Below are 215709 nucleotides of genomic sequence, written 5' to 3' on the forward strand. Positions count from 1 at the left end.
ATGAATTTGTATAACCCCATTTTAAAGCCATCCAAATGGGTGGCCATCGCTACATCTTGTGGTAGCAAAATCCATACTTTAACAAGTACTTCCTTTTTATCTGTCTGGTGCCCTCCAGATGTTTTTGGACTACATCTCCCAGCATTCTTGACCATTGGTAATCCTGTCTGGTTGATGGGAGTTGTATTCTGAAACATCTGGAGAGCCCAAGATTGGGGAATGCTAAGGTGTATTGACATCTGGAGGAAATTGGTAGCTTGACCAATGCATGGGACAAAATGTGGAGGACTGCAAGATGAGAAAATGCAGCTTCTGGATCATAGAACAAGCATCCCAGAAAGCAGCTCAGCATAGGAACCCTATATCTTCCAATTTGGCACAGGTCTAATGCCACATTCGAGCTGGAATCCCAGACCAGGAGGACTCTGGATGGTTGTAGTTGACTATTTTGCCTCATATCTGAGCATGCTTGTGCTGTGTTAGTATGTATACTGATGCTGCTTTTCAGTCAGAGGCCCCCAGTTTAAATCATCATAATTTAAATCAACAATCAAAACAAGCTACAAGAACATCAATTAAAAACTTGATGCCGACTAGAATTTCAATCATTATTTAAAAGCAACAACAATACCACCTTGACAGAAAAGGATAGTCTTTCCTATCCCTCAGAAAAATAAGAGGGAGGGATCCAGACAAGCTTAGCAAGAGACGGTTTTCTAGAGTTTAGGTGCCACTTCAGGAAAGTCCCTGTCTGACATGTCCACCCATTTAACTTTGGACAATGTAGTGTTCCTTCCAAGTTCACCACAGGCTGACAATATTCTCCCCACTTGATAGGACAATCCAGGTGTCCAGCTGGATGAGAGAGCTTACTCCTAGGCATTGGACTGTTGCTGTTTATGGGATGCAATTTGGAAAATTTTGTAGGCAGTATCTGCAGAAGACTTCTATTAAAGAGGTAATTGCTTTCCCTTTCCCACAAAATCCTTAATTAATTTCTCTCCCGCACACACACACACACACACTTGTCGCATCTTACACTTTTTACTCTTGCGCACACACATACACACATGCATATACATTTCTTTATTTGTTGTTGCCACACTGATCTACACCCACACAATACACACTTTCCCTGTTGTTGCCACACTACACCTTTCACTTTTTACTCTCTTTCGTGTGCACGCTTGCCAATTCTTCAAAAACAGTAATGATTTTTTTATGAAGTATTTGAGCTACTTTGGGCAAGTCCAGTGAGATGGAGTACACTTGATTGAGCCTTCTCCTTTTTTCTGTGCCCAGAAGTACAAAGTTTGAGTATTTGGGGACAGCTGTGTGTCAGTGTGTGTGTTTGCACCTGTGTGCTTTGTTACTTTCAGAATACAGCAGCTCTTGCCATTTGCATGTCTCTTTGTTAACCCAAGTGGCAAAGGCCTGTGAAATCAAGTACAGGCAGATATTTTTTTTCAAGGTGTGTGTGTGTGTGTATCTCCAGCCCTTCTCCGTCCCCTTGTCTTTACCCATCCCATTTCCCTGTCTTTGTCCTCCACTCCCTCCCACATTTATCCATCTTTCCCTCACCAAACTCCTTCCTCCCCCACAAAGCTGATCTCGATCTCTCTCGCCATACTGAATAGGACAAAGAAAGTGTTGAAAAACAGCTGTTTTAGAAAGACACCCATTTTGCCTTGGCGTTGCTCAACGCAGGAGGTGTTGCAAGTGATTGGAGAATGACCAAACAAAAAACAGGAAACGAAACATCCAAGACATTTTGCTTTGATCAGTGTTATTTTTTTGTTTTTGCCGTCCATGTTCTCACAGCTCTGGCCCCAAGTTCAGACTCTAAACTCTACAACCTCAAATAAGCTAAGCCTAACACAGATATACTTTTAACACACATTGCTGCAAAACTCGGAACAGTTCCAACAGAATGAAATCAACACAATTGTCAGGGCTTTCCTCCACTCCATCCTTCCATGGATTGCAAAGCAATGCGACTGTGGCCATCTGCTATGAAAAGCCTATTTACCAGGCCAAACAATTACACCAATGGATGATCTATGGGTTTGGTCTCAAGAACACAAGGATATTTGGTTTCAGTGTACCAGTTTGGTGCTTTGAGCAAAAAATATAATGGTCTGAACCACCGTTCGCCCAGACTTTAACCGATTTTCAGTGTCAGAGTTCAGTCATGCAACTGATTTTCACCGTCAGAGCTCAGGCAAGCATATATGTTCAATTGCCAGGTGTCTTTCATTCTGTCATCGACGAATCAGGGTTGTTGTTTTTAAAACCAGAATTTTGTTCTACTGTGCTACTTCACATTAGCACTTAACGTGCACTTCCACAACTCCACATTAGTTACTGCAAATTAACTAGCCCGTTTCTGTAACTCTGCAAGTGCATATTATGTAGGCTTGTGCTAATGCACTGATGTGCCTCAGCGCTAATATGAATTAGCGCAACTCTTCTCCAAAAGTGAAAACTGATCCGCGAGTCCGTGTGACTCAGAAAAAGCCCATTCGCTGCGGAATCCATAGGTCGGATTTGTAAAAAACTAAACTCGTTTGAATCAATTGAGGACTTCTCCAACATCTCTACTTGCAGTCCATGAGCTCATGCCTCTGAGCCTGTGCATAACACACCCACCCTCAAACATCAGCGCTCACGTTTCTGAGCTTAAGGGCAAAGAACATCCAGTTCAGACGATGCGGAAATACTGACATGTTTGCGCCCCGCCACCTCTTAGCAAAAGTTACACAAGAGTGATCAAAACCTGGATTGAGGGGTAGACGGGATGAGAGTTGGCTTTCAGACTGGATTCCGGCAGCTTGATTGCCTTGTGTCATTTTGCAAGTGCATGCCCAGGCATCTAGACTTGTAGCTTAGGGACAGGAGACTGCAGAGAGCTGTTTGACTTGGACAGGCACACCCCATCCTCTCTCCTTAGGTCATGACGGATGAAGTGCTGTCCCGTGGGCCTCCTCTTACTCAACGAGATCCTGGCGCCTGGTTGTCCTAAGTCGATTTGTGTTCAGATTCCAAAATGTGCCTATCACTGGCTGTAAAAACGTCCTGCCTGCACAATTTCTTTGTGGCCGAAGATCAAGTTATCTGGTCTGAATTTTATTTATTTATTCCCTTGATACTTGAAAACCAAACTTTTCCAAAACAAAGCCAGCTCTTGCTTCGTGAGAAATCTGTTCATATTTTGAACAGCCATAATATGTAGTGTCGCTTCTTTAGAGGCACATTGGTCTGAAGGGTTGTCCACAATTCTGCCCCTGGCAGGATCTACTTTACTGCTTTAAAACAGTTTATAACAGAAGTGACAACAGTTGGGGCCCAGGTCACACTGTACTGTATAAACAGTTTTCAAACCATTTTCAAAATGCCATATCCTGCTTGGTGTAGATCTGGTCATTCTCAAACCAGAGATAAAAGCCCCAACTAGCTGCAGTCCTACACGGACTTGATTTTCATTGCATGGGATTTATTTGCACAGGACATTTCTCAATTTAACTAAGTACATTTAACCCCATCATTTTGTTCCAGCTCTAGCTGTGCTTCTAAAACATATTTATGCATGACTACTTGCTCTGGGCTGGGGACACATGTTTGAGTGCGCATCCATTGAAAGTAATGCCATAGGATAAGGATGTAGAAACCTGTTGTACGCATACAGCTCTCCTTAGTGGGATCTAGGCATAAGCAATAGTCCAAAGACTTGGGAGTAGCAAGTCCTTGGAGGCCAGCCTGATCTGTTTTTCTCTCTGGTGGAACCCCTGCATCTGAAACTGGCCTTCTGAGCCCCTGTACGTCAAGACAAGAACCCTGTTCACACATCCACGAAAGCTGCAAAGGCAGATGGGCTTGGCTGGAAATGCTCATTAGGGATATGCAGACTGTAGGAGTGGGTGGTGTTGTAGCAAAGCCAGGCAAGTGTGTTTCATGCTGTCTTTAAGGCTGCTTCCACAACAGGCACTCTATGGCCATTTCTACACCTGCCTTTTTCCCCCAGGGATCATCCCGGGATCATCCCTGTGCATGCAAATGACACACACGGGATCCTGGGAGCAGGCAGTAACGATCCCTCCATTTGCCGGGGATAATCCTTAGGTGTAGAAAGGGCCTATGTTTGGCCCAGTACCTACTGAATTAAGACAGGAGATGCTTCGAAGAAGTCTCACCTTCTCTAGCAGCGGCCCCAGCCTCCACTCTGTGTTGAGAATCTCTGTTCTGCGATAATGGCTAGGGCCCTTTTCATACATCCAGTGAATGTATGACGGATTTGGTTTGATTCGTACCCCCATCTTTCTACCAAGAAAAAACGGCACCCCCGGCAGCTTATTACCATCATAAATAAAAGATGAAAACAATGATAAAACAAACACAATTAAAACACAAGAGCGTATGGAAGGGTTGGTGGTGGGAACAGGGCACATGCTTGCCGTCTTCACCCCCAACCTCCATGGTTCACCCAAAGGTCGTGAGAGAGACCAGAACAGCTGTGTAAAGACAGTCAAGGAACCAGCCTTCTCCCTCTCCCAGCGCCAAGGGTCTGTGATGCTGGGGGCACCTGCCAAGGCATCTCCTACAGCCTTCTGGCTCTGTTCCTTCTCCTCACTGTCACTGCCAGTTCATCTTTCCCCTCCAAGTAAGGGCACAGTAACAGGAGCTAGAAGGAGCAGCAGACGCCACTCCTCTTGTTCACCCCATCTGAGCCGCTGTGAGGACTGGGCTAAAACAAGAGGACTTGTGGTCCTCCAGGTGTTTTGGCCTGCAAATCCCATCACCCCTAGCCAGCCTAGCCAATGGTTGGGGGCTGATGGGAGTTGTAGGCCCAGGCGTCTGGGTAAGGGCTTTGCCTGAAGATGGGGCACATGTGCGTGTTTGAAGGTGGTGTGGCAGGAACGCCACTTGAAGCACACGCCATGGTACCTGAATGGGCTTTCTGCTGAGTCAGATTGACACAGCAAGGTCTGCTCATTCACAGGTAGAGGTGGGACTCCATCAGTGGCATCATATATGTATCCTTCATGGGCAGGCTCCAAGTTTTAATACCCAAACATCCTAAAAAGTTAAAGCTGTGTGAGTCAGGAAAACTTGAGGAACAGAGACTCACCAAAAAGAAACTGCAGGTGTAATAGTAATGGTTTTTGGCACAAGTGTTGTAGGGTGGGAAGGGTTTAAAACGTTTTCAAGCATTTTGTGGAGTGAGGGCAGGCAGTACCTCTGTTACACCACATACATAGGGCCCCTTAGGGGGCACATGCCCTGGCCAGCCACCACAAATTATGCTCCTCGGGGCCTAGCCACCCAATAAACACACACATACATCTTTGCTCATAAGCTTCCAAAGGTTCTTACACCATGCGCCAGCCTGTACATGAGCAACACCGACACGCCCAATTCAGCTGCCAAATGGGCAACTCATTGTTGGCATATGGGTATGACGTGTACATTAGTCTGTATCCTAAAAATCCTTTTAAATGTTGTGGTTCCTGCATAGAGAACCAATGCAGGAAAGGCCTATATGAAGAGCCGGCATGGAGGTATCACTTTTCAACTGTTCCTGAAGTCTGGTGGACTCCAGCAAGTGGTTTGAAGGCCTCAAGGCTTCATTCAACTCTGTGGCTGTACGGGCAGCCCAAAAGCCAGGGGCAATACCCAGCATGATGTGCAAGGTGACCTGGAGTGGGTGGAGTACAATAGCTACATTTCACAATATGTGTCTATGCCAAAGCGCCACTCCTCTGTGACCTTACTCTAGGTGCTTCCCTAGAACATGAAGCCTCATGTTCATAAGGCAGCTTCGATTTATCCAGCCCCTGTCCTGCCCCCATCGATGCTTGGTGGCCCCTTCTCCTGGCTGATGTATTGAGCATATCTACAACTTGGCTCCAAGGAGCTCAGGGCAGTTACACCACATTAGCCACTCATCAACCCTACACGGTGGTAAATTATGCTGAGAGCTGGTGATCTTCATGGCCAGGCTTCCTGTCCAACTTAAACACTGTATCCACCACACCATATTAGTTCACCATCTATGTCTCAAGGGACCTCAAGCACGGTCTGCCTTGGGCGGCTGTTGGCACATCAGCAGTGCCAACACTGAACCCAACACGCCTGCTATTTTGGACTAGAGCACCCCCCACCCAGCCCGCTGAGAGTTGTAGCCCAACACATCAGGAAGGTATCAGGATCTAATGCAAGCCTCTCAGCCTGAAATGTCCTGTTTGGCCCTACTGCCTCTCTTCCCAACCCAACTTGGTAGCATCAGGGCTTCTTTTTCACCATATACAAGGAGTGCGAAAGGCCTTCTGCAATGTCCTGATGGAGCCTTCGGAGGGCTTCTGATAATTTCCATCCTACCCACCTTCCATGGAGCTCAGTTTGGTGCATTTGCTGCCAAAGACATTTTGCTGCCTGAAGTGAAAAAAGATGGTGTCCCCTCTCATTCCATGTCCAGAAGTTGACCAGACAGGCAGATGAATCTGTTTTCAACACTGATGATGGGACAGAGTCCTCCACTGCATTCGAAGGCCGCAGGCTAACTTCAGGGGTGGACAGCAAACCAGGTGACAGACCTTGCTCCTGCTTCCTACCACTGGCCACCTGAAACAACTTCCTCAGTCTGCTTAATGGTAGGGCTGGCTCTTCATGTGGTTATCCTCCCTGCCCGGTTTATCCTTCACCACTGCCCAGTGACCTAGATTAGCCTGAGAGGTAATGACTGGACCAGCAAACTTTGTGGCCAAGTTGAAGCCAGAACACCTCAGGCCTAGTCCAGCCCATACTGCTCTTGAACCTGCTGGTGCCTTGTTTTTGCCTCTGTGAGCACAGATCCAGCATGGTGACTTTCCCTCTGGCATGTTCCCCTTCGCTTCCTGTATATCAAGTACCGCTTGCTTTATAGGTTTTAATTAAAACGGAAGTCACATCAAAGGACAGAAAAGAGGACATCAAAAATGCCACAAATGCCTACACTGACAGTATGCATGTCACAACATAATGGCACATGTAATTAATACCAAAAAAATGAAGAAAAGAAACACAGCTAGTTACACTAACTGTTCCAGACAAAACACCCTGCGGTAAACCGAAGACTGACACCTGGGTACCATCACTGAGGAAAGAAGTCATTCGAATGCTTTTAACATGCCCAAAGAAATCCTCAGTTCTGCAGCTTATGTTTCCCAGCCCGTCAATGCCATGAAGTTGCATCTGTCAGTGCACCGTACGGGCCCCCCCCACACCCCACAACATTGACAAAGCTTCGTTCTGTTTGTTTTTTAAAGACAGGAAATGAACAAAACCAAGCAAACAGGAAAAAGTTTTGGCAGCAAAGACTGACTCAGGCAACTCAATGGGTGCAGCAGCGGGGCTCATCCCCCAAATTGGTCATCACTCGATGGCAGGCGTTGCATCCATCCAACAGTTGCACTCCAAATCCAGGTCTTCAGGATTTTTCTTTTCCCTAGTAGACTCGTTGAACAGGCAAAAGGGCATTTTCTGCTCTGGAATTCAGACTTCTTGAGTCACCCCAACCTCCGTGAAATTTCACCACCGATCTCCAAGCCAATGGAACAGTTGACCTCAAACGTTGGACCTGGTGCTGAAGTTTGAGGCTCCTCTGGGTTTCTTTCCAGCTTTGAGCCAGTTCGTTTGGGGAGGATAAGACTTCGCTTCACGCTCCACACTGGAGGTTGTCCGTGAGCCTTAGATGGTCGCGTCAAAGTGGCCCACCGTCTTTTTCCAGCCTCCACAGTCTTCTCATGCCTTACTGCATGCTAACGAGCTATTGTCCAATGCTAAACCTGCCCATTCCTGCCTTTTACAGACATCACCAGAGGTACACGGAGAAAGCTTGTAGTTGTTCAGACTGAACCTTGAATATTGCACTTTCCGTAACCTTTAAGCTCAACCTGCATGTTAAACATAAACAATTAAAGAGGCTTAAAAAAATGAAAAGATGTCAGAAAGCCTTTCTGGAGTGCTGTATGTTAAGCACGTTATTATACTGTTCCTTTGTATGTCGCCATGTTGAATTTGGTCCAGTATTACTAATTTTAAAAGAAAAGAAAAAGTCCAGAAAGTAAAGAGTTCAAACAAGACACTGCAGGTTCCTTAAGGCTATGTCTCCCAGAGCTTCTGGATGTAAAATGTCATCTTTTTTTCCCCCATTTGTCCACATACTGCAAAGCAGCTGTTGTCCATGGCAAACCAGAAAGCGGTTAACAAAACAAAAGAAACAAGGAAACAAAAGGAGAGAGAGAGAATTAAAACCTGAGGCAAGGGAAGATGGAGGCATTTCATGTTTTAACCTGCAAAGCAGACAGAAGGAAGTAGTAGCACCACCCATTATTAAAGAGGGCTGTCAATCACTGACATACGTTTGAGCTGATTAATCTCGATTTTAACTGAAGCACGCAGAAAATAAATTTGCATATTACCAACACTTTAAGACAGGTGCCTTTTTGAGATGCTGTTGGAAGTGTAAAGTGACTTACCATTTCATAAACAAAAGCGAATCCCTTTCTGAAAAGGAAAGGCTACGTTTTTGTTCCTCATTGCAGAAACACACTGCGAACCAAAACAGCCTTAGGGTGCAATCCTGTCAAGATACTTGGCAGCCTCTGAAGTTGGAGGCTGCCAAGTACCCAATGCAAGGTGGCCAGAGCACCGAGGGGAGAATTGCCTCTTTGCTCCAGCTGCGTTACATTTTGCTAGACAGGCGATTTCACCTGTCTAGCAGCAGGGCTTCCGAACAGGAGGGGTTGAGCCTGGGGCACGCGTAGGGATCTGTGTAACACAGCTTTGCTAGTCTCCTCCCCTTACCGCCCCACAACTGCCCCCTTTTTCCCGTCCCTGAGGTCCATTTGTGAGCATGGAGCACTGTCCTGGCTACTAGGGGGAAGGGGTGGGGAGTGTGGTTTCTGGGCTCCGAAGTCAGAGCCCTGGTTCCGACCTCGGATCTAAGAAACTGAAAAATTCTATGTTCCACAAGATTCTGTCTCGGGGGTGTATGATCGCTCCCTTAAGAAATAAAGGTATCTTTAACTTGGAGTCTTACTGATTCAAATTAGCCTCCATAGATGCACTAATAGTAGTAATTTTTATTAGTGAAATAATAATAATAATTTGCATTTGAAAGCTCATCTCACTCACTTAGGGCACAATCCTATCGATTGTGCCTTGTAGACTCAGAGGCATACAATCATCCTATGCTGGGTGGGAAGAGTGGCAAAGGTGATCTGCTACCCTGTAGTTTAGCTAGATGGGCTTTTCCCCCCCATCTAGCTAAAGCATTTCAGAGGGGAAGGGAAAGAGTCTGGAGAGGTCTCAGGAATGCTCTGGTCCTAGCTTCTCCCGTCTCCTCCTCCCCACCACCAAAGTGCCCCCTTTACCCACTTTCTGAGGTTGGATTCCTAACCTCGGAGAGGCAGCCGGTATGAGGGGGAGGAGGGTTCGATCATGGATTCCCCCCTCCAAGGTTGGAACACTATCTTTGACCTTGGATCTGGGAAGATGAAGTGTCGTACAGCCCCTCGGATGCTGTCTAGGGGCCATAGGATTGCTGCCTTAAGAAACCTAAGCAGGATTTTGCACGCATCCCCAGGCTTATGCATGCATATCCCTAGCTGTACTGGGAACAGAGACCATGAACTAGATATGCATTCAGATGGGCCCATGAATAGGATGCACACTCTGATGTATATTCAAATGCACATGGCTATTTATATTTTACATGTTAACTTGTGTATAAATTTCCATATACTTATTGATATGTATAGATGCAAAGTTTTATATTTCAGTTTATTTTTCATTATGAATTTGATATGGTATTAAATTTATGCTTTATTTAATATTTAAATGTAGCATTTCCTCTATTTCTGATGTTCAGGATGTGCATGGTTTTACTTAGGATGACCATCTGGAAAGGAGGACAGAGCTCCTATATCTTTAACAGTTGTAAGGAACAGGGAATTTCAGCAGGTGTCATTTGTATGCATGTCACACCTGGAGAAATTCCCTCTTCATCACAACGGTTGAAGCTGCAGGAGCCCTACCCTCTTTTGTATCTGGTAACTCTAGTATAGTTCCTGCAGGAGCCCTGCCCTGTTTTGTATCTGTCAAGAGGGCAAGGCTCCTGCAGCTTTAACTGTTGTGATGAAGAGGGAATTTCACCAGGTGCTGCATGCCTATGAGTGACACCTGCTGAAATTCCCTTTTCTATGCAACTGGTGAAGATACAGGAGCCCTTTCCTCCTTTCCATATGGTAACCCTATGTAAACTTACAGCAAAATCTTACTTCTACTCAGAACTAAGTCCTGACTTTCCTGGGGGCTGTGATGAAACAGACAACAAGACCCCCCCTCTTTTGCATACATGCCAGGGAGGAAGGCGCTCCCTCAGTTCAACAGCAGCAGCACCCTCCCCTCCATGCCTTGTCTCCCTCCTCCTCCGTGTAATCTAGCTCATACTAATCGTGCCAAAGAAACAGGAAGCACAGCAGTGACGGGTAAACAATGGCATTTTCCTTAATGTAGAGAAGCTCTCAATCTCCTCCCAAACAGTTGAGGGGCCTTATTGTTACGGGTTCTTTTGTTTTTTCCCCAGACGTTGAGCTTTGCAAACACAGGTGAGCATTCATCCATTTAGGAAAGGCCTCCTGTGCACAACGCTCCTTCTGCCAGCTCAGAGTATCTGACTACAAGGCACGTTGTGGTAAAGGAAAGCCTCCCCATTAATATTGATGGCAGCAGCTGCTCCTGCATGAGCATCGCTATCGTAAACCCCAGCAAAGGCCGCCCAGGACGGGTTTCTGAACTCACCGCCCGCGGCTCGGCATTACGACTTGCTGACATTCTCGTATATGACGTCGCTGATGCAGAACTGCTGCTTCTTCTTTAGCCACATTAATTGCACACACTGGTGAATAAAAATGAATTGCTCCTGTGGAAAGAGAACAAAAGGCAGTCTATCAGATCTAGGGGAAGCCCAGGGGCGGATCTGCACGTTGGCCCCAGAGCGCATTTATGCGACCCCAGGGCACCCCGAAAATGATAGTCTGTACTTGCCTGTAAAAAGAAACAAGGAAGAGATGACGCTGCCGACGCCGACGCCACCCAGCTTCCTGCTCCCCGGCCGGGACGGAGAGCTCTTTTTGAAGAAGGCGGGGTAGAGAGCTTTTTCCGCTCTCCACCCAGCTCTCCGTCCCGGCCGGGGAGCAGGAAGCTGGGTGGTGTCGGCGTTGGCGGCGTCATCGGCGGCGTCTCTTCCTCGTTTCTTTTTACAGGCAAGTACAGACTATCGTTTTAGGGGTGCCCTGGGGTCGCATAAATGCGCTCTGGGGCCGACGTGCGGATCCGCCCCAGGTTTCGGAAGCTGTCGAATGTGTTAAGAACCTTCTTCTTCATCCTAATAATAATAGTAATAATAATAGTCGTCATCATCATCATCATCATCATCACCATCATCATCATATAATTGGCCTCAGTTAACCAAGAGAAAATGGGAATAATATTATATGATTGTTTTGATGTATTTTCCCCGATAAACCAGCCTTTTATTACTTGTTAATAGTACTAATATTTGATACTGGCCTTCCTCCCAATGTCATCTGAAAGTTCGCTTTGTTTGTTTGTTATTATGTAAAGCCCACCTTTCAGGATACAGCTCTTTTCAACATCAACAACCTTCTACAACAAGAAAAGAGGATGTGTGTCTATCTGCACATGCTAGAGCCTCAAGACCATGAAACCTAGACATCTGAAATGAACGGGACCCTAGGGGTGTGCACCTTGGAGTTATTTTGACTACCTTGCACACATTTTTGGCCACCTTGCAGAACGCCAGATTGGGACCCCAGGTGGGCAGGATTTCACCCACACACCTGAGGTTCAATCCCCCGATTTATAGTAAGTTAGAATAATCGGTTAAAAGAATCTCAGCTCTGCCGTAAACTCGCTAGGCGGCCACTGGCTCAACTTCAACAATTGCCCCTGCAATTTGGGCATAATGATACTGTCCTACCTTTCAAGATTGTTGAAAGGATTGCTGAAACAATGTATGCGAATCACTCTGAACTTTCTCAAGCCATGGGCCATGCTGGCTGGGGAGAATGGGAGTCATAATCCACCAGGGCAAGAAAGGCGGTACTACATTATAATTCAGCTGCTCAAAATTTGTCCTGGGTTCTAAATGGAGAGTTTGGGCTGGTATATGATTGATCCCTACTGAGGACTTCAGGCAGGTTTGGGTTGCAAGGCTGGGTTTCAGGTTTGTGACCGAATTCAGACACCAGACTTGTTTGAGTGCCAAAGATACCCTCGCATTGCAAGCTTCCATCCCATTTCTAACTGCACACAACAACATTCGCCTCTGTTTCAGCCAGAATGCTTGTGGTGAGCCTGACCAATTAATTTTCCATTTCGTGTAGAAATCTGAAACCAGGTGAAGGGCGAGCGCAATGTGGTTTCAGGTTTTCTACTGAAACATTCACAATGCTCAGAAGTACTGTTTGCATCCTGTTCCTTAAAAGACACGGACATCTAGTGGCCAATAAGAGGTACAGAAGTCTTTTCTTGGAACGACCTGCTTGTAGAAATGAATCAATGGGAAGAATAAGGGAGGAAATCTAAGAAAACCGCATTTGCCCTTCCCAAACCAAAACACAAAACAAAGCCAGGATCTCTTCTCAATCACCCCAGAGTGCAGGACATGGAATAATGGGCACAAGTTACAGGAAGCCAGATTCCAGATGGATATCAGGAAAAACGTCCTGATTGTTAGAGCAGTACGGAAATAGAATCAGTTACCTAGGGAGGTTGTGGCCTCTCCCACACAAGAGGCCTTCAAGAGGCAGCTAGATAACCATCTGTCAGGGATGCTTTAGGGTGGATTCCTGCATTGAGCAGGGGGTTGGACTCAATGGCCTTATAGGCCACTTCCAACTCTACTATTCTATAAGACAGCTATGCCTCGGCACTAGGATGCAGACCTCCAATCACAAAATGCATACGAAAATGCATATATCAGTGAAAAGATCACGCAAACACGTATTGCATTAGGGAAAATTGCTTGCAGAATGCATATATTAAGAGACAAGTGCATGAAATGTGCACAAATTTTCATGCAGACTTAAAAACAAAATCCCGAACTGGTGCAGAAATGGGACAACATGAACCCGAGAGGCACTATCCAGCTGTGGTAGTGCAAATGACGTTGCGCTAGTGGAAACTCGGTTCTGAGCTACGCGCAAGGGAAGTATCCAACTAAAGTGACATTGGTGCAAGCGTCTGTGCGTTACGCTTGTGCAACCTCTTGCGCAACCAGTTGTGCAGCTGCTGGCTCAACGGAAAGTTTCAGCGGCGCCTCGCTAATTGAGTTTGCAGAATGACACCATTGGTTACTGCCCGGGGTTGGAAAAAAGAGAAACTAAGCAAAATCAAATTTGACAAAGCCAGGCCTCCCGAAGGAATGGATGGCTGAATGAAGAGGCTAGAGGGCTTGTCACTGAAAACAAATGGAGCCTGTTCAGAAGACACCTTAAACCATGGCTTTAACCACGGTGAATAAGGCTTTTTACATTATTCACCATGGTTAAAGCTGTGGTTTAAGTTGTCTTCTGACTGGGGTCATAGTCTGGGCCTAATGTGACAATGCATTAAAGACGTGCATGCAGAATTTGTGTTATTTAAATAGCATCCAGGAATTGTGAAGGGGGCAGAAAAACTGTGGGAAGAGATTTCTAAAAACCTTTCCCCCGCTGCACAGTGTCCCAAATGAACCTCGCACACACACCCTTGCAGCTTCCTTCCAAGGGAAAAAAGAAGCTTGAGGGTGAGGGTTTCACTGGGACCATTCTCTCCCCACTAGCAGCATGGAATGTTTTTTTCCCTCCCCCCCACCACAAGTACTAAATGACAAAAATCAGACACATTAAATGTGTGCATGTATTTAAGGCAAGGTCTCGGTTTGTCCTACGAAGGGAGGAACAGGGGCGTAGGGTGCAATCCTATGCATGTTTCGACGGGGGTGGGGGGAAGTCCCACAATTCCTAATATCCCCCAATTCCCAATGCTGGGAGTTGTAGGGCTGTTTTCAGTCTAAACATGCATAGGATTGCAGCCTTGGACATGCAATGGTTGCATTACAGCAAAGCATGGGCAGAGGCAACATATATGGTGACATGTTGCCTCTGGGGACACGCAGCGCCCCTTCAGGCTCCATGGTGAATATCTGACTAAGCTGCCACATGAAGTTTGAAGCAGTTCTCAAATTTCACAAAAGGACAAACTCTCTCTATATATATGCATAAACATGCATACACACACACACACATATAAATTATTATTATTTATTACATTTATATCCCGCCTTTTTTCCTCCAAGGAACCCAAGGCGGCGTACATAATCCTCCTCCTCTCCATGTTATCTTCACAACAACAACCCTGTGAGGTAGGTTGGGCTGAGAGTCTGTGACTGGCCCAAAGTCACCCAGTGGGTTTCCATGGCCGAATGGGGACTAGAACCCGGATCTCCCGACTCCAAGTCCAACACTCTAACCACTACACCATCAGCTCCCTGCGAGTAGCCACACATGTTGACAAAAGAAACATTCCTGTGGTGGTTTGAAAGACAGTTTACTTTAGGAATGAGTAACTTTCCATCCTAGGGTAGGATGGCTCAGTTTAGCCATGTGGTCAGCAACCCATGAGGCAGGGAACAACAACAAGAAGGAAGTAGAGGGGAGGAGATAGGAAATGGGGGGAAAAACAGCCCAGCGATCCCCTCCCACCTTGTTCAGTTACACATTAACTCTTTAACTCCAGTGACCTGTAGCCCGAGTTCAGCTAACATGTTGTCCTAGAGCAGCCTTTCTCAACCTGAGGCACTCCAGATGTGTTGGACTACAACTCCCAGAATGCCCCAGCCAGCTGGCTGGGGCATTCTGGGAGATGCAGTCCAACACATCTGGAGCGCCCCAGGTTGAGAAAGGCTGTCCTAGAGAGAGATACGAAAAGGGACAGAGACGTTTTCAGCCAATGCACAAGGCCGGCCCGAGAGAGACCGTGGGGACGTGCTGCACCCAGTCATACCTAGAATGACAGAGTTGAAAAGGGAACAATCTCCCTTCCCTGCCAGCTTCCCCTCCCCCCGCCCAAAACCACTAGGAAGCACAAGCCAAGATCCATCCTATGCCATCCTCCAAGGGTAAGGCCCCTGCCGTGCAAAGCAATGTGTGGTAATGAGGGACCCGAAGCAAAAATGATGCATTGAGCCAAGCAGCTCCCACTGTAAGCAGGTGGGTCCTGCTGCACGCTGCAGCACCTTTGCCAACTGGCTCCAACTTGAAAGAACAGGATGAAATCGTAGCATTCTAAGCGTAGCATTTGAGACTCTTTGGCCAAGACTTTGGATTTCCTCACTTAGGTTGCATTATAGAAAAATGCTGCCTGTACGAATGATTCAGCGTGCGCTTTTTCCTTCTCTCCAATTCCCCCTCTGCACACGCCCCCGCTTCCTCGGAAGCTCCGGCCCTGGCAACCTGTGTGCCACATCCTGCTCCTGAGTGTGAAAAACTGGTGTGCACTTGGGGCGTCGTATAATCCTGATCCGGTTTGTTGAAGCATTACAAAGGCCTGCTGTCTGCTGGGTTTGTGTGAAAGAGATGAGAGAGAGAGAGAGAGAGAGAGAGAGAGAGAGAGAGAGAGAGAGAGAGAGAGAGAGAGAGAGAGAGAGAGAGGATGTAGTGATGCCATGCCAAGGTAGTAGTGGGGACTGGCCAGCTGGCAAACAGCAGGGCCTTGGACAACAACCAAGAAGTTGGCAGTCATGATCATGTGGGCACTTTGGAGAAGAACTCATTGATGGCTCCTATGCAAACAACTGGGAGGTACAGATAAGGAAAAGGAAAAACAGCTTACCTGGCAGCACTCAAATCTGGGACTCAGGGATGCACAACATGCTATAAGGGCCTGGCCTACGCCAGCAGCAAATGAGGGGGTAAAACTGTTCCTGGACTGTACCATTTCAGAATGCAGGTGTCTGTGGTAGGGGGTCAGATTCCTGAATGCTCCCTCGTGTTGGGTTGTTGTTGTTGTTTAATATGTACACATCAAAGCATTAACATGTCAAGGTTAGGTTTGAGCCGTGGTTTGAGCTGTTCTTCCTGGGGCTTTAAAAATTTATACTCAGATATGTAAGCATGCATGGACGTGATTCTCTCACATGAAATGGTATTTATTTATTTATTTATTTATTTATTTATTTATTACATCCCTGCAAACACAGTTCACGGAGAAAAATCAAATCTAACAAAGGTTTAACTTAACTAAATGTGTACAGAGACTTTTAAATGTTATTTTGTTAAATTGAACGGCCGGCGACTTCCTTTCTGAGCAATAACTCAATTTTGACTGGATTACTTTTAACTGTAGGTGTCTCTTAATCCCTTCATGATTTGTTGACAGGCCATCTGTTACTGGCATATCATTACACTTTGGCCTGCACCTGTATTTATAATGGTGTACAGAGACTTTTTTTGTGTTCATATTTTGTTTTGCTCCAATTAGCAATTAATTCTATTTGCTTAATTCTACTTGACATTTTTTGATATTAATGTTTTTATAGTACATTGTTATAGAATAATTCTTTAAAAAAACCAAAAAGTATTATGGGCATAAATAAACTCCCAACTTTGAATTATAATTGTTAGTTGTGGAATCTACCAGCCAAGAGCTTTCTAATGAAGTGTGTTTCATGAGAATTGGTCAACAGGAAGGCAATCAAACAGGGATAGCCAACTAACTCCCGACTTTGAATTATATAGAAGATCTGTGTAAATCAGGCCAATGCAGGGAGAATAGAACAGGAGAAGAAGAGAACTGCAATTCTCTCTCTCATTCTTCTGTCATAATGTGCCAAGCAAACCCATCGGGGATGAGATGCTCACGCTCCAGATGCATATAAAACTTACCTAGCTCAACACCATGTGCAATTCCCATTACATAAATCATCAGCTAAATAGCAGAGTTGTTTAGAATCTAACATGTGCTTGCTATAGGAATTGGCAGGCTGACATTCAATCTGTTTTAAAGGTAAGTTTCTAGATCTCATGGCTTTGGAGAACACTTTGGCCTAATCTACACCAAGCAGGTTATTGCACTATGAAAGCGATATATAAAAGGCAGGAGCCACACTACTGCTTTATAGCGATATTGAAGTGCACTGACAACTCCTGGGGCCCATTGACACACACCATATACTGCTTTCATACCTCTGTATCCTGCTTGGTGTGGCTCCTGCCTTTTATACTGTATACCACTTTCATACCGCTGTCATAGTGCAATATCCTGCTTGGTGTAGATTAGGCCTTTGAGACATGTTGGCGATGTATGACAAAAGCTCAGAAGCCAGATGTTTGAGTCTGTGGGTGGGATGTTTCGTCTACGCCCAGAGAACCGCCCAGAGAGCTCCGGCTATTGGGCGGTATAGAAATGTAATAAATAAATAAATAAATAAATAAATAAATAAATACGTCAGCTGCATCTTGCTTTTTCAATGTGCAGCCTGACCCTCATAGAATCATAGAATAGCAGAGTTGGAAGGGGCCTATAAGGCCCTCGAGTCCAACCCCCTGCTCAATGCAGGAATCCACCCTAAAGCATCCCTGACAGATGGTTGTCCAGCTGCCTCTTGAAGGCCTCTAGCATGGGAGAGCCCACAACCTCCCTAGGTAACTGATTCCATTGTCGCACTGCTCTAACAGTCAGGAAGTTTTTCCTGATGTCCAGCTGGAATCTGGCTTCCTTTAACTTGAGCCCATTATTCCGTGTCCTGTGGAACCCTGTGCCTGGTTACTCAGAAATAAGTTCATTGGAGCTTACTGCCTTGTAAGTGTGCATGTGATTGCAGCCTTACTGTGTGTCAGCTTTCAGGCCCATTCTCACCATTTCAGAAGACACTCTTTAAAATGTGACTGTGTCATCCCCGAAGCCAAGCCGCTTTAATACCCAAAGACCACCAGGGGGTGTTGTTGCTACAACAGCCCATTATTCAGAAACCTTCTCTTCTATCTCATAGGAGAAGTGTGGCTTCCTCCCCCTTGTGGAGAAGCCAGGCATGGCCTCTTTTAATATTGCAGACAGGTGCGTGGTCAACACCCAGCAACCATGGGCTTCTGCCAGGGCCCTGAAAGGCCCACTGCTATTGTCAACTGCCCAGTGGGTGCCACTATTTTGCACTACACTAAGCAGGATATAACACTTTGAAAACGTTTTGAAGGCTGTATACACACCTCAACAGTTGTCACTACTGTTATAAACCGTTTTAAAGCAGTAGTGTAGATCCTGAGCCTATTTTGCATTTTCTGGTGCAAAGGTATATTGGGCACTCCAGGGCATTCTGGGAAATTTAACATAGGGGCTCATAGCAGCCTGCCAGTGGGGGGCGCTCTGGCATAGGAGGAGGTGATACAAGGTACTTGTGAGGGCCCCGATCAAACTTGAATCTAGGGATGTTGGAGTTCATGTCGCGCACCCCCAGACTTTGGCTCACTTTTCCACAAATTATCCTGGCCAGATCTGCATCGAGTTGGAACAGTTTGCAAATTTCCATTTGTGGTGGTTGTTTTTAAAGTGTAATTTGTTTTTGCAAACGTTATGCAAATTGCAGTCATAATTTGCCCACTGTACAGCCGAAACGTGTCTAATTTGCCCAAATTGCTTTTTACACAAATGTAAAAAGAAACTGAAAAAAGTTCCTGGTATTTTGGAAGAAATCCATGGTTCGGCTCAAAGAATTCAAGCCGAGTCAGGGGCATTGCATGTAGGAAAAAGGTGGGATTTCCCAGTGACGGACGTCCCTCCCTAAAACTGGCCCTGATTAAAGATGTCAAAGGAATCCACTCCTCACTCCAAACTCTATGAAAGTACAGTCCTCAGGTTCTTTCCGTGCAGTGGGTGTTGAAGATATACTGTATTTCTGTATACTTCTGCTTTATTAAACAGCAACAACAACAACAACAACACCTCCCTGTGTGCAACAAAAGTATATTTCTCACCGAGACAGCTAAATTTGCCCCTGGGCTGTACAGCATCAGAATGCCTGAGGTGAGGGCTTGAACGCTGCTCTACTAAAAGGGACACCTCCCTCCCCATATTTATTTATTTATTAAATTTCTTATCTGCCTGATAACCAACGTTGTCTAGGTGGATTGCATAGATGAATAGGTGTGTGGAAGAAGGGTTCTAACCTAGCCGACTTCTTGATATGCTAGACTTCATTGTGCAAGGATTATTCTTGCATGGAGGAGTGATATAGTCAAAACGGCCAACCCCAGTAAGCAGCCTTGCTGCTCTAGCCTGCACTATCTGGGCCATCTTCATACGTAGCCCCATGTTTAATAGGGATGTTCGAGAAATCCATCTGGGGTAGAGTTTGTCAAGTTTCCCTAGCCTTGCCCCGCCCTGGACTTCTTTTTGGTTCTTGCTATGGCACCCAGCTCAATCTGCAGCGAGTCAGGCCAGTTCACCAGTTGCCCAGGAATTTTGCACATCTCCCCCGCTGAAGGTTCTGCAATGTGTGCAAATTTCTGGGCAATTTTTTGCCAAATTTGCGTAAATCCCACAAATCCGCCCAGAAATTGTGCAAATCTCTCAGATATTCCTACTGTATAACACATTGCAATAATCCACTGTGACCCATCTTGTAAGCAAGGGAGGGTGGATACATCTCTCAAATAAGCAAATCAAGGCAACCCAGCCCTTTGAAACAGAGAAAACTGAAAGCCATACCTCTGTCTGAACCATGGACATCCGATAAGACCGCATGTCGGACACCAGTCCCAATATATCTACAAACTCGTGATCCCGAATATGCTGTAAGAGTCGGTCCAATGCTATAAAAGTCCCTGTCCGTCCCACACCAGCACTGCAAAACAGACATGGCATTAAGGAATTGGGGGAGGGGAACAGGCTTGATTTCCATGCCAGAAAAACATATTAACTTTGCAAATGTTCATCATAATCATAGAACATCATTTACAATACACAGGGCCCTGCCTTTTTAAAGTACTGTGTAATCCGAATAGGGGCCCACCTGCAAAATGGTGGCTGCAGCTCCAACACATGCATTCGTGTAAGCTAGGGAGGCTTCACACACATTATTTTTTTTAAAAAAAGAAGGAACTGACCTTTCTGTTTTTTTTAAGAACTTAAGAAGAGTGTTGCTGAATCAGACCAATGGTCCATCTAGTCCAGTACTCTGTTCAACCACCTGTCAACCAGGAACTCACAAGTAGGATGCAGGTGCAACAGCATCTTACTTCCCATGTTCCCCAGCAACTGGTGCACACAGGCCTACTGCCTTGGATACTGGAAGTAGCAAATAACCATCAGGGCTGGTGGCCATTGATAGGCTTCTCCTCCAGGGATTTATCCAACCCCCTTCTAAAGCCATCCAAATTGGTGGCCATCATTACATCTTATAGTAGTGAATTCCATAGTTTAACTATGTGCTGTGTGAAGAAGTCCTTCCTTTTATCTGTCCTGAATCTCCCACCAATCAGCTTCATGGGAGGACCCCATTAGGTTCTAGTATTATGGAGAGGGGAGAAAAATGTCTCCCTATCCACATTCTCCACACCATGCATGGTTTTGTACACCTCTGTCATGTCTCCCCTTAGCCTCCTTTTCCCCAAGCTAAGCAGTCCCAGCTGTTGTAACCCTTCCTCCTACATTTTTTAAAAATGTGTCCCATCTAATGTAAAGCATACATGCAACAAAGGTGTGTTGGTGAATGCCTATTACGCAGATAACACTAATCCCTGATTGGGAGTTGGCTGAATCCATGGAACTGTCTGTAAATGTCCACCGATGCCACTGCAGTTTAGAGAAGCATTTCGCTCTTCTGCTCACTCCGGACCCCCTTTGACATTCATATCTCACTGCCTCACCCCAGGCCAGACTGTCCATCTGGCTTACTATTGTCTACTTTGACATGCGTTTTAATGTTTTTAAACGTTTAATATTGTTGCATATTTGTATATCTCTATCTGTACAATACTGGCCTTGAGTCCCAGTATTGGGGTAAAGGCAGGATGATGATGATGATGATGATGATGATGATGATGATGATGATAATAATAATAATAATAATAATAATGCATCAGGTATCCAGGGTCTCAGGATATTTCCTGCTACCTGATCCTATTCAACTGCAGGTGTCAAGGACTAAACCTGGTGCCTTCTATATGCAAAGCAATGAGCTGTGCTCACCCCTGTCCTGCACTGCCTCCCCCCAGCTGTTGTGCTGGTGCAAGACCCCAGGTGTTTTCGATGCATTGGGAGAGGATTCCTGAGCTTGCCGGCTCCTGATGCTATTCTTGGCTTACAAAAACAAACGAAACTCATACAGATTAAAATGTCAGGTAACATATTGAAGCAGAATTCCTCTATCTGTTCCACCGCACACCAGATTTCATGCTGGATTGCGGCCCTTGTGTATTCGATAAACAAAAAAGCATCATCCAGACTGTGGCCACAGCTAGACATGAGGTTTATCATGGGATCATCCAGGGTTCGCCCCTGCCTGAGCACTGGATCCCCTGTGTGTCACCTAGATGAACAGGTTTGAACCCTGGACGATCCAGGGATAAACCTTAGGTCTAGCTATGACCCAAATCAACGGGACAAGGGAGTTTAACTTCGTCTGACCCAGATATTGTTTGCGATATTTTTCCTACCTTTTTTGCTTTGGATTGCACTGGTGGGCTGGGTTGAAGGTGGACAGAGGCAGGCTCCGAGGCAAAAGGGGGGTGGGGCAAAACACCAGAAATGCCAGCTTATTTTAGCTGAAAGTCTTACTGCCAATAACTAAGCTGTAAGAGAGGCATTTCGAACTTCCACAATGGGGAAAAGCTGAGGAACTGCCAGGATCAGTGATGGGGTTGGGACCTCAAGAGGGATGGATGGAGGTTCTGCCCCTCCTCCTGACACAAAGACTAGAATCATATCACCATCATTGTCAAGGCGTGGAAGGCAATGCAACCCACCCTACTCTGGCCTGTGTTTCACAGACATGTTCCAATACCCAAGGGGAAAATAAGGACTTCACCTGCAGTGTATGATCATGGGCCCTTTACTTTTCATTGCCTGCTGCCTGACTATCTGTACAAACTGCAAGATGCTTTCTGCTGCATTTGTGGGAGGGACTCCATGGTCTGGCCAAGCTGTGTAATTAAAATGCATCACATCCTGCACCTCGTCGGCCTAGAAGAAACAAAAAATCAAACAGTCATGAATTTGCCTTTGCATTTAGAAGTAGGTGACCACCAACAAAGGCTAACAACATGTGGAAGATAAATGCCGACGAGAGCTTCTGTCCCAATCCAGATAGCCTGCAGGGGAATCTGGACTGGGACCACGGCAGGGGCACAAGCTTCAAGCACCCCCCCCCCCATGGCAGGTTGCCAATCTGGATCAGCGTTCACAAGGCAGGGTTATTATCCCATAAAAAGCATCATAACTCTGCTCTGGATCCTTTTCAATCTGGATTCCGTCCTTTGCATTCCACTGAAACAGCCCTTACTAAGATTACCAATGATCTTCTTACTGCCAAGTCTAAAAGCCATTATTCCGTTCTTATTCTCCTTGATCTAACTGCAGCCTTTGACACGGTTGATCATGATCTTCTCTTAGATTCCCTTCATGACCTTGGATTTTGTGGCTCTGTCTATAACTGGTTTGCCTCCTATCTAGCGGGTCGCTCTTTCAGCGTATTGGCTAATGGCAGCTCGTCTTCTTCGTTTCCCCTTTCAGTAGGGGTTCCCCAAGGCTCGGTGCTTGGTCCGTTGTTGTTTTCTTTATACATGTTGCCTTTGGGTAATCTTATTCAATCTCATGGCCTCCAATATCATCTGTATGCCGATGATACACAATTATATCTTTCATCTCCAGATCTTTCTCCTGATGTTCACGATCGTATCTCGGCATGTCTTTCAGATATCTCAGCTTGGTTGCGTCATCGTCGTTTGAAACTTAATATGGCAAAGACTGAATTGCTTGTTTTTCCTCCTAAACCTTCTCCTCATCTCTCATTCTCTCTTACTGTCAATGATGTTACGCTTACTCCAGTCAAGGAATCTCGTAGTCTTGGCTTTATATTTGATTCCTCGCTCTCCTTTATTCCTCATATTGAGGCAGTAGCTAAATCCTGTCGTTTTTTCCTGTAAAATATTGCCAGGATTCGATCATTTTTGTCTGTCTCTTCTGCCAAGACTCTTGTTCATGCATTGGTTATTTCTCGGTTGGACTACTGCAACCTTCTTCTCACTGGCCTTCCTTCTTCTCACATCACTCCGTTGGTTTCTGTTCACCACTCTGCTGCTAAGATCATCTTCTTGGCTCGCCGCTCTGACCATGTAACTCCACTTCTGAAATCTCTTCATTGGCTTCCAATTCACTTCAGAATCCAATATAAACTTCTCCTGTTGACCTACAAAGCTTTTCACTGTCTAGCTCCTTCTTATCTCTCCTCTCTCATCTCACACTATTGCCCCACTCGTGCTCTTCACTCCTCTGATGCCATGTTTCTCGCCTGCCCAAGGGTCTCTACTTCCCTTGCTCGGCTTCGTCCATTTTTTTCTGCTGCCCCTTATGCCTGGAACGCTCTTCCAGAACATTTGAGAACTACAAGTTCAACCGCAGCTTTTAAAGCTCAGCTAAAAACTTTTCTTTTTCCTAAAGCTTTTAAAACTTGATTTTGTTCTGACTTTATACTGTTAGTTTTACCCTACCCAGTGCCTGTTTACCCTACCCTGTGCCTGTTTGCTTTCTCTTCCCCTCCTTATTGTTTTATTATGGTTTTATTAGAATGTAAGCCTATGCGGCAGGGTCTCGCTATTTACTGTTTTACTCTGTACAGCACCATGTACATTGATGGTGCTATATAAATAAATAATAATAATAATAACATTTAGAAGCACCCTTACTCATGTTTTAAAACCTTTAAAAGCCAGAGATTTTGCCCGATACCTATTTCCCCAAAAGTACTGTAGGTAAATCTGCCCCCCACCAGCTCTAGAAATGTTGCTGCAGTGGGATATTGGAAAATCAAATGCACTTAGTTTGAATTAATAGGAAAGCAGCTGCTGGATTTATATATTCAGCTATGGATTATGTTAGGGTGGCCATAGGGAAAGGAGGAGAGGGCTCCTGGATCTTTAACAGTTGTATAGAAAAGGGAATTTCAGCAGGTGCCATTTGTATGCCTGCAGCTCCTGGTGAAATTCTCTCTTCCTCAAAACAGTGAAAGCTGCAGGAGCCCTGCCCTCTTTTGTATCTGGTCTCTCTAGCTAAAGAAGGCAGGGCTCCTGCAGCTTTAACCGTTGTGATGAAGAGGGAAATGTACATTTAAAGACGGTTCGGAAGCTGCAGCTCGTGCAAAATGCAGCAGCCAGATTGATTTCGGGAACCAGAAGGTTTGACCATATAACACCTGCTCTGGTCCGCTTGCACTGGCTGCCTGTATGTTTCCGAGCCCAATTCAAGGTGCTGGTTTTGACCTATAAAGCCTTACACGGCTCGGGACCACAATACCTGATGGAACGCCTCTCCCGACGTGAATATACCCGGTCACTACGTTCAACATCTAAGGTCCTCCTCCGGGTGCCTACTCCGAGAGAGGCTCAGAGTGTGGCAACGAGGGATAGGGCCTTTTCGGTGGTGGCCCCCAGACTGTGGAATGATCTCCCTGACGAGGCTCGCCTGGCACCAACGCTGCTATCTTTCTGGCACCAGGTTAAGACTTTCCTCTTTGCTCAGGCATATGGCGGCACATCTTAATCACCCACATGTTTAGTTTTTTTAACGGTTTTTAATGCTTTATGTGTGTATGTTCTGGGTTTTAGAATTTTAAATTTTGTATACTCGTTTTAAGCTTAATTTTAGAATTTCTGTAAACCGCCCAGAGAGCCCCGGCTATGGAAGCGGTATATAAGTGTAATAAATAAATAAATAAATAAATAAAGTTGTTGAAAGTTTTAGTCCAAAGCTTACAAAATTATCATCAAAAGTAAAAGAAAACAAAAACACTTCTGCAAGATTATTTACATCGACCTACATAGCTGATTCTGAAATTCCTAAAAACCCAATCTGCTTGCTCCTCTTCGGACAGCATCTCCACGGTGATGTCTCCATAAGGAACCGGCTCCTCTGTGAAAGGCCAATAGTGATCGCATTTTACCTGGAAGAAAAAGAAGTACAATTAAAAGTTCCTGTAGAACTCTTTGTGTGTGTTTTATTATAGCAAGGGCCAGAGCAGAAGAAACAAGCTCCCCACCTCTTTTGTTTGGTTGAACAGTGGCTTGTCTTTTCATGAATTACTGAAAAGAAGAAAAATGAGCAAACCTGTTTGTGTCACATCTACTGCTTTATAGCGGTACTGAAGTGCACCGACAACTGTTGGGGCCCATTGACACATACCATATACTGCTTTCATACCGCTATATCCTGCTTGGTGTGGCTCCTGCCTTTTATATACCATTTTCATACCACTTTCATAGTGTTACATCCTGCTTGGTTTAGATGTGTCATGGGCGCCAACAACTGTCAGTGCACTTCAGTACCACTATAAAGCAGTAGTGTAGATCCTGCAGTGTACTTCAATACCGCTATAAAGCAGTAGTGTGGCTCCTGCCTTTTATATACCACTTTCATACTGCTTTCATAGTGGAATATCCTGCTTGGTGTAGATGAGCCCTCTATTATGAGTAATTGGTTTCTGATCTATACCATGTGATCACTGACAGCTTCTCTTTATGGCAGACCTTCCTTAAACCTGAGAACACCTGGGCCTTAGGGAAAGTAAATACCTGTAATGTAGAGATGGCACGTTAATTTCATCTTCTCCCTATTATAGAGGCAAATGGCAACCCAGCCAGCCCATCTCCTATATATTAGAGAGAAACTGACACCCCGTTGACATATTTTCATCGTAAGTATGGTTAGGGAGAAAGCAGACAGAGAAAACACACAATGTCTTCCATCATGCTAGAACACGTACCACCACTCAGTGAAACGGATTGGCCATAGGTTCCAGACAGAAAGGAAGGACGTGCATCTGACAACACGTAATGGAATTCCCTGCCACATGTTGTGGAGATGGCCCTGGCTCAGGTCTATCGGTGACAATTAGCCATGATAATGAAGCACATGTTCTGAGCTAGGGCAGGATCTACACTGCTGCTTTAGAACGGTATTGAAGTCCACTGACAACCGTTGGGGCACCATCCACATTTCATATACTGTTTTCAAACCGCTTTCACAGTGTTATTATATCCTGCTTGATGTCGATCTGGCCAGGGTAGCTCTCATTTGGAGAAGACGAGGCCGGCCGTTGGGGCGGTGCCATCATGCCTTGCTGGAGAGCATTCTGAACGGCCACTGCTAGATACAGAATTCTGGTGAGGCGGATCTTAGACCTCCTCCATTTCCCAAGTGGGCCGGAGGGTTCAATAACATACCCTTCTCTTCTCATTGCATTGTGTCAGCATGACAATGATTTGTGATTTCTGCTGGAGAACCATCTTCCAAAACTCATTCCTCGTCTCTGGCAGTGGTCCCTGGGTCGCAATGTACTCCTGCGGAGAGTTGTAGCCCTACAAGAGAAAGCACATCATGGCTTCTTTTGGTACACCCTTTAGACTGGGAGAATTCCCTCAAAAACATGGGGAGGCCGATCTCTATTCGGCAAGGAGGGATGGGCAAAGTTCGATTTCACTCAGGTTCTCATTTTCCCACTGCTAAGTTCATTCTGTCCAATTTCTGCATCAGATTGTGGATTTAGTTTGAATCTGTGCAAAACAGCGTACATATTTCAATGCACATTTCCCATTTATATGCATTTTGTATGCAATTTTTCAATGTACATTTTGATACTTACTTTTTCAAATGTACGGTTTTTTACAATTGATTTCTCCCCCATAAAGCATTCATTGTGCATTTCCCCAAATATACGCATTTTTATGCACTATTTCAAATGTAGACACACTCTATGATTTTTTCGTTTTGTTTTTTCCAACTTGCATTGCAAATTTTGGGAAAGTACAGATTTTGATGTCTGTGTTCTGGAACATGTTTGCTTGGGATATTTAGGATGTTTACGTTTGTCTGACATCTTATTCCTTTAAACACTTTCTTTCTTCTGTTTAACAGTTCAACTGCTATCAGCATTGCGTTGGTCCTGCAGGTTCGCAGATGTTTATTGAGCCATTTGGGGATTTCCCCCTAAATTTTCTTTTGGCTTTTAATTCAAATACTTAAATACTTCTGTGTGTACCTGGGGAGTCCCTCAAGATGTAGAAGCCACTCCCTTATTTCAGGTGGCCCTGCTTCATTCTGAACTGGTGGGCACTCCACCACCGGAGCTTACTGTTCGAGGGAATTATTCTTTTTTTAAAAAAATTGGCTCTTGTGCACAGCCTATGTAGTATTTCCCAACTCGTGAAAAAATTATCATTCCTTTGGCTGATTTGAGTCCAGTTTACTTACAGGGATATAGTTGGCATTAATGTAATCAGAGCCTTCTTCTTCATTCATTGAAACTAGTCGGACACGGCTGAAGTCATCTGAAAAAGGGAAAGCACCCAAAGGTGACTTGAGCTTAGAGGCACATCACAAATCAACCAGACAACTCCTAATTAAGCCTCTGAAAGCTTAACATAAATTTGCATGCATTGTGGGAAAAACCGAGGCTCCAGTCCAGGCTGTAAATTCACAAGGTTATATAGCATGGAGGATCCCTCCATTCCTTTCACCTACAAAAATCCTTTCCTAGGTCCCTCGAAGCTCATTAAAACCAGAAAGACTGCTCAGGAATGTTAAAAACATATTCATTGCTAACACATATGGACCCTATCCAAGGAAGGAAGGAAGGAAGGAAGGAAGGAAGGAAGGAAGGAACTTTCTCATTATGGGCTATATTTCAATGCAGGAAAACCAGCTAACATGATTATAATCCATGTGAATGGTATGCTTATATGATCAGAACTGATTATACACACTTCCTTCACTCACTTATGCTCTCCCTCTAGGTCAGAGAGGTAGAGAAGGCGAACTAGCAATAGCAAGAGAAGCAGCAACAGGGCCTGAGGGCTATGGTGATCAGCCCTGAGGAATGGGTCCCGGTAGGTGCCCACAGGTAGATGCCTTGGTAGAAGGATAAGGCAATCAATGGCTCCTAGCCCTGAGGGCTATATGCTACCTCCAGTATCAGAGGAAGTAAGCCTATGTACACCAGTGGCTGGGGAACATGGGTGGGAGGATGCTGTTCTGCTTGCATGTGAGTTTCTCACAGGCAGCTGGTTGGCCACAATGGGAACAGGATAATGGACTGGATGGACCCTCGGTCTGATCCAGCATGGCACTACTTATGTTCTTAATTGTGTCATGGAATTGCTGCAACTCAGGCAAACACGAATGCGGTTCAAAGTACACATGACAGGCAGATCCATACGATGCAGTGACTTACAAGGGAGGATATTGGTGTAGCGATTTTTACTGCGATTCATGGGGAGGTCAGCTGCGAAGTGTGGGATATCCAGCCCAATCAGCTTCAGTTCCTGTACGTGAGGCACAAAATTATACACCATAGTTCAGCTAAATCAATTTATCTTCAGCTGGTGACAGGTGGCTCACAGCTAACCAAGGTGGGTCACACCAAGGTGGTACCCATTACCCCAACATGTATTATTACCCATGCAGAGATGACTCCCAATAAAAATTGGATCCCCCACCCCACCCCAACTGTGTGTAGTTGAGCCCTGAGGCAGGTTGTATGCACTGCACAAAATATGATGGCAAAATCCTGGACTGTACTACTCTAGACTTTTTAAAGCTGTCCCATATTTTTAAAAAATCACCTCCCTGCCTGTAAAAAATGAGCACATCAGGGAGAGGGCCATGCAAACATAAGAAATCTCTTTGCCTGATATGCTAGATTTCTTTAGCAGGGAGGGTTTAATAAAATGTGGTGGAGCATTAAAAAAAAAGTAACCCCCCACCTCTAATCCAAAGTGGTAAAGCCCAAGAATGCTGTCCATTCACCCTGTTGCCTCATTCTGCACAATTTGTTGAGGTATGAGTCATAAGCGAATATCCAATTCCAAGTTGGGACTTACCTCAAACTGTAGAGAGAATTTGTAATCAGAATCTTTCGCCATATCCTTGATGTAGCCGTCAAAGTCATCCAGCTGGACAGGACTTTAAAACACACACACACAGACAGACACACACACACACAATACAGGTGGGGAAAGTTTGTCATTCACAAAAGCCACCATCTGGCAATCCAGCAGTGTTGTCAAACAGTCAACCAGGTCATTAAGAGCTTCAATGTCTGGATCCAACGGACCTGGATTCCAATCAGAGAAGCTCTATAAAATGAGTCATATGCAGAGGTGGGACCAGAATGACTTGCTTTCATCATGATGATGACGACGATGTTCCCAGGGCCAAATATTATTTAATTCATTTTGTTTTAAATATTTATATACCACCTTTTATCAAAACTGATAAACATTTTCTCTAGTTAACACCCATTGAGTAGGGATTTGAACCTTGATCTCCGCAGTTGCTCCTCTACATTCAGTCCATCACACTGACTCTCTTTATAGTCCCCAGGGGCAAAACTAGAGATTTTAAAGTAAAGATCGGATGGGCACCTATATCTGGATGCCGGACCAATGGATTTCCTGCATTGACAGGAGGTTAGACTAGACGACCTTTGGGGTACCTTCCAATGCCGCAATTCTCTGTTACGTTAAATTCTTCTTTGTAGCCCATGAACATTTAAGAGAGGAACAGAAAATAGTTTCAAAAATTCTAATTTATGTATCCTGATGACAAATCTTGTCCAGGTGAGCAAATGATAGAATCATAGAATTGTAAAATAGTAGAGTTGGAAGGGGCCTATAAGGCCATTGAGTCCAACCCCCTGCTCAATGCAGGAATCCACCCTAAAGCATCCCTGACAGATGGTTGTCCAGGTGTCAGACTCTCAATCCAGCAAATATTTGGTATTGAGGGTCAGCATCTAACATGGGACGGTAATTTTGCAGTAGCACTCAAAGTTTGACCCTTTCTCACCTGGAGCAGACAACATTTGATACTATCTGAAATGGCACCATCGATCTTTGACAGTGTGACAGCTGATGTGCCACAGCACATAGTATATTTCGTACGAATAATTTCATGTGCACCAACGAAGAAGCACCCCCTTGAACAGGTGATAAGAACAGTGGCATTTATAGTCAAAATCGAAATGTTGAATTTTTACATCAAAATCTGAATGGTAAAAATTGAAATTCAAGCAAATTTTGATCCCCCCTCCCCAATTTTATCTCAGCTCTGTATACATGTATGTCTCCTACAGACTCAGGTAACTGTCCACCAAACATAATGGCGCTGATCCATCTAAAGTTAGGCCTACTCCCATTAAACAACAGATAAGGAAGTAAAACTGTGTCTGGACTGTACCGCTTCACACTGCGGCAGGAGGAGGGGGAGGGGGTCTCACATGACTGAATGCTGCTCCGTGCAAACCCCACCCCGCACAACTCTGCCATGTTGCAGTGTGGGCTAGGCTTGAATCCTTCTCCCTGACCTCTGGTATTCATGGGAACCCACCCCCACCACCATCTAAAGTGGCACAATCCAGAAACAGCTTTACCACCACATCTGCTGTTTATAAGAACTTCAGTCTTTATCCATTCTTCCCCAACCTAGTGTCCTCCAGAAGTTTTGGTCTTCAAGTCCCATCAGCCCTTGCCAGCAAGGCCAATGGTCAGGGATTCTGGGAGTTGTAGTCCAAAATATCTGGAAGGCACCAGGCTGTCCTAGTCATTCCTTTCAATGGAGCTCAAACAGGATAAACTTTTGCGGGACCAGGGCCACTGGTTGCCCCAGTTTGTGAGATTTATCCAGTGAATAATGAAGAAGAGGCAAACACTTTCTTTTCCCTAATTATCGTGTTCTAATTTGCAAATACTGAAGCATGTACACACATTCCCCCCCCCCGCCCGTTTCTTTGAAGCAACATACCCCAAGGAACTTGTCTCTTATCAACAGTTAATTACTCCTGTTTACCTGTTGGCATTAATGATCCAGTGTATAATTAGCAAGTGTGTAGAGAGAGGGGGGGATGGCACTGATAACAGATACGTTCCTGAGCTTTTTTCACACTTTGCGATTGTTAACTAAAGGCGAGCCCTGTTGGAATTGTTAACTAGAGATAATTGATTTCCCCCCAGTGGCTAATTTTCTACCAGCCAGGAACATTTACTTTATCGTGCAATATCTGCTGTGAAGATTAAACAGAAAAGTACCATTTCTCTTGCTTAAATGTCATTGTCAAAATCCACCATTCAGGTGGATTTTGGGTTGTGGGGGTTTGGCTTGGGCACGAGAAGCATAAGAACATAAGAAGTCCCATGCTGGATCAGACTAAGGGTCCATCTAGTCCAGCACCATGTTCACATAGTAGCCAACCAGCTGTTGGCCAGGGAACAACAAATCAGGGCATAGTGTACCCTCCCACCCACGTTCCCCAGCAACTGGTGCACCCAGACTTACTGCCTCAAATACTGGAGGTAGCACACAACCACCAGGGCTAGTAGCCATTGATAGCCCTTGCCTCCAAGAATTAATCCACCCCCCTTTTAAAGCCATCCAAATTGGTGGCCATCACTACATCTTGTGGCAGTGAGTTCCATAACTTAACTAAGTGCTGTGTGAAGAAGTATTCCATATAGCAAGGCCGGCCATAGGGTGAAGAGGCTCTTGGTGTGCCTTCCAATGCTCCTCCAGCAGCTGCGGTTCTGGCTGCTGCCTTAGATCCCCCAAAATGCAATGCTCCGGAGGTTCTATAGTCTTGTTGCATTGTGGGTAAAAAAAAGTCTGTAGCCAAAAAAAGCTCATGGTGTCTGTCAGGGATATAACCAGCAGGGGACAGCAACCACAGTGGGCCGTGATAGCTGCCTGAAGATGCTGAGTGGAGCACCGAGCCTGAAGACAACCTTATTGGGCTCCCAATCTCATTTCCTGCTGTTGCTCCTGGTTGCCATGGTTCCTCCTTCTCACCACCACTGCCTGCACACTTGCCAGAAAGAGAGAGTTACTTGGAAGCAGGTGAGGGAGTGAGAAGGTCATGACAGCAGCTTCTCCACTTCCTTGCTGCCACTGTTTGCCTGCTCTGGGCCAGAGGGAAGGGGTGAACAGGCGAGTGAGTAGATGGCAACGGGGAGGAGGAGGAGGAGGAGGAGGGGTTGAAGAACTCTTGGTGGTGGGACTCCTGCATAATGGTTGACCTTTGGCATTTGCCTGATCATACCAACTTCTGGAGCCAACTGTGGTAACTATCTTTTGAAAATCAGGAAAGGGTCTGGTCAAGAGAACTACAGTAGTATTCTCCCATCCTGCTCACTTTAGAAAGAACACAAGGAAATGCCGTGGAACAACCTCCACCACAAGCAAAGATGCTTCTCTCTCTCTCTCTCTCTCTCTCTCTCTCTCTCTCTCTCTCTCTCTCTCTCTCTCTCTCTCTCTCTGGGGAGCCTCCTGCCTGAGACCAGGGGGCTGCTTTCACAGCACTAGATTGGCAGCACCGCCCTCTTCCTGGCAGAAGGTGACCAATCGCTGGTCGCCTTCCACCAGGCTCCGCCCCCGGATTGGGTTAGATGGACGCTTGACCTGATCAATATAAGGCACCCCAATATTTCATAAAGATGGAGGGGACTTTTCCTATTGACCTCAGTGGAATGCATATCTGTCAACAGCGACGTTTTTTTATTAAGCCATTAATATTTACAAAATGGACATACTTGGTCAGCTTTCTCTTCTTCAATCCGTTTTTACTCCTACGAGAGAAAAGAGAGCCCCGCTGTTACGTTTTTGCTGGCAGTTCTATGATCACATAGCTTTAATAACCAATACGTATCAGACAACAATTTAACACACAGTTGGGGACATTCATTGGGCCTGTTCAGTCAACATGCTAAGCCATGGTTAAGCCACTAACCCTTTTGCAGCAAATGGTTAGCGAGGGTGTTTAAACCGTGGTTAGGTAGCTGCCATGGTTAGGAATGGTTCACATGACACGCTAAGCCATCATGTTTAGCTCAAAATGCTTAACTATATGGCTTAATGTATCGTCTGAACAGGGTCACCGTTTAGTGCCCTGCAAGGTTCAATCAATTAATTTGTGCAAATGATTGATTAAAACTTGGCAGATTTTAAAAGGTTAATCAGTAAAGTCACGACCCTTGAGAAACAGGCTCCCATATCATGATCTTGTAATCCAAATGAACTTTTACTTACTTGAAGGAACACAGAGCACCTCTGAAGAAAATTCTATTTGCTCGCTACATCACTCCCTGCGAAAAGTTCTCCATACCTCTGATTGCACACGATGTACACAGATTACTTGGTGATCAAGAGGTCCGGTGGCGGAATCTACTGGGTCCTCCACATACTACTCTTGCAGGGCTGCCACTGCCCCAAGATTCCCCCTTTCCGCCCCCTCCCCCTGGTCCCCTGACCACCCACTGACCCATTCATCTGCCCGCCACAGCCCCTCGCTCACCTGCCTACTGCCGCCAAAGACCCCATCCACCTGCCGTAACCACTCATCCAGCTGGCCACTCACCCTAGCCACAGCCCCCACAAGCCACTGCTGCCCTCAAACACCTGCCCGCCTGCTGCAGCCCCCTTCACTGCCTGCCCATCCACTGCCGCTAAAGCCCCCTGCCTGTGTGCCAGTGCAGTCTGCCTGCAGCCCCTCACCTATATAATTTTAAACATATTTTTTTTAACTTGACTTTCGAGTAGCAGCGATCTGAACCAAACAGACGCTGCCTTTGGGGGAGATGCGGCCAATGAGGGCACAGGAGCAACATAAAGACTGCCCTGTGCCCTCATTGGCCATGTCTCCTTCAAAGGCAAAGTCTAATTCTTTCCGATTACTACTATTCAAAATAAAGTGTAAAAGCATTTTAAAAAATGGATGTTGTGGGGCCAGCTGGGTGGGCGAAGAAGCAGAGTATGGTGGCGTTTGGGTCAGGTATGGGCTCTTCCAAGACCCATGCCACCCCCTGATACCAGGCCTGGGAGCTACTAAAGTTCCATGCAACTAACCCCAGAATATATTTTTCCTACCCAAAATAGGTCTGTGAGAAAATCTTCCCCCTTTTGCATATTGCAAGAGATGAAACCATTTTGAAAAATCCAAACTTATTTAGCAAACATGACATGAAGGAAGAAGAAAATGATTAATGTGACTTACCAAGGGTTAATATAAAATGCCAAGAGATAATCAGTCCAAAGGCAGGAGGGTAACAGAGTTAGGAAAGCAAATACACTCCTTCGCCTGTGAGTATTAATAGATAACATACACAGAGATTTTTTAAAAAGAGCAAGCGAGATTAGTATGACAAACAGAAGTCAAGAGAGCAATATGTCACATGTTAGACAGAGGCAGGAAGGGAGACCAAGAAAAGGCAGCAGAGGGAAGAGAGCCCCCCTCCCAAGATTGGCCAGGGGTGAGCCCCTCCCCGAGAACAACCAGCCCTTCCCTCAAAGTCTGCTATTATAGAGCTTTTCTACATGAGGCTGTTAATCTGCTGTATCTACTTTTGGTTTTGTTGCAGAATTGAGATCTGAGCAATACACAGAAAGTTTTCCATTCCTGCTTTTCTGCTACATAACCTCTAGGTGGCACTGTTGCACTTTTGCACTTGACACTGTGCTACAGCAGAATAACACAACTATGCAACTTAGAAAATACATTCTCTTTTGTTTTCATAAATGATACTCCATTTCCCCCACGCTTAAAACACATAAGGGAAACCGGAGGGTCGTGACATCATCTAAAGAACCCATGAACAACTGTGAGTAAGGAATGACGAGCACATAATAAATGTCTCATGTAAAGAAGCTTGAAGTCAAGGCTAAGTGACAACGAACAGGGAGAGTTGCAGCCCATTTCCCAAGCTGCTAGTGTCAAAGCACGTGCAAATCACCCACTGACAAATTTTGGAAAAGGGGACCAGATCACCCACTCAACAACGCGATCCTTAGGGTTTGAAACATTGAACTGATACTTGGGAGTACACTTGCTTGAGTCTCAAGCAAGTGCTTTTAACACAGATGTAGCCTGAACCCCTTTTCTCCCATTTGTAGTAACCACGGCAACACTTCCTAAGTGAAGGAAGTAGGGTAGAGGGGAGGGGGAATTGACAAGTTGTTTGGCAAGTACAGAATATGTCTCTGCTGGGCTAATGAAATAAGGTGTGGAGAGAATGAAACTGACAAGGATATTGACAAGAGGGGAATATGCCTCTGCAGGGCTACATAGTAGGCAAGTGGATCTGCGATCATGTGCAGTTGCGCAAAAGCGGCAATAATTTTCTAAACAAAATTGCGCCAAGATTTACACACATTTCAAGATCCATTTTTTAAAAAAATAAATAAAGCATTGATTCAAATTACAATTTACACTAATGGTGGAACCTGTGTGTGTGCACGTGCGTGCGTGCGCGCATGCAAATTGCAGCCATTAAAAAAACCACCCACCCGGAAATCTCTGAAACGGCTCGACTCGCTACAGAGCAAGTTGATACCAGCAGAGGGGAAGGGAACAGAATCCGCAGGGCCAAATCGGGGGAAATCCATCAAGCTTCATCCCAAAATGGAATCCTCTGATGTTCCTAGCTGTACCTAGGGGGACCAGCGGGCATGGATTCATGCTGATGGGGCAGGCAGAACGTGTCAGTTTCCTTGAAGGCATTGCTGTATCAACTTTTACAACCCATGTGAAGCCGGGTCAACTCGCTATTTAAAAATAAATGCTTGGGGGACGTAGACGCATTGTGATGGAACTTGGAGAAGAACCAACTACTTCTGCCCACCCCCGGCAGCTATAGCTGCACCCTTCTTTAACTACAATACTGTCACCATTTGCACTTCAGGGCCTGAAGTATATTCACAGCACTGGGCTTTTCAGCTTTAGGTTTCTCATTAACATTATTCAAGCCTTGATCTTTAATTAGCTAGGATGTTTGATCTTCTGCCTGTGGTTCCATTAACATACACGCGCTATATCAAAGAAGCCCAGAAAGGAGATTAACAATTGTTGTGAATGGCTACCTGCTTCTGGGAGTTCAAGAAGGAAGAGAAGGTTGATTTCTACTTAGTTCGTTAGCAGCATCAATATTTACAGGGCTTGCTGGTGGCTTTCATTCATTCGAGGAGTTTATCATCAAAAGACTTGCTTCAGCGCCATATCAAATCAATTTTGCCATTTGTGCCAGCTGGCTGCACCCCACAAAGTCAGAAAAACACTTTAAAGTCTGTCTGCGCTTCTAACCAGCGCTTAACTGATCAACCATGAATGGAGAAACAACGCAAGATAGAATTTTCTCTTGGACCAGAATGGCTTTTTCTATTGAAACCTGATCAAGTTTTATCCTACTCTCTCTCTGCCAGCTATGACAATTTTTTTTATCCTGGGAGCTGTGGCTAGAGCACACGCTTTGTAGGCAGAAGATCCCAAGTTCGATACCTGGCTTCTCTAGGGAGAGCAAAGAAAAAAACTCTTTGCCAAAACCCTAATAAATCATTGCCAGTCTGTGTCAACAATACTGGGCTAGATGGACCTATGGAAACAAAGGGGAAAATACTGAAAACCCGCAAACTTGCCCTACTCAATGCAGACCGAGTTGAACCAGTTCACAGAAAATGGACTGAAGTCCGGGAGGGGAGCAAACCAAGAGAAGCTTGTTGAGTTCCACTCCCCACATGGATTTCTCCAGTAGCCCTAACCCCAGCATCACCTAGTGGCTGTCTAAACGCTTGGAAAGCCCCTGGGCGAGTGCTCGGTGGCACGGCATAGATTATACACCACCACCGCAATTGCACACCTGCCCTGGGGCTTTCTGACGAAGCTGTGGAGAGAAATAAAGTCAGGGACTTACACCGCAAGATGAGGACGCGCAAGATGATGTCAAGACAGCCACTTGGCTCGCTCCGGAGTTGCAGGGGAGGCGTGGCTAAGCAGTCCTGGTGGAAGGCAACCTGCGATTGGTCACCTTCCACCAGGAAGAGGGCGGGGCAGCTCTGGTCCCCAGGTGGCCACCTGGAAACCCTGCGCTTCCTCCTTGGCGTTGGGATTACCCGGCGCCACTCTGGGGGAGGGAAGCCACAGGGTTTCCGAGGGACCTGGGGCCAACCTGGTGCCATGAAGACACACCCCTAGTTACAGCATGAGCAATGCAAGGATTTGAAGGCCCAGACATTACTGGATATGCTTCCTTCCATTGCCTCTCTATTTGCTCCTTCCCTGTGTTGATGGTGGTGGTGGTGGTGGAGGAGGACGAGGAAGAGATAAAGCACAAGAGGCTAGAACCAAGTCCTAATGAGATGCAGTGGCTTTGCTTGGAATTCCATTTAGGGGGATTTTCAGGGAAGAGGGAGCCGATAGTTCCAGGGGTTACTTAGAAACTGTGCCCTCATTTGTCATCAGAATAAGAAAACATGTTTAGGATGGAGTATTAGGATGTGGTCCCAAGCACAGCTACTTTATGCGCCTGAAATACTCAGAAGCACATTCCAAATAATGCAGTGAAGCCTTATTTCCAACTGACAGCGCAAGCCCATGTGAGTCTACTCAGAAGAAAGTCTCACTCACTTCAATGGGACTTACTCCCAGGGAAAGGTATACAAGATTGCAGCCTATGTATGTTTTGGATTAATAAACCCTTGAAAAGAAAGGCATCCCCATTTGTGAAATTTTTTTGGGTGGGGGGGGCTTGCTTGAAAACATTTCAGAAACACCAAGTTTGAAGTTATACAGGACACCTGCAATATTCCCAGAGTTTTGTGGACAAAATTAACAAATGGGCCTTGGAGGTGAACAGGACCATTAACAGCGAGATGCAAATCTATCTCAGCAGAGCTGTTAATGCTTTTATAGATCAGACTTTGGGCATTGCTGGACGGGAGATATAAAATGTGTCTAGGGGAAGAAAACACAGCATCTGTCTTCGCTGACTCGACCAGCCGTCTGCTGTTCATTACCATTCCTCAGTGGAAACAGTTAATGATAAAAGGCATGACCTTGGGCGATTCTCTAATCAAATCAAAGGCAATGCTTAAAAAAGTCGAACTAGCCAATTCAAAGAGATTTGGCCATGCTTGTTCTTTGGGAAACGAAGGGTGACCGAATTTGACTGGCAACAAAATTCTGCACATGTCTGGCAGATGTTTTGCATGCATACCTACCCCACTCTTAGAACACCTGAAGAAGTCTACCACCAAAACATGAACTTGCATAGTCCGTTCTTCACACAGGGTTTCGAATCCACATGGAAGGAGAAGGCCCAGTCATGCGGGGTGGGAGTGCCCTCCAATCTCCACCCTCCCATGCTGGGCTACACCCCCTTGGCCTTAAAAGCCATTCTCTGCCCTTCTGGGGTCTCTTTTCAGAAACGTGGGAATTGCAAAAAAGGGAACTAGTGACACATAACTCCAGGCAAGCAGAAGAAGCTTATGCTGATTTGGCAGATTTTGAATTCAGAGCCTCTGTTCTTTAAAATATGTGTGTTGTCTTCAGAGTCTTAGCACTGTAAATGAACTTTTTACTGGACTCCTCCCAAAGGAAGCAAATTTGAATTTATATTCCTCAAATTATTAGAGGTATATAACTGGACTTCGTCTTGTTTTGGCTAGCCAATTTGAGTTAGATTATGATTCTGTTACTACATTCATCTGGACTGAAAGAGTTGTGTTACAATAGACATGTTTAGATTTGCACAGAACACTTCTTGACTAAAGTACAGTCCTGTGCATCCTGCAAGCTTGCTATCCCATTCAATCAGTGGTTTTTGTCAAAGATACCATTGTATTGGAATCATTGTGGGTCTTATCAAAAGCATTGGGTTCAATTAATTCACTTTAAATTTCATTTATTTCATTTCTAGGGCTGTTCACGGACACCCCTCCCCGATCCGCTTCATGGCTCGATCTGGAAAATCCGGATCAGGCCCGATCCTCTTTGGGCCAATCCGCCTGTTCCCCGCTCCGCTCTGCAGAGTGAGATCCAGCTTCGCTGCTGGCACAAGATGGCCGGCACCGGCACCAGGTAAGCCACCCTCCACCCCCTTACCTGTGTCCATCATTGTGGGCTTCAATTGAGGCCCCGGCTTGAAGCTGGAAGAGGCCTCGGCCTTCACTTCCGGCTTCAACCGGGGCCTTAATTGAAGCCCGTGATGGACGCAGATAAGCCTCCCTCCTCCCTGCCCCCTTACCTGGCTCCACCGCCGTCGCCACAGGGACTGCGGCGGCAGTGCCAGATGAGTCCCCCTCACCCCCACTTACCTGCATCCGGAGCTCCAGACTGAGGCGATCCTCTTCGCCTCAATCCGCAGCCCCCTTGACTCTCTTAGCCTCTGCCTTTTCCGGAGGCGAATCAGGCTGCCTCACTACTGCTTCTCTAAACCGAAGAGAAGCAGAGCACAGCCCTATTCATTTCTATACCCCCTCCCATACCTAAAGCTCTTTGGGTGGTTCATATTTTTTTAAAAAAATACACACCATTAAAATACATTATGTAAAGTATAATCCATCCACATAATGAAAACAGATAGCACATACAACAACATATATCTAAAACAATTTAAAACCATCAGCCTGAGACAATCCAGGACTTCATCAAATGGCCATATCCACCTCACGACAATCATTGTTTAGAGCAAGGACTAACAATTACACACATGAAGGGAAGCTGTGTGACAAATGGCATAGTAGTAGTAAATCCTTTGTCAGATACTTACCAGTTGTACGGAAGCTTTCCATCTCTCTCCAATGAAGCAAAATTCACAAAAGTTCCAGCTCCACATTCCCTGGGTTGAGGAAAACCTCAAGTTATTATTCATAGCTATAAAGATTTTTCACACACACACACACACACACACACACACACACACTCATTCTCTTTCTCTTGGCAGAAGGAACTAACGCAGTACTAGTCACCGGAAGCTTGAACAAAATTTATCAAGCCACCTTCCTGTTCTGTTACAATGTGGAGACCAGAGGTAGGAACCTAGGAAGTGCCCTGATGCTGCATCAGACCGAGAGTCCATCTAGTCCAGCACTCTGTTCACACAGTGGCCAACCAGCTGTCAACCAGGGACCCACAACAGCACCCTCCCACCCATGTTCCCCAGCAACTGGTGTATATAGGCTTTCTGACCTGGATACTGGAAGTAGCAAATAGGCCACCAACCCCTTTTAAAGCCATCCAAATTGGTGGTCATTATTACATCTTGTGGTAGCGAATTCCATAGTTTAACTATGTGCTGTATGAAGAAGTCCTTCCTTTTATCTGTCCTGAATCTCCCACCAATCAGCTTCATGGGATGAGCCCGGGTTGTCGTATTATGGGAGAGGGAGAAAAATGCCTCCCTATCTACATTCTCCACACCATGCATAATTTTGTACAACTCTATCATGCCTCCCTTTAGCCTCCTTTTCCACCCAAAACTAAATAATCCCATAGAGGAGATGCTCCAGCCCCTTGATCAAGGGGGAAACCAGGGTTTTATTTTATTTTTAAAAAAGTGGAAGAGATGAAGCTGAAGGGGTGAAGCCAAAGAGACCCCAAAGATAATCAGTTGTCCGAATGCCGACGAAAACCTAGAGCCAATACTGCACCTTCCACATTTGGGGTATGTGGTTGGCGTGGGGTGGGTGGGATCTAAGACCATTAAGTCCAGAGTCTAAAATGACCTAACTGGACCACTGCCATGTACATACAGCATAGTCCCTTGCTGGATAGAGGAGACGGTCATTGAGAACATCCCTAGACACTTATTATGCTTGATTTCAGAAGGTTTTGAAATAGGATTGATTGATTGGATTTGTAACCTGTCTTTCCACCAAGAAAATTGTGCTCAGTGAAGGTAACAATCATAGGAACTTTAAGAAAGAAATTGCTTGGGAGATGTGGTTTTTAACATTACACACTCGCTCACCCGAATTGAGAAAGATTTAGACTGGGAAAATTCCACCCCCCTCCACTCAGCGCTGCAGTCCTCATCCACCCCCCGTCCCCCATAGCCACCACTATGGCTGTTTTTAAAGAGCAATTTTAAAGAGAAGATTTGATTACAGCTTTTAGTTACTAGTGAATATTTTTCTGCCATTCTTTAACTTCTGCATTTCTACCACTTAGTGAATGAGATCACGAACGAGAGAGAGAGAGAGAGAGAGAGAGAGAGAGAGAGAGTATTCATTGCCAGAGCTGCAGCTATAAATAAGAGCAAAGCATACATAATCCGATTTAAAAGGAGTCTCCAACTCCGAGTGTGTATGTTTCACCTGGAAATTGTAATGTACATCAAATACACACTAGTTAATAAAATGCCATATCTGAAGGGGAACTAATTAATACCCTTTCCTCCCCCCACCCCCAAAGGGATGCTTTGAAATGTAATCACATACTTTTTCAACCTTGAAAGAAAAGAGAGAGAAAATATTTTTGATGCACAGTGTGCTTTGGGACTCCAAGGGAATAAAATCTCCTAATCTGGCATTTACAGTGGGGGTGGGCAACTCTGGAAGGTCCAGGGGGCATTTTCACACACACACACACACACACACACACACACACACACACACACACACGAGACTACAGGCCACATTCAACAGGGCGACCTGAAAATAAAATGAATAATTTTAAAGTGGGAGGGAATGGCATCTGAGCTACTACAAAGCCCCCAAAGGGTCAAATTTAGCTGATTTGCAAACTACATTTAACATTTTTGGTGCTTTATAGCAGATATACATGACAAGTTTGTTTATTTAAAAAAATAAAAATAAAAAATATTCCAGTCGAGCTGGAATTGCAGGGCGGCTGAGCACACAGGGGGCTGCACTGCCAGCCACATGCTGCCTACCCCTGATTCGAAGGATGCCTGAAGTTGGCAGATGTCTGCAGGATCAGGGATTGCTTGAGCTGGACAACCCACATGGGGTCATGCCTCAGCGGCAGGGACAATCAAACATACGAGTTTGTTGGGGTGGCGGGTGTGTGTGTGTGTGTGTGTGTGCAGATGGTCAACTGCTCATTTCATTTAATGTATGAATGAAGGAATCACTACCTATCATTGAGACCAACCTACTGAGGATAGCAGCTGGTTTAAAACTGGTAGAGGTCGATTCTTCCTCTTTCCCATCTTTAAGCCAGCTCTTCTACTACTTTGCCAACTTTGAATCAGCTGTTCTACCCCTTTGCCAACTTAAAACAGATATTCTACCCTTTTGCCAGTTTAAACTTGGCAGTCTAATAGTGTTCCTGCTTTAAACAATTGCTCTCTCGCTCTCTCGCTCACTCTCGCTCTCCTTTACAAATTCTTCCTGGCATCAGGAGACGTACCTGGCCATTTGTAGGTGTTTTCTCCGAAGTACAATGAGTGTCACAAGCAGCAGCCCAATCAGGAGAATGCTCAGAATGGCTAGGACAGAGATCACCACCACGTTGGGATTCATCTCGGTAACTGCAGATGCAAGCAAAGGATCCTCGTTAATGAAAGCACAAGAAAACAGTGTTGAGATCTTGGTTTGGCCTGGTCACGGTCCAGTGGACTCACAGCGTGGCTGTAATATGAACTATTGCTACATTTGATACCAATTAGTCACCTCCTAAGAAATAAGCGTTGCAGCCCCTGTATGGAGAAGGTGTCTCATGGAATCATTATTGGTGGGCTTCAAGTGAGATAACTCTAACTCTTAGGCCATTTCTACATCTGCCTTTTTCCTCGGGACATCCTTGGATCATTCCTGTGCATCCTAATGACGCACAGGAGATCCCAGGAGCAGGCAGGGACAATCCCTCCATTTTCCTGGGATAACCCTTAGGTGTAGAAAGGGCCCTGGTCCCACTGACGTAGTGGAAGTTATCACTTCAATATGCTTAGGGTCACAATCCAAGTAATACTCCTTTTGGATCAGCTCTCTCCCTATTGCCTAGTCCCTTCTCACGTTTTCCTAAAATACACTCCAAATATGCTCAAAAAGGGAATGTTCTTTTATAATGTCTGGGGTTAACAACTGGCCTGTAGCGCTTATTTTACTTGGCCAGGAATTTCTGTAGGTCAGAGATTTCTGTAGGCCAGAAATGGCTTCAAGGTATTTTGATACCCGAGACAGAAAACACAAATCATGCCTTTCCCTTCTTGCTGGTATTCAAAATGTAGTAATAAACTAAATCGACAATTTCTTGCCCTAATAGTACCCCCGCCCCTATGGCCATAGCTAGATCAGGCCTATATCCCGGGATCGTCCCGGGATCATCCCTGTTCATCCAAATGACACACAGGGGATCCCGGGAGCAGGCAGGGATGACCCCTCCATTTGCCCGGGATAATCCTTAGGTCTAGCTAAGGCCTATGTTGGGATGTTTTGCCCTGACTTAGAATTCCCTGGTTAGGGATACTTAACTTGCCCCTTCTTTAATGTCCTTTTGCCATCTTGCAAAGACTTATTCCTCCTCTCCCTCCTCCTCCTCCTATTATTATTATTATTATGACAGACATTTGTCTTATCCAATTGTTGGGTTTACACACACACACACACACACACAAGCATACAATCCCTGGAGGTTTGCAACAACAACAGCACAACAACAACAACAAACAACATAGCTCCCATCCTTGTCTTTTAATTGCCTGCCTTCTTTACAGATCTTTCCTGTTTTCTTGTTTGAGATTCTTGTTGTAAGCCCACTTGAGCCTTTTAAAACAGAATCGCAGGATTCAAATGTTTTAATTAATAAATTAATTAGCTAACCAACAGAATGGCAAGCTCTGCTTCAGGGTTTCTTAATATTGTATTTATTATTTAAAGGTATTTTTATCCTGCTTTTCCATTCAGGGCTGGGTCCAGAGTGACCCTATGGGCTTATGTCAGTGGGCCTACCTGGTGAGCTTCCCTGGCAGTGGCACCAGTAGGGGGCCACTGGATTCGGATGCAGTCATCATTTAAAATTTCCCACCATCCCCTGACATACTGTCACTCGGGGGCATTTTTGGAAACTGAAATGGCAAGAACCAAGAACCAGCCAGCTGGCACAAAAACTTATTTAAAGTGGGGCCCAGGGCAGACCTCGATTGTGACGCAGTGCCAGCCTCAAGGGGAGGCATGGTTGGGTCCTTTCAGAGGCCCCACATCCCAGTAGGGCCCCCATTAATAACAGCTCCTTGGCTTTGCTCCTGCCCTTTACCACTGCATGAGCCCCGTGTGGCGCAGAGTGGTAAAGCAGCAGTTCCTGCAGCTGAAACTCTCCCCACGGGCCTGAGTTCGATCCCAGCGGAAGCTGGTTTCAGGCAGCCGGCTCAGGTCAACTCAGCCTTCCATCCTCCCGAGGTCGGTAAAAGGAGTACCCAGTTAGCTGGGGGAAAGGTAATAACGGCCAGGGAAGGCAACAGCAAACCACCCCGCTATAAGGCTTGACAAGAAAATGTCAGTGAAAGCTGGCGTCCCTCCAAGAGTCAGTAATGACTCAGTGCTTGCACGAGAGGTTCCTTTCCCCTTTCCTTTTACCACTGCAGCCTGCCTCTCACCCAAATAACAGTGGTGGGGGAGGAGGAGGAGGAGGAGCTGAAGAGCTGCTTGCTCACATTATAAATAGGGTTCTGTTCAAAAATGTACTTCCCTAACAGCCATTCCCTACCCACTTTAACGTGGTGTCTGTGGTTCTTTCGGTGTTTAGTTACCATGTTATACCACACAGGAAACTACAGTGCAATTTAGAAATACGAAGTTAAAGGATTAAGTCACTCTTTAAAATCAGGAAGGAGAAAAGCCAGAATGGTTGCTTTGGAAAGGAACTGAAAGTAGGGAAAGGGGGAGAGATTTTTTTCACTTCACCTTTTAATTTGAAGTTACCTAGTGTTGCACTTTGGAGCCACTATGCAAATTGAAACTCAGGTATCCTTCGGAATTTGCACTTCTCCAAATTTTTCAGTGGCATTCTCCCATCAGAAACGTGTATAAATACGAGGGGAAATCACATTAAAATTCATTGTGCTAGGAAAATCGCTTGCCAAAAAATGTGCATATTAGATAAAAATGCCTGTATTGGGGAAAGTGGGCACATACAAAAATTCTCGACAGATTGAACAGTTGGGGACAAATTGAACTCAAGGTTGGAAAAATGAGAAACTGGGAGAAACCGAAAGGGACAGATGCGCCCATCACTAACGAAGAGGCAAACTGGAGAGACGGAGAGGAATTCCGCTCACCCATGGTGGAGACAGCAATGAAGGTTGGGATGCTGGGACTGTCGTGGCTGAAGCTGGTGACACTGCAGTTGTAGGACGTGGCAGGCAGAAGACTGGAGATCGTCACTACATGTGAAGAAACTGTAACAGGTTCCTAAATGCATTGCGGGATAGGGGTGGGGAGGAAGAGCATGTTGTTAGGGACCTTTTGCTCATCCCCACATTGGAAATCCTGCACAGAATCTAAGATGGACGCTTTTAGCCTTTGGTGCATGCCAAGACGCGCATTCATTCACACTTACCTGCATTGTTATGGTGAGAGACATGGCATCTGCAGGCCTTCTGCCCATATTTATCCTGTCACTGCTTTTGTAATCTTCACAGTGTGGCAATAAATGTGGATTAAGCAGCCCCGCAAGATAAGGGCACAGCGAAGCAATGGGATGGCTGCTTCACCACATATCTACTGTGGTCTGAACCAGAGACAACCCACATCCTGGCTTATGTAAAAGATGCACAAATTGGCCTCTATATTCCAGAGCATCAAAAATGTACAAGCCGTGCCAACGGCTCTAAAAGGCTTGAATGTATGTGCTCAGGGTGGAGGTGGAGGAAAATGGTTGCCATTGCCTTCCCTATAGCATCTAGGGCATGTCTACACCAGCCCTAGATCCCGGCGTCATCCCTAGATCATTCAAATGATGCACTGGGGATCCCAATGGCAACCGGGGACAACCAGGGACTTTCCATTTCCCCAGGATATCTGGGACGTCGGAAAACCCGGTTTTTTTTCATGGGCCCAGGATCATCCCGAGGAGCCCAGGCCATGTGGCCACTGCTCCTGGGTCGCCCCTTCCTCCCCGCAAGTAGCGGGGCTCTTAAAATGGGCGCAGAGCTGCACATTTACTTTATTTCTATACTGCCCAATAGCCAAAACTGTCTGGTCACAAAAATTACAAACCATAATATAAAAACCTTAACATACAAAACGTAAAAAGAATTTAAATGTAAGAATTTACAATGTGATACTGAGACCTGATAATTTATTGTTATTTATTTATTTATTTATTTATTTACTACACTTATATACCGCTCCCATAGCCAGGGCTCTCTGGGCGGTTTACAGAAATTCTAAAATTGAGATAAAAACAAGTATACAAAATTTAAAATCCTAAAACACAGAACATACACACATAAAGCATTAAAAACCGTTAAAAAAAAAACTAAACATGTGGGTGATTAAGATGTGCCGCCATATGCCTGGGCAAAGAGGAAAGTCTTAACCTGGCGCCGGAAAGATAGCAGCGTTGGTGCCAGGCGAGCCTCATCAGGGAGATCATTCCACAGTCTGGAGGCCACCACCGAAAAGGCCCTGTCCCTCGTTGCCACACTCCGAGCCTCTGTCGGAGTAGGCACCCGGAGGAGGACCTTAGATGTTGAACATAGTGACCGGGTATATTCACATCGGGAGAGGCGTTCCATCAGGTATTGTGGTCCCAAGCCGTGTAAGGCTTTATAGGTCAAAACCAGCACCTTGAATTGGGCTCGGAAACATACAGGCAGCCAGTGCAAGCGGACCAGAGCAGGTGTTGTATGGTCAAACCTTCTGGTTTCCGAAATCAATCTGGCCGCTGCATTTTGCACGAGCTGCAGCTTCCGAACCATCTTCAAAGGCAGCCCTACGTAGAGTGCATTGCAGTAATCTAACTTGGAGGTTACCAGAGCATGGAAAACTGAAGCCAGGTTATCCCTGTCTAGATAGGGGCGTAGCTGGGCTACCAACCGGAGTTTGTAGAAGGCACTCCGTGCCACTGAGGTCACTTGAGCCTCAAGTGACAATGATGGATCTTTCCCCTCTGCAAGGGTGGGGGGCCTATTAAAATGGTCCGCCCCCGGAGGCTAATGGACTCCGATGGATTCCAGAGGGCTCTGGGGGATTTTCCTGCTGATATGGCCAGTGCTCCTGTCGAAGCCCAGGTCACTCTGTGGAATGCAGAGATGACTCGGGCGGTTGACACGATCGCGCCCAAGCGTCCTCTCCCTCTGAGCAGAGCCCGGTCAGCTCCTTGGTATACACCTGAGCTGAGGGCGATGCAGCAAGAGGGGAGACGGCTAGAACGCAGGTGGAGGAAGACTCGTGCTGGGTCTGATCGAACACGGGTTAGAGCTCACTATCGAGCCTACTCTGTGGCGGTGAGGGTGGCAAAGAGGCAGTTCTTTTCCACCACCATTGCGTCTTCTCAGTGTCGTCCGGCGGAGCTTTTCCGGGTGGTTCGCGGCCTGTTACACTCTGGGCCAGGGCGAGAGATGGTGGAACCCTCGGTAGCACGCTGTGACAAATTTGCACGGCACTTTGAAGATAAAGTCGCTCAGATTCGTCATGAATTGGACACCACACTTAATGCAGCTCCACTAGTAGAGGTGTTCAGAGCGCCGTCCGGTTCAGTTTTATTGGATGAGTTTCAGTTAGTGAGGCCCGAGGATGTGGACAAGGTGCTTGGCCAAGTCCGGTCGACCACCTGTGTGCTTGACCCTTGCCCCTCGTGGCTCATTACATCAAATAAGGAGGGGATCGCCGGCTGGGTCCAGGAGGTTGTAAATGCCTCCTTGAGAGAGGGAGTGGTGCCGGCCTCTTTAAAAGAGGCGGTAATTAGACCACTCCTGAAGAAGCCTAATCTGGACCCGGAGGATGTTAACAACTACAGGCCGGTGGCTAATATCCCTTTCCTGGGCAAGGTGCTTGAGCGGGTGGTTGCAGGACAACTCCAGGCACTCTTGAATGAAACGGATTATCTAGATCCATTTCAATCGGGCTTCAGGCCTGGTTTTGGAACGGAAACTGCCTTGGTCGCCCTGTGGGATGACCTCTGTCAGGAGAGAGACAGGGGGAGTGCGACCCTGTTGGTTCTCCTGGACCTCTCAGCGGCCTTCGATACCATCGACCATGGTATCCTTCTGGATAGGTTGTCTGAGCTGGGAGTTGGAGGTACTGCGTTGCAGTGGTTCCGCTCCTACTTGGATGGCCGATTCCAGAAGGTGGTGCTGGGGGATTATTGCTCTGTGCCGTGGCACCTAAGCCATGGGGTTCCACAGGGCTCTATCTTATCCCCATGCTGTTTAACATATACATGAAGCCGCTGGGGGAGGTTATCCGGAGATGTGGACTGAGGTGCCATCAATATGCGGATGATACCCAGCTCTACCTTTCCTTTTCATCAAACCCAGGTGAGGCAGTGGCTGTTCTGAACCAGTGCCTGGGCACGGTAATGGACTGGATGAGGGCTAATAAACTGAAACTCAATCCAGACAAGACGGAGGTACTGTTAGCGGGTGGTTCTTCTGTCCGGCGAGGTGATGTTTGCCCTGTCCTGGACGGGGTTGCACTCCCCCTAAAGGATCGGGTCCGTAGTTTGGGGGTGCTCTTCGATCCAGAACTGTCACTTGAGGCACAGGTGAACTCAGTGGCAAAGAGCACCTTTTATCAGCTCAGGCTGATATACCAGCTGCGCCCTTATCTGGACAGAGATAGCTTAGCTACAGTTATCCATGCTCTGATAACCTCTCGTTTGGATTACTGCAATGCGTTATACGTGGGGCTGCCTTTGAAAACGGTCCGGAAACTTCAACTGGTGCAAAACAGGGCAGCAAGGTTATTAACAGGGACTGGCCGGCGAGATCACATTACGCCAGTCCTTTTACAACTTCATTGGCTGCCAGTCCAGGTCCGGGCCCAATTCAAAGTGCTGGTATTAACATTTAAAGCCCTAAACGGTTTGGGGCAGGTTATCTGAAGGAACGCCTCCTCCCATATGTACCTACCCGGACCTTAAGATCATCTACAGGGGGCCTTCTCCATGAGCCCCTGCCAAAGGAAGTGAGGCAGGTGGCTACTAGGAGGAGGGCTTTCTCCGCTGTGGCACCCCGGTTGTGGAACAAGCTCCCCAGAGAGGTCCGCTTGGCGCCTACACTGTACTGTTTTCGTCGCCAGCTGAAGACCTTTTTATTCACTCAGTATTTTAACACTTAATTTTAACTTAAATTTAAATTTTACTGTTTTAACTCTGTATTTTAATCCTATATTAACTTTGCTGTGTGGTTTTATCCTGGTTGCGCTTTTTATACTGTATTTCGTAATTGTGTTTTAAACTGTTGGGTGTTTTACTGTGGTTTTAATTTTTGTGAACCGCCCAGAGAGCTTCGGCTATTGGGCGGTATAAAAATGTAATAATAATAAAAAAAGAACCCCCAAGCTACGAACCTGCTCCTTCAGGGTGAGTGCAATCCCATCCAGAACCGGTAGAACACCCCCCATCCTGTCACCGGAATCACCTACTAACAGCATCTCAGATATCTTACACAGCATCTTACACAGTTATCTATATAAGATAACTGACATTAAAATCCTATCATATGCTGTCAAATGCCTGGGAGCAGAGGGCGGTCTTAAACAGGCACTGAAAAGATGACAATGTTGGTGTCATGTGGACCTCAGTGGGGGAGATCATTCCACAGCCGGGGACTACTATGGAGAATTTACAGGTATATCCATACTGATATAAGTGCTCCATCAGGTATTAGGGTCCTGAGCCATGTAAGTCTTTATGGTCAAAACTACCACCCTGAATCTGGCTTGGAAATGTACAGGCAGCCAGTGTGAGTGAGCCCAAATCAATGCTATACCTTCCAACCTTTTTTTGCACAAGCTGCAGCTTTTGAACCACCTTCAAAGGCAGCCCCATGTACAGTACATTGCAGTAATCTAACTTGGAGGTTACTAGAGCATTCCTGTCCAGATAGGGGTGTAGCTGAGCTTCCAGTCAAAGCTGGTAAAAAGCTCTCTGTGCCACTGAGCACCAAGTGACAGTGATAGCACCAGGAGAACTCACAAGCTATCGACCTGTTCTGGTTAGTCGTATCTCTATTGAGCTTCAGTTTCTTAGTACTTATTAATTAATTATACTGCCCGATAGCCAAATTTCTCTGGGCAGTTCACAACAATTAACGCATCCAGTCCATTGTCTCAGCGGGACGCTGGCTTAGCACATTTGGATTTTATTTATTTATTACTCTATTCATATCCTGCCCTTCTACATGCATAATCTGAAAGCATTATTGTTTCCTGAGCATCATAAGAACATAAGAACAGCCTTGCTGCTGGATCAGACCAAGGGTCCATCTAGTCCAGCACCCTGTTCACACATTGGCCAGCCAGCTGTCAACCAGGAACCCACAAGCAGCATGTGAGTGCAACAGCACCTTCCTACCCATGTTCCCCAGCAATTGGTGTACATAGGTACAGTGGTGCAAGGTGTGTGAGCATCCAAGATGAACATGAGAAGAGAGAATAGGATGCCATAAACAAATTGATTGTGGAAAAGCCCGGCACATCGTCTTCTTGCTTTTTATTAGTCCTTCTTCAAGGGGCTGTAACAATACATATATAAAATACGAATGAAACAGGCTGTGCTTGCAATGTGCTTCTCTAATTGTTATTTAGTTAGTTCGTTAGTTCTGTGTTGTCTCATTCGTATTTTATCTATGAATTGCTACATCCTCTTGAAGAAAGCCTAATAAAAAGCAAGAGGCTGAAACGTGTCGGGCTTTTCTACAAAAAAAATGTTTATAGCATCTGGAAACTATTCGTTCTTTTTGTGTACGTTCGTAGAGTGCCTTTGATACTGGAAGCAGCATACAGCCATCAATACTAGTAGCCATTGGTAGCCTTATCAATGAATGGAGCATGAGCTGTACCATGTGATAGTTCTGAACGTGTAATTCAGCTCTTGGACTTCTGCCCACAGACTGGCATGACAGGAAAAAATCAATGGACAAGAGGATGAATCCGGATCAAGCCACAAGCATGAATCAATAGATATCTCACAATGGGCTCAGGCTTTCTGGCTTTGAAGCAGGTTTTGAAATAGCAACATGACTCATGTCAGCAAATGAAATTGCAAATGGCAAAGCCCAAGAGAAGTTATCCTAGACCTAGATGATGAAGCAAGAGCACATAGGAAAAGGAAATGACATCATTCTCTCTCTGAAAACAGAGAGCTCTTTTGTTTGAGCCTACGTCTCTAAGAGGGGTCAAGCAGTCCATGGACGAAAACCAGAAATTGTGCTCCAACAGGCCGGAAAGGTTGTGATGATGCATCAGCAAAGGGCAGCAATGCAATTGGTGACATCACATTTGTATGTTGTACTGATTGTCTGGATTATTTTCAGGTAAACTTCTGAAGCCATTTGCAATCGTAAGCAGTATTACGAAAAACAATAAAATTAAATAAAGCGACATTAGAAAACATCAGTTAAACCATAATAGAATCCAATGCAAAGAATTTAAAAATGGTTTCCATATCAGATTAGAATCAGCAGTCTCTGGCCTTAAACTAAGCCAAATGCTGAGATCCAGGATATCTTCAGAAGCCGTTTACACATCACCCCAAAAGAGAAAATGCATCATCAAAAAAGAGGACAAAAAAAAGGATATAAATTTGTATAGCATATGTATATGCTGGACTAGATGGACCCTCGGTCTGATCCTGCATGGCAATTCTTATGTTCTTAACTACCATTTAAAATTCTTGACTTAAAGAGGAGAAAATTGATTATTTATTTATTTATTTATTTATGTATTTATTTATTCAATTTCTATACCGCCCAGTTGCCGAAGCTCTCTGGGCGGTTCACAAAAATTAAAACCATGAAGAGCATAATAAAAGAACCAACAATTTAAAAACACAAATACAAAATACAATATAAAAGCACAACCAGGATAAAACCACACAGCAAAAATTGATATAGGTTTAATTTAATTGAGATTAAAACAGAAAAGTTTAAATTTAAGTTAAATTAGGTGTTAAAATACTGAGAAAATAAAAAGGTCTTCAGCTGGCGACGAAAGGAAAACAATGTAGGCACCAAGCGAACCTCTCTGGGGAGCTCGTTCCACAGCCGGGGTGCCACAGCAGAGAAAGCCCTCCTCCTAGTAGCCACCTGCCTCACTTCCTTCAGCAGGGGTTCACGGAGAAGGACCCCTGTGGATGATCTTAAGGTCTGAGCAGGCACATATGGGAGGAGGTGTTCCTTCAAATAAACTGGCCCCAAGCCGTTTAGGGCTTTGAATGTTAATACCAGCACTTTGAATCAGGCCTGGACCTGGACTGGCAGCCAATGAAGTTGTAGAAGGACTGGCGTGATATGATCTCGTCGGCCAGTCCCTGTTAGTAGGCGGGCTGCCCTGTTTTGTACCAGTTGAAGTTTCCGGACCATTTTCAAAGGCAGCCCCACGTATAACGCAAATTTAAACAGAGAGAAATATTTAAACAGGGAGAAACCAGATCCCCAAATCTCAACCAACAAGATTAGATTTAGCTGGGGGTGATCCAGAACTGGTAAAAGAGCAAACACATACCTGGATCTTTGGGTCTTGGCCCAAGCCAGCCTGCTGGCAGAAGACTTCAAAAAAATCAGCTACTCCTTCTTCCACCCAGAGGAGAGTCACGGAGGTCTGGGTCTTGTTCACAGCAAAGAGCGATCTTGGAGGAGCTGGGTCTGGGGACAGGAGGAAAACCCTTTTAACTGGGTCTTGTGACTCCTCAAGGTCCGACAGGAAAGTGTGGCAGAAGACAAAGTTGGTTGCAATACAAGATCCAACTCTCTATTAACCTCTTTAGTAAGCCCTACCAAGAAGTTTTCACTTTTGCCAAAGCTCGTTCTGCAATAAACAGGCAAGATTTAAAACAGGAAGATACTCTAGGCTAGCCGAACACTTTCCTTCTTGATTTGTAGTATTTAGTGATTTCTTCACTTCCTTTTTCAATAAAAATGTCTTAACTGTGGTTGTGTGTCAGGGTGGGTGGGAACTCGTTGGAATTTCCACACGTTTTCTTATATTTGCAGTTTATGTCAGGAAGGTTCTGCATTTACATTAAGAATCAGGGACACTCCCTAGGGTGCATAGGTAGAATCACACATTTCTCCTCACATGGTATTTGGCCCTAAAATTACTTTGAATCTGAGGTGGTCAAAGCCAGGTTTTATTATGTCATATTCATGAGAGGTCACTAAAAACAAATACTGCGTGTTCAAACACAAAGCAAAGCAAATTCAGCAATGAAGGATCATTTCCTAAGAACACATGCGTATCATTTTCAATGTGTACATTTGGAGCTGAAGTTCAGGTTATTTCTTCTCTCACATTGATATTTACGTCCCGCAGGACAGTACGTTTAAATGGGATTTCTGACAACCCATAGGTCAAAGCAAAATCACAGTGCTTGGACCTCTCCTATGTAATTCAGCCACTGGCCTGGCCTTTGACAACACTTCACGTGTTTCTGTCTTAAGTGTGGGGCCAGCACCAGGGTTTGGCATCATTGGGCATCTGCTGAGGTTCACATCCCAGTAGTGGGCTCCCTGTCAACCCCTGGAGCTCCCTGGCCCTGCTGTTCCTCCTGACTGCACCTTGTTCAAGCACCCCCTAAAACCAGGCACTGCTTGAGTGAACCTTTCCAGATCCACATGTGTCTCTCCAATTCCCCCACCCTCAATCTTTAATTTGCTTTATATAATTGTATCTAGGCCTACTTCTTGCTTTCCATCCTTCCAATTTTCCTCCATTTATATTTTGGAATGGGGCCTAGTCTTCTTCTGGTGTAGCCTCCTATCCTACTTCATTGAACAACTCCTCAACTTTCTCGCCCAGCAATTTGCAATACTTCTGAGGGCAGTGAAAACACCCACCCCAAAGATTGGATTAATCTTTGGAGGAGGGCAAAATTGAAGAACATTTATGGGTGGGAATCTTACCTCTGAAGACAAGATGGCCAAGATTTTTCCCTTTCCTTTCCCTTTAACAATTGGTGGCTTGGCTGCCCCGAGCAGCCCAGTGGGCATTCCCTTTGGATTTTGGGACAGAATGTTCCATAATGTAGCTTCATTCCCAGCAGTACTCTCAGGGAGGTGGGGGAGATGGCTCCTTTCATTCGAAGTGGAAAAGAGAACGCCGCTGTGGGCCATGAAACCACCACTTGAAGCAGCAGCAAACTATTTTTCCCTCATTAAAAACACAGGGAAGGGTGGGGGACAACTTTGGTTACCCAGGGCTGGCCCAAGACGTTTTGCTTCCTGAGGTAAAGAACAGGATGCCCCCCTCCCATTCCATGGCAAATGAATCTGATTTCAATACTGATAACAGGTGTTGAAACCCTCCACTGCTGGTGAAGGTGGGAGGCTAACTTAGGAGGTGCAGAGCAGGCCTTATAGCCCAGAGGTCTCTTCTCCAATATCTTGCTGCTGCCTCCCAGCATGTGCTGCCTGAGGTGAGTGGTTCATTCTGCCTAATGGCAGGGCCGGCCCTGTGGCTACAATGTCTTTAAAAGGTAAGCTTGAAAGTTCTTTGACTTCACCCATGAATATCCCCATAAAAGGTGGGGGAAAGGACATTTAAGCTTAATCTTTCCAGCTAGATCTCCAACCCTATCCAATACGTCTCCATTCACTTTCTTTTCTATCCAACTCACTTTACAATTTCTTCTCCAACACCACATTTTACACACCCCTCCGTCCTCTCTTTCTTTCTATTTTGCTCTTTCTCTCGCTCTCTGTACGTGTGTGTGTGTACTTATATCTTTTTCACAGGTAACTGTATTTCTTCTGTCAGTACCAGTCTTATAAAATGTTCATTTCCCCATACATGTTCTGTTGTTAAAAAAGAAACTGCTCTGAAGTTTCTATCCAATTATCTTACTTTCCAAATGTTTACATTGCTCAGTTTGCGTCTCATTGCAACATGAATGTTCTTGTCAATAATACCTTTGCTCATTCTCATTTAGTTTTAAGCTGAAAATATGAACTCATTGTATTTACTCTACTCTGCCGTTTTCCTTCCGTATCTGTCATTACTGCTACTTCAGCAAAACACAGTGATTTCCTTCCCATTTGCTGTAATGCTTGACTTTGCTACTTTTTCATTTTATTAATTGCATCCTTTATAAATACATGCAACACTACAGAGGCACATTGCACGCCCTTGACAGATGCCATTACAAATTGTAGCTCTATGTTTAATATAATTTACTTTAAATATTGCTTTCTGGGGTTTGCGTAATGATATATTATCATTCTGTCCTCATAAATCAGTTATTAAAGCGCTTCCAGATGCAGGGCTCCTAGCATTACCAATCAAAACGCATCACACAGCTATTCCATTTTATCCTACTGAACAGATTTTCTTTCCTGGTAAGAAAAAAGATGGAAGAAGTGGTGGGAAAACATGGGAGGGTTTACAAGATGAAAATGACATTGTCATTTTCTTGTAAAATTCTGCAATTGAGGCAGAGCAATTGCACCATAAAAGTCTTGTCTGGAAGCATCATTGCTTACTGAAATATTCCCAGCAAAGACTGTCCAGCTGTTTTTTGTTTCTGTTTTCAAATTTAAAAAATTAAGGGTACAATCCTTTGCATGTTCAGACAGAAAAAAATATCTTACAACTCCCAGCATTTCCTAGCTGGCTGTGGAATGCTAGGAGCGCTAGAACATTTTTTCTATCTAAACATGCATAGAATTGTGCCCTTAATGCCCTTTCCAATTTCTAGTGTTTTTCCTAGTAATATCTGAATCGCCAGGATGGCTTCCCTTGTTCCCCATTCATTCTTAAAAGCAAATTGATCCTCACTTACTTGTTTATGTAGTTCATCTTTAATTTAGATAGCAATCCTATGCACACCTACCTGGACGTAAGCCTCACTGAACTGAATGGGTACACATGTATAAGATTGTATGGCTAATCAGCTTTGTTAGGTAGTCACCCTGTTCAGATGACATGCTAAGCCACGGCAGTTAAGCATTTTGAGCTAAACATTATGCCTTTGCATCTCATGTGAACCATTCCTAACCATGGTGGTTTCATTACCATGGTTTAAACATACTCACTAACCATTTGTCGCAAAAGGGTTCGCTGCCTAACCATGGCTTAGCATGTCGTCTGAACAGGCCCAATAGGTACCTATTTATTTATTTTAAAAAGAAATACAATAACCAGTGGCTCCTAAGAGAATGGAAGGAAAGTTTCCGGTCTCCACCCCCTGGTCCTATAGCGACCTGCTTCCTTCTAAAAGCCTCTCTGGCTATCTAGTGACCTTTCTGAAGGAATGTGTGATGGTGCACAGAGGACTGCTAGGGAAGGAGGTGGGTTCACCCCAAAATGGGCAGAGGCTGCACCCAATCTTGGACAATCCCCCCTCCCCCATCAGCCTGCTGCACATCTATTGTTAGGGAGGGACCCCCCCTGACCCTCCATGGAAGTTTTATGGGAGTGTAAGTGGCTCTGGGGTGGAGGAGGGGACGGGTAATTTTTCTTACGTGAACTTTCTTCTATTTATCTTAGGATCCAAGCTAGTGTGCCTCTATCTAATCCAACATTGCCTTTCCATTTTTATTAATGAATGTAACATGACACCACATGATCTGTACCATAAAAAGTATAATATGCTTTCAATGGAAGCTAGTGTGGTGTAGTGACTAGAGTGTTGGACTGGGACTCAGGAGATCTGGGTTCTAGTCCCCACTTGGCCATGAAACTCACTGGGTGATTTTGGGCCAGTTATTGACTCTTAGGCCATTGCTAGATGAGGGTTTAGCCCAGGCTGCTACCCGGGCTCACCCCTGTGTGTCCAGATGACGCACAGGGGATCCCGAGGTCAGCACGGGCTAAACCCTCCCTTGGCCCAGGATAACCAGCACCGGTTGTGGCCCGGTATTTGCACAGCCCTGGCTGAGCCCAGGGCTGTGGAAGGTCTAGCCGGTTCCATGGCTTTTCCCGGCTACACAGCTTACTCGCAAGTAGCCAGGAGAAGCCATGCTGTGCCCATTGGCTGGGGGTGGAATCATGGGGGGAGAGATGGGGGCCAGGGGGGGAGAGCAGACCCAGTGGGAGAGATGGGGGGAGAGCGGAGCCGGGGGGGGGGGAGATTGCAGCCGGGGGGGGCGGGCAGGGGATCGGACATGGCGAGTGGGCAGGCGGGCAGGTGAGCAAGCGAGCGGGGAGGCAGGTGGGAGATCGGACATGGTGAGTGGGTGGGGGGCATCGGACATTGCTGGGGGAAAATCGGGGGCAGGGGGAGCGGGGAACCCCCCCTTTTTTAAAGACCTACCTTGTCGTTGGTGCGCTCCTGCGCACATGGCCCCTTTAAAAAAAATTTAAATGGCCAACGTGACGGGGCTTTCCCTTACCCCGTCGTGTGTCACATGTAGACAGGGGCAACGGCTCACGCTAGCTGCAGCACGGGCTTGCCCCTACTCCCCATTGGATTAACAGGTAGTTCTAGCAAAGCCCTTAACCTAACTTGCCTCACAGGGTCATTGTGAAGATAAAATGGAAAGGAGGAGAATTATGTAAGCCAGCTTGGGCATTTTGCAAGAGGAAAGGAAGTGGGTATAAATGTAACAATAAATAAAAAATGGATAAAATAGTTCACATAAACTAAAATGTGCACAAATGCTGGAAGACAGTGTCAAAATGGGATGGGAAGCTCACTGGCTCTTTCCAAGAATTCTGGTTCTCATAGCAGTTGCTGTTTCTATCTTCCCACCCCGTTTGCTGTTTTCCATTGTAACAAAACGTGCCTCGTTTTCCCAAGCCTTGCTCTAAAGTGTATTTTTCTTGCTCCAAAGCGTATGCAGCTCCCCACCCAGTGATGGCTCAGCTCTCCAGAGAATGACTTACCAACTTTCACCAGCTGAAGTGCAGAAGTGTTACTGCCCGTTTCGGTGCAAGCAGTTACTGAGAGATTGTAGATGTCCCCTGCAGGCAGGTTCAGCACCGCCGTCATGACATTCCGGGTCACCTAAAATGGGCAGTGGGTTAAATATTAATTAATTAATTAATTAATTTTATGTATTTATTACATTTATAGCCTGCCTTTTTTTCCTCCTAGGAACCCAAGGTGGCGTACATAATCCTCCTTCTCTCCATTTTATCCTCACAACAACCACCCTGTGAGGTGGGTTGGGCTGAGAGTCTGTGACTGGCTCAAAGTCTCCCAGTGGGTTTCCGTGGCCGAGTGGGGACTAGAACCCGGATCTCCCGACTCCCAGTCCAACACTTCAGCCACAACACCACACAGGAGGAAACTCTGGCACATGGAAGACAAAAACTGCTCTGAACATTGTAAGCAAGTGGGGCGCTTTGAACATTGTAAACAAGTACCACATAATGAGAAGACAGGATACCCTGGAGAAGAGGCTGATGCTAGGGAAAGTGGAACGCAAAAGGAAGAGGGGCCGACCAAAGGCAAGATGGATGGATGATATTCTGGAGGTGACAGACTTGACCTTGGGGGAGCTAGGGGTGGCGACAGCCGACAGAAAGCTCTGGCGTGGGCTGGTCCATGAAGTCACAAAGAGTCGGAAGCGACTGAACGAATAAACAACCACCACTGAGAAGCTCTTCTGTCCCACCTTGTTTAGAACATCTGAAGCCATTGTAAGGCTTCAACCGAGGGAGAGACCACACCCCCTCTAGCCAGTGGTGGCTGGTGTCTCCAATATCACTAGGGCATTGAATCTGCTCTGGGTTTCAGTCAGAACCAGCCAGAACTGGTTCTGACTGAAAGGACCTATCCAAGGTATGGTGTTTTGACTCAAACTCAGAGCAGATTCACCACCTCACTGACATCGGAGACACCAGCCTCCACCGCCTCTAGGTACCTAGGGGGGAGATGAGCTCTCCTTTCCTGGAGGCGTCAACCAGAGGCTGGACAGCCACTAGCTGGGGATGTTCCACCTCTGGATTCCCTGCATCAAGCAAGGGGTTGGACTAGATGGCCTACAAAGCCCTCTCCAACTCTATGTTTTAATGGCAGTTCTTCAAGGAATTACGTCATTATTCTGCTGGTCATCCATGCATACTCACCCCTTCCCATTATTATTTGGATCTACATGCGGTGAAAGCAGGGCTCTTGAATGTTTGGTACCATGCCCCCCAGCTCACCCTGGTCCTCGGACTTCGAGGTTCCTCAACCTTGGTGGCAAATACAAGGGTCTCCGTGTGATTAAAGGCTATTGGGGCTGTGCTGCTGCTGTTACCCCCAACATTGCACCCACTCATCCAACTCCACCCCCTGATCTCTGTGCATTGAACTAAGATCTGAAGGAGGAGCCAGATGTTCGCGTGGAGGTTCCTCCATGCGACTGGGAACCACGCATGATCAGAGCTCCTGTTCATGTGGACGAGCCTCTGTGAATACAGCCAACTCACTCCTTCAGGCCTTTGCTCAGTGCACAGAGGCTGTGGGTTGGAGACGAATGAGTAGGTCCCACATTGGGGGCAAGGCTAGTCACAAAGCCTGGCTACCCTTTAATTTTATGGAGCCCTGCCAAGTGAATAATGAATGGATGAGGTTTACCATGCATGGCTCTGTGTGTGTGTGTGTGTGTGTGTGTGTGTGTGTGTGTGTGTGTGTGTTTTAAACATGAATATTTGCCTATCTGAATGCATACCCAGAGGAAGTACAAGATGTTCAGGCTTACACTCTTTTTTATCTTTTTCTTTCCTTCTGCAATAACCATCCAGTGCAGCATCCTAGAATGGGAAAGGTCCGTGTTGTCATCACCGTAGATCCAGCTGACGTAGAGAAGGTTATTGAAATACTCAACTGAAGTGATTTCGGGAGATACTGGAGCTATCAGAGAGAAAAATCGTCATCATCATCATCCTTGGCGTCCTCCTCCTCCTCCTCCTCCCTTTGTATTCTGAGCCAGTTTCAAATTAATCAATAAAGGTGAATATAGGGCCTAGGTCTGTAAAGCCCAATTGAAAACACAGGAGGAGAGGCCAAGTGAATTTCCCATGGCAGGGACTTTCACAGCGATGGGGCCACCACTGAAAAACTCCTGTCTCTTGTGCCAGCCAGCCTGATGGACTGTACCAGCAGGCTAGGGAGCAAGGCTTCAGAGGCTGATCTTAATGGCTGGACAAAACATATAGGGGTGTGGCAGCCGTTCAAATAGCCTGGGCCCAAATAAACAAAGAGGAGTGGTAAAAATTTGTTGCAAGGCCCCTGTTTTGTGGAAACCCATGCTGAGAGAAGCTTGCCACAGTCCGAAGACCTCTTCAGACAAATCTCGCACATGTTCAGTGAATGCATGAGGAGTTGAAACACAAAAGCTAGCTACACCCCCAACACCACACACTCCTCTCTGGCCATGTCCCTTGAATGTGTGAAAAAGGTCTTTATATTCATCCTGAATATGTGATGGATCTTTCCTGAAAAAGAATCAAATATGAATGGGCAAATATCTGAATTTCTTCTCATTTTTCCAAACTTAAATTTGGTTCTCCAGTCTTCAGTTCAATTCATCCAATGTCTCAGGAGTCAGAGAAGGGGGGTGGAGCCTGCCAGACTCCCCCTCTGCCTGGTCCACTAGTGCCCTGTGGCCACCCATTCCCTTAGCGAGACGCCATTTTGCATAAAAATGGCAGCTCAGAGTTTTCTGGAAAAGTAACATTATGCAAATGGCGGATGTAAAGGGGGCATTTACGCAACTGTAACTGATCCATTAACACCTGTAATGTTCTGTAAATGGCCCCTCTATGGCGCCATTTATGCAATATTACATTTCCAGTAAACCTTGAGCTGCAATTTTTACGCAAAATGGTGGCTTGTTAAGGGAACGGGCAGCCCTGTGGCTCCCGCCAAGCACTTAGCAGGCCAATCAGCAGCTCATGCAGCATGACGAGCAGGAGCGGCTCAGAGAGAACCCAGTGAAAATGGAGGCGAGTCCATCTATCACTATCCCAAACTTCAAGAATAATTTAAAAAAAGTTTATATGAAAATTCAGAGGCATTTTATGCCACTCCTCCTAATACATGTATTTTATACAAATCCTTGCCTAACGTACACATTTTTTCCCAATAAATTTTCTTATATAATGCATTTTAAATGCTATTTCCCCTAACATGTACATTTTAATGCATTTTTTTTAAATTGGAAAACTCCATTTTAAAATTCAGAGAAGTGCAAATTTTGAAGGATACATTCATTTCTGCATCGTGGTTCAAAAGTGCAAAATTAGATAATATAAACTAAATCAATTTCTCCCCAATGCCCAGAATCAAGTGTTGTTGCATTTAGCAGTCAATTCCACACCCACACACCCCATTTCAGAAAGACTCTTTTGTGATTTCCCCCATGTATCCACTTCTGCTTCCCTAGTCATGATCTTTTAGCACATGCAAACATGTGCTGGAATTCTGCTGCAGCATCCAAACACACATCACTGATGCATCAGGACATCTCCTTCCCACGACACACCAAACATCTGCTTTTTTATTGTCACATATATGGAGCCCAGGAGAGCGGTAAAAAACACCTCACCTTAACACAGCGCAAGCTGTGTCGGAGACAAACCAAGCATAAAAATGACTGCCTTAGAGCAACAATGGAAAGATGATCGGTGTCCAAAGAATACTGAACTTCATCAGATGGTTTTAGGGATGGCAAGCTGTTCCTTTTCAAGTCCCCAATGAGGGCTGAGACCAAACGGACACACTGCTGTGTTCATGGGCAGTGAAACTGGACGGCCATCTCCCAGACCTTTGGATGGGTGGAGGAGCCCCAAAATTCACCACCGCGTGGGGGGGGGGACACTTTCTTTTAGCAGTAGAGCAGTGGTTCTTCCTTTTTTTTTTTCCTCTCTGCTTCTGCCTTTCTTGGGTGACTGTCCACTATTTTCTTCCCTCCGCTCCCCAGAGTGCCACAATTCTGGCCTAGTTTTGTTTAGGGCTGTGCACTGCTTCAGATCTGGATCTCAATCTGAACTGGATGGGGCCAATGCGGTCCAGAGAGGGTTAGAGCTTTGTCCTCCAACCCTTGCCTTCTCCTCATCAGTTTAGACTTATGCTATCTCTAGAAGCTGTTAATTAAAGATTAGAAATCTACTCCATATACTTTTGGACATAGAGTCCAACATTTTTCTCCAGGAAGCAAACTGTCTATCATGGGGGTTAGAACTCACAGCCATTATACCAAGCCTATATGTCTAGGTTATGGTGAATTCTTAACTTTTGTAAATTGAAAACGTGTATTACTGACGAAGGCGGAAATGGTTTATACAGTCCGGAATCATCGTTTAATACAACATTTATACATTTTCCCTTGTTTATATTCTCTCATGTCCATGACATGTTTTTCTACTTGTTAATCACCAGTAACTCTTTAAACTTCTATTTGGGCAAGTATGTTATGGTTGCCAATTATGTGGCGATGTACATTTCTGAGGCTTAGAGACTAGAGGATTAATATCCTACAGCAGTGAGATATTTGCATCCAAGCACACACATGTAACCTATGATTCATGCACATTGTTCTTTAAAAGTTTGTTAAATGTTTGCCAAAGGTTTATTAAATATGTATTATATGAGTGCTGACTATACTGTAGGTAAACCATACTGAGGCTTTTGGTATGTGCACAACACACTGGGCTTCCCAGGCACAAGTGCACTTAACTCTAGGAGTGTTGGTGGACCCTTTCCCAGGCTACCTGCAGGATCGCCTTCTCCCGTACAATCTGCCCTGCACACTCAGGTCCTCTGGGAAGAATCTACTTCAGCTAGGAAAAACTAGATTAACAACTGTTACCCAGAGGACCTTCTCTTCTGCTGCTCCCAGACTGTGGAATGGGCTGCCGGAGGAGATTCGTCAACTTAACAGTCTGCTAGCTTTCAAGAAAGCTATAAAGACTGATCTCTTCCAGCAGGCCTATCCAGTGGAATTTTAAGATGTTTTTGAAATGTTTTTAGGATGTTTTTTAGGATGTTTTTAACAATGTATATTATGTTTTAATTGAGTATTATGTGTTTTATCGTTTCTTGTTGTTCCCCGCCTCGATCAAAATGGAGAGGCGGGCAAGAAATAAAATTATTATTATTATTATTATTATTATTATTATTATTATTATTATTTTCACTCCACCTAAAGGCAGGGCTGGCTCTGCAACCTTTACATTTGCCTCTAGGCAGGCAGGGGAAAGACTGCGGCACACAATCCTCATGAGCCTTCAGCTGAGCATGAAGCCTCACCGGAAAGAACAAGAATAACACACAAAGCAGTCACTAGAACCTGATTTACCTGTTATGAAGCCGATGGTGGAGCTGTCACAACAGCTCAGTTCTGGGTCTCCCCATGTCACCATGGTAACTCGAAAGTTATAATACCAGGCAGGTAGCAGGTTGCCTATTCTCTGAAGAGGTAGAAACAACAAGGAAGGGTGTGGAAGGAGAGAATTAGTCCTTGAGGAAGTGGGATCTAAAAGTGATGCTAAGGCGACATCCCTGATGGGCCTTAGAGCAAAAAGCTAATGGCTGCCCCCCACCCCCTCTGCACATTAACATATGGAGATTACCATGTCTAACAATCTGTGATGACTAAGGCAACCTGTGCCCTCCCCCCAAGCCTAATTTCATGCAGACCTCAAGCTAATTTGAAAAGCCTGTTAGTTCCGACCTCTGGCAAAAGTGAACTGCAGCCCACTGCATGGGAAGGAAGAGGGAAAAGTGGGTGACAGAAAGAGAAAAGAGAGGGGCAGGAAGAGAATGAAAAGAGGAGTGACCCGCTGACTTTTTGGATTGTCAACATGCCCCCCACCCCGCCCTGACAGTTTACTCATGAGGGAATGTGGCCTTCAACGGAGGACAGGTTGCCTACCCTCAGGCTAAGGAGTAAAACATATAGTACTGTCTCAGAACATGACAATTCTCCCCTCTGTACTGTGGGCATCAGCGTGACTTGTGTCATGATGTCAAGGCACCCAGAAAAGAACTTTATGGTATGGGAAATCAACATGGTGCTGCTGGTTTTGGTAGCAGATCTTTGGGTGCTTCCATTCCATTCACAGAAACAACTCCTTCATTTTGATGCTGTGCTAATAGTGTGTTTATGGTGTTTGCATTCGTGTTGTACCCTGCCTTGATTCAGAGGGAGAGGCGGATAACAAATACATTATTATTATTATTATTATTATTATTATTATTATTATATTATTATTATTATTATTATTATTATTATTATTGTGTCAGGTGCTGTACAGAACATGAAATGACAACGTCCCTGCACAGATGGCTGCATAATAAAAACTTGACCAGTACCAATACTCCTAGAGCCTATTTCTACTTAATTGATTTGATATTTATTTATTATCTATATCTATATCTATGTCATGCAATACCAAAGGGCTCTGAGCAGCTTACATTAGCAATAAAACAACAAAATACGACTGTGAATAAAATACAAAGCAGTGAATGAAATCAATATAACAAAAAATACAATACAAAAAAACCTGTCAGGAACATCAGGAAATAAACTAAACAGGTTTGACATTTTAAAATGAAGTTTTAAGGTTCTATCCTATGCATGTTTAGATGGGGGGAAAGTCCTATAACTCCCAGCATTCTCCTGTCTAAAGATGCAGAGGATTGCAATATAAAGGGCCTGTTCAGACAACCCACTAAGCCATGGTTAGGCTGCTAACCGTTTTGCAGCAAATGGTTAGTGAGAGTGTTTAAACCATGGTTCTGTAGCCACCACGGTTAGGAATGGTTCACATGACATGCTAAGCCATAATGTTTAGCTCAAAATGCTTAACCACTATGGCTGGCTTAGTGTGTCATCTGGACAAGGTCATAAGGATTAAAAGGCCTGGGAAAATAAAAATAAAAGACCACAAAGTGGGGGTCAGGCAAGCCTCTCCGTAGAGAACATTCTAGAACTAGAGTGTCGCCACTGACAACGCCATTACCAGAGAAGGGCCTCTGAGGATCATGAGAGAAGACAATCCCTAATGAAGAAGACCCTACCTCAAAACATCCTGGCTTCAATACATGCTTGCAGTTATCTTCTTTAAAAACACACACAACCTATCAATACTTCTAGATATTCATAATAAGCTAGATATCGGATATGCAAAAGTATTGATCAAATCTTCATTGGGACTTTGAAAAATACCTGTTGGAATATTTCCACCCACAATTCTCAACATGAATATGTAACTCATAACAGACTGTAACCAGTGCACTTTACCACTGATGACGTTAAAGAGATGGTAGCTGCAATTTCGTAATACGTCGTCCACTCCGAGGTCATGGTTGAGGGGTTGAAATAAAACATTTCTACAATGTATTTCCGGAAGACACCAAGGTAAGGCCTGTTCCAGCTGAGAACGACGGCGGTGGGCCCCAAAGGATAAAGCGTTAAATCCTTGATCCCAGTTGGCACTATAAAACAAACAGGAAGCTATTGATTTTATTACAGTTAGTTGCCAGGATTTTCTACAGAGGTGGTGCATGTGCGTATGTTTTATGAGCTATTTAGCCACTATGCAAAAGCCTTCTCTGAACTAGGAATGGGCAAATGAGCGCTGTTCGAACTCGCTACAATTCTATGAACATCAGCTTGCCACTCATTTTGTGCCTGATTTACATTCACCTTTGCGATCACTGCTGGGTTTGCCTGAATGGGAAAATTGCACAAAATGAACAGCGACAGAGCATGAAACGTGCAGAAATCTGCAAATTTGTGCAAATTTCCCCTACAGACTAAAAAGGGGCTGATTTAGACATTTGCAAAATTTAGAAAGTTGCACATGTTCTGTAATGTGCAAACATATTCAGCAGACATATTCTTACGCTTGTGCTCTCATTCTGGCTTGAGAACAGGGCAGAATCGCATGTTTTATGAGCAGAAAGGAAATTCCTCTCCATCCCTAATCTGAGGTCATATATACAGTGCTGTATATTCAGATCACTACTTTTAAAACTTTACATCTCATTTTATTGCATACTATGGGGGTTTATTTATTTATTTATTTATTTATTTACATTTTTATACCGCCCCACAGCCGAAGCTCTCTGGGCAGTTCACAAAAGCTAAAAACAGCAAACATTAAAAATATACAAAATTTAAAAACCATCAGAGACATAAAAACAACAGTATAAAAACAGCAGCATCCATTTAAAGTGGTTGTCCCTCCACATCTATCTATCTATCTATCTATCTATCTATCTATCTATCTATCTATTATTAATATTTATATATCACCTTAGCTGCTAAAAAGCCATCAAGGCTGGTGTACAACAAGTTAAAACAATACAAGTTTAAAACAAATAAAAACACACATATGTGCAACTGTTTGACTGCTACTCCTTTCAGCCCTAGTCAGTAAAGCTATTAGAACTAGTGTGTTCCTAGTGTTTGGGCTACTATAAGGTTGGCAAAAGGGCAACAAACAACCCCTGATATAAGCATTAGTCTCCATTATCAGCTGCAAATAAGCGACCAGTTTCTATCAAGTGTAGTTCCTTGGCATGCATATTGTGAGTCCTATTTCATGGTGAAGTAGGGGACCAAGAGTGCATGTAATTATCCCACCCACATGGTATGCCTGCCCGGCCTCCAATGTCACTGGCTCTCTACACAGGCACATTGCATTTGACAGTGCCTACTGACTACACCAGCCTGGTCTTTGTCTTCTTACTCAGAGGACGACTCCCTATCAAACCTTCATCTCCCCAACCCTGCAGAAGTCTAAGACTGCAAAATCAGGTGAGAGCCCTTTAACAGTTCAGCTCCTTCAGAAGGGATAGAGCTGACCACGCGAAAGGTCCTATCAGCCTGCGTAATGCTTCAGTTGGCTTTAGCTCTCTGCTGAGACAACATCCTCCTACTGTCCTAGTAAGAGAGAGTTCCAATCAGCAGCACCCACTTGGAACTATCCAAGGTCCTGTTTTCTTCTGCTTAAGAGGGCTTCTGCCTTGATATCTGATGTGCTTAAGTGGACCTTGCCTATTGTGACTTGACTCTGTTTACTGGACTAGACTTTATCTTCCTTGATCTGACTCCCTCACATGCTGCCAGCTTCCCCTGAAAGCCTCAAGTATGGGATAGATGCGTAGCTCAAAAAGCATAGCCTGCTCCCCCAGACTATCCAGAATTAACACCTCAAAAGGGCTTATCGCTCTGATGTTAGTGGGGCAGGAAATCAGTTCTGGGTTAGAACTAGTCAGGATTCTAAGGGAGCTACCCAATTGCTGAACTTATAGAACTCCTTTAAAGTTCTGATTGGTTCTGACTGAAACCCAGAGCGGATTCACTGCCCCACTGACATTGGAGCCACTGGCCAATATGCCTACACCTGAATGCCCAGGCACTCGGATCACAATGGTTGGTTCCCAGAGTTTATCTAGGAAAACTGTTGTGCAAAAGGAACCTATGCACACTGGGTTTCCATGTAGATGGAGGGTAGTACTGAGGTGCATAGGGAGATCAGGCAAACCCTGGCTCTTGATCCCCAGTGATCCAGCCCTGTGAATACTCTACTCCAGCAGAAAATGTTTAGCTCATCCACGCCGGGCCCAGCAAGCTCTGAGAGAAGGCAGTTTAGCAGCAGCACACCCCTGCTCCTCCCTGAAAGAAAAAGGCAGCTCTTTCAAACAGCGAAATGCAACAACAGACATGTAGGTCAGCTGATTACCGATGGCAAATGTTACTGGATCAGAAGGAGGCCCAACCAGCGGTCCCTTCCGTAAGTAAATGACAACTTGGTACTGTGCGCCAGGAACCAGGTTCTCAATGAAGCCGCTGCTCGTATTCACCTAGAGAAATGAGACAGAGTCTGCATGAGGAAAAGAAGGGAGAGGCAGGCGTGGCTTTGACAATTGTGTACAACCCTACACCTGCAGAAATCCTCTCTTCTCTACAGCTATTAACGGTGCAGGAGCGTGGTCCTCTTTTACATCTGGCCACCCTATGTAAAGGTAAGTGTGATGGCCTGACTATTGCTCCGAATGCTCGGTCTTCTCTCCAGGTGCATGGGGCGGGATCTGGATTGTGGCCTTCATCTTTCTCCTGAAGAGCAGGGGTGGCCAAAGCACGGCCTTCCTGAATGTTTGGCCTATAACTGACGTCAGCCCATACCACTGGCTATGCTGGCTAGGTCTGATGGACCAAACCATCTGGAGGGGCACGTTTTGCCCACCCCTGCTGTACACGAAAGACCCTAAATATACGTTTGCATTCTTTCATTCGTTGGGGCTTTTAAACAAATAGCCAAAGGCTCTAGCCACACAATCCTAAGCAAGTTTGCTCAGATGAAAGTCCTGCTGAATTCAATAAGGCTTCCTCCCTAGTAAGTGTGTTTAGGATTGCATCCTGAGGATGCAGCCGTAAAAGACACATGAATAGGTAGGGTGATCACATGGAAAGCAGGACAGGCCTCCTGTCTCTTTCACAGTTGTATTGAAAAGGGAATTTCAGCGGGTGTCATTTGTATGCATGCAGCACCTGGTGAAATTCCCTGTTCATCAAAACAGTTAAAGCTGCAGGAGCCCTGCCCTCTGTTGGATCTGGTCACGCTAGGCAGAGCTCCTGCAGCTTTAACTGTTGTGATGGGTGCCTGAGACATACAATTAGGAACATTTCAATACAACTGTTAAAGACACAGGTCCTCCTTTCCATATGGTCACCCTATGCATAGGATTGTGCTGTCATTTACTAGAGACACAATCACATGCAGTATGTTTTCTCAGAAGTAACTTCCATTGTATTTAATAGGGCTTAAGTGTTTTGAGGGTTGCGACCTTGCAATGCAATCCTATGCATGTTTACTCAGAAGGGAGTCCCACTGCATTCAATAGGGTTTACTCCTAAGTAAGTTTGTTTAGGATTTCACCTTTAGCTACCTAAAGACCCTCCTGGTATATTCTGAAAATCCTGCATGCTGTTCTCAACACAGCCAGGCTGATGTCACTGATGCGTTTCTGAAATACCACACTAGTTGTGTTCAGGGATCTCAGTGCTTGAACACACTGAGAACCCAGGGCCTTCATCGTGTCTCTTTCACCCACGCCTCTTTAGAAGAAAATTTGTTTATGTGTTTATTTAAGAAATTTCTAAACTCCCCTTTCATTCAAATAGATTCCAGGCAGGACACTATCATGAAAGTCAGTGAAGTCTGGTGGCTTTGATTCCCGTGGGGATGTAAATCCGCTCTGGGTTTCAGTCAGAACTCTAAAGGAGATATCCAAAGTTCTGAGACACAGAGGAGTTTTACAGCCCCACTGACATCGGAATCACCAGCCTCCACTGATGAAAGTACAATACAGTGCGTTGGATCCTGACTTCGTCATGCTTCGAGCAGACCCACTGAAATCAATGGAACAAATGAGTCAGGCCTAACTTAAGCTCCATTTCTTTCAGTGGGCCTCTTTCAACGGATGTGTGTCAATGGGTCAACTTCTAGGGTTTACTCTGTTTCAGTGGGTCTGCTCCAGGCATGACTAAGCCTGGATCTAGCCCCATAAAATCAACCCTGCACAATACGTTTCTGCCTCTTACCTCCGTGCAATAATGCTTCTCAAGCCTTTGGCTCTCCTTCTGTTTCTGGCACGTTAAGGACATGACAGACACAATCGGGTCATTGCTGCTGTTGGTCTCCTGTGACGTTGTCCAAGAGAGTGAGGCGGTGGTAGAACTCAGCTGAGTCACCATGACATTCTGAGGCTTCTCTGTCAGTTCTTCTATCAATTCCCCTGCAGGACCTAAAACAGCGCCAGAAGTAGGTGGCATCACCTTCGGAGGCTGGGCCTTCTCTATAACCGGGGGCCGATAAATACACTGGGTTGGATCCAGGTTGTCCTTTGAATTTAGTTCCCATTGAAACCAGTGGGAGTTAAATCATGGCTAATATGGGAACTGAATTCCACTAGCATACAGTGCAATCCTATGCAGCTCAACTCAGAAGTAAGTCCTATTGTGTTCAATGGGTAGGTGTGTATAGAATTGCACTGTCAATCTGGTCCAACATGTCCCCTGCACCCACCTTTTCTAGCTGTTTTTCACTCACTTAGGAAATCTGTTTTCCCTACATCTCAGGAGAAAGGCCCTGAAGTTGCAGGAGAACAGTGATGGGCGGGGGAAAGATGAACATTTCTGAGGGCCTATTTTCTGTCATGGCGTGCATATTCATCACCCTATTATTATCTTTCAAAGATAATGTTGCAGCCATTGGTCAACCATCCCTTTGTTATGCAAACAGCTGGTAAGTAATCCAGGACAGTCAGTTTATACATTTCATCACTGTGAGTTGTAAGGTAGGAGATAATCTCTTGATCATTGGGACCCTCCCTGCGTGTTTTTGAATGAGATACCCACTGGAGTGAGATGTCTTTAGCAAAATGAAGGGGACAGTGTGGAGGTGGGTGGGGGGAAACTGAGAGGGCTTAGACCTGTGGTTAGCTGAACTTGTGCAGCTTTGGGGCTACCTAAATAGGTCACTGGGGGAACTATTATAAGATGCCTTAAGTGAGCCTCTGATGTCTCTAGTGTTCTCTTATCCCAGAAAGCTAAACTTGGTAGTGCTGTGCTGCTCAGGTATATATGATGGTGGTTAGTGGGGTAGTGGTAAATTTTGAAGTGCAGATCCTCATCAGGACAGTCTCTATGACCATGCCCCCAAGAAGAGTCCAAAAAGGCAGGCACCTTTTACTTGGTGTGTTGTCTGAACCCAGGACATTTTCTGCAGGGTGGCTTGTCAAGGTGGCTCATTTAAGAAAAATAAGCCACACTGCACAGTTAACAAGCCATGCGGCGAAAAAATATCTTGGGATCATGGTTCAAAAAACAACCCATGGTTCAACTACAACCTACACTCAACCACTAGACCTACCTTTTATCACGCAACGGAGGAGGGAAGATCTCGCGTTGTGTTTAATGCGAGATCCCTCCTCCATTTACATGTGACGTGCGACAACCTCAGGAGGAGAAGCGTTGTGCCCGCCATTTTTTTTCTTAAAGCGATGGGAGTGCACGAACGCTCGTGCGCAAAAGGAAAGTGGTTTTAAAAATTAAATTAATTTCCCTGCTCCCCCCACCCTACCCCCGATGGGCGCAGTGCTCCTGAGGAGCGCTGCACCCTGTGTACGGCTCCTGGCTCTGGGTGAGGAATCACGTTGAGCCGGCTCAAGCCACGGCAATGGGCCACACTTTCCACGGTCTTGGGCTCAGCCTGAGACCACGGAAAAAACAGGCCCAAAGTGTAGGGCTCTATCCCGGGGCAAGGGAGGGATCATTCCTCCCTGATCCTGGGATCCCCTGTGCATCATGTGGATGCACAGGAATGATCCCAGGGTTTGCCCCAGTCTAAAGCCCCATCTAGCTAAGGCCTAAGAGGGTCTTAAGTCAATGGGTCTTAAGTCAATGGGTCTTTGGCCATTGAACACCAAGCTACCCCAAAATATTTTTGCATTACAACTGGAATATATAATTGCTGAGAAAATCCACCCTTCTCCCCACCCTCAGCTATATGCACCAGTTGCTGAGGAACATGGCTGGGAGGGTGCTGTTGCACTGTGTCCTGCTTTGTTGATCCCTGGCTGACAGCTGGTTGGCCACTGTGCGAACAAAGTGCTGGACTAGATGGACCAGCATGGTAGTTCTTGTGTTCTTATGTTCTTACTGTGAGGGTTGCAGCTAAATTCAGAGACAACAGGGAAGCCTGGGGAGGGTGCGGCGTGACATCATTATTACAGCCAATCAAGAAGTCCTGGGGCTTTGACCTTGAGCACCCTGGTTTCACTACACCACTGCCGGTGGTTGTGGGAGCAAAACAACAAGAACCAGAAAGCAAAGAAGAAACAACATTTCTCACCGATGAACTGAAGCACTGACTGTTTCTACTCTTGCAGATATTAAGGCATAAGATGATCGCACGTAGACTTACTAATATAAAAACTAAGTGTTTTGGCAGATTGGCTGGCCCGAACCTCACACGAACCGGAGGAGCTAAATGTTGTAACCGATATAGTATATTTCCCTGGTTCTTTCAGATCAGCGACAAATTCATGAATGTCCTCACCGACTGTCAGAAATTCTGTGACGTTTTCTAAATCAAGAGAGGAGAAGAGATGTGAAAGAACTGGAGTCTGGAAGATTTCTAGCGACAGTTTTACTGATTTATATCCAGAGCCCTAATGCTGAATGTGCTGCAGGGCTATGGGACAGGATTAATTCGGGTGGATTTTACTGCCTTGTAACATCATTTCAAGGATGTGAGAATGGCTGGAGCAGATGTGCAGGAGCAAAGGGATAAATAAGCAATGGGACACATGTCCTTGAGTGATACTAGTCCACAAGGAAAGTGTTCACACCAACATAAAAGTGAAGGAGAGCTCTGGAAAAAGTTTGTAACTTTATCTATCTGGAAAGCTCTTTCTATGGAAAAACAAATAAACAAAAAAGTGAGAGGAAGTAGACATCACACACACACACACACACACACACACACACACCCCAAAATATGCGTGTAACAAAAACGAATGCATTATTTCAAAAAAGGCCAGACTGCAAAATTACATAATTTATATATTTATAGTTGTCCATGAAAAATGTAAATGAAACAAAATCCCCCCCGACGCAAACAGCAAGAATCAAACCAAAGAAGCAGCCAACTAATTCACATTTCTGTATTAAATCAAACATATCACATTTCATGGCTGGTTAAATCAAGAGACAATTACTCTAAAACCCAGTTAGGCAGAAGGCTTCCACCTGTGTACCTTAGCTGGATGGGGAAGTGCGCATGCAAACATGCACGGCATGTGTTGTCGCTCCCCCACCAAATTTAGATGCTTGGACTGTGTGCTCATCGCCTAGTAAACAAATCTGACTTCCCGGCCATCAAATATTTAGGAGAGAGACTGAGGCCTTAGCTAGACCTACCTCATAGTTCGCGATGTAGGTGGGAAGATCTCACGTTGTGATTAACGCGAGATCCCTCCTCCGTTTACACATGAGGCGCGACGACCTCAGGAAGAGAGGCGTCATGCCCGCCATTTTTTTTTAAAGACACAGGAGCGCACGAACGCTCGTGTGCTAAAGGTAAGGTGTTTTTTTTTAAAAAAAATAAGTACTTTTCCCTCTCCCCCTACCCCCGATGGGCACAGCGCTCCTGAGAAGAGCTGCGCCCCACGCACAGCTCCACGTGAGGAATTGTGCGGAGCTGGGTCAAACCACGGCAACAGGCCACATGTTCCGCGGTCTCGGGCTCAGCCCAAGACTGTGGAAAAAGCAGGCCCAAAGGGGAGGGCAAGATCCTGGGGCAAGGGAGGGATGATCCCTCCCTGATCCTGGGATGCCTTGTGCGTCATGTGGATGCACAAGGATGATCCCGGGGTTCGCCCCAGGATTTTGCCTGGTCTAGCTAAGGCCTGAGGGCTGGGTGCAGTTCACCCCACCCCACTTCACTTTCCCTATTCCTGCCAGACAACTGCTAGGTGAGATTCCATCTTCGTCTACTGGGCTATGCGCGTCATGCTCCTGGTTCGTTTTGGGTGACCTTTGAGCAAGATGCTGTCAGAGGGTCCCCCTTGTCCTTGCTTACTCTCTCTTTGGACCCAACACAGGAGAGCATGCCAGTGGTGGCCGCTGCTCCTCCCACTCCTTGCTGCTCACTTGCCTGCCCCGCCCACTCTGAGAGGGAGAGGAAGAGAAAGTGCAGGTGTCAATCCATGTACAAGGCAGGTAAGCATCCAAGACGAACCAGAAAAAGGTTGCTATGTGCCCTATGAACTTTTTAGATGTAATGCTGTTCTATTGTTTATCAATATGCACAGGCCATGTTGGCAATGTGCTTTCTTAATTGTAATGGTTTTCGTTCTTCATTGCCCTAGTCATTTGTATATGTATTGTTACAGCCCTCTGAAGAAGGCCTAACAGAAAGCCAGAGGCCAAAACACGCTGGGCTTGTTCACAATAAAGTTGTCCACAGCATCCTGAGAGGTTTCTCCCCTTTTTCAGGTGGCCTTGCATCAGAGTCACATTTTACAAGTATGGTCCTATGGTCTGATTGGCATCCACCAGGAGAAGGGCCTTCAGTGTGGTGGCCCTCTTCCTATGGAATGCCCTGCATTTGAAGGTCAGGCAGTCACCAATGTTGTGTTGCTTCTGGCACCTCCTGAAAATGCCATTGTTTCAAGAACAATGGGCCCACCTAAATCTGCAGCTAGCCCTGTTTCCTCTTAGACCTTTTGCTGCCATCTAACAGATGCCCTTCTAACGGTCATCCTTCCAAACAACGCTGTGTTTACTTTTTACCTTCTCTCTCTATATGAATATGGAAGCCGTCAAATGCTGTTGGTGGTTTGGGAGGCAACCAGCTCAGGACCATTTGCACCGGGAGAAATGAGGGAGGCCCGGCCGTGGGTTGGCCAAACTCTGTGGTAGGGTTGATGTTCTCATAATCTCTTGGTGCTGCATTAACAAACTCATCCTCATTCTCAGGGGAGTCAGATTCATTAATCCACCAATCTGGCTGAGACGTGGTTTCATAATCACTGCTGTTGTAGTGGTAATCGGGCCACGTATAGGAAGTGTTCTCTGTCGGGAGTTCAGGCAGATTGTCCAACACCTGAGGAACTTTTTCTTCCTCCTCTATGGCATTCTGGTTTCCCAGGAAGGATTCTTCTGGAAAATTCCCACTGTGTTCCTCCCAGTTCTCATGGATGTTCATATGTACGATACGCACGGAAATGTTTCGGGGTGGGTAGGGAACTAGAAATAAATAAAATGAGTTTTAAAACATTCACTTGCTTTAGTAGTAGTTAGTTTAGAGCCCTGCAGAGTGGAGAGGTCATTTGTGCAGAAGTAATATTAGACATTGGAGAAATTTGTGGATTCTACTGAGTTTGGATTTCTATGAATCTGATCCGTGAATTCTGCAGCGGACCGGATTTTTCTGAGTCATGCAAATTCCACCGACTGGTTCAGCATTTATTTAGTTAGTTAGTTTTGGAGGGAATTTGTGCAAATGCATATGTAAATTAGCGCAAATATGCATTTGTCCATTTCAATCAATCCAGTTCTATTAAAGAGTGGACAGATGACATCAGTGTCCCTGTGAATTGAGAAGTGCTGGTGGTGAAGCCTGGATTCCCTGCATCAGTTTGTGTGTGTGTGTGTGTGTGTGTGTGTGTGTATGTATGTATGTGTGTATATATATATATATATATATATATATATATATATATATATGGCTACATGAGTAGGTAGGTAGGTTCAGTTCCATTTCATGTTCAGGTTCAGTTGCAACTGGAGTTGTTCCAGTTTGGTTCTGGCTCAGGACAAAAACAGTTCACTAACGGGGTGAGCACACACACCGACCGGTTTGGTTCCACTTCACATGAGAAAATTAAAATACAAGACACATTATACAAATTATTTGTGCAGCAGGGCAGGTGTAAAACTGATGTTAGAGATTTATATCCTGACTTTCCTACAAGGAGCTCAATTGTTGTCCATCTCCCATATTATCTTCTCAACAACCTTGTGAGGTAGTTTAGGCTGAGAGAGAGAGAGAGAGAGAGAGAGAGGGAGGGAGGGAGGGAGGGAGGGAGGGAGGGAGGGAGGGGGAGAGGGAATGCTTGGCCCAAGATCACCTTGTGAATTTCATGGCTGAGTGAGGAATGGAATCTGGGTCTTCCTGTTCCTGGCCTGACACTCTAACCGCTACATCACACTGGATTTTTTTCTGCCCATTTTCTTTTGTTCTTGTTTTCACTGAATTCATCCTCATAAAAGCAACCAGGAAAAAAAAGCAGGGCGAGAGAGAGAAGGGCATTCAAGCCCTCCACTGATGTACAACGGCACGGCCGACTGACTTCTGAGATTGGAAGGAGTTCTTGGGCACGCTTCCAAGATAGTATTAAAATAGGTTCCAGACTTTGCCCTAATGTCATTTTCAATTCATATAACAGAGCTATCTTGTCAAGTTTCCCCCTCTCTCTCTTAAGTCTGAAGTCTTCATGCTTCAAGGCCTAAACTGATCAAGTGCATGGGATTGTGGAGGAAGGGAGGAGCAGAGCAGTCTAACTCATCTCCCTTCCTGCAGCGCTATTGCAATTAGCCAAGAGCACGATACAGGGTTACCCATCTTCCTTTAAATATGTCAGCCACGAGATTGCTGCTAGAAGCAGATCGCTCTGCCAGACTGATCAATGAGGATGTGCTCCAGAGCAGACGTTCCTCTGAGGAGGTATGGCGTAATGCAGGGGTGGGGAACGTATGGCCCTCCAGATGTTGTTGGACTGCCAGCATAGCCAAGGGTGAGGGATGATAGGAGTTGCAGTCCAATAACATCTGGAGGGCCAAAGGTTCCCATTCCTAGTGTAACTGTTTAACGTGTTGGACTTGGGACCAGGGTTGCATGAGGTCATGCTGAATCGGACCAAAGGCCTCCGTAGTTAACATGGTGGCCAGCCAGTTGACCATAGGAAGCCCAAAAGCAGGCCATGAGCACCCTGCCCTCCCACTTGTATTCCCCAGCATACTGCCTCTGTTACTGGATGTAATGTAGAGCCATCATGACTAATAGCCATTGATAGCCTTCTCTTCCAGGAATTTGTCTGATCCCCTTTAAAGCCATCCAGCTAGGGGTATTGGAGAAATCCACAATGGAATCAAATAAGTTCAGATTTGTCTGTAATTCGAACCCTGGGCCAGATCTACACCAATCAGGATACAACATTTTAAAAACGGTTTGAAAATGGTATATGTAATGTGTCCTGGGGCTAATCAGTTGTCAAAACCATTATAAACTGTTATAAGCAATAGTGTAGATCCTGCCCTGGTTTCTGCAGCAGACCAGCTTTTCCCTGGTCAGGCAGATTCTGAGGATTTGCAGAATCTTTTTCTAACTTCGCTGAATTTTGTGCAAGTTTAGTAACAAAAAATATGCAAAAATAAGAAAGATGCAGAAAAACATTCATTTCTGACATAAGGTAAAGCATGAAAATGTGTGTTTGGGAGTGTGTGCACATTTTGGGGGAATTTGTCCATTTTCACAAGTGCAAATTTCAGAAAGGATGTCATCCCGGGACATGACTTGCATACAACAAAGAAAGAATGGAGAAGAGGTGGGGTGGCCATGTGTCCTACTTGACAGAGGGCAGTCCTCTATTTGAAGGAGTGTCCAATCCAAGTTTGGGTTAAAAATAAAGAACCCTCAGAAGGAAAAGCAGCAGAGGCTTGCCGTGGTCCATCAGCAGACTCAGCAGTCATTCCCACGGTGGTGTTTCTGCCTCCCCTGATTTTGGGGGGCAGCAGGGTCTGCCCTAGGGGAAAGCAGGGGCCTCATGGGCCACAGGTTGCCCACCCCTGATGTCCATGTAAAAATTAGCATATGGAATTTTTATGCAAATTTGTGCTCTCTTTAGCCCTCCTTTTTGGAAATGCATAAATAGTAGAGATGTGGAAGCCTGGGGGGGGGGGGGAACCAGAAAAAAGATTGGAAAAAATATTTTCCCCCCCTTTTCCCCCTGAAGCTTTTTTTGTTTCTCTCCCCCCACACTCAAAAATTGGAAAAATTGAAGAAAAAATGAAGAAAAATGGATTATGGAATGTTTTATTTTAGTATGATGAATAGAATGTTTAAGACATAAATAATTTTCTTTGTTCTTGACGTTGATTGTTTCTTCTGTTTTGTTTTGTTTTTTGAATTGTTTCTTGCCTGCTCCTCATAAACGGGCAAAGCCAAAGAGGTTCCTTATGGTTCAGGTGTTCTTTACAGTTCTGGATCTTATAGCTCCATTTGTTACAAACACTTTTTAAAAAGAGCCCTGGCCTCTTTTGTAACTGGTCAAGAGGGCAGGGCGCCTGCCACTTTAACTGTTGTGATAAAGAGGAAATTTCACCAGGTGCTGCATGCATACAAATAACACCTGCTGAAATTCCCTTTTCTATGCAACTGTGAAAGACACAGGAGCCCTGCCCTCCTTTTCATATGGTCACCCTATTAAACATGCAAAGGATTGCACTTTTAGTCACTGCATCTAGACAGCCAGTGTGGTGTAGTGGCTAAAGTGTTGGACTGGGAGTCGGGAGATCTGGGTTCTAGTCCCCACTCGGCCATGAAAACCCACTGGGTGACTTTGGGCCAGTCACAGACTCTCAGCCCAACCTACCTCACAGGGTTGTTGTTGTGAGGATAAAAACGGAGAGGAGGAAGAGGATTGTGTATGCCGCCTTGGGTTCCTTAAGAAGGAAAAGAAGGCGGGATATAAATGCAATAAAATAAATAAATAAAATACAAATAAAAATGTAACACAGAGAGACGCATAGTGGTTGTGTTACCTGTCCGGTGCTGCTTGGGCTCATGCTTTACCCCGCTGTATTCCACCAAGGTGCTTTTGTTGAATGTTGCTTCAGAGACCAGCTGGAACGTGATGTTACTATAACATATTCCTGGCAGCCAGTGATTATAAACGGTTTTGCCTTTAAAGGAATCTGTGCGGTGGTAAATAAACAGCACATATTAAATTAGCACAACAACACACCTTCACAGTCTTTAGGAGGTAAATATTGCTTGGCACTGTCTTAAAGATGCTTTAGAAAAAAGTATCACTAACATCAGAGTTTCCTAGCATTTCCTAAGGTCTTTCCTCCACACACCCCTCCCTCCACCCCCTCTTCCTTCCTGACTGTCAAAAGTACTTAGAAGCTAGACCCAGGAAAATAAACATGAAAGCTGGCAAAGTCATTGCAACTGGCAACATGCACTATGTGACACCAAGCATTTTGAAGAGCAGATGATATAATCTTTCCCCATCCTTGACACCAACTGCATGGCAAGAGGCCAAATCGCCAAGAGACAAATTGCTTAGAATGCCCATAATGCTGGGTGACCATACGGAAAGGAGGACAGGGCTTCTGTATCTTTAACAGTTGTCTAGAAAAGGGAATTTCAGCAGGAGTCCTTTATATGCATGCAGCCCCTGATGAAATTCCCTCTTCCTCACAACAGTTTAAGCTGCAGGAGCTCTGCCTTCTTGACCAGATACAAAAGAGGGCAGAGTTCCTGCAGCTTTAACCACTGGGGGGAAGAGGGAATTTCACCAGGTGCTGCATGCTTACAAATGACATTTGGTGAAATTCCATTTTCCATACAACTGTTAAAGATACAGAAGCCCTGTCCTGCTTTTCGTATGGTCACCCTATGTTGAAATCAACCAGACAGATCAGCCATGACTTGGAATTCCCATTGGTATAACTGGAAATAGTTTCCATGAATGTATTCTGGATCCATCCCACTGTCAGCGCACAAGGCCCAGTGACAGATGAGGCTGTGCGTGGGTGCCGGGATGCAACAGAGAAGGGTGTAGGCAGGGCACTTCATTTATTACATCTATGGCTGACCCTTGTTTATGGTTCACTTTTTCCACCCACCTTTATATAACATTGTCCGGTAGTCTTTCCCTTCCCAGTAGCTTATATTCACCCTGGTGAAAACATTGTACTTCTCTGGGTATTGGATTTCAAACAATACTCCCGTTTCAGGCGATGGTTTATAGTCATAGATGGAAACACGGGTTACAGGAAGAGGTTCTTCAAGAGAGAGAGAACAAAGAAAGAGAAGAAAACCATTTAGTCCCCAAGACAGCAAGTTATGCCTTTAGAAACAAAGCATGGTCAGCTAAGAAAAACTATAACTCAGATTCCAGAGACATCACTGCCAAAACATGCAACACGTGGGGGCTTCATTCACGCAGCCCTACAAATTACTTGATTTCTCCTCTCTTGAGGATTGACAAGTGAATATGTGAACTACCTGCACCGCACAGCATTATTGGGAGGTGAAAGCAGGGTGGGAGACAGCTTGTAGCACCTTTGGCCAGCTACTTTCTGCCTTCGTCCCTCACTTAAAAATCATCATCATCATCATCCCCATGTTCAAATAAGGCATAGCTGGCAGGATGTGGGACAGCCACCATTTTAATTTCCCACAACACCCCTGGTGTAGCATCTAAGGCATTGTGGGAAATGGCAGCTCCCAGTGGGAGCTACCTTTTAGATTTCTCACAATACCCCAGAGAGGCACTACGTCAGTCGCATTGTGGGGAATTAAAATGGTGCTCATTTGCTGCCACTGTTGCCTGCTGCCTCGGCCAGGTAAGCCCATGGGGGGTTGGGTGTCAATTGACACTGGACAAGGTCTCCCAGAGGGCCCATTTTTGAGAGCCCCCTTAAAACTGTTGAGAATATTGCAACCTCGTCTGAAATTACTGCAAGTTGTCTGAGGGGCCATAGGTTACTGGGGATTCCCTCCTCTGAGGACGACCTCGGAAGGAGGAGTTGGAGATCTGATGCCCCAACCCTGACCCCTCAGAGCCAGCGTGGATAGAACGTGGTCGGGAAGATGACCTTGGAGAGATGGAAAAGGGATGTTCCAGCAGGCAAGGAGCGAAGGAGGCTAGAGAGGCCAGGATACAAATTATCCTGAGGCTCTGCCAGATTCCTTCCCTCCCACTTCCAAAGCACTGTTGCTAGATGGGCTAAAAGCCCATCTAGCAAAATATGCAGGGTGGGAAGCAGGGAGGTGAAGGTCACCTCCGCCACTCCTTCTGCCCTGCATTGGATGATGGGAAGTCTTCAAATTTGGGGGCTTCCGATCATCGAGGGCTCAATCGATAGGACTGCGCCGTTAGAGTTAGGGACAGCTGACTGAGCATGCATATGGTTATAGATGCTCATTATATTATTTTGACTTGGAAAATATATGATCCTTTTCTACAACAAAATGGGGCTTCTTCCTAAGGAAGTGTGTTTCGCATCAGGGGTAGCAGAAGCAAACTCCATGTTATTCTTGTAGCCCTGAAAGTGCTAAGATTAAAGTGAGTTTAAAATGCAAACCTGAGCACACTCGGTGTAACGTCTTTGTTTATCAGTTTGTTGCTGCTGCTGTCATTTGCTCTTACACGTCAGGAATATAGGAGAGGTTGTGAATGATGGAATGGGCAGAAGGGTAACATTAGTTGTGTGTTTCACAATGAAAGTAATACACATGGCCATCTAAAGGGGAATGGGCATCAGGCCAAGTCCAGGGTCTAAAATGATCTCTGCACCAGTGATACAGTTGCTACATACTCCTGGGTAAAGGCCCACAAGGGTCTAGCTCTCTCTCATTACTTCCCATCTTTATAGGCTTCCTATGCTACAATAATCAGATGGCAATTTTCTAATTTCAGCAACTTTACAGAGTGAGCGATTGCATTTCTGTGATATTTCTTCCTAGAAGAAATCAAATAAGGAACAGAAGCTGCATTCATTTTTATTACCCATTTATGTTGGACTGATCTTTTGATTTAATTATCTGATGATTAGATTTAGTAGACGGCATTGTCAACAGCCTCTCTCTCTCTCTCTCTCTCTCCTGCCATCTTCCTTAGAGCAGCAGCTAGCAAATCAACATGGGCTAATGAAGAGCATTTAGAGATACCATATTCACATTGCTACTTCTGGCTCATCCCCAGTAGCTAAGTGGGGAAACAGTCCTAGACTCACCCTTCAAGGTCTGTGGAGGAGCTTAAATCTCTTGACACATTGCTGTAACCCAAGAGAATTGTAACCTTTAAGGTAAGGGTGGACAACTTTAGGAGGTCTTGGCAACAGTGTTCCAAAAAAAGAAATTAAAACATTGCAAAAATAAAATTAAAAAGTAAAAAAATATATGCAGCGCACCATGGAGCACCAAAAAGGTCATATTTTAATTTGACTCTTTTAGGGCTCCATTAAAAGATTTTTTTTTTTGGTGGGAGGCAATGGGGGTTGTACACAGGGCAGCAGGGGCTTTTTGAACAAAGGCCAGTCCTCTCTTTTGGAGACCTGGCAGAGAACAGTCCTCTATTTCAGGATCTCCCCTACCTGGTGGGCTGTCCAGTCCAACTCTGGGGAAAAGTCAAAGGGGAGAGCAGGTGGGAGCCATGAAGTTGCCAATCAACAGTGAGCACCTGGGCAGCAAACTGAGCACGCACACACATCATTTAGTCAGTCTTCTCCACTATGGTGAGATGTCTTGTATTTCTATTTAAATAATAGTTATCCTTTCTAAATGGGCCAGTGCCAATGTTATTCAAAGTTTTCTGATGTATTTTCTCTTGTTTAATGAAGTGAAAGTGGCCCCCACTGGGAGGAATCAGGGGACGTGGCCACAGCTGGCTTTTTTTCTCCCCTTTTATCAGTCCATTGAAAGACATTCATACAGGAAGGAAAGGAAAGGAACCTCTCATGCAAGCACTTGAGTCATTACTGACTCTTGGAGGGATGCCTGCTTTCGCTGACGTTTTCTTGGCAGACTTTGTAGCAGGGGTGTGTGTGTTTACCATTGCCTTCCCCAGTCGCGATTACCTTTCCCCCAGCGAGCTGAGTACTCATTTTACCGACCTCGGAAGGATGGAAGGCTGAGTCGACCTGAGCCGGCTGCCTGAGAACCAGCTTCCGCTGGGATCGAACTCAGGCCATGGGGAGAGTTTCGGCTGCAGTAACTGCCGCTTACCACTCTGCGCCACACGAGGCTCTCATTCATACAGAGTAGAACACAATTGCTGCAGTCAATGGGCTCTGTTTCTGACCTGAAAGAACAGCCAATAAGCACGTGAGGTAGATTTTGAGAGGAGCAGTGGCGACGCACAGGAGTAGAGATGGACAGGAGACATGTAATTGGCTTGGAAATGAGGTGAATTATCTCTTTCCTCCACACACACAAATTGGGAAGTGGGTCAGCTCATTTCCAAGTCAAGTAGATGTGAGGTAAAGAGCCTGCAGGAGCCAAAAATATTACCGGTGTTCGGAAAATCTCACTTGTCACTGAGGCCTCTCTTCCTTCAATGGTTCACCATGGGGAGGGGGAGGTTTCTCCCCTCCTACAGTGTTGTTTGTGTTGATGTTGTTGTCCACAAGTTTGGGTGCCTTTCACAGCTTTGCATGGCCAGCAGAGGTCCCAGAGAGGTTACTCAGGGCAGTAAAGAGCTGAGAGTTCAGGGGTATCTTTATATTAAGGGGAAATCATGTTGCTTACCCGGGGCATTTGTGCTTCCTGCTTTTTGGCACAATTGTTATGGGCTTAATTACACAGATGGAGAGGGGGGGACCTGGTGTTTTGAATTGAATACTTCCCTTCTAAGCACGCTGTGTTCACTTCAATTGAGACAGTGCCATCTAGTGGCAGAAGATCCCACCTTTTTCAGATAATACCACTTAAAAAGTGGTTCTTTTCATGATAGAATTTCCAACAGATGCCGTGGGAGATGGCCTGGTTGTTCATGACATCATTTAAAACCCCCGCAATAAATCACTCATTTAGAGGAGCCCTCGGAGTGGGTGGGTAGGAGGTGGATTTACTTAGGAATATTTCTATGGCCCAGATTTTAATCTGAGATGAGAAGGATTTGCAGTGCTCACCTCTTCTTTGAGGTGAGCATTATGAGCCCCTGAAGATGTATTTCTGCCTGAGCCTTATGATAGGCTTAACAACAGTTAAGGTGCAGAAGTTATACTAGAGTGACCAGATTTAAAAGAGGGCAGGGCACCTGCAGCTTTAATTGTTTTGATGAAGAGGAAATTTCACCAGGTTCTCCATATATACAAATGACACCTGCTGAAATTTCCTTTTCAATACAGCTGTTAAAGATACAGGAGCCCTGTCCTCTTTTTCATATGGTCACTCTACCTTATGAGCTTTTGCTGCCCCCCCCCACTGGAGTTTTGGGAAAGGGTTCTAGGTGCAAGGGGGAATGGGTGGAATCATATACAGGACTATACCATATTCTCAACAGCATGTGAGGTAGGTTTAAGTTTGGAGAGGCAGCGGGCCTGTTCACACAACATGCTAACTCCCACTCAGTAGTTGAGTCTGAATTGTTGTTGAAGCATGGGTTGTTTGTTGAATCATGGGTTAGTGTGTTGTCTGAACCCAGGACATTTTCTGTAGGGTGGCTTGCCAAGTTGGCTTGTTCAAGGAAAAATAGCCCACATTGCAGGGTTAACAAGCTACTCTGCAGAAAATGTCCCAGGTTCAGGTAACATGCTAACTCATGGTTCAACTCACATTCGACCACTGAGTGTGGGTTAGTTTGTTGTGTGAATGCAGTCAGTGTCTTTGCCCAAGGCCATCCCATGAGATGAGTTTCATGGCTAAGCATGGATTTGGACCCTGGTCTCTGCAATCCATGTTGTCCAACACAGTTGTTGTTATTGCATCACACCAGCTGTTAGCTTCAACCAATTTATTGAAGAATGAATTTGTGCTTCTTCCCAGACACACACACTAGAGAGAAGCATGTGGTATTTTTACAGCATGCTGTCTTTTCCAATCGCATGAACATCTAATTGTTATTCTCTCAATGTGATCAGCGCTATGACAAGCAACAAGATCAATACCGTATTAGGAGGCTAAAAAATAAAATAATAAAGAGAGAGAGCATTGATCAGACCCAGGTATGGCAGCAATTTTAGGCTTGCCTTAAAATCTAAGCCTCTCGCTGGAGAAAGGGCAACGCAAGCATATTGTTTTAGACGTGAGGTTTCAAATTGCTTTCCAGAAAGGAAAATAATAACTTGAAAGCATCGATAAAACAGGCCGAGACTCATGCTGTGGATTTCATTCAAGAAGAAATAATAAACCTGGAGGTCATTTTCCTAATACCTAGAGCCAGTTCGCAGAACTGGCCACACAGGAAGCTGCCTTACATCAGATCAGAGTCTTTCTCCATCTAGTCCAGTATTGCCTGATCTGACTGGCAGTAGCTCTCGGGTTTCCCAAGCAAAGGTCTGTGACAGTGGAGGCTGGTGGCTCCAATTTCGGTAGGGCTGTTTTGGGGAAAGTGTCCAGTACCCTTGGATAGGTCCCTTAGAATTCTGGCTGGTGTTGACTGAAACCTGGAATAGATACACAGCTCCAACGAAACTGGAGTCCGCAGCCTCCGCTGACCTGTGACCTGATCATTTTAACTGGAGGCGCTAGGAATTGAACTGGGGACCTTCTTCATGCAAAGCATGCCCTCTGACTTTATGCACACTTAAGCATGGGTTAGAACCGGGTTTAGATTAGACCCATTGAAATCAATGGGATAAATAAGTCATGCCTAATATAACTCTCATGGTTTCAGTGGGTCTACTCTAAACATGACTAAATTTGGATACAACCCTTTGCAGGTGCACAAACCCTAGATTGCACAGTCCAGTGGTTTTCACTGCCCTGCCTGAACTAAAAGGGCAGCCTGGAAGACATCCATGCAGCTGCTCACAATTTGAAGTCCTTCAGGGAGTCATGCCCCCCCACTACAAAGTCTCTGATCAAAGAACCCCTAATATACCTTGAATATATCTGAATATACCTTAAAATCTATATCTTGCAACTACCACCTGGGTATTACATCTGGATAGTAACAGATTTTATGGTTGTGTTAAAGCAGCAATCCCTAACTTTGGGCCAATAACTTCTATCATCTCTGACCATTAGCCCTGCTGGCTGGGGGTGATAGGAAGGGTAGTCCACCAATATATCAGGGAACCCAAGGTTGGGAACTACTGTGTTAGCAAAAAAACCATAGTGGGTGTCTAGTACATCTGTGGAGTAGTTCACACCGGGCTAGATGGACCACTAATCTGTCTTGGGTATATGCCCGCTTCCTATTCAGAGAAGCAGAATTTAAAGTTCTCTCTCAATGGTATTGAACGCCAAGGAGAACAACATTTATTTATTTATTTATTTATTTATTACATTTTTAGACTGCCCAATAGCCGAAGCTCTCTGGGCGGTTCACAAAAATTAAAATCATGAAGAGCATAAAAAACAACCAACAACCTGAATATACCTTGAATATACCTTGAAAATTGACCAGGATCTATAAAAGTGAAGATTGTTGGAAAGGGCCTCGACTGAGTGCCCATGAGACTTCTAAGCAGAAGAGCTCCAACCTCACACACTCGCTGCGCATCTAGGGTTACCGTCAAGGTGTTGTTCTCGCAGGGAGCGCTCTGCCCGCACAGCTGAAGAGGAGCATAACAGTCCCCTTGCAAACATCAGTAGGCCCCGAGGAGCTGCTGTGAAATGCCAAAGGACAGCTAAGGGACCAATTGCTTTGACATGGCTTATTTCATGAGAGCCGGGCTTCATCGGCAGGCTCATTTACTGTATCCCCACAGCAGCAGCCGATGGTGGCGGACGGGTCTGGGACCGAATCGAAGCCATGCGCCAAGCTTGAAGGCCCATCCGTAGTCCAATTAGGTGTGTACTTGATCAATATGTTCTCATATGGTCTCAATATGCCCATGATCTTTAACAGACAGGGAGACATACGGCACAGGGGAAGTGAAGGATTTTTCCATGGCCCGTATGGGTTGTCATGACGACAGAGATAATTAAGCATCATAATAGCAAAGATGCAGCATTTAGCAGCATTTGACTGTTGGATGTTGGCGAACACTTTTGCCTTCCCTTCCCTTTTCATTCCTCTGTCTTTTATTGCTTCCTTCTGCTGGGTTTCAGTTCTTAAGCTGGGGGCTGCTTCTCTTGCTTTCATTGTTAGCGCCCCATCAATAGGCTGAACTGGAGGGGCTCTTGAGTGGTTTGTTGTTGTTGTTTAAATAATAGCTTCTGGGGCAGAAAGATCATGAACTTGATTAAGGTAGGGGGGAAGGGCAATTAATCCTTTGGCCCCACCAAGGTCCCAATCCAAATCATCCCCCTATTGCTATTTGCCTCCACCATGGTCACAGTCCATCTTACCTGGGAGATGCGGGAAGCTGCCGGTTGTATTGGTGGCAGCTTTTCTCCAAATTTGTCCCAAATCCAGATCAGGATTATAAGGAGAGCAAACAATTCAATGCCCTACTCCTCAATGCCATGGTCCCAAATGGGATCAGCACCCCTCCTGCCAAGTCCACAAGGGCCAATCTCATGTGCAACATCATGTCTAGTTTGGCTCAGGCACTAATTGACACGTAAGCAGAAGTTTCTGGATTGGGTCTTGACATTCTGTAAGATGCCCTGGGAATTTGACTGAAGGGTGGGTGTGTGGGGAAATCCCTGTAACAAATTTAAATGAAACCAGATCAGGTGCAATGGGGCCCAAGGCAGTGTCAAGACAATTAGAAGGCCATTAAACAGATAGGACTAGGGGTTAGCAATTTGGGCCAGGCAGGAAGTTCAATAGAGGAGCTCCACAACTATTGTTGGTTGTTTTATTATGCTCTTCATGGTTTTAATTTTTGTGAACCGCCCAGAGAGCTTCGGCTATTGGGCGGTATAGAAATGAAATAAATAAATAAATAAATAAATAAACTATACTCAGCAGTCACTGACAAGTAGCATCGTATAGAATGTCTGACTGAGTCCGCAAGAGCAGCAGATGCCACCCAGCACTAGGACAGGCCCGAGCTTTCAAGGGGGGTTGGGAGTGGATCCGCCCTGACCTGCACCCTTTGCCCACTGTGTTAACAGTGGCCGCCATTATCACAGCAGGGGGAAATACGTAACTTCCCTAGCCTTGGGGCAGTTGAATGTTTCTCTCCCCACCACCACCAATGGGGCCCGTAAAGGCCTTATTAACAAGGCCTTTAAGGCCCCCATCAGTGGAAGGGACAAACACATTATTTCCCCAAGGCTGGGGAAATCACATCTTTCCCCCCTCCACTCCAATGGTGGCCACCGCCATTACAGTGGAGGGGTAAAACACACAATTTCCTCAGCCTTAGGGAAAACACGTGTTTCGCCCTCCCTCCAGCCTGCCCCAATTGGGACCTTAAAGGCCCCAATTAGCATGCTGTGTGTGTGGCAAAGTGCACTTTTCAGAGGCCTTGGAAATTGTGCTTTGCCAAGGGGTCAGGAGGGTTCTGAGCGCTCAGCAAAGGTTCACGCAGCCTCCCTCCTTGAGGCGGAGCAGCACGAGCAGGGCTTAATGAGCTCATGGAGTACCCCCCCCCCTCACAAATCCTACAAAGCCTATTGACAAGAAAAGTCAGATAAACTGCTCTGGAGAAAACAGTTATCATTGGAGATAATAAAAATAAATCAAACTGTTGTGTTTCACCATCTAGGGCAGGAATGGGCAATTTGTGGCCCTCCAGATATCAGCCCTAGCCAAGATAGCCAATGACAAAGAATCATGGGAGTTGTAGGCCAAAACATCTGGCGGGCCACAAGAGGCCCACACCTGGGTAGGTTGTTCCTGTGTTCACATTAGAGCAGCCATATGAAAATCTCCCATGGGATAGGAATGAGAGCTGCCCACTGAAATCAACTGAGGGATTCAGAAATTCAGCATAGTTGTGATTTGACAGTGGGTGCAACCCCCCCCAAAGAAGCAGCAAAGATAATTAATTATAATTATCAATACCGCAACACTGTTTTGGAGGCTGCCTTGCTGAATGCTTTGCTCTCAGGATAAACGCTAAAAAAAAAAAGTTGATTCTGATTGAAGCAGAAGCCAAGTATGCATGGGGATGATGGACTCCCACACCCTGCATGAGATTGCTAAGAAACCTGTCCCCACCCATAGCCAAAGATGTTTCAACTTTAAAAAAAAGCCTTTCTAAAAGAGGAAGGGACAAATGCATGAATAATTATGCAGTGCATTTTAAAAAAAGTGGATGACCCACCTGAGACTTAAGGGAGGTAAGACTCATGGATGAGCTTGGGTCTGATTTGCTGGCCTGCCTGCCTGCTGTTTTAGCTGTGATGCCAGCCCACTATGGCCTGGTTCAGACAACACGCTAAACCACACTACTTAACCACAAAATGGTTAATGGAATGTGTTAAGGTCAATACACTCCATTTACCATTTTGTGGTTAAGCAGCATGGTTTAGCATGTTCTCTGAACCAGGCCTATGTGGCTTTGGTTGGAATGCTGGGAATTCTCTTTTTATTTATGTCTGTCTTCAGCCTATGATACTATTTTGGGTAAACAGCAGAAAGATACAGTATCACAATTTCAAATAAACATGCATTAGAATTGTTTTAAAAAAATACTTACTGGTTAACACAGTGATGGATCTAGCTGGCTTGGAAACCATATTTGCGCTCACGACCATCAAAGTCACTATGTAATACAGGCCATGGTAGGTGGCATTAAATAGCACAGGGGCGGGGAAAGTGCTGTTGAATTCGTCAAACTGGAAAAAATAGTTCTTGGATTCGCCGGCGATCTTCACGACGTACACCGAGGAGGGCGAGCTCACCACGTCGGCGGCCTCGAGGGAAACAGCTATGCAGTTGTCATCTCGCACAGCCACCCGGAAAGGTGCCACATCCTGCAAGTCAATAAGGAAAGAAAAGGGGGTTGCGAAAGGTCGCTTCCAAAGAGGGTGATCAATATTGCCTGCCACCAGATGAGGAGAGGCCTCCATGGTGTTTCTGAAGGTTGTAAAGTTATGGAGCCTCTCATGATGATCCGATCAAGCACTGCTGCCGATCCAAGAAAGAGAGGAGTGTTGCATAGGGAATCCCCCATGCACCCCTATCCCCTATGTTCTGACATCACCTCCTCTGAGATGTAATCTATTTATTTATTTATTACATTTCTATACCGCCCAATAGCCGGAGCTCTCTGGGCAGTTCACAAAAATTAAAAACATTCAAAATATAAAACAACAGTATAAAACCATAATATAAAATACAATATAAAAGCTCAACCAGATAAAAACAGCAGCAATGCAAAATCTATGTCCCAGTAGACACTATAAGGATGGCAAACTCATCCGCATCTGATTTGTTCGGACATTTGCCCTGCTACTGATGCCGCTCACCCCCATTCACACTGCTACGTGAACTTCTGTTCCGGCTTGGCTAGCCTTAGATGGCATCGCAAGCCTGTCTGCCCTTGTCCGGAGCCACAATGGAAGCTCCAGAAATTACGTAATTTCCCCCCACTGTATAAATGGGGCAAGCACTGGGGCTCCTGCAAGTGCTGGGGCTGTTTTAAAAAAAATTAGAAAGAAGACCCCTCAAACCCGCCTACACTTAAAAACGTTCTTAGAAACCCTGTCCAAGTCTCCAAAATTCTCTCCTCTCCCATCCTCTTTCGCCAGAGTTTTCATTCCCCCCACCCACCATGAAATGCCAAAAATTGAATAATCAAAATTTTCAGCACAGAGCTATTGTATTTCTAATTAAATTCCTGTGCTTGTTTCTATCCATATAAATTGGCGTATGCACATTTTAGGCAGACCTGTAGTAATGTAGTGATGGCCACCAATTTGGGTGGCTTTAAAGGGGGGTTGGATAAATTCCTGGAGGCGAAGGCTATCAACGGCTACTAGCCCTGATGGTTGTGTGCTATTTCCAGTATTCGAGGCAGGAAGCCTGTGTGCACCAGTTGCTGGGGGACATGGGTGGGAGGGTGCTGTTGCACCATGTCCTGCCTTGTTGGTCCCTGGTTGATGGCTGGTTGGCCACTGTGTGATCAAGTGCTGGACTAGATGGACCCTTGGTCTGATCCAGCATGACACTTATGTTCTCTTTTTGAGTGATGCATTTTCTATTTCTTTCTTTTTTGGTGATAAAGTCTAGGAAGTGGCCAACCTAGACTCAACGTCTTCTGTGGGGATGGTGGTTCAAGCTTTTCATTTGTGCCTTCTGCCCATACGGTTATAGTTCCACTGGAATTCAGGAGAAGTTCATTGCAGGGCAGAGCGAATCCACAGAACAATAAAGGAATTGAAATGGGGAAGGTCCCCTCATCCCCTTGATAGATACAAGGCAAGACAAATCCTTCCAGCTCATCCATTTTATTTTTATGTGAGCCTTCAATCCATTTCATTTTAGACTACTCTCACTCAAGAGTCAGAGGAAAATAGAAAAGTTTAACTTTTTTTATTTTCCCAACTCGCACATGGAATATCAACTCTCTGGCTGCTGCGGAAGGAGAAGACCATTAATGGCAAACTATTTCTCAGAAAGGAAATGGCAGGATTCCCCCAGAATCTAGCTCCTGTTATTAAAATGAAAATGGGACCACATTTATGTCCCCCCTCCAGCCTTTTCTTCTTTCCAATTTAATTGGCTGCAGTGATGCTTTAGATCTCTATGTCTTGCTGGTGCAAAAGTCAGGTGACATTTTCATCTCCACTGAATCACTTCACCCTTTGATGGACCATAGGAGAGAAACTTCAAACAGCTCAGCTCTACAGCTTCTGTATCAGAAGCGATTTTTGCTCTCTCGGTCTAGCTAATGAAGACATCCCTCTAGCCAACCAGTTGGGTTTCCAAACAATACGTTCCAGAATCTTTCAATAAGATGACTCCCCTGCCCCACCCTCACTCACAGGAAATAAGACAACAAACATTGTGAGTTCACAAAAAGCCCTGTTTAGCCATCCATTGTTGGCCATAGAGTACGAGGGTGAGACATCTCTTTTAATACGAGGGCAAAATTCCATTTTGGATAAGCTCATGGAAGCTACATTTCAGTGCTGGGTGGGGTGAAGGAAAAGGGGATTGGGCCAAAAGCAAAAGGATTGCAACTAAAAATAAATAAATACCAGCATATTTTAGCTAAAGCTCTTACTGCAAGTAAGAAAGCTTTAGGAGAGGGATTTCAGCCTTGCAGAATGCAGGGGGAAACTGTACTAAACCAAGGAAACCCCTCCCCTCAAACAATCATCAGTTTTTTGGGGAAAGGCATGGGGCCAGAAGAATGGGGTGTGGGCAACTGGGAGACCCTGTTTGGATTCAGTGCAAGCTGCTGGCTCTGATTCCATCCTAGATTTCAATTAGAACCAGTCAAAACTCTAAAGGAGCTATCAAAAGTGCTGAACTCATTTTGGGGCTAAGGTTCAGCACCTTGGATTGCCCCTTTTAGAGTTCTGTGTGGTTCTGATTAAAACCCAGAATAGAATCATAGCCCTACTGAAATCGGAGCCACCAACCACCACCACCCCCAAGTCTGGAGTGGGACCTCAGTTGGGCCAAATTTGGCCCACAGGCCGAAGGATCAACACCCCTGGTACAGATGGTAAGAAAATCCTTCTGGCCTTAAATCGAACTGGGGGCTGAGCGTCTATCCTTGTGAGATGTCCTTTCGCAGGAAGAGAAAGCAAGCAGAAAGCACATTGAAGCCCTTTGTCTTTTCCCAGCTTTTCTGCGGGCTTCAATGTGACTTGGGCTTGTAATAATAAACCGTGAAGGAGGCTGGATGTAATCATTTGGTTTAGAAGGCACAGGTCTAGCCAAATTTCCCTGGAGGTGTGAAACAGTGTCTCCAGCTGTGGCACCAGCAAATTAAATCCTGACCAGAAGTAATGAAATGTGCATTTGCCATACTGATGCTGTCAATCCTAACAAACAGTAACTTCCCATCACAATAAGTGGGCACGTTTGTTACTTCCAGGGGTGTTTTCCCCCCAATGCTGCTTCTCCCTTGCAAAAGTGAAAAACACTAGAAGAACTGGACACAAATTATGCTTGCTCTTTCCTCCAATTCACCCAAGGCTGTCAGCTACACATTATGACATCGCAACCTGTCTTTTACGAGGCAGATTGTGCCCAACTCCTAAGGTTCATACGTGTGGGGTGGGGTGGAGTTTAAAAAATGAAACAATAAGGAGGGATGCAGGTGGCTACCAGGAGGAGGGCCTTCTCTGCTGTGGCACCCCGGCTGTGGAATGAGCTCCCTAAGGAGGTTCGCTTGGCACCTACATTATATGCTTTTAGACGCCAGGTGAAGACCTTTTTATTCTCCCAGCATTTTAACAGTCTATAAATAAATTTTAACTTGATGTTTTAAATTTGTAATTTTGCATTGCTGCTGTTTTTATCTGGTTGAGCTTTTATATTGTATTTTATATTATGGTTTTATACTGTTGTTTTATACTTTGAATGTTTTTAATTTTTGTGAACCGCCCAGAGAGCTCCGGCTATTGGGCAGTATAGAAATGTAATAAAACAAATAAATAAATAAATAAATAAATTCTTCCCTCTGTACATTCTCTCCTGGAAATAGTTCACCCCAGCCACTGATCTCCAAATTTCTCTTCAAGACTTGGAGAGAAACAGCTGAGGAGGAGGGGGGTGGTTTCAGGTGGAAGTGTGCGCCCTGGAGGTTGGTGGCTCCATAGTGCTGAATCAACACCAGAAGCAGCCAGACCACTAAAGGAGCTATCCAAGGTGCTGAACCTACTGGGTGGTCTTGGTGATGTTCTGCACCTTGGATATTTCCTACAGAATTCCAGCTGGAATTGACTGAAACCTGGCATGGATTCCCAGCCCCACTGAAATCGAAGCCACCAGCCTCCACTGAGTGGGCCTGTTCAGAGGACACTTCAGGCTCTGTTGTTAGCGAAACTGGTTCTCTGGGGTTAGCACTAACCACAAGCCATGCTGTCGCACACAACACTTTAAGCCATGGTTAGAGCCGCTAACCCTGCAGCAGATGCTCCGACTGTGGTTAGCAAGTGAGCAGAGTTTAGCAAAATGCATCACACAGGACACCTTAAACCCTGCTGCTTAACCAAAAGCTTTAACCAGTAGGGTTTAAGGTGTCTTCTGAACAGGCCCAGTGTGTGTGTGTGTGTGTGTGTGTGTGTGTGTGTGTGTGTGTATGTAAAGTGTTCTATACCCACATACCCATCTCACTCGCCATTCTGAACTTTAAAGTGTCTCTTTTCTTTGTAGGGCTGTAGTGGCGATCTCAATCTAGTGCACAGGTGTTAAGGACCAGCGACTCCCTGTCCCATTAATTGAAGCGAAAACAGGTTACGTAGTGTGCCCTACTCCATTTTGCTTTCCCCTTCCTGTAGCCTTTTCTGCTGCTGCCAGGTAGAAAACTTTTTCTCACTCTGTGTCCAAGCACTCCTGCTGATATGAGACAATAAAGACATCTGCTGTGTAATCTACAAAGCTTTATTCAACAAATAAACATCTCTTCACACCTGAAAGGAGTGTGAATGCTAGGGGCTATCCTCTAAGCTTAATTTGGCTAACAAAGCTAGGCAGTTGCCTTCAACTAAAGCAGGTCTGTTTCCTATAGTCCAACAGGCACTGACTCCTACAATCCTGACTCCTACAATCTTACTAAACTTTTGACTTGACCCTCCTATGAACCTTGGCTTCCTGAGCAGACATCCTGACTCATTATAATCTAATGAAACTTTTTACCTTTTGGCTGAAACTGACCATCACGCACCCACATCCACACACCTCATCAAATAAAAAAGCCAATGATCACAAATGATGGAAATTGGTTCAAAACACCTGGACACCTACTTTTTGCTCACCCCTGATCTAACCAGTATTGTCCTCTGCTCTGACTGGCAACAGCACTCCAAAGTCTCAGATGGTGAGAGAGATCTTTCACCTTTTAACTGAAGTTGCCAGGATTCAACCTGGCACCATCTGTCATGGAAGCATGTAGTCTTCTACTTATGGTCCCTTCCCTGGCATGGTGGCTAAAAGTGTGACCTGAAGGCTAGGGCATTCCTGGTTCAAATTTCACCTCTGTCACCAATTTACTAGGTGCACTCAGACACATTACTATTGTAATTCCACCCCCACCCCCACCCCCACAAGAAATCTGCAATATGGGAAAAATAAAGCTGTCTTGCTTTACAAGGCCATTGACAAGATTACTGAGATAATATGTGTAACGTGCTTTGGATGCCTGAAGTGTGTCTTACGGAAGTGAAGCATTAATTCAGGCAATTAAGAAGACAAAAAACTGTAAAGCCGTCTCAGCCAAGGACTGTGTCCTGAATGAATCTAATCCATATGCGCAGGCTACCAGCTCCATATGCATCCACCTACTCAGCTACTTATGAAGCATTGGCAATTAATGCAGAGCTGTTCCCTAGTGAATAAGGACTCAGAAATAAACAAACGGGTACAAGATGAATTACACGACTCGATTAAAATGCTCCTTCCCACACAGGCTTTATTCAAAACCCAGGATGATATAAACAAGGAAGATAGATTACACCATCTAATGGATCACCTTGCTAATGCAAAATTGGTCCCTACAGTACAATTCTCAAAAGATATCTCCAGTCTGAATGGTGTGCTGTGACTTGCTATCCTCTTCATCCTGGGGCACCCAAACAATTGTGTGTGTGTGTTTTTAAGCACACACACATACACTTGATACACCTGTGTGTAAGCCCCAGAAACTGTTCTCATTCTTCTCCTACAGACTCCTTCCTTGTTAGCAAAGAGCAGCGGTTGTTAAACAGTATGAGGGTTTAATTAGACTTTAGTGAAATTATTCTGTTACTGCAGTTTTGTCCCCTCCATGATGTGATCCCCGTCCCCGGTGATGTGATCCGTCTCTGTCCTTTCATGTATTTCCCTAGTGTGCACCAGGCCACAATTTCCCCAGTGTGCACTAGGTCAGCGGTGTATTTCAGCACCATGGACAGGGAATAAGCTCAAGGCTTTTGAGCTGGCTGATGAAGGTGGTCTTTATATCAGAGTGAATGAACCGGATATTCCATGAGTCATCGGAAAGTGATAGAGAAATAAGTTATAAGTGACAACAGAACCCATCATAAGTTGAGCAAGGAAATGTGTATATTCAGTGTACAGGTGTGAGAGCTTAAATCTAGAAATTGAATGTAATTCTTACATCACCTCTTGGATTCCTTGCCAAGATGTAATTGGACCCTATAGTATGATTCTCAAGAGCTTCCTCTAATTCATCCCCCCCTCCCCACCTCCATCACACCTTCTGGTCTTATTTGTGAGAACAATTCCTCACTCTGACACATGCGACAGTGTAAGAGTTGTATGTAGCTCTTATTCCTAGTGAAGCAGTCTCCATTTGCTCCTCTGACCCTCATTTTTTTGTGTTAGCTTGAATTCTACATAGGTCAGTGATGGCTAATGGATGGCCAATGGGTTGGATCTGACCCCCTGCCCTGAAGACTTTTCATCTGACCCTGGGAAGTCCTACTACATCTTAATCAAGATGAGGCAGAAAATGTGCTTGCTTTCCACACGGAACAAAATTTGCATTCCAAGGTGCAAAAGGCAGAGATGTCCCAGCAGTGCCTGAATGCATCTGCTCCATAACTGGGTCTGGCACTTTCTAGCATGGTGCTGTGGGTTCACCACTGTCTCCTATAGTAGGAGGAGTGGGGGAGGGTTGCCTTGTTGGGGTAGGAGGCATGGGGAGGGTTGCCATGTTGAAGCCCCATCAATTGCTGCCTGCACATCCCCGTCTGCCCCCTGCTCTCTAAATATAGAAAGCAATTTTGTGCCCCATTACCATTTGGTTCCTGTGCCAAACGTGTTCTATAAATGGAATATTGTAGTATCATTACTTAAATGCGTTTAGACAAGTGGGACCGGCAACAAGATGTTGCAGTGTGATCCCCAACTCCTAAGTGGAGTTCACAGCCTCCAAAGGCCTTCCCTTGCTGTACTATACGGCTGCCAGCCCTGGACCCAAACAGCAAAACAGGCAGACAGACAGAGGTGTGCATGCATGTATTTGTTTATATGTCCATCCATCTGTCTGTCTGTCTATACATGTTAAAAGCCACCTGGTGGCTGCACAGTGGTTCTGCATCAGTTATACGACGCAGCAGCCATGTTGACGCCACCGTGGGGCTTTCTGGCGAAGCTCTGCATTTTAAAAGTCAGGGAGTTACCCTGACTTTTTAGGGTTGATTGAGATGAACATGGCCCTTCCGCCGTCTAACATTGTTCCATACTCGAGGCGGAGGCATTCCCACATAGAAGGCAGCCCTTGGATGGTCACCGGAAGCCCGGGCAGAGGGAAAGGCGAGCTGAATGGCTGAATGGCTCTGGAAAGACCACACTGTCTTCTGCATGGTGGTTAGCTGCTACCACCCCACAGCAGCAAAAGGGGGGTGCAAAAGAGGCAGCAACCCGGCACCATCAAGGCAGCCCCTATGAGTGTCCCTCCCTCAACTTCTCTCTGTGAGTATTGTTCTGGGCAGCGAGAAAAGGAAAAGGTGTCCTTTTTTCTTCCCTTCCTCCTGCCAGGAGAGGATCTTTTTTAAACCTCATGGCACCCACTCACCCACCTAACCCTAAACACACTTCATATACTTACTGCCTGCTGCGAGGGGCTTGAGCAAGCCAATCCTTTCTTCTCCAATCCAGTTTCCTGTATTTCCCTTTGTCACCTAATACCTCAATGTTCTATATGCCCTGGAACCTTTACAGGTCCTTGTTAAACTATTTGTATTTTTTCTCCCCTCCTTTCCCCCCTTCTGCATTCCTAGACTGTCCCCTACTAAGCAGGTAGAAACCACATGTAGGGCTGACCTGGGTTTCCTTAGGGCAGCACACTGCCTGTGGAATCACGGGTCTGACCCGCCTGCCTCCTTTCCTATCACATTCCTTTCTTATCGCACGGCATGTCCTGTTTACCCTTAGCTTGTTTACCTCTAGTCTCACACAGGGGCAAGGTGATAATGAAGTTGGCTCCCAGGAAAGGAGGAGGGAAAGGAGGGGTGGGGGGAGAAGGATATATCTACCCTGCCTGTACACAATAAAGGAACTTCTGCCCTCACATGTCTGAGTACGCGTTTCCTTCAACCACACCCACATTTTATGGGTGGCTCTGTTTGATAGGCACTATAGGTTCGCTATGGAGGGAAGGATGCTGATTTTGGATGTGCTTTTAAAAATGGAAATGGAAAGAATCCAGGGAGGTGGGGAGCTAGAATGTGAAGGAATATGAAATATGGACCGAGGCATCAGGCAACAGGAGTAATTCCAGCAGCAGATGTTTGGACTGGGCCACTGGAAAATGAGCCAATGTGACTGTCATGCAATTTAATGGTTTACAAAGCAGAAACTAGAGGAGCTTGGCTTTGAAATTTGGGGGCAAAAACCACGCCTCATGATTGAGAGTTTGTCCTTTGCTTTTCTGCTTGACCAAGGACCAGAAAGAGATGGGTCAAGTCATGCTACTTTTGTTTTCAAGTTTGCTTGAACAGGATTGACTCAGCAGGGAACCAGCCACAGATCTGAAATGGCCATTTTGCTACCGCGCTCTTTCCGTAAAAGTCAGCTCAACCAGAAATTCAAGCAAAAGGCTGAGCTATTTGTAGAGAGGCAGACATTACTCCTGAGTTAATTTACAGAGGTAAGAATGATGCCGTGAGACAAGACATGGACTCTGACCTTTGCAGTTACTAGTTGATCCTCAAATGCCTTCATACAGGTCTACCCAATTGGTGGCCATCCAAACAAAATCCTGCCCCAGTGCAGCGGCCAACCACAGCTTCATTCCCCCCCCCCCCGCAGTTTTGCTCCTTGTCTGGGGAGAGATCAATCCCCCAGCCAGCCACAAGGCATGACTATTGGGCTGAGTTCAGCTGGCGGGATGTGTGTGTGTAAAATGTTGTGCAAACTTGTCTAGATACACAGCATCACACCTAACCCAACAGTAGGATTGGGGGGCTGGCGGAGCGTGGCGAAGAGGATCGAGGTGAAGGAAAGGTAAGTGGGGTTTACCGTGCCCTGCCGCTGTCGCTGTCGCCCGTGCGGTGACGGCAGCAGGGCCCGGTAACCCCCCGCCCTCCTCTCCCTTACCTGCCCCCGTCCGCTGTCCGTTGGCTTCTTCAGTTGAGCCCGCGGTTCAACCGCAGCGGCCCAGACTTCCTGGTTGAACCGCGGGCTCAATTGAAGAAGCCGACGGACAGCGGACGGAAGCAGGTAAGGCCCCCCCTCCCCCTTGGTCCCTTACCGGGCTCTGCTGTCGTTGCCGCATGGGCAGCGACGGTGGCAGGGCCCGGTAACCCCCCCCCGCCCTCCTCTCCCGGCCTTACCTGGCGCCACTCCCCTCCACTGCGGAGCTCCGATTCGGAGCTGGAGCTCCGCGGCGAAGGGGAGCGGAGTATGGGCGAAGCGGCGTGGAGCGGAGTATGGGCGAAGCGGCGTGGAGCGGAGCGGGCCGATCCAAAATTTTCAGATCGGCCCGCTGGGTGGTGCACACCCCTATTTTCAATAATAGACTGAGATCCCGAAACAGAAGACAGAATAGGTGAAAAGACCCCCGTTATGCAAAGTGCCAGGTTTTTATTACATGTACTTCACTAATCTAATAAGAAGTGGAAATGGATTTCTTCGCATTGGTTGCTGCTTAAAAAGAATCACCATCGGGTTGGGAAAAGACACACACCCTCTAATAGACCTGAATTTGTGAGCCCAGCTCATTCATGAGAATCCTTTAAGGAAAAGGCTGGCCCAACATTCCTTGAACCAGAAGAGTGCTCTGATGGATACAAAATGAGAATAAGGGTTGGTTGGTTCAAAAGATGGATTTGTGCAACCCATTCTTCTCACAGCATAAATCTCTTTAAATCAGCTTCACTGCCACCAATGCGAGAACCCTCTCTGTGCTCACCAAAGGAAAAAAGATTGTTTGTCCTTTAGAAAGAATTCATGGCCAACTGGAACATGCAGAGGGTAAACAGGATGTCGCAGAGAACTATGGCCCTAATAGGCTGCCCAGGTGTCCTCTTTTACAGAGGGCCATCCTCCATTTAAAACGTTGTCTGCTATTTGAAGATGTCCTGTGTTTGAAGGGCTGTCCAGTCCAAGTCTGGTTTAAAGATTTATTTATTTTTTTAAAAAAAAAACAAGATAGGAAAAGCAAGGGCCCTGGCCTAAATCACATTGATTTCAATGGGTCTACTCTAAGTATGACTAAGGGTGCAATCCTTTGTGGGTAGTTGGCAGCCTCTGAACTCAGAGGCTGCCAAGTATCCAATGCAGAGTGAGAGGAGCAGCGGCTCCATGCTCCAGCTGCCTTGCATTTCTGTTAGATGGCTGATTTTGCCCATTTAGCAGCAGTGCCTCGGGTGAGGGGGGAGGCTCAGGTGGCCATAGGAAATGGTGTAGCACAGCCACTCTGATCTCCTTCCTTCCCATTCCCAGGAACTACCCCTTTTCCCTGTCTCCGTGCTCTGTTTTCCAAGCGCAGAGAGGTAGCTGGCTTGGTTCTCTCCATGCTGCTATGAGGACGAGTCAGAGGAAGTGGGGAACACAGTTTCCTGGAGTGCTGTGTCTGAGCTCAGAGCCAGAAAACCAACCAATCCTTTGCCCCCCCCCCCCCCGATGCTGTCTGGGGAGGCATAGGATTGCTCTCTCAGTCTTGATCCAACCCAATACCTGCAAGCAGTTGCAAAGGCAACTAGACATTATTCCCTGAAGCACCCCTAAAATGGAGGTAGTTTTCACTGAAAATTAATGAAAATCTAACATGCAAATACATCAAGAAAAGTATGGAGTTCATATGGGACCAGGCTTTTAAAAGAGCTCATTTTACTGAGTTTTAAATACCCATTGGCAAGGACATAGGAACAGTAGCTTAAAGAGAAAACATTTTAGAATCCTGAACTGTAAGCTCTAACCACGTCCCTATTAGACTAATTTTATTTATGTGTTTGTTTATGTGCATAGTTATTTATCTGTTGCCTTTTAGAGGGGGGGGAGGATATTCTCACAAGGCAGCTTACAGATAATTGCTGTGAAAACAATAAAATCAACAATGAGATCCAAGCAAGGGGGAAAAAAACAGCAGAGATTCAAACAGAACAAGCAAGTCGGCATACACAGAAATTAATCACAGAAGCCCTATGGAATAAAAATGATTTCAAAGCATGCGTAAAAGCACAGAGGGAGGTGGCTTAATGCAGATTTAATATCGGACCAGTCTCAAATTTGCCATTTTGAGGCAAGGCACTTGAGAGCATAGTGTCATCAGCCCCCGGGATTCTTGGATGTGCAGACACTTTTAATCAACACACTGACTTCATCATCTCCACATTGATATTCCACTATATTTCAAGCTCTGGTTTTGCTGTCCAAGAAAGAACTTGGATAGCATTTACTTACAGGATATAACTAATAGGGATCATGACAGTGGGGACCTTTGACCTGCAGTGAACATGGTTCATCACAGTTGAAAGTCTTTGTCAGATATTTGAATGCACAGACTACTCTCTTATCAAGTTGCTCCTATTTCCAAATATTAATGGGCTCATTTTTTTCTTGGCAAAGTAGGTCATCCGGTGCATCTAAAGCACTGGGAAGGAGGAATGTTGGAGGGCCAATGTGATGATTATGCACTCTGAGGGATGGAGCATGTCTTATGGTTGCCATGGGAATGCTGCTGAAAACAGCCTCTTTGTGGCAAGAAAGACCCACCCGGCCTGAAGCATTGAGAAGCTTGCCTGAGCTTGCTCTAGGATTTTGGGTAGGGCTGTGTACCGCTTCAGATCTGGATCTGGATACCAAACTGAAGTGGCCTGATTTGGTCCATTTCAGTCTGACTCTGAATTGAGACTGGATCGGGCTGAAGTGCTTCAGACCACTTCAGCCTGATCCAGAACGATGCCATTTCAGATGCTGTAGTTTGCAATGTTAGATCTAGGAAAAGTCAGAGCCCCATCTTCCTTAAAAATGGCAACTCTCACAAAGGGTGGACAGATGCTGGGTGCGAGCAGAAAGGTGAGGTAAGTCCTGAGGGCAGGTAGGGGCAGGGGGCAAGTCTGATGGACTCCAGGTCAGCCTTTTGCCATGCACCGGCTGAGCAGCTGTTCAGTGGGCATCCGAAAAACTGCAACATCTGACCTGCTTCGGATGTCCAGATCTCGCTTTGGATCCGGATTGGGCAACAGTGGATCAGGGCTGAATTGGCCTCTGAAGCAGGTTGTGGGATGTCCCTGCACAGGCCTAAATTTGGGAGCAGAATCCTCAACAAGACCCATTACTGGGTCTTATAGGGCTGCCCATGAGGCCAGTCCGGAAGCTGCAGCTAGTGCAGAATGTGGCTGCCCGGCTGTTATCAGGCACCACTCCATGTCAGCATGTGATGCCTCAGCTGAAGGCAGCTGGCTGTCCATCTGCTACCAGGCCAGGTTGCAGGTTCTTGTGCTAGTCTATAAAGTCCTGAATAGGGATGTCAGAGAAAGGTGCGACCAATTCAAATAAGAATCTGTGAATTTCTATGAATCTGACCTGCAGATTCCTCAGCAGTCTGGCTTTTTTCTGAGTTGCGGTAGTGCAAGCCTTTTGTTCTTTACTTTTTGGGAGGATTTGCAAGTATGCATTAGTGCAAATGTGCATTTGTAAAGGAACGGAATTCTCATACAAAAATATATATCTAATTTTCTCAATGAGTGAATGAGAGCATGAAAAATGCCTGACAATCCATGAAACAAACAGACAGAATGGATTTAACAAACTCTGTACATCCTTGGCCCTGAACAATTTGGAACCAGGATGCTGGGGGAAAATGCCTTTTCCCTTATTGCCTTGGCCAGTCACTGAGGTCTTTTGAAGAGGCTCTGGTCCTACATGAGTTGCAGATCTGCTTGGAAGCTACCAATATAACTCCTGCCCTGCAGAATGCCCTTCCAACTGAGACCAGGACTTTGGTTTGGGTGTTTGCTAATGACTTTCCTTTTCAGGAAAGACTTTTCTGACTAATAAGTAAATTCCAGTCAATGCTTTATCGATCAATTTGCTTTTACTGTAACATTTTGTATTTTGTGTTCCAATTTATTGAACTCTGGTATCTCTCAATCTAGAGCAGTTTAGACATTCTATAACAAATAATAATAAATTACTGGGCCCTCTGAATTAGAGGGGTGCGGGGAGAGTCGTAATCGAGGGAATGCTGAAATAAGCCCTTTCTCTGCCCCAGAGTTCACTTCAAGGTTCATAGAGTCATAGATCCATAGAATAGTAGAGTTGGAAGGGGCCTATAAGGGTTAGGGTATCCTATTTTTTGACATAACATTTTGCAAAGACAGGATACCCTACCTGTGCTGGTTAACAATTCCCAAATACAGGAGAGCATTCTCACTAGTCAGACTTAACATCCTTCCCTCTAAACAGAGGCTGTCCCTGTAAAAATACCGAGTTGGAAAGCATATCACATGTGTTACTGTTCTGCAGATTTTATCAAGGGGCTAGGAGTGATCTTCTGAACCCCATTTTACAATCTTTTCCTGGTTGAATTCCTAAAGACCCTGTTACTTCGTAACTCAGACAAGACAATCACCGAGCAAGTGGACAAGTTTTTGACCTTGGCCATTTCTATTAGATCCTCCATGACTACTTGTCTTTTTAATAGCTAAATGTACGCTCATTACTTTTGTGCATAACTTTTGCTGGAATGGTCTATTGACTGCAATAAAATTTATTGTTGTTGTTGACATAACATCATCAATGAGAACCAGAGTGGTATTGTGTCTAAGGGACACTCTATTATTATTATTATTATTATTATTATTATTATTATTATTATTATTTATTTATTTATATAGCACCATCAATGTACATGGTGCTGTACAGAGTAAAACAGTAAATAGCAAGACCCTGCCGCATAGGCTTACATTCTAATAAAATCATAATAAAACAGTAAGGAGGGGAAGAGAATGCAAACAGGCACAGGGTAGGGTAAACAGGCACTGGGTAGGGTAAAACTAACAGTATAAAGTCAGAACAAAATCAAGTTTTAAAAGCTTTAGGAAAAAGAAAAGTTTTTAGCTGAGCTTTAAAAGCTGCGGTTGAACTTGTAGTTCTCAAATGTTCTGGAAGAGCGTTCCAGGCATAAGGGGCAGCAGAAGAAAATGGACGAAGCCGAGCAAGGGATGTCTTTTAGGTGTGCATTTAAAAACATAAAAGTGTGCATGGGATGGAGAAGTGTTTGAAAAACATATGTATGTTAGATGTGCAGGAGCGGATGTGGGTCCCCATTGAATGGACAGCCAATGACAAACTTGCCTCCACTGGTGTTAGCATTGTACTAAGATTCCTCTCAACTTTCGTTCATGGAAGGGAGGCTGCCTATGTTAGCAAAAAGTCTCAGACAAGCCCTGCGAAGGACATGGACCATTCTGGATTAGGCTGTTCTGTGAAGCAACAGCCTGGAGAAGGAACATAATCCCCACCCCCAGCTGATCCTTTCAGCCATGCTTGTTACAGGTTCATTGCCAAGGTCAGGCCAAGGTGTGTATTGTCCTCTCCCTCACATAGCCGTGAGCACTGATTCACCTCACCTAAGAATGTTTCCATTGAACAGGCTTTTAATTGGTGATGAGACAGCTTCCTATTAACAACTGAGATCTTGTTTTCAGAACAGGAACGTTCCCAGTGTCCCCTTCCAACTTAAAAAGGGATATTGAGCCAAATATGACAAAACCAATGCAGTCAACTGAAGATTTCCCACAATTAAGAACAGAAGCACATAAGAAGAGCCCTGCTGGATTAGATCAAGCCTTAGCTAGACCTAAGGTTTATCCCGGGATCGTCCTGGGGTCATCCCTGCCTGCTCCCGGGATCCTCTGTGTGTCATTTACATGAACAGGGATGACCCTAGCTAAGGTCCAAGGGTCCATCTAAACCAGCACTCTGTTCATATGGTGGCCATCCAGCTGTCGACAGGAGACCCACAAGCAGGACACGGTGCAACAGCACCCTCCCACCCATGTTCCCCAGCAACTGGTGGATATAAGCTTACTGCCTTTGACACTGGAGATAGCACATAGCCATCAGGACTAGTAGCCATCAATAGCCTTCTCTTCCAGGAAGTTATCCAACCCCCTTTGAAAGCCAGCCAAATGGGTGGCCGTCACTACATCTTGTGGTGTACACAACTCGGATAGTTCGCCCTTCTCAACCCCAACCGTGGCTCACCTCTTCCCTCCGCTACCTTCGCTCTTGTTCCCGGGCAGCTGAACGCCTTTGGCGTAAGACCAGGGACCGGGCAGACTTTGTCCATTACAAATTTGTACTCTCCTCTTTCTCTTCTGCCATCTCACTGGCCAAACAGCAGTACTACTCAACGCTGATCCAGTCAAATGCTAGGCATCCTCAGCGGCTCTTTGCGTCCTTCAATTCTCTTCTGAAGCCTAATCCGCCATCTCTCCCCGCCTCTCTGTCTGCTAATAACTTTGCCTCTTTTTTCAATGCTAAAATCCAAACTATCCGCTCTGATCTGGCCAGCTCTGCTCTTCTTCCAGTTCCTGTTCCTCATCTGTCAGCTCCTCCTGCAAATTTCTCTGCGTTTCCTTCGGTCTCTGCGGATGAACTGTCTACAATACTGCGCTCTTCGAAGCCTTCCACTTGTTCTCGTGATCCGATTCCTTCTCGCGTCTTTATTAATCTTATTCCTGCTATCCTCCCTTCCTTGCTACATATTATTAATCTTTCTCTGTCCTCTGGTTCATTTCCTTCTGCTTTTAAACATGCTACAGTCTCTCCCATTCTCAAGAAACCTACTCTTGATAGGCTATCTCTGTCTAACTACCGACCTGTCTCTTTGTTGCCGTTTGTTTCAAAGATCCTGGAGCGTGCGGTCTACTCTCGCTGTCTTGACTTCCTTTCTAGTAACTCTGCTTTGGATCCATTTCAATCTGGATTCCGTCCTCTGCATTCCACCGAAACAGCCCTTACTAAGATCACCAATGATCTCCTTACTGCCAAGTCTAAAGGCCATTATTCCGTTCTTATTCTCCTTGATCTAACTGCAGCCTTTGACACGGTTGATCATGATCTTCTCTTAGATTCCCTTCATGACCTTGGATTTTGTGGCTCTGTCTATAACTGGTTTGCCTCCTATCTAGCAGGTCGCTCTTTCAGCGTCTTGGCTAATGGCAGCTCGTCTTCCTCCTTTCCCCTTTCAGTAGGGGTTCCGCAAGGCTCGGTGCTTGGCCCGTTGTTGTTTTCCTTATACATGTTGCCCTTGGGCAAGCTTATTCAATCTCATGGCCTCCAATATCATCTGTACGCCGATGATACACAACTATATCTGTCATCTCCGGAACTTTCTCCTGATGTTCACGATCGTATCTCGGCATGTCTTTCAGATATCTCAGCTTGGCTGCTTCATCGTCGCTTGAAGCTTAACATGGCAAAGACTGAATTGCTTGTTTTCCCTCCTAAACCTTCTCCTCATCTCTCATTCTCTCTTACTGTCAATGATGTTACGCTTACTCCGGTCAAGGAAGCTCGTAGCCTTGGCTTTATCTTCGACTCCTCGCTCTCCTTTATTCCTCATATTGAGGCAGTAGCTAAATCTTGTCGATTTTTCCTGTATAATTGCCAGGATTCGATCATTTTCGTCTGTCTCTTCTGCCAAGACGCTTGTTCATGCACTGGTTATTTCACGGTTGGACTACTGCAACCTTCTTCTCTCTGGCCTTCCTTCTTCTCACATCAGTCCGTTGGTTTCTGTTCACCACTCTGCCGCAAAGATCATCTTCTTAGCTCGCCGCTCCGACCATGTTACTCCGCTTCTGAAATCTCTTCATTGGCTTCCAATTCACTTCAGAATCCAATATAAACTTCTCCTGTTAACCTTCAAAGCTTTTCACGGTCTAGCTCCTTCCTATCTCTCCTCTCTCATCTCACACTATTGCCCTGCTCGTGCTCTTCGCTCCTCTGATGCCATGTTTCTCGCCTGCCCAAGGGCCTCTACTTCCCTTGCTTGGCTTCGTCCATTTTCGTCTGCTGCCCCTTACGCCTGGAACGCTCTTCCAGAACATTTGAGAACTACAAGTTCAACCTCAGCTTTTAAAGCTCAGCTAAAAACTTTTCTTTTTCCTAAAGCTTTTAAAACTTGATGTTGTGCAGACTTCTACTGTTACTTTCTACTGTTAGTTTTTCCCTACCCTGTGCCTGCTTACCCTTCCCTGTACCTGTTTGCATTCTCTTCCCCTCCTTATTGTTTTACTATGATTTTATTAGATTGTAAGCCTATGCGGCAGGGTCTTGCTATTTACTGTTTTACTCTGTACAGCACCATGTACATTGATGGTGCTATATAAATAAATGATAATAATAATAATGGTAGTGAATTCCAGAGAGCTTTGGCTATGGGGCGGTATATAAATGTAATAATAATAATAATAATAATAATAATAATGATGATGATGATGATGATGATGATGTCTTCAGTTCCCAATGGTCTGTTTTATTACTGCCCTATATTTCATTTAGTTATTTTGTTTTTGCACTTCTGCCAGCCTTGTGGTTCCCCCTGAGTATGCTGTCATTTCCCTCTTGTTCCTTGATGACCCTAATTTGGCTGCCTAGTTGCGGGCACTCACCATGTGACTTTGCAATTAGAAGGAGTGATTCCTTCTGCATAATTCAGCTCCTGTGATGATTCATTCATGCTGGAACCACTCCCTATAGCAATTGGACATGCACTAGAAGAGGAGCAAACGCAAAAGAGCTCAAATTGGGTCACTCGTTAGCCCTGTGCATCCAGCAGTGTGACCAGTCGCCATGGAGGTGAACTAGAGGAGTGACATGAAGCCACGTCTGAATGGCAGCCTGACCGATGGACAGTATGCAAAGGTCCCCACGAATGGAGTGAAGAAGAAGGAAGGAAAAGAAGAGGCCAGCCCAAACTGTGCTGCAAATGTGAACGGTTGGGGTGTGTGTGTGTGCTTTTGTGCAACACTTGAGACAAATATTCAGAAATATTCAAAATTTACTAAGGGCGCGATCCTGTGGGAGAGGCAGAAAGCCTCCGAATTCAGAGGTGTACGGCCATCCAATGGAGAGCAACCTTCACGTCCGCGCTCCTTCCCATTCTGAATTTCAGCTAGATGGGCTTTTTTGACCAGCTAGCTGAGGTGCCAGGGAGGGAAAGGGAAGGAGGCTGGGGAGGCAAGAGGATTCCTCATAAACCTATGAATTTTAAACCTAAGAATTTTAAGATGTTGTGATTGTTATTTTAATATTGCATTGTTTTTATATGCTCTTTTAACTAATTTTATGTATTGTGTTTTATTTGGTGTTGTTCCCCGCCTCGATCCAGAGGGAGAGGCAGGTAATAAACATTATTATTATTATTATTATTATTATTATTATTATTATTATTATTCCGGCCTCCCACCTCACCTCCTTGCCCATGGGAACACCCCCTTTACCTTTCCTCAAGAGGTCGCATTTGCCATGTCGGAGAGGCACAGGGGAGCTAAGACTCCTGGTTTTGAGGGTGGAGCACTGTCTCTGACCTCAGTTCCAGGAATCTGAACTGTCCTATGCCCCCCTCCCACCCCAGAAGCTGTCTAGGGGCCATAGGATTGCTCTCTAAGAATATCTAAATCTGCTCTTCAGATTTTGAATGTAGCATGTCAAATTCATTTTATAGCCGCTTGCTGAATGTAACACTCAAGTGCTAACAGCCTCTTGCTTCTTTTGACAGGTGTCAAAATACAAAATCCATAAGCTGACAATCTCTGCACAGTGCCACTATCAAATAGAGTCAGACCCTACATGCCATTGCATGTCAGCTATCAAAAATGCAGGGGATAAATACAAATGTCAAATGTCAAACACTGAAATCAATCATAGGATATCAACTCAAGTGACTGGATAGGCAGGCATTAGCTCTTTTCAGCCATTCAAAAGAACCGGTGAGGGTTGAAACTGTGTAAGGTGTCTGTGGGGGGGGGATGTGCAGCCTCTGTGTCCAAAGCCCCCACACATGCTGGCCCACCCCCTCCATTCATGACCGTGGTGTGTTGACCACAAAGGTCCGAAGAGGGTGTGTGTTCTAAGTGTGTTCAGCTAATCACTAGGGATGTGCTCCACTTCTAATCGGACCGGAGAAGCAGGAGCGGAGCGGGGGGCTTCACCTGCCCTTAAGGCAGAGGTGAAGAGGATTGGGGGGCCGGCGGAGCGTGGCGAAGAGGATCGAGGTGAAGGCGGATCCTTTGCCTCGATCTGGAGCTCCGCCGGAAAGGTAAGTGGGGTTTACCGTGCCCTGCCGCTGTTGCTGTCGCCCATGCGGCGACGGCGGCAGGGCCCGGTAACCCCCAATTGAAGACGCCGACGGGCGACGGACCACGGACGGAGGCAGGTAAGGCCCCCCTCTCCCTTGGTCCCTTACCGGGCTCTGCTGCCGTCACCGCATGGGCGGCGACGGCGGCAGGGCCCGGTAACCCCCCCGCCCTCCTCTCCCTTACCTGCCTCCGTCCGCGGTCCGTCAGTGTCTTCAATTGAGCCCGCGGTTCCACCAGGAAGTCTGGGCCGGCCCAGACTTCCTGGTGGAACCGCGGGCTCAATTGAAGACGGCGACGGACCACGGACGGAGGCAGGTAAGGTCCCCCTCTCCCTTGATCCTTTACCGGGCTCTGCTGCTGGGACTGCCTTGAGTCTTGGCGTGCGTATGTATCCCTGGATAAGCTATCATGGTGGCGAGTTTGAGGTTTCTAAAGTGCAAATTGACGGAGCTATGGAAAGGGGTGTGAATGGGGTGCCTGGTTTTCATAAATTCCCCAAAAATCAGGGGATGATGGGACTACCTTGAGTCTCGGCATGCTTATGTATCCCTGGACAAGCTATCATGGTGGCGAGTTTGAGATTTTTAACGTGCAAATTGATGGAGCTATGGAAAGGGGTATGAATGGGGTGCCCGATTTTCATAAATTCCCCAAAAATCAGGGAATGATGGGACGGCCTTGAGTCTTGGCGTGCGTGTGCACCTCTGGATAAGCTTTCATGATGGTGAGTTTGAGATTTTTAACGTGCAAATTGACGGAGCTATGGAAAGGGGTGTGAATGGGGTGCCCGGTTTTCATAAATTCCCCAAAAATCAGGGGATGATGGGATTGGCTTGAAACTTGGTGTACGTGTGTATACTCCCATGAGGTGTCATGGTGCCAAACCTGAGGTTTCTAACTTTCACAGAAAAAAAGTTGTATACTTTTTTAGCTTAATGCAAGCCTATGGGGGCGGGGAAAATGGAGCTCTGATCCGGATCCGGAGCTCCGAGCGGAGCGGAGTGGACATAGGTGGAGCGGGGGCGGGGTGGAGCGGCCCGATCCGCAAATCGCAGATCTGGAAGTGAAGCGGAGCGGGGGGTCCGTGCACACCCCTACTAATCACAGAGTTAATGTCTAAGCCTGGGGCCTTCAAAATGGTTCCCATGGATACCAATATGCCCTCAGGCCACTCTCTGGATGCCACCAGGCCCCCTGTTCCTCCTGATTTTTATTTTATTTCTTACAATTTTTTTAATTGTCAAGTTAGACTTGGAAGCTGCCATTCTGCAAATTAAAGTGTTGTCTTCTGTCACCATCTTTATTTCGGTTCAAAAGTGGTTTCGTGTTTCGGAGCTCAGACCTTACCTCTGCCAAGTTAGGGTCTTGGACAAGGGAGTTTTCTGGTAGACTCACCACTTTGCTTTCTGGAAAATGAGTGTTTTGCAACTGGCCACGCCCCACTATGGCAGCCATTTTATGAATGGTCAACCCCACAAACCCACCCATAGAAGCCATTTTGTGAGCGCATGTGCCCACCAACCCCAAAAGGTAGGGAACCCCTGGTCTAAGCAAACACTCAGTATGGAAAAGTTTGGGGTGGGGTGGGTAGAGAGGCACCCACATGGACCCAATAGAGTTTGTGCCTCCATGGATTATTTTGAATGTCTCTTTGGTGTTGAACTTTGCCGAAGTGAATATCTGGGAGAAAATTCTTTTCTGCTTTACTTTGTACGCTGACAGATAGATTGAATTTGTGGCAGGGAGATTTGGCTCATCTCACTTTGATATCTGGGCTGGCATTAGCACAGACAATACAACACACTCTCCCAAGACTTGCCTTGTCAGCCTATAGCAATTAACATTCCTCTGATGCCCATGAGAGTATATGTCCATTGTGTCAACACTGCCCTTTAAAAAAGAAGCTTTTAACTACAGACACATTTTTAAATTAGCAGGTGCCCCGGAGGGTATCCATTATCCTTCAAAATGTATTACACTTCCAAATACAATTCATTATATAAATGAGGTTCAAATGGAAAGTAGCTGTTTACTCTCTCCAAGACATCAATTTGGAGAACTGGTATTTCCTCATTACCCCAAATATAAGATAATTGTCTGTGTAATTCCTTCAGCAAGTTAATTGCACACAGGCCCTCTTTTCATTAGGAAAATTAGCGGTCAGTTTTGCACATTTTTTTAATATCACAGATATATGTAACGGCACTGGGCTGGATCCAAATTCCATCTCCAGTGCTTGTGTAGAAGAAGAAAAAATAATATAGCATCCAAATGTCATAAGCAAATTACAATCATAGTGTGGGTCTCTCTCTCTCTCTCTCTCTCTCTGTGTGTGTGTGAGAGAGAGAGAGATGAATGTGTGTGTTATGAGATGTTCTGTGTGTGATATGAGATGGTTGTGTGATATGGTTAGGCCTCATCTAGAGTATTGTGTCCAGTTCTGGGCTCTACAATTCAAGAAGGATGCAGACAAGCTGGAGCATGTTCAGAGGAGGGCAACAAGGATGATCAGAAGTCTGGAAACAAAGCCCTGTGAAGAGAGACTGAAACAACTGGACATGTTTAGCCTGGAGAAGAGAAGAATGAGGGTAGACATGATAGCACTCTTCAAATACTTGAAAGGTTGTCACACAGAGGAGGGCCAGGATCTCTTCTCGATCATCCCAGAGTGCAGGACATGGAATAACGTTCTCAAGTTAAAGGAAGCCAGATTCCAGCTGGACATCAGGAAAAACTTCTGACTGTTAGAGCAGTATGGCAATGGAACCAGTTACCTAGGGAGGTTGTGGGCTGTCCCACACCAGAGACATTCAAAGAGGCAGCTGGACAACCATCTGTCAGGGATGCTTTAGGGTGGATTCCTGCATTGGGCAGGGGGTTGGACTCGATGGCCTTGTAGGCCCCTTCCAACTCCGCTATTCTATGATTCTATGATTCTATTATTCTATGTACTGATATAGATCCTAAATTATTAGAGTTAAACAGAGCATTCCTAGGCATGTTTTATGCATGTATTCAATGGAGCTTACTCCCAGGTAAGTGTGCAAAGGATTGCAGCCTAAGTTGAGACTGTGAGAGAAATATGCCTCACCCTTTATCTGTATTGTATGGGTGTGGAACCTGTGTCTTTCCAGATGTTGATGAACTACAACTTCCATCATCCCTTTCCCTTCGCCATGTTGGCTGGGGATGATTGGAGATAGGGATCAACAACATCTGGTTTCCTATATATCAATTTTAAGGGCAACAAATTTCCACCTTCATAAATAGGGGAAGGAAGTGTGATTCAAGCTGCCGTCGTTCGATTCACCATGTTTCCATGGGTACATGCTGCTGACAACCTCATTTCTAGCTGAAACATTGTGCTTTCTACATATAATAGGTATTCAGCCACAACAATGGGCCACATAATGAAGACACAAATGCAAGGACCAGAGCCTGAAACAAACTCAGGTGGGAACTCTGCCTCCATATCTACTCTGGCAGCGCTACTACAGGCCCTAATGATGTCCACCATGGCATCAAGGGTTCATTCACCTGCTCATCTTCCAACGTGATATATGCAATCACCTGCCAGCAATGTCCTACTGTATTCTATATGAGACAAAGTATCTGTGCAAAAGGATAAATGGATACAAATCTGACATCAGAAATGGCAATATTAATAAACCAGAGGTAGGACACTTCAATCTCCTGTACACATTGGTTCTGTTTGCATGATCGCAGAGGCTGTACATGCCAGCCTCATGCTGTTTGCATGCTGGGGGTGATTACATAACTACCCTTGCCAGCACAACTTGCTGTGTTGTGCTAATTTGGTGAGAATGGCTTGTTGCCATGGTTAACAAGTCACCCCAGAAACTGACAACCATAAGTTCTGGGTGGCTTGTTAACCATGGCAACAAGTCACCTTCACCAGGTTCACGTGACATGGCAAACTGCACCGGTGAGAGTCATTATGCAAATCCCCCTGGCACACGGTGTGGGAAATAAGCCATAGTGATTTATTCCACTCCATGATGGTACAAACCTGGGCCACAGCTAGACCTAAGGTTTATCCTGGGATCATCCAGGGTTTGCCCTGTGTGTCACCTAGATGAACAGGTTTGACCCCTGGACGATCCAGGGATAAACTTTAGGTCTAGCTATGGCCCTGGTCTCTGCCAATGACCTTAAGGTATCCATTCTTGAACAAAGGAACTTCAAGTGGAGACTGTAATGTGAAACCACTGAATGACCATTTGTCACAAAGTTCAGTTCTGTCACCTGGGGCTTGAATCAGGATTGCAGACTTTCATCACACTATATATATTAATCACCTTACCAATGCAGGGATGTTTACATTATTATCACCAACTTTACTTGTGACTGGCCACCTTTAATCTTTAATGCAATAGTCAATGATGATATTTTCTGCGTTCCATTTCCCTTTGACCTCAGTGTTTACAATCTGTTTTCAACCCAACCATATCTACAAATTAGGATAATGCATTTAATGCAACTGATGAAGTGGACTCTAGTCCATGAAAACTTGAAGCATGATAATTTTTGTCAGTCTAAACCTAAGGTTGTTGTGTGTGTTTTCCATTTAGCACAACTCTGCTCAGAGTCACTAACTGCCTTTCAGCATATGGCCAAATCCTGGCTATATATAAACAAGCTTTTGGTCCGTCTGCAGCATGGCGCTTTGTTAGCGTTGTCTGTGACACTTCTTTGTGTGTGTGTATATATGTGGGGGAGTCTTTTACAGAGAAAGAACATAGCTCAGAAGTAAGGCACATGTTTTGCATGATGAACGTACCAGGTTCAATGCCCAGCAACTCCAGATAATAATAATAATAATAATAATAATAATAATAATTTTATTTCTTACCCGCCTCTCCGTTTGGATCGGGGCAGGGAATAACAATAAGTATGAAATACATAAAACTGAATTAAAAACATAATATACATTATTAAAATCTTAAAAAACATCCTAAAATTCCACTGGATAGGCCTGCCGGAAACAGCTGGGAAAGTCTCCTGTGTGAAGCCCTGGAAAGCCACGCCTAAGAGATGGGTGACAAATTTGCTGACTTTGTATTTTAATGCACTCTTGCCAAATTCACACTTCCCAAACCTGCACTCAAACCATAACTCAGTTTTACAGCGATATGTGCACTTTTTCAGAATTTTGCGATGAAATTCGCAAATCAAAAGATGCACACAAAAATGTGTACAATGGGGGGAAGTGCGCAAAATGTCACATTAGGAGTTAGATCGCAAAGATGCATTGCGTTAGAAGAAATCACTTGGGGGAAATGCATATGTCTGAAAAAGCGCACACAAAACTGTATAGTTAGAGAGATGCACAAAAGAAGTATTTACATTTTTGTGCAGGCTTTCTAATGTTTTTGGGAAAGGGAATAGAACAAGTGTGATGTTGGGGAAATGAAAAAGTGAACAGAATGAACTTTGACAAATTTGTTCAGCAGCCAGTTTAGACAATACTGATCTAGATAGACCAAATGGTCTGACTTTGGATGAGACAACATCTTATGGGTTCTGTCTCATTTTGCTTTTTTTTTTAATGGATTGTTTTGTGATTCGAGGTGAATAGTGCCTTGAATATCAGTGCTAATAGAAAATCCAAGGATGCACTTTTTCGTAATGACAACAGCAGTAAATGGTATTTATTTATTTACTCATCTCAGATGAAATTGTTCAGTTAGCACTAAAAAGAAAAAAAAATATCGCCCTTTCTTGGTGAACACCACCAGCTGGGCTCTGAAGCTTTGTTTCCCAAATGCATATATTCCAACAACAGCCAGATGTGATAGAGAGGAATGGAAATGCAGCGTTTAGATCTTTGGTGACCTACTTACAGCATTAAAGGCATGAGCGGGGAGTGGCGTGAAAGGGAGAGGATCGAGCTACAGCTTAATACGGGCAGATGTGCATCTGTATTTCAGACTACACAATAAACAATGAGACATAATTTCATCTTCTACTCAAAATATGAACAACAAAAATAAAGGTCAGGGAGATATTCACACACAGCAGCGCTGTTTTTGATTACTGACTGCTGCTCAACCTTTTCTTTCTAATGTCTCCCAAGTCAAGGCTGGGACTACGGGCATCGATACTCATTGTTGTCGTTATTGTGGTTGTTGTTACCTTTTAACTTTTATTTTATTTATTACATTTCTATACTGCCCAAGAGCTGGGAGTGTGCAATTTCCGGAGCCTTCATTATGCTCTGGAAATTAGACACTTCCACTGCATCAATGGCGGCTGTGAGTTTGCCCATGCCACGACACAGGCTCTGAACAACAGACCCGGCCGTGGCTACTCCCTGCTCAAGCCAAGCACCACCACTTGATATGCCTGAGGTGAGGGACAAAAACCACCTTCCTCCAAACTATGTGGAGAAAGGGGTTAAATGGAGAAGGATTTCAATAATAAAATAATACACTGTGAGTTATATGTTCTGAGGTGAATTATTGTCAAAGTGGGTGATAAATGTATAATCTTCATATGATATATGCCAAACAGTCACGTGGGATTTTTGTGGTAGTTAAAAACAAAATAATTAAAATTTATTTTTAAAAGTTCACAAGCCTTGTTTCAAATGACTTTTTGTAACCTTTCATCCAATCCTTTCACTCATTCACATACGCGCTTTCCTTTCTCTCACACAATCACTCTTGAGCTTTCTTTATTATCAGTATTGTTTAATATACATCAACTGACTATGTGCACACCACACTCCAAAGACACCACTCTCTACACTGAACCTCACATTCTCCAGACCCAAGTATTCTAAACACCAAGAGCTAACACACAGAGAGCGCTAAAGACTCTAAGAGTACTTAAAAAGTTTTCTCACAATCCCCTCAGTCATTCCTTTATATATCACTCCTCCCCCCCTCCTCAGACATTCTAACTCCACCCACTCAGGCTAACATTCTAAAAACTACAGATTTAAAAACTACAGACATACATTTGGGAACTGACTTGTGGGGTGTAACGCCACAGCCCACCTTGAAGACCCAACAGTTTTCCTGACCATGGGACATACTGACTTGCAATGATGGGAGTTGTAGTCCAACACCTTTGGAGGGCACCAGGTTGGGGAAGGGCTGCTCTAAACAAAACAAAAGAGAAGTAGGTGGTCCTAAGTTGTTCGTCATCAGTTTTCCACAACCCCACAGTCACCTCTATATATCATATTCTCTATCCTGTCCTCATGGTTTATCTGCTTTGGAGAATGAGAATTTCACTGGCACTTTCTGCTTCCTTAGGGAGGACGTGGCGTTAAGGCTTGTGAGCCTTAACTCCCAATTTCCCTGCTTTTTGGTGCTTGGTTGGAAACTGTAGAGCCTTAATGTTGTTTTGTAAACCGCAGTTTTTTTGTTTAATGAATAGTATTTTATTGCATACTTATTGCCTGTTTGTACATTCTTGTATGATTTTCTTATCCTGTACACCACCTTGAGAGGGTTTTACCCTTAAAAGAAGCTTAAAACTAATTTTAAATAATTTTAAAATAGTTTAAAAAAACACACACCAAAAAAAAACCCCAAATTTAGATTGGAAAGGTAGCCAGATCCACATCCCTGCTGTCAGTGGCTTAAGTTGGAGGAATATTAAAGCATTAAAGTATCAAACTAGCATAGCAGCAGAGACTGGTGGCTCCGGGGTCAGTGGGGTAGTGAATCCATTCCAGGTTTCAGTCAGGAACAGTCTAAATGAGCTACCTCCATTGAAGCATAGGGTTCTATTCTTTTGACCAGGAAAAGAACCATATTTATGCCAAACCTGGACAATCCAGAACCGTCATACTGCTTTTCAGTGACAAGCTGCATAAGTTTTGGTTTCAGGCTTAATGATCTTATGAGAAATGGGTGGGTCTTTTAAGTTGATAATTTATATTTCCTCACCTACTTCAAAACGTAGTAGAGGTTCTTCTTCTCCTTTGGCTGAATGGAGCCCTGAGCTGGTGCCCCAAAGTCTGATCCTGAAGGAGCATCTGCTGCTTGCCGATCTGATGTATATAGGCGGCATATACACCTTATATAGGCAGGGAATTTAAATATACTAGTTGCTAGGGAACATGGATGGGAGGGTACTGTTTCACCCATGTCCTGCTTAACAGCTGGTTGGCCACTGTGCGAACAGAGTGCAGGAGTTGCTGAACCCTTGGTCTGATCCAGCAGGGCCCTAACCCCAAAGTCAGTGAAGAAATACACACTATCATTTAACACACACCCCCAAACCCCCATAATAACATCAAGTCCAAGGGGGGATTTTTTTAAGGCCATTGAGTCCAGAGTCTGAAATTACTTAAATGCCCCACTGACCTGGGTGGATCACCTACCCCCTAATAGGGCCCTAATCAGGTCAAGTTCAGTGTCACTTACTCCCAAGTAAGTGTGCTTAGAACTGCAGCCAGAGAAGCAATCACAAAGTGAAGGCTCTTTTCCTCATACACTGGTTTAATTATTTAAGCTGTCCTTCCCAAGAAAGGTGTTTTGTTTTTTGGTCTTTTTTAAAGTCTGTGCTTCATCTCTGGTGTATTTGCTTTAGACCTCAAGAGGATGTCGGCCAAGTTCTTTGAAGTCTTCTGCATTATTTATTTCTACTTACCATAAGAAGTCGAATGGGCATACTGTTTCGGTAATTAAATGTCAACAATTCATGTTGCTGGCTAAAACCTGAAAGAGCTTAATCAATAATAATGTACTCCGACATTGTCTTTCAATCACAGGGTTTGACAGAATCAACACCCTGCCGTCTCAAGATTAGGGGATAAATTTGTTTGGTTCGTATTTTAATACAGACTGACCCAATTCACACTTCTTGAACCAATATGTCAAGCGGAACACAATTATCCTTCAGTTGATACACTTCTTAGAATTTTGGATTTTTAAAAAATCTCCCAATTTTAAGAAAACATACAAAAATGCATTCTTTGGGGGGAAATTTAGTATTTAGTATTAAGAATATTAGGGAGAATTGCTTGCAAACCTGTGTATATCAAGGGAAATTGCATAGAAAATGTGACAATTTTTGTGTGTATAAAAATGCACTTGGAACAGCATACAATTTTGAGTAGTAAAAAAACTTGCAAGCTCATGCAGGCACATGGCACATGGCAAAATGAATTAATGCTTGAGAAAAATGCAAAAGTTTTAGAAAGTGAAACAGGCAGATTCTTCCATTCTAATGGCCTGGTTCAGACAACACGCTAAACCACGCTGTGTGGTTTAGCGTGTTGTCTGAACGGGCCAATCAAGACTAATCAGTGAAAATTCCCAGCCAGCAGCAGCCTAGATAAAATGTCTCCCAATGATTCTTTGCCACAGGTATTTAGCTAGGTTCAATTCAAGTAACGTCAGGTTATTTATACTGCTTTGTGCTTTAAAAACTTTAAAAACGTTTGAAACTTAATATGGCAAAGACTGAATTGCTTGTTTCTCCTCCTAAACCCTCTCCTCATCTCTCATTCTCTCTTACTGTCAATGATGTTACACTTACTCCAGTCAAGGAAGCTCGTAGTCTTGGCTTTATATTTGATTCCTCGCTCTCCTTTATTCCTCATATTGAGGCAGTAGCTAAATCCTGTCGTTTTTTCCTGTATAATATTGCCAGGATTCAATCATTTTTGTCTGTCTTGTTTTGTCTGTTTTGGCAGAAGACTCTTGTTCATGCATTGGTTATTTCTCGGTTGGACTACTGCAACCTTCTTCTCACTGGCCTTCCTTCTTCTCACATCAGTCCGTTGGTTTCTGTTCACCACTCTGCTACTAAGATCATCTTCCTGGCTCGCCACTCTGACCATATAACTCCACTTCTGAAATTTCTTCATTGGCTTCCAATTCACTTCAGAATCCAATATAAACTTCTCCTGTTGACCTACAAAGCTTTTCACTGTCTAGCTCCTTCCTATCTCTCCTCTCTCATCTCACACTATTGCCCCGCTCGTGCTCTTCACTCCTCTGATGCCATGTTTCTCGCCTGCCCAAGGGTCTCTACTTCCCTTGCTCGGCTTTGTCCATTTTCTTCTGCTGCCCCTTATGCCTGGAACGCTCTTCCAGAACATTTGAGAACTACAAGTTCAACCGCAGCTTTTAAAGCTCAGCTAAAAACTTTTCTTTTTCCTAAAGCTTTTAAAACTTGATTTTGTTCTGACTTTATACTGTTAGTTTTACCCTACCCAGTGCCTGTTTACCCTACCCTGTGCCTGTTTGCATTCTCTTCCCCTCCTTATTGTTTCATTATGATTTTATTAGAATGTAAGCCTATGCGGCAGGGTCTTGCTATTTACTGTTCTACTCTGTACAGCACCATGTACATTGATGGTGCTATATAAATAAATAAATAAATTAATAATAATAATAATAATAAATACCAACTACCTAGGACAACATATAAGAGCCTCGTGTGGCGCAGAGCGGTAAAGCAGCAGTTTCTGCAGCTGAAACTCTCCCCACGGCCTGAGTTCGATCCCAGCGGAAGCTGGTTTCAGGCAGCCGGCTCGGGTCGACTCAGCCTTCCATCCTTCCGAGGTCGGTAAAATGAGTACCCAGTTAGCTGGGGGAAAGGTAATCATGGCCGGGGAAGGCAACGGCAAACCACCCCGCTAAGAAAACCTGCCAAGAAAACATCAGCGAAAGCTGGCGTCCCTCCAAGAGTCAGTAATGACTCAGTGCTTGCACGAGAGGTTCCTTTCCTTCCTTTTCAGGACAACATATACAAATGTTGTTCTCAGAAAAAATGAATTATGCATTCTAAATAAATAATTAAGGTTGTCATCTGGTCAAGAGGACAAGATGAAAATTCTGGTCAAGAGGGCAGGTTTCTTGCAGATTTAACTGTTGTGATGAAGAAGGAATTTCACCAGGTGCTGCATGCATACAAATGACACCTGCTGAAATTCCCTTTTCTATACAACTGTTAAAGACACAGGAGCCCTGTCCTCCTTTTCATATGGTCACCCTTCTAAAACCATTAGCCTGCTCATAAAATACCAGTTTCACACTCCTAGCATGCAACAAACCATTTGTTGTCACAGGATGAATAGCTATTGAATACCCATCAAAGGAGAATGTGTGTTTGAACACCCAGATCAATGGTTTATCTGTAATCAATGTCTTTGAATGTGATTTATGCCATTCATAGTTGAAAGCCTACATATCCAATGATATTGCTGTATCTGAGCTATTGAAAAGCAGGACCAGTGACTGATCAGTTATTAACAATGTCCTTGAACACCAGATACAATAATCCTCAGAAGATCATATGCCAATGCCAGCACTTAGACTGAGTGCCAAAATTAAGAGTGCAGACTGTGAAACTCTCAAGTCTCAATTTTGCTCATTATGTATTCCTAAAATACCAGTAAAGCCAAGAAGAAAAACCATTGTGGGTCATGTTCAATGATTTTCCATACAATTCTCTCTTTACATACTTCTGAGTAAAGTGAGACCCAATAGGGCTTCTGAATTCTATGGGCCTTCTACCAAAGTAATTGTGCATGGGATTGTAGCTTTGGTTTCTGCATTAATTGTTAATAAGGTTAAAATCCTATGCACCCTTACCTGGGAGAAAGTCCAGTTGTACACAGACCCACTTACTCTGACTTAATGTGGAATAAACATGCATAGGATTATGCTTTAGGGATGGATTAGGGTGGATGGTGTGGGGAGAAATTAGGGCTAGTAAGGAAAGCAGAGACTCCCCATGAGAAATGTTGCTAACTTCATTGAAACGCTTTTAGCTTCCCTTGAAAACCCTCAGATGTTTCTCCTGGAGAGGATTCTTCTACTTTGCTTTGAGAAATGTCAGTGGCAGCTTTAGTATTGAATGAGGGGAAATAACCTAGAGTTGGAAGAAAATTGCCACATGAAGGAACTAAGAACATAAGCACATAAGAAGAGCCCTGCTGGATCAGACCAAGGTCCATCTAGTCCAGCACTCTGTTCACGCAGTGGCCAAACAGCTGTCAACCAGGAATGGTGCAACCACCAAACTGTCTTGCTAGGCCAGGGGTGGGTGACTTATAGCCCTCCAGACTTTTCAGCCTACAACTCTCCTCACCATTGGTTATGATGGCTAAGGCTGATGGGAATTGGAGGCCAAAGCATCTGGAAGGCCACAAGTTGTCATCTCTTGGTGCTTGGCTGAAGCTGACTGGGCAGAGGAGGCTGCAACTGCTATACTCACAGCAGTGCCACTGCGGGCAGTGTGCCTCAAAAGGAGACATGGAGAGATGGATGCTGGAGTGTCAGACTCCAGTCCAGAGGCCTGTCCTTTAAGGAAGTCCATTTTCCAGCCAGCTGGAGGAGACTGGGAGATGTAATCAGGCTGAGGTCAACAACCAGCCCTTGTCTGAACAAGTTGTCTCTTCCTTTGGGCCTGCCCAGAATTTTGAAGAACTGGTCTATGACCACTTTTGCTTTCTGACTTGCGACCTTTTAGCACATACAAGCACCTTGCTTGTTAGCCACTGCTGCAGACCCCTGCCATAACTGCTTCTTCCAGACTCCACTAAGGGGTCATCCTTGCCAAGACCAGGAATGTCTGAGAATTTCATTATGGTTCATAGAATCATAGAATAGCAGAGTTGGAAGGGGGCCTACAAGGCCATCGAGTCCAACCCCCTGTTCATTTGTGACCAGAACGTGCCCTACTTGCACCTCTTAATGAGAGTGCACTTTGTGGGCAAAGTTCCCGAGCTTGCAATGCTGGTTTGAAAAAAGTGTACTGTAGAAAAATGTAAAGCTTCAAAATGTGCATTTTGGGGGGAAATGTACATTTTTTTGGGGGGGTGCATTTTTTGGGGGATGTGCATTTTGGGAGAAATATGCATTTTGAAAAAAATGTGCATTTTGAAAAAAATGTGCATTTTGGAGGGAAAAAGTGCATTTTGAAAAAATGTGCAGTTTCATGGTTTAGTCAATGATGGGATTATGCATTTGGGTGCACAGTTTAGTAAATGTATTATTTTCTAATTTCAACAACAGCACCAAAAGTTCACAATCAGGAATAAAAATGAGTCAGACCAAGCTTTGAGGGGGAGCTTGATCTGTCCCTCAAATGAGCTCCAGCACTGCTGAGTCTCCCATCTCTAGCCAGAGCTGGACAATGATTATCCAAAGTACTTTCCTCCTTATCCCACAGCCCAATGCATCACTTTTAGTTGGAACAATGTTTTATCAGCCCGGCACTCACTGAGATATATATAAAAAAGGAGTAGATGGACCAAGAAACTAATCAAATTTCCAAACATCTTACTGTACAATTCTGAACAGAAGGACGAGGCATTTGGGTCTTCTGTTTTCCACATATTTTGCTGAACTGTTTGTCGACAGCTAACTACTGTTTTGGCTGGCTTTCTTCAATCATCTCCTTTAACTTCATCCCACACAACCCTTTCACTGCCCTCCCCCATCTCATTATGACGGTAAACAAAATTGTACTAATAACAGTAATGAGCTTTCAGTTATAGATACAGTCTTTCATCTTGAGTGACACTCAGGGAGCTCTGTTGAGATGCACCGAATAGAACAGAACGTGTGCAAGCCAATTTTCTCTCCAGTTAGAAGAAGCCGGCTTCTGATCTGAGCAACAATTGAGTTTGAAGGCTATGTACATTCTTATTTTCACTTGAGCAAATTGGTTTGGATAAAGACAAAAAGAGTACACGTACACACACACGCATACACGCACAGACCATCGGGATTCAGATGAGATTTGTCACTCTGTATTGAAGACTCAAACGTCTAAGTGCTGTCTTCAGCGTCCTGCCACATACACTTCCCTCTAAAAGTTCTTGATTTGGTAACAGTGCAATCCTGTCTGTGGGGCTTACTCCGAAGTAAGTGAGTATAGGATTGCAACCTATTGTGATCCACATCCAGAGCTTGTTACCTCCTGGTTGTTATTCATCGGCAATGACCACCCAGAGAGCTTCAGCTATGGGGTGGTATATAAATGTAATAAATAATAATAATAATAATAATAATAATAATAATAATAATAATAATAATGATGATGATTTCTACAGAGGAACAAGAAATTGCAAGTTCCAAGATCTGAATCAGAAGTGCAGGTGTTTCTCCGATGAACCCTGTTTTTCTTAATTGCGTTTAATGTATTTGTTTTATTATTGTTTTTATCCAATTTTATTGATTGTAAACCACCTTGTGTTCCATTTTTTTGTAGAAAGGTGGTGTACAAGTCAAAATAATAGAATCATAGAATAGTAGAGCTGGATGGGGCCTATAAGGCCATCTATCCAACCCCCTGCTCAATGCAGGAATCCACCTTAAAGCATAATAATAATAATAATAATAATAATAATAATAATAATAATAATAATAATAATAATAATAATAATTTTTAACCCACCCCTTGATCCTGGGTACAATTTCTTGATCATGCTAAAGTGTGATGGAATGTCTCTCTCTCTCAGGCCTGGCCCAAAGCAGGTTGCTGCCTGAAGCAGGGACCTGCTTCCTCTTCCCCCTATCAGAGTGCCTACCTGCTGCCAGGTAACTTATTTTTCCCGGCACAGACAGCTGTCAGAACCAAGAAGCAGCCGCTCATTTGCCTGTTTGCCTCCCGTCTCACCTCCAGCCCGCATGCGCGCTCACCTGCCTGCCATGCCAGCGTGCTGCCTGGAAGTTCTTTCTGCCCTCGGGAGCCACACACATGCCTGTGCATCCCACTAAGCATTGCGAAAGATCATGGAACTTCATGATTGCCCGACCATGGCTCCTGAGGGCAGAAAGACCTTACAGACAGCACCCTGGTGAGGTGAGTGGATGCACGTGGGAGCTGAGGTGGGAGGCAAGGCAAGGCGAGGCAGGTGAGCGAGTGGGTGAGCAGCTGCTTCTTGATCTTCCTGGCCGAGTGCAGGTGGCCAGCAGGACCAAGAAGTGGCAGAGCCTTTGGAGGGGGAGAGTGCCACTCTTCCTATACACGGCCACCTGCTGAGCTCACTTCCTATTGCTTCATAGTAGGGCTGGCCCTGGTGCCATCCCATGTAAAATCTGGCCATTGGCCACAAGTTTCCCACTCCAGCTGAAAGTTAATGGACTTTTACAATCACTGGATTCCCAATTATTTGATCTAGAATTGCTGAGAGAGAGAGAGTTAAGATGTAGATCCCCAACTCCAATCTTTCAACCTTGTGGAGAGCAAACATCAAATGTGAGGTGTCTGTTACAATAAGGCTTGGAGGCTTCACTGCCTCAGCTCAGCTGTTTGTTTGTGGTTGCTACTTTATGAAGTGTTTCCCTATGATCAATATTCACATGGGGAACGAATGGCAAAGGCCTCTGGAGTCAGATTATTTCCCAGCAACCCTGCCCCTAGTCAAGGCTTGCCGCTTAATCAGTCTGTGCGAGATCCATCAAACCAACCTGCTTTACATTACGAGAATACTCATCACCCAATTGCAGGACTGTAATTCAGCTGAACTGTCATATCTTAACAGAGACGATAAAATGTAATTGGCTGTTATCAGTGCAAAGGCACCTGTAACTCAAAAGTCTGACAGCTGCAGTGAAGATAAGAATGTTTGCACACTGGGAATTTGCTCCCAGGAAGAATCTTTAATTGAGTAGCACGGTACCTCCTCCTGCATAAAATGAAAATTGCTAACTTGACTTAGCTGCTTTTGACTAGAAAACAACCTATAATGACTGCATTTTCCTGGCCTACTTCCCCCAATGTTGTATAATTAAGGGCCAAACTAGATGTGGTGTTAAATGTGTCTTTGCATTTAACATACATATTTTTTAAAAAAAAATGTCAAGAGAGTCAAATCAAAGAAATTTCTGGTGAGCCTAGCTCTGAATATGAAGCAGTCAGCATGGTTTTATCTCTTTCTTTAAAGGGAGGGGGGAAACACTGAAAGCCAATTCTCCCATAAATGTGAGGGAGAATTACTTGTCCCATCACTCAATCCCTGCCCCATTAAGAAAATAGATTAGATTTAAGAAACCATCATCAAAGATCAAAGACCATAGTCAGTGAAATTGCCAAATGTTCAGGAACAACGTGGCCTAGCCCACTCCTGTGCCTTTATCAACAGACTGATGTGCAAAAATCAACCGGAGGTGCTTTCCACAGCATGGAAATAGACATTATCGCTGGTTAATGTTGGCACATTGAGCTGCTGTTTAAAGCACAGCTACAGCAAACAGTCAAGAAACTGGCAACCTCGACACTCAGATTTCACTGTTGTTACAAACTGGAAGTTTAACCAGATCGATGCATCCTGCCTTTTCAAGCAGCTCTTCCTCATCCAAGAGAAATAGAAATGCTGTCTTCTTTTATAATACTCATGGGGCACTCCAGATTGCTTGGCTTGAGGTTTGTCCATAATGAGCAACAGTAAAAGTTAATTACAGCTCCTCATGCCCTCCTTTAGCCTCAACTATCATCTCCCATAAATCAAGCCGGGGGCGGGGGGAATGTGCATCTAATAAACTTTATGGATGTAAAAACAACAGCCTTATATGAGCAGGCACATTTTTCTGCAGTCAAGTGGACGGGATGAGAAAGCAGCAGGTTTTGGACAGGATCCTGAGTGAAGCTCCCTTTTAAGCATTCATTTTATGTAGAAGGGGTGTGCAGGGGCAGCATCACGGCACCAGGGCTTCACCCCCTCCCAACTTATGCCTGGACAGTACCCCTGTGCATAATGCTGTAAGAATGTAAGAAGAGCCCTGCTGGATCAGACCATGGGTCCATCCAGTCCAGCACTCTGTTCACACAGTGGCCAACCAGCTGTCAACCAGAGATGAACAAAGCAGGACATGGTGTGCAATAGCACCTTCCTGCCCATGTTCCACAGCAACTGGTGCACACAGGCTTACTGCCTCTGATACTGGAGGTTGCACTTAGCCATCAGGACTAGTACCCATTGATAGCCTTCACCTCCAGGAATGTATCAAACCCCCTTTTAAAGCCATCCAAATCGGTGGCCATCACCACATCTTGTGGTAGCGAATTCCATAGTTTAACTATGCGCTGTGTGAAGAAGTCCTTCCTTTTATCTGGCCTGAATCCTCCACCAAACAACAGAGGCAGACAGCAGTGCTCTGCAACGAAGACGAGCAGCTGGGATTAGGGATGGCTGCTATATATAATTTTTTTATAAGAATTTGCCAAAATCACAATTTCTCTATATTTAGGACAAAAAAACCCAAAAAAACCTTGAGATTAAATTCATCTATCCCTGCCAAAGGCTTTGAGTGCTTTGTTTTGAAAACTCTGTGTGTGAATAGTGTATTCAACCATGGCCCTTTCTACACCTAAGGGTTATCCCAGGAAAATGGAGGGATTGGCCCTGCCTGCTACCGGGATCCCCTGTGTGTCACTTGGATGAACAGGGTTGATCCCGGGATTATCCTGGGGGGAAAGGTAGGTGTAGAAAGGGCCCATGTGAGTGCTGAATTAAGGTAGCACCTCTTTTTCTGATGGGCACCTCATTTCTAACAGCTACATGGCAGGCAAGCACATCATGCTCCTCTCCACCCTGGGAATACCTCTTGAATTTGGCTGGTACAGATGGGTCAAAATTTCATCTCCGTTCATTGTGATAAGAATTTACTGACATTCTTAAAGTTCTTCATGTCTGGGCGAGAAAGAACTTGAGATTATTATTATTACTTAAAAAAAAAACAAATGCAGGAGAAAGCAAACTGGCACATTTACTCATTCTTATGGGAGTCACCATTTTGATTTTCCATTTTGTCCCTGGGGTAACGCTGCTCAGAGGAATTGTGGGAAATTAAAATGGTGGCTCCTAGATCCAGCCACTTTAAAGAGGGGCTCCCAGGGCAGGCATTAGTGATGGGTGCTTTCTGGGAAGGGCTTGTGCTGACTAGGGTGACCATATGACCGGATTTGCCCGGGTCTTTCATGGCAAATCCGGGAGGGGGGAGGGGAAATCCAGATTTTTTAAAAAAGAGCAGCTCTAATGGGAATTAACAAAAATGCTTATAACTCTGTCATTTTTTAAGATAAAGACATGAAACTTGGCAATGGTAGCTCTTAGGAGGGGCTTTAGTCATACCAAATTTGAAACAGATCTGTTCATCCATTGATTTTTTAGGAATTTTTTAAAAATTGAGGTTTTAAAATTATTATTTTTTAAATCGTCATTTTTAAAGATAAAGAGATGAATCTTTGCAGCATGAAAGGATTTAGGTAGAGCTTTAGCCACACCAAATTTGAAACATATCTGTTCATCCATTGATTTTTTAGGATTTTTTTTAAAAATTGAGGTTTTAAAATTATTATTTTTAAAATCGTCATTTTTAAAGATAAAGAGATGAAAGTTGGCACCATGATAGCTTTTTGGTAGAGCTTTAGCCATACCAAATTTGAAACAGATCTGGAGCCAGTAGCAAACCCTGTTAACAACAACAGCAGCTTGCAATGAGTGAAGATACAGTCAGAAAAGATATTTGAGGGAAGGGGAGAATGTAACACACAGTGTATAGCAAAAGCTTCAAAGTACAGCAAAACCTACAAAAGCAGGAGTGAGTGAAGTTAATTTCAGATACATTGAATCTCTCACTTGTTCTTTATTTCAGTGATTTTAACATTAAGGTGTTATGTAGAACAGATTTGTCTTAAATGTGTGCTGTAAAATCAGACATGTGATCAAGGCTATGTTTGGGTGGGCACGCCCCCTTGGTACTGGACACGCCCCTTGGGGGCGACCATGTTGTCCTCCTTTTTGGTTTCCGAAATATGGTCATCCTAGACTAGGCCTACTCTATATAAATAAATAAATAAATAAATAAATAGCTTTTAAAACTTGATTTTGTTCTGACTTTTATACTGCCTGTTTGGTGCATTCTCTTCCCCTCCTTATTGTTTTATTATGATTTCATTAGAATGTAAGCCTATGCAGCAGGGTCTTGCTATTTATTGTTTTACTCTGTACAGCACCATGTACATTGATGGTGCTATATAAATAAATAATAATAAATAAATCCAGCCTATTTTCCTAAGTCAATCCCAACAACTCAGCTCTAGCAATCTCTGCTGGTGAGCAGAAACTCCAAGTCTAGATTTGGGGATGGTCCTCCAGAACCCCAGACCATCTCTGAAGCGACTGACGCAGACTCCCATGCATCAGGATAGGTAGATTTTTCCCCCGTTTACCATCTTGTTAACATTTTGCTTTGAATGCAAAAAAAATGCCAGTTCAGCATAACAATGTTAATTATGTTTTTCTTGGCATCCCACCTACCTTTCATACTCCCTACTTCAGCTAAAGATAATGGAGTTAGAAACAACCAAAACAATAAAATAAAAACTAGCAGCAACCCACAACTCAGAGCGGAACATAATTGCTACTCACAGAATTGCTCTTTTGAGGCAGTGAAGTGTAATTAGTTTTTCGCCAGCTCCGATTCATTGTCAGCTCAAGCTCATCCCACGTAGAACAGCTGAGGCTCCTAATTACCCACTGTGATGGCAAAAAAAGTCCCCCAATTTGCTCCTGAGAAATCAAGGTCATTAACCCAACTCATTATCTGACGCAAAACTGAGATGTGTGGAAATTCCACCACCGATCTGCCTGGGATTTGATGAGCAACAGATGGAAAGGGAAGGTTGCCATCGTCCAGATGAAAGTATGAATAGGGAGGGTTGCATTTCGTTTTGCTAATTAAGGACGAAACCTTGTACATTCCTATGCAAGGAAGCAGTCATGGTGAATGCAAAAGGGCATTGCAGAAGATTCCATGAGTTTGGCTTCAGTTAATTATAGGAAACAGAATCTTAACTAGACAGTAATGCAAAAGGTCCACTCTGCACAGGCCATAACCAAGACGTTTCTTGGGTTCAAACTTCATAGCAGCTGCTTTCTGGAAGGAAAAGAGTATACGGTTCTGGTGTGACTCTTAGCATTTGTACAAGGGACCATAGCTCAATGGGGCTGTGGGAAAACACATGCTTTACACGCAGAACACCCCAGGTTGTCACCCCCAGCAGCCAAAACCAGGAATGGGTAGTACTATATGGGGAAGAACCCTGTCTGAGACCCTTGAGAGCCGCTGCCATTGGTGACCCCACCACCACTTTGGAGGGTTTTTTCCCCCTTGAAGTTTGTTGTACTTCAGCAATACTTGCATTCCCCCATGACTGCTGATACCTTCCTCTTGTGGGTAGATGGTGCCAATTTGGCTATATATATTAATGGTTTTTTATAATTTTGTATATATTTTAATATTCACTGTTTTAACTTTTGTAAACTGCCCAGAGAGCTTCGGCTATGGGGCAGTATATAAATGTAATAAATCAAATCAATCAAAGATCGGCACTTGGAGAACGAGCTCATGATTCGTTTCAAAACACTTCTGCAAGTGGTCACTTCAGACCTCTAGTAAGAGTGATCTGTCCCTCCCTCAGTGGTCAATTGGGCAGAGGAGGAGGAGGAAAGAGAGAGAGATTAGATTGTAAGCCTATGCGGCAGGGTCTTGCTATTTACTGTGTTATCTGTACAGCACCATGTACATTGATGGTGCTATATAAATAAATAAGAAGAAGAAGAAGAAGAAGAAGAAGAAGAAGAAGGGGAGGAGAAACAGAGGTGAGGGAACAAGTGGCAGAAAGAAAGAAGGGGAAAGGGTTGGAGAGAGAGAGAAGAGGGTGGTAAAAGGAGAGAGAGAGAGAGAGAGAGAGAGAAGGGGTGTGAGAAAAACAGAGAGAAGGGGTGGCAGAAAGAAAGATAGAAGAGAGTGGCAGAGAGAGAGAGTGAGAGTGGTAAAAGGAGAGAGAGAGAAGGGGTGTCAGAAAGAAAGAGAGAGAGAAAGAGAAGGGGTGGCAGAAAGAAAGATAGAAGAGAGTGGCAGAGAGAGAGAGAGTGGTAAAAGGAGAGAGAGAGAGAGAGAGAGAAGGGGTGTCAGAAAGAAAGAGAGAGAGAAAGAGAAGGGGTGGCAGAAAGAAAGAAGAGAGAGGGGGAGAGAGAGAGAGTGGTAAAAGGAGAGAGAGAGAGAAGGGGTGTCAGAAAGAAAGATAGAAGAGAGTGGCAGAGAGAGAGAGAGTGTGGTAAAAGGAGAGAGAGAGAGAAGGGGTGGCAGAGTGAGAGTGGTAAAAGGAGAGAGAGAGAGAAGGGGTGTCAGAAAGAAAGAGAGAGAGAGAGAAAGAGAAGGGGTGGCAGAAAGAAAGATAGAAGAGAGTGGCAGAGAGAGAGTGAGAGTGGTAAAAGGAGAGAGAGAGAAGGGGTGTCAGAAAGAAAGAGAGAGAGAGAAAGAGAAGGGGTGGCAGAAAGAAAGATAGAAGAGAGTGGCAGAGAGAGAGAGTGGTAAAAGGAGAGAGAGAGAGAAGGGGTGGCAGAGTGAGAGTGGTAAAAGGAGAGAGAGAGAGAAGGGGTGTCAGAAAGAAAGAGAAGGGGTGGCAGAAAGAAAGAGAGAAGAGAGAGGGGGAGAAGGGATGGCTCCCCCACTTTTGCCTCTGGCCCCACTGGTTTTGCAGGCCCTCAACAGAGTACACACCAGGGAACGTGGCCCTAAACTGAAAAACTACCCCCACCCCTTATATGTAGGGTAGCTAAATAAACCCCCGTGCTTAGACACAGTGCCCCATAGAATGCTGAAAGCTGGCTACTGCTTTATGCCCGGCTGTTCAGCTTCCCAGGAGCATCTGGCCGATGACTTGGAAACCGAATGCTCAGCAAGGAGGGCTCTTGGCTCCAGCCAGCCAGAGAATTCCGCGCGGCGTTAAGCCATTTAGGCACAGTGTTTTCAGTCTGGATATTTCCATATGAGATCAGAGCGCTGCAGACTGCTTGAGACAAAGCCAAGGCTTGAACGCCACTCTCCGGAGAGACCCTGTCCGATGCCCGGCAGTCATCCATCTATCCTCTCTACAAGGCAGAATGGCAGAATCTAGTGAATGGCAAAGCAATTGCTTGGGTACGGAAGGGGGTTGAAACAATGGAAGAAAATTGCACTTGGGTTCATTTCGAGCTGCCCCTCCCCCTCCCCACCGGAGGACTCTGACAAATGTGCTAAATGGCCTTCTGCTGTTCTCTTTGTCTGCTGCAATCAGGAAGAAACGGGGGAAATAAGTGTGAAGGGGAATGAGACACACATCAAAGGTAGACACAGCGGCCTCCTAAATGAACTGAGGTTTTAGGGGTGGGGGGAGAACTTGCAATGAAATGGAATGGTGGGGGAGGGGATGCTATTGGGAACAGCCCTCCCCTCCTTACCCCCAAATCTGTTTGTTTCAATGCAATCTCTGCTAAGGACCCGATCCTGCAAAATATGCTGAGCCCGACCCAAGGGATTGCTGACCAGGCAGATAATGTCCCATTATTTCCCGGAGTGTTTGCCATCCGTTTCACACCGCGATCGCCACACCATGCGCAAAGCACCTGCTGCATGTAAAACGCTGGCCTGATTAAAGAGTGGGAAGGAGAGTTAATTGCCTATTATTGTTGGGTCACTGGAGGAGGATGGCTTGGATCTTGGTAAAGGGCAAAGGCAGAAGGAGGCAAACACAGCAAAAATTGGAACAACATTCCACGGAGGAAGGAATTCCGGCCTCTGTGCCATCCTCATAAATGAATGCCATCTACATCTAAGAGCATGATGACCTTTCCCTGTAGTTTTGCTCCTTCTGTTGCTGTAATTCAGCTAGGGTGACCGTATGGAAAGGAGGACAGGGCTCCTGTAGTTCTATAGAAAAGTAGGGTGACCATATGAAAAGGAGGACAGGGCTGCTGTATCTTTAACAGTTGTATTGAAAAGGGAATTTCAGCAGGTGTCATTTGCATATATGGAGAACCTGGTGAAATTTCCTCTTCATTACAACAGTTAAAGCTGCAGGTGCCCTGCCCTCTTTTAAATCTGGTCACTAGTATAGCTCCTGCAGCTTTAACAGTGGTGATGAAGAGGGAATTTCACCAGGTTCTACTTATATACAAATGACACCTGCTGAATTTCCCTTTTCTATGCAACTTTTAAAGATACAGGAGCCCTGTCTTCCTTTTCATATGGTCACCTTAAGAAAAGGGAATTTCAGCTGGTGTCATTTGTATGCATGCAGCACCTGGTGAAATTTCCTCTTCATCACAACAGTTAAAGCTGCAGGTGCCCTGCCCGCTTTTAAATCTGGTCACTCTAGTATAGCTCCTGCAGCTTTAACTGTTGTGAAGAGGGAGTTTCACCAGGTGCTGCATGCATACAAATGACACCTGCTGGAATTCCCTTTTCTATGCAACTGTTAAAGATACAGGAGCCCTGTCCTCCTTTTCATATGGTCACCCTAGTTTTTGTTTTTTAAATATGTGAAATGTATGTATAATAACTTATCTCAGCAATATCAAATGTGATTGCTTCAAAATTTATTTTTTGGCCCGTGAAATAAGCACAGAAAGAGAGAGAGAGAGAGCACCCCAAAAGTAGGCACTGTTCATCATATGTTGAGTGCCTTAACTCCCCCTTCAAACACTTCTGGAGGTTCCTGATTAGGGTGACCATATGAAAAGGAGGACAGGGCTCCTGTATCTTTAACAGTTGCATAGAAAAGGGAATTTCAGCAGGTGTCATTTGTATATATGGAGAACCTGGTGAAATTCCCTAGAGTGACCAGATTTAAAAGAGGGCAAGGCACCTGCAGCTTTAACTGGTGTGATACAGAGGAAATTTCACCAGGTTCCCCATATAGACAAATGACACCTGCTGAAATTCCCTTTTCAATACAACTGTTAAAGATACAGGAGCCTTTTCATATGGTCACCCTATTCCTGTTTCAGCCCACTGTTGAAACGACAAGTCTCTTCATCACCTCCATCTCCTTTCCCACAACTGCTGTTTGCTTCCTTCGAAGCAAAATCTCATTGTTCTGGTCAAGGAAGGCCTAACCCAATAGCTGACGTCTGCTGTGTATAAATATTTGATCAGCTGACAGCACTTCCATAATAAGAACGGTTCCCCCCCACCCCGCTCCTTTGGATCACCTCTCTTCTGTTGAAACCAATCTATCAAATTCTTGCTGCTGTTGGCAAATATCATTTCAGCATTTATCACCCTGTGAGGCGGTTCACATGAATAACACCTTCCATTACAGCTCCCGCCCGGTGGAGCAGATAAGAAGCTACCAGCCTCCCTACTTTTTTTTTACTATTATTTAAAAAATGAAAAGCACGGGAAGCATCGCATGTGTTTGCTCAACACCGAGTTCTATTAACAATCAGGAAGAAGAATTACATCAAGCGGGTAAAGCCTCCGGTGTGCGGCTACAGTGGGTGGATAATTACGGCCCTCGTTTTGACAGCGTTTCAGATCTGCATTTTCTCCCAGAGGTTGAAATGTATTTAAAAGAAAGAAAGAAAAAAGAAAGAAGACAGGGATGTGACAGCACATATATTGTTGCCTTTGATAATGCTACTACACACACCCCTTTCCTGTTCTGTAAGCTGTTACATTCAAGGCTTGTGATGGGAATGACACCACCCTTTACCCCTTTTCCAAGGATTTTCTAACACGCGGTTCTGATTAATTCAGATAGTTGCACATATTTTACTCACCTGCCTGACTTTAACATTTCCAGCTGTTCTTACAGAAGTGCTGTCGGAGTTGGCAGTTTTTGGAGGCGAGCCAGAAAGCAGGCAAGCTGTTATGCAGGAAGAGGGAAATCAAAGAACTCAATCTATGGCAGCCTTCCCCAACCTGGTTCTCTCCAGATGTTTTGGACTACAACTCCCAGCATTCTTGTCCATTGCCCATGCTGGCTGGGGCTGATGGGAGTCAAAGTCTAAAATATCTGGAGGGCACCCTACCCTTTTTTTCATGGTTTTTCAATAGTCTCAGATGATCCTGAGACCGTGGAAAGTGTGGCCCGCCGTTGTGGTTTGTCCCAGCTCCTTGCGTGTAACCATGAGGAACCAGGAGCCGGGCACAGAGCTCCTTAGGAGCTCTATGCCCATCGGGGGTTGGGTGGGGGGAGAAGGGAAATTATTTTTTTAAAAAAAAACTTATCATTTTGTGCATGAGCGCTCCATTTCCTTTAAAAGAAAAAAGAAAATGGCAGCCGCAATGTCACATGCTGCGTGTAAACGAGGGCGATGATCTCATGATCATAAAATCATGGGATTGGTGCCCTTTTATCTCCTTGTCTAGCCATGACCTTAGACCCAAGAGCTCTATTGGTTCCTTATGTAATTTAACCCCTGCTGAAGTAGTAGCTGCAATAGCACTCTCTGACCATCCACTGCGGTGGCGCTAAAGTGCACCAGATAGAGGACACCTGCTCCCTCCTTTGGCAAGCTCCCATAGTGGTGCAGCATGTGAGATGCATGGTTCCCACTGCTAGCATCTCCCGGGCCAAGGTCCTCTGACATCTTAAGAGGATGAGTGCCTTGCACACTCCAAAATCCTAGCACTCCCAGACTAGATTCTCCAGAATGTAGAGCTGAAATGACAATGGCCACTTCAGACTTAGGTATATGTGAGCCTATGGAAATTGCTGGGCTTTGCTGCTTCTAACCCTACATTGAATTGTGGCAGAAGCTCTTGATATCAACTGTGATGGAGACACTCCAGTTTGCGCTTTGGTTCCATGAGGGCTGAAGATGGAACTGAAAGTTGCCCTGATTTCATAATTTCCAGAAGGATCTGTCATAATTAAAAAAAAAAAAACCAATGTTTTTTTTCCTTAATATTTCTGACTCCTTAACTGCTGAACCTGGAGAAGCTGGTAAGAAAAAAAAGAATTCTTAAACTTGCCTCCTCTGATCTATTTTTGTTGTTTATTCGTTCAGTCATTTCCGACTCTTCGTGACTTCATGGACCAGCCCACACCAGAGCTTTCTGTCGGCTGTCGCCACCCCCAGCTTCCCCAAGGACAAGTCTGTCACCTCCAGAATATCATCCATCCATCTTGCCCTTGGTCGTCCCCTCTTCCTTTTGCCTTCCACTTTCCCTAGCATCAGCCTCTTCTCCAGGGTATCCTGTCTTCTCATTATGTGGCCAAAGTACTTCAGTTTTGCCGTGAGCAGTCTGGCTTTATTTCCTGGAGTATGGACTGGTTTGATCTTCTTGCAGTCCAAGGCACTCTCAGGATTTTCCTCCAACACCGCAGTTCAAAAGCATCTATCTTCCTTCACTCAGCTTTCCTTATGGTCCAGCTCTCACAGCGATAGGTTACTACGGGAAATACCATTGCTTTAACTATGCGGACCTTTGTTGTCAGTGTGGTGTCTCTGCTCTTAACTATTTTATCAAGATTTGTCATTGCTCTCCTCCCAAGAAGTAAACGTCTTCTGATTTCCTGGCTGCAGTCAGCGTCTGCAGTAATCTTTGCGCCCAGAAATACAAAGTCTGTCACTGCCTCCACGTTTTCTCCCTCTATTTGCCAGTTATCAATCAAGCTGGTTGCCATAATCTTGGTTTTCTATAGGCTTTTTAAATATGATGAAGGCAATGTACCACGCTGAAAAAAGACTACCACTTGCAAAAAGAGTAATTTTAAAAATGGGAGTAGTTTCCATCTAAGGTCAAGTGGAAGCACCTCATTCCTCTTGAACCCATTTTGCTGGGGTGCAGTATGAATTGTTCTGTTCTACCCAAAGTCTGGATTGTGGGCAGAACTGTATATATTGGGCATTCTGCACAAGAGTTACCTCGTATGGATTGCATCCCTTTTGCTCAGGGCTAGCTCTCCCATGAGGTAGGATGAAACCACTACCCCCATCTCAGGCAGCAAATGGGGAAGAACAGAGAATTGTGCACTTCCCTGAACTGCTAGGAGTCCCACCACCACCACCACCAGTGCTGTGCTGGCGTGAAGTGGCTCTGCACTGGTTGCATTCGGAGAGCCCTGTTGGCTACTCTCCTGCTGTATAGGGCCTAGGCCCAGCATCACTGTGGAGCCTATGGCTATGGAGCCAGAATCTGATTCAGACTTAGGGCCTTGCTAGGTCTACCTTTGAATCTGGTTGGGAGGAGGGGGTCAGCCCGTGCTAAAAGTAGCGTGGGCCGTCGCCCTAAACGTCAGATGCGATGGGCTGCAGGAAAGCCCCATCACATCCGCAGGAGCGCACCATCGATTAAGGTAGGCTTTTTTTAAAAAAAGGGTTCCCCACTCCCCCCTGCCCCTGATTTCCCCACCCTGGCCGCGATAACCCTGGCCGCGATCTCCAATCCCCCCCCGCCCGTGATCTCCAATCTCCCCCATCCCCCTGGCTCCGTTTCCCCCCCCATTTCCCCCCGGCTCTGTTCCCCTCCCATCTCCCCCCCCCGCCCTGATGGCCGCAGTGCTCCTGTTGAGTGTTGCGCGCCGTCCGCCGCTTTTCCTGGCTACTCACAAGTAAATGCGGTAGCTGGAAAAAGCGGCGGAACGGGCTACACGCCCGCGGTCTCGGGCTCAGCCCAAGACTGCGGGAGATAATGGGCCACAACCGGTGCCAGTTATCCCGGGCCAAGGGAGGGTTACCCCTGCCTGAGCCCGGGATCCCCTGTGCGTCACCTGGATGCACAGGGGCTGGCCCAGGGCTCGCACCGGGCTACCTCATCGTCTAGCAAGGCCCTTAGAGCAGGATGACTGGGAACCCAGTTCAGCCATGGGAAGATCAGGGCCTGGGAGTTTAGCTCCGCCTGGCTTCCCATCTGATTGCAGGCCAAAGGAGGAGGATTCTCCCTCTCAGCCACAGCTGCAAGATGCAGCCTTGAAGGAGGCCTCTGATTTACAGCCTGGGCATGTGAGAACCATGGAGGAGGAAGGCTGCACAGGGGAAGAGGACTGGGGTCCTCCAGTCTACATCTTAGACGTAGTGTTTGTTTTGGGGGCAGATTCCCTTGTCAGGAGAGATTGTCAGAAGAGCAGCTTTAACAGCCCGTCCCTTGTATTTAAGCCAGTGCTCAGGCTGCAGAGCCTTTGCTGAGAACCATGTCTTAATTGCTCGGAATACTTTCTTGCCTGGACTTATTATGAATAATGAACTCTTGTCTGCCTTGAATCTTGCATTGTTAAGACTCTGGCTTGCAGAATATTGCTGGGACTCTGATTCTGTGTGAATACTATACGTCTTGGGACTGCCTCTTGAACAAAGCAAAACCATAGCTCTACCTAGGCTATTTGATTTATTGGGGATTACAAACACTATGAACCCGGCCAACTCTGGAAAGTTGAACTGTGTAAACTGATCTACTGCAATAAAGAGTTTCATCGTAATCGGTGATCTGTGTCAATTTGCCTAAGAGTGTCGCAAAGCTGATCCTGCCATGTGGCGGCATTTGGTGCAGCGGGAGAGCAGGGCTGGCGGGGCTCTCTGGAGCAGCCACCCACCCTCTGTTTCAAGCCAAAGGGATCCTCAGAACAAAAGAGAGGTTAGACAGCTGCTCACAGACACCCATTGGCTCATTCTGAGGATCCTCTCAGAGTGAAACAGATGGTGGGCCAATTCTCTAGAGAGTCACGCCAGCAGGAGAAAGAGGCCAGCATGGCTCTTCAGTGAGCTGGCCACGTCCAAATACCTGACTGAGGGGGTTCTTCCTCAGAGCCAGGCATTGTGGGAGGAGAGTCTCAGGAGATCACATGTACCACTTCCAGGACACCTCTCCTATGATTCCTGGTTCTGAGGAAGCATGTGAGCCTAGCTGGCTCTTCGAAGAGCCATACCGGCTGCTTTCTCTGGCTCTCCAGAGAATCTGCCCAGTCTCTGGCTCACTCTGAAGGGATCTTTAGAGAGAACCAAAAGGCAAGGAGTAGTGGCGGCAATTGGGGGTTGGAGGGATGTGGCAGTGGCAGTGATTGTTACATTACATTCCTCCCATGAGGAAAAGGAAGCAGCAGAAATGAACATCTGAACCAGACAGAGCATTTGCCAGTCTTGAGTTTATTTTTTAATAGGAAATCCAGTTTAAAAGCAATTAGGAGCTGCTTTCCATGACTTCTAGTAAGTCATAAAAATAAGCCAATTTCCTTATGGCCTTTGGTTTCCGCTCATTTCCACTGTTTTCTGTGTGTTCCTCAGCAAAGTGTGGCTATTAGGAAATGAAGCAAAGCAATGTATGAACTATTTTTTGAAAAGAAAGAAAAAAAGAAAACCCAAACAACTCAGTACTTTATCTTCTGGGCATTCTTCATACACTCCTGAAGCAATTTCACATCACGATATGGTGAGCAATGGGCTCTCCTGAGATGGGAGTTCTTATGCGATTTGTCACATAACCAAGCAGGATAATTAATTGCAAAGTCTTTGGTTTACACTCTGTCTAAGAAGTGCATTCGATGGTAAAGAACCCCAAGGGAGAAAGGGGCCTCTCAATCCCCTAACATTTGTCAATTCACGGTGAATCAGCTGACATTTGTCCTGCTCTGGCTACGCTGAGAGCCTGCCAGATGCTAGGGCAGGAGCTGTGCAGGAATGGCAGCAGGTAGCAGGATGACGTCAGGATATTCAGCACCTGGGAGAGCTCCCAGATAAGACAGACATTGCCCCAGCAATTTAGGGATGCGTGAGAATTTTGTTTTTTGCTTGCAGAACATGCAAACAGGCCTTAGTCAAAGTTCTGAATGTGAGCATGGGTCCCCAAAAAATTATCTGTAAATTGTCAGGCATGTGCTCATGTTCATCTTGTTCCCAATTCCCAGTTCAATTTGTGCAAATTTCCTCCATAGACTGAACCAGATCTGCTTTACTCTACGGAGGAAACTTGTGCCAATTAGGCAATTTGCACCAATTGGGGGGAACTTGTGCAAATCTCCCATTCGAAAGCCGCACGATTTGCGCAAGTTCCTTGTTCGTGCAGAGTGAACAGCAATGGCAAACACAAATGGGAATCGGGCACAACATGAGCAGTGAGACCATGTTTGAAGGATCCTGGTGATCTTGAACGTCCCTTCTTTGCCCAGCCGTATAGCCAATGGAAGCTGGTGGCTTCAATGTCAGTGAGCCAGTGAATTATTATTATTATTATTATTATTATTTATTTATTTATTTATTTATATAGCACCATCAATGTACATCTGCTCCAGGTTTCAATCTGCTCCAGGTTTCAGTTAGAGCCACTCATCCTCCCAAAGGAGCTATCCAAGGTGTGAAATTCTTACTTATTCTGTTTGGTTCTGACAGAAACCTGGAGAAGATTCACCACCCTATTGATACTAGTGCCACCAGCCTCCACTGATCCCTGTTTCGTAAATCTAAAATGCATTAGTGAACAACAGCCGTCGTGCAATATTGAAAACAGCTCACTCCCATTTTGGTTTTGTCATGCGTTTGGGGCTTCTTAGGTCAAAGGCAGAACCTTCGATTGAAATTTCATTTTGAGGATCAACGTGAATGATTGCGCAGTACACGAAGAGTGTGTTAGAAATGATTACGAATAATGTAGGGTGGAAAAGCTCCTGAATTACATCATGAGACAATCAACCTGAAGTGCACACAGCAGACAATCATATTAAATTCCAAGTGCTAGATAATTGTCTTCTGATGTACAGGTTGCACAGCTATCTCATTGTCATGCAGTCATTACCAAGAAATTGCATAGCTTTGGATACCTTGCAATAGAGTTCTATTTTCCTTTAGCAAACAATTAAGGGCTTAAGTGTGGAAGAGAGGGGGTTTTTTTAAAAGGAAGAAACCCTGAAACAAAACCCCAAACATGTGTGACTACCAGCCATTTGTTTACCCACAGACGAACATTGAGAGATAATCTGAAATGCAAGCGATGAGATGCAAATGTTATGAATAGCAGCTGGGGGAGTTTCAGTCCGTGCAACAAAAAGATGCCCGTTTTTAAAATGGTTTCCTTGGCAAGGGTGCACTGCATAACTCATGAACCGATGAGATCTGCAACAGGGGCTTTTATCAATTGATTTCAGGGCATGTGACTGGTCCACAGGATTACTGGGGGACATCTTGGCATGAAGGTTGTGACCCTAAGAGCACAACCCTATGCACATTTAGACTGATGAAAGTCCTACAATTCCCATCATTCCCCAGTCAGCATGGTGAGAACTGTGGGTATTTGTTTTGTCTAAACATGCATAGGATTGCGCCCTAAGCATATTTACCAGGATGTTAAATCAAAGGGACTTTCTTCAAAGGAAGTTTCTCAACTGGTCAAGTGCTCTCAAGACTCGAACTAGGAGCACCTCAGCTCTTTCACAACTGCCCCATGTGCAGCAGCATTCCCCAACCAGGGACCCTCCAGATGTTTTGGACTACAATCCCCAGAATTCCCAATTGGCTGTGCTACCTGGGGCTGATGGGAGTTGAAGCCCCAAACACCTGGAGAGTTCCCAGATTGGGGAAGGTTGTGTTGGAGCATCTATAGCAGGGATGGGGATGTTGTTGGACTGGCACTCCTGTGATCCCTCACCATTGGCTATACTGGTTAGGGCTGATGGGAGTTGCAGTCCATCAACATCTGAATGGCCACAAATTCCCCACATCTGATCTGAATTATTAAAACAGGGGTGCAGAACTGCTTTGGGCCCACAGGCCATTTTGAAGAAACTATCAGAGGCCATACTCCAGTAATGGGTAGGACCAATGGAGGCTGGTGACTCAGCGGGGCTATGGATCTATGTTGGGTTTCAGTCAGAACCAGCTAAAGCTCTAAAGGAGCGATCCAGGGTGCTGAACGCCATCCCCAACATATCTTCAGCACCTTGGATAGCACCTTGGATAGCTCCGTGATAGTTTGGGCTGGTTTTGATTGAAATCCTTATGGATTCATAGCTTCACTGAAATTGAAGCCACCAGCCTCTACTGGCTAAGGCCAAAGACAAAAGGGATGGGCCAAAATACCAGCATATTTTAGCTTCAACCTCTCACTGCCAAAGACCGAGCCTCTGCATTTCAACCTCTTAGGATGGAGATGGGCTGCAGAAGCCAGGAAACCACCAAATGCTTGGCAGTCAGAGGAAAGAGAGTGAGGCCAGGAGAATAAGGTGTCCCTCTAGGGAACCCTGGAGAGATGGATTGGGATCCCATGCGGCCCAGTTTTAGCTCATGGGCCTGAGGTTCACCGCCCCTGCTCTAGCCAAGCTACAGACTTTTAGGCAGGGCCAGCTCTACCATTGAGCAGAGCGAGGCGGTTGCCTCAGGCAGCAGATGGGGGGAGGTGGCAACAAGGTGTTGGAGGAAAGAGAGCTTTGCCCTGTGCCCCCTAAGCTAGTTTACCTCCTTCTTTTGTGGTGGACGGTGCAGTCCACCCCCATGGTGAAGGAAGATTCAAGTCCAGGGGGTACCATTTTGTCCTTTGCCTCCAGCAGCAAAATGTCTGAGGCCAGCCCTGTACATAGGGGAAAGGTGGCGCCCCCTGTGCAGATTTAACGTAAAAGAGGGCTTGCTCACAGCAAGCCACTCTACCATGATGTGAGCTTCTTCCAGGCTTTGGAAATGAACTAGCAGATGTGCACGCCAGTGAAAGAAACGCTGGCTCAACCACTGACCCCCGCCCCCACCCCCACTGCCATGCTACAGGCAGGCTGCCTGCTTCTTCCTCTGTTTTTAATGCCCATTTACACATTCATTCATCTGAAAGCTCCTTTATTTAAAACACACACACACAGAGTAAAAATAGAAAGATTGCTCTGTCAGCAGAGAAAGGTGGCTTTGAAATGCCACGGGAAATGGCCAGTCAGCATCATGCAACAACCTGCAAAGGCCCTTTTTATTTTTACCACGAAGGGAAAAAAAGGTACATTGGGATTAAGCGCCTGGACGAGCTAGACAATGCGTGAAACGGACGATTCTGTTTGCATATCTTTAGTTAGAAATGCAAGCAGCTGTAGAAGGATCCAATCTTTCCTGGGAATGCTGGGGCAGGGGAGCATGTGAATCCTTTCCCTCCCCTGACAGAAATGCCCCCCCCGCCTACTATTTGCCCTGGGAAAGGGACCTGTTCCAGATGCAAATAGCAGCTTCTTTTCTGAGGCAAAGAGTAGCTAACTCAGGGTGATTTTCATCGGGAAACCAATGTGAGGGTCCCAATCAAAGACAGCTCACAGGGTCTTCCTCCGCCTCTACTGTATCTTCACAACAACCCTGTGAGGTAGGTCAGGCTGAGAGTCCGTGGCTAGCTCAAAGTCACCCAGTAAACTTCATGGCTGAGCAGGAGATTAGAACCTGGATCTCCCAAGGCCCAGTCCAATGCTCTAACCACTACACCACACTGGCTCTTTAAAAAAACCTTATAAACGGGTGACTCGTCATTAAAAAATAAAAGCTGGTCTTGTTCATTCCATCTTTGCCACCTGTTTGTGGTTTCTTCCTGAGCACCAGAAGCAGTACTCAGATGAATACCCTGAGAAGTGGAGTGGAATTACACTGGTGAGCCATGCCCCCCACCCACATCTGACATGGTATCGTTGGCCAGCACATGTGCAAAACAGGGCTGGGGACGAAATTCGTTTGGTTTGCATTTTACAACAAACCAACCTAATTCGCACTTCCTGAATGAATACATGAACTGGACTGTGATTCTCCTTCGGTTTGAAGACTTCTACAATGAAGAGGTGACCAGGTGCTAACTGTTGATGGGCCACTTCAAGGCCCTCCTTGTGGCTCTGTATTTTAAACCAGAGTTGGACTGGGCGGCCTCTCAATTAGAACAACTGTGGGGAATCTCAGGCCAGGGGAGGGCAAATCCACCCCACCCCCCGGTGGACCCCCACATGGCCCTGATTCCCCAGAAGGTCATTCCCCTCCCATGGACCCACCTCCTTCCCCCCAAACACTGATCGTTGGGGGGTTTCCTAGCTTTTACGCAGTCCCTCCCATTCTAAATGGTTGATATGCCTAAGGCTTTCTTACCGGCAGCAAGTCCTTTAGGTTACAACATGCTGGCATTTTTTGGCCCTGCCCCTTTGTCTACGGGTCCACCCACTACTGGAATGCAAGCCCTTTAAGAGTTTCTCTGAAATGGAATTCAGCCCAAGGGAGTTCCACACCCCTGAAACATAGGATGCCTTCAAACACAGGACTGACCACCGGCTGACAGCTCTTCAAATAGAAGGCTGTCCTCTGTAAAGCAGGACACCTGGCCGCCCTATCATGGAGAGGTGAACCCACAGCAAGAGCAAAGAGGAGAAGTGAGGCCAGGAGATTCCTGGGATCAGTAGTCAAGGGAGTCATGGGCCTCTGCAGCTGTCTGAGAAAGCCAACCCCTGACACCAGCCAATTGTTAACACCAGCCCTTCACAACACAGAAGAAACAGGATAAATCATGACACAGAAGCACGTTTCTGCTAGTGTGTGCACTGTATAATTTATGCAAGGTGAAAAATAGGGTTAAATTGGCGCAGTTTTATTTTGATGATGATGATGATGATGATGCAAAACCCTAAAAGAGATCAGTTAATTTTTATATGTTTATTTTACTACCTCTCTAAGAGATCTTGAATCATTCACAATTCATTGGATTACATGAACAGCTTGGTTGGGGGCGGGGATTCTAAGAATGCCCCTTCTCACCAACGCAGGAGCCACTGAGGCAGGCACTCGCCTTCCCTGTCTATCAATCCTGTGACTGTACACTTTGGTCACGCAATACAATTTAAGTACAGACCCACGATGGGCTCAGTCATAGAGAGAGCCCGGACAAATATATCTGTTTCTTTTCCATTTCTCTTCCTTTTCAAAATCCATATGGATTAAACCATGCACGATCACGATTCGAGGGATGTTAGGCCAGCAACTAATTTACTGAACTACCCAAGCAATGAAGGATTATTTTATCTAATTAAGACGAAGCACAGTATTTAAGTCAGGACATTTGCATTAAGCGGGCAATTCTGAATTCTAAATACTGTTGCGTCGGAAATTATGCATGTTAATCTTCTCCCTGTGCGACAATGTTCTACTGACACATATTATAAATCACTTCCTTTTACGCGGAAAACAGGCTGAGCCATTCCCTTAAAAAAAAAAAGGTGTTGCTGCAAAAACGAATGAATAGAATGGGCATGATCCTCACCCTTGGGGCATGGCTCTGCAAGTATGCAAAGAGCCCCAAGGGTGGGCAGTTGAGCTGACCTTCCCCTTCTCCTGGGCAAGGCGCACTGCAGCCAACACAGCCATTTCCAATAACCACAGGAACTTCTAGAAATCCCTTAATATTCATCAAGTTCTTTTCAAGGCCCCACTGTGTACAGGCTATTCCAACAAAGATCTCTGCACACAGGGGGCTCAGAGAGGAATTTGAGGTTGGATGGCCAGTGGAGAAGCAATATTCCCATTTCTTCAAGGCTACTGTAGACCATGGGGATCCTATAATGTCCTAGACCAGTGATGGAGGACTCTTCCAGGCCCTGGGGATGGATCACCTCCTGGGACACTCTCCACAGGATGGATAACATGGAGGGATCTCCTTCCTGAAGCCCTGTCCCACTCCTTGATGTCATTGGGGTCCTTTCTCCATGCATGGATCAGAAATAAGAACAGAGGCCACAGCTAGACCTAAGGTTTATCCTGGGATCATCCAGGGTTCACCCCTGCCTGAGCACTGGATCCCCTGTGTGTCACCTAGATGAACAGGTCTGACCCCTGGACAATCCAGGGATAAACCTTAGGTCTAGCTATGGCCAGAGTTTCCCTTGTCAGCAGTAGAGAAAAGCAGCCTTTCTCAGCACTGACCACTGGTAAGGCCAGGGATAGGGGGCAGGAAGAGCTGGCCCTACCCTTAGGAAGCGTGAGACAGCTGCCTCAGGCAACAAAGGTTGTGGGGCAGGGACATTTATTTATTTATTTATTTATTTATTTATTTATTTATTTATTTATTACATTTTTATACCGCCCAATAACCGAAGCTCTCTAGGGGTGAGATATCTGAAGAATGTGCTTTGTATGTGCCTCATGGCTTGAACCGCACTAAATGTTTGCAAATTGATGCAGAACCTGGATGGCATGGACTTATGGATGAAACTGACATGGAACATGAACAGGCTGAGCTGTTGATCCCCAACTGTGATATCCTGTTCAGCATGTGACCCCTGTTTGGGGGAATCATCCAGGTGAGGGATCCAGGAAGTGCATTCCTCACTCTCCATTGCATTTATTTACCATGAGTGACATCACGAGTTTGCTAGATTTGATTGGCTACATAGCACCATGACATCATCATGTTCACTAAACAATTCCCGTTATTTGGGAATCACTGATGTGACATGGGGAGGGGAAAAGGAAGCAGAAGACAGGAGGGGGGAAATGGCCCCGAAGCAACAGCAACCAGGGGGACATAATGCTACACTGGACAAGACTGAGAAAGGTGAATATTCACCCAGAGGGTTTGTTAGGAAGTATTCCAAACCACTGTAATCCATTTATTCTCGAAATATGAAAATATGCAGCAAAAAGATTCCTAAGAAGGACCTGCACATGCTGTTGTATCCCAGCAGGAGGCAACCTGGTGCACTCCAGATGTTTTGAACTACAACTCCAATGACCCTCAGACTGCATAGCCAGAGGTCAGGGATTATAGGAGTTGTAGCCCCAAACATCTGGAGGTTGCCTACGCCTGACCTTATCTGATAACCTCTTGGAAACCTGTAGCTCATGCCAATGAAAGTACTTGCTATTTAATATTGATTTATTACATTCAACTTTTCCTCCAAGCAGCTCAAGGCAGCATACATGATTCATCCCCCACTTTTTTCCTCACAACAAGCCTGTGAGGTAGGTTGGACAGAGAGAGTGGCAGGCCCATGGTTGCCCTGTGAGCTTTGTGGCTGAGCAGGGATTTGAACCTGGTTCCCCCTGGTCCTTGGTTAAGACTCTACCCAGTTTGCACTGCACTGGGCTATACCAATGTCAATCATAGCAGCCACCCTAATGGTAGACCATAAAACTGAGCTATATGTAAGACCAGTTAGCTAAACCCATTTTCTTTCTTCCATTTCAAGAACTGAAATGACAGTACCCAGTGTAGGGCCGTACCTCTCACAGAGATGTTGCTGATATTCACCAGTCATATGACAGATTAAATCCCAGGGCATTTTGCAAAAGCACCTTGGTTGCTGTTGATTATGGGCTTAGAGCCCAGTGGGGACCTTGATGTAAAATTGCATCATCTCAATGCTAATACTAGAAAATCTATTTTATGGATCATCAACTTGCCCTGGTGTACAGGAGAGCTAATTTGTCTACCACCAAAAAGCTTTGGGGGGGTATATGATTAATGGAAAGAATACATGTAATCCACTCTGATGAAAAGGCCTAAACAAATCCATTGTAAAGGCTCTTTGGGGGCAGGGTGGAGGGAGGTAAGTGGAAAAGATATCAAAAAGCTCTTCAGGAGGGCTTTGAAAACTGGGTGCAATAATTCAAAAGATCCCCCCCCCAAAAAAAGGTGTCCAACAGTGCTGAAAAGCGTGAGGCTAATTTCCTACTGTTGCGGTGAAACTGTTACTGTGGAAAGTAATAAAAGAAAGTGGCTCTAGGTTTATAGAGGAGAACACCATCTATTTTTCTGACTGAGTTTTTAAGTTCACACAGTCTGGATTTCTAGTTATGCAGCAGCATCCAAGGGCAAAGTCAGGGTGTCATTTAGTGGCTCATAGAGGGTAAGCATGGTTGGATACCATAGCAGGGCCCCACTGACAATGGCCCCCTGCAATTGCTCCTCCCACTTTTCACCATGGCAACCTGCTTGTTCACCTACCTCTCGCACAGACCCAGACAACTGAGGTGAGAAGGAGGAGGAGCAGTAGATGCCAGGGCCTACCTGCTCATTGGTTCTCTGTCTGTCATGGTTGCCTGCAATGACTTCCAATTGGTTTCCAAGCCCAGTTCAAATTTGCTGCATTTGACTGTTAAAGCTAGGGCTGCTATCTGAACCGCTTTGGAACCCGATCCGGACCTTCTGGATGAGGCCCGAACCAGTTCGGGTCGATCTGAACCTCCCCCGATCTGCTCCAGAACCAGATCCAGAGCAAGATCCGGAGGGTCAGATCTATATTTGGCCCCTATTTTGCCTCCCTTCCCCACTTACTTGCCTCCGCGGCGGACGGCAGAGGCAGGTAAGTGGGGAAGGGGGGACAAAATGGGGGCTGAATAAGCCCCCCTCCTCCCTTACCTGGCTGCTCCGTCCACTGCTGCACAGACCGCGGAGGCAGCGGACAGCTGAGCCAGGTAAGATCTCCACCCCCACCCCACCCCCCACTTACCTGGCTCTGTTGTCCATTGTGGTCCAGGCGGCAGCTTCAACTGTGGTCCAGGCCTCAGGCTGGAAACAGGCCGCGGAAACAGGCTACGGACCCAGGTAAGCCCCCCTTCCCCCTTACCTGGCTCCGCCGCCGTTGCTGCACGGACTGTGGTGGCAGCAGATGGCTAAGCCAGGTAAGCTCCCCTCCCCACTTACCTGGCTCCAAAACTTCAGAACAGTCCGAATCGCTTTGGACCATTCCGAACCACTTCGGGCCGATCCAGACCTCCCCCGATCCACTCCAGAACTGGGCTTCGGAGGTCTGGATCGGCCCGCTCTGCTTCGGATCCAGGGATCTGTAATGGAGCAGAGCACACCCCTAGTTAAAGCTTTCTCTGGCTTGGGGGCCTCAAGAGCTGATGTATGTGCCTATATCATCTCCTTGGCCCCCTCCAGATGTGTTGGACTAAAACTCCCAACACCCCCAGCCAACACATCTGGAGTGCTCCAAGTTGGGGCAGGCTGTTACAGCCCCTCAGGTATTGGTGGATCTTCAGTATAGGATTGCACTGCTTAAGACATCAGTGCTAGGTCAAGACAGTTAGCAACATATGCTGAGGTTGTTGTTGTTTTTAATTGACCCCAGAATCATTGTTTTAAAAGGATATTGGTTTTATGTTCTTGGTGGTTTTAAATTTTGTATAATTGTTTTTTAATGTTCACTGTCTTTAACTTCTGTAAACCGCCCAGAGAGCTTTGGCTATGGGGCAGTATATAAATGTAATAAAATAAATAAATAAGTAAATATTAATGTTGAGAAAGAGAATAAGGAGCAATAGCAGCTGATAACAATGGTGATGAGAAGGTAGGCTCCCTGAGGGAGGAGGTTCATTGAAGGTGTCTTGTCCAAGGTCCCTCAAAAACCTGGAGAAGGCACTAGTTAATTAAACCACTGGTTAATCAGACCAGATGTTTTGGCCTACAATTCCTATCAATCCTAGCTGGTCAGTTTGGGTGGGACATTTTCTGAGCGATGATAGTCTTTAGCAGTCCAGGTTCTGGCCCCTGCTTTGGCTCTTGGTTCCCACCAGGTAGTAGCAAACAGCTAGCCCTTAGCTATCATGGCTAGTAGCCATTGCCAGACTTCCCCTCCAAGAATTTGTCTAATCTACATCTGCACTGCTACTGATTTTATCCTGGTTGTGCTTTTATACTGTATTTTTATATCATGTTTTTATACTGTTTGTTTTATACTTTGAATGGTTTTAATTTTTGTGACCCACCCAGGAAGCTTTGGCTATTGGGCAGTATAAAAATGCAATAAATAAATACCTGCCCCCCTTTTTTAAAGACATAAAGAGCCTCGTGTGGCGCAGAATGGTAAGCAGCAGTAACTGCAGCCGAAACTCTCCCCATGGCCTGAGTTCGATCCCAGCGGAAGCTGGTTCTCAGGCAGCCGGCTCAGGTCGACTCAGCCTTCCATCCTTCCGAGGTCGGTAAAATCTGAGTACCCAGCTAGCTGGGAGAAAGGTAACTGTGACTGGGGAAGGCAATGGCAAACCACCCCGCTACAAAGTCTGCCAAGAAAACGTCAGCGAAAGCAGGCGTCCCTCTAGGAGTCAGCAATGACTCAAGTGCTTGCACGAGAGGTTCCTTTCCTTTCCTTTAAAGCCATCCAAATTGGTGGCCATCACTACATTTTGTGGTAGTGAGTTCCCTAGTTATTGCTTGCAGATCTTCCTAGGGGCGAGTTGTGGTCCAAGAGACACCCAACCTTCTCGTGTCTTGTCTAGTCATCTCTTGGGGATGGGGTGGGGTGGGGTGGGGTGGGAATGGTCCCCAAAAGCATCCAGGCAATGAACAGGAGCCTACCTGAGCATCACAGTGCAGATGTGAATGTCCACCCAGATCTGCATCTGCTGCATGCTCAGGAGCCTGCAAATAATAGGCAGTAATTTGGCTGAGCTGTCCTCTCTCCTTCCTGTACAAGCAGGTCTCTTTGTGTTAGATAGGGTTGCATCTGGACTACTGCAAAGCAGCCCTTCATTAAAAATGAGGCCACACATTTGGCTTCATTTCAAAGGCAAAGTCATTTCCCAGCACATGAGATTACGCCACCCCCACCCCCACCCCCTCCTCTCTCTCTCAGTATTACAGTTGCCCATTTCTGGGCTTTTGGTCTTCATTTCACATCCAACCCCAAACAGGAAAATACTAAGATTTGGTTTTGACAACATCATGGTTATTAATTCAATAATCTTAATATAAAAAGGATTTATTTCATTTGTCTGAAAGATTAAAGTCTTATTTCCTTTTTTTAAAAAAAGAAAATAGGTTTCATTTCAGTTTTGCATTCTTGGGAGATAGAACAGGACCATGGAGGCCTGTGTGCGTTGGTTGTCTGACTATATTTTGAGCCTGCCTGATCAAAAGAATGTCTGACAGGCAAATTATACATGAACTGTACCAGAATGTCTCTCTCATCCTAAACCAACAAGCCACCTCCAGGGTGCTCAAACTGTGTCCACTGCTTCACAGAGAGTGAGGTTGTCCAATCTAAGAAATTACATTGATACATAACATTTACAGAACCAGTGGAGGCTGGTGGCTCTGCTGTCAGTGGGGTGGTGAAACTGCTCTGGGTTTCAGTCTGAACCAATCAGAACTGGTTCACACCTTGGGTAGCTCCTTAAGGGTTCTGACTGAAGCCTGCCTCCACTGTACAGACCAATCATCTGTGTGTGTGTGTGTGTGTGTGTGTGTGTGACACTTCACTTTCAAAGTCCTGCTGCCTTGCTGTGTCCAGGATGGGAGGCTTTTTCTTCTCTCTCCTGGCCCCTCCCCCACACCTCCTGCCATGAATCTCCCCCCCCCCTCTATTTTCCCCTTCCCGAAACAAGCTTCTAGTTTGTTGCCCTGATTTGGGCCCATGTTGGGGATCCAGGACTGTCCCTCATGTCACTCAGAGAATTCCCCCTTTGGGCTGTTTCTACCTGTGGAGATACTACCAATCTAGGCCCATGGAGTTTTACGTTGGCATACTCAGGGGGTGGACATGTAGTCTCACCAGTGGAGTTCCTCCCTGAATTTAACTCTAGCATGAGTTAAAATTGCCCGGTTAGTTCTCTTTGAGGTGGTCTCATACACTATATGAGACTACAGGTAGGGGCTTACATGATTGAATGCTCCTACAGAAACACACACACACACACAGAGTATCTCTCTACACGTCAATATAAGACTTGAGGAGAGGAGTTCTGGGCAAGTCTTCTACTTGACATGCTAGGTTTCTATGTGCAAGAACATTCAATCGTGGTCGGCAATTGTATCGTCCAAACTCAGTTATATCAAACCAGTGAGAACTAGCCATAAGAGAAGAGACTGTCACTTTGATATACTGGGCCCGATATAAATGAAATCACGATATGTTGCATTAATATATTCTCTTTCTAGAGAAATGCTTGAAAGCACCAAGGTTGCATGCTTTAAAGACTAACCTATACATCTGCAATCTATGCATTGTGGTGCAAATAGGCAAAGCATGGAAAGGTTTCACATAGGGGTGCTGCTAGGACTGCACCCTGGGGGTCCAAGCCCCCTAACCTGTTTCCTAGGGCCTGGATCAATGGCCCAGAAGCCTGCATGTCCACTGGTGTGAATGGGAGATTTCTGTAGGAATCAAATATCAAGGGAAATTGCAACTTGGCAGGGATGGGTTAACCTTCCTCTCCCCTCATGCCACCCCCACACACCCCACACAAATCCCTCCCTTGCAATTAAACTTAGAAAAAACTTTTTGCCCATTGCTTTGGGATGATCTGCTGAAGTGTGCAAATGAATCAAATGATGTATTTTTTTTTATTATTTAGAACCATTTGAATGAGCAATTAGTTGGCTGCCTTTGCTTCCTTTGAAGTGCAAATAAAACTAAGGAACCATTCCTGCATCTGCATATATAGATATAAATCCACATAATTTATTTATTTATTATTGCATTTATATCCCGCCTTTTTTCCTCCAAAGAACCCAAGGCGGAGTACATTTTATCCACAACAGACCCTCTGTGAGGTGGGTTGGGCTGAGAGTCCGTGACTGGCCCAAAGTCACCCAGTGAGCTTCCATGGCCAAGTGGGGACTAGAACCCGGATCTCACGACTCCCAGTCCATCGCTTTAGCCACTACACCCCATATGCACATCTTATGCAGATTTGTGTATGATGTGGCTGAGCCCTGAATCTTGTCAGTGTCTAACAATGGTACTTGGGCACCAGATGTGCATCTTTCACCAGTGCAGGCTTGCATCCCAGCCCAGCAGTCCTCAGTGCTCCCTTGTGTTCTGATACATCCACAGACCGATAGGCAAGGAAGGATATTGTCCTTCTCTTTGTATAATGATCTCAGAACCAAATACATTCATCCGTTGTTAAGATCGTTCAAGGGAAGGCCGTCCCTTGTTAAGGCTTGTTTCCTATTGTCAGATGCTGAGATGTATCCTTTAGAACAGCCTTCCTCAACCTGGGGCACTCCAGATGTGTTGGACTGCATCTCCCAGAATGCCCCAGCAGAGCTGGCTGGGGCATTCTGGGAGTTGTAGTCCAACACATCTGGAGCGCCCCAGGTTGAGGAAGGCTGCTTTAGAACTTCAAAATTCCTTGTCAATGTCCTACAAATATGTGCCACAATGTCTAAAAACTGTATGGATCAATTCTTAATGGTTTGTTGGTGGAGTTTTAACTTGTATAGTGTTTTATTCTGTGTTTGTGTATAATGGTCATTTGCTAAGACACAATAAAGAACTGAGAGCTCTCTTCCATGCCAGGCAATGCTCTGCACATGTAGGAGCAGCATCGGCGCCTCAAAGGATGTTGGTCTCCAGCTCTGCCCTATGACAACAATCCTTGAGAAGTGTGAATGAGCCGATCAGAGACGTAGCGTGAGCCCTTTGGGGAGCAAAGCCACTATGCAGAGATGCTGAGGTGACAGCTTTGCAAAACTGCCAGACGGGCAGCACGGATCATGTTTTATCCACGCCAGCCAGACACGGCTTAGAGAGTGACATTTGGTCGGCCGATGCTGAAGCGCTGAGTGCGCGCTCCCGTGCTCTCACTCACGGTTGGAGCTCTTCAGTACCATACAGCTGTTTCCACAACAAGATTCGCTGCCAAACCATACAACAACCCAACAAGGTTATATTTCCCCATATATATTTCTCAGAATCTAGGGTGACCATATGAAAAGGAGGAAAGGGCTCCTGTATCTTTACCAGTTGTATTGAAAAGGGAATTTCGGCAGGTGTCATTTGTATGCATGCAGCCCCCGGTGAAATTCCCTCTCCATCACAACAATTAAAGCTGCAGGAGCCCTGCCCTCTTTTGTATCTGGTCATGCTAGGCAGGGCTCCTGCAGCTTTAACTGTTGTGATGGAGAGGGAATTTCACCAGGTGCTGCATGCATACAAATGACACCTGCTGAAATTCCCTTCTCAATACAACTGTTAAAGATACAGGAGCCCTGTCCTCCTTTCATATGGTCGCTCTATCAGAATCCCAGAACTATGCAACCAGGCCTCAAGGGTGGAGAATGCACAAACTGTTTTGTGTGCATATGTGTGTGTTGACTGTCCCTTTTCTCTGCAAATCAAGAAACCAGTGGCTTTGGTGCTCATATAAATTGGATTCTGTTAGGCTGAGATTCCCCATTACCCACATAAACAACTTCTGCATTAGTCAAAGCTCCCCTTAGTCTCCTTATATACAATTGTCAACATAACTAAGAATGTGTGAGGTTGGATATCACCTTATATTCTCATCTGTCCTCCAATAATTTCTATCTACAATAAGCAGAAAATGAAAACAGCAGAAGTGAAATGTACTGAGAAGTATATATTAAAGTTGTCCATTACCACAATTGAAAATTCCAGTTCTTTCTATCTGTAATCATCAGAATAACTGAAAGCTATTCCAAGGCCTCTGAGATTTCTCCATCATCTACAGTAAACATATGAAGAATTCCTTCCATTATCTTCCCACTACCGATACTGTTCCAGCACTGAAAATTGTTTTGTCTTCTACAAATTTACCCACCATTTCAGCTTTTCTTACCATGGTGCCAGAGAGCCACTGAGTGTTTCACTAATACAGCAGTTCCCAATTTTGCATCCTCAGATATATTGTTGGACTACAATTCCTATCATCCCCAGCCAGCTAATGGGCTCATGTTCAGAGCTGATGGGAGCTGCTGTCTCAAAGTTGCTCTTACACAAACCTAAAATCTGCTGCTATCCAGATGTAAAACCCAAGCAGTTGATGCTTTTGACCTCTTCGCCCTGTAGGTCCTGAGGCTCTTTCCATCCATGTTCACATGCAAACTCACGGGCTGCATCAGTGTTCATGGCAGCCTTTGCTTTGGCTGCTCCAACAGTAACTATCTGTTTTCTCAGTTCCCAGCTACATCGGGGATGGGTAATTTGTGCCTCCACCAGGTGTTTTGGCCTACAATTCCCATGATTCCACACCACTGACTGTGCTGGCTAGGACTGATGGGAGTTGTAGGCCAAAACATCTCGAAGGCTACAGGTTGCCCACCCCTGATCTACCTACACTTTTCCGAGCTTTTCCGAGTGGTTCGTGGCCTGTTACACTCTGGGCCAGGGCGTGAGATAGTTGAACCCTCGGTAGCACGCTGTGACGAGTTTGCACGGCACTTTGAAGATAAAGTCGCTCAGATTCGTCATGAATTGGACACCACACTTAATGCAGCACCACTAGTAGAGGCGTTCAGAGCGCCGTCCGGCTCAGTTTTATTGGATGAGTTTCAGTTATTGAGGCCCGAGGATGTGGACAAGGTGCTTGGCCAAGTCCGGTCGACCACCTGTGTGCTTGACCCTTGCCCCTCGTGGCTCATTACATCAAATAAGGAGGGGATCGCCGGCTGGGTCCAGGAGGTTGTAAATGCCTCCTTGAAAGAGGGAGTGGTGCCGGCCTCTTTAAAAGAGGCGGTAATTAGACCACTCCTGAAGAAGCCTAATCTGGACCCGGAAGATGTTAACAACTACAGGCCGGTGGCTAATATCCCTTTCCTGGGCAAGGTGCTTGAGCGGGTGGTTGCAGGACAACTCCAGGCACTCTTGAATGAAACGGATTATCTAGATCCATTTCAATCGGGTTTCAGGCCTGGTTTTGGAACGGAAACTGCCTTGGTCGCCCTGTGGGATGACCTCTGTCGGGAGAGAGACAGGGGGAGTGCGACCCTGTTGGTTCTCCTGGACCTCTCAGCGGCCTTCGATACCATCGACCATGGTATCCTTCTGGATAGGTTGTCTGAACTGGGAGTTGGAGGTACTGTGTTGCAGTGGTTCCGCTCCTACTTGGATGGCCGATTCCAGAAGGTGGTGCTGGGGGATTATTGCTCTGTGCCGTGGCTCCTAAGCCATGGGGTTCCGCAGGGCTCTATTTTATCCCCTATGCTGTTTAACATATACATGAAGCCGCTGGGGGAGGTTATCCGGAGATGTGGACTGAGGTGTCATCAATATGCGGATGACACCCAGCTCTACCTTTCCTTTTCATCAAACCCAGGTGAGGCAGTGACTGTTCTGAACCAGTGCCTGGGCACGGTAATGGACTGGATGAGGGCTAACAAACTGAGACTCAATCCAGACAAGACGGAGATACTGTTAGCGGGTGGTTCATTTGTCCGGCGAGGTGATGTTTGCCCTGTCCTGGACGGGGTTGCACTCTTCCTAAAGGATCGGGTCCGTAGTTTGGGGGTGCTCTTCGATCCAGAACTGTCACTTGAGGCACAGGTGAACTCAGTGGCAAAGAGCACCTTTTATCAGCTTAGGCTGATATACCAACTGCGCCCTTATCTGGACAGTGATAGCCTAGCTACAGTTATCCATGCTCTGATAACCTCTCGTTTGGATTACTGCAATGCGTTATACGTGGGGCTGCCTTTGAAAACGGTCCGGAAGCTTCAGCTGGTACAAAACAGGGCAGCCCGTTTACTAACAGGGACTGGCTGGCGAGATCACATTACGCCAGTCCTTTTACAACTTCATTGGCTGCCAGTCCAGGTCCGGGCCCGATTCAAAGTGCTGGTATTGACATTTAAAGCCCTAAACGGTTTGGGGCCAGGTTATTTGAAGGAACGCCTCCTCCCATATGTACCTACCCGGACCTTAAGATCATCTACAGGGGCCCTTCTCCGTGAGCCCCTGCCAAAGGAAGTGAGGCAGGTGGCTACTAGGAGGAGGGCTTTCTCCGCTGTGGCACCCCGGTTGTGGAATGAGCTCCCCAGAGAGGTCCGCCTGGCGCCTACACTGTACTCCTTTCGTCGCCAGCTGAAGACCTTTTTATTCACTCAGTATTTTAACACTTAATTTTAACTTAAATTTAAATTATACTGTTTTAACTCTGTATTTTAACCTTATATCAATTTTGCTGCGTGGTTTTATCCTGGTTGTGCTTTTTATATTGTATTTTGTATTTGTATTTTTAACTTGTTGGTTGTTTAATGATGATTTTAATTTTTGTGAACCGCCCAGAGAGCTTCGGCTATTGGGCGGTATAAAAATGTAATAAATAAATAAATAAATAAATAAATAAATAAAATAAATACACAGCACATTTTCCTTTTCTTCGCCATGAGCCACAGGAAGCTGCTTTATACCAGTTCAGACTACATATCCATAGAACCCAGGACTGCCTACTCTGCCTGGCAACAACTCTCCGAGGTCTCAGGTAGGGAAAGGACTTTCCCATCACCTGCGAAACGCATCTTTTAACAGGAGATGGCAGGGAATGAACCTGAGACATTCTGCCAGGACTTGAACAGGGCTGGCAGCCCTTTTAAGGCCTGCAAGAGCATTCAGTGGAGGCTGGTGGCTCCAATTTTGGTGGGGCTGTAAATCCATTCTGGATTTCCGTCAAAACCAGCCAGAATTCTAAAGGAGATATCCAAGGTGCTGAGCATGTATGTTGGATAGTTCCTTTAGAGTCCTGGCTGCCTCTGACTGAAACCAGATTCACAGCCCCATCAAATTCAGAGCCACCTACCTCCACTGGCAGCATTTCTTGTTTTTTGCTGGGCCTGGAGGCACATTTACCATTTTGGGGTGTTCTCTCTCTTTTCTGACCCCCAATAGATCCTCTTTTTTCTGCCCTTTTCCTCCTCATCCTCCCTGCTTCAGAGTTCCTTCCCACACCACCTCTTCGGGAGATCCTATGAAAAAGAGGACGGGGCTCCTGTATCTTTAACAGTTCTATAAAAAAGAGAAATTCAGCAGGTGTCATTTGTATGCAAGCAGCACCTGTTGAAATTCCCTCTTCATCCCAACAGTTAAAGCTGTAGGAGCCCTGCCTTCTTTTTTAATCTGGTCACTCTAGCTATACTAGATACAAAAGAGGGCAGGGCTCCTGCAGCTTTAATTGTTGTGATGAAGTGGGAATTTCACCAGGTGCTATATGCATACAAATGACATTTTCTGAAAATCCCCTTTTTATACAACTGTTAAAGCTACAGGAGCCCTGTCCTCCTTTTCACCCTAGGTAATAATGAACAAGGTGTGGGAATAATAATCCAACTTAAAACAGCTGAACGAGTGGGAAAGCATGTTGTAAGGGCCACAGGGCTGCTGTTGAAAATGGCAGCCATGTGTCAGGTCCCCACTCTATCTCAACAACATCTATAATGACTTGTGGTGTGTTCAGACTCTGAATTATCCCACACATCTTCACATAATTGGCTGCAACTAGAATGGGCAGGAAAATGCCCAGAGTGTGACATGGGACATGTTCTGCTTGCTGCCAAAGGCTAGTCTAAAGGCACATAATGAAGCAGTCCCCTATATAGGAAGAGACCACATGGAAATCCTCTCTACACTGCCTTGAGTGGAAGAAATGTGTGGGGAAGAAAATGTAATTCTAAAACAAAGGAGTAAGTCAGTGCCAATGAATCATGCCTAATGAATACTCCAAATTCCTCAATTTAGCTGGTTGCCCCCCTTACCCTGCCTAATGCTCTTGGGATTGCAGCATGTTTAATGGGGGGATTCTCTCTCCAAAAGCTTCTTCACATTTCCTACAACTGGGCGTGTGTGTGTGTGCACGCACCTCCTAAAAACTGTGCCACTGTTCATTTCTAACAACCAAGAGCCCACATGGACCTTTATGTTTATGCTTTTATACAAGCAAAGGTGCTTGCATTTATTTGTGTGCCCCTGCTTCAGACTTGACACAGGGCTGCCATTTTAAGCAGCAGCCCTGCGTTCCTTATAACATATAGCTCTGAACTCAGAGGGAGTCGTGAAAGAATAAATGCTATGGGATTGTGGCCTTTAGCATTCCCCAGTGACTCTCTTCACTCTTTCTGATTGTTCTTCTCAGTAAGAGTGGACAGGATTGGAGTTTTAGAGGTACATAAATATTGTAAATAAATAAATAAATAAATAAATAAATAAATAAATAAATAAATAAAATGAACCAGACCATAGGTCCATCTAGCCCATTGGGTCATCTAGCTGGATTTCAGGTAGGATTGTTTTCTAGCCCTACCTGGAGAAGCCAGAGTTCAAACCTAGGACCTTCTGTATTGGAAGCATGCATGAAACTACTGAGCTATGGCTAGAAATGCTGGAGAAAATTAAGTTTTAGTTCATCTCAAATTTAGTTCAAATTATAAGAATCTGACCAACAGAATCCTCTGTGGACTGGTCTCCCCAGGTCGTGCAGAGTCTGTGGATGTCTGGATTTATTTATTAATTTTACTTCCCTGAAATTTACACAAATTCATTCACAGGAAAATACGCAAGTTTCTGTTGAGACATTTGCCATACTGGAAAAAAAATACATGTCAGACAATCTGCTAAATATTACGTACTAACACAAATTATGTAAATGGTTGTGAACTTTCTTATGGAATTATTTGTGTGTTGTTCCACATAACGAGAAAAAAATTGAATCCATCTGCAAATGGACGCTGGAACGAATGACATTGCACAATCCACAAAGCACACGCGGGACAAATTTCACAACATCCGGACATTCCTAGCTATGGCCCTTCTTCTTAGGAGAACAGACACCCATTGTCAAGCAATTCCAATGAGTAAGGTCTACTCATGTGCAGGGGAAATGGCCTCTGCAGCCAGTCTCAGCAAAACTAAGCATCATTTCCCCAGGAACATAGTTTGCCTTTTCTTCTTTTTTTTTTTTGCATATGCACTGAACGCTGTCATTTGAGCTCCATGTTAATTACAGTCTGCGTGGCACTGAGCCTAGGTGGTTGGCAGCTCTCTGTTCAACAAAGTTTCATGAAGCATATGAAATGCACTCAGGAAAGAAACCTGGGATGGGGGCAAGAGAAGGACCAGCAGGCAGATAGATTCAAATGTCATGTGTAACCAAGCTTGCAGTGTTAAGCAGGACTCCAAGAAATGAATCTGTCAAGAAAATCCTCTGACCCTGTAATACTCGGCTCTGCAGTAATTGGAAGGTGCTGACGAGAATGACAAAGATAACGTAGATGTCATTGGTTCCTTCCCTTGTCAGGGCATCACCGGTGCATCCATAAGGTTGGGAATATACCCAGCACATGCTCAAGGCACACTTGACAGGCCTGTTGATTTGAGCATGCTTTTAGAGTGACTTTCCAAGACAATAGGATTAGTTAATCAGTAATAATCAGCCATTCACATAGAAGAGCCCATGATTTAGGTCTGCCTTCCCCAATTCAGAGCTCTCCAGAGGTGTTGAGCTACAAGTCCTATAAACCTTTGAATGGTTTTAGTTTTTGTGAACTGCCCAGGGAGCTTTGGCTGTTGGGCGGTATAAAAATGCAAATAATAACAATAATAATAATAATAATAATAATAATAATAATAATAATAATACCCAGCCAGCAAAGCACCAGGTTGGGGGAAGCTAGTTTAGCCATACTTGAGTATAAACTGGATTCACTTCAGAAGACTGGAATTGCCTTTGTTAATGGGACTCTTCCACAGTAGTCCAGACATCTGTGTAACTCAGGGCTGGCCCTTCCATGAGGTAGGGTGAATTCACTAACTCAGTTGGCAGATCCTAAAGGGCAGCAGGTTCTATCCCAGGAGAACCAAATGCCTCACACATTCTAGCTGATCTTCTGTTGCTGCTCTCTGGAGTGTCCCCAAGGTGGGTAGACTCTTTGGGAACCCTGCTGGTCTCTCAGAAGGGAGAGTGGCTGGCACAGTTTTCCAGAGAGCTTGGCCCAAAGGCCTGACTATGAGGGGTCCTTCTTTAGAGTGTGGCATTGATGGAGAGGTGCTCATGGAGATTGCCTCTGCTGCCAGAGCACACATGGTCTCCATGGCCACCTCCCTGCCAATGCCCAGCTCTACAGTAGGAGCCCTCAATGAGGCATTGAGGGAGGAGAAAGGCTTGCCACCACTGCCACCATTGGGAGGAGGAGTGGAGAAGCAGTGACCACCACCCGAGATGGTAGGAGGACTGGAAGAGAGGGAGGAAGGAGGAAGAGGAGGGCTGTCATGTCATTCCCACCAGCGTCACTGCTGTTATGGGAGGGGGGAGGAGAAGGGGAGGCCTTCAGTTGCCATGGTCAGGCAGGCAGAGAAGAGAGAGCAGCAGTAGGTGTGGGGGGAGGAAGGTAGCTGGCCACTACCACTGCCATTGTCATGGGGGGAGGAAGAGGAGGTGTGGCAGCAGCCACATACCCCATCATCCTCATTATTGGGGGGAGCGAGCAAGAGCCACAACCACTGCCATTATCATGACAGGGGGAGGGCAGAGAAGGCAGCACCTAGGGCAGTAGGGAGAAGGTGGAGCAGGGTGGGCAGTGGCCACCACCATCTTCATCATGGGAGAGGGAATGTGGCTGGAGTGGGGGAGAGAAGAGAGGGCAGCCATGCCACTTCCCACCTGGTGTAACTGGAGTTCTGGGTTCAGAGGAGGGGCCTTCCCTCATTTTGCATGGGCACCAAAGATAGTTCAAAGCAGCCTCAGAGGAATCTCAGCTGTATGCCAGGTGAAGAGATACCAGTGAAGCCCATGAGTCCTGAGAGAATTTTCATAAAGATTCTGTGACATCACAGCAGCTTCGCCAGTGAAACTACTAGTGATATTTATACCTTAGCTCTCCATTCTAAATATACGTATCCTAACTCTTCTTATACAGAAGTTCCCCCCCACAGCCAATAGTCAAGTCTTTCCCCTACTCTCCTTCCCTATAAGAACACCTCCTCCCTCCCTCTACACATTGCTCACTTCCCCTTATATATTGGAGAACTTCATTGATAAGAATTCAGTAAGCAACTTTAAATATTTGTATATAGCTTTTCAAAGCTCAAGGAGGCTTAAATCACACGTCTCAAAAATACAGATAGATTTATACTTTGCACCAGGATAAGGCACTGGGCCCATTCAGAAGTCACTTTAAAGCCATGGTATAAGGTGTCTTCTGAACACAGCCTAGCTTTTTGGCTTAACCACTGTGGTTAAAGCCATTGTTTAAGGTGTCTTCTGAATGGGGCCACTATGCATTTCGCCAGTGTATCTACTGCGAGATAAGCAGTGAAGTCATGAAATCAGCAAGGTTGGCCCTTCCACAGTGACCTACTCTGACTTTCTATGTGATCCCCCACCCCACCTCATCACAAAGATATTTCGTACTTGAACTCACGGACTGCATCAAATGACAACATTTCCAAAATGCAATATTCTTCAGTGTGGGATGGTTGCACATCCAGTTATTAGCCATCCAGTGTTACAGCAACATAGTACTGGGGTCTTAGTTCAGTGGTAGAGCACATGCTTTGGATGCAAAGGTCCCACATTCCATCCCTATCATCTCCTGGAAGGGCTGAAAAAGACGCCTGTCTGAGACCACGAAGAGCAATTGCTAGCTACAGAATTCATTCAGTTCACATTTTAATGTAAACTTAACTAACTTGCATTTTCAAACCTAGACATCATGGGTGGGGAACCTTAGGCCCAGGGGCAAAATCCAGCACTCCTGGGGTCCCAGGTGGCCACACTTCTTTCCCCTGGCCACTCCCACTTTCCCCCAAAGACCAATAGTTAGATGCTTACCTGGCTCTTGTGCAGTTTTTCCCCATTGTAAAAGATTGAAATGCATCTCCTTAGACTTATTTATTGGCAGTAAAGGTTTTAAGCTACATTATTTATTTGCAGGGGGCGAGCATGGGCCCACCCCTTTTGCCTTCGGCCCCTGAATCTGTCCCCCAAATTCCAGCTGAAATAGGTTCTCCACACCTGCTCTGTGTTAACAAAAAATCTGTTCTCTTTTGAAATTCACAATTCTCTGAGTTTTGCAATGGAGTTCTCTAGTTTAAAAAAACAAGTAAACATATACTAGGGGAAAGTGCATGCAAAAATGAAAATTCATGAAAACAGCATTCAAAAATTCATTATATTGTGGCGGAACAGCTTTCAGAGATGTGTATATTAGACAAAATTGCATACACAAGAATTCCAGGATTGGGTGAAATATGCATAACCATGTGTACTAATTTCCATGCAAACTTAAAAACAAACAAACTCAAATACATGTGGAATTGGGACAATTTTAATATTGCAAAACTAAGGGACCCCCAAATAGCATTCAAAAATACATTATATCATGGGGAAACAGAGTGCCAAAAATGTGTATATTGGACAAAATTGCATACAAGAAAAATCTCAGTATTGGGAGAAATGTGCATAACAAGGTTTATCAATTTTCATGCAAACTTTTTAAAAAACACCCTCAATTACTTGTGGAATTGGGACAAGCCAGTTTTAATATTGGAAAACTAAGAAAACCACAATTGACAATTCTACCCCTGCCTAGATGGACTCAGTATGTAGTAGAATTCCATATGTTATACACTTCTCTCCTTCCAACTGCCTAATCCTAAACACATTATATGGAATTAAGTTCCATTGAAACCAATTCAATTTATTTTCAAAAAATGCATTTAGGCCTGAGCATGTAAGCCCATTAGTTATGGAGAACTCCTTAGCTGGTGTGTATAGCAGTATGAACTTAATATTGGGAGAGAGGGTGCTGAATGGACAGCTCCTTTTCCCTTTAAACTAATCCTAGCGGTACTTTGCTGACTTAAAAAAAAAAAAAACAGAACCCAAAAAATCTTGAAGCTAATGGGCCTTCATTACAGAACAACTGTCTTTTAGCCATTATAGTTAATGAAATCTATTGGCAGCTGCCTCTGCATGTTTGCTGATATCTGAAGGATTAGGAGACAACTTTGAATCTAACGAAAGTATAATTGATCAAAAGGGGAAAGAAGGAAGAAGAAGGCAGGAAGTAGAGTTATTTGACTGGGAGCTTCTTTTTTAGCATGGCAGGGTAAAACATGTGCACAAATTCACTTCCACACCACTTCCCTTAATGCAAACTGGATCTGAGCATTGGGGTGCACATAAAGACCCTACCCCACTCCGCATCTGAGGATCTGGCATTAAAATCAACAGATGGCTTCTATAGATAAACTTCCCACCCTTGGAACTAGGCTCACACCTGGACTGGTAATAGGTAGGAAAATCTATGACAGAAAGACCATGCAGAAGATATCAGTTATCTGATGGTGCCTTTCCTCTTCCAACCAGAGGGAAATGTCCATAAAATAGGATGGAGTTCACAGTTCTTTGAGAAGAACTTTCAGCTCAACATTTGGGTGGGTGAGGGTTAAAAAAGGGTTTTACCCTTAAAGGCAGCTTTAAAATAATTTTAAATTGATGAATGCAATAAATAAACAACTAAAACTGTCAGTTGATTTCAGACAGGCAACATTCTCAGAAAGCTGAAGGACTTTATCTCTTTGCCATGGACAGCGTTTCTTTTTCCCCCATCTCTTTTTTCTTTAATCTTCTTTTTGAGGTTAGTTTTGCCACTACCTGTGGCAGCTAACAGGGGGCTTCTTTGTGGTGCTGTTTCCTGCCCCCAGAATTCCAAGGGGCATTCTGAGAGTGGAGGAATTGTGGCCACCATGAGGATTGCCACAACAGGCAGCAGCAAAAATCAGTTTAAAAAGACAGAAAGTGATAGGAAAAAAGGAGCAACTGCCAGCAAGAGCAAACAGGTAAAGCCCCAATGTTCACCTGTGCCAAATGATGGAATCCTCCCCTTCTCACCACCCATAAATGGTGCAGGGGGAAAGTTGGGAGGCTGAATTTCGCCTCGGAGCTACTACATAGCCAAATTCTGTGGCACCGGCACCATCTCCCTCACACACGAGAAATAGAAAGCTGCCTTAGACTGAATCCATCTAGCTCACATATTGGTCCATCTGGTTCGCTATTGCCAATACCTCAACCCAGTGCCCTCAGATGTGTTGGACTCCAACTCCCATAAACCTCAGTCAGCATGGCCTTGGGTTGATGGGAGTACTAGGCCAATGCACCCAGAGGGGACCACATTGGAGTGGCCTGTCTCTTCATGGATCTTTCTGAGCCCTACCTGGATATGCCGGGATTGAACCTGGGACCTTCTGCATGCAAACCAGTGCCCCACCAGCCAGCAAAGACCCTGCCCTGCCCTTGATTATTCTGGGTGTGTGGAGGTGAGCCCTGGTTATCCAGGGAGGAGGCAAAGGTAGAAGGCCAGAGATGTGTCACCTGTCCCCAAGGTGAGCACATGGACTGAAATCCCAAGGTCCATGCAGTGGAGGCTGGTGGTTCCAATATCAGTGGGGCTGCACATCCATTTTGGTCTTTAGCATTCAACAAGGGGTTGGACTCGATGGCTTTATAGGTCCCTTCTAACTCTACTAATCTATGACTCTATGATTTAGCCAGAAACATCCAGACGTGTCAAGAAACTGTCCAAGGTGCTGAATCCCATTTGGTGGGATAGAGTCCAGCATCTTGGATAGCTCCTTTAGAGTTCTGGTTTTAGTTCCAATTAAAAAAACAGGAGGGATTTACAACCCCACCGAAGTCAGAGCCACCATCCTTCACTGGTTCTAGGGCTGAACCGTTTGATTGTCATGGCTCAGAATACACCCCCTGATCTACCCACCACCCCCCAATCCCAATGAGATGTGGTTTCTCTTTCGCCCCGCCCCGAAACCAGGCAAGAGAACGAGCGAGAGAGGTGCAACATGTCCTATGCAAAATCACAACAAACACCCCCGAAGCAGAGAAAAGAAATCCTTCCCCCCCCCCCCACACACACCCCTATCCTCGCCACCCATAAATGGGGAGGGCAAATTGGAGACGGCACGCACCCTCGACGTCTCGGCCTGACTCCTCCAAGGCGCCACCTTCTCTGCCCCCCCCGCCCCCCCCGGCCAAACTGACTTGCTGCCGCCTCCCTGTGCCCCCCAGCCCTAGATGATAACAGAATCCGAGAGCGCTTCTAAAGCGATGAAAGTGACCTCATTTTGCCTTGGGAAGCGCGTCCCAATCAACCGACCTTCCACGCCAACTCCGATTAGGCATGCTTCAAAAAGAAGCCCCGGGGGGGGGGAGAGCGGGGGCACGGGGAGGGACTCCCGAGCTTAGACATCTCCAAATACATACCAGTGGGGGAAACAGGGAAGGGAGTAAAGTCTTTTGCTACCCTCATCACACACACACACCGGGCCAAGCGAGCGAGCCAGGGGGCGAGCCACGCCTGGCGTGCTGCACCCTCCCGCGTTCGGTTGCCGGCGACGGCGGCGGCGACCGTGCGGGGCACGCGTTGCCTTCTTACCTTGAGGAGTAAAACAAAGAGCCAGAGCCGGCAGAAGCGGCCGCGCATGGGGACGCCGCTCCTTCCTCCCGGGGCGAGATCCCTGATCATTTGAAGAGAAGAGATGGCGGGGGGGGGGCGGAGAGACACCCCCACCCACCCTCAAGGCAGGTGCAGCCTCGCCGCCCCGATCTCCACACGCGAGATAATGAGGCTTCGGTGCCTGCAGCGAGCGAGCGGCAGATCCGGGGGTCGGGCGGGCGTGCGCGTGTGCGCGCTCGGCTGGGCTTTCCAAAGTGTGGGTAACAATGGCGAGGCGAGCCTGGTGCTGCAACGGCGGCGGCGGCAGCAACATCAGACCCGCAGGGCGGCTTTCCCGTCTCGCTGGAGACCCGGCGTTGGACTCGCGGCTCCTCCTCGCTCCTCCTCTTCCTTGATGACTGAAAGGCTCGGGGGTTCTCCTTTCCGCCTTTCCCTTCCTTCGGCCGCAGCTCCAAGGGGTGACCGGGGCTGCTCGACTGCTCCTTGACGGCTCGCTTCCACCGCCGCCTTCCTCCTCTCCTGGAAGAGCAAAGAGGGCGATCAGTTTCCCTCTGCAGGCAGCCGTCCACCGCCTAGCTGGTCTGCTCGCGCGCCAGCTGAAATTGACAAGGAGCCGGCTGAAATTGACAAGGAGCCGCCTTCTCCCTCGCTCAGCCGTGCCTCTTTGGGAGGGATCCTCCCACCCATTTAGCCCCGCCCTCGGCTGGCCCCACCCCCTCCTTTCTTCCTCAAACCAGGTTCCACACGCATGCACACAAGAGGGTCTGGGGTTGCCGCCTAAGTGGGGCAGGTGTGTGGGACTCCCCTCCGGGAGATTGTGAATGTCTGCCTACTTGTGTTTTCAGCCCACTGTATTCACTATATTCTTGGGTGAGAGGGCATATAGCATGGCAACTACTGTGAATAATGTGATTGTCACTACCAGGACTTTCTGCATTTAGTTTAGGAACATATGAAGCTGCCTTATACTGAGTCAGACCATGGGGCTATGTAGCCCAGTATTGTTGACACTGACTGGCAGCAATGCCTCTCACCTGAGACCTTCTGCATGCAAAGCACCTGCTCTACCATTGAGCCATGACCCCTCCCCTTACTGATTACAATTCTCCCCACTCCCACCACACATCCCTGCCCACACATACCACATGTGCTCTATATAAAACTGAAACCATGCATCATACTTCTTGCATTTAATGAAGTGGCCTATAGTCTATGGAATCTCATGCCAGAATAAGTTTGTTAGTCTTTTAAGGCGCCACAAGACTCTTCCTTATTTCTGCTGCAATAGAGTAACATGGCTACTGCTGGACATGGTTACATGGGATCTGTTATTGATGCAGCATGGGATGGACACAGCCTGAGTTTATGTCTTCCAGCAGATACTCCCAGCAGGTCATGTTGCATAGGATTCCCAACTGGGCCATGCAGGCGTGGCTCATGCCACACTATGGCCATAGCTAGACCTAAGGTTTATCCCTGGATCGTCCGGGGTCAAACCTGTTCATCTAGGTGACACACAGGGGATTCAGTGCTCAGGCAGGAGTGAACCCTGGATGATCCCAGGATAAACCTTAGGTCTAGCTGTGGCCTATGGTAAAACATGAATTGGACTACAGTCAGCGCTGGAGGAGTGGCAGACATACATGAGCTTCATCCCATATATGGGATTTCTCCCCGTCCTTTTCATTAGTCACTCTGCTTCATCCATCACTAAAGAGATTGTTACCTAGGAAGCTACTTTATACTGAGTTAGACCTTGGTCGATCTAGCCCATTATTGTTGACACTAAGGCCACAGATAGACCTAAGGTTTATCCTGGGATCATCCAGGGTTCGCCCCTGCCTGAGCACTGGATCCCCTGTGTGTCACCTAGATGAACAGGTTTGACCCCTGGACGATCCAGGGATAAACCTTAGGTCTAGCTATGGCCTGACTAGCAGCCAGTGAAGAGATTTAAAACTGATTAGTTTCCGCGCAAAGTATAAAGTGTTGGTTATCACCTATAAAGCCCTACATGGTTTGGGTCCAGGCTACCTGCGGGATTGCCTTCTCCTATACAATCCACCCCGCACACTAAGGTCCTCTGGGAAGAACTTCCTTCAGCCAGCCAGAGGACCTTCTCTTCTGCTGCTCCCAGACTATGGAATGGCTTGCCGGAGGAGATTCATCAACGTAACAGTTTTTTAGCATTTAAGAAAGCTATAAAGACTGATCTCTTCTGGCAGGCCTATCCTGTGGAATTTTAGGGTGCTTTTAGGATGTTTTTAGTATGTTTTTAGGAAGTTTTAACAATGTATACTGTGTTTGATTAATATTTTATGTATTTTATACTTTTTGTTTTTCCCTGCCTCGAGGCGGGTTAGAAATAAATTTGTTGTTGTTGTTGTTGTTATTTCAGGCAGAGGTGATTTTTTCCAGCCCCACCTGGAAATCCCAGGGATTGAACCTGGGACCTTCTGCATGCAAAGCTGGTGCTCTACCCCTGAGCTACAGGCCTTCCCTAAGTTCATGACACAATCAATCAGTTTGGCATCTTTTTCCACCTTCTTTAATGATACACCCTTAGTCCAAAATAATAATAAAAAGAAGACTAAATTCCATAGTCCCTTTCGGACTGGAGCAGTGGGAGGGGGAAATGGGTATATAAGGATCTATATATGTTCTAAAATGCTTGTGCATTAAATAACAATAGCAATAACAACAATAATATGTCTGCAGAGAGATATGTTTTAGGCTAGGTTTGTGTGTGTGTGTGTTTGGCTTTCCGCTGCAGAATCCATAGGTCAGATTCATAGAAATACGAAGTCATTTGTACCAAGCAGGCAGGAAGCAAGTGTAGGGACTGATGAAGAAACATGAGATGCTCTACATCAGGGGTGTGATGACTTTATGCCTGAAGAATCTATTGTGTTTTTCACTAGAACCCCAAGGTCCACCAACAGGAGCCAGGTAAAAAATAGTGGCTCAGGAAGAGAGAATTGAAAAGCAATTCTCCCCTGAGCATACACTTCAGTTCCAGAACTGGACTTCACTCATAAATCCTTTCATCCACATCTCTCTCTCTCTCTTTCCCCTGCAAGTTTTCATGACTTTAGCAGCCTAATTTAGGAAAGGGGAAGACCTTTTGTCTTTGCTATTGTTAAACCATTAGGAGCCAGAAATCCTTGAAATCTACTGCAAATCACCCAGTGATCTATACAGAAGGTCCCAATCTATCTTCTGCCTACCCATGGTCTAGATCAAGGGGAGATATATTGGTGCTCTCCAAAAGTTTTGGATGACACCTCCCATAATCCCTGACCATTCACCATGTTGGCTGGGGCTCAACATATCATCTCAAACTTTGCCTATGTCTGGTTTAGACAAGACTGATGAAAGGGATGAATAATTTTGACAGCAGAATTCTGGACAGGGTGGTGAAAGGATTGACATTTATTAACAGAGGGCCAGAGAAAAGACAGCTGCAGTAGTCTGGGATGGGAGAAGCCCAAAGCAGAAGCAACAAGGGAATTGGTTGCTCTTTGACTACAGACAGAGAAAGCCACGAAACAGTGCTAGGTGGAGAAGTACACAACTCTAATAACAAAACTGTTTCTTGGCCCATTGTTTGGCACTTTGTTATCTGTGTAGCTGTAGCAGATAAGGGCATTTTGAGACAGAAGTGTGATTTTTTTTTTTTTTAAGGCTGGCAGTGCTCCCTTTAATCTGATTATTCCTCTTAAAATCTGATCATATCTCTGCATGAAGTACATCATTTCTCTTTTAAACATCTGGTTCCTATCATGAACATAAAAAGTAGGGGTGTGCACGGACCCCCCGCTCCGCCCCGCGGGCTGATCCGAAAATTTTGGATCGGCCTGCTCCGCTCCGCGCCGCTCTGCCCATACTCCGCTCCTCTTCGCTGCGGAGCTCCGGCTCTGAATCGGAGCTCCGCAGTGGAGGGGAGTGGCGCCAGGTAAGGCTGGGAGAGGAGGGCGGGGGGGGGTTACCAGGTCTTGCTGCCGTCGCCGCCCGTGCGGCGACGGTGGCAGAGCCCGGTATGGGACCAAGGGGGAGGGGGACCTTACCTGCCTCTGTCCGTGGTCCGTCGGCTTCTTCAATTGAGCCCACGGTTCAACCAGGAAGTCTGGGCCGCAAGTGCGGCCTAGACTTCCTGGTTGAACCGCGGGCTCAATTGAAGACGCTGACGGACCGCGGACGGAGGCAGGTAAGGGAGAGGAGGGCGGGGAGAGGGTTACCGGGCCCTGCCGCCGTCGCCGCATGGGCGACAGCGACAGCGGCAGGGCCCGGTAAACCCCACTTACCTTTAAAGCGGAGCTCCGGATCGAGGCGAAGGATCCGCCTTCACCTCGATCCTCTTCGCCATGCTCCGCCAGCCCCCCAATCCTCTTCGCCTCCACCTTAAGGGCAGGTGAAGCCCCCCACTCCACTCCTGCTTCTCCGGTCCGATTAGAAGCGGAGCACATCCCTAATTTTCAGATCTGCATTCCATGACCAGCACCAACCCCTAAATGAAATTACCTGCTTCTTTCATTTGCTTTTAGGTCTTAGGATAAGAAGTTGTTTGGAGATCCTAATTACTGCATTTCTATGTGGTTCAACTTTTGTCATCAAATATTTTGCAAAAAAAAAAAAAGCAATCTTGGCTTCTCTATTGATTTTCTCTGTTTGATTTTATCCTTCTCTGTCTTAAAGCACTAATAGTGGTGTGGATTTGGATTGTATCCCTTTAATGGTCCCCCTTGTGATCTGTTGATCCCGCATGTGACAAAGCAAGTTCTGTTGAGAGATCCCAATCCATAGCAGTGGGCTATGTGTCCACTGCAGCATGTAAAGAACTTTCCCCAATCCTCAGGTAGATGATCCTCATTATACTCATGGGGTAGGCGAGCTCGTTCCTGCCAGACATTTGGACATCTGGTGCAAACTGGATCCTCTCTGAAACTTTCCACACCATATGGCTCTGTGGGAATAGAAGGGAGAGTCTGATTTGCACCATGCAGGCCAAGTGCAGAAGCTTCCAAGCCCTGGCATTGTAGTGAAAATGTGGAAGATCATGTTATCTCGAGGAGTTAACAGTGCACAAATTCCCTTGCCCATGTCTAGAGTCCCCTGGGCTAAATTTGTTGATGCTCTACAGCTCTAGGCCTGTTGGGTTGGTGGTCCTCCAATTGTTGGTGCTGGTTCTTTTCCAGTCTGTAGGAACGCATGAACATTCTTCTCTTTTTTCCTTCCTTTTTTTTTTTTTTTTGGTATAACTAAGAATTTAATGTAACAATTCCAATAAACAAAGCAAATACATTACAGTTTATTAAACATTGGGAGAATGTAAACAGTAACATGCCTTGATGGTTGGGAACCTCTTTCCAGTCTTGAAATGAAATACCCATGCAGTTTCGAAAGTGATATCCAGAGCTAGTGGCATCTGGCAGAGAAACAAATTGCAGGGCCAGTCCTACCATTAGACCAGGTGAGGTGGCCACCTCGGGCAGCTGATGTTGGGGGTGGCATCAGCATCCTTGGCTGTTTCTTTGTGCCCCTTGTCCATTCCATTGTTGTTGTTGTTATTTTGAAATCAGCTTTTATTACTACATAAAACATTATACAACACAATCATTATACACATTCAATTATACTGGTGACTCAGCAAAAGCACCCAGCATGCACCACATATAAACATCTAGGAATAAATTTAGTATCAAATGGATTAAATATCTCAGAACACCACACATAAACATCTGAGAACGATTTAAATATCAAATAGACTAAATAGATTAAATAGTACGTAAGATCAAGGTTCACATATCTTCCAAAGCCAATGATTTAAAAAGTAGTGAAAGTATGAACACTCTTGAAGCTGGTGGGGCAATAGCCCACTGTGAGCTTACTATGTGGATCTCTGGGACAGTTTTTGAACCAGAACCTTGGCACCAGCTGACCTAGACAGCGCTGCGAAGCCAGGGTATTACTGCAGTCACATTCACGATGCCTACAGTTCTTACAGTTCTTACCACCAAGTAACAAAAAAATAAAATAAAATAAAGTTTTAAAAAATCAAGATGTATGATCTTGCGCTATAATTTCTTCTTGCTGCCATTAGTATTCTGTAATTGTTTTGCTTTATTGCTTAATTAGCTTGTTCTTGCTAATAAATCTTTAACCTTCACCCAGCAGTGAGTTCATTGTTGACTAAATCCTTAAAAGAGCTGTTGCTTACTGGCAATACAGGCACACCCAGATGATGTCACTTATGCCTGCTGGGGCTTTTGGGAAGTCCTAGTGCATTATGGACCAACAGGACATTACCCTAGAAATTGAAACAGAGAGATTCATCCATCACTCGTCAAGGATTAGCAGCCAGGTAGGAGCTCTATAACGCCCACTGAGATCCTCCCAGGCCATGGGATGGTATTAACGAATTTCTCAAATAATAAATGACTTCTTACTTTTATTTCCTGCTGCACTCATTTCATGATGTACTTTTTCACTATATGAAGCACAGGAAAAAAAGTAAAACAGAGGTGCAGCTGGGCAACCTGGTGGTCTTCAGAGGTTTTGGACTACAATTCCCATCAGCCACAGCTAACACGACCAATGGTCAGGGATTATAGGACTTGACTACCTGTCCAGTAGAATATAGATCTAGATCTAGATATATAGTTGGAACATAGGGATAGTTTACCTTGCTAGGTTTGCAAGGACATTGATTTTAGAGGAAGCTTTTGTGTGGTGCAGAGTTTCTCTCAGTAACAAGAGGCTGTCTGATTTTTTCCAGAGATAGATGGTTTGTATCCCATAACAGGTATGTTGACAGCTCTTCAGGTTTTTGCACTTTTCAGAAAGCAAGTGATTGGCAGCTCTCAAGTAGATGGCCTATTGAGCTCTGGCATTCATATTGTTCTGATTGCACCCAGGAAAACAGTCAAGTAACATCAGGGCCTGTTGGTGGAAATGTACATTTTTGTTCTTCTTCCGGCCTTTATGAATAAGTTTTCTTTGCGTATTTTCCCCCTATTTAATGTTGTCATTTGCTATTGATGATTCCTACACCTATGTATTAAGATGCAACCCTGACCCACTAAAATAAACAGAAGTTCTGCTATTACTTTCAAAGGGATGTAAGGCCTCATCTACACCAAGCAGGATATTCCACTATGAAAGCGGTATGTAAAAGGCAGGAGCCACACTATGGCTTTATAGCGGTATTGACGTGCACTGACAACTGTTGGGGCTCATTGACACATACCATATACTGCTTTCATACCGCTATATCCTGATTGGTGTGGTTCCTGCCTTTTATATACTGCTTACATAGTGCAATATCCTGCTTGGTGTAGATGAGCCCTAAGATACAATCTGCTAGAATAGTCTTCTATGGTGGGGCTTTTGCAAAGCTCCTATTCATGACAATGGGACTTGTACGGAAGAACTTCCTAGGTAATTGTGCCATAATCACAATAATACCCATGTTTAAATGTTTTAGTATTGGAACATACTTAATATATTTTTAACTTTTGTATATTTCCATTTCAATTTATAGGTTTTAAATGTATATGTTTTAAATTTTGCAAAGCCGCCTTGAGGCTCAGCATTGGGCAAAAGGCGAGATACTACTACTACTAATAATAATAATAATAATAATAATAATAATGCCTTGAAGGTTCACTTTCTCAAAGGTGAGCTTACCTGTATGCTGAGATCATCATCGGAGGCATTCTTCCAGGTACCCCCTTCCAACTAAAGTGAGGTGGGCAGTGACAAGGGAAAGGGCCTTCTCAGTGGTAGCACCTAGGGGTGTGCACGGACCCCCCGCTCCGCTTCTCTTCCAGATCCGCTCCGCCCCGCCCCCGCTCCGCCTATGTCCACTCTGCTCCGCTGCAGAGCTCCGGATCCGGATCGGAGCTCCGTTTCCCCCCCCCCATAGGCTTGCATTAAGCTAAAAAAGTATACAACTTTTTTTCTGTGAAAGTTAGAAACCTCAAGTTTGGCACCATGACACCTCATGGAGGTATACACACGCACGCCAAGACTCAAGGCCTGATTTTTGGGGAATTTATGAAAATCGGGCACCCCATTCACACCCCTTTCGATAGCTCTGTCAATGTGCATGTTAAAAACCTCAAACTCACCACCATGATAACTTATCCAGGGATACACATGCACGCCCAGACTCAAGGCAGTTCCATCATCCCCTGATTTTTGGGGAATTTATGAAAATCCAACACCCCATTCACACCCCTTTCGATAGCTCCGTCAATGTGCACGTTAAAAACCTCAAACTTGCCACCATGATAGCTTATCCAGGGATACACACACATGCCCAGACTCAAGGCAGTCCCATCATCCCCTGATTTTTGGGGAATTTATGAAAATCCAACACCCCATTCACACCCCTTTTGATAGCTCCGTCAATGTGCACGTTAAAAACCTCAAACTCGCCACCATGATAGCTTATCCAGGGATACACACGCACGCCCAGACTCAAGGCAGTCCCATCATCCCCTGTTTTTTGGCGGGGCTTAAACCTGCAGACATCTCAATGGGGCCATTTCAAAGGAAATCCCAACATGCCATGAATTGGGGAGTAGAGATAAACCTATGAATCTTCTTCCACACTTGAAAAATGGATTTGGAACTTCCAAAAGTCTAATTGAGCGCAAGAAGGACTTCTCCCCTGAGTCAAAGCCAGACACACACAACCTCCCTGCGAGGTGGGCAGGGGAGGAGGGAGGGAAGGCAGGCAGGCAGCAGACATTTCTGGGGCATAAGGAAGTGAGCCAAGGATAAGCCAGTAATGCATATAAAATGGAATAAATAAATAAATAAATAAATAAATAAACGAAGGAGGGGTGGAATTAAAAGCAGCAGTGTTGCTGAATAAACAACAAGAAGAACTTTTTAAAAAAGGCTATATCTGTCTTTTACCAGCAATAGGGGGACGTGCCCAGGGGAGGGGGAATCATCGGCCAATTTAACTGGTCCTGTCTAAGAACCAGTCTTTTAAGAAGCAACGCTGTCAGTTCAACTCATGAAAGCCATTGCTCCACCACGAGAGCTCTACTAAGGAGTAAAGCTCTCACTTCAACTCATGATAGGCATTGATCCACCAGGTTACTCTCTTTGGAGGGCTCTGATGGCCCCCCAAGTACAGGAGAGAGTGAGGGCACGTCCACATGGGATGCCCTAGGGGAGCTCATCCCCTTGCACCACATCTATTCAGTTGTTCCCCAAAGTTAGGGTGGGTAGCAGTGCTCTCTTATTATTGGCTTAGTATATGATTTCAGGTTGTGTTTGTGCATTTGGTGGGGCTACTGTTTTAAAAAACACTGGGAAAAGTCCATTCAGACTAAGAAAGAGAAGTTCCCAGAATCCCAAGTTACCCGTTTTGCCTATCCCCTCCTCCAACTTTGGGATCATGTGATCATGACAGGGAGTTGACTCTGCCCCTCAGCAATCGAAACAGGTAACCTTTTTCCCACCTTTACCCTACTTTTTTAAAAATTCTAGCACGCGAACCGCACCACGCAAAGAGCTGAGAGTAGGCTCAAAATGACCCCCATCCACGACTCCCTAAGCACAAGAATTTTCAGAAAGATAGCTTCAAAAACAACACAGTTATCCCCCTTTCTTTTCCGCAGTGCAATCCTATGGGCGAAATGTTTCAAAATGGTGATCGGATCGGTCCGCGAAAAGAGAAGCGCTCCGCGTATGGCTGCTTCTCTTCGCCGTGCTTCTACGGGTCCCCGGTCCGCTTCTACTCCGCCTCTGGGCAAGGCGGAGCAGGCCAATTCGCTCCTGCTTCTACACTTCTAATTGGAGCGGAGCACATGCCTAGTAGCACCTGATAATGGGATGCTCTTTTGTTGTTTGGCATCAGGTCTAATGTTTTGTTTCCCAGTCTTTTCACCATTTTGAACCCTTGTTATTTTTCTGTTTTGTGCTGCTGTTACCTCTTGCTCAGATCTTACGCTTGATCTGGTGCAGTGCTTTTTCTTGCATACTTATTTTTTTTATTGAAAGCCACCCAGGAGCCTTGGCGGTTCAAGGGTGGCAACGAAATTCTTAATATAAATAAAGTGTGCCATGTTTTATCCTGTTTGTCCTTTTAATAACCTTGTGATACTATTGCTATGAGCAGTATCATAGTTTCATTTTACAGGAAAGGAATTGAACTGAGAGATAGATGACTTGACAAATGATTCCAGGGCTAAGGAGGACTTTGTTCCTTTCCATAGTATATCTATTTTTTGTACATTACTATCATCATCTGAGGCCCTCCTCCTGCGGCATCCTTCAAGGAAGATTTGGAAGATGGTAACAAGGAAGAGAGCTTTCTCACTGGTGCCCCCACAATTGTGGAATGCCCTCCCCAATGAGGTCTGCCTGATGCCAACATTGCCATCCTTTTGGAGCCAGGTTCAGGCTTCCCTCCACTTCCAAGCATTTGACAATGGGTCTTCTTTGCCTCGAACCTCGATCTGGAGCTCTGTAGAGGTGATTCTCTGCCTGGATTTTGAAGTCCCCCCCCCTTTCTCTGTCTCATCAAATTACCCGTCGAAGAACTGTTCAGTATTCAGATAATTGGTATTAACAGAAATGCTTATAGCTCTCTTATTTTTAAACATAAAGAGATAAAACTTGGCACAGTGATAGCTCTTGAGGAAGGCTTTAGTGATGCTAAGATTGAATTAGATCAGTTCATGCTTTGATTTTTTTCAGAATTTTTAAATGGAAATTATCAAAAATGCTTACATCTGCATAATTTTTATAGATAAGGAAATGAAACACAGCAACTTGATAGATCTTAAGGAGGGATTTATCCATACCAAATTTGAATCAGTTCCATTCATGCCTTGATTTTTTAGGATTTTTTTTTAAAAAAAAATCCCCACTCCAGCCTTCTCCAACCTGGTGTCCTCCAGATCTATTGGATGGAGCTGCGCCCCCCTGCACCCAGCCACTGAATAAAGAGCTTGCCTGTGCCTGACTCAGGTTTAGAAGCTTTCTGACTCACAATGTTAGCCAGCCCAGCAGCACTTTCACACTGTGGAAATGTGGGTGATTGACTTCTATGAGAGTGATCAGAAACTAGCTCCTGCTCTCCCTACCCACCCACCCCAGATCCAGGATAAGCAGCCAGTTAGTGTTACCCACTCCCCCAAACACTGCGATTGGATGGGAACATGGTCAGGGACAGCGCTGTGGCTATTCCTAATTGGTTAGCCAGAGAAGTCAATATCAAAGCTCCCCTCACCCTACTAAGCGTCTTCCAAATATGGAGCTATTCAATTTAGAAACATACACAAACACGCACAGCAGGATAATTCCAGAGACTTTAGACACTCTGCTCTGAGATTATTCGATGGGTTTGGAAGCGGCCAATCTCTGGTCTGGAAGATCAAATGCTCTGCGGATATTTGCAGTTACCAGATAATTCTGGAGTGGAGTGCACACCCCTACTTTTTATACTTCTCACTGACCCGCGAATCCAAAAAAGTGCCGAATGAATGACACAGCTACGAAACGAGTCTCTCATTTGAAAGAAACTTCAGCAACAGTTACAAAACTTCCCACCCCCGGGCATTTCTGGACTAATTAAAAATATTCAAAGAGTTTTACAAAGCATGAAATTGCCTCTCGTTCCCCGCTTTATACAGCAGAACCATGTCATGGACCCCGGGCTGGTTCTGAATGCAAACAGCCAAGGTTTTAACACTTGCCAGAGCTGATGTTTTCCCGATTAGACATCTCTGACATTTTTTCAGTCAGTGGTGCTAGGCGGAAGTAGATCAATACCCGTTGCCTGTATCTCAATGACATAACGGGTGCCTCAGAAGATAGAAGCTCTGTGTGTGTGTGTGTGTGTGTGTGTGTGTGTGTGTGTGTGTGTATCTGTGTGTGTGAGTGTGTGCGATGTGTGTGTCCTTATGCTGCAATAATTAAATGCAAAGCTTTTTGCCAAACAACCCATGGAAGCGGCGCCTGTCAAAGCAAACCGTCCATTGACATTTTCCCAATATCAGGAAAATTACAGCTCACGTTAAATGAGGCTTCTGAAATATTGGAGAGAGACGTCGTTTCTCACGATGGAACATTTAAGCAGCTGCAGGTGGCTTCTCACTTCTATGGTGTGGTTGCGTGTATATGAGACCACGTCCTGTCTCACCTCTCCAGGCCCTCATCTTCACGATGTCGCTAATCCTGCACCTGGTGGCGCAAGCCAGGGCACAGCCACATTGACCCTCCTTCCAACCATCTACATGGGAAGGAGCGCAGTTGTGAGCTTTCCTGCCACCACTGCTGCGCCCATGCAAACACTCATGCAGCCAGACTGGGGTGGCCTGGGAGCATCGGCGACCCCTCTTCGAAGGGTAGATTAGTTGTTGTTTTTAAAGTGGAACTGACTTGGGTGGGTGGGTGTGTTTAAAAAAAGCTGTAAAAGCAAAAGATCACATTTACAGATAACTGGGGGTGGGGACAAGGGGGAAGGAATGAAGTGCTCCCTCCCTGCTGGGATTTCCACCACCACCCCTTTATTTTTATTTTCTTAACAAAAATAAAAGAGGCGGGGGTAAGTACCCAACTTTTTTAGAGCAGAGCTTTGGGGCTTTGCCCCTGGATTGCTTCGGAGTGGCAGCTGTGTCATGTAGACCACCTGCCGCGACTCCGAAACAATCCAGGCGCAAAGCGCCCATGTCGACAAGCCCCAAGAATACATGTGATACCCTCCCTATGAAGGGGTGGATGACTACATCACTCTCTGCCGGGGCCAGGACGGGGTTGTGGGCAGCTGAAGACCTTTTTATTCACTCAGTATTTTAACACTTAATTTTTAACTTAAATTATACTGTTTTAACTCTGTATTTTAACCTTATATCAATTTTGCTGCGTGGTTTTATCCTGGTTGTGCTTTTTATATTGTATTTTGTATTTGTGTTTTTTAACTTGTTGGTTGTTTTATGATGGTTTTAATTTTTGTGAACCGCTCAGAGAGCTTCGGCTATTGGGCGGTATAAAAATGTAATAAATAAATAAATAAATAAAACTGGAAAGTTTGTGTTCTCTAGATAACTTGCTGCACACAACCCTCCAGTGGGATGTATGGAGAAATGGTTTGGGTCATGCTCACATGCATCATATATTAGGTGTGCAATAACTTTGTAGCTCACTTGTTCTTCACTTGTGCTGGATTTGCAGGAAATGATGGATGGCAATATCTCCATGCATCAATAGTGTGTCCGGCATTGAAACAACTATGCCCCCATCCAAAAGAAACACTCTTTTACCTTGCCAGTTAGATCTGTAAAGCACCACCATAACATCCCATCCAAATCTACCCACAGTCGATAATGAAGACAGATGGAAATAGGGCCAGTTTGGAGGCACGAGAATCCTAACCCCTCTGCTCAGTGAGCTTAATTCGTCAGGAATGACATCAAATGGAGAAGGTGATTGCCTATTCTTGTGAGGTGTTGACCCTCCATTCAACTCTCAGGATTGCCATGCGCTCGCTCCTTACCTCCCCAGAAATGCATGCAATACCCTCCCTATGAAGGGGTGGATGACTACGTCACTCTCTGTTGGAACCAGAGCAGGGCTTTGGGCAACTGGATAATGTGTGTTCTCTGGAGCACAATCTGCAAACAGCTGTCCAGTGGGATACAAGGCACATGGAGAATGCTGACCCACTAGGGTGTCCATTTATAGGAACCTAGGAAGCTGCCTTCTACTGAGTCAGACCCTTGGTCCATCTAGCCTAATATTGTCAACACTGACTGGCAGCAGTTCTCCAAGACTTGAAGGCAGGAATTTTTCCAGCTTATGAATAATCGAATAAGAGGAAATGCCTCACCAAAAACAAAGAGGTCACAGGTTTGCATACAATTTGCATATGCCAATTTATACAGCTATAGATGCAAATGTAGAAATGCTCACTACAATTTTAACAGAAATGCAGCACATCTCACCATAGTGCAGAAGACCATGAGCAGATGACCTGCCTGCCTGTTCAGCCTGCTGTCCGTGTGAACTCTTGATGGGCAACACTTCGTATGGTTCCTTATCTTTAAACTGGAATTCAGCAGGACAGACCTTTAAACGGAGGACGCTTTCAAACAAAGGATGATCCCATGGCAGCTATTCAAATAGAGCGCTGTCCTCCGTAAAAGAGGACATGTGGTCCACCTTACCTCTTCACTTTGCCCACTGATTCCATGCTCAGAGAAGACAGGTAAACAGGCAGTAACAGCAAAGAGCAAGGGAAAGAATAGCAGGGCCAGGGGCTCCAGGTGTTGGCAGTGGGCCCCTACTGGGGGAAGTGGACCTCAACAGGTGCCCGATTATTCCAACCACTGACACCAGCCCTAGTTTCCACAATAAAGCCAGCATCGTCTGCACCACCAATTCTGCTGGATTTCAGAGGGTCAAGGCATTGGGAAGCCTACTCCAGGCTCAGGCCCTCCACACAGCATCCTACTTCATCCCTCCCCCTGTCGACACACACACACACACACACACACACACACACACACACACACATTTCCAGCCTTTTCCTTTCAGCAAAGATGTCCAGGGCAAAAGGAAAGGTCCACTTGGTGCAATTCTTCCCTTCTTTCACAGAATGATTCTGTGAAAGGCAGAGCTGTGCGAGGAAGTAGGGTGGGGGATAGAAGTCCATGGACATTTTCTTCCCCAGAAGCTGCCCACAGACTGTCGTTCAAAGGCCATGGTCTGATGGTGGCCCTGATCTACCCACAGGGATGTTTTCACAATGCTGTGCTGCTGACCGAAAGCCTAAGATCAGATAATTTAGGATCTCAGGATCCCCACCCTGCTGCCCTCTACATACGTGGGACTACAATTCCCATCACCCACTGCCAGCATGGCCAACAACCATGGTGGCTAAGTGATGGGGGTTGTACTCAAACACATCTAGAAGCCACCAGGTTGGGGAAGGATTGTCTAGACCAGGGTTGGCAAACCTCAGTCAGCATGGCCAACACATCTGGAGAATATTGTGGTGTTACACGCCACAAGTCAGTTCCCTAAGGTATGTCTAGAATTGGTAAGTCTGTGGTGCTTAGAATGTTGACCTGAGCGGGTGGAGTTAGAATGTCTTCGGAGGGGGAGGAATGATATACCAGGTGGCCCAAAAGTAGGTATACAGTTGCTTAGAATGTTGATGGGAGGGGGAGAGAATGTGGCATTTTATTACATTGTTTATTACATTTACATTTGTTTAACACTGTTTAATCTTGTAAGTGCTCGAAATGTATTCCATCAATGTTGCAACATTCCTCAAACCTATCCAGAACACTGTGACACACAGTACGACACAAATTCTGGTCCGCATCAATGTCCATAAATGCTTCCGAGATAAACTCTTTTAATTTGCTCACTGTCTGGGGATTCCTCTCAAAAACCTTATTCTTTACTATGCCCCCCCCCAAAAAAAGAAGTCCATTGGTGTTAATTCATGTGAACGTGGTGGCCATTCAATGCTGCCACATCGTCTGATCCAATGTTGTGGGAAGGTGTTGTCAAGATAGTCCCTTACTGCAAAAGCATAATGAGGAGGTGCCCCATCTTGTTGGAAGAGCAGTTCAGCAAAGTTAGCCCTGCTTCTGAGTTGTGGCACTACCACGTCACATAACATGTTTAGGTAATTGTTACTATCCACAGTTGTATCAAAGAAAACTGGTCCTACAACACCTTCGCTGGACAGTGCACCCCACACTGTGATGCCTGGCTGGTTCAGTTGAGATGTGATAGTCAAATGAGGATTTTCATCTGCCCGATACCCACAGTTATGCCTGTTCACGTGGCCTGACAAATTGAAAGAAGCCTCATCTGACCAGATGATCTTATCAAGAAGTTCATTAGAGATTTGGTTATGCATCATCTCACAGAATTGCAACCGACGGTCTGGGTTGTCCTCCAGAAGACCATGTAACAGTCTTGGACGGTACGGCTTCAATTTCAATTTATGCATTAAGCGTTGCAAGGACATTCTAGGTATGGATAGCTGCTTAGACACATATCGTGTGGACTTTTTCGGACTGTTCACAAATGTCAGAGTGACTCTCATCTCATTTTCCTCTGTCATAGATGTCCTAGGACATCCAGATTTCCATGCATCAGCCACTGCACCTGTTGCTTCAAATTTATCTCTAAGACGATAAACTATCAGACGTGTTGGTGGAGGAGTGTCAGATGCTTCTTGCCACGCTGCGCGCCCCCGCTAGGCATTTTCAGTCTTCCAGTACTGCTTTAGAATCCACTTTCTTTGTTCTTGACTCAAGTTCGCTGCCATCATTCACAATATCAGTAAAAAAAGAAAACTAAAAAACTAAACAACTGTATACCTACTTTGGGGCCTCACTCTCCACATCTGTCACCACCTGTCACTCTTCCCAACTGTCATTCTGACTCCACCCCCACATCTTCTACTCACACATTCTCTCCCGCTCCCATCAACATTCTAAACAACAGTATTCCTACTGTTGGGCCAACTGGTATAAGGGAATGACTGAGGGGATTGAGAGAGACTTTTCAGTACTTTTTGATAGGGATGTGCTCCGCTCCGATTAGGAGCGTAGAAGCAGTAGTGGATTGGCCTGCTCCGCCTTACCCAGAGGCGGAGTAGGAGCGGACCGTGGACCCCCTAGAAGCAAGGCGAAGAGAAGCGACCATTTTTCGGAGCTCCGAGTTCAGGCGGAGCGCTCCGGTCGCCATCTTGAAAACATTTCGCCATAGGATTGCATTGCGGCAAATAATCGCGCATAACTACGTTGTTTTTGAAGCTATCGCTCTGGAAATTCTTGTGCTCAGAGAGTCGTGGATGGGGGTCATTTTGAGACCACTCTCACCTCTCTGCGTTGTCCGTGTCGCGTGCTATATTATTTTGAAAATCGGGTCAACCGCGCGGCTCAAACTGCGTTTCGGCTTTTCGCCCATAGGATTGCATTGAGGGAAAGAATCGGGGATAACTGGGGGGGGGTTAAGCTATCGTTCTGAAAATTCTTGTGCACAGAGAGTCGTGGATGGGGGTCATTTTGAGACTACTCTCAACTTTCTGCGTGCTGTGGTTCACGTGCAATGTTTTTGTGAAAATCGGGTCAACCGCACGGCTCAAACTGCGTTTTCGGCTTTTCGCCCATAGGATTGCATTGAGGGAAAGAATCGGGATAACTGGGGGGGGGTTTAAGCTATCATTCTGAAAATTCTTGTGCACAGAGAGTCGTGGATGGGGGTCATTTTGAGACCACTCTCAACTTTCTGCATCGTACGGGTCGCGGGCTAGAAGTTTTTAAAAAATCGGCGGGAAAAATACCTTTTTCAAAGGGCTGAGGGGCAGAGTCAGCTCCCGGTCATGATGATCCCAAAGTTGGAGGAGGGCATAGGCAAAACAGGTAACTTGGGATTCTGGGAAACTTCTCTTTCTTCATCTGAACGGGCTTTTCCCCGTGTTTTTTAACACAGTAGCCCCACCAAATGCACAAACACAACCTGAAATCATATACTAAGCCAAGAATAAGAGATAGAAACACAGCACTGCTCCCCACCCTAACCTTGGTGAACAACTGAATCGATGTGGTGCAAGGGGATGAGCTCCCCTAGGGCATCTCATCGTGGACGTGCCCCCACTCTCTCCTGCACTGGAAGGCCATAGAGCCTTCCAAAGAGAGTAAAACGGTGGAGCAATGCCTATCATGAGTTGAAGTGAATGGTCACTTTTCAGTGGTGGAGCAATGCCTGTTCTGAGTCGAAGTGAGCGTTTTACTTCTTCTCGGAGCTGTTGGTGGCTGTCAGTGTCTTGAACTGGCAGCTACTTCCCCCTCCCCTGGGCACGTCCCCCTATTGCTGGTAAAAGACAGATATAGCCTTTTTAAAAAAATTCTTCTTGCTGTTTATTGAGCAACACTGCTGCTTTTAATTCCACCCCTCCTTTGTTTATTGATTTATTTATTCCATTTTATATGCATTACTGGCTTATCCTTGGCTCACTTCCTTATGCCCCCAGAAATGCCAGCTGCATGCCTGCCTGCCTTCCCTCCCTCCTCCCCTGCCCACCTCGCAGGGATGGTGTGTGTGGGGTGCCCGATTTTCAAAAATTCGCCAAAAATCAGGGGATGATGGGATTGCTTTGAAACTTGGCATGCGTGTGTATATCCCCATGAGGTGTCATGGTGCCAAACATGAGGTTTCTAACTTGAACAGAAAAAAAGTTGTATAATTTTTTAGCTTTCAATGCAAGCCTATGGGGGGGGGGAAACGGAGCTCCGGATCCGGATCCGGAGCTCCGGGCGGAGCGGAGCGGAAGTGGGCGGAGCGGGGGCGGGGCGGAGCGGCCCGATCCGGAAAATGGCGGATCTGCAAGTGAAGCGGAGCGGGGGGTCCGTGCACACCCCTACTTTTTGAGTCTTTAGCCTTTAGTGCTTTAGCTCTCTGTGTGTAGAGTACTATTGTTCTGGAGAGTTTGAGGATCAGTGTATAGAGGGGTGTCTTTTGAGTGTGGTGTGCACATAGTCAGTTGATGTATATTAAACAATACTGATAATAAAGAAAGCTCAAAAGTGATTGTGTGAGAGAAAGGAAAACGTGTATGTGAAGAGAGAAAGGATTGGATGAGAGGTTTTTAAAAGGTTTTGAAAAGTTTTATTTTGAAACAAAGTTTGTGAACCTTAAAATAAATGTTTATTCAGTTTGTTTTAACTACCACAAACATCCCACGTGTCTCTTTGACATTTATCATCTGCCGTTATATACATTTAACACCCACGCTGACATAAAATCACCATCAGCACATTTAATTCACAGTGCTTTGATTTATTACTGAAATCCTTCCAATTTAACCCCTTTCTCCACATAGTTTGGAGAAAGGTGGTGTTTGTCTCTTGCCTCAGGCTCCTCACATGGTGGGGTTTAGCTTGAGCAGGGAATGTCTCCGGCCAGGCCTGTTGTTCAGAGTCTGTGTTGTGGTAGACATTGGTTCCGAAAGGCTGGAATACAGAAGATTTTATAGACAAGGGAGAGTGTTACACAGATTTAGGAAGGTTGAAAAAGAGCAACTAGCAGGGTAAATATTTGCTTTCCAAAACGAAGTTTTGTTATTTTAAAAACATCTAATATGTTTCTCACAATTCCATATGATTTAGTTTGGATGAACTCAAAATAAGAGTTTTTAATGAGTATAATTTATTTTGAACTCTATAAGGAGGCTACACATCCACCCCAAATCAATCATTGTTAAAAAAAAAAGTAGCACATAGAGCAATAAACCTGATTGAGGGAGCCAACAGTATTTTCCCCCTCTTATATTGTCTTGGTAGATGGATTTTGACTGATACTTGGGGTCTGATAGATCACCATAATTGGAGCCAGGAAGATCACTTTGTTTAGCAACCCTGGGGAGTTTTCACTTTCCCTTTTAGTATGCAGCTTTGCACATTCCTTGAGCCATATGGATGATTTCATCTAAAACATTCCTTGCCTTTGTGGGCATTTGGGCATGAAGTGATATATTCCCTCCTGAGATGGGATGATACAAATCAGTGATTTTCCAAGCGTGTTCTTAGTAAGAATGAGAAGATTTCACCATTCCATTTCTATATTGTTCCATAAAATCTCTCTGTCTGTGTTCTACTCTTCTTGAATTTTGATTTAATTAGGAAACTCTCTGAAGTTAATTCCAGAATTGGAGTATGCATATTTTGTTTCAGCTGCCCTTTCCTTCAGGTCATTTGCACCTTTATCCCCTCTATGTTAGAGGTGGGGAGACTTCAGGCTTATGGGATCTAATACCAAACTTTAAACTGGACAGCAAAGCTACACAAAGGCCTGGTCAAAGGCAACAAACTGATAACCGTATTTTACAGATGAGGAACACTGAGGCTGAGAGGGAAGTAATCAATACAAGAGTCAGACATAGCAGAGATTTGTTTATTTTTAATGGCAGTCTTACTTGCAATTTTAAAACTATTTAGAGGCAGAAACTCTTGGATAACTTCTGCAAGTCATTACCAGAAGCTTTTGATCTACCTTCTGTAACCCCCTGCTCTAAGTTACCTGAGCATGTATGTGTGTTGACAAAACATCATTTTAAAAAATACCATCTTGATGTTAGCATACTTGCAATTGAATCAAGATTCCCTTTGTGTAGTGTTTATCAATGCATGTAAGTCTATGTGCATATTGATAAAACACTGCACCAACTGCAATCTTGACACACCTATATGTACAACCACATCAATATTGGTTTACGGCATGTTTTATTAGTGTACACAGTCATGTCAGTGATGTAGAAGGTGAAAAAAGACATGAAGGAATGGAAAGAATGGAAAGCTGAAGCCAAACTTTACAAGCACAGCACTCTGGACAAAATTCATAACTTTTTTGAAAAATGGGACAATGGACCACTCTTAATGCATATTGTTTAGTGAGATTTTATTAATGTACATAAGAACATTTTATTTATTTATTTATTTATTTATTACATTTCTATACCGCCCAATAGCCGGAGCTCTCTGGGCGGTTCACAAAAATTAAAACCATTCGAAGTATAAAACAACAGTATACAACAGTATAAAACCATAATATAAAATACAATATAAAAGCTCAACCAGATAAAAACAGCAGCAATGCAAAATTACAAATTTAAAACCATGTTATTTAAAATTTATAGATTGTTAAAATGTTGGGAGAATAAAAAGGTCTTCACCTGGCGTCTAAAAGCATATAATGTAGGTGCCAAGCGAACCTCCTTAGGGAGCTCATTCCACAGCCGGGGTGCCACAGCAGAGAAGGCCCTCCTCCTGGTAGCCACCTGCCTCACTTCCTTTGGCAGGGGCTCACGGAGAAGGACCCCTGAAGATGACCTTAGGGTCCGGGCAGGTACATATGGGAGGAGGCGTTCCTTCAGATAACCTGGCCCCAAACCGTTTAGGGCTTTAAATGTTAATACCAGCACTTTGAATTGGGCCCGGACCTGGACTGGCAGCCAATGAAGCTGGAAAAGGACTGGCGTAATGTGGTCTCGTCGGCCAGTCCCTGTTAGTAAGCGTGCTGCCCTGTTTTGCACCAGTTGAAGTTTCCGGACCGTTTTCAAAGGCAGCCCCACGTATAACGCATTGCAGTAATCCAAACGAGAGGTTATCAGAGCATGGATAACTGTAGCTAAGCTATCTCTGTCCAGATAAGGGCGCAGCTGGTATATCAGCCTGAGCTGATAAAAGGTGCTCTTTGCCACTGAGTTCACCTGTGCCTCAAGTGACAGTTCTGGATCCAAGAGCACCCCCAAACTACGGACCCGATCCTTTAGGGGGAGTGCAACCCCGTCCAGGACAGGGCAAATAATGGAAGAACATAGGAAGAGCCATGCTGAATCAGATCATGGGTCTATCTAGTCCAGCATTCTGTTCACACAGTGGCCAACCAGCTGTCTGTGGGTGCAACAGCAACCTCCTGCCCATGTTCCCTAGCAACTGGTGTACATAGGTCTACTGCCTCTGACACTGGACGTAGCACATAGCCATCAGGACTAGTAGCCATTGATAGCTTTGTCCTCCATAAATTTGTCTCACCCCCTTCTAAAGCCATCCAAATTGGTGGCCATCACTACATCTTGTGGTAGAGAATTCCATAGTTTCACTCTGCACTGTGTGAAGAAATACTTCCTTTTATCTGCCCTGAATCTCCCACCAATCAGCTTCCTGGGATGACCTGGGTTCTAGTATTATGAGAAAGGGAGAATCACCTTCTAAAATTCAGTTTTATGTATTTTACCATTTACTGTTGTTCCCCGCTTCGATCAAAATGGAGAGGCGGGTAAGAAATAAAAAATATTATTATTATTATTATTATTATTATTGGAAGGATTTAATAAATTATAAATACATTATTGAGTGCTGGGTTATCTGTTTATGAGTACCAAATTATCTGAAACAAGACCAGATCACTTAGCACTCTCTAATGTATTTATAATTTATTAAATCCTTCCAAGAATGCATATGAGTAACATCAAAATCCATTAATAAAATCAAAACATAATGGTCCAATCTGGAAATGAGGGTTTTCAATTATTCCCAGGGTCATTTTTAGAAGCCCCAAATCCTGCTGTACAAGTGATGGGTTTGCGAGCACACCAGAACCAGCAAAGGTGAAATAGCCTCATTGGCAGGGCCGGGCAAAGCTGGTAGTAGGCCTGGGCCAGATGGGAAATGTAGGCCCCATTTCAAACAGCTCATTAAGCATTTTTAATCAGTTCTAAATACATATGAACTAGAACAATTTATTAAAAAGGTAATGGCAAGCACTTTTATTCAAGATGTATATAAGACATCACCTTTTCACATTCAGAAATGCTTTGCGTGCTTTTCTTTGGGCAAATTCATCACCAACAACAGAAAAATCAAGCAACTTTGCCCAGGGGGACTCAGAGTAGGTCCCCTCAAAATCGTAGGCCCAATGCCCACTGCACACACACCCTCTGCCCAGCCCTGCTCATTGGATACTGCCCTTCGTTCCTAGGAACCTTGGTTTCCTGAGGAACCAACCCAAGGTCCCTCGCTGAGAAGGTTGGTAACAGTGTGGATAAATTGCTTATTCACACCATTATACATGCTTCTGAGGTGCCTTATTTCACTCTAAAAGAGTTCTGCTTTCCAAAGTGTAAACCATCTTGTATAGTTCCTTTAGAATTCTGAATGAAACCCGGAATGGATTTTCCTCCCCACTAATGAAAGTCACTAGCCTCTACTGTTCTATATACTGTTGCTAGAAAGAGCTGTGGAGAAGCGAAGGGGAATTGCGTGCACCAATTCTAGGAACATAGGAAGCTGCCTTTTACTGAACCAGACCATTGGTCAATCTAGCCCAATATTGTCGACACTGACTGGCAGCGGCTCTCCAGGGTTTCAGGCGGGATTCCTTTCCTCGCCCTACCTGGAAAAGCCAGGGATCGAACCGGTGACCTTCTGCATGTAAAGCATGTGCTCTATCATACTGAGCTATGGCTCCTCTAAATCACCACAACTGTACCAGTAAGTTCCTAATCTGTCAATGGTTATAAACAGCAAGGATATTCAGCAAGCAATTGTTAATTATTCCAAGGACATCTTCTGTGAAGACAGAGAAGAAAAAAATGTAGCAGGGAAGAAAATCAATATTAATGCACCACATTAAATTAGATCAACGCCGGATTGCCAAATACATTCTGCTCTGTACAGTATCCAGCGCATTTAATTTGTGACGAGCTTTTCTGAATAAATTAGCACCCTCACAGTAGAATTAATTAAATTGGTATTAAAAATACATTGACTGCTTAGTATTCTGCTGTGAGGGCGGGGGACCCATCCGTGAATACATTGGACCCTTAGGAATAGGAATGTCGTTAGGACTTACAGCAATTAAAGAATGCATGTGCACGCTTGGTGACATTCACAATAAAATCATTAAGTCACAGGGATCTCTTCATTAACTTGCTGCTACACTGGGGAAGCTTCACTGGATTTTGGACAACTGAGCCCCTGGTCAATCTCCTTGCAAGGTGTCGGTGGATCCCCTTAAAATCCCCATGGTTAGAAAAGCATGTCGCGCCCTTGACATGCAAGCTTTCTATCTGCAGAGAGGATGGCTATTATTTCTTTGCATGGAGAAGTCTTCAGGTCCAAGCACATGAATCTCCACCTGCACTCTGAAGCAGTAGAGGCCAGGGGCAAGTTTGCCACCTGAGAAATAGGGATCAAATGGGATATTCGGAATACAGCTTGGAAATACCGCCATCTCTTGTTAGATCAACAGCATAACTCTGGCTTGAACTTTTTTTGGGTGGGGGGAGATACTCCCACTCTTACGAATTGCCTTCCAAGTCTATTTAACTCAGCAATTGTGAGTTAAGGACACAAGCAGGGCATGACAGTGATGGCCCAGCACATCTCCTGGTGTGGATAAGGTCCACTTTGTTGTTTCTTTCCATTTGTTATGTATAATGCACCCGAGATAATGTAATACCCAACTGGGGTGATGTCACCACTTCACCTTAAAACAGGATCACACGTGCACTTAGCATTCGGGGGGGGGGAAATCACAGATTTTAGCACATGTGGGGGGTCAGGAGGCCAGTGCACAAACATTTCACTTCTGGCTACTGTCTGCATGTTGCAGTAAGAAACTGTAGGCGTGCAAGACCTCACAAATCACCTGGAGCTAGAATACAACACAGCCCCCCTCACACCTGCAAATGGCGGTGGGGGGAGGGAGGCAGCCTGATAGCAGAGTTGATATCAGAGGTGGCAGCATTAAAACAAAACAAGATCTCTTATGGGGGAAAGAAAGAAAGAAGCCGTGCTACAACTCCTGCCAATGGTGAGCCCTGTCTTTGAGAAACACTCGAGAATTTTTGCATCCTCTGGAGAACATCGGTGAAAAGTTGTCCCTCCAAATTTTCTGCCCGCAAATAAGGCGGAGCATTTCAAGGGACCACTTGCATTGTGCTCAGCTGTAATTGCAATGTTGCTCTTATCTGATTGCTGAAACAAGATGTCCAATGTTGGAGGCTGTTTCCCATGTTTCCATTCTTCAGTGTACATAATGATCATCCACAAACATTGACATCTTCTGTGGTGCTAAGCAGGAATCATAGAATCATAGAATAGTAGAGTTGGAAGGGGCCTATAAGGCCATCGAGTCCAACACCTTGCTCAATGTAGGAATCTACCTTAAAGCATCCCTGACAGATGGTTGACCAGCTGCCTCTTGAAGGCCTCTAGTGTGGGAGAGCCCACAACCTCCCTAGGTAAATTAGTTCCATTGTTGTACTGCTCTAACAGTCAGGAAGTTTTTCCTTATGTCCGTCTGGAATCTGGCTCGCTGTCACTTGAGCCCATTAGTTCATGTCCTACACTCTGGGATGACCGAGAAGAGATCTTGGCTCTCCTCTGTGTGACAACCTTTCAATCGGCCAATTATGCACCACCTCCACAGTCCTGGTCTGTGCCAAAGCTCAAACCAAGTGGGACTTTGGAAGGATTTTTATACGTGATTCCTCCTGGGACTACTTGCGGTTCTGCATGGCACCTTAATTCATCACACCTCTGGTGATAGTCTAAATCGCCAGTCTCCTGATGTTTAGACATTCTTTATCTCACTTAAAGTGAGTGGACAATAGCCAACCTAATACACAGAGAGACCCTCTTGCATTCCAGAGTTGTACCACCCTGAGTTGAGATGCAACCTTGAGAAACAGACTATCAAGCCAAGAAGTTGAAGGCTTTTAACCCTTCGAGTGACCTGATTTCAGGCATAAAAGAAGCAATTGTAACATGTGACACTTATCTATGGAATTCCCTGCCTCTGGAAATAAATAAATAAATAAAATCTCCTCGATATTACAATAGCTTTCCAGTGGATTTCCTCTACATGGCCGTAGACTTACGGTCATCCAAAGCAGAGCGAGAGGTGCAGCAGAGGCGATCAATGCCTCCTCCGGTGGTTTCACCCATCTGGTTCAGATATTGAGGAGAGGGTGGGACAGAAGCCATTCCCCCCTCCCCGCCCACTGGCACGCCTCTTTTCCCTTCCTTCTGAGTTCATCTTTGGATCTGAGGTTGGACTGCTGTCTCCGATCTCGGAGACAGGAATCCATACTATCCTATGCCTCCCCCTGGCAGACACAGTCTAGTTAGACTGTAAGCCTGAGGGCAGGGACTGTCTTTTTTGCTAACTAATTGTAAGCCGCTCTGAGAGCTTTTTTTGGCTGAGGAGCGGGGTAGAAGTATGATAAATAATAATAATAATAATAATAATAATAATAATAATAATAATAATAATAGCGGTCATAGAATTGCTTTCTAATGCATATTGTTCTCGTACATGTGCGTCCTTAGATATGTGTGGACAAGGACATGTAGTAACACAACACAGATGTAATGTCTACTGGTCACCAATGGGAGAACTGGCTATAACATCCTTCCCTGGCCCCTCATATCAATAGAGTAAATAAAAACCTCACCTCCCCCCTCCGCCACCCCATGAGATTCACATTGTAGCAGGGATTTCAATAAGCTTAAATAAAGCCCCTCAGAAAGGGAAAATCTGGTTTCATTCAATCAGCTGGAAAGAGCGGAAGCCTGAACGAGATTTCCTTTGAAAGCTTTGCAGCTTAAAATGTACTTTCACACTGAACACAAACATAGCCATTGTTTCCAGAGACAGCCTGGCAAATAAATGGATCTGAGTGACATTTTACCAAATATAATATAAATGATCGGTGTTATGTTTCTTGCTTTAAAAGAAGACAGAATTTTACTCACTTTTTGTAGACCTCAAATCACAGCTGTTTATTGAAAAACAAGCAAACAATAAATCAACAGGAACATGAAAGTAACAGCAGGAACAGTTGGAAGGTGGGTTCTTTAGCTCTAGTCCAAAATAGCGAAGAGTTAAAATTTAATCCTCTCATTTTTGGGATGTAAGAGAAAGACAAATCTAAAGGACCAAAGCAAAGCATCTGCTCGGGAAGTTATAAAACAGAATGTGGGGGTAAGAATCGTGACATTTCTTTGCATGGGTTTTCACATGTGTGATGCGCATTTGGAAACATACATTTTGGTGCTGAATTTTATGACCATAGAGGCTTTCTCTGAAACATTGGGAGATCCTTGAAAGCTCATATGAATCCATTTTAATTGCACTGCTTGATGCAAACAATATGCTTAATGTAGACTGGTTGCATGTCACTGCAGAGTTTGTGTTAAAATTAATCCTCTTTAAGAGATTTCTCCATGAAACAGATGCTATCAACGAAGCTTAGCAGAAACATTAAGATGCATTCCGAGCAACTTTTTCATCTCTCAGAAACTGTAATCAGACTGTCTAGACCAAGGCTGGGGAACCAATGATCCTCCAAATGATGCTGGACTCCAACTCCCATCAGCCCCACCCAACAAAGACGATGGTCAGTGATCCTGGGAACTGGTGTGCAGCAGCATCTGAGATGGACACAGATTCCCCAACCCTGACCAAGACAATCCTTCCCCAACTGGTGTCCTTCAGATGTGTTGTACTACAAAGTCCCATCATCCCCAGCCATGAGAGTCACCAGCTGTGCTGACTATGGGTGATGAGTGTTGTAGTCCCACCCATATGGAGAGTGCCAGGTTGGGGGAAGATGCTCTGGATCAGGGGTCCCTCATGGGGCACCCATGGGCGCCATGATGCCTGCAGGTTCCTTCAAGGATGCCCATGACACTCTACATTCCCTGCCCCCTTAAAAAAAGGTTTTAATAAAAAAAAAATTGGGAAATGTTAGGGCATTTTCTCTTCCTTTCTTGCCTTGCTATTTCTATCCCCCATCTCTTCAGCTCACTGTTTCTCCCCCTCTTAGCCTCTAGTGTTGCTCTTTGCCTACCCTCTTTGCCTTGCTGGGAAGTTCCCCAAAAGTTAAGGAGAGCCATCACGGGAGAACGTGTGTCCCCTGACGGCGCTTCCGCATATGGATCAGGAGAAGTGGGCGGGGATACATGGCTACGAATCTGGAGGGATGCACATGAATGCAAAATCACAGCTACGGATGGAGTGGATAGGAGGTCCAGCGATTATGCAATGCTGTGCAAAGATATGTTTGTGTTAAAAAAAATATATACAGACGGCTGGCGCCACAACATGCTGATAACCAATCAAACACTGTGCCAAAAATGGCGGACAGCCCACTTCCTCACACCTCCGAAACTGCTAGATACACACCCCTGACAGTGGGTTGGCTGTTTGCCGAGCCGGGAACTCACTCCGAACAGCAACAGCTTCGCGAAGGGGCGGCGCACCATCTGCAGACTTTGAGATTGTAGCGAGATCCCTGGAAAAACCATGACAAATCTGGTAAGCGATATTCCTGAATAACTATGGGGTGGACCCGAGATCACCACGGGATCAGCTGTCCGTCATGTGGCCTGGTAGGGCTCGAATTCGATATTATTCAGGAATAAACAGCTGGTGTAGACACAGCCCGGATATTGATTAGCTGCCTCAAAACATAGCATTGACTTGTCGTAGGAAACAGAAGACTATTTGGGATTTCCCAGGTGGCCACTCCCACTTTCCCTGACTCCACCCCTTCCCCCTCAGCCACCAGTCATTGGGCAGTTTCCTGGCTCTTGTGCAGTAGTAACTCAACCCCATTCTTAAAAGCTGAAATGCCTCTCTTAAGACTTCATTTCTGGCAACAAGATCTTTAAGCCAGAATATGCTGGCACTTTTGGTGTCTTCTTGATCTGCATCTGGGATGCAGCCCCTGAAAGCTTCTCGGAGATGAAATTTGGTCCTTGTAAAATCCGTTCCATCTGTATTTCGCATATCACCAGGTGTCTTCTTTTTCTCTCTGTCATCCACTCATTGATGGAATCAGATTTTTTTCTAATTTCCAGAATTTGTGCAAATTCACATTTGCACAAATTTTCACTTTTGAAAATGCATAAAATGCGCAAATCCTATCCCCACCCAATGCACACTGTCATGCTTTAGCCTGTGGGGAAAACATGCGTTTTTCAGCCAGTGTTTTTCTTTTAATTTTACTTATTTTTCTACCACTAAAAATTCTGAATAATAATGATGATGATGATGATGATGTCTGTGGAATCCATGCAACTCAAGAAAACCTGGTCCACTGCAAAATCCATGGGTTGGACTGATAGTATTCCAAACTCATTTGATTCTGTTGCAGGTTTCTCCATCACCCCTAGGTCCTTGGGTAGAAAGAAGTTTTGCTCCCCTCTCTCACGGTATGCTCTTAACTTGAATGCCTCAAAGAGAAACTGAAAATTGATGGAAGGAACAAACTTTCATTGCTCCAGATTGTTATTCTGATTGGCTCATGAGCACTTGATGAACATTTCATGAGGAAAAAATGGGCCTGTAGGTGGTGCTATCAAACTACTTTTCTATCAAGCAGCAGGCACTGATGCTATCACTGAAGTACATGGAACCTGACTGTCTCCTTACGCAGTGCGCCTTTGCCTGGGGAGGATGGAGAAATCTGAAACTGAATCGAATGAGTTCAGATTACTATGAATCTGACTCACAGATTCCACAGTGGGCTGACTGGCTTTTCCCAAGTCACACAGACTCTACAGACCTGTGGACCCCTTTTTTACTTTCCAGAATTTTACACAAATTTAATCATAGAAAAAATAGGAATAACAACAACAACAACAACAACAACAAAAACAAGCCAAAATGTGTATTTTCCCCATAGGCTAAAAGTTAATAAAAACAGAAAGGTGCTGTGTTTGCATCTTTGGGGTGGGATTTGTGCATTTGTTGGGATTTGCACAGTATTATTATTATTATTATTATTATTATTATTATTATTATTATTTATATAGCACCATCAATGTACATGGTGCTGTACAGAGTAAAACAGTAAATAGCAAGACAGGTTTAGGATTAGACAAATGAATGGAGGAAAAGGTCTATCAGTAGTCATGATGTCCATATGCAGCTTCCAGGTTTCAGAAGCAGCATGTCTCTTCGGATCATTTGCTGGGAGATGGCAGAAGGCCATGGACTAGCCTTCGTGTCCTGATTCGTGGGCTTCCCAGTGGTATCTGGTTGGTCGTGGCGGGTAACAGAGTACCAGACCGGATCAACTCTTGGCCTGTTCCAGCACGGTTCTTCTTAGGTCATTATGTTTTGAGGGATGTTTGGTTTGATCTAGCAGGCCCTTCCTTTGTTCTTAACTATTGGTTATATTCATACCCCACACTTCCTCCAAGGAGCTCAAATTGGCTGGATCATGACTCCCAAGCAGAATGCCATTCAGGAAGCTTAAAGCCAAACCCCTGTTCCAGAATCGACACACAGCAACATCTCAATGGGGTCCACCAGCATTGAAACCTGCCCTGGTCTTTTCTCAACAGGTTCACCTGGCAGCAGCAATGGCAGGCAAGCACTTTAATTTTCCACAATGCCCTAGAGCAGGAGAGCCCCAGGAGGTATTTTTGCCACATCTGGACTGCCCCGTAGGCCACACTCCATGGGGCACTGAAAAATAGAATGCTCGTTTCCTGCCAACTTTTGGAAACAAACTACTAAGGAAGCCTAAAGCAGCCAAATTTCACTTGTTTTCATGTGAGATTTGGATGTTGGGGGCTTCTGTAGTGGTAGCAAAGTGCTATGGAGGCCCAAGGCAGCCAAATCTCATTTGAAAATGATGGCCATGAAAATTGGCCAATGCTTTTTTCTACCACCACCAAGAACTTCAGCAGCAGGAGTGCTGGGTGGGGCAGCAGGAGCATGTAGTTCACAGGTCATGTGTTGTCCACCCCTTCCTTCACTAGATCAATGATAACTCTGGGGCATTGTGGGAAATTAACACAGCTACCAAGCACTGCTACCACCAGGGAAGCTTGTGGCCAGGGACTAACCAACCTTGTATAGGTCACGCATTGCCAAGGGCCACCTCAAACTCAGAGCTGGCCTTCCCAGCTTTAGAGGATGGAGTCTATCCTGTTCCATTTTCATTATTCCTCAGATGTTATTTCATTCTTCTGAGAAGGAACTTCTGAATCCCCTGTTGTTTCAGTAGAAATTCAGTGGCAGCAACTCTTCTCTCCAACAGACAGCTTTGAGAATAGGCACAAGACACCTAAAGCCATTTTTTGCAGTGCATTTGAAGTCAAGAATTCTCCTACATGGCTTGGGACCACAATACCTGATAGAATGCCTCTCCCGACATGAACCTACCCACACACTGTGCTCAATATCCAAGGTCCTCCTCCGGGTGCCTTCTCCGAGGGAAGCTCGGAAGACAGCAACAAGAGAGAGGGCCTTTTCTGTGGTGGCCCCCAATTGCATAACATTCTCCCTGACGAGGCCCACCTGGTGCCGACATTGTTATCTTTTTGGTGCCAGGTCAAGACTTTTCTCTTCTCCCAGGCATTTAGCAATATGTAATTAGCCTGGGTTTGTTTTTGTATGTTTTTGTAGTTTTAAATTGTATGTTTTTGTGATTTTTAAATGTTTGTATATTGTTTTTAAGTGTTTTTATCCTATCTAACCTGCCCAGAGAGCCTATGCTATGGGGCGATATACAAATGTAATACATAATAATAATAATAATAATAATAACAACAACAACAACAATAATAATAATAATAATAATAATCTCTTCTTTCCACCAGTCTCTGTCAAGCGGATGCATTGAACAGACGAATGTTCATCGCATGAGTTCCAAGCAGCTATCCATCAGCAAAATGTTCACCTTATTAGCTTGCTTTTCCCATGAGGCGTGACTGATGGGCAGTCAAATTAAGCTAAAGTGAAGTGCCTTTTTAATTTCCTTGGCCATGAGGGAGAGAGAGAGGAAGTTCAGTTGGATGGATGGCAATTACCAGATGTTGCAACAAAAAGAAAAGAGAGAGAGAGAGAGAAATTAAAATCTGGTCATATGTTAGAATCAGTGCAGTGACTTTTCTTGTAAATTTGAACAGGTTGGTTTGGGTCTTATCCTCCGGAGCAGACTTCCCCAACCCAGTGTTCTCCAGATGTGTTGTATCAGAGTTCTAATCAAACCCATCTGGAGGGCCCCAGATGTGTTGGACTGCTCTGGAGCAACAGAGAACAAATTTGCCCCATCAGTTATGTCACAACCCTTTGACCATGGTGATCGTATCACCTCTCCGTCATCTCTTCTCTAGGCCAAATGTACCCAACTCCTTCCACCTTTCCTCATAAGATGTGGTCTCCAGGCCTGTCACCACCTGCTTTGTGGCCCTCTTCAGGATTTCTCTGGGAGCTTCATTTTAATTTGTATAGGCCCTTAGGGAGACCATATGAAAAGAAGGACAGGGCTCCTGTATCTTTAACAGTTGCATAGAAAAGGGAATTTCAGCAGGTGTCATTTGTATATATGGAGAACCTGGTGAAATTCCCTCTTCATCACAGCAGTTAAAGGTGCAGGAGCTACGTATACTAGAGTGATCGGACACAAAAGTGGGCAGGGCACCTGAAGCTTCCTGCTGAAATTCCCTTTTCACTACAATTTTTAAAAATACAGGAGCCCTGTCCTCCTTTTCATATGGTCACACTAGTATAGGCTAGACATAACGACTCAAGCGATAAGAAACCAAAAATCCACACGACTGCATTGCCATGTCCGCAGCATTATGGAAACTAACTTGGCTGCCTGCCGATACCGCTACTTATGACCAGGGGCCCATCATTCTACATCATAAGAACATAAGAAGAGCCCTGCTGGATCAGACCAAGGGTCCAACTTGTCCAGCCTCTCTGTTCCCACAGTGGCCAACAAGGTGTCAACCAGGGACCCACAAGTAGGACATGGTGCAACAGCACCATCCCACCCATGTTCCCCAGTAACTGGTGTATACAGGCTTACTGCCTCTGATACTGGAATTAGCACATAATTTAGTTTACTAACAGTGCAATTGTAGACATATTTACTCAGAAGAAACTCTCATTGAGTTCAATGGGGCAACTGCCAGGCAAGTGGCTATAGGATTGCAACCTTAATTGTACTTAGTAACCCTGGTAGCGTGAAGTTCCTCCTACCCTGATATGACATCTGATGCACTCTCCACAGCCAACCCAGCTGTTTGTCTCTTGTTGCTGTTACAATAATTTTCACTACTCTGTGACTGATCCTTCCACCAGCAGTACCCAGTTCCAGTGTGCAATGAAGTCAGGCTTTTGCTAGGGGCCCTGAGACTGAGAAAGAGCCCACTACTCCCAACAGTGCTGCCATTCTCACCTAGCATCATCCCCCAAGAAAAGTAGAGCAGGGAGATGTTCAGACAACACACTAACCCACACTCAGTGGTTCAGTGTGGGCTGTTGTTGAACCTTAGATATTTTGTTGAACCGTGGAATAGCATGTCGTCTTGTTTTTTTCAAACAAGCCATCTGGTGAACCCATGGTTTGTTGTTCAGTTGTTCAGGGTGGTTTATAAGCTACAGTGCATGGTTAACAAGTCACCCTGCCTGAGTTCACACAACACACTAAACTACAGTTCAACAAACAACCTACGGTTCATTGAACTACCCACACTCAACCACTGTTATCGCATGGTGTGAACCCAGCCAATGTGTGAGCATATGAAGCCACCTTCCTCACTTTGGATAGCTCCTTTAGAATTCTGAGTGGTCCTGACTGAAGCCCAGAGTGGATTCACCACCCCAGTAACATCGGAGCCACCAGACTCCACTGATTTTGTACTTTTTAGCAGAATCCACACTACTGCTTTATAGCAGTATTGAAGTGCACTGACAACTACTGGGGCCCGTGACACATCCACATCAAGCAGGATATAACACTATGACAGCGGTATGAAAGCGGTATATAGTATGTGTCAATGGGTCCCAACAGTTGTCAGGGCACTTCAATACTGCTGTAAAGCAGTAGTGTGGCTCCTGCCTCTATACGCTTTCGTACCACTTTCATAGCGCAATATCCTACTTGGTGTAGATCTGGCCTTTGTGCCTACTGACAGTATCAAATAAGGATGCTTCAAAAATACAATATATTTCCATATAGGCTCATTTTTTCGCCATCATATATTGATGTGGCTATAGGAGATTGGGACCTTAGGTCAGTGGTGAAATACATGTTTTGCAGGCAGAATAATATCCCCAGTTGAGTCCTTGACATCTCTCGATCATAGGTGTGCGCAGCACATTTCATTAGGATGTGCACCCAGGGAATTGTTTCTTTTTAAAAGGTGAATACTCAGTCATAAGTATCATAAGCTCCAGCAGAGGCCTGGTGGTTGAGGGGGTGCGGCTCCCGGCAGAGAGATTTCTTTTCTTTTCAAAGTGCTGGTATTAACATTTATAGCCCTAAACAGCTTGGGGCCAGGCTATCTGAAGGAACGCCTCTTCCCGTATGTACCTGCCCGGACACTAAGGTCATCCTCAGGGGTCCTTCTCCGCGAGCCCCTGCCAAAGGAAGTGAGGCAGGGGGCTACCAGGGGGAGGGCCTTCTCTGCTGTGGCACCCTAGCTGTGGAATGAGCTCCCTAAGGAGGTTCGCTTGGCACCTACATTATATGCTTTTAGACACCAGGTGAAGACTTTTTTATTCTCCCAACATTTTAACAGTCTATAAAAAAATTTGAACTTGGTGTTTTAAATTTGTAATTTTGCATTGCTGCTGGTTTTATCTGGTTGAGCTTTTATATTGTATTTTATAGTATGGTTTTATACTGTTGTTTTATACTTTGAATGTTTTTAATTTTTGTGAACCGCCCAGAGAGCTCCGGCTATTGGTATAGAAATGTAATAAATAAATAAACAAATAAATAAATTTCCCCTCCCGCTTCCAAGAGCAGCAGTGTTCTCTCCGGGCTCAGCAGTTTTTCAGTGCAGTGGTAGAGCCACTGGAGAGCAGCCAGAGAACCACTCCCACTGCATCTGGATCCTCCTCTGGATCCCTACTCAATGCCCCCCTTAATTTGGTGCTTATTGCTCAAGACATTATGGTGTGCCTGGGCAGACCAGGCACACCCCATGCACATGCCTATGCTCTCGTTAAAAGGATCACATGGGAAATGATAGACAGGATCTCTCTCTCTCTCTCTCTCTCTCTCTCTCTCTCTCTCTCTCTCTCTCTCTCTCTCTCTCTCCCTGAGACTCTGAGGAGCAGCTACTGCTCGAGGAGATGATACAAAAGGATACGATACTAACAATTCATTTAAGAAGATCAAACAGGGTGCTTGGACTGAGCTCCTTTCTTTGCCTTGAAAAGAAGCCCATTTTCAATTGGTTGTTATTGCTCAGGGTTTATTTTTTAATTTCAGGCCCTCTCTTAGAACAGAGGTGACGCCTGCGAGAAGAAGGAAATCGATATCGGCCAGTGGAGATTTTCTGGTGAATTGTTCACGGAATCCACAAGAGGTCTGCTTTGATGCAGGCCTGAAAATTGTAGGATGAGTCAAACTCCAATGGGAGGACTAGAATTTATGTTGAAATTCAGTGACTATTCGCTTTCTGTGGTGGTCATTAGGCATTGAACTGGAACACACACAGCCCTCAACCCATCCCCAATATTGCACCCCGTGAAAGCCCAGTCCCTGAAATAAATCCCCCCTTTAAATAGCAGATGTTAGAAAGCATGAGGTTCAAGGTTTGGCAGGTCGTTGTAGAATAATAAAATTCAACCTTTACACCCACTTACACAGCCTCCTCTGTACTTGGGCGCTGTGTAAGGTTTTCCCCATCTCCCATATATTTCATTTACTCCCTTCTTCCATGTGTGAATCAGCCCAAGCACAACACAGAGAACAAATGCCCTCCTTCCTTTCTGTCTAGGTCTTGCACGATATTCTTGCCCAAGCCGATCCAGCATTGCCTTTCCTTCACAAAAGCGATGCTGGTTTTCAGCATTCCATGACTGACCCTTCCCCACAACTGTTAGAATATTTGTAACGATTCTGTGACATCAGCGCAGTACATCCAATAGCTAGTCAGGGCAGGAGTTCAGCATGTGGACAAATGACAATCTGTAGCCAATTTTTAGCATGTTTAAAATATATAATTCCCTCTAATATCAAACTTCGGGGTGGGAACAAGCCGCCTTGAGTCCCAGTATTGGGGAAAAGGAATAATAATAATAATAATAATAATAATAATAATAATAATAATAATAATAATAATAGCTTTGAAAGTGAAATGGGACCACTTAAACATATGGTAGTGGTTTATGCAGATTTGGGGAATCTCCAGGTAAAGAGACAATTAAATTAGTTAGAAAATTAAAATATTCCCCTTCCTGCAATATCTGGGGAGATTTACAGAAAGAGGGAAGTAAAAAAATGACACCTCTTTCCTTTGCCACTCTCCAGAACACACACACACACACACACAGATGGGGAATAAAAAAGTGAGCACACTTCGCAACATCTTGTTGTGAATCCCTGCTTGTAGAAAGAGTGTCATTTCCCCCCTTCCTTTAAAGCTTGGGGAATGCAATGCAGAATTGCTTTCTTGCACAAGTGATAGAGAGAGTGGAAATGTTAGATCGGATTCCTTTTTCCTCCCTGTTGGCCCAGAGGAACCTGTATGCGCTGAACTGCTGATTCCATTCTTCAAAGACACTTCATAAAGTGGATGTATTGTCAAGGCAGGAGGCCCAACCTGCAAATGCACAAAAAACTAATGTTGCATTTGGAACGATGCCTGACCCATCAAGGTAACTTTCAATAGGATATTTTAGCTACATGTATTGTTCTTTAAAAAGGGCAATTTGCATATGTAGAGTTGCGTAATGAAGGCCCATACTAAATATAAGGGGGAAAGATGAGACATTATCAACATGACCTAGGGACCACATCCCACAGGACTGTGTTTAATAGCTGACATGCAATGGTTAGCATATGCAGTAACAAACACCGTTGCATGTCAGCTGTCAAATAAAGCAGCTGAAAACAAGAATATGTGGTGTTTGGCATAACAGTATTTCAATAGTATTTGATAGATGGCATGCAATAGTTCCTGTCAACCATGGTATTAGTTTTTGATAGATGGCTTACATGCATTGGCCTTTTACATCTGATAATATTTGCCAAGCTGACAGCTTATGGGCACTATCCCACTCGGACATTGTGCAAGCAACCCCTCCTGCCAATTCTGTTGTGCAAGCGGGACCCAGCACTTGTACAACAGAGATCTATCATGACATTTCTCATAGGAAGCCCCCAAATGAGTGGAAACACTCATTTGGGGCAGGTCAGGAGAGCTCCCACTGACCTGTCCCATTCCATAAATTAGCATTTCTGCTCCTTTCCGGTTGCTTTTGGAAGCATTAAATCTGTTATGCAAGTGGTGGGTCTCGCTTACAGAACAGAATTGGTGGGCATGCAGCACCCCTCTGTTTATTGCTCTATGAGTTTTCATTCATATTTGACACCGGCTTCAATCAAAATATTTGAGAGGGTCCAGTAAATACAAAGTGTTCTGTGCTAAACACAGCGGTAAAATTCCAGGCATTAATTTTTATTTCAAATTCAGAGGTTTGCATCCAAAGTTGGATGAAATGTGAAATGTATTGAACTTGCTGGGAACAGCTTCAATTTAAAGACATTTAGGACTGAGCTGCAGATATATTTGAGAATACAGCTCAAATGAATCTTTATCAAGGTGTTGTTCTATAAAAGAGAAACGCACTGCATTGCTGAGCAATAAAAACAAACACACTGTAACACTATTTTTCATAGACTGGGCACTAAAGACTATTTTCTATGGCTTTTAAACACTATTGTTCCACCAAGAGTCAGACAAAAGGAATGTTATGATGACAGTGACAGATGAAATGGCTCAGTTTTAGATTGGTGAAGAAACTTCCCCTGGAGATGAGTTGGAAAGCATTTTCCTGTTAGCTTGTTGATGGATCATTGAGGGTCTGTTCCCGTTGCAAGACAGACAATAAAAAATAGTTGGATTGGGTGGGGAAATTGTGATAAACTCAACATTTTCTGTTAACCTTATATGCAGTAGTTTTAAAGCTATGGGTCATGGTTTAACCTATAGGAAACCTTTGAAAACTAAGGTGTACAAAATTATGCATGGTGTAATGAAAGTGAATAAAAGTTTTTCTTACTCTCATAGTACTAGAAACTAGGGTTGTCCAATGAAACTGAGTGGTGGGAGATTCAGGACAGATGAAAGAACATAAGAAGAGCCATGGTGGTTCAGATTGAGAGTCCGTCTAGTCCAGCACTCTGCTCACACAATGGCCAACCCGCTGTTGACCTGGGACTAACAAAGCAGGACATGGTGCAACAGCAGCAGCACAATGGGTTTGGAAATACCTCTTCACATGGTGCATAAACTATGGAATTTGCAACCACAAGATGTGGTGATGACCACCAGTTTGGTTGGTTTTAAAAGGGGATTGAATAAATTCCTGGAGGAGAAGGCTATCAATGCCTCCTAGTCCTGATGGCTAAGTGCAACCTCCATTATCAGAGGCAGTAAGCCTATAGACACCAGTTGCTGGGGAACATGGGTGGGAGGGTGCTATTGCACCATGTCCTACTTGTGGGTTTCCCATGAGCAGCTGGATGGCCACCATATGAACAGAATGCTGACCTAGATGGACCCTTGGTATAGTCCACCATGGCTCTTGTTATGTTCTTCCTCTTCTCCCTCCCCATTTCCTCTGGTTTGCTAAATTAGGGTTCACAATGATAACACCACAAATTCATCACATTTTAGAATCGGAAGGGACCCTAGCCTTCCCCCCACCCCATCCATGTTCAATGAAGGATCTGCTGCCCAATGAAGACTGAACATGCTTAGAGACTGTTGGGGTGGGAGATGGAAAAGTGGAGAGGGGGACAGGAAATGGAATGGAGTGATTAATATCCTGAACAGCAGCGCTCCAAACTGCAACGCTTTGTTGCAGACCCTTGCTTGTATTAACCTGTTGCTGTTTTACATTTCAGTTTAATGGGTCTTCATTCAATACTGCATGATGCCCTTCTGTTCCATATTTCTGGGGCATCTTTTGTGTGTGTGTGTGTGTGTTCGATTAATATTGTATGGGAAGTATTCTATTATGATATAGGCCATAGCTAGACCTAAGGTTTATCCCAGGATTGTCCTGGGGTCAAACCTGTTCATCTAAGTGCCACACAGGGCATCCAGTGCTCAGGCAGGGGTGAACCCTGGATGATCCCAGGATAAACCTTAGGTCTAGCTGTGGCCTTAGTCAGTAAATTGAGTGGGTGAATGAATTAAAACTATTTAATTGAAAAGGTACCCCCATTTAATCAATCACCAGATTCCCCCCCATCTGCCCCCTCCCCAGATTTTGTAAGTCTTCAATGCAAGGACTTACAAAAAGTGCAGATGTTGAGTACCATCTTAAGAAAGGCTTCTCTCTCTCTCTCTCTCTCTCTCTCTCTCTCTCTCTCATTTTCTCTTCCTTGATTCTGTTTTCTTTCTAAACATCCAGAGGACTGCACCCTTAGATAATTCAAATAAGACTATTAACTTCAATATTTTAATGCTTTTATATTTTTATTATTGCATTAATTGTATTAGTTTTTTATGTTGTTTGCGGTATTTATGGTTATAAATCATTTGCCAGTTGGATAGTATATAAATTTTGATGATGATGATGACGATGATGACGACGATGATGATAGTTATGATGACAGCAAACCTATGTCTCCTTTCTGGGGAACATGTCCCCGTTCACTCATTGAGATTTACTTCTGTGTCAAGATGCATAGGATTGCTTCTAACCAGGCTTTCAATATTTGAACAGGTGGTATGTAGACGCCACTTATGAATGGACACTTATATGGATATTTGGTCCTCTTTTGTTGATATCTATGTGTAATTCTTAGAAAGCTATATGCATGCATTGAAACTGATACATTTAAATCGATGCAGCTACAGATTTTTTTCTCCTTCTTCTCTGGTTTTATTTATTTATTTATTTATTACACTTATATACCGCCCCCATAGCCAGGGCTCTCTGGGCGGTTCACAGAAATTCTAAAATTAAGATAAAAACAAGTATACAAAATTTTACATTCTAAAACCCAGAACATACACACATAAAGCATTAAAAACCGTTTAAAAAAAACTAAACATGTGGGTGATTAAGATGTGCCACCATATGCCTGGGCAAAGAGGAAAGTCTTAACCTGGTGCCGGAAAGATAGCAGCGTTGGTGCCAGGCGAGCCTCGTCAGGGAGATCTTTCCACAGTCTAGGGGCCACCACCGAAAAGGCCCTGTCCCTCGTTGCCACACTCCGAGCCTTTCTCAGAGTAGGCACCCGGAGGAGGACCTTAGATGTTGAACGTAGTGACCGGGTATATGTCGGGAGAGGCATTCCGTCAGGTATTGTGGTCCCAAGCTGTGTTTTGGTTTTGGTTTGTTGAAATTTCACAATAAAAACAGAGGAGGAGGAGGAGGAGGAGGAGGATGCATAGGATGGTGCACACTGTATAGATGAGAAGAATCCCTCGTTCTAATGGGGGCGGGGGAAGCCGCCTCGTTCCTTCCCCGTGTATCGCAGCCATGCGCGCCCAACGGGCAGGCACCGTCTCAATAGCACAGGCATTTCGTCGCGCGGGTCCGTCCGCGGCCGCCCGCTCCCGCTCCCGGAGGCGACAAGCGACGCTGCAGCCCAGCCACGCTCCGCCTTGACGGCCTCCAGGGGGCGCCGCAGAGCTACCTCTTTAAAAGAGCCGGCGCGAGAGCGCGAGAGCGCGGCCGCGTGGGATCGCCGCTGCCTACCAGGGAAGCCGCGTCGAGCCGGGCTCCTCGCGCTCCGCGAAGCCCCCGCCGCGCATTTTGCAGCAGCCTCTCTCTGGCGCGCGCGCTGCCTGCCGCTGCAGCCTGCCGGGACGCGGCTCCAGGCGCCCATGGCTCCGCTGCTGAGCCGGCATCGCTGATCCCCGCCCGGAGCCAAGAAGCGGGCGGATTTGCGGAAGGGAGGCGCTCGCCGGCGGAGAGGGGGTGAGTAGGGCTGCTGGGGGAGCGGACGGCGGCGGGGATGGAGCAGCGCGCCTTCTCCGATCCGGCGCGCTGCTGCGGCAGGAGGACAAGAAGCGAGTCCTGCCGCCGCGCCCTGGATCCGGGCAGGGGGATCCGTCGAAGGGGCAGGCGGGATGGTTGGGGTTGCCCTTGGCATTGGGTCTCAAGGAGGAGGCAGTGGGGCGCCGTGGTGGAGAGCGATGGACCGGGTTTTTCTGGTCCCCAATCGGCTCCCGGGATGACTTCGAGCCAGTCGCTGACCTGCCTCCAGTAGAGGTTAGTGGCTCCGAGGACGGTGGGGCGGTGAATCCGCTCCGGGTTTCAGTCGGAACTCTATTGGGACTCTCCCATTAGAGAGTGCACCTTGGATAGCTCCTTTAGAGTTCTCACTGGTTTTGACTGAAACCCGGAGCGGATTAACTGCCCGACTGACATCGGAGCCACCAGCCTCCACTGCCTACCTCACAGGGTTGTTGTGAGGCTAAAACGGAGAACAGGAGGACCATGTAAGCAGCTTGGGTGCCTTGCGAGAGGGGGGCGGGGAAGTGTAATAAGAAGGAAGAGGACATCTCCTGGGATGGTCAGGTTTGACCCGAGAGAGTGGCGGGGAAGAATAAGTCGTTATGCCACTCCTTGGCTTTTGCCCTATAGGGCTGACTCCCTGCGAAAGAAATTGAAAATAGTGTAAGCCGATCCGTGTCTACTCGGAAGTAAGCCCCGTTGAGTTCAGTGGGAAATGCTCTCAGGGAAGCCAGCACAGGATTGCAACCCGAGAGCCCAGCAGGAAAGAGAGGGTGCCCTGTGTGGGCGTGTATGTTTTGAATCTTGTTCGCCCCGAGGTGGAAAAGGTTCAGGAAAGGAATTCCAGCCTTCGCCTCTGTTCCAGAAAACACAGGGCGCCCTGCTGTGGTGGCACCTTAAGGACAAGTGGATTTATTGCAGGGGAGGAAAAACTTTCCAGGTTCTGAAAAAGTGGGCGCTTAACATTTATGGACGGCTGTTGGTGTATAACAGAGAAGCGCAACTTGTGACTCTCCAGACATTATTGGACTCCAAGTCCCATCATCTGTGACCCTTGGCCATGATGGGTAGGGCTAATGGGAGGTACAGTCCAACAACATCTAGAGGGGCTGCAGGTTATCCATCACTGGTCTATATTATAGTCAGTATAAAGTGTCGCCCTTCCAGTTTAGCAACAGATCTGACCTCTTTGTGGCTTGCAAAATCAGTCCTGAAAACGGAGGTGACCGGACGGTTTAGGTATCTTGCATTCTTAATTCTTCGAAACTCCCCTCTCCCACCTCAGCTGTGGCATAGCAGTTTGAGGGCTTGGATGGAGGAGACTGAGTTTCAAGTCTCCGTGAAGCTCACTGGGTGTCTTTGGGCTGGCCTCTGTCTCTTCAACTAACCCACCTTGCAGGGTTGTTGTAAAGATAAAAAAAGGGAAGGGGAAGGAGATGGCTGCACTGAATGTCTTTTGAGGAAGGCTGGGATATGCATAATGAACTCTGTAATATGCTAAGATATTCTGCAAATATCCTTTATTTTATTTTATTTCTGATATTCACTTATTTAATCACATTATTGAAACCTGGCCATTATATCTAGCTCTGGCCAGGGCTTAATTTACCAATGGTCTTGATCAAAACTGCATAGAAGCCATATCTTCTTGCCACAAACCTGCCCACCTCAAATGCAGATGTTTGGGGATCGGCTGTGGTTAACTCAGCAGTGTGAGAAAGGCACTCTGCACATGCTTAAAGGGCACTGACCTTTTTTCTTACATCGTGTATTCCCCAGATGAGCCTTGAGTTATTGAAAACAAGTTATTTTTAGGTAGAGCACTGGCTCAAAGTAATTCCTGAAGAGAACCATATTTTAGTTTTGTGTGTGCTACTATTTCCTAGTTTGCTACCATGGATTGTTCATCTGTAGCCATTTCTTTGAGGATGGCATTTGTTGGGATGGATCAATCCCAGGGGCTCTCAGTTGCTGACCCCTGATCTACAGCCTAGGATCATAGAATCATAGAATAGTAGAGTTGGAAGGGGCCTAAAAGGCCATCGAGTCCAACCCCCTGCTCAATGCAGGAATCCACCTCAAAGCATCCCTGACAGATGGCTGCCCAGCTGCTTCTTGAATGCCTCTAGTGTGGGACAACCCACAACCTCCCTAGGTAACTGGTTCCATTGTCGTACTGCTCTAACAGTCAGAAGTTTTTCCTGATGTCCAGACGGAATCTGGCTTCCTGTAACTGGAGCCCATTATTCTGTGTCCTGCACTCTGGGAGGATCAAGAAGAGATCCCGGGCCCCCTCAGTGTGACAACCTTTCAAATGTTTGAAGACTGCTACCATGTCTCCCCTCAGTTGTCTCTTCTCCAGGCTAAACATGCCCAGTTCTTTCAGTCTCTCCTCATAGGGCTTTGTTTCCAGACCCCTGATCATCCTCATTGCCCTCCTCTGAACACGCTCCAGCTTGTCTGCATCCTACTTGAAGTGGGGTGAGGTGGAGGTAAAACCAACCAATCAGAATTGCCTCCACCATGACACCTCACTATTGCAGAAAGCCATGCTTCCCTGGTGCCTGAGCTATTGCAAAGAAACAAATAGCCACAGAAGCCAAGAGGGGTATTAGATCTGTAAGAATGTTTGTTGATGAAAGGCTTTAAACACGGCTTATGTTATTTATTTATTTATTTATTTAAGCATGAGAAACATCTCCCTGGAATTGGATAATCTTTTCCAAATATAATAGATGCAGAGCAATATTTATTACTAGGCCAGCTCCAGGCCATGGGAAGAGCTGCAAGTTTTGGACTTACACAGAGTTCCTGATCAGGTTTTCTTTTTTGTAAGGATCAAAATCTTATACTTAGTTCCTTTCAGGAACATGAAAGCACCAGCTGCTGTCTCTTTGCAAATATGTTGGCATTCCAATTTCCCTGATTTATGTCCAGGAATTTAAAAAGGGTTTTAAAATCTATAAGATGCAACAAACAGAGAGAGAATCTTCTAAACTTTCTGTATCGCTCCCTCCAGCCCCTTTTCACAATTCTGTACATATTTTTGGTAGCTACCTGACCATGGATTTGTGGATTTTCCTTATGGGCTAGCACGCTACACTTTGTTTTATCTCCTGTTCTGGGAATCTGAGATTCCCTAAAGCTGGAGTTTGATCAGTTTCGGTATGTGTGCATGATATAACATGTTTTATTGTTGTTTTATCATAGAATAGTAGAGTTGGAAGGGGCTTATAAGGCCATCGAGTCCAACCCCCCCGCTCAATGCAGGAATCCACTCTAAAGCATACCTGCCTCTAGTGTGGTTCTTTGATTTGCGAAAAGCAGAGTGTTTATTTATTTTATTTTTATAGCCTGCCTTTCAGTCTCCGAAGAACTTTTGCCAATTATTTTTAAAAATCAATATTGTAAAAGCCCTTGCGCCATTATGATACAGCAAGGAATGGTGTTACAATGGTGGTGGTGGTGGGAAAAAATGGGAGCCAGTGTGGTGTAGTGTTTATGGGACTCAGGAGACACGGGTTCTAGTCCACACTCACCATGAAACTCACTAGGTGACATGGGCCAGTCACTAACTCCCAGCCTAACCTACCTCACAGGGTTGTTGTGAGGATGAAATGGAGAGGAGGAGGACCATGTAAGCAGTCTTGGTTGCTTACAAGATTAAAACAGGCAAGGTATAAATGTAATGATAAATGAGACCCAAAACTTTTTCAGAGCCATCAGCCACAATCGAGCCTAGAATTTAATGTGCATAAGCAGATTTATTTCAGTGGGTTTAACTATTGGATTATGGCGATCATGTTGTTCGACTCCAAACTCCTGGATAATACAATTGATGCTTTGGGATACTGGTACGCCCAGTGAGAGATAAAACAAAGCATGCCATGCTGGTCTATAACAAAAATCCCAAAATCCATGGTCAGGTAGTTACCACGATCAGGATCAACAAAATATGTTCAACATCTCTACTTTGAAAGAGAATATAGATGATGAGTGCCTTTTTTTAAAAAAAAATATGGTAGAAAGCTGAGACACAAAACATTTGCTCTAAGGACAGTGGAATTCTTTGGCCAGCTAAATAAATCAGGCGAGCATAAGAGCTATATATATAATCAGTTGATGTTTAATTAAAGATTTTTTTTGCCCTTGTGCGAGAATTTTCATAGTGCACGTGTAGATAAGTGCATATATGTGCAAATTGGCCCAAAGACATCTCTCCAGGTCAGGGAGGGGCTGCCTCTTTAGCCCTGAGTGCCACACATGTTATTAGTTGGTGGGTCAGGGGCCGCTTTTGAGCATCCACGCTCATCAGTGTACACACACAGGGGATGGGATTGCTGGGGGTGGAGGAGGCTACAGCTTGCAATGATCCCAGGTGATTTGTGGTCTTTGAGGGGAGGGTTGTTGGAGTTTCATATCTTCCACCCCCCACCTCCCATTGCGAGTGATCCTCATTCAGATTGCAAATAGCAGCATGAAAGAACCAGTGCGGTGTAGTGGCTAGAGTGTTGGACTGGAAGTTGGGAGATCTGGGTTCTAGTCCCCACTCGGCCATGGAAACCCACTGGGGCCACAGCTACACCTAAGGTTTATCCTGGGATCATCCAGGGTTCGCCCCTGCCTGAGCACTGGATCACCTGTGGGCGTTCCTAGACGAGGCCTTAGTGCGCCTTGAGAGCCGGTTTCCCTGTTGTGCTTCCACATGACGCACAGGGGAATCCGACTTCAGGCCGCACTGAAGCCTCCTCTAACGCGCCATAAGCGAAGTCGCTTATGGCGCGCCTTTTCCCCAGCCCCGACCTGAGGCAGGGGCTGGGGAACGTCTAGCTACTTCCGTGGCTTTTTACGGCTACTCGCTTACTCGCGAGTAGCCGCAAAAAGCCGCGGACTGGCCACAGTGCTGAGCACTGTGCCCATCGGCCAGGGGAGATCCCGGTAGGGAGAAGGAGAGACGACACAGCACAGACACACACACACACACACACACACACGGAGGGAGAAGGAGAGACGACACAGCACAGACACACACACACACACACACACGGAGGGAGAAGGAGAGACGACACAGCACAGACACACACACACACACACACACACGGAGGGAGAAGGAGAGACGACACAGCACAGACACACACACGGAGGGAGAAGGAGAGACGACACAGGAGCGGATGGGGGGGTTAACTAAAAAAAAACCCTTACCTTCTCCGCAGTCTTCGGGCCGCATATGGCCCCTTTAAACTTAAAAAAAAATGGCGGACGCTGCAGGGATCCGACGTCCCTGCGCGTCCCGCGTCTGGAAGCCCGGGCGGCGCGCGCTAACATCAGCGCGCTGTCGCCCCGCCTCCATGCCGGCTTATCCTGGCAGGTCTAGCAAAGCCCTGTGTGTCACCTAGATGAACAGATTCGACCCTGGACGATCCAGGGATAAACCTTAGGTCTAGCTATGGCCTGGGTGACTTTGGGCCAGTCACAGACTCTCAGCCCAGCCTACCTCACAGGGTTGTTGTTGTGCGGATAAAATAGAGAGGAGGAGGAGGATTATGTATGCCGCCTTGGGTTCCTTGGAGGAAAAAAGGCGGGATATAAATGTAATAAATAAATTAAATAAACAAGAGATGTCTTTTCCTTGCGGTGCAGCTGAGCAGCGGGGGAAAGTGGGCAGGGCTCGCCCAGGCTGGATGAGGCCCATAGGTCTCACTACTCGAAGGCTATGCAATCGCCGTGTGTGCACAGAGGTGGGATTTTGTTTCCCAGTCAGCGCTTCTTTCTGGCTGCAGTCTAAATCCGTGGCTCTCTGACCACCCTGGTTTGCAATCACCGATGGTAGCACCTCTAGCGCTTTTATTCTTTGGCCGTGTATATTATAATATTGCCAATGAGTGGGTCTTGACTTACAGCAGTAAGATTAATGATGTTTTTATATATGCTGGCTGTGTAATCCATTCCCATCGAGGAGCTGGTGTAAATCAAGACCAAATTTATTGGTTTTCCCCATAGGCGAGAGATAAACATAACCATCAATAAACAAATTAGAAGAGCAGGATGGGGGAAAAGGACGTTAGACAAGGATCCAAAATAAATGCACATCCAATTGAATGTGGGAAGCTGGCTTATATCAAGTCAGTCTGTTTCTCCATCAAGTCCAGGACTGGCAACTCTGCCTGGCCACAGTTCCCTCAGGTAGAGAGAGGTCTTTTCAGTCATCTGCTACCTCGTCTTTTAACTCAGTGGTGGGTAGTGGAGGCTGATGGCTCTGATTTCAGTAGGGCTGTGAACCCACTCTGGGTTTCAATCTAAAGGAGACATCCAAGATACTGAACCCATTTTGAGTTCTGACTGAAACCCAGAGCGGATTCACAGCCCCTGTGAAATTGTAGCCACCAGCTTCCACTGAGGGCAGGGAACCTTTTCCCTTTTCCCTATTTCTTCTGCTGCCCCTTACGCCTGGAACGCTCTTCCAGAACATTTGAGAACTACAAGTTCAATCGCAGCTTTTAAAGCTCAACTAAAAACTTTTCTTTTTCCTAAAGCTTTTAAAACTTGATGTTGTGCAGACTTTATACTGCTAGTTTTACCCTACCCTGTGCCTGTTGGCATTCTCTTCCCCTCCTTATTGTTTCATTATGATTTTATTAGAATGTAAGCCTATGCGGCAGAGTCTTGCTATTTACTGTTTTACTCTGTACAGCACCATGTACATTGATGGTGCTATATAAAATAATAATAATAATAAATAATAATAATAATAATAATAATAATATCAAGGGCTGCATTATCTCAGGCTAAACCTGTTGGACTCTGTGTTGCAGAAGTGGGTGTGGCCAGAGCAGGAAGTGGATGCAGCTAGAGCAGGAAATGGGTGTGGCCAGACCCCCAAAGGTGGCAGAGTCATAGATGTGCCTCTTAGCTTTGTTCAGAACAATTGGGGTGGGGAGGGAGAGATTTGCATTCAGGCATTCTCCATCCCCAATCTGTGAAAGGTTCCCTCCAGCCACTTTGGAGATTGGTTAGTGAACAAAACAGAGTAAATTATCTATCAAAAATCTGGAGTGGAACCAGTGAGGGGGCGTGGCTTGTAGGAATGGGTGTGTCCTGGAGAGGGGTGAAGATTGGTCTGAACTGAGAGGCCTGGAGGCCTGCATTTGGCCCACAGGCTGGAGGTCTCCCCCACCACTGCCTTAACTGGATTTGTTGGGTATAAAACCTGGGATCTTTTGTGTGTGAAGCAGCTACCCATGAGCTATCCTCCTCCTCTTTGAACTAGTTTGCATTCAAACACAGAGAACTTCAACAGAGGCCCAGTTGCCCCTTCAACCTTGTAGATTTGATGGGTAGCTAAGTGGTGCAGAGCCTTTTTTGTCATGACACCACAACATTGGGATGGATTCAATCCAGTGAAACTGAATCACAATGAATAGTAATAACAACGAAGTAAAAGCAAATCATTTAAAGTCATTAAGGCATTCATCTCTTTCACATAAAATATTATGATATCATATCAGCTAACAAAATATTGACAAATAGTAACTGGACAAAATCACTCCCAACTATCTTCTCTGAGTGACAACACCAAGAGAGGAGCCTTCAAGATGAGAGTCACAATCAGGCAGGGAATGTTTATATGCCCTATTTAGCTGTGACCAGATACAAAAGAGGGCAGGGCTCCTGCAGCTTTAACTGTTGTGATAAAGAGGGAATTTCACCAGGTGCTGCATGCATACAAATGACACCTGCTGAGATTCCCTTTTCTATACAACTGTTAAAGATACAGGAGCCCTGTTCTCCTTTCCATATGGTCACCCTAATATAAATTTATGTGTTGAGCTTAAAATAGATATATTTTCAGCAAGCTGACATGCAACCTTTAGAGCGTAATTCATAGCCTCCCATGTTGGAGGCTTCTGAGAATCCCTGCAGGGCTGCTGCCAGAAGTGGAGGAAGAAAAGCGATGATGGGGATTTTTGCTGTCTTGCTCTCATTTTTTAAATTTTCTTCTCTAGACGGGTCTCTGATCCTGCCTAGAGGAGTCATTCTGCTGGGGCAGGATCAGGGCTAGAGAGGCCTGAGGATATCTCAGATCTCAGTCTGCCCTCTCCCCTCCTCTTCTTGCTCACCAAAATGCCCCCTTTTTCCTCTCCCCGTTGTTGTATTTTTGTGACCTTGGGAAACAGACAACGCGGTTCTTTCCACGCCAGCTGTGAGGGGGCAGCAGGAGGGATTGGGATCGGATCCCAGAGTCCTCCTCCTTAGATTGAGACTACAGCTTCAGGAGGCTGACTTTGAAAAATCTTAAGGACCATGGCACGTTCTCCCAAGGACCTTAGGATTGTTCTCTTTGGTTGCAATCCTATCAGAATGCCTGTCAGCTTCCAAACTCAGAAGTTGACAGGCGTCCTACGCAGAGGTATATGAGCCAACAGTGTGATGTGGCTACAAAAAAAGCAAATGCTATTTTAGGCTAGAAGCATAGCTTCCAAATCGCATGAGGTATTATTGATTCCCCTCTCTTCAGCACTGGTTTAGGCTTCATCTTGAGTACTGTGTCAAGTTCTGGGCATCACACTTCAAGAACGATGCAGACAAGCTGGAGGGGGTTCAGAGGAGGGCAACGAGAATGATCAGGGGTCTGGAAACAAAACCCTAGGAGGAGAGACTGAAAGAACTGGGTATGTTTAGCCTGAAGAAGAGAAGACTAAGGGGAGATATGACAGCACTCCTCAAGTACTTGAAATCTTGCCACACAGAGGAGGGCCAGGATCTCTTCTCGATCATCCCAGAGTGCAGGACACACAATAATGGGCTCAAGTTACAGGAAGCCAGGTTCCGGAAGGACATCAGGAAACACTTCCTGACTGTTAGAGCAGTATGACAATGGAACCAATTCCCTAGGGAGGTCGTGGGCTCTCCCACATGAGAGGCATTCAAGATACAGCTGGACAGCCATCTTTCAGGGGTGCTTTAAGGTGGATTCCTGCATTGAACAGGGGTTGGACTTGGTGGCCTTATAGGCCCCTTCCAACTCTATGATTCTATGACAGCAGGAGGTGCAACAGAGGCCGTCTTTGCCTTCTCGGACCTCCCACTCTGCATTTTAGCTAGATGGGCTTTTCACCTGTCTAGCTGAGATGTCAGGGAGGGGGAGGAAAAGAAGCTTGGGTGGCCAGCAGATTCCTCATAAGCCCACCTCCCCATGGGGAGGGGAGGGGACTGGGGAGGCGGGCTTATGAGGTATCGTCTGGCCTCAAGCTTCTTTCACCATGCTCATGACCTTCTTTTCTAGATCTCTTTTATGACCTTGGAGTGGCAGCGGGTGCATTCTCTCCACGCTGGCCACAAGAGGGAGGAGACAGGGAGCTTGAGGCCCCGAGGTCAGAGCATGGACTCTGACCTCAGCTTGGGGAATCTGAACCTTGCTATGGTCCCCTGGACGCTGTCTAGGGGCCATAGGATTGCTCTCCCCGTGTTTTATTAGAAATGCAGACAGCCTTGCAAAGCTATGTTCGCCGCTGTTCCCCTGCCGCTGCACCGCTGAAGCTGAACAGCCACCCACTCAGCCTTTTACATCTCTGGATAAGAGCTCCTCCACCAAACAGATGAATGGAATGGGAGAGGGGCCGGCGTTTTGTGTCCTATAATCAAACACATTTTTCATGAAACATTACCAGCCTTGGCTAACCCTGCACTCTGCTTCTGATGCAGGTTACACAAAAGGCCTCTGATTACTTTTAGCAGCGAGTTTCGTTCAGAGGAAATGTCAGGATACTACTTTTTTTCTCTCTCCCGCAACCGGTGTGGCTTTTAAAGCAATTCCTCTTGACTAATAAAGGGGTTTACTGTAAACTGCAGGGCACCAGCTTTTTGCAGGCACTAATGTGTTTTTCGTACGTTTCAGAAACATAAAAAAAAAGTATCAAAAGTTAGTTGTCAAGGCCAACTGCCGGTGGTGATGATTGAAGCTATCTCGGCTGGCTTAACAATGGGAACGTGGTGTTGTTGTTGTTTTTAGTAAATAGCAGCACTATGAACTGAATGTTGAAGGATGTGGAGACTTTGTGTATGCTTTATGGTGGGTGTGCATTGATGGCATATTTCTCCAAACATAGGAAAATAACACTCTCCGCTAGACAAGTGAGGCAGAGGTATGGAGTTTCCCCTTCCTCACGGTTAGAAAGCCCTGAAATAAAGTCCTCTATATAAAGGAAATCTGAGAATTGGAGTTGCCCCCTCAAAAACCACCCAAAGCTGGATTGGCAAATATCTAGCCAATATCTGTCAGGAGCCAGATTTTGAAGTGATCAAAAGGGCCTTCTCTGCACTTTTCGAACAAACTCTGAAATGTGCCATCCTTGCAGGCTTTTAAGGAGGCCTTGAAAACGTTTTATTTCACCGTGGCCTTCTCATGATA

At 45.4% G+C, this 215709-nt stretch overlaps 1 protein-coding gene across 1 annotated transcript; it reads right to left on the reverse strand.

Annotated features, from left to right (window-relative positions):
• Nucleotides 1-7049: 7049 nt before the first annotated feature.
• Nucleotides 7050-205437, reverse strand: PTPRO (protein tyrosine phosphatase receptor type O). Its single transcript, XM_063134522.1, has 29 exons — nucleotides 204845-205437; nucleotides 165102-165302; nucleotides 164763-164844; nucleotides 89199-89475; nucleotides 79614-79772; nucleotides 78522-78674; nucleotides 74490-74945; nucleotides 72118-72279; nucleotides 69735-69937; nucleotides 67873-67993; nucleotides 65424-65617; nucleotides 63477-63588; nucleotides 59877-60028; nucleotides 58072-58192; nucleotides 52756-52895; nucleotides 45363-45495; nucleotides 42497-42617; nucleotides 39894-39962; nucleotides 34349-34432; nucleotides 32889-32924; nucleotides 29190-29271; nucleotides 28541-28631; nucleotides 27562-27638; nucleotides 26535-26669; nucleotides 25133-25255; nucleotides 22127-22281; nucleotides 19807-19942; nucleotides 10840-10960; nucleotides 7050-8209 (listed from the first exon to the last, which is right to left on the reverse strand). The coding sequence occupies exons 1-28, from the start codon at nucleotides 205435-205437 to the stop codon at nucleotides 10856-10858; spliced, it is 4473 nt and encodes a 1490-aa protein (XP_062990592.1). The 3' UTR covers nucleotides 7050-8209; nucleotides 10840-10855.
• Nucleotides 205438-215709: the final 10272 nt, after the last annotated feature.

The sequence above is a fragment of the Elgaria multicarinata genome, chromosome 9 (genome assembly GCF_023053635.1).
Source record: "Elgaria multicarinata webbii isolate HBS135686 ecotype San Diego chromosome 9, rElgMul1.1.pri, whole genome shotgun sequence".
Lineage (NCBI taxonomy): Eukaryota > Metazoa > Chordata > Lepidosauria > Squamata > Anguidae > Elgaria > Elgaria multicarinata.

Coding starts and splice junctions, on each gene's coding strand:
- PTPRO (XM_063134522.1), bottom strand. CDS start 205,437: ATGCCAAGGGCAACCCCAACCATCCCGCCTGCCCCTTCGACGGATCCC. Junction 74,946..78,521: donor GCCCAAGCAGCACCGGACAG/GTAACACAACCA, acceptor ATTTATTTCTAG/TTCCCTACCCACCCCGAAAC. Junction 45,496..52,755: donor GCCAAGACCCAAAGATCCAG/GTATGTGTTTGC, acceptor CAATGCATTTAG/GAACCTGTTACAGTTTCTTC.